The sequence below is a fragment of the Microcaecilia unicolor genome, chromosome 11, assembly GCF_901765095.1.
Source record: "Microcaecilia unicolor chromosome 11, aMicUni1.1, whole genome shotgun sequence".
Classification (NCBI taxonomy): Eukaryota; Metazoa; Chordata; class Amphibia; order Gymnophiona; family Siphonopidae; genus Microcaecilia; species Microcaecilia unicolor.
The window spans coordinates 55,441,890-55,730,247 of record NC_044041.1 but is presented as its reverse complement, the minus strand read 5'-3'; the positions used below and the strand labels follow the sequence as shown (position 1 = coordinate 55,730,247).

The window sequence follows — 288,358 nt, the reverse complement described above, 5'->3', positions numbered from 1 at the left end:
TTGTATTATTTTACAGGGCCGTTGTCCTGACGCAGCTATGGCGAAACATGACCATGTTGATGTAGGTCCCGACTGTATTTGTGAAGATGTGAAAATTTGAGGGTTTTGTGTAAGTTTTCCAATAAATGTCAAGAAAAGATTGAGACTGAGTACCTTTGAAAAAAACCTTTTGAAGATTCAGTGCACTGGGATGGAAACCTATGCCACTTACATGCACTCTTACAGAATAACACTTAGCAGTTTTGCTGCCATTTACCTGCGAGCAAGTATTCTGTACATTCACGTGTACAAGTGGAGCTTAAATGTGGATGTCCAGTTATAGAATTCCCTCCATTGTGCTGTGCTATTTTTCGATACAGATTTCTGTGCGCCTCCAAATGCAATTTTGTTTCAGAATTTCATTTCCAATGCCCAAAACAAGCATTACGCCATAGAATTTCATAGTAAGAAAGACTGAAACTATGCAGGAGAATTTTACCATTAGCCACAGTAATTTTATGATTTGATTTTTTAAAAATATTTTATAATTATGCACTCAAGAGTACCATCAGGAGAGACCATCAAGTGGCAAATGTGGTTTAGGAGAAAAAAATGAATTCAAACACTAAGATAAAGCTGTTAACAAAATTTTTACAAGAAATCACATACTTTCCAAATAGGAAAATCATACTGAAAGAGATGGAGTTGAAAAAATTTCTCTCTATGAAACTGGAGAACATCGATGTTGAGTCTTGGTCTAAAAACCTGAGGATCAGTGCTAAATTGCTCAATGTCAGGGCGTTAAATCTCAAGAACTGGTTCACTCAGTATCATAGATGGTGCATCTGGAATTGGCTGAGATGAAAAGAGAGAGCCTGAAAGATCTTCTTAGAAATTCCTTCACAAACAATACTCAAGCCATCACCAGAAGACATTCTGTGCTCTTGATTAACCAAACAGGAAGTACTGAGGGCAAATCATCTCAATCTCTGGAGCTAGTTGCAGCTAAGTCTCAGTCTTGGAGGCCAAGCTTATCTCTTGACATAGCCATTTGGGGCAAGGGGTAGCACCACCCCTGCTCTTGGCTCCCTGAACCAAAGGCAAATGATGACAATGCTTTGGTGTCTTAGCACCATGCTTGACACAGTCTCATCTGGGATCAGAGCCTGCCTCTGAGAAACCCTTCTCATGCTCAGTAGTAAGGTTCTCTATTCCTGGACCAATGCTTCCCTTTCGATGCCTAGGCCAAGTGAGACTCCCTTGTTGCCAAAACATTGTAATGGTCAGTTTTTTTTTACTTTTGGTGCTAGTGAAGTTGCACCAGATGTTCTGAAGTTTCAATCTTTAGAGTTTGATGAACCATGATAACATTTTTGAGTACCGTGTTTCCCCGAAAAAAAGACATCCTCCGAAAATAAGACCTAGTAGCGATTTTGCTACATTTGTAAATATAAGGCCTCCCCCTGAAAATAAGACCTAGCAAACTTTTTTTTTTGCAGCAGGGCCGCCGAGAGCCGAACAAGACCGCCCCCAGCCCCCCCACCCGAGGTCGCCGGGCCCCCCCTCCACCCGCCCTCCGTCACTCCGGAACTAACCTTAAACTCCTTTCACCTTCGCAACGCAAGTTCCCAGCAGCAAGCAGCAGCAGGGCAGACCTCTCCTTCCTTCCATGCCTCGCCCTCGCCTGACGTTACGGTACATCAGGCGAGGGCGGGGCATGGAAGGAAGGAGAGGTCTGCCCTGCTGCTGCTTGCTGCTGGGAACTTGCGTTGCGAAGGTGAAAGGAGTTTAAGGTTAGTTCCGGAGTGACGGAGGGCGGGTGGAGGGGGGGCCCGGCGACCTCGGGTGGGGGGCGACCTCGGGTGGGGGGGCGACTACGATCCCAGAAAAATAAGACATCCCCCCCAAAATAAGACCTAGCGCGTTTTGGGGAGGATAAATTAATATAAGACAGTGTCTTATATTCGGGGAAACACGGTAGGTGCATAAAAAAGGGCATCATGATCTAGACCCAGGCAACAGATAACAGAATTTTTAAGATGAAAAGTGCTGGCCAAGGCTGCAGATAGGCCACATCAAGAAAAAGAGTCAGGGTTTTCCAACTACATTAAAGAAGAAAGGAAACTTAACACAAGCCAGCATGAGGAAAACAAAGGACAATACTGAAGGAAAGGAGGTAAAAATCCAATCGAGGAAGCAAACCACTAAGAAAACTTTCTTTCTGTTTCACTGTAGAGAACTGCATATCCAGCTGCTGAAGACAAAAAGAGATTTAGGAGGCCCTGTGAGAATACACCAGAAATCCCACATTAGATCTCTTGAGACTCCATCCATATTGGTGCAACCTGATGACATCATCCACTTATGTGACTGATGTGTCTTGTCACATGTCCTCAGGGAACATCAGCAAGTGAACAACTTGCTGCAAAGGGGAAAAAAAAATACTACCAAACCTGTGGTGACAAAGACCGCAAAGAGTTTACAAGAAATTGTGTACTTTTCAATTAGGAAAATCAAATTGACTACTAATACTTCTCAAATCTTAGTTTACAATGTAATTATTCAATTAGAAACCTCACCAAGCAATGATTCATATGTAAAGTGAATCATATCTTTAATGTTTCATAATTAGCAAGCTGGTTGGGCTTACCTGCCACAGCTTCAGACACATGGGCATGCCTAGTTTAGCATTTGCCTCTGGCTTCAAGGTACAGACCAACTTCTTGGAGGGAAGATCTAAAACCTGAATCTGACATCAAAAAGAAGAGATTGTGTTGGCCAAGTTTCAAGTAGTTTTTTCACAGTGTTCTGTTTGTGGGGGGTCTTCCAACGTAACAAACACGGTACATAGCTTAGCAAACACTAAAAGTCATGTTTAGCCGTCCCTGGAGGTAAGAATATCTTTGAAAACTTTCAACCATCACTTATTCTACAAATCATCTGGGGGTCTGTGCTCATATAAGGCTTTAAAAATGGTAATTTTAGCTGAAAACACAATTGCACCTGCTGGTTCTCCAATGGCTTTAAAATCATGGAATAGCGTTTTCAGTTGTAGTGATGATTATTTAGAAAACATGTTACAAGACCCTCCTCTTTATCAATATCTACTGGTGACATCAATGATGAACAATTGGATGGACTCTGCATGTCTAGACAATACAAACAGAAGTCTGGTAGGTAATAAAACACAAGTATTTTAATGCAAATACCATCTGGTTTATGGATCCTCCAAGATGTTTAAAACTGAATAATAAATGGATTGTTTAAATAAATGTTCATTAAGTTCGATGTGTCTAATAGCAGGCACCTGAAAAGGGAATGCAGAGCATACAAAGCAAGGTATATATTAGGGGTGTGCAGCCAGAAAATGTTCACTTTGTTTCAGTTTTTTTTCCTTATGTCATCCTGGCAGCAATGCTATTAAGAGTTTTCACTCTGAAAGGGTGCAGGAAAGACTGTGCACTCTTCCGAAGGAGCATGCATTCTTTGCAAACAGCATGCGCTCTTTCAAAAGAGTGCTCTGTGCAACCCATAACTTCCACAGTTCTCTGAGAGTCACCACCACCCTCTTCCAGTTTAGGAGGCTGGTCTGGCTTTAGCTGGGCTGGAAGGAACTCCTCCCCTTCCTTTCCCTTGAGAGGAGGCATTACATCTTTTTTCTTCACCCACAGGAACTGGGCTTCATCCCTGGGGCCCCCTTCTAGCGACCACGCAGGGTAACTTCAATTCTACTCCCCAAAGATTTACTCTGTTCCTATCTCCCTGAGGGATCCTTTTACTAAGCCACGGTAAAAGGTAGCCTGCGGTAGTGTGGGCGTGTGCTGGGCCATTTGTTTACCACGGCTGGGGAAAAGGGCTTTTTTTTAATGGGCCGTGAAATGGATGTGCACTGAAATTAAAACGAGTGTGTACCTATTTATGGCCTAAGCCCTTACCACCACCCGCTGACTTAGCAGTAAGGGTTCATGCACGACCCATATGGTAACCATGCAGCACACGCCAACCTCTGATTACCACTGGAACCCACACACGCCTATTTATGGCCTGAGCCCTTACCACCACCCGCTGACTTAGCAGTAAGGGCTCACGCGTGACCAACCATGCAGCACACGCCAACCTCTGAATTACCAGCGGAACACCCCCATGGTGGAAAACAGAGAATTATTTTCTACAATGGGATTCGGCGTGTACCAAACTCAGAATTACCACTGGGCGCACGCTACCTGCGCGTTAGCCCTCCCGCACCTTAGTATAAGGGCCCCCGAGTATGCCACTGGTCTTCCTGCTCTCCTTTATAACTATGACCCGGAGCCTTTTCCTGGGGAATGGGTTTCTTAGGGACTCTCTCCCTAGAGGGGATCACTAAGCCCACCTCGTCACAATAGCAAACAGACTTAGATGTCAAAGTACTAAGCCACAAATAATTTTGCAAATGTGGTTACATGAAGAGAAAAATGCAAACAGCATTTGTAATTGCAGGTACAAATTTTCACATGTGCTATTTGCTGTTTTTCCACACAGAAAGTTTGCAAGGATATTCTTCCTAAAGAATGCAAATCAGCAATATAAAATTCTGAATCTCCTGTATTAATGAGAAGTGCTGTCACTGAGTCATGTGGCAGGAACAAAATCCACACTGCAGAAATATTTTGTCTGTTTTTCTTCCATTTTTTATTCCCCAGCATTGCAATGGCTGCTCAGACATTAGAGAATCCTGTAATGCTTTTCATTTTCCAGTAAAGCTATCCTCGTTCCATTGTGATGCTTGGATTTATCACATTCATAATGTACCCAGCTAATCCAAACTTGGAACTCTTGCATCACAGCACTACAGCTAAACCATGGGATCATTTACAGTACGCTATTAAGTTTGAAAACTAAAGCCTGAATTATTAAGGGTTTTCTCAGTTTTTGTTTCTATCTTGCTTGCATTTGAGCTTTCATCCCAGAAACTGAACTGAAATGTATCCAAAAATTAGTTGTTTCCCATTTTTTGACAGCTGAAATTTAAATCTTGACTGTGTGTTTATATTGGTTATGCTTATATACGGAAAATGTTTTGGCTTTGCCTCAGGTTAATAATGTTCCTGGGTGGTTAAACCAGGCCAAGAGACACACCCTCTCTCTCTTTCACATTAATAAAGCTTTTAACGTGTATCTCTCAACCTGGCAAGAGAATAGCGTGTAACTCATAATTGGTGATTTAAATGCAATCATGAACAAATAAATACCTGTTCAAATCTTATTATTTATGGACAGAATCTGCTTACAGACAAAATTATTCCTTCCCTGGAGACCAGCCAAGCATAAACATTTATTAGGGCTTTAGTTTTAATAACAGGTTGGAAACACATTCAGTCTCAAAATGGTGCATGGATGTCAAATGCACGGAGCCAAGACAATGAACAAGAGAAATATTTTCACAAGCAGTTAAACATTTACAATAAATAAATAAATAAAGCAAATAGACGCACATGAGCTAATATTCAAAGCGAGTTACCAGCCAGGAACAGTCACAGACCACTTAACCAAAGACCGTAATGGACATTACCTGACTCTTCCTTCCCCCTTTCTAATTTCCCCCCAATTATACCTATCACACATGTACCTCATTCTACCACACCGTCACCTTGTGTATTTGTTATACATTGTATTTGTTCAGACCGGAACCGGCTAACGCCGTAAACGGAACTATATAAGCCACATTGAGCCTGCAAAAAGGTGGGAAAATGCGGGCTACAAATGCAACAAATAAATAAATAAAATAATTCACTTGTATGCAGCTATCCAGGCATTTTCAGCTGTATTCAATCAGCTAGTGGTGTTGAGAACAGCCAGTTAGAACCAAAGTGGAAGCTGGCTACATCGGCAAGGCCACCAAGTTCAACCCTGAATTTAGTCAAGCTTGGGTAATCATTGTAAGGGTAAAAGTATTACCTTTGATATACTGCCATTCTGTGGTACAATCAGAGCGATTTACATATTATACACAGGTGCTTTCTCTTACCTAGTGGCTCACAATCTAAGTTTTTTGTACCTAGGGCAATGAAGGGTTAAGTGACTTGCCCAGGTTACAAGGAGTCACAGTGGGAATCAAACCTGGTTCCTCTGGTTCTCAGCCCACTGCTCTAACCATTAGGCTACTCCTCGAACTCAGCTGTGAATCTAGAGAAAGGTTACACACAAAAAAAATCTTATGCAACTTAAGAACTCAGGGTCTCTTTAACTAAGCTGCACTAGCGATTCCCACGTGGCAAATGAGAGGAAGCCCATAGGAATTGAGTGGGCTTTCTCTCATTAGCCGTACAGGGAATTGGTAGCGTGACTTTGTAAAAAAGGCCCTCAAAGAAAGATACACATATTTTGAAACCAATAATGAGATTTTAAGCAGCATCACTTGATAATTTAATTTAAGATGTATATTCTACTTTTTACAGTAAAAGCTTCTTTAACCTGGAAGTAGTTATTATGCTATCTCAAAACAGCTAAAAACAGAAATATGTCAGATGCCTATGAAAAGATGTAGGGGGCAATTTTATACTTTGGTGCCATGCTCCGCCCATGTGTACACTCCCTCGCAGTTACATGCTAAGCGACTTTGGCACGTATGTTATTGAAGAGCACCTAGCATGCACGTAACTGCCAATTACTGGCATCTCTGACCTGCATTAAGTGCTACTATTCTACAACATATGTGTACACTTGCCCCAAGATTCTATATAGGTCACCCAAATTTAGTCAGATGCACATGCAAATTAGTTAATGAAATGATAACTATCAATTATTGACATTAATTGGCACCAATTTGGATTTATGCATGCACCTGCCTCCATGCTGTTCTAGAATGCTGTGTGCCCACAGTGTGTCGCACGCAGCCCCAAAGGGGGGAAGGCTATGGGAGGGGCATGGGTGGGTCGGGGCGTTCCAAAAACTTAGGCGCAGTTTTATAGGAATGATGGGGTTGCACACCCAATTTGCACAACAGGATTCATATCAGATTTCAGCAGGCGTAAGATCTGGCGGCCAAAACTGGGAATGGAAATCCGCGCTAAGCTCTCTTCTATAAAAGGTGCTTAGCCTGGAGTGCTCTTTATAGAATATCACTTGGCAAAACTTTTTCCCGGTGCCTAATTTTGAGAGCAGTTTTCTGAATCTGGCCTTGGTGCCTAACAATAGGTGCCAAGTTATTAAAAAAAAATGAGAGGGGTAGGGTTTCTATATCCATATTAGAACACTATTAAACAGCAGAAGGTGTATGGTAAGGGACAGTCAGAATAGCTTTTCAAGTAACTAGCAATCATACCTTTTTTTAAGAACAAGGAAGAATATCTTGCCTACCTCAGATGTTTCCTGCCCTGGCATTGCCAGTAGCCAATTTCCCTGCCCATTCTTGAGTAGAGAACATTTACAGAATCCAGCGCTCTCCATGGAAATAGATTCTGTCACCATATTCCTTCCTTCGGCTAAATCCCACATGCAGATCTGAAGGTCACGGCCCTGGCTTTTGCAAAGATATATATTAAATTATAAAGCACTTCTTGAATAAAGATCTTAAAGCCTGCTAATCTAAGATACATTTAAAACTTACTAAGCAAGCCTACTACCGTTTCATATGTTGTATAAAGTTAGGATACATTGGAATCTGATTAGAATAACATTTAATAAGAAAAAAAAAGCTAAATTAAAAGTGTGGCACACACTAAATGTAAAAAAAAAACAAAAACACAGCTTTTTGCAATAATAGATCACAGTATTTTCCATCATCAGACACCCACAAATCCACTTATTATTTTGAGTGATCCAGGCTGACAGTCACAACTCAAATTATACACACACATCTTCTCTCAAGTTGTGTCTATGGAAATAGTGTTTGGTATATAGGTCCCCAGGTTTGTGTACTGAAAAAAGTCATATGTGACACTATGGGGGAGATTCTATATATGGTGCCTAAAATATTGGACTGAAATCAGTGCCGACTAAGCGTATTCAATAATCAGTGCCTAGATTTAGGCATAGAATATAAAATACGTTGCTATATCAGCACCTAAATCTACGCACATCCATTTACACCAACAAAAACCTAGCATAAATCCCTGCGCGTAGATTTAGGCATGCTGGGCCACATTCTATAACTATGCACATAAATTTTGGAATGTTCAGGAAACACCCATTTCCCCGCCTATAACCAAGCCCCTTTTTGCCTGTGCATGTTAGAATTTGGCGCACTTCATTACAGAATACGCTTAGCGAGCTGTGCGTATAAATTCTAATCAGTGCCAATTAGTGATCACTAGTAAAAAAAAAACAAGGCTCGTTTCTGACACAAATGAAATGGGCGCTAACAAGGTTTTCCTCGGAGTGTGTATGTTTGAGAGAGAGTGTGTGTGAGAGATGGAGTGTGTATGTCATAGAGAAAATGAGAGAGAGACAGAGACAGCGTGTGTGTGTGAGACTGTGTGTGTAACAGAGAGATAGAGTGTGATAGACAGGGAGTGTGTCAGAGAGAGTGTATGTGACAGACAGTGAGTGAGTGAGTGAGTGTGAGCCCCCCCCCCACCTCTCTGGTCTCAGGACCCCCTCCCCACCTCCCTCTTCCCTGCCTTGCCTCCAGCCATCCATGTCCAGCGACCCTCCTCTCCCCTTGCCCCCCCTGCAGCTACCCATGTCCAGCGACCCTCCCCCCCTACAGCTACCCATGTCCAGCGACCCTCCCCTCCCCCGGCGCATCAAACCCCCTTGCCACTCGCAGCTGCCAGTGGTAACGCTGTCTGGCCACTGCTGCTTCTCTTGTTGAGCAGCAGTGGCCGCTACAAAAAAAAAAGAAGCGATAAATGTTTTTAAACCCAGCCCAAATCATTCACAAATGCCCAATTCTTACAACGCAGTCTCTGCAGCCGCTCCTCCTCTCGCCTGTCATGTCACTGTGCTCTTCTGGGGTGCATCTCTGGTGCTTGCTACATCCAGAGTAAAGGGACTACACACATACCTCTAGAGCGCATCACACTCTATCGCGATTAGATTACATCTTTGTCTATAGGGAGATATTCAAAGAAGTGGTGTCTGCAGTCATAGGACCGGAAGAGATATCAGATCATGCGTTAGTGTGGATCGATTTGGAGGTCGCCCAGCAATTTCAACAAATGCCAAGCTGGAGGTCTCCGGCTTATTTATATTCTTCCCAGGAGTTTGTGCAATATTTGCAGAAGAAATAGCAGGATTTTGCAGACTATAATCAACAGCACACTGATGACCCTATTCTGTTTTGGTCCACAGCTAAGGTGGCCCTCCGGGGGGATATCATTGCATTTGTAGCAGGGCGGAATAAACACATAGCAAAGGGTATAATACATCTAGAAAATGCACTGTGTGCACTCAAAAAGGAAATATATCCGACACCCTTCGCACAAGACATATGAGACAATGACAGCCACAAGAGTAGCATTAAACAGCTTGCTACACGAGCGCACAATGAAATCTATTATATCGCAAATATAAGTTTTATAAATATGGAGAATGTGCAGGGCGACTACTTGTACAAATAATGAAGTGAAGTACAAAGTCCCGCTTTATACCTGTGATTCGGGACAGGAATGGTGTACTTATAAACAGAAGGATATAGCAGATACATTCTATCAACATTTTAAAGCCTTGTATGCTTCTGGGGATTCAAATAAGGTGTCCTGGGCAGCTATACAAAAGTATCTACAAGAAGCGGGCATGCCCAAGTTATCATTAGAGGCGCTAGAATCCCTTAATCATCCTTTGCCGGGCCAGGAGATGTTGAGGGCTATTCGGGCACTGAAGCAACACTCTGCACCCGGTGCAGACGGTTTTACGGGTGAATTCTATAAAATATTGCAACTGCAAGTAGTGGGCCCGTTGATAGATTTTTTTTTTTGAGGCAGTGACAGAGAGTGAAGGCTTCCCACGACATGCCAACACAGCGCTTATTAGTTTGATACCTAAGCCTGGAAGGGAGACAACACTACCGGAGTCTTAACGGCCAATATCGCTGATAAACGTTGATGTGAAGCTTTTGTCTAGGATATTGGCAGACCACCTGGCTCCACTATTACCATCTATAATACAGAGTGACCAAGTAGGGTTTGTAAAGGGGCGGCAGTCAGTGGCTAATGTGCGCAAACTACTCGTAGCGCTGATTCAAGGTCGGTTTGTATGAGCACTTAATTGCTGTATTTCAGTGCAAGTGATGTGTGTTTCTATTTACGGCTTGTTTAATAAAGATGATTTAAACATAAAGCTTTTTCTTCATGGCATGCATGTTTGACACATGGAAAATGGCTACTATAAAAACTGTAGAGGATGTACATGCATAAAAAGCAAGCACACAGAAACACAATTGATTTTTGCCATGTTTCTCCTAACATGTCCAATGGATTATTTTTTAATATGTTTTTGAAATCTCATTTCTCTTCACACAAAAACACAATGTCCACTTTTACATGATATGTGTACATGAAATCAAGGACAGCTTTATGGAGCAGCTGATTCAGGAACCAACAAGAAGGGAAGCAATTCTAGACCTAGTCCTTAGTGGAGCATGTGATCTGGTGCAGGAGGTAACAGTGCTGGGGCCACTTGATAACAGCGATTGTGACATGATCAGATTTCACTGGATCAGGAAATCCAATACATTAGCATTTAACTTTCAAAAAGGAGACTATGATAAATGAAGAGATTGGTCAAAAAGAAAACAAAGGAAACAGAGGTGCAGCTGCAAAGGTCAAAAATTTACATCAGGTGTGGATGTTATTGAAAAGTACCATCCTGGAAGCCTAGACCAGATATATTCCACCCATTAAAAAAGGTGCAAGGAAGGCCAAAAGACAGCCAGCATGGTTAAAAAGTGAGGCGAAGAAAGCTATTAGAGCTAAAAGAACATCCGTCAGAAAGTGGAAGAAGGATCCAACTAAAGATAATAGGAAACTGCATAAGTAACGGCAAGTCAAGTGCAAAGCATTGATAAGGAAGGCAAAGAGAGACTATGAAAAGAAGATTGTGTTAGAGGCAAGAACACACAATAAAAATGTTTAGGTATATCAGAAGAAGCTGGTAAAAGAATCAGTTGGACTGCTAAATGACAGAGGGGTAAAATGGGCACTCAGGGAAGACAAGACCATAGCAGAAGAATAAATGAATTTTTTTGCTTGAGTCTTCAACGAAAAAGTTGTGGGGGCGATACCAGTGCAAGAAATGGTATTCAATGCTGATGAGTCAGAGGAACTGAAGCAAATCTTTCTAAACCTGGAAGACATAATGATGCAATTTGATAAATTAAAGAGTAGCAAATTGCCTGGCCTAGATGGTATTAATGTCGTTTCTTTCTCTATAATATCACCAAAATTTGTCCTTTCCTTTCTAAGCACACAACCAGAACCCTTATCCACACTCTTGTCACCTCTCGCTTAGACTATTGCAACTTGCTTCTCACAGGTCTCCCACTTAAGCCATCTCTCTCCCCTTCAATCTATTCAAAATTCTGCTGCACGACTTGTATTTCGCCAGTGTCGCTACGCTCATATTAGCCCTCTCCTCAAGTCACTTCATTGGCTCCCTATCCGTTTCCGTATACAGTTCAAACTCCTCTTATTAACTTACAAGCGCATTCACTCTGCAGCTCCTCAGTACCTCTCCACTCTTATCTCTCCCTACACTCCTCCCCGGGAACTCCGCTCACAGGGTAAATCTCTCTTATATGCACCCTTCTCCTCCACCACTAACTCCAGACTACATTCCTTTTATCTTGCTGCACCATATGCCTGGAATAGACTTCCTGAGCCGGTACATCAAGCTCCATCTCTGGCTGTCTTCAAATCTAAGCTAAAAGCCCACCTTTTTGATGCTGCTTTTAACTCCTAACCCTTACTTACTTGTTCAGTACCCATATTTTATCATTCCCACCTTAGCAATTTCCTTAGCTCTTATTTATCCTGTTTGTCCTAATTAGATTGTAAGCTCTGTCGAGCAGGAACTGTCTTTTTCTGTCCAGTGTACAGTGTTGCATACGTCTAGTAGCACTATACAAATGATAAGTAGTAGTAGTAGTAAAAAATGAACTTGCAGAGCTATTTCAGTAATATATAATTTATCTTTAAAATCAAGCATGATACCAGAAGATTGGAGGATGGCAAATATAATGCCAATTTTTTAAAAGGGCTCCAGATGTGACCCTGGAAATTATAGACCAGTGAGCCTGATGTTGGTGCTGGGTAAAATGGTAGAAACTATTATAAAGAATAAAATTATTAAGCATAAACATACACATGGATTAATGAGACAAAGCCAACATGGATTCAGTCAAGGGAAATCTTGCCTCACAATTTCTTTGATGGGGTGAATAAACATGTGGATAAAGGTGAGTTGGTTAATATTGTGTATCTGTATTCTCAAAAGGCAACTGGCAATCATAGGATAAGAGGTAATGTCCTGTTGTGAATTAAGAACTGGTTAAAAGACAGAAAATAGAGAGCAGGGTAGATAGTGGGGCTTCCCAGGGGTCTATGCTGGGACTGCTACTTTTTAACATATTTATAAATGTTCTAGAGATGGGAATAACTAGTGGGATAATTAAATTTGTTTATAACACAAAGTTATTCAAAGTTGATAAATCACAAGAGGATTGTTAAAAATTGCAAGAGGACCTTACAAGACTGGGCATCCAAATGGTAGATGACATTTAACGTGAGCAAGTGCATGGTGATGCATGTAGGAAAAGAGAAACCCAAATGATAGCTATGTGATGCAATGTTTCACAATAGGAGTCACAGCCCAGGAAAAAGCCAATGGAATATTAGGAATTATTAGTAAAAGAATAGAGGACAAAACTGAGATTATTATAATGCCTTTGTATTACTCCATGGTGCAATCGCACCTCGAATAGTGTGTGCTATTTTGGTCAACGCATTTCAAAAAAGATATAGCAGAAGTAGAAAAGGTACAGAGAAAAGTGATGAAAATGATCAAGGGGATGGGACTACTTCCCTCTGAGGAAAGGTTAAAGCATCCACGGCTCTTCAGCTTGAAAAAGAGAAGGCTGAGCGGATATATAATAGAGGTTTATAAAATACTGAGTACAGTGAAATGGGTAGACTTGAATCCTTTGTTTACTCTTTCCAAAAATACAATGACCAGAGGGTATGCAATGAAGCTACTAAATAGTAAATTTAGAACAAATCTGAGAAAATATTTCTTCACTCAACATGTTATTAAACTCTGGAATTCATTGCCAGAGAATGTGGTAAAAGCAGTTACCTTAGCAGGGTATAAAAAAAGGTTTGGATAATTTCCTAAAAGTAAAGTCTATGTGCCATTATTATGATGGATGTGTTTTTTCTGGGATAAGCAGCATAAAATATTTTGGTATATTGCCAGGTAGTTGTGACCTGAATTGGCCACTGTTAGAAACAGGATACTGGACAGATCTTCGGTCTGTCCCAGTATCACAATGCTTATGATCTTGTGTGTAGACATTTCTGGGGGTGTAGTTTTGGCAGAAAAGTGGTTCAGTTGTGATGTACACACATACTTTATAAAAATAAAAGAGTGCACACAGAGTACAAGCACCTAGTTTTGCCTGTCTGGGAGCAAAGGTAAATTAAACTACCAGGAATAGTTCTGGAAGCCTGTTACATACAGTAGAGCCACATGGGTGCCTAAGTTGCTTTTCTAAAACAGATGAGTTTTTGAAAATTATTTATAAATGTCTTGTTATAAAATTATTTCCCCCCCCCCTCGCCAAAAAATATGGCAAAAGGAATTTTTATTTAACATCTACCCTCTCTACAAACAAAAACATTGCCCCATAGAGAATTCTACTGCATTTGGATATCACAGCCTTTCCTATCACAATGCAAGATTAATGAGATCTTACAACCACCCAGAAAATATTAATAAATGTCAACAATCAAATAGACTTGGAATGAAAAAAAAAGTATTTAAACAGAAACTCTGATCCTTTCACTGCCAAACCAAAAGGCAGCAACTTGTTAGTTTACTTCAGGGTAAAATTACAAGCAATTGCAAGTACATATCCAGCACATGTTTTCCATAAAACAGAAACAATAATTTATGAAAGATGCTGTTCATGTGTTTAGGTAGTCAGACGATTTGCCCTCAAGTTATCACCTGGTATAAGAAGCCCAGATCTGTTTCCAAGAGTTTATTAAAACAAAAAAAAAGTACTTAAACAATTTAAGTAAACAGTGTTGTCACTTGACAAAACGCCCTTCAGGCCGAGCAGTTTTGTGCAAAACTCTCAGAGATCATGTGATCATGTGTTGAGGAAGCCATTATGAAAGCTGCTGTCAGCCTTTCATCAGCCTTCTGGCAGTGTGTAATCAATGCAGGAGAAAAGGGAAGAAAATGGTGACAGTAATTCTAAGACAAGCAGAAGGAAAGTGGAATGGGAAAGGTGGAAGTGGCACTGCTAACTATAGTCTAGACAAACAGCATTTCAGCTGGCTGCTGTATCTAGACGGACCCACCATGTCCAAAGGTTTAGTTACTTTAATGCAACCCTCCTTCAGTAACAAATCCAATCTTCAGGGTACATGTGTGTAGCTGCTCTGTCAGGATTGGGGTTTTTTTTGTAATAGCTGTGCCTACTCTTAAAATTATAAAAAGAGATGTATCTTTATTTAAAAAGTTATATACTACCAATACAACCAATCAGTTCCTTCCTATTTCATTCCCTCTAAGTGTTTGAATAACTGGACTGATGAGAGACCACAGAGTTCCTGACAAAGGATAGCCTCCCACCCCACCCTGCACCCCTTTCCTTCCCCCCCCTCCCAAAAAAAAAAATCTGTAATGTACATGCTGCCTAAAAACTAGAAAGCCTTGATTTAATCCCCCAGAGAGACCAACAATTATAGTGATAAATTGCCTGGGTCATCTCCTTTCGCAGTTATTCGATTGCTTCATGAAGTGATGGAGGAGCATTACATCCTCGTCACGCTGGATGCTAACACACTTTATACTCATCCTGAGCATGAAGCATGGACAAATGCAGACAAGCCTGTGTCAGGACAGAATGTCCATGACTCTCCTTCAAAACAGCTTTTTTTTTTTTTTTTTGTAACATTTGTACCCCGCGCTTTCCCACTCATGGCAGGCTCAATGCGGCTTACATGGGGCAATGGAGGGTTAAGTGACTTGCCCAGAGTCACAAGGAGCTGCCTGTGCTTGCAGTGGGAATCGAACTCAGTTCCCCAGGACCAAAGTCCACCACTCTAACCACTAGGCCACTCCTCCACTAGCAACATTCCATGTAGAAGCCTGCCCTTGCAGCCGCGCAGGCTTCTGTTTCTGTGAGTCTGACGTCCTGCACATACGTGCAGGACGTCAGACTCACAGAAACAGAAGCCTGCGCGGCTGCAAGGGCAGGCTTCTACATGGAATGTTGCTAGTGGTAGTGGAATACAACATTAACATTCCATGTAGAATCTCCAATAGTTAGCAACATTCCATGTAGAATCTGAAATAGGGAAAGGGTAAGTGGGACTTGATATGCTGCCTTTCTGTGGGGTTTATATAGTATATACAGGTACTTATTTGTACCTGGGGCAATGGAGGGTTAAGTGACTTGCCCAGAGTCACAAGGAGCTGCCTGTGCCTGAAGTGGGAATCGAACTCAGTTCCCCAGGACCAAAGTCCACCACCCTAATCACTAGGCTACTCCTCCACTTTTGCAATATAAGAATTAATTCAAATTAAAAAAATGGCACATATATATTAGTTTATTGCTTACTGGGTACTTCCTATACCACCTATCAGTGTTACCACTATAAAGTGGTTTACAGACTAAAACAGTTAGTAAGGAACTCCAATTAAATTAATAGGATAGAAGAAGCATAGAAATAAGGCAGAGATTTTCAAGAGAGCAAAGGGAAATTCATGACAAGCACGCTATCTCCCTCCCCCCCCCCCCCCCCCGCCCCAATCCAACACTGTATATTCAGTCTTTGTTAAATGTTAGCGTAAAGCAATATGTCTTCAGGCTTGTTTTGAATTTTGCAAAACAAAAGTTAAGACCTAAGTGATAGAAATAATGAATTCCATAAGGCTGGTGCTAAGTAGAAAAAAAGCTGTGAACTGGGTACAGTCTACATAAGACTTAGAGGCAGTGAAGTAAGTAGTAATTCGGATGAAGAAAAAAAAAAAAAAAAGGTGATCAGCCAGATGGTATGGTACCAGAGATGAAGCTAAGTAAGGTAGGAAACCAGTATGAAGTGCTTTATGGGCAAGTATAAGAGTCTTATATTTGGAACGATACTGAATTTGAAGCCAGTGGTGTTGATTCAGTAGCAGTGGCACTAGCCGTCATAATTCCTAGCCCTATTCTGGACTGATTGAAGATATTTCAGAAATGACTGTCAATTTTGTCACTAATTGACTATTGCAATTCTCTTTATTTAGGTATTTCTGCTAAATTAGTACATAGGATTCAGCTTATTCAGAATATGGCAGCAAGACTAATCTATTGTAAGTCTAAGTCTGACCATGTCTCTCCACTGTTTAGAGAACTGAACTGCTCCCAGTGAGGGCTTGAATACATTTTAAGGTGGTATGTCTGATTTTCAAAACCTTAGAAGGCCATTATCCCAATGGATTGGTCCCTTTGATTAATTTGTTGGGTTATTTATAGAAAAGTGTAATTATCTGCTTTTGGAATTCCCAAATGTCAAATATGTTAAACATAAATCGTTACTAACAAATTCATTTACGTATTTATCAGCAAAACTCTGGAATGACTTGCCTAATGACATCCACTCTTCTATATGTTACTTTCATTTTTGAAAGTTGGTGAAATCATATTTACTTCCTACATTTTTGTAACAGGTTTTTCTCTTTGTTTTAGTGATGATTATATTAGTTTGTAATTCCTGGTTATTGTACCTGAACTCCCCTGTACCTCCTAGAAGAGAAGAGGGACAGGAGAGATATGATACAGACGTTTAAATACTTGAAAGGTATTAATATAGAAACAAATATTTTCCAGAGAAGGGAAACTAGTAAAACTAGAGGACATGATTTGAGGTTGAGGGGTGGTAAACTTAGGAGTAACGTCAGAAAATTCTTTTTCATGAAGAGAGTGGTTGATGCCTGGAATGTCCTCCCAAGGATGCTGGTGGTGAACAGAACTGTGGCAGAATTCAAGGTTCCGTGGGATGAACACAGAGGATCACTAATTAGAAAATGAATGGTATAAAAACAAAGCTTAAAGGTTTGCATATGTGTTTGCACGTCAAGTGGTGTTTATATGGCAGCTCTGGCTATATCAACTAAGGCCATTGCTGGGCTGGCTTGTACAGTCTGAATCCTGTAAACAGCAATCCGATGGAAACTCCAGTAATTTGGAACGTGAGGACAGCACCAGGCAGACTTTTACAGTCTGTGTCCCGCAAATGACAAGATGGATTCGAATAGGCTTTGACGGCAACTCCTGTAGTTGGAGCATAAGGACAGAGCCCTGAAACAACAGAGAAAGACCATGATCAAGTATATAAAATCACGTTCATTGTTGATTCAATCTAGAATTGAGAATGAACGAGACCACTGGGCAGACTGGATGGACTGTTCAGGTCTTTCTCTGCCGTCACTTACTATGTTACCCCACTTTGAACCTTATTAAGGAATTAGGAGGGTAATAAGTCCCCCAAGATAAGATAAGAAGACCTGCGTAGGCTACGTTACAATAGTCCAGGTGCGATGTACCTGTGGTAGTAGATTGGTTTCCTGATTTGAAATGTTTAAAAAATCTCGTACAGCTCTAAATTGACAAAGCACATAGGAACAGTAATTGACTACTAGAGAAATGTGCTGACTTCAAGGATAACTCCTAGGTACCTAAAGGAATCCATCGGGGAGATTAGTGCATTACTGATGATGCTTTTTAATCTGGAAGAGTAATAAGATCAGATCATATGCAGACTCACTCTAACACTATACCATTAACTTAATAGATCTAGTTCTGTCCATATTGCTAAAGATATATCCCAGCTGCCAGCCATACAGCATGACCACTTGTAGGACTGCACTCATCCAAGGCAGTATTTATTGTCTTCCTTCTCTGTACTCTATACTCTTGAGTACATTTAGATGCAAGATTCCTTATTTAATTCACCTCCCGAATCCCTCCTTTCCCATGACTAACTACAATTATAAGATTATGTTTGCATTCTAATAGCAATTAGATCTCATTTTTAAATGTCTAGTTTAAAAAGTTTGAACTCAGCTACTAGCATCCCTATTACAAAAAAACAGGCCAAATAGGGATAATTACATTTTAGTGCTTAAGAAAGGGAAAGACCAATAGGAATTTGAAAGTAAGATTCACAGAACAAAGTATGATCAACAGTGGAATAAACCAATTCTGCTTGTTGAATACTTTGTATTAATACGAAAAATCCCAATATAAACCACTGGTACTCAAACCACTAATACCAATGCAAAACTGGGGTACTACTTACAAAAAAACATTTTGAGGACATGTACCAAAAAAGTGAAGGTACTTACTTATAGCAGGTGTTCTCTGAGGGCAGCAGGCTTTATATTCTCACAAGTGGGTGACGCCAACCCGCGTCACCCAGTCCACAATTTACAAAAGTCTAATGAGAGCTTTGTGCAGCGCAAGACACACTCCATCTCGCATGCGCGAGTGCCTTCCCGCCCACCATGAGAGCGTGGTCTCTTCAGTTTAATACTACAGCAAAAATAAAGTAATAATAAAAAAGGAAAGAACTCCAAGGAGAGGTGGGAGGGATTGTGAGAATATAAAGCCTGCTGTCCTCGGAGAACAGCCACTACAGGTAAGAACCTTTGCTTTCTCAAAGGACAAGCAGACTTACCTATTCTAACAAGTGGGGAATCCCTAGCATTCAGGCTCACCAAAAACAACAAACGTTGGTCAACTGGGCCCCACAACGGCAAGGGCATAACACAGGTTGACCTCAAACTATATACAAATGAGGGTGCTGCCTGGAACAGACTAAAATGGGCCTAGGAGGGTGGAGTTGGATTCTAGATCCCAAATAGATTCTGCAATACTGTCTGCTCAAACCAAAAGCTGCATCGGGTATCCTGCTCAAGACCATAGTGTGATGTGAATGTGTGGACTGAAGACCACATTGCAGCCTTGCAAATTTCTTCAGTGGAGGCCGACCTCAAGTGGGCTACTGACGCAGACATGGCTCTGATATTATGAGCCGTGACATGACTCTCTAAGGCCAGTCCAGTCTGGGCATAAGTGAAGGAAATGCAATCTACTAGCCAAATAGAAATGGTGCGTTTCCCAATGGCAACCCCCATTCTGTTGGGATCAAAAGAAACAAAAAGTTGGGCAGACTGTCTGTGGGGCCTTGTCCGCTCCATGTAATAGGCCAATGCTCTCTTGCAATCCAAGGTGTGCAAGGTGCTTTCGCCAGGATGGGCATGAGGTCGGGGAAAGAATGTTGGCAAGACAATCGACTGGTTCAGATGGAACTCCGACACCACTTTTGGCAGGAACTTAGGGTGCGTGTGGAGAACTACTCTGTTGTGATGAAACTTAGTATAAGGTGGATTCACCACTAAGGTCTGAAGCTCACTGACCCTATGAGCTGAAGTAACAGCCACCAAGAAAATGACCTTCAAGGTCAAGTACTTCACATGACAGGAATTCAGTGGCTCAAAAGTAACTTTCATCAGTAGGTGAGACTGACATTGAGATCCCACAACACTGGTGGAGGTTTGACAGGGGGCTTTGACAAAAGACCCAAGGAAGCGAATTCTAGGCTCTCAACATCCAAGCAGTGAGAGCCAGAGACTGAAGGTTGGGATGTAGAAGGGACCCCTTATTCTGCATGATGAGGGTCAGAAAACACTGCAATCTCCATGGTTCTTCAGAGGATAACTCCAGAAGTAGAGGGAACCATATCTGCCACTGCTAGTACGGCACAATCAGAATCATGGCTCCATGGTCTTTCTTGAGTTTCAACAAAATCTTCCCCACTAGAGGTATGGAAGGATATGCGTACAGGACCTCTCCCCAATTGAGGAGAAAGGAATCTGATGCCAATCTGTCATGGGCCTGAAGCCTGGAACAGAACTGAGAGACCTTATGGTTGACCTGAATGGCAAAAAGATCCACTGAGAGGGTGCCCCATGCTTGGAAGATCTTGCAGGCTACGCCCATATTGAGAGACCACTCGTGAGGTTGCATTATCCTGCTCAGTCTGTCAGCCAGAGTATTGTTTCTGCCCGTTAGATAAGTGGCTAAAAGGAATATGCCATGTTGGTGAGCCCAATGCCACATCCGGACGCCTCTTGACACAGAAAGCATGACCCAGTGCCCCCCTGCTTGTTAGTGTAATACATTGCAAACTGATTATTTGTTTGGATGAGAACAATTTGGTGAGATAGCCAATCTCTGAAAGCCTTTAGAGCATTCACCCGGAGCTTCAGAAAACTGATCTGAAGATTTGTTTCCTGGGAGGACCAAGCTCCTTGAGTGTGAAGCCCATCTAACATGACCTCCCCATCCCAGGAGAGATGCATCTGTCATCATCACTTTTTGTGGCTGAGGAATTTGGAATGGAAGTCCCAGAGTCAAATTGGATGGAATGATCCACCACTGAAGGAAGCGTACAAGCTCTGGGGACACTTGGATGACATCTTCTAGACTCCCCATGGCTTGATACCACTAAATAGATAGGGTCCATTGAGCTGATGTCATGGGTGTAACATACACCGTGGAAGCCATGTGGCCCAACAATTTCAACCAACTGACCTGTGACCTGCTGAGAAGCACAAACCTTGGATGTGAGTGCAACAAAATTGTCTGCTCTCATCTCTGGGAGGTAGGCTCGAACCATCTGAGTATCCAGCAGGGCTCCTATGAACTCCAATCGCTGGTCAGGGCGGAGATGGGACTTGGGGTAGTTTAAAACAAATCCTAGTAGCTTGAGCACCCGAATGTCATCCACATGGACTTCTGAGCACCTTCCTCCGAGATGTCTTTCACCAGTCAATTGTCGAGATAAGGGAACACATGGACTCCCAGTCTGCGTAGCAATGCTGCAACTACCGCTAGACATTTGGTGAAGACCCTGGGACCTGAAGCAAGGTCAAAAGGCAACATGTGGTACTGAAAGTGATGTGTTCCCAGCCGAAATCGAAGATCATTCCGGTGGGCTGGAGGTATCAGGATGTGACTACATGCATCCTTTAAGTCCAGAGAGCATAGCCAATCATTTTTCTGAATCATTGGGAGAAGGGTGCCCAGGGAAACCATCCTGAACTTTCCACGGACTAGGAATTAGGTCTAGGATGGGACGCATCCCCTGTTTCTCTTGCACAAGGAAGTACCTGGTATAGAATCCCTGCCCTTCCTCCCCTGGTAGAACGGGCTCGACTGTATGGGCCTTCAGAAGGGCTGAGAGTTGCTCTGTGCTGAGAACTGTGCTGAGAACTGAACAAATGAGCTCTTGAGGAGCAATTTGGAGTTTCAGACACCAACTGAGGGCATATCCGAGACGGACTATTGGAAGAACCCATCGATCAGAGGTTATAAGAGGCCACCTTTCATGAAAAAAATTTCAGCCTCCCCCCGACCGGCAAGTCATCCGGGATGGACAATTTTACTGTGGCTATGCTCTGCTGGAGCCAGTCAAAAGCTCATCCCTTGCTTTGCCTGGGGAGCAGCAGGGGCCTTTGCCGCACACTTGTTGATGTGAATGAGAGCACTGGGATTGAGCCTCAGCTGGCTAGTGAGCCAAAGGGTTGGACCTACACCTGGGACAGTAATAGGAGGCAGTTGCAGAAGAACCCAACTGGAGACAGAAGACGTGGTAACAGTGTGATTTTAGATTTGGTCTGCGACCTCTTCAACCTTCTCTCCAAAAAGGTTATCCCCCCAATATGGGGCATCCGCCATCCTTTGCTGAACAGGATGTTCCAAGTCAGAACACGCATTGCTATACTCTGGGCAGAGATCCTGGATGCCACATCAAAAGTGTCATAAGTGCCCCTGGCCAAAAACTTTCAACATGCCTTCTGCTGCTTGACCAACTGGCGAACTGACTTAGCCTGCTCAGGAGAAAGCGTATCAGCCAGGTCCGGCAACTTGAGCACTGAGTTTTGCAAATGGACACTCATGAAGAGCTGGTATGATTGTATTCGGGAAATGAGCATTGAAGCCTGGTACATCTTCCTCCCAAAAGAATCCAGGGTTCTAGCTTCTCTGCTTGGGGGTGCCGAGGCATAGTCCCTGGAGCTCCTGGCTTTTTTGAGAGGATTCCACTGACAAAACCAGGCGCACTGTGGATCCAGTAGTGGATGTCAAACTTCTTGGGCATGACAGAGACCGACAGAGGGGACACCCAGTTCCTGGCGAGGACTTCCCTGAATACCTCGTGGAGAGGGGCAATCACAGCCTCCTTAGGAAGAGATGTGTATTGCAGGACCTTGAGCATCTTGGCCCTGGGCTCATCCTCCACTTCCAAAAGAAATGGAATGGCATCAGTCATTTCCTTAACAAAAGAAGGAAATGAAAGGTTCTCCGGAGGACACTTTCTCCTTTCAGGTAGAAGGGAGGATTCAGAAGGAATTCCATAGAACTCATCCAAGGAAAAGTACTTGGATCCTCCTCTGAAACCCATGAGTGCTCCTCCTGGGTGTTAGACAATACCTCCTGATGGGAGTATCAAGATAGAACCTGTCTCAACGTGGAGAAGCCACATCCTCGAGAATGGTGTTGAGAAGTCGGCTCCCGTCTGGACTCCGGTGAAGCTTCCTCCACCGATGTCGAGGGAGTGCTGGCCAGGGTGACAGTCAACACCAGGGCCGAATGCAGCATCGGAGACCGCACCACAGGCTGAGGGCCACACGGGACCACAACAGAAGGCAGAGTAGGCACAAGCACCCCCCATGTCGATGCACACCATTACATGAAACCATCCAGCAGCTCAGGGAGCAAGGCCCAGATGCGCTCATTGAGGGCCAACACCAGGAAAAGCTGGGGTGCTGGCTCAGGTGCAAGTTGCAGAATTGCTGGGGTCAATACAGGAGCAGGGTGATCGCTGCTGGGAGACCAACGCATTGGCACCTCCAGTATGGAGGTGGAGTGGTCCTCCCAGTGTCAACGCTTCTCGGGTGCTGAATCCTTCAACGCCCTGGAGTTCCCAGCACCAAGCCTCCAGGGCAACCAATGACAACGCTTCTTGGCCTTTTCCCAAAGCGTGTCACCGAGGCTCCTCAGGGCCGACAAGGATGACATCAAATTCACATGTCGCCTCAGGTTCAGGTCTGACGATGGACAGTTCTGGGGGCCCTGCACAGCAGAAGGCCTCGAGGCAAGTGGAGACCTACTCAATGCTTCACTGCTCCCAGTGTCTAATGGTTTACCAGTAACCATGCTTACCGAAGCTCCCGACGCGATGCTCGATGTCTCCGACCATGATGCCAATGCCAACTTCGAGAAACCAGACTTGACTCCAAAAATCCTCTCTCGTTGAGTCTCTCTGGAAACCTGGGTCCTCCTTCTTCATGTGAAGACAGAGAACACAGTTAGTGGAGCTATGGTCAGGCCCAAGACACTGTAGACACCAAGAATGGGTGCCTTTCCCAGAGACTGTCCGATTGCACTGGGTACAGCGCCTGAAGTCACTGGGAACCTTTGTGGACATGGAAGGAAAAACTTCCTCGGCTAAATTAAACGAAGCAATGGTGCCTGAAAAAGAGGCAAGGCATGGCAAAAAAGAAAGGAAAAGTTCCAGGCCGAAGTCAAGGCCTAAATACGGCCTGATGACAACGAAATATAAAAAGAAACTTAAAACTAGAAAAAATGGCTAATAACATAAGGGAAAATTAAAGGACAGAGGTTCCACAATAGGAATACAATAAAAGATGGAAAAAAACAAATGAAAAATAGCCGAAAGGCACAAAAAAGCTCTCAATGGGCAAGAGATATGAGGAGACGATAAAAAAGTACTCCCTTTCCTCACTACAGTACAAAAAGAATTGAGGAGAACGCGTTCTCGCGGCGGGCGGGAAGGCACTTGTGTGTGCATGGTGAAGTGTGTCTTGCGCTCCACAAAATTCTGGACCACGCGACGCGGGTAGGCATCAGCCACTTGTAAGAATAGATAAGCCTGCTTGTCCTCAGAGAAATTAGTTAAACACACAATATGTGCAATTGAAATTTTTAAATTTGTAATTTTTAAGGGAATTCTCAGAGTTATAACTCACTCAAGCAGGGATGCCCACTCTCATAGGCTAATACCCTAAAGGAAGAATAAGTTTCTCAATCACCGAATACCCCCACAATGTTTTTCCAATTTTAAGCACATCTTGTGCCCCATTAATCACTGGTTTTGCATTGACGTTGAATACTTTGAGCATCAAAGACATGGCTAGACATCTTTGAGATTTCAAAAACTTCAAATTGTTCTTCAAGGATATGGAGGGACTGAAAGGAGAGACTAACAACATGAAGTTCATTTAATTCATGTATTTAGGTCTTATAACCTAAAGGTCTTAGGAGTTATCCTGTTCATAGGACCTATGCTAATATGTGAGAACTCTGCTAGTGCTTACAGCTTCTTGGGTGTGAACTTGAAGATTGGTCATATTTTTTTTCTATCTTTATAAAATAAGTAATCATCTTGATTTGATTTGATATATTACCATTTGAGAAACATCATCATAGCGATTTACAAACATACCATCTACAGACATGTGAAGGGAAATTCTATAAACTGGGAGTTCACACTTATGCATGTGCTACGCTATTTGGCAAATACCCGCTTAACTTACACAGCAGATATTTGAGGGGGGAGCGTAGACAGGGATGGAGCATGGGCAGGACTTCCACTTATGCGCATAACTTACAGAATACTTTAAGTTATGTGCATTCCTGCCACGTTAAGGTGCCCGCATTTATACCAGCTCTATGGCTGGTGCAACTGAAGGTCCGCCATTACTGCCAGCATTCTACACAGAACTCAACCACCTAGGATCTGTTATAGAAATGGGAACCTACCCTGCAGCCTCGAGACCTAAATGGAGGTTACAGAATTACTCCCAAAGGGGGTAGTTTTACAAAATCATTATTTCGTATATAATGCCTCTTATAAAAAGTTCCCATGTGTAAAGGTATATGCAATGGCCAGATGATGGTCATGCATTCTGTACAGGCATGTGCTGGAGCAGGCTAAAAACACTAGCACACCTTTGTAAAAGGACCCCTAAGTGCATTGTTTCAATCTTTGCCTCTGGGAACACCTCCGCTAAATGTAGGTAGAAGTATGTGTTCTGTAGAATAATGTAAATACTTTTATTTGTAGGCAATGGGAACAATTTTCAAACAGCTCACTTCTGCAGGCAAAAGACTGCTTTGAAAACTGCCCTCCCCTAAGCTCAAGGTTTAAAAATCAGTAACCAGAAGAACCATCCTATTAATCTGAGCAAAATAAACTGTTCATTTAAAGTGAGGCTCACTTAACTGTCAAGTTTCATTTTCACAGACCTGAGAAGGGTATCTCTGCCATACAAAGTCTGTAGCCAGCAAAGTGACTTTCCTCCATGGCCATCCAGAACCATTCCCATTCTCCGTGTTTTCAGGTTCCAGAGATGGATCAGCCCATTAGAAGCCCTGCCAAAGGGAGAACCAGAAACAGATGTCAGTTTACTGTTACTGCCCTGTCATAGAACCTTCTCTACACTTCTGCAAACTCTTATGAGATATGTGTTGTTTCAAAAGCCAGTGTCTCTCAGGAAATGTGAAAAAATGCACTGCAATCTCTGCAGAACAGGTAAGTAAGATCAGAATACTGTAACTACACATGCTGCAGTTAAGCTGAACTGCTCTGCTACAGATACAGAATGCTGCAGCACACTCTGGGGTCGTTCTATACAGGGCCGCCTAGAATGCACATCAGTGCCAGTATTCAAAAGATTCACACAATAATTGAAATGATCAGCCCAACACCAACAAAACTTTTTTTACACATGAAGAAGCAGGTATAATAACTGACCTCAGCAGTGACTCTTTTCACACTGAGACACAGTTCAATGACTCACTGTAAACATCATCGGTCCACCCATAACTTTTAATTTTACTTTTGTCTTAGAAACTTTTTATATTTTTATAAAATCTTATAGAATATGTAAAACGCTATTTAGCTTTCTCAGCAAGTTTAATGTAATGCTGACGGACCCACACTAACATGGTCTATGTTTCAAGAACCTGCTGCAGGGTTTCGTCCTCTATTGCGTCCGCTTTCTCTCATACTACAAAATAGGCAGCCCTTGTTGAAAATTACCACATGATATTCAAGAAATTGCCTGGCACCCTACATTTAGGAGAACTGTCAAATCTTACTTATTTGCTCAATATCTGACAGGTACTTAAAGATTTTATGCTGTATTTAATTCTATTGTAAGTAGACGAGATTTGTCCCATTTTTATTTTTGCTGTGATCCACTTGACCTTCATTCTGGTTAAGCTGAATAGAAATGACCCTATTAGATTAGATGAGACAGAATTACACTTCAGAGGCTTGGTTTTGCCTCACTGCATATAGGGCTGCATCTCTGTGTACTGACTAACACAAAACCAGGTCTGGATCGCACTGTTCTGGGGATATGAAGTGCAAACTGATAGGTCGGCTTCTCCTGGGATCCACTGACACTGCAAGTCTTATCGGTCTCTGTGTTATAACTTTCTAATGTTAACATTACTGGAACTGTTCTGTCTTTCTTTATGTGCTTACTCCCTTTATACTTTACTGTTGTTTAATGACATTTGTTTCCGATTAAGAACATAAGCGTTGTCATACTGGGACTGAACAAGTCCATCAAGCTCAGTACCCTGTTTCCAATAGTGACAAATTCAGATCACAAGTACCTGGCAAAAAAAAAAAAAAAAGAGTAAAACAGATTTTGTGCTGCTTATTCTCGAAATAAGCAGTGGATTTTCCCAAGTTATCTTAATAATGGCTTAAGAACTTTTCTTTTAGGAAATTATCCAAACCTTTTTTAAACCCTGCTAAGCTAACTGTTTTTACCACATTCTCTGTCAATGAATTCCAGAGTTTAATTACACTTTAAGTGAAGAAATATTTTCTCTGATTTGTTTTAAATTTACTACTTAGTAGCTTCAATGCATGGCCCTACTACTAGTAATTTTGAAAAGGGTAAACAAGCGATTTACGTTTATTTGTTCCACTCAGTATTATATAGACTTTATCATATCTTCCCTCAGCTGTCTCTTCTCCAAGCTGAAACGCCCTATCCGCTTTAGCCTTTCCTCATAGGGAAGTCATCCCATCCACTTATCATGTTTGTCACCCATCTCTGTATCTTTCCTAATTCTGCTACATCTTTTTTGAGATGTGGTGACCAGAACTGCTCATAGGTCGCACCTTGGAGCAATACAAAGGCATTACAATATTCACATTTTTGCTTTCCATTCCTTTCCTAATTGTTCCTAACAATCTATTTGCTTTCTTAGCCATCTGAGCAGAGGGTTTCAAGGTATTATCAATGATGACACCTAGCTCTTTTTCCTAGGTGGTGACTCCTAATGTGGAACTTTGCATCACTTGGCAATATTTTGAGTTCCTCTTTGCCACATACATCACTTTGCACTTCCTCACATTAAATGTCATCTGTCAACTGAATGCCCAGTCTCCCAGTCTCATAAGATTCTCTTGCAATTTTTCACAATCCTCTTGTGATTTAACAACTTTGAACAATTTTATGTCATCAGCAAATTTAACTACCCCACTAATTATTCCTATCTCTAATTAATTTATAAATATGTTTAAAAGCAGTGGTCCCAGCACACACCACACTATCTACCTTTCTCCATTGAGAATACTGTTTAACCCTACTGTTTTCTGTCTTTTAACCAGTTCTTAATCCACAATAGGATATTACCACCTATCCTATGACTTTCTAATTTCCTCAGATGTCACTCATAAGGTACTTTGTCAAATGCCTTTTGAAAATACATATAAACAATATTGACTGGCTCACCTTTACCCATATGTTTATTCACCCCTTCAAAGAAATGTAGTAGATTGGTGCAGCAAGATTTCCCTTGACTAAATCCATGTTGGCTTTGTCTCATTAATCCGTGCCTTTGTATATGCTCTGTAATTTTGTTCTTTACAATAGTCTCTACCATTTTGCCTAGCACCGATATCAAGCTCACCGGTCTCTGTTTTCCCAAATCACCTCCAGAACGCTTTTTTAAAAGCTGGCATACATTGGCCACTCTCCAATCTTCAAGTACCATGCTTGATTTTAAAGATAAATTACATATTACTAACAATAGCTCTGCAAGTTCATTTTTCAGTTCTATCAGTATTCTGGGACGTACACCATCCGGTCCAGACGATTTGCTACTCTTCAATTTTTTAAACTACCCCATTACATCTTCCAGATTAACAGAGATTTGTTTCAGTTTCTCTGACTCATCAACACTGAATACCATTTCTGGCACTGGTATCGCCCCCACACCTTCCTCTGTGAAGAATGAAGCAAAGAATTAATTTAATCTGTCCGCTATGGCCTTGTTTTTAATTTATATTGTATACAACTTTGTTACTGCCTAAGAAATGGCGGTATATCAAATAAAACTAACCATAAACCATCTAATAAAAGCATAGTTAATGCTCTGTCAATACTACTGTATTATACGCAATTGAAGTACTAACCCAGAAAAGAGAACAGGGCAACTCTGATCCTGGTCTGCAGAGTAAAAATGCAGAAATGTGACCTCAGCATTGAGCCCTCGCAGTACAAACTTTGGGTCAGGAGGTGGAAGAGCCATGCTTCCTGCACTGAAAAATAAAAGTGTCAGAAAATAATAATTAACTCTGGAATTTGAAGATTAATAGTTGGAAGAGGTTATTTAAAATGTCCAGATACAGTGAACACCTCTGAATTCTCTTCAACTCTACTGAGAATCAGTACATATAAAACACACAATTTATTTTACTTATTTAAAAGGGCTTATATCCCACTTATTAAAAAAATCTGAGGTTACAATTTTACATACATATTAAAACAAACTAAGCCCCCCCTTTTTACAAAGCCACGCAACAATGCTGACGCAGCCCATCCATTTTGTCTGGGCTGTGTCAGCATTACTGCAATGGCAGCCGCTAGCGCGGCTTTGTAAAAGGGAGGGTAAAACATTAAAAACACATATTACTATAATAAATACAAACAAGTAGGCAACCCTGTTTTAATGTAAAGATCGTCCTAAAACCTTTAGCAAAAGTCCTACCCTCTAATTACAAATGTGGAAAGAACCCACAGTAAAATTATAAAAAGCAAGACAGAAGTGATCTGAGTGCATGAGTAAAGACTCTTGGCTGTATGCCTTGGAAGTAATAGGATCCCATTAGCAAGATGCTTCACGTTTCAGTCTGTGAACCAGTGTTTTAAAAGGTAACACCCTGTGACTTAAGTTTCCACGATTTCTTTTATAAATCGGAGGAGTGGAAAGAGAGGAAAATATTCTCCCTCAAAACTTATACTACTTTTGGGTTGAACTGTGTTTAAAGGCGGCGGTACAGAAATGTAACAGAATATAAACTAGAACAGAAAGGTCTACAGTGTGGTATTGAATGGTCTAGAGGTGCAGAAACTCTGTAAGGAGAACGTAAGGCAGGGGCTTTCATCAGTAGCTGACCAGGAGGTTTTGATGTTGGCATAACAAATATTAACTATTTTCATCCACTATTCAATCACTGATTCTACTACCTCTGGCACACATTATTCTAGCAAAGATAACTTCATTTATCCTATATAATAATTCTCACCTCCAACGTTCGAATGTGCCTGGGACCGTGCGTCCCTCGGAGGTGGTCTGCTAGGCAGGCACGCACTGACGTCAGTGACGTCAGTGACAGCTGATTCCAAGGGAAGGGGAGGAGTAGGGCTACTCCTCCCCCTGCCTGGGAATCAGCTGTCAGTGCGCCGCTCCCTGCCATTTCAGAGCAAGTTGCAGGGAGCGGGGCAACACAGGCACCCCCCCTCGCCGCATCACAAAACCACCCCCCCCCACCCGACGAACATCAACACCCCGCCCAGGCAGGGGGAGGAGTAGGGAAACACGCGAAGTACTCCTCTCCCTGCCCACGAAACAGCTCTCAGTGTCCCCTCCTCGGCGCAACACCAAGCCCCTCCCCCCGGCGCATCACACAAGCCCATACCCCCCCGGCCACACCAACCCCCTCGCCACCCACAGTCGCCAATACTAACACTGTCCGGCCGCTGCTGCTTCTCCGGTTGAGCAGCAGCGGCCTGGACAAAAAGAAAAAAGCAAAAAAAACATTTCAAACCTCAAACAGTGCTCCGTAGACAGCCAGCTGGCATTGGCTGTCGTCTCTGCAGCTGCTCATCCTCTCCCCTGCACGTCACTGCCCCTGGAGGAAGACCCCGGAGGAGCACAGCAACGTCACAGGGGAGAGGAGGAGCGACTGCAGAGATGACAGCCAATGCCAGCTGGCTGTCTACGGAGCACTGTTTGAGGTTTGAAATGTTTTTTTGCTTTTTTCTTTTTGTCCAGGCCGCTGCTCAACAGGAGAAGCAGCAGCGGCCGGACACTGTTAGTATTGCGGCTGCGGGTGGCGAGGGGGTTGGTGTGCCCGAGAGGGGGGTAGGGGCTTGGGTTATGCACCGGGGGAGGGGCTTCGGTGATGTGCCGAGGTGGGGGTCTGGAACTCAAGAGACAGAGAGAGAGAAAGAGAAAGAGAAAAAGAGAGAGAGAGGGAGGGAGGGTGGGTGGGTGGAGGGGGGGATTACCTTGCTAGCGCCTGTTTCATCTGTTTCGGAAACAGGTCTTTTTTACTAGTTTGTAATAATACAATATAGCGAGGTGGTTGTGGCAGTACAGAGAAATGTGCCACTGCAGTGAAGCAATGGGCCTGTTGTAAGTACTACTACTACTACTACTTATCACTTCTATAGCGCTACAAGGCATACGCAGCGCTGTACACCACACATGAGACAGTCCCTGCTCAAACAGCTCACAATCTAAACAGGACAGGCAAACAGACAGAACAACTAAGAGGTAAGGGAATTAAAGAGGTGGGGATAAAAGCGTACAGGGCAAGTGAGTAGTGGTTAGAAGTCAAAAGCAGCGTTAAAGAGGTGGGCTTTTAGCCTCGATTTGAAGACGGGCTAGACATACAGGCTCGGGAAGTCTATTCCAGGCATGAGGTGCAGCGAGATAAAAGGAACAGAGTCTGGAATTAGCAGTAGAGTAGAAGGGGATAGACAAGAGAGATTTATCCACAGAACGGAGTACCCGAGGGGGGGACGTAGGGAGAGGCAAGAATGGAGAGGTGCTGGGGAGCAGTACAGTGAATGCACTTATAGGTCAGTAAGTACTGTGCAATATTTTGTCAGAGATAGAGTTCAAGATATCTAGCTAAACAGTTAAGACTTGGAAGGCCACAAAGGTAAAGGTAAAGGAAAATGAAAGGCCAAAAAATGACCTCACAAAAGGTGACCATATTCACATCTCCATTATCTCTCTTTCTGCATACATCCCTTGTGTTCCTCTTTTCCTTTTCTCTGCCCCCTGCCCCTCCTTCTTCCTATTATACTTATTCATCTCAGTTTCCCCCTGTTCTTCCCACTTTCTCTGATATATGTAACATCTTAACTTTTGAATGCCTTTTGTATATAGCCTGTGTAACTTGGCAATATAACAAGCTTAGAGGTCCTTTTACTAAGCTGCGGTGAGTGCTAGCGTGCATTTACCACAGATTAAAAGACATGCTCAGGCCTCCTGCGCTAATGTCCTGATCTGCATGTGCTATAAAATACTTTTTTATTTTATTGCTGAGGAAGCGTGTCTTGGGGGCGGAGAGCAGGCATTTCTGAATCAGTGTAGGGTCCTTTTACAAAGGCGCATTAGAGTTTTTAGTGCGCGCTAATTATTAGCGCACATTAAATGTTAGAGATGCCCCTTAATGTGTGCTTATTTTTAGCGTGCGCCTTTGTAAAAGGACCCTTTTGTGCAGCTACATTACCGCGTGTTGAATAATGCAGGATTAGTACGTGAGCCCTTACCACCTACAAAATAGGAGTCAGCAAGTGCTCATGCACTAATATTTTTTTAATGGCCACGTGCTAATGGCAACATTAGCACATGACCATTAATGCGAGAAATAGAAAATCAGCCGTTTTACTGCTGAAGTAAAAATGGCCTTAGCACATGGAAAAAAAAACCTGTTAAGGCCGCAATAAGGCCACAGCTTGGTAAAAGGACCCCTTAGTTAATAACCATTTTTCTCTGAATTGAAGATGAAAGTATTAGCTCTCGAAAAATCATCAAGAAATGTAGTTTCAGCCTTTATTTGTTGCATTCAAGAGGACCAGCAGAGCAGCCATGATCTGCTTATTGTAAGTTCGTGCTTTGTATTAATCCTTCATTTCCCCTTTGTTACCATATCTACATTTATTGTGCACAAGGCTGTACATAAAATAATATCCACAAACAGTGGGGATAGTAGTTTCCAGACAAATTCATAGAGGGGGACTGGCTACGACCACACCTAAAAGCTTTATTCTTGACAGGATCATTTTATGAGCGTACCATAAAAATAAAGTATCAAGAAAACAAATTAGCAGTTTGGCATGAATGCATACCTGTGCTGTGTGTGTGGTAAATACTTTGCAAAGTCTGCGCAATGGAAAACCTTGTATGGTCGTTTCTACTGCCCTAGGGAACAGATTTATCATGAACAGTTCCTTAAAGAGCTCCATCGAGATGAAACATTTCATCAGCTTCTGCAGTGTTAAGTACACGAGCCTCCAAATGTGCATGTGGAAAAAAAAAAGATTTTAAAAAAAGTTTTCAATTCACTATAAAATATCTAGATGCCACTTGGACCTTCTGCTAAAGAAAAACCTTGAAGAATTAAAAACACTACCATATTCCGACAGGAAAAAATTCCAACTGTGTGAAGCAGGACTCTTGTTCCCACTCCTGTCATTTCTAAATCATCACACACTCTAGGGGAAAATAAATGATAAAATATTATCAAACTGTTTTCACATCTCCTCTCATATTCCATTTAAGATATGGCCACCCAGTGCAATGCCTGGAAGATTATCATCAAACAAGATAACAAGAAGTTATTGAGCTATGCCTATGCCATGAAGAACCAATACTCAGATGCTGATTTTCACCAGAAAGTGTGGTTATTATTGCTATGAAATGTCTTGCTCATCAGATATCACAACACTAGCTACCCATTTTGTGTGGCTAAAATTCATGCTGTAACCGATTACCATCCTCCAGAAAAGTGGCTCTAAAAATGAAGATATCAAACCCCAGTAAGGCGTTGTTTTATGTAGGCCTGCCCAATTCAGGGCTGGTGACACTTCTAGGCTTACAGAGCTTATTAATTAGATATTAATTCTGTGATTCCTAAGAGTGAACAAAACAGTGTGTATGATGGCAGATTGCTGAATATTGCTGCACTTGCACTAACACAGAACCAGTTGATATCTGTTGTCCTTCACCTCTTCATAGCCAGGAAATCTGTGCTTATTATCATGCTTTTTCAAACCATAGCATTGTTTCTGTCTTCACCTCTTCCTGCCCAAGGCCATTCACATCCACCACCCTTTCCAGAAGGAAATATTTATTTATTACACAGACTTGCTTGGCCTTTATCTATTCGCTTACAGCCTCGCACAGTGACCTACAATATTCTTTCCTCTGAGAAAGATTTGCTTCATGCGCACCATTGATCCCTATGAGGTATCAGAATGCCTCTTTCATATCCCTCAGGTATCTATTCTGTTGTCGATCTTAGTGTGTGATCTGCAGAGAGGCAAACGGTTCCTGCTTCCCTTCACAATACTGCTCACAAATGCACTTAACAGAACCAGTCTTTGGACTGACCTTTAAGGCATCCCACTAGTTATTCTTCCTTCCTGAGCATAAACTCCATTTACCACCACTCCATGTTGCCTGTCACTTAGGGGCCCTTTTACTAATTGCCAGATGCACTAAACTCAACGGAAAAGCCCTTCCCTTACCGACCCCTTAGTGAATCGGTAAGGGAAGGGCATGCATGAAGGAAATCGCATACAAATGAGCTGCTCGCTGGGGGGAAGGGGTGGGCGCAAGCTGAAAACAACCTTGGAGGGAACGAGGAGAATGTTGAGAGAACCTCCATGGCTGTGGTCATTTCAGGCACGTAAGAAAAACACGTCCGAGAAGAACGCCCATCACAAAAGCTGAAGGAAAACGTCCAGATGCTCGTCAGGGAAGTCCTTTTTTTCCCCCTGATGAGCACTTGGATGTTTTTCCTTCAGCTTTTGTGATGAGCGTCCTCCTCTGCATGAGTCCCGCCCAGCAGCACCGAGAGGTGCAGACCTCCCGTTAGGTTTTCTACGGTGCATGGAGTCGGAAAACGGCTGTGCATCTGCTAATTAGCTCATTATAATAACCTGTTGATCATTTGCATTCCGTTTTCGTTAGCTGCTACCATGACAGGAAAATGGCTCGGGGAACCAGTTTATGCATGTCCCGGTTTACTACTTGCGTGCTTAACTGGCTAGAACCAGTTTAAAAACCATGTTGCTGGCTCGTTAAGTTTGGTGCATCTGGCCCTAAGCCCGGTAGGCGAACACCAAATTGGAGTCATCGCCCGGTTACAGCGTGGTAATTTCAATTTTGGCGCGTGTCCGCTACGTATGTCTGAAAAATATTTGTTCTTTTCCGGCACGTGTAATGGATGTGCGCCAAGTGGCATTTGACACGCATAGGTCATTACCGCCCAGAACCTTTACCGCTAGGCCAATGGCTGGCAGTAAAGTCTCAGACCCAAAATGGATGCGTGGCAATTTAGATTTTGCAGCATGTCCATTTTCGGCAAAAATAAAAAAGAGGCCTTTTTTACAGGCGCGCTAAAAAATGGATCAGCACATGCCCAAAACCCGAGCCTGAACTACCACAAGCCATTTTTCAGTGTGCCTTTGTAAAAGGACCCCTTAATCATTTTCTAAATCCAATCTGCTGCCAAAAAACCCTAATAAAATGGCATAAAATGCCCTAAGAAATGGAATTGATTGGAGTAGAATGACACCCCTCTTAATGGAGGAAAAGGGGGAAAGATGGAAAACATATCAGGAAGCAGATTCTTTGGGACAGAGAATAAATAGAAAAACCATGTGTGTGTGTGTTTGTGTGTTTGTACTGCAGATTATTTACAACGCTTCCACATGGATGAACTTTGACTCCAGCATTTTTGGACTGTTTCCCAAAATTCCAATGGGTATTTTGTGTGACATCATCACACTGCGACATAACTCACTTCTGGATTCTACGGAGAACTTTCACATGCCTTACAGTGCATAAAAGTTGCATATTCAGAGTTTGTTCACCTGTGATGAAAATCAGTGTTTCTATGAAATGTTAGTAAGAACATAAATGCTCTTTTTTTTCTCTCATCTTGGTGTTCTGGCTATTCATTGAATGGAAAGCAAACAAACCCACCACACATTTACAGTATTAGATAAAATACATGAAGACAACCGTGGTATAAAATCTTAATACTGGATCAAAACATTAGCTGAGAAACATTAATAAAAAGATTAATACATTTTACATATTCATTTCTGGAGGGCCAATCGGTTTTCTTGGTTGTGAATAAGGACTTTATAATTAAGTCTGATAACTACGGCCCTTGATATCTATATTTCTTGGAATTCTTCATTACATATAGTAAAACTATTAGGGGAAAAAATCATACCAGGTTCAGAACACTAAAGATTTAAAGCTAGAATTACTAACATGTGCTACCAGGTTGGAATTTACCAATGTCCTTTAATGTGCATCATTTTACTGCACATCCCATTTTATGCAATGGAACCTAGTTACTGCACTAATAACACAATAACAGCATTAGTGCACAGTAAGGGCCCTGTTTACTAAGCTGCGTTAGAGGCGTGTTAACGTTTTTAATGCGTTCTAACCAGTGTGTTTTTTCTAGCAAGAAAGGTACCAGTAGTCAAATGCCAGGCCATCCTTCAGGGGTGGGGTGATCACTGAGGGACCCACCCCACAGTAGCCTGGCCCCCTACAACCAGTCACAGAATCTATGGCAAGGCAGAAATCGTGTGTACAGCCTGAGCTCTTTCATTAAAACTTGGGGTTCATGGGTCAATTTTAGCAGATAATAGAAAAGGTGCCAGTACTCAGTACCCCCTCAAAAAAAGCCCTGGTTCTAACAGTGTAGATGCCTATAATATTCCTATGGGTGTCTACACAGTTAGTGCATGCTAATTTTTAGCTTACGCTAAAAACACTAGTGCACCTTAGTAAACAAGGCTCTAACAGAGTAGCACATGTTAGCCTTGGGCGCTACAATGCCATTAGAAGTACTGAACAGAATTAAGCACGTTTTGTCAATGTCATAGAGTTTGTTTTATCTGATCAAGATCACTTGCATGTGTGTGTTAAGTCTTCATTGTTACACTGGAAACAATGTGCTGAATACTTTCATAAATGGCAAGGGAAATGAAAGATGGAAAAAGAAAGAAATATTTTCAGTTTGCTGCCTGCTGGTTTTAAAGTGATTTCTGTTTCTTGATACAAGAGAATTTTTTCTGTGCCAAATTTCTTTTGGCCAATACAAAAAAATAATTACTGAAATCAAACCAACTTATCAAATAGAATTATCAAATAGAATTCTAAGCATAAGCAAAGTCATTTCTTGCCTTTTGCAACTCTTCTTCGTATTTTGGTTGATGGCATAGAATGCTAAATTTTATTTTGGTGATGTTAAATAAATTGGCACTGGGAAATCCAGCTGGGATTTAGATCAGTGACCTGTTGACTAATGACCTATCAGCACTGACAGATTCTTAGCTTAACTTAGGCTGTTGCAAGTGTACCAGCCATTCGGTTACAGCTCACAAGTGTCTTATCTAGGCCACTAACAAAGTAATACAACGCAACAGTATATCACTAATAGTTTTCATACAAAGAGATCCAGAAAATAATACAATTTGATGATTAGAAAGTCATATAACAATTTAACAATCAATAAATATTCCATGCAAAGATTAACTGATCCAATTCCAACTCACTGAAACTTTAAACTGGCAGCTCATTCAGCACCAGCTTGACGAAACAAGAACAGATCATAAAAACAAGTCACAAATGTATTCAGTTCAGTAAAACAATATTACCTATAGCCTGTCCATTGAATTTTGTTTCTGTGTCCACACAGACTGATATGGCAACCATAAGACTTTATTTTATATACTGAAAAGGAGGTTAGCAAAAAGCCTTCCAGTCCAGAGGCTAATGCATTAAAAAAAAAAGCCTCACAGAAATACGTAACTCCGTTCAACTGTTTATTTTAGAGAAGGCACTGGAGTACCAAAAAGATGTTTGTTTTCATTGTCTTGTGTTACACTGATGCTGTAACTAATATTAAAGGATTATGACTTTGATTCCAAACATTTCATCATGCCAATTCCAGCGATACAGGATCCACATCGCTAACCCAAAGGCATGTACCAAATATTCTGCCTCTAAAATATATGAAGGTTACATGTTGCAATTTACAGTAAAATTACATAATTTAGAAAACAAATATAATTATTTCCCATGTAACAAACAGATCTACCCCTGGGAACTACACACAGACCGTGGTGTCTTTTAGGGAACTGCGAGTTCGCATATGGATCTCATTGCCACTTGCACATTTTCAGGGACTGAAACAAAAGCAATTAATCAACATGTAAAAGCCAGAAATTAACAAACATTCATCATTCTAATATGTAAAAGCGATAAATTAACATAAACATTAATCATTCTAAAGTTCCTAATATGTCAGGAGAATACCCTCCTTTTTCAATTTCTCAGTATCTTTCTTGGCCTTTTTTTTTTTTGCTTCTCCACTACCAGCTGTTTGACCTTTCTCAAGACAGCTGAAGCATTTTGGATACTGGTAAATATTCCTGAGAAAGCCAGGCAACATTTAACACAGATGTCTAAAGAACAAGGGACCCTAGATCAGCGCGGACTCTGTATCATATATCTCAGTAAGTCCTCTTAACACATTAGGTGGAGGCAGCAGGAAAGCACAAATGAAATAGGTGAAATTGTTAGTGTTCTATAAACAAGTTCATGCTGGAAGATGAATGGAATGGACACCTTAGCTGGTTTTTCTTTTATCAAGTCATTAGTATCACAGGATATGCTACAGAAAAATATACAGCCTCATGTTAGGTTCAGGAACCTGCCATCGACCACACAGCCATTGTTGATCATCCCTTAAGGCAGCAATGCTACCAATATTCATTAAAATATCATTTTACCTGCGTCTTGACTCTGTTCCTGTGTGATAGTGCTAGTCCTATTCCAGGTACATTTTCGCCCCAAACTATTGTATTTCTAAGGTATGTTTCCTTAAAATATTTACCAAAAATAAAACAAAAAAACAAAATAGAAATATAGGTATCTTCTTAAGAAAAGCAAAATAAAAAAAATCCCTGCCCTGAACTTAGGGAGTCTTTTACTAAAGCTTAGCTCAAGTTATCTGCAGCAGGGCCCATTTTATTCCTATGGGCCCTGCTGCAGATTACTCAAACTAAGCTTTAGTAAAAGACCCCCTTAGTCTTAAGCAAAATCTGTTGTCTTGACACCGAGCCTATCCGAGTAGCATTAAGAACAAGTTAAGAACATAGCAGCACCCTACTTTATTTTGTCAGTAATGCTGGGTGAGGAACTTTTGCAAAAACATGACTTCACCTTAAGAACGTGAGAAATTTTAGAGGGGGGGGAGAAGAAAGAAGGGAAAGGAAAATATGTTTTAATCTAATGTTTGTATTCTGCAACCACCATTTTTTAGCTCTGTGCGGATTACATAAAAAAAAGAAGTCAGGCATTCCTGGGAAATACATAAAACTTCCTACTATATAATCATTAAAAAACCATCAAGAACAATTAAAATTAATACAAAAATTTCTCAAACAGCCACGTTTTTACCAACTTCCAGAACAGAGACTATTAATATGTCTTATAGCTGAAGGCAGATCATTCCAAAATTCAACTCCAACAAAGGAGAAAGCAGACTGAAAGATTGTCTTAAACCTAATAAATTTAGCAGAAGGTAAATGTAAAATTAACACATCTCTCAGCAGCATGATATTGCCAAAACTTGGGAAAACTGACAGTGAAGTCATATACTGTGGAGCCAAGCCACGTAATATCTTAAAAATAGTTGTACCAATCTTTAAGCAATTTTTTTTCCTGTAAACCAAATAAAACTATGGGCTAAGCTACTGGGTTACAAAAAGTATATCAAAATCTAGATTTAAAATAAATACAAGTCATTGCCATGTTTTATGTCTAGTATGTCATAAAATCTGCCACCTGTGCAAGCTGATTTCAAATTTGCATGTTGGAGAAACTATTGCAACCTAGCAGAAAACTGATTAAGCGCAATATCATTAGCAGGATCTTTTCAGCTGCCTTCTAGTTCAACCATGAATTGCAACATGCCAACGACGACGACTAGCCTGCCTAGCTTCCTTCATTTCCATGGTCTCGCTGCCATTTCTAGTATCCAGATTTACATACTATCTAATGCAGCTTTTTAGAATAAGTTGCACATGTGACATACAATTAATAGTTGCATTGTTGGATGGGCAGAAAAAAAATCCCAGAGGTTCAGTCAGTCCATTTTTTCTAACAGCTCTCAATATAGGGTAATCCAGAGGAAAGCAGAACACTGTGTATTTATAGCGAATTGCTGTACCAGTGAAAACAATCCCATCCTGACTCCAAACCTACTACTACTACTACTTGACATTTCTAAAGCGCTACTAGGGTTACGCAGCGCTGTACAATTTAACATAGAAGGACAGTCCCTGCTCAAAGGAGCTTACAATCTGGCAATTAATTCAAAAGTGATGGGTTAAAACAGTTCCCTAGCAAATAGCTATATCATACTCATAACATCCATATCTTTGCTTCTAAAGACTGGTCTTCAGTCTTAAAGAATGTTATACGTAAACTGTACAAGAAGCCCACACAGTCTGAATTATCTGCTATAAGTTTGGGGCAGAACTGTGAAAGAACTCAGACATATGTTTTTATATCCATTCACGGTGGATGTTATCAACGTGGGCTACCGTTAAGAAGTGTTATTTTACCATTAACCCCGGTTATTAGTAACTAGGTCTCATTGCATAAAATGGGATCTGTACTAAAACAGCACGAGTTAGTGGTAAAATAGCATATCTTAATGGTAGACCACATTTACTTAGTTATTTTAATTTATTCATACTTGTATCCCACAATTATCCAAAAACCAGTTTCAGTTCAATGTGGCTTACATTTAACAGTTGTTAGAGATTACATTGATAACTACACCTTCAACAGTCAGGTAGAGTTTTGTAAATTCCTCTGGGAAACTGAATACTTAGTCACGAAACAAGTTGCCAATTTTTTTGTTTTAATTGCTGACTATATTTTCTCTTAATACAAACTGAACAAATCAGTTTTAATGGTTGCCAATCCACTGGAGTACAATCAGAAATATTCCTAAAGATCAAAGGACGCATGCGGAGCACCTATAAAAATCACTAGCCAAAATCACAAAGGACTTTTCTGGAGCAAATAGTGTTGCAGACAGTTAGCGATGCGTCAAATCACACGGCATAAGCTGAAATCATTCAAGCCCAAATTTGTTCAATGAACAGAATGCATGATTGAATCAACTGGGGAGCTTCACAGTGATTCATTAGTGCAACTTTAAGATCATGAATATATTCTTCTCAGTGTTTCAGTCTATTACTACTACCACTAATCATCTATATAGCACTAGAGAAAAGGGGATAGAGTAGCAGCTAGGCTGAGAAATGGGGAAATCAGGTTCAAATTCCACTAATACTCCTTCTGATCCTGGACAAGTCAAATCACCCTCCACTGCTTTAGGTACAACTTAGATTAAGTCCACATGGACAGGGAAATATAGGAGGGAAGGAAAGGATCCGGTTTTAGTTCACACCTTTTTTCAGTATAGCTTAAATTGAGTTACATTTAGGTACAAATAGGTATTTTGCTGTCTCCAGAGGGCTTATATTCAAAGGGGTCCTTTTACTAAGTCGCGTAAGCGTCTATGCGCACCCATGTGCCAAAATGGAGTCACCGCATGGCTCTTGCGATAATTTCATTTTTGGCGTGCGTCTGATACACGCAACTGAAAAATAATTTTATTTTTGGGCGCGTGTAACAGATGCAAGCCAAGTGGCATTTGGCGTGCGCAGGTCAGTACCGCCCAGTTACCGCATGAGTCTTTACCGCTAGGTCAATGGCTGGCAGTAAGGTCTCAGACCCAAAATGGAAGCGCGGCAATTTTCATTTTGCCACACGTCCATTTTCGGCAAAAATTTAAAAAAGGTCTTTTTCACAGGCGCACTGAAAAATGGATTGGCGCGCACCCAAAACCTGCGCCTACACTACTGCAAGCCATTTTTCAGCACGCCTTTGTAAAAGGAACCCTAAGTTTCTGCCTGAGACAAGGGAGGGTGAAATGACTTGCCCAGGATCAAAAGGAATCACAATGGGGTTTGAACCCTGACTTCCCTGGTTCTCAGCCTGCTGCACTAACTATTAGGTTACTCCTCCTTGTAACTCACCTTCAGCTCAAATTTGGAAAGTGAGTAATTAAATCCACAAATACAAATGTTAAAGATAAAGAACAGTCATGGTAGTAGTTTTTATAACTTGACCTTTATTATATCACAGTGACCACAAAAGAAACAGCAGGTATAAAAAGTGTAAAAAGTCTGAAATCAAACATATAAATGGCAAGTGACTGACTCACCTGCAAGTGCACAGTAGAGACTTCCCTCTCTGTTCCGCCCTCGCGTCAAGACGTGATGACGTCAGAGGGCGGAACAGAGAGGGAAACGGAGTCGGACGCTACTGCTGCCACTGGAGCCTGGAAACGAACATCGCGCGCACCAACCTCCATCCCATCCCCGCCACTGCTCCTGCCCCCCTCCGTATCGGGCCCTCTGCACTGACCTGACAGCACCTCTCACCTCCATGTGGAAGTGCTGCAGGCAGCAGCAGAGCGATCTGCTGCTGCCTGCAGCACTTTCACACGGAGGTGAGAGGCGCTGTCAGGTCAGTGCAGGGGGGAGGGAGCAGCGGCGAAGAGGGTAGCTGGAAATCTCACCCGTTTTAATGGGCTTAACGGCTAGTTATATATAAAACAAATTAAGTCACCAGTTCTATGAAAATGAACCGAAATTCTGATAAGCAGTGAAATGGATTATAAAGCAGTAAAGTGAAGGGCTGTTTGTTTTCCCATTGTGCCACATAAAGCTCACTGAACAGAATGAAAAATGTAACAAAATCAGTAAACACATATTGCAAATACACCATTGGCATAGTTTCACACACCAGTACTTTCTCACTCCCAAGAAGACACCATGAAATGAAGGTAGGAAAAGAAACAAGAAAAAAAGGGCGGTGGATGGAGGACAAATCGGAGGAGTGATGGTGAAGCAAGAAGCAGCAGGTGGATCTGATCTATCATGGGCTCACAAGTGCAGACAGTTTTTACATTTCTTTAACTGGATCTGTAATTTATTATCTGCACAATAATTCTGTATCAATTGATACCTATGAAATCATTAAGCAACAAAACGATGGATCATAAGTCCAAAGGTTCAAGCATCTGCCCAGCTCTGGTAAAATTTTCCTATTTTTTTTTTTAGCTTTATCATTCTGGCCAGCCAGCAAAACAATGGTGGAAACAGAATTCCTGCCACAATGCGATCAAAAACTTTACTTGCAGATCATGATGAAAGCTTCACCGAGTCACAGGCCTTCCTCGCCTACCTCAGAATACCCTCATTTCTTTAACAGGGACTTACATAAGCCCATGATGCCAAAATAGGACAAGAGAGAAGAAAGTAATCACTTTCACATTTTCTGGTTACTGTATTTTTATCCCTAGAATATGTACAGCATGAAGGAAGGTAAGAAGAGGCCTCTTGTGTTATTAATGATAATCTCAGCTGAAACCTTTCAGTGCCAGAGATACTCAAATGTGTGGGTTTGTCACAGGATACGAGACCCTAACCCAATATACGAATGCCAAAGTCTCCTTGGTTTTATTATGAACAATATTCACTAATTAAAAAATAGACTAGTGGGGAGTGGAGGAGTGGCCTAGTGGTTAGGGTGGTGGACTTTGGTCCTGGGGAACTGAGGAACTGAGTTCAATTCCCACTTCAGGCACAGCAGCTCCTTGTGACTCTGGGCAAGTCACTTAACCCTCCATTGCCCCATGCAAGCCGCATTGAGCCTGCCATGAGTGGGAAAGCGCGGGGTACAAATGTAACAAAAAATAAATAAAAAATAGACTGGAGAACAAAGATTATATGCTGCCATGTGGAAAACGAAGAGTTAACAGTGTATGTCAGCAATTTAAAATAATCCCAATTAAAACAAACATTATTACTAGCAAACTGACTTCTGCCAGCCACATACTTCTGCCATGACCATCTTGCAGGATTACTGCATCCCTAATGGCCCTATTACTCATCTAGTCATTTCTTATTGTCTGATTATACATCTTTTTGACATGTATCCAGTGTAGAATTGCCTCCAGTCATTTTCTGCTACAGAATTTTAGGTCTCTGTTTATAAGGACATGTTGATTCAGTTTCCTGTCCTACAGGATTCTACAGTCAAAGCACTGGAGGAGAACGTCCTGTAGTTCAAGTCCACAAACATGTCAGTCTATTGATACGTATCAAATATCACTTTTGTTCATATGTCCAGTAGTGAAAATTGCAATATTTTCTTTGACAGAGTATCAGACATAGGCAAACGAAGAATCCAGTTGTAGAATGGTTTTTGCTGATGATGAAGTGTGACTGATTTAAAAAGATTAAGCTTGGTCCTGCACTTTGCAGGGTATATTTTTAAATTCTGGATGCAGAAATTCAGGGAGAGAGGGTTGGCTGGCTGCCGCCACATTTGCTTTCCTCATATAGCCGTAAGATCAGCTACCTGGTGTTTTTCAGTTCTCTCTTCTACTTGGAATACTGGAACAGATGGAATACACTGGTATCGCAAACTAAGGGGTCCATTTACGAAGCCGCAGCAAAAGGGGGTCTGCGCTGGCATCGGCATAAAGTCCACTTTTATCACAGTGGGTAAAAGGCAGTTGTTTTTTTTTTTAAGAAAAGGACGTGCAGCGAGTGAATGATGATTTATGAACCACTTTGATGGTTTTCATTAACATATAGGTGGTATATTATATAAATATCTACCGAGCAGGGGTTGCTAATTTAACACATGGAAGTTAATTTTAGTAATAATATATCCTTACTGACAACTCAAGGAAGATGCGGATCTGGTTCTAGAGCTAAGATGAGTAACAAATACGAATGTTATTTAAATTAGTTATTTTAAATGTCGATTCAAACCAAAGAAATACTGGATTACTTCTTTTACTTTTCTAGAGCTATCCTATTAACAGAGTCATTCTCAATCCAGTATTTGGGACACACAGGTCAGGTTTTCTAGATACCCACAATGAATATGCATGAGATAGTATATACACATTTATCTCATGCATATTCATTGTAGGTATCCTGAAAACTTGATTGGCTGGGATGAGAACCCCTGTATTAGCATAATGGATACTAATTTCCTTTCATTTAAATTAGCCCATACTTACTAGACACTAACACTCTTAATTTGAACTTTTATGTTACACTGGAACAGAAGCTGAACTTAAGCTGCCAAGCTGTGACTATGCCCAGAACAGCACACCATTGTACTGTGTTTCTGCACTGGCAGGAACTAAGGAGTCAATCTGTCATCAGATGACCTGCTTCTGACATGTCCTCACCAAACTTATTAAAAAATCTCTTCCCTCTACCATGATCTTCAACCTGAAAAATCAAGATCAAAGTACAGTTGGGGTCTTGCTGTACTTTTACAGCACAATAAAACTGTTAAAAAAAAAGTTAAACACATTAAATGTGTGATGGAAAAATTGAAATGATTAAAAGCTGAGTCTTGTTTATAGTGGGAGCAATACAGTCTCTTCACAAAAATATTAGAAACTAGAAATAATCCATTGTCAGGAAGATAATTGGAGAAACTCTTTCTTCCATGGATTATTCTATGAGGTTGTGTCACAGGTCATAGTCACTCAAGAAATTCAGATCTAATCAAAAAGTTCATAGTTAACTACAAGGACCCTTTATATTTATATATATAAGGACAGTTTGAAAAGACAACCCAAATGGATGAAAGGTTTTACATTTTTTCATTTATTGTTTGTTTCATTTTATTTGAAATGTCAAAAAGAAAACAAAAGTATGTTTGGTCCCTGCAGTCAGGTCCTTCCCTATCTACCTTATACTCTCTTACCATAGCAATTTCTCTTGATGGGGCAGAAGTGATCCTCATCTACATCTGTCCCACTGATTCAGCTATTATAAATGGTGTCAGATGAATGAGGCTGGCAAACGTTTCTTGTATGGTAGAAATTTTAAATGGTATTGGCCTCAGTCTGCCAGAGCCATTTGTAACAGCCACGCTTGAAATGCGGGAACAGCCAGGATTCGTCTGCACTCATGGAACAGAAATGGTTACACTTAGGGAGTCCAGGAGGTATTTGGTAGAGGTCCTAGAGGATTTCTTGGGCTGTTTGTGTTGTGTGGATTGACCTAATTTCTTAAAATGAAATAAAAACAAATATTTTATTCTTCTTTCATTTTAAACACACATTCAACTGAAACAACAAATAAAAATTTTCCATTTCATTTCAAATGAAAAGACAGCCTTAATACTCATTAAGAATGGAGGAGTGGCCTAGTGGTTAGGGTGGTGGACTTTGGTCCTGGGGAACTGAGGAACTGAGTTCGATTCCCACTTCAGGCACAGGCAGCTCCTTGTGACTCTGGGCAAGTCACTTAACCCTCCATTGCCCCATGTAAGCCGCATTGAGCCTGCCATGAGTGGGAAAGCGCGGGGTACAAACGTAGCAAAAAATAATTAAAGAATGACATAGGGATGGGGACACACGGTTAACCGTGGGGATGGGGAAAGGGACAGAGCCTGTGAGGACAGGGACAAATTTCTGGACTAGTGCCAGGATTAATGTGTACAGAATGCTCAGAAGGCTCTAGCACAGGAATCAAAGAGCAGACCAAAGAGCATGAGCCCATAAACGCTTGAAACTAGCCTTAAACAGGCTGTTACAACTAGATGGAACAACATCTATAAAACGTTAGTATCAATATGTAAAAAAAAACACGTCTTAGACAACTGACAACTGAATTCAATCAAAAAAAACTGCAGAAGCTGCTTTTGGATTTAAATGAAGCACTGTTAAATGACATAATTAGTGTCTTCTCTGCCTTTGACGTGACAACTAGAGTCTTGTCTGCTGATCAGACTCCCACCGTCTACAACGTCATTCTATCACGTGCCCAGTTGCTCAAGCATCTTACTGTTACTGCAACAGATTCAGCCACTGTTGCTGGCATCAAGGACATATATTTTCCTGTTCATTCACTATACAGTGTTGGGTCTCTTCTACACCCATGTCTAAAAGACAATCCAATTATCTTACCAGATGATGTAAAACACAAGCACCAAATCTTTGAGAAGGTTATATCAAAACCAGATCAAAATGGAAGGCTCGAGTCTATCAACATCTACAACTCTAAATACCTCCAAATGTGAGACTATTCTTTTCCCCTCTTCACGGCACATGAGTTCAGTCCACTGCAATCAAACTTCTACATAATGCTCACCAGTTTGACCATGTCACCCCTCTCCTGTGGAAAGAACAATGGCTCCCTATCTCTGCCAGCACTAAATTAAAAATACTCCTACTGGTCGATAAATCCAGGTTCCCTGCTCCCCCATCTTAACATCTCCTCATCCCTTACTTCCCCCTCCACTCCCCATCACATCTTTACTCACCTTTCTGTTTCTCTTTATATAGTTTTATGTTCTGTAAACCACTTTAATGCCTATGTGAAGGCCCTCAACAGTATATCAAGTTTGTTGAAACAAACAAACTCAGGATCCTATACAATCCATATTCCCAGAAAGCATCACATCTGTGGAAAAAAAAAACCCTTCAAAAGAATGAAAATGGATGTTAGCAGTTTTCTGAGTGACTTTTATAGATCAATGCCTCCTTTGAAGGCTATTGTTAATGAATTGGACAGTTATTTATGGTCAAGTGATGCAGACAGCAATGTTTTCATTTGTGCTGGCCAAAACTGGTAAAACTTTCACAGAAGATCCTGTGCATTCCTGCTATCAGCACATCTTCTGAGAAGATATTTTCTACTGTGGGAAGGACTATGGAAGACAGGAGAACTGGATTGAATCCTGAGATTCATCCACAGATTTAAAAAAGCATACAGAGTGAGTTGTATTTTGTCCCCTTAGATACTTTAACAGGGTGGATAGGGCTACTTGGGCTAGCAGAAGTCAGATATTGTTGAGGTTGAAAGGGTAGAGGGTGGAGGGGGGGCAGGGGGGTTATATTTCAGTTGCTCGTTGTTATTATTGTTTTCTATTTGTGATTTATAAACAGTTATAAAGAATATTGTTCCTTTTTATACTTTAATAAAAAGATAAAACATAAAATCATAAGTGTTCGAGGCTTGTGCAGATGAAGACAGAGTCCGTGGGGATGGGAGACAAACTTTGACCTCATGTCATTCTCTAAATACCCATTAATAGCTCTTAGATCTGCAGGGATATCAAGTTACTAAAAAAAAAAAAGAGAGTGGAGAAGTGGCCTAGTGGTTAGAGCACTGGTCTTGACATCCAGAGGTGCCCAATTCAAATCCCACTGCTGCTCCTTGTGATCTTCGACAAGTCACTTAACTCTCCACTGCCTCAAGTACAAACTAAGGGCTCCTTTTACAAAGTGGCGGTAAGGGCTCCCGCGCTAACCAGGCAATAACCGGACAGCACGTAGCACTGCCTGATTACCGCAGAGTACACACCATCGCTACTTCCATAGTAAAAGGAGCCTTCAAAGCGGTTTACATAGTATATACAGGTACCTGGGGCAATGGAAGGTTAAATGACTTGCCCAGAGTCAGAAAGATCTACAGTGGGAATCAAACCTACTTCCCCAGGATCAAGGTCCGCTGCTCTAACCGCTAGGCTACTCCTCCAACAACCAACAATCAGATTCCTGCTGGCCTCCACATGAAAGGAAAAAAGTGAAAAACAAGAACATGAGTTCTCAAAGTCTATCAATTCTTTATTGACGGACTTTGAGAACCCTTGTTCTTTGTACTTCACTTTTATTCCTTTTCTTTTGCACCCATGAAGCTGATGTCTCCTTTTTGTGCGCAGGCCTCCACATCAGCCATTTGCCACAAACTCCAAGGGAAAATAATAGTACTGGATAAAAACTAAAGAGACAAGGAAAACTGGAAATCAAACAGAACAAAGGTATTCAATATGCTCCCTGCATAGCAAAACACAGATTTCAAAGTTTAAAAGAAAGAAATTGTTCAAGTTTGTTGACCAACACAAGATTGGCTATACTGTAATTATTTCCAGATGTGGGAACTGGATAAAACAATTTAACATAAGACAGAAGAAAATGTGCACTTTAATAAGAATCTTCTGCAGGCAAAAAGTATATAACTAAGAAATTATGTATCCCCATAATAAATTCTAATGAGTGTTATATTATTTTTGCATGGTGCCAGCTCACTATGGTTATTATAAGGCACAGTTTTCTCAAGAAACAAATTTACTATAATCATTTATACAGGCAGAATGAGAAGAAAAAAAAAACCCAGCAAGCAATACTCAATCAGCTCCAGTCTCCACACTGTTGTCAGATTCTCCATCTGCATCTCTACCAAAAATTATGACAATTTACAGAGGGGAGATTAATTAAGCCATATCCAGTCAAAGCCTTTTTTCATAGCTCCAGACCAAATCTTGTATATTGTTAGGATTCTCTTCTCTCCCCCCCACAACCTTTTTGAAGACTTAGTGAATGATTGAAGCTTCAACTTTCTGAGAAACAGATAACACAAGGCTAGTAATCTGACTCTAAGCCACTGGATAAAGGCAGTTTGTTTCCTCTTAGCCCATCTGTCAACACCTCTTCAGTAATTAGCCCTAATTATTACAAAGGGCTAGCCTCCAATTCGCATTATTAAATCAGAACCAGTATCATAGCCAGGTATCTTTCAACACCTTCCAGGCTGGCGACCTTCGATTTCATTGAATCTTCTATCAGTATCCGCCTCTGGAAGAGTCTGGGCAGTAATTTCAGTATCGGCTTCAAAGTTGCAGATCCCACAGTGGAATTCCAGGGATGCATTCACAAGCACACTCACATGAAGTGACGGGGGAGCAGCACCACTGACCTCAGTATTGTTCTGCTCTGTACAACTATCTCTGTGTTGCAAACCACATTTCTGCAAGTGACACAAAGCACACATTAAAATGGAAGAGAAGTCTTTCTTTGGGAATGAAGGGGCAAGAATCAAAAAGAAAAATGTTCTCTAAACTGGAAGAGGAAAGGTTCAAATTTAGATACTGGGGATTTTGTCAAGAGGTTAGCTCAGTCTAGACTAATAGTCAAGGTGTCAAATCATATTGTTTTGCACACAACTTGTTCTAAGATATTAGAACAGTTCATTGTCTGCTCATTACCATCAGGAACAGTTAGACTAAGATACGTAACTACTATCTGCTCTATAAAACATATAGATAAAACCAGGAAATGCTGCATACCTTAGAAGAGAAATTAGCAGCGACTCTGATATCTAGACTAACCAAGCATAGACCACTCAGGTCTGACTGTACATTAATCTTAGGAATAACTACAATCAGTCAGTATTCTGACTAATACTGGCTATTAACCTCCCAGTGATATTCATTCAAATTTTTCTCCTTTGTTCTCCCTCTCAGCCTCCTAAAGTTTATCCAAGAATATGGCAAATGGTAATGTCACAAGGCAAGGTGAGAAACTTCAGGGTAGTTGATGTAGAGGTTGCAGTATCAAAAAGCCTACAAAACTGCTTAGGGTCCTAACAGCTGATATCCAGTATTACTATTATTTATTTATTAGGATTTATTTACCGCCTTTTTTGAAGGAATTCACTAAAGGCAGTGTACAGTAAGAATAAATCAAATATGAGGAATAGACTATTACAGCAGTAAAAATATTCAAGTAACAATACAAAGTATGGCATATAACTATTCTTATTGTACAGTTTATGTCTTAATAAAGTGAAAAATTAAAAGCTCTGTGTTAATAGTTTAGAATCTCCTGTAAATACAATTTATTGCTGAGGCATCTGCAATTCAATAGGATTTATGGCCAATAAATGCAATAAGTAGCAATGGACAGCACCCTTCACAATGTCACTAGGACTAATGACCTTAACAACAAGCAGCCATTAAAAAAGAGGAAAAGAAATTAAAAGCAGCTAATTATAGGATGTACAGTAAATCCATACTTCTCATGTTAGTAACTCAACATTTATGCCAGCAACACTACGAACCCATCTCATTCTTGGCCTTCCAGAACTTTTCAAATCAAAGTCTATGTTGTCCATAATTAGCAGCAAATATTTTCCTATTTATGGAGCCAATTTGAAATCTGTAGGATATACTTCAAACAATGCCTTAATAAGACATCAACCACAAGTCGAGGTTAAGTATTATTTTTACTTAACAGCCTTCAGGCTATTAGTAAAAAAAATTTTTAAAAAAAACAACCAAGTAATAGTAATACAGCCTAATGGAATCTTATGTCAGCACTGCCAGCTAGGCCACCAACAGAAATGGTAAATTAATCAAAATCAGATGTGTGTGAAACACTCTGCAGAAAAAAAAAAAGACTGGGCAAATACATTCCATACAGCTTATAAAGAAGTAGTTTGCTTTCACTTTTACCCATGAGATCCAGACAGCAAGGGTGGGACAAGGAGAAGCATGTGCAGAAAAACCATTATACAATATAGTGAACAAGGATCCATGACTATGATGAGCATGCAAGATATGAGAATTCCATGATGTGCAATAACACAGTACCGAATGAGGGCAGATTTGATTTTTCCGCTGCCTCCAACCTAAGTCTGGGTTAAGGAAACATGGCAGAATGGGATACGTAGAACTAGAGGGTTGGGGAGAACTAGCATAAACTAATATTTTAGAATATACAGTCCAAGTTATGAGTTGTTCAATGCAAAGTTTCTAAAAGCAAGGTACTGTTAAGGGGAATATGTTAAATGAGCTAGCCAAGGGTCTGTTCCGTCTGTACTTTCTCTAATTTCATGCTTACGGACAACATCTTTAAAGAAAATCCCTAAGAACACAGTTCATTAAATAAACACACACATTAGGTTTTTGCTATGATCAGTATTACTCTCGTACTTAACCAGAGGCTTTAAAGACTCAAACCAACATTTTCTTTAAAAGGCCTTATAAAACTAAAATTGATCTCCTGAGTTACTTGTTTTATACCTTGTTTCGTTTACAGTTTGACAAACAACCTTTTCAAGTAAAACAGATACTGTGCATATTTTAAGAACACATTTTGTAATTAATTACCATCCCTGAACCCACCATTATAGACTTTATACATCTGGTTTGAAATTTCACAGGCTCTGAATTAAAGCATTGAGTGGGTCTCCTCGATACTTTAAACTCTGAAACCTTGGTGTGAAGTTATGAATCTCCAGCAACCGGTGTTTATAGTCATCCAGTTACCACCCCTCTTGTTTGTTTTTTTTAAAAGCAATTCCTCATAATCCTAAACACTTGACATTTTGCAGTCCGTTTGTGTTTTCTGGCTGTAAAACAAAGTACTATCCAGTAGATCTATGACAATCTCTCATCTCAACAGATTGTTAATGGTTCTTTAAAATAATCTCCTGAGGTAAAGCAGAAAAAATGCAGACATTTCTAGTACACATGGATGCTGTGTATATATATTATGATCTGTACTTCTAATGTAGTCTTTTTAGAACTGTTTTTTACTTAAAAAAAAAAAAGACAGAAGAAACTCCTGAGTTGGAATATGAGCATGCTATTATGAGCATATGGAATTCAACAACTAGGCTCAAATACATCAAAGAAAACAAAACATCCATATAACAAGAAAAGAAAAATCATTTTGTACTTAACACATTTTTCAAAAACAGTCCTCTTCCACATACACAACACGTCTCTAAAAAGTTCAGTAACTGAAGCAGCTTTTCCTTCAAATTATCACTTGACCAAATGCAAGCCTGTCTGAAAACTTAATTGGTTAAGTTACCATTCCAAGGGGGTATGTTTATTAAGGTGAATTAGCATTTCTAATGCGCCTTTAAATTAAAGGCGCGTTAAATGCTAGCGCGCCTATACATTTCTATGGGCAAGTTAGCATTTAATGTGCATAAACCATTTACGCTCGTTAAAAATGCTAATGCGCTCATAGCACACCTTAGTAAACTTAGTGGAGATTGGGTGGCAGAGCCGGTGGTGGGAGGCGGGGCTAGTGCTAGGCAGACTTCTACGGTCTGTGACCTGAAAATGGCAGATACAAATCAAGGTCAGGTATACACAAAAAGTAGCACTTATGAGTTTATCTTGTTGGGCAGACTGGATGGACCGTGCAGGTCTTTTTCTGCCGTCATGTACTATGTTACTATGTTAGGGGGCATCTAGGAGAATAGGCATCAAAGTTAGGAAGTTCAAAATTTGCAAAGCATTTTATAAAAGACTCAATGAATACAGAACCTTTTAAAAAATACATATAGGGCACACAGCACATATCAGAAGCATCCATTTTACAAACCAGAATGCACAAAAGAGCAGCATGACAGAGCTTAGAACATGTAAGCAACAACATTTACACATACAAGGGGTGATTTTTACATCCTATATGTCCATAGTTATACCACCTCCTAATGTTTTGCCAAGATGTTCATAAAACAAGAAGCTTTAGTGCTAAATAGCAAGAGTTAAAAAAAAAAATAAAACAAATGATTTATGAACACAATCTTGAGGTTTATTTGGAAGACAGACCCGAAATCAAGCTAAATAACCACAGTTAATAAATAAACAGCCCAGAACACAGCAGCCAGACTAATATTCGTAAAACCAAAATATGAAAGTGTGACACCCCTACGAGAGAAACTACACTGGCTCCCACTCAAAGAACGAATCACGTTCAAAGTATGCACCCTAGTTCATAAAATTATCCATGGAGATGCCCCAGCCTACACGTCAGACCTAATAGACCTGCCACCCAGGAATGTAAAAAAAAATCTTCTCGAACATTCCTTAATCTTCATTTTCCCAACTGCAAAGGTCTGAAATACAAATTAATGCACGCCTCTACTTTCTCTTATTTGAGCACGCAACTCTGGAATGCGCTACCACGCAATTTGAAAGCGACCAACGAACTGGCCAACTTCCGTAAATTACTAAAGACTCATCTCTTTGAAAAGATATACCACAAAGATCAAAGCATGTAAAAATCTCCAATTATACCCAGGAACTCGAAACGCGCCTAATGTCTTATAAGGTCTTCTGCTGTACTACTATCTTGTATTACTAATGTATGTTAACATGTCCTGTAATACCACTATCTTATATTCCATGACCATGTAAACCAAAATCCTTCTGTAAAATCAAATGTATATCCTCTTCTTATCTCCAGTATCCATGATATATTGTAAGCCACATTGAGCCTGCAAAGAGGTGGGAAAATGTGGGATACAAATGCAATAAATAAATAAATAAAATAAAATAAATATGGCTCCTGATCTGCTTAATTTACATATTTCAAGTTTATGAATAATTAGTCACTTTAAATTATCCTGGTATTCTTAGATTGTGGTCTGGAAAAGGGATAATCTTTTATTTTTGTTTGGAATTGGTCAGTAACACTCAAGATTTCAATCAATATCTGAATCATAGTAACATAGTAGATGACGGCAGAAAAAGACCTGCACGGTCCATCCAGTCTGCCCAACAAGATAAACTCACATGTGCTACTTTTTGTGTATACCTTACCTTGATTTGTACCTGTCCTTTTCAGGGCACAGACCGTATAAGTCTGCCCAGCACTATCCCCGCCTCCAAACCACCAGCCCCGCCTCCCACCACCGGCTCTGGCACAGACCATATAAGTCTGCCCAGCACTAGCCCCTCCTCCCAACCACCAGCCCCGCCTCCCACCACCGGTTCTGGCACAGACCATATAAGTCTGCCCAGCACCGTCTCCCGCCACCGGCTTTGCCACCCAATCTCGTCTAAGCTCTTTAGGATCCATTCCTTCTGAGCAGGATTCCTTTATGTTTATCCCACGCATGAATTAGGATTCATATTTATGTTCTATACTGGCATATCATCAGAATGTTTTCCTCTACATTCAGACTGAAAAGAAAGATGTCAGTTTTGAAGGGCAATTTGTTAGAAATTGTCTGGCCAGAAAATTTTGCTGCAATTTAAAAGTGACCAGTGAGAACCTTCAGTTAGCAGACAAGTGTCCCAGCTTCATTCTTTATTGTCAAAAATATTGACAATAAGTTTTGAAAACATTTTTGAAATTTAAAAAAATATGAATATAAAAATAAAGTAATTAGGAGGTTTTTTTTAAAGACTAATGAGGAAGCTTGGTCAGCAAAAAGTTTATCTTTGAGACGGTAAGCTGAGCTTCTGAAGTCTTTTTCCTCCTTTTTAAACACAGGTTCTCATAAAGATACTTGTGTTATTGGACTTAGTTATATTAAGAAACTAGCACTCATATTTGGGGTATTCCTTGTAGCAAGTTTATTGCCAAATGTATTTATTTGTTACATTTGTATCCCACATTTTCCCACATATTTACAGGCTCAATGTGGCTTACATAATATCGTGAAGGTATTCGCCAATTCCAGTACAGGATAAGTACAAAATGTTGTATTGGGATAGGGAAGATAAGACTCAATCAAGTTGGTTGGGTTGAGGTAAAAGAGTTTGTCAATGTCCAATACGATCTTTGATAGTGAAGTGTTGCAGGGTTGAATCACTTAAGTTGGGTCATTCAGATATGCCTTTCCGAATAGGTGAGTCTTTAATAATTTTCTGAATTTTAGGTGGTCATAAGTTGTTTTCACCATTTGTGGCAATGCGTTCCACAGGCGCGTGCCTATGTAAGAGAAGTTGGACGCATGGGTTGGCTTGTATTTTAGTCCTTTGCAATTTGGGTAATGGAGATTCAGGTAAGACCGTGATGAATTGGTACTATTTCTGATTGGGAGATTGATTAGGTCAATCATGTAATCTGGGACTTCACCATAGATAATCTTATGGACTAAGGTGCAGATTTTGAAAGAAATGCGTTCTTTATATCACTAATCTTAGATCAGGCCACAAATAAAGCAATGATCAGCAACATATATACATTCTACAGTTCTCTAATATGAGGACTTGCATAGCATATAGACAAAGCAGAAACCTAAAAGACAAGGGGGTCTTTTACTGAGGTGCGCTCACGTTTTTGACGCTCACTAAAATTGTAGGTGCGCTAAACGTTAGAGATGCCAATGCATTCCTATGGGTGTCTCTAACGTTTAACGCACCCACAATTCTAGCACACGCTAAAAACATGAGCGTGCCTTAGTAAAAGACGTCCTAGGTAATCAAAGAAGCCCTTTCTCTTGATCACAAAATTTGATATCTAATACTCCTCAGAACCATGAAAACATTATGCATTTGGATAATACAACAGAAAGGCAATCAAACGCATTACCATTACGATCCTATAACTACACAGGGACAAAACGAAGGGTCTTCTCTATTGCTGTCCCATCCTTGTAGAATGCTCTACCTGGATACCTGAAATCATGTGAAGATACTAAACCATTCAAGCATGAAAAACAACAAAGTGCTTGGTATAATGGGGGGAAGAGTGGAGAAGTAGCCTAGTGGTTGGTGCAGCGGACTTTGATCCTGGGGAACTGAGTTTGATTCCCACTGCAGCTCCTTGTGACTCTGGGCAAGTCACTTAACCCTCCATTGCCCCTGGTACAAAATAAGTACCTGAATATATGTAAACCGCTTTGAATGTAGTTGCAAAATCCTCAGAAAGGCGGTATATCAATTCCCATTTCCCTATTTGAAATTCTACATGGAAAGTTGCTGTTGCTACTATTTGAGATTCTGGAATGTTGCTACTATTGAGATTCTGTTGCTACTATTTGAGATTCTACATGGAATGTTGCTATTCCACTAGCAACATTCCATGTAGAAGCCTGCCCTTGCAGATCAGAAACGCAGCTGCGCAGGCTTCTGTTTCTGTGAGTCTGAAGTCCTGCATGTCCTGTGAGTCTGATGTCCTGCTGATCTGCAAGGGCAGGCTTCTACATGGAATGTTGCTAATGGAGGAGTAGCCTAGTGGTTACTGCAGTGGACTTTGATCCTGGGGAACTGAGTTCCATTCCCACTGCAGCTCCTTGTGACTCTGGGCAAGTCACTTAACCCTCCATTGCCCCTGGTACAAAATAAGTACCTGAATATATGTAAACCGCTTTGAATGTAGTTGCAAAAACCTCAGAAAGGCGGTATATCAAGTCCCATTTCCCATTTCCCCTTAATCAGAAATTTGTCCTGTTACTCTATATTTCTTCAACAAGGCCTACAAAAATAATCCATAGCCTCACTAATCCACCTCACCAAACCACCCAGATATTAAAGTCCACCTACTAAACTTACCCGCCTACACACTTCCTCTTTCTTCCCTTACTCAACCTATGCACATTACTAATTCTATCTGATATCCTGTTATGACAATCTAATATAATAAAAGGCACCCTCAACGTTCTGAGGACAACGTTCTGAAGTCACTCAGACTCCCAGAACGGTTCGTAAGTTCGTGGTGGTGAAGCCACTGAACGACTTGCTGCCCCGCCCTCAGGGACCGCATCAAGGAAGGGGGAGGAGTAGGGAAACACGCGGAGCGTGTTTCCCTACTCCTCCCCCTGCCAAGGAAACGCTGGCTACCAACCGCGCCGCACGCCTCAGGTAGCCCCGCCCCGACCGCCCGAGCACCACTCTCCCTCCCTCCCAAGTTCAGGAACGCGCGACGGCGACGTGGTGGGGGCGCTCCGCCCCAGATGTCAGCGGGTGGGGGGTGCTCCGAGTCCTCTCCCAGCAACGCGCGACGGCGACGTGGTGGGGGCGCTCCGCCCCAGATGTCAGCGGGTGGGGGGTGCTGCGAGTCCGCTCCCGGCGCTGTCCTGCCTTTAAAACCCAATTTGAAGCGCTGGAATAACAGGCAGCAGCGCCTCGCGTCTGCCCTTCTACTAAAAATCTCTTCGACGACGTCATTGGGCCTTCCCACATTGAGTCCCGCCCTCCTCTCAGGTAACTTCCAATTACCGCGAGGGCGGGTGGGACTCAATGTGGGAAGGCCCAATGACGTCGTGGAAGAGATTTTTAGTAGAAGGGCAGACGCGAAGCGCTGCTGCCTGTTACTCCAGTGCTTCAAATTGGGGTTTTTTTTAAGGCAGTGAGGGTGGTGGGCCTGGGCGGCAGGAGAATGGAGCTGGTAGGTAGGGAGGGACTCAGATGGGAGAAGGGTGTGGGGCTCTCAGGTGGGGGGGAGGGGGTTCTCAAATGGGAAGGAGACTGAGGTGGGAGGGGTTCATGGATTGGAGAAGCAGAAGGGGTTGGGGAGGGGGTTCTTGGATAGTTGAAGGGGACGGGTGGGGAGGGGACTGGGGTTCTTGGATGGGAGAGACTGGGGAGGGGGTTCTCGGATGGGAGAAGGGGACGGATGGGGAGAGGACTGGGATTCTTGAATGGGAGAAGGGGACTGAGGTGGGGAGGGGGTTCTTGGATACTTGAAGAGGACGAGTGGGGAGGGGACTGGGGTTTTTGGATGGGAGAGACTGGGGAGGGGGTTCTTGAATGGGAGAAGGAGACTGAGGTGGGGAGGGGGTTCTTGGATGCTTGAAGGGGACGGGTGGGAAGGGCACTGGGGTTTTTGGATGGGAGAGACTGGGGAGGGGGTTCTCGGATTGGAGAAGGGGACGGGTGGGGAGGGGACTGGGGTTTTTGGATGGGAGAGACTGGGGAGGGGGTTCTTGAATGAGAGAAGGGGACTGAGGTGGGGAGGGGGTTCAAGGATGGGAGCGCTTCATGAAACCCCATACACACACACTCACTCTCTCATCTGGCAGCGCTTCCTGTACCCCCTGCCCCCCCCCCCCCCCCCACACACACACACACTCCCTCACTCTGTCATCTGCCATTGCTTCCTGAACCCCCCCCCCCACACACACACACACACACACACATACTCACTTACTTTCATCTGGCAGCGCATCCAGAATCCCCCACACCCCTCTTCTTCCAAGCTGAACCCCTCCAACACATCCCCCCCACCCCACACACACACTCTCTCTCTCTCTCTCCTCCAGCACACCAATTGCTTAGGTGCAGTGGCAGCAATCTCAGACACCAGAGAAAGAGGGGGGCCTGACACCATAGAGAGGGAGGGAGGGAGGGAGGTATCTCTGTCACACACACACACACTCTCTCTCTCACAGACAATTTGTTTCTGTCTCTCACTCTCATACACTCTATGTCTCACATTGTATCACATTCACTATCTATGTGTCACACAGTCACTTACATACTCGCTTGGTCTCATACACTCAGTCTCACAGACAATCTGTGCCTCACACACACTCTCATTCACGCACACACTGTATCTGTGTGAAACACACTCTCTCTCTCTCTATCACACTGTGTCTCCCATACGCAATTGCACACACTCTCATTCTCACACACACACTCTCTCACAGACACGCTCACACCCAGACTCACTCTCTCTCACACACACACACACACACTCCACTTTCACTCTCTCTATCACACACAGTCACTCTCACATACACTGTCCAAAACATACACATTATGAGGAAAACCTTGCTAGCGCCCGTTTCATATGTGTCAGAAACGGGCCTTTTTTACTAGTGTCATAATAAAACTGTGTAAGCCACATTGAGCCTGCAAATAGGTGAGAAAATGTGGGATACAAATGCAATAAAATAAATAAATAAATAAATATATTGTGTGTTCCACAGATCAATTTTCAAAAGTGTTTAGCCACCTAACTATAAGTTAACATTGAGCCCTGACTCAAGTCCCCCACCTTTTCAGCTGCATGCCTCACGTTCTCCTCACTGTACAGTGAATAGCTCCATGGAAGCAGCCCTTCAGATGCTGGTTAATTTAGATGCCCACGAGGCTCATTTTAAAAGTGCTTAGACTTACAAAGTTCCATAGATTATTATGGAACTTAGTATTTTAAAATACCTCCATATGTCTTTATTAGAAATTTCATAAATAAAAAAACAATTTAAAAAACTTCTTGTCAACAGGAGGCAGGGCTAGGCAAGATGCAAGGGGGGCCCCACTGAACTGGTCTGTACAGGACCCCGCAATTGCTAAGATCGGCCCTGCCCATGCCTTCTTGAGGGGTTACAGCATAGGGTGAATTCCTTCAACCTCCTCCCTTCTCTTTGCTCTTGCATACAAAACATTAAACAATCTGTATCGAGAACCATTATCAATCCAAATGTGCTCTGGTGCATATCTGCATTACCCTGTGTATAATTCATGTACCGAGCAAAGCAAAGCAGCAACAATATACAGCCTCAAATTTGAAAGGTCTAATCCCCACCCACTCCCGTGACGTGTCCAAAACTACAGTCTTTCCACCTTCCTGCCTTTTTAGCACAGGAGACAGTAGTGCAGGCCCACACTACTATCTATTGAATGATAAATCACATGTTAGCTGCTTAACACAGCACAGTAAAAGGGCCATTATCTCATCAGAAAAATTAACCACAAAGTTAAAATATAAATACAGTTGGTATTTACAAACTTGGAAACACATGGACACATTCCTAAAAAAAAAAAAAAATCAAGTAACAAATGTATAATTTTATTTTTATTAAATATCCTTTTTCTGTTCCTAGACATTATTTATTTAGGGCCCCTTTTAGCAACCTGCAGCAAAAGGGGGCCTGTGCTGGCGTTGGCACGTGTTTTTGACACATGCCGAGGCTCCCTTTTACTGCAGCGGGTAAAAGGTAGGTCTTTGGGGTTTTTTTTTTTAAAGAAATAGCCATGCGGCAAGTGAAACACTTGCCGCGCGGCCAGTTCAAGGGGGAGCCCTTACCGCCACCCACTGAGGTGGCAGAAGGGCTCCTGCGTTAACCCGGCCATAACCGGGCAGCATGCAGCACTGCCCGATTACTGCCGGGTACACACTGGCACTACAAAATAAATATACTTTTGTAGTGCCGGAAATGATGGTGTATAGGGGGTGGGAACTACCGCCAGACTGCTGCGGTAGCCCAGCGGTAGTTCCTTTTTAGCAAGCGGTAAGACTGCATTGGGCTTACCGCCGCTTTGGAAAAGGGGCCCTCATTTATTTCTTGGTGCTTGTATCCCGCATAATCCAAATTTTAATTATTCAGTTCTATGTGGCTTACAATAATTATGACTAGAAATACATACAATATATTGTTTCATGTAAGAAGAAAACAGTAACATTTTACCGACTGAAAATCTACATTTTTTTAGATTGTTTTAGCCTTTGGGCCTGATTTTCGAAAGAGATCGCCGGCCATCTTCTGACACAAATCGGGAGATGGCCGGTGATCTCCTGAAGTCAGCCAATTCAGTATAATCGAAAGCCGATTTTGGCTGGCTTGAACTGCGTTCCGTTGCGGGGCCAGCGAAAGTTCAAGGGGGCGTGTCGACATGGTAGTGGGGGCGGGATGGTGGCGTACGTTGAGATGGCTGGCTTCGCCTGATAATGGAAAAAAAAAGCCGGCCTTCACGAGAATTTGGTCCGCTTTATTTGGACCCGTTTTTTTCAGGTCCAAGTCCCAAAAAAGTGCCTGAACTGACCAGATGACCACCGGAGGGAATCGGGGATCACCTCCCCTGACTCCCCCAGTGGTCACTAACCCCCTCCCACCCTCAAAAAAACAACTTTCAAAACTTTTTTTTACCAGCCTCTATGCCAGCCTTAAATGTCATATTCAGGTCCATCGCAGCAGTATACAGGTCCCTGGAGCAATTTTAGTGGGTGCAGTGGACTTTAGGCAGGCGGACCCAGGCCCATCCCCCCCCCCCACCTTTTACACTTGTGGTGGTAAATGGGAGCCCTCACCCCCCCCCCCCAAAACCCACTGTACCCACATGTAGCTGCCCCCCTTCACCCCTTAGGGCTATGGTAGTGGTGTATTGTTGTGGGGAGTTGGTTTTGGGGGGCTCAGCACCCAAGGTAAGGGAGCTATGCACCTGGGAGCTATTTTTATTTATTGTTTTACTTTTTAGGAGTGCCCCCTAGGGTGCCCGGTTGGTGTCCTGGCATGTGAGGGGGACCAGTGCACTACGAATCTTGGCCCCTCCCATGACCAAATCACAAAGCAGTACTCCGTTACTGAAGCTTTGTGTCAGGGGGTAGAGTGTGTGTTCCTGTGCTTATCAGCACAGCTACATTATCACGCACTAACTGGTTAGCGCAGGAATACCACATGAGCCCTTACCGACTACAAAATGGGTGGTGATAAATGCTCAAGCAGTAAAATTGTTTTAAATAGCTGCGAAATAATAGCTAACTGAATAAAATAAATTATTTAGAGGCCCTTTTACTAAGTTGCGGAAAAAGGGGCCCTGCGTTAATGGCAGCGGCCGTTTTTCCCACACGCTAGCACCCCTTTTACCACAACGGATAAAAAGGCCATAAAAAGAAATGGCCGTGTGGTATGTTCACACTTGCCACGCAGCCATTTCGGAGGGAACACCTGCCACCGCCCACTGAAGTGGTGGGTAAGGGCTCCCGCGCTAACCCAGCAGTAACCGGGCAGTGCACGACACTGCTCAATTACCGCCAGGTAACCCCCTGAGAAAATACTTTAAAAATGTTTCCACTAGCACTAGAAATGGTGCACACTGAGGATGAAACTACTGCCAGCATCCACACTGGGCCAGCGGTAACCCTTTAGTAAAAGGACCCCCACAGAAAATGGAATTCAAAAGTAATAATATATCGTTGCAAAAATGATAATCATTAATATTCAATAAATAATCTTTCTGGAAGAGCACTCCTCCTGAAATATTATTTCAATTTATCCTTGAAGAAGCCCACAGGTGAAACTCAAATCTGTGCTGGGGAACAACTAATACATAATACAGCGTGATCAGCACCTTAAATCATGGTGGTATTTCATCCAACATCACTACAGAACCTCAAGAGTGACAAGATAATTTTTTCCTAGAGTTCTTTATTGACTAATTATTAATAGACTTATGCAGTCTTTTTCTTATTTGTGGTTTCAATAATGTGCTATGATGGTTTGAAATCACCTTCCCATGCTATCTTTAGGGGGTTTGATTTTCACTATAACATTATTCACTCTTTATTCATATATTTTTATACTTTATGCATTCTGAAAGCCTTAAGATATTTAAAGGCTTGATTTATTGAACATTATCATTTTTGTGATTGAATAGAATAATTTCCTTGGTTAGTCATTTTTCAGTTAAATAATTTGTTAAGGGGTTTTTTACTACTACTACTACTAACTAGCATTTCTAAAGCGCTACTAGGGTTACGCAGCGCTGTACAATTTAAACATAGAAGGACGGTCCCTGCTCAAAGAGCTTACAATCTAAAAGACAAGAGAACAATCTAAAGACAAGTGAACAATCTAGAGGACGAGTGAGCAGTTAATCTAATAGAGGGGATAGATTGGGGCATTCTGTCTATCTAGAGCGGTTAGGCGCCGAAGGCAGCATAGAAGAGGTGAGTTTTAAGCAGAGATTTGAAGATGGGTAGGGAGGGGGCATGGCGTATGGGTAAAGGAAGATTGTTCCAGGCATAGGGTGAAGCAAGGCAGAATGAGTGGAGCCTGGAGTTGGCAGTGGTGGAGAAGGGTACTGAGAGAAGGGCTTTGTCCTGTGAGCGGAGGTTACGGGCGGGAACATAGGGGGAGATGAGGGTGGAGAGGTAGTGAGGAGCCGCAGACTGAGTGCACTTGTAGGTGAGGAGGAGGAGCTTGAATTGTATGCGATATCTGATTGGAAGCCAATGAAGTGATTTGAGGAGAGGGGTGATATGAGTATATCGGTTTTGGCGGAATATAAGACGTGCATTGTACTCCTGCTGGCTATTTTTTTTTATTTTTATTTTTTATTTTTCTCACTAACAGCAATGTTAGCTCATGGTCATTAATACATAAAATACAAAAAGGCCTGTTTTACGGCTGTGGTAAAAAATGGCCTTAGCGCATGGGAAAAACCCTCATAAGGGTGAGCTAAGGCCACTTTTTGCCACAGCTTAGTAAAAGGACCCCATAATGCAGTCAAAGAAGCAAATAGCCGAGATGGACTCACAACTACTACAAAGCAGGGATGAATGACTTCCATTAGCTGAGTTTTAGTTTAGACAGGCAGCACTGAAAGAAAGTGTGTCAAATTTCTAGCAAGAGGTGGAGCCTTTGAAAGGAAGTACACTGGTCAAATGAAAACATAGACTGTTAAAAAATCTCTCTTGGATAAACATAGAAGGAAATAACCAACGCCCTCAATTGTAAGAAATAAAAAGTTGGTGGGAGGGAAGATAGGGGAAAAACCTGACTACAAAAACAAGCTGGAGTGATACAAACAATGACTGAACTGCCCATTTATACAATCACTCTATTACTAGGCACCCTTATTTACCCCTTCAAATCCAGCATAATCTGAAACAATAAGGAGCCCTATCCCTATCGCTTGCTGGAATCAGAGTTGCGTGAAGAAAAAATTTAAGTCAGGAGGACAATCACATGAATCATGCTACAAAAAGTAGCACCAGCAAAGGTAAACGAGGAAGATGTTTAAGAAAGCCTTTCAAATTATATGTCTAATAGTTTTATAAGTTCCAAAAGAACTGAGTTAAAATGAGATCAAACCAATTAGCTCCTGTTTCTAGATCTAATGAGTTTTCAGACAGTGTTGGTAATCTTCTGAACCACATTGGAATTGGAGGACCTGTGCTGAGCTGGTTTTTCCGTTTCCTCAAATCCAGATTATACTAAGTCAAGGCAGTCAACCATATATCCCCACAGTGGTCCCCAGACTGCGGTGTACCACAAGGATCACCACCATCCACAACACTGTTCAACATCATGATGGCACCTCTTGGCAGCAAACTTGAGAAGAACGGCTTAAAAGTGTATATATAGTGCACTCCATTTAAGTGCACGTCGGATAAGCGCATGCTCTGTTTAACTGCATGCCGTACTTCGGTCCCATTTTTCGCACCATCAATTTCTATGGGGACAAACGTCGGTTTTGCGCACCACTGATAAGTGCAAGATTCGCTTATATGCATGGTTTAAGACCGCTCCTCTGCAGGAAAGACTCCACATAAGCGTGCGCACGGAATATGGAATCCGATTGGCACGTGACAACCAATGAGATTTCAAATTTACTGCCCCTTTAACTGCCACAGGCAGAATAAGCGAAAGAATGTTGTTAGAGCTTACACTGGGGTCGTCGTCGTGTCGGAACTGTAAGAACACTGGCTGAACGAATAGAAATTCTTAAAAAATTTGAAAACAAAGTCAAGCATCTCTAGCTAAAGAATATGGTGTCAATCCCAGTCAAATTTCACTTGTCTTGAAGCAGAAAGACCAGCTTCTGGAAGAATGGCAAAACAATACAAATCCACAACGGAAACGAAAACGGACGGGAAAAGCTGAGGAGGTAGAAGATGCTCTTCTTTGGTGGTTTTCTTGAATCAGGAGCAGACAGTTTCCTGTCAGTGGTCCACTGCGTATGGAGAAAGCTAACCAGCTAGCTGAAAGTCTTGGACTAACTGAATTCAAAGCCACTGTTGGATGGTTGGAAAGATGGAAGGCGACGAACAGCATAAAATTCAAGAAACAGCATGGTGAGAAACAAGACGCTGATGACTTTGGTGCTGAAAATTGGGTTGTTTCAGTTCTTCCTACCACCTTGAACGAGTTTGCACCTCGTGACATTTTCAATGCTGATGAAAATGGTCTCTACTGGCGAGCGATTCCTGATGGAACATTTGCATTCAAACATGCCAAACCTACTGGAGGAAAAACGACGAAGGACCGACTGACGATCCTACTTTGCTGCAATATGGATGGGAGTGAGAAGTTGGAACCCCTCGTCATTGGAAAGAGCAAACAGCCCCGTTGCTTCAAGAAAGTTAAGTGACTTCCTGTGTCATATGAGGCTAATGCAAATTCATGGATGACTGGGGAAATTTGGAAGCAGTGGCTAAAGAAGTTAGACACTAGAATGCGGGCACAAAAGCGTCAGATTTTGTTGCTTTCTGATAATTGTGCTGCACACAGGGATGATGTCAGGCTGTCTAACGTCAAGGTGGTCTTCCTGCCACCAAACACTACCCCTCTGATCCAACCTATGGATCAGGGCATAATAGCCAATTTCAAACAACATTATCGGGCTCTTGTGCTATGTCGTGTGATGAGTGTTATGGATTTTATTTATTTATTTATATGTTGTATTTGTATCCCACATTTTCCCACCTATTTGCAGGCTCAATGTGGCTTACAATATTCCGTTATGGCATTCGCCATTCCAGAGTAAAAGATACAATTGTTGTTACATGGAGTACATGGATGACGATATAGAATTAAGCTTACAATGTTCCGTTATGGCATTTGCCATTCCGAAGTACAAGATACATTGGTATTACAAGGAGTACATGGATGACAATGTAGAATAAAGCGAGAAAATATTCAGAGTAAAGTTGAAGTGGTGTTGTGTTATAATTAAATTATTACTCGTTGTGGTATGCCTTGTTGAATAGATAGGATGACCAGACTGCAAAGGATAAACGTGCTGTTGAACTGGCTCGTAATCTATCACTGTTGGATTCCCTACATATGCAGAAAGAAGCCTGGAATCATGTTACACAGGCAACCATTGTGAACTGCTACAAGCAGGCAAGCTTTGTTAAGGATGTGGAGAGGGACGAAACACATGCAGCTGTTGCAAACGCGTCAGATGAACAGGTTATTGACATCTCAGCCAGTGTTACTGAAGAGGAGTTTCATCGCTACCTAGCTGTTGATTACAATCTACAAACAGCTGACGACAGCACTGATGTCGAGATATGCGCCTACACGCAGACAATAACGGCTGATGATAAAACAGAGGATGAAATGAGCAGCGAGGCACATACTGGCAAAATTCAACAACCTCCTCCTGTCACTTTTGCAAGAGCGCTGGAGAGTCTCAACACTGTGCGGACCTATCTGGAGGCCACTGGATGTCAGTGCTATGACAGTTTTTACCATCTGGCAGACGTAGTCTATGAAACTCACAGACCCAATAGTGTGCAGAGGACTATAACTGATTACTTCAAGTAAGCCTAACATCAGTTAACGGAGACTGTATACTGTATGTATAATAATGAACAGTACTGTACATATGTTTATCAGATGTCAAGCTTCTTTGGGTCACAACGGTTAAGTGCATGCTCCGGTTAACTGCATGCATTTCTTTGGTCCCAGACCCTTGCACTTAAGCGGATTGCACTGTGTGTATATATATATATATATATATATATATATATATATATATATATATATATATATATATATATGCAGATGATGTCACAATTTATATCCTCTTCATGGGAGACCTAACAGACATTATGACTACAATTCAGACCAGCCTAAACATTATGAGACATGGGCTTCAGCAATCAAATTAAAATTGAATACAGAGAAGACCAAATTCTTAGTAATGACAAGCTCCTTCCATTCGATATGCTGGAGTCATTTCACAATCGGCCAGATTAGGTTCCCTTTAGAATGAAGCATCAAAGTACTAGGAGTTATACTTGACAAAAACCTGAACAAATAGCATCAGTCACTAAAAAAGCTTCCAGCACGTTCTGGAAACCAGGGGCGTAGCTACGGGTGGGCCTGGGTGGGCCCAGGCCCACCCAATCTCGGCTCAGGCCCACCCAAATGAAGACTGGAACAGCGACTTTTACCTGAAGTTGCAGCGATGAACGAACGGGCAGCGCTGCGGTAGTAAAAGCAACAAGGAGGCAGGTTCGACTCCGTCCTTCGCTTCCCTGCCCTCTGCGTCCCGCCTTCCTCTGACGTCATTTCCTTTCGGGCAGGCGGGACGCTGAGAGGGCAGGGAAGTGAAGGAAAGAGTCAAACCTGCCTCCTTGTTGATTTTCCTACCGCCGCCTGGCCGCCCGTTCGTCGCTGCACCTTTGGGAGTGCAAACACAGCAAGCAAACCTGTGAGCTGCTGCATCCACGTTCTCGTTCTTTACAGGTGGCTGGGTCCGGGAGAGGGCAGCAGCTCAGGACACCTTCTCCTGTTGAATCAGGTGTGTGGTTTATTTTTAAAGCAGTACATTAACCTCCCCATCCCCCAAAATAAACACGAAAAGAGCCTGTTAACAGTGTGACAACTTGCATCTCTGTCATGCTGTGGGGTTCTGCATCCTGTACACCCAAATTAATAAGACATTCATGCAACCTACACAATTACCATGTCCTTGCCCTATTCCCAAAAACCATTTGCACCCACTGCCTCTTCTGTTCCTTTCCATTGACCAGAGGATTGGATTGGATTGGATTGAATGAGGTCTCTCACAGATCTCTGCATTTCTCTACTGTTGGCTATGCTCTTGCTCGTCACATAGGTCTGTCACTTTCTCGGGAACCTCAATTAAGACCTTTCTTAGTGGTGGTGATGGTGTCACCTTTTCTAAAGAGAATAATTTTTTCTTTCTTCCTGTAGCCTCTCTGTATATAAATCTCTTTTGTCCCTTTTTCTTTTTTTCCACTGTCAGTTAAACTTGTATGGGATGTCAGTATAAGCATCATATGGTCTATAAAAGGGGAGAAAATAAATCAGATGAAGTAGCCTGAAGAAGAGCCGCCCGTGCCCTTCTTGGAGAGCAGAGGGTCGAACAGCCTTGCACCTCTTAGGCATAACATGTATCTGCTTTCGCCACCTGGCAGTACATGGTCATTGCAAATGACAGCCCCAGAATCTGTGGAAACAGACAAGAAAGCACTGTGACCTGGCCCACACTGTCAGTCCTGCAGGGAGAAAGATGGTGTGTACGGCCATATTTAAAGGTTTGTGTTGGGGGGGGGGGTGGACAACTGAAGAACCCTCTCCCCACAATAGCCATGCCCAACAATCGGACACAAAGAGGCATATTTTCAAAGCACTTAGCCTTCCAAAGTTCCATAGAAACCTATGGAACTTTGGAAGGCTAAGTGCTTTGAAAATATGCCTCAAAGTCTACGAAAAGGGGAAATACAGAAACAGATGTGAGATGCTATATGGGGATGACAATGCTGGACACTGGGAGGGAGGGGTATATGGACACAGGGGAGAGATACTAGACATAGGGGAGAATAGGAACTCAGAAGGGAGGTACTGGACATGGGAGAGCATAGGGACACAATGGATGATGCTGGACACAGAGGTAGGGGATACTGGACAAGGAGCCATGGGGACACAGAGAAGGGAGATGGATGGTGGACATGGAGAGAGAAGACATGACAAATAGGAGACTCTGGTGAGTGAGTTAAGACAGAGGAAAGAAGAAACCAGAGACTGATTTGAAAAGTAAAATAGCCAGACAACAAAAGGTAGAAAAATAATTTTATTTTCTATTTTCTGATTATAATATGTCAGATTTGGAATGTACATCTTGCCAGAGCTGGTGTTAGACATGGCTGGAGCCCAGGCCATAAATTTGGGAGGGAACCCCAAAGCCCATCACCAGGCTGCACTGCCTTCAGCTTCCATCATGCTTGTGGTTCTCTCTGGCCAGGGGACCAACAGCAATTGCTCCAGTTGCACTCCTCTAACACCATCCCTATAACATACTATCTTTATATTTTGCACAGGAGGAAATTCATTTCTTTCTGTTTTTCTGGTATTGTATTGCATGCAAGGTTGGCTTCCTGGGGTTTTGGTTATTTTTATAATTTGTAGTCAATTATTCTATATTTAGCATTTTTGTTCCATGTGTGTGATCAAGGTATTCTGTTAGCATGAATTTTCTATGTAGCCTTCAGTAGTAAGTTTGGTTTGTTCAGTTTTCCCAATAGATGTATTGATATTTTAAGGTCCCTCTGTAATATGTAAGGCAATGCCTTTTTCATAGGTAGAATCCTTGTTTGGAAGTTAGTGCTGGCATTGTAGATTTGCTCTAGGTTATTATTTTGTTTTAAAGATTGTTTTATTTACTATATGGTGGCTGTTGAGATTACGGTGAGTTTTATGGGGAAATGTCCTAACTCTGCTCTGCACCCATTGAGGGTTCTGTGGATACAGAATTTATTTGCAGAATTTAATACTAGACTATACTTTCTGGGATAATTTCTACAGCTGTAACTGGACAGATATGCTGAAAAGTGTTTGGTCTTGCTATACAGGCTAAGTATGTGTGTTAGGGGACAGAGGATCAATGGAGGCTGAAGAGTGCAATCTCTTGTTCTTCCCCCTAGCCCTCAATGTGGCCTGCAGTCACTGAAGCCTGCACTGCTACCCTCATTGAAATTATTGGGAGTGGGGTAGAGGTGGAGCATGGGGTGGGGCATCAGGTGGCAAGTTTTTCAATTTCAAAAAGGTTGGCAACCCTGGTGCCCACCCATCTGACCTGTTGGCCCACCCAAAAATTGCCTTCTGGCTACGCCACTGCTGGAAACTAAGAAGAATCAGAAACTTCTCGATCTCAACTTTCCATCTTCTCTCGTCCAATCTCTAACACTATCCAAGCTAGATTACTGCAATGGGTCATATCCAGGGTGCAAAGACTTGAGCCTAAAAAAATTACAAACTATACAAAATATGGCGGTGTGCCTGATTTTCAGGTCCCCACACTACCATGGGGCTTCTCCTCTGTTTCAAGCACTCTACTGGCTTCCTATAAAAGCCAGGATTAGTTGCAAGATATCAGCTCTTGTTTTCACTATTCTTCAAGGCCCACTCCAGAGTACCTCATCATATTAATATATCTCTCCCTGAGGAACGACTTAGCGGGCACTTGTAAATTTCTGACATTCCACCACCCACACCACAAAGGAATATGCTAGAAAACTACATACCAGTCAAACACCATTAATCTGCTATTATCATTCACCAAGTGGTCTATTGTTCATTCAGCTTGCTTTAAATTGAAACTATGGTAATTTTAATGGATTTAAATAAGTTACTTAACTCATGTTTAGTAGAGTCGGCTGCAGAGGGTTCTTCAATCCAACATGTTTCGCCAACAAGTGGCTTTTTCAAAGATAGCCCTCTGCTATTTAATATCTGCCATACATGACGATTAGTATAGATCTAAGCGTCGTCAAGATAAATAGCAGAGGGCTAAAAAAATCCAAAAAATAAACAGAAGTATTAATGGTAGCAGGAATTTGTAGATAAGTCATAGGAATTCAACCATTTTAAAAACCATGTCAAACAGAGAGGAAGTTCCACTCCATACCAGATAAATATCATCAAGGTACCCTCTGCCAAACAAAAATATTAGACATATGAACAGAGATGTAGAGGAATTTCTCTTCAAATGAGGCCAAATAGGGGCAAATGAGAGAGGAGGGACCACAGTCGCCCCCCATAGCTTAGTTTAAAGATAAAAACACTGGTCAAACAAAAAAATTATCACATAAAGCAATCTTAGCAACAGCCATCAAAAACTCATATGAGATAATGTCAACTGTTGCAGCTGCAAATGATGGTACATAACAGAGCCTCCAACTGAGGAATATTAGTGTACAAAGCTGTCCATGGTAACCAAAAAATGATTATTGGAGGACAAGTTATAATGACTTACAAAAATAATTAAATCAATGGAATCCCCAACATAGGATTTGATACTCAGTAAACAAGGTTTCAAATACTGATCTACAAACATAGATCAAGGTTCCAAAATGAAACCAATGTCCAATACAACAGGACGTCCAGGAGGGGAAGACGAAGATTTATGAATTTTTGGAATAAAATAACTTGAGACATTGGATGAAGTTAAGCAGGAAATTATATTCTTGCTGTGTAATAACATCTTGAAATAACACCTGAGACAATAGGTTTCCAATACAAGCTGACAATTCATCAAGGAAGTCATTAAGCAGCACAATGCCGCCCCTCTTATCGGCTTTTTTGATGGTGATAGAAGAATCATTCTGTAATGAAATAAGTGCCTTCTTCTCAAGCCCAGACAGGTTATGCACTGCATATGTCGGACTAGTCTCCAACTGGGCAAGATGGGTCAAAATCAGTCAGTCAAAAGCCTGGATTTGAGGATCAGGGGTAGTGGACAACACCATGTTGATTTCCTGACACATTTGGAACAATCAAATGAAGTGATGGAATCTTGAAAATAAAGTGCCAATTTACATCTGTGAATAAATTTAACCAAAAGGTAGGGATCACATGTTCTCTTTGTTGCAGAGAACAACATTGGATTTATTTCCGACAAAACAGTGGAAACCAAGACACCGAATGGCAAGCTTTTCTATAACTTGTCTTTTTGAATTTTATTTGTTGTCTTCCAGCAGTTTCTAACCAATCTAGTTTGGTCTAGGGCAAATACCCAAGTATTTAAACACTCTTCAATCTTCTCTATGGCATTCATATTATGGGATATTAACCTTATGCTCCTTTATAATTGATTTTCACTTTTTGCTTCTGAATTTATTTTTTTTTAATTGTTTTTTTACATTTACCATTTGGTTATTGATTTCATTTTTGCATTTATTTTTAGCGCTCTTTAAATTAGACTCCAATTTCTAGTAAAAGATTTTTCCGGAGATTGTTTGGTCTCCCTGAATCAGCTGGGGTGAAACATGATCCATGCGAGGACCTGTGATTGTTTCCATTGTCTTAAAGGACATTTTGTTCCAACTGGTTTGAGATTCATGTAAACAGATTGCTTATGCATGCATCTTTCTTGTTGAGATAAGTATTATTTATTGAAATTATTTTGCCAAGCCAGCATTATCTACTGTCACATATTCTTTTGATTGATTTTCAATAGTTGGATTTATAACAAAATACATTTACTTTGTGCAATGATTAAAATTGTAATGGTGGCTATCAAAGACCCCTCATGGTACCACTGCCATCACTAATTATAAGCACAACAAACATTTTTAAGATATTCGAGTATTTGCTTAAGTTTGGTTTTTTGCCTATGTTAACTGGGAGTTTCTCCTATTATCTGATATTTCATTTACCCTCGTTGTTTATGATAATTCCCCTTTCCATTTTTGTAAAATCTGAGTGATGTCACTCTTTTATATAAAATGGCTTCTTTTGATTTGTGTCCTGCCAAATACACATGCTTCTTTGGCAATGCTGAATGGCGTCACAGAGCCTTTTTTAAATACTTGTGGTTTTCAAATGCACAAACCTGAACATCTGTTTTAGTACCTTGACACAAGGTTATCATCTACATATGCATTTATACATAAGTAGAATTTTTCACATGACAGAACAAAGGCAAAAATCAACAAGCTGGTTCCTGGCATTTGAGAAGAAAAAAAATGGTCTCTTAAGTATGTTGTTGAATGATGAAAAAGATAACTTACCCTCTGCAGCACTCAGGGTTTCCTTCCCATTAAACAACTGGCTAGTGAATGCACTGAAATGTTGACACTGTCCCCCATGTTGCTTTAAAGCCCCATCTATCAAACAGGAAACAAAATTCAGCAACATACAATGCACCTGCTTGTTTGTCAATACTATACGGACAAGTGGTCTTTAACAATCAATGTAACAGCCTCCCATAGTCACCACCAGCCCAAAGTATTTTACTAACACTTTTGATCATTCAAACCCAACAAAACTGACTATTCATTCTCACCATGGAGACCTCTGATTGATTAATAATATCCTAAAGCTTTGTCCTATAGAAGAGGTTAAATTACCTACAATTAGAGAACTGTATTTAGTTAAGTTTATGCATACATTCTCTGGCTACTGCACAATTATTAGCAGTAAAATTACTTGTATTTAGCTCACATCTTATATTGCTCTTGTCAAATGTTCTTGCTAACAACATGCTTCACTGCTGAAACAATTCTCTTTCACCTTCCAAACTATAATTCTATTTCATTCGTGTCACATTTTGGATGAACTGATGATCTCCTGAGTGCTCCTGAAAGTAACAAAACGGCAAAATTGGTAGAAAGAGCAGGACTGCAAATGTGTGGCTGCCTCCCACAGCTCTTTCCAGCCATTACTCATTTCTTCCAATGTACCTTTTTTCTGACCCAGATTACCAGTTACATCTTCCACTCTTGGGACTAACAGCACAAAATAAGATGCAGGATCCATCCATATTTTCTCATTCACCAGCGGCTTTCTAGACTAAGTTTACTTTGGAAAAAGAAAAACAGAGTACAAACAGCACAGCTCTACCAAATGCTTCTCAGGCCTAACCTGGTATTACTCTAACACAATTTGAGCACTCTTCTGATCAGAGATTGCCAATAAGGCCTATATAAATTAGTGTCAATGACTGATTTTTGATAGTACGCAATGGTAAAAAAAGACCAGGCCCATCCAGTCTGCCTAAGATTATTCTAATAGGTAACCATATAACACAAATACCCAGCCTAACACCATCTCCTACTCCCCATCTTTTACCTGATCCTTTAACCTCTTTCCTACCTCCTACCATTAGCTCCATATCAGTTCCAAACGTGACCAGAATACATTAAAGGTACTAGCTTCTACCCACTCTACTGTTAGGCCATTTTAGGCCTTGTCTTTTTCCTCTTTGGTACCTTATAAGATCCAACACAAAATCCAGGGGGCCTTTTACAAAGACGCACTACCGTTTTTAGCTCGCAGTAAAATTCAGCTGGAGGTAAATGCTGAGATGCCCATAGGAATATAATGGGCGTGTCAACGTTTACCACCAGCTAAAAACACTAGTACAGCTTTGTAGAAGACCTTTCACCCCCCTCTCCATGTGTTGGCAATAAGTTTTCAAACAATCCACACAGGCAGCAAGGCTATAGTGTGAAACATCTGGGCTTCCCGTGCACACTGATATTTGGGTTTTAATGATGGTCACTTAAGGCAGATTATTTATTCAGCCTATTATGTCACTAGTTCATGTCATTCTCTTTGAATATAAAGCATCTTTTACATTTATTCTATCATTATTTTTTAATCTGTCACTGTTCTGGTACGATATCCACATATCCACCACCCTTTCCATTAAAAAAATATATCCTTGCCATGGTTCCTGAGTTCTCTCCCTTGGAGCTTCATATGATGACACCTAGGGTACTATAGCTTCCTTTCCATTGAAAAAGACTAGATTAACAGAGTGGCAGATTCATTTCACTTAAGCCCTGGACCAGCTTCTAAAGCCTCAGTCAAAAAAGAACAGAATGTTGCCGTCAGTATGGCTTAACTTTCCTCATTCCTTTCAACTGACAGAAAAAGGGCAGTTTTTGATGCAGCAACATGGGTACTTTAAAATATAAAATTGATTTATCATAGTAAAAACATGGTGCAAGTTAAACGAAATTGCTCCTCAAAATCTGGTTCCTCTGTTTTATGGAGCATCAAGTGACCAGGGAGAGTAATTGCATAACGGAAAAACTGTACTCTGTGGAATAGTCATGTTTTGGTTCTTAGTAGCTTATATAAAGATATCTAGTGGTGTAAATGCTTTCTAACAACACAGTTAAAGCTAAGATTTGATAAGTTTCTATGGAAACAGTAACAGAGCAGCACATCCTTACCATGCTTAACATGGTACTTTGTAAGATGTATCCTTATAAAATCAGGTCATAAAGATTTGTCTTGTAAAAATGATTTGTTCTTTTAAATTTAACTTTAGGCATTCATCTTACACTGACAAAGTGGAAAAAAACAAAGAATAGTCCCAGGTTTGACTTCTGGGGAGAATTGGAACTATGAAGTATACAACTTAACAGCCTAACACACCAAACATCAAAACTAGGAAAAACTAGTATAAAAAGGCAATATTGAAAGCTAATAGAACAAGATAAATTTTACTCAGTTACTACAGTCCACCAAACTTCATATGGAGTATGGCAGGGGGAGGAACAAAACAAGAAACAGTGGAAACCATGTACGGAATTGTCCTCAGTAAAGGTCTGAAAATCCTAACTGCAGGACCATACAGCACAAATATCTCTGAAAAATCTCTATCACATATTTTCACTTATTAGTACAAAAACAAAAGTTGAGCACAAGGAGGCAAACACATGTTATTTGTAAACCACAATAACTAAGTATGATAAAGATCTTTAAGACTTTCACTTTTGCTGTCACCCAAGTGTCAAGGTTAGAAGAACTGAGAAAAGCTTATCTTAACGAGGCTCAGTGAAGCCAGAAGAGGGCTGGGGGGGGGGAGGGGCTAATATTCCACAGATTTTCTAGTGTAAACTTTATTACTGTCAGTGAGCAGAGACTGATAAACTTTGACCCAGAATTTACAACACTGGGCTCAATGTCCTGTTAATTGGAAATCTCTGCATTATAAAATGTATTTTTAATTGCCAGTACTTAATATGGGATGCAAGAAACATGATGTAAATCTATCGACACACATTTTCCAGGCTACTACTCATTCATTCAACTTCATCAACCACAGTGCCTTGAACTTTTGATTACTTCTTTGAGCTACACTGTATTAGTGTAGTATCATAAGCAAGGGGGAGAAGTTGAAGCTAGAATGAGTGCTGATCCTGGAAACAATCAATGCTTGCACTCAGCAAAAGAACCTTTTTTAGATGTGGATAACCTTAGCTGGTAGAAGAACGTAATAATGTAAAGAGTCACTTCTGAAAAGTAAAGGACAAAGATTAGCAAGAGGGTGGATACCTCAGAGGGAATGTAAAGCAGAGAAGTGATCTATACAAATTAGAAGTGCAGTCAAATGCTTGGCAGTTGAACTTTTATATGAAGCAATGTAAAGTGATGCATTTGGGGTGCAAAAATCCAAAGAATAGGAAGTGAGAGGCTGATGTGTATGGTCCAGGAAAGGGACCTCAGAGAGACAGTGTCTGAGAATCCCAAGATAGTGGAACAATGTGATAAAGACGATGGGCCAGGATGCATGTCTGTATAGAGAGGGGTATAACCAGTACAAATCATGATGGGACCTCATTTTGAGTACTGCATTCAATTCTGGAGGCTGTATCTTACCAAGGATGTAAAAAAAACTCTAAGCAATCCACAGGAAAGTGACCAAAATGATATGGGGTTTCTGCTAGAAGACATATAAGAAGACTTGAATATGTATACCCTGGAGGAGAGGAAGGACAGAGGAGATATAATATAGACATTTAAGGGCCTCTTTTACAAAGCTGTGGTAAGCTCAATGCAGGCTTACCGCTCGCAAAAAAGGAAGCACCGCTGGGCTACTGCAACAGCCCGGCAGTAGTTCCTACCCGCAGCACACTGTCATACCCGGTGCAAGAAAAATATATTTTTGTAGCATCGTTGTGTACCTGGCAGTAATTGGGCAGTGCCATTCATTGCCCGATTACCACCGGGTTAACATGGGAGCCCTTACCACCACCTCAATGGGTGACAGTACGGGTCGTGGCCCCCCCCCCCCCCCCCCCCCGAAATGGCCGCATGGCAAATGCTTCACTTGCCACACAGCCATTTCCTCAAAAAAAAAAAAAAAAAAAGAAAGATCCCTACAGAATTCTTTTGCTCCATTAGAGCTCTGTGAGGTTCCTAAAAATAGAACTGAGCCAGAAGAAACAGCAAAAGCAAAAGAAATTAAGGTGGAACAAAAAGATATGGAGGGACCCAAAGACAAAAAAACACACCAAAATATCAAATGTTGAAACATATACCAGGAAATGGAAACGCACATGGAAAGTGATGACCACAAATGCTCGCAGTCTTGGCAACAAAGTTCATGACCTTCAAGCCCTGATATTGGAGGCAGACTTAGACGTTGTTGTAATCACAGAGACATGGCTCAATGGTTCCCATGAATAGGATGCAAACATACCAGGCTATAATCTATTTAGGAAGGATAGAGAGGGTCGTAAAGGTGGAGGAGTAGCTCTATATGTGAGAAATGATATCACAGCAACTGAAATGACAGGGACCTGGGGTAAGGAAGAAGCGATATGGATCACCTTAAGAGATGATAGAACCTCTGTCCACGTGGGTGTTGTCTACAGACCTCCAACACAATTGGAAGAATTAGATAAAGACCTGATCGCAGATATTCAAAAGTTGGGAAAGAAGAGAGAGGTTCTGTTGCTGGGAGATTTCAATCTGCCGGATGTAGATTGGAAGGTTCCGTCGGCGGAATCGGAGAGAAGTAGAGAGATTGTGGATGCTTTCCAAAGTGCTCTGCTCAGACAAATGGTCATGGAACCCACGAGGGAGGGAGCGACGCTGGATCTGGTGCTCACAAATGCGGATAGCGTGTCAAATGTCCGAGTGGGTGCCCACCTGGGCAGCAGTGACCATCAAACGGTTTGGTTTGATATAACGGCTGAAGAGGAGGGTGGCCACTCAAAACTCAAAATCCTGGATTTCAAGCATGCTGACTTTAGTAAAATGGGGGAATACCTAAGGAAGGAGCTGATGGGCTGGGAGGACGTACAAGAAGTGGAAGGACAGTGGTCCAGGCTGAAAGACGCTATAAATAGGGCCACAAACCTTTATGTAAGGAAAGTAAATAAAAGCAAGAGAAAAAGGAAACTGCTATGGTTCTCCAAGCAAGTGGCTGAGAAAATAAAGGCTAAAGAGTTCACATTCCAGAAATACAAAAAAACTCAAGACGAGGAACACGGGGAGGAATACCGGAGGAAACTGAAAGAAGCCAAGAGAGAGGTAAGTCTGGCGAAAGCGCAAGCGGAAGAACAAATGGCTAGAAAGGTAAGGAGGGGTGACAAAAATTTCTTCAGGTATATTAGTGAAAGGAGAATGACTAAAAAGGGAATTGTGAGACTAAAAGATACTGCAAACCGCTATGTAGATAATTTATTTATTTATTTGTTACTTATATCCCACATTTTCCCACACATGCAGGCGCAATGTGGCTTACAGAGAATTAAATAAGAGTACAATCTTAACAGCTTAGGCAAGCATAAAGAAATACACAGGAGGGAAGAAACTAACAAAGTGAACTAAGTAGGGAAGGGACAAGGGATGCTTTAATCAACATGGTAAATTGAGGGGTAAGTCTTAGCAAAGAGGAATGTCTTTAATAACTTCTTTAAAAGGGCATGGTCCACTTGGGTTTTAAGGTGACGAGGTAACGTGTTCCAGTATTTGGGACTCCAATAACGGAAAGACGAGGCGAAGATTTTCTTATACTTGACTCCCTTACAATTCGGAAAATGGAGATGAAGATATGACCGAGCAGCAGGGTTGGCATTTCTAGGCGGAAGGTCGATCAAGGGGAGCATGTATTCCGGGGCATCCCCATAGATGATTTTATGTGTTAGGGAGCAGATCTTAAAGGCAATGCGCTCCTGTACAGGTAGCCAATGAAGTTTAAAGCGCAGGGGGTCGGCGTGTGCGAAACGCCGTTCGTTTAGGATGAGCCTCGCCGCGGTGTTCTGAGCCGTTTGGAAAGTTTTCAATAAGGAGGCCTGGCAACCCACATATATACCACTACAATAATCCAGGTGGGATATGACAAGCCAATGGACAAGGGTACGAAGCAAGTCTCTGGGAAGGAGGTATCTAATGCGTCGAAGCCTCCACATGGCCTGGAACATTTTTTTGGAGACCAGGTGTACATGATCAACCAGCTGGAGATGTGAAGCTGGAGATAATGATGAAGAAAAGGCAAATTTGCTAAATCGATACTTTTGTTCTGTTTTTACTGAAGAAAATCCGGGAGGACCACAATGGACTGGCAAAAGTTCATTTGAGAATGGAGTGGATATAGCACCGTTCATGGAAGAGAGTGTGTATCAACAACTAGAAAAACTAAAGGTGGACAAAGCCATGGGACCGGATGGGATCCACCCCAGGATATTGAGGGACCTCAGAGAGGTTCTGGCGGGTCCTCTTAAAGATTTGTTTAATAAATCCTTAGAAATGGGAGAGGTTCCGAGGGATTGGAGAACGGCGGAGGTAGTCCCTCTTCACAAAAGTGGTGATAGGGAAGAAGCTGAAAACTACAGGCCGGTAAGCCTCACTTCAATTATTGGAAAAGTAATGGAAGCGATGCTGAAGGAAAGGATAGTGAATTTCCTGGAAGAAAATGAGTTGCAAGATCCGAGACAACATGGTTTTACCAAAGGGAAATCATGCCAAACGAATCTCATTGAATTCTTTGATTGGGTGACCGGAGAATTGAACCGTGGACATGCTATGGACGTAATCTACTTAGATTTCAGCAAGGCTTTTGACACGGTTCCCCACAGGAGGCTCTTAAATAAACTGGATGGGCTGAAGATAGGACCCAAAGTGGTGAACTGGATTAGGAACTGGTTGAAGGACAGGCGCCAGAGGGTGGTGGTGAATGGAGTTCGCCTCAGGGATCAGTGCTGGGGCCGATTCTGTTCAATATATTTGTGAGTGACATTGCCGAAGGGTTAGAAGGTAAAGTTTGCCTATTTGCGGATGATACTAAGATTTGTAACACAGTGGACACCCCGGAGGGAGTGGAAAACATGAAAAAGGATCTGAAAAAGCTAGAAGAATGGTCTAAGGTTTGGCAATTAAAATTCAATGCGAAGAAATGCAAAGTGATGCACTTAGGGAGTAGAAATCCAAGAGAGGCGTATGTGTTAGGCGGTGAGAGTCTGCTAGGTACGGATGGGGAGAGGGATCTTGGGGTGACAGTATCTGAGGATCTGAAGGCGATGAAACAGTGTGACAAGGCGGTGGCCGTAGCTAGAAGGTTACTAGGCTGTATAGAGAGAGGTGTGACCAGCAGAAGAAAAGAGGTGTTGATGCCCCTTTACAAGTTGTTGGTGAGGCCCCACCTGGAGTATTGTGTTCAGTTTTGGAGGCCGTATCTTGCTAAGGATGTAAAAAGAATTGAAGCGGTGCAAAGAAAAGCTACGAGGATGGTATGGAATTTGCGTTACAAGACGTATGAGGAGAGACTTGCGGACCTGAACATGTATACCCTGGAGGAAAGAAGAAGAAGAAACAGGGGTGATATGATACAGACGTTCAAATATTTGAAAGGTATTAATCCGCAAACAAACCTTTTCCGGAGATGGGAAGGCGGTAGAACGAGAGGGCATGAAATGAGATTGAAGGGGGCAGACTCAAGAAGAATGTCAGGAAGTATTTTTTCACGGAGAGGGTGGTGGATGCTTGGAATGCCCTCCTGCGGGAGGTGGTGGAGATGAAAACGGTAACGGAATTCAAACATGCGTGGGATAAACATAAAGGAATCCTGTGCAGAAGGAAGGGATCCTCAGGAGCTTAGCCTAGAATGGGTGGCAGAGCTGGTGGTTGGGAAGCGGGGCTAGTGCTGGGCAGACTTATACGGTCTGTGCCGGGGCTGGTGGTTGGGAGGCGGGACTAGTGCTGGGCAGACTTATACGGTCTGTGCCGGGGCTGGTGGTTGGGCGGCGGGGATAGTGCTGGGCAGACTTATAGGGTCTGTGCCAGAGCTGATGGTTGGGAGGCGGGGATAGGGCTGGCCAGACTTATACGGTCTGTGCACTGAAGAGGACAGTACAAATAAAAAAGTAGCACATATGAATTTATCTTCTTGGGCAGACTGGATGGACCGTGCAGGTCTTTTTCTGCCGTCATCTACTATGTTTACCTTTTACCCGAAGTGGTAAAAGGGGACCTCGGCACGCGTCAAAAGCATGTGCCAATGCCAGCACACGCCCCCTTTTGCTGCAGCTTGGTAAAAGGGGCCCTAAATAGGAACATCTGGAAAAAGTTGGAAAGCAGTGGGCAAAACAGAAAAGACCTATTGTAAGGGCAACAAACATTTTTGTAAGTAAAGTAAATAAGTAAAAAGAAAAGAAGGCCACTTTGGATCTCAAAAGTAGTAGATAAAAAGGTAAGAAAAAAGAGGTTTAGCCTTTATAAACTACAAGAGATCGAAGAAAGAGGAAAACAGGCAGGGCCGTAGCAAGGTATGTGCGGATGGTGCGGCCACACAGATTGCAAGGGAAGCTGGGGCGTGTAAATTGCACCCCTTCCATTGGCTTCTCTGGCACAGTGGGTGGAGTGAGGCACATCAGCTACATTGGGGGGGGGGCATGTTGCACACTGCGCACGCCAGACTTGCTATGTTCCTGAAGACAGGCAACGTCTGGAAAAGCTAAGAGAAGCTGGTATCATAGACAGGAAAGCAAATATGAAAATGGAAGAAAAAATAGCCAAAATACCATAAAAATGGGGGACAAGACTTTTTAGATATGTTAGTGACAGAAGAAAGTGCAAAAGTGGCATTGTGCGACTCAAAGGTGAACGGGAGGAATATGTAGAAGCTGATAAAGATAAGGCAGAATGTTGAGGGGGAAAAAACTTTGACAGCCAATCTGATTAACTGGGGGTATGCCAGTTTGGAATGTTTTTTTCTTTGGTTTTCTATGGTTGTTGTATTTACTCCATGTTTTATGTTACCTTTCAAGAAGTCATCAATAAAAACTGTTAAAATCTAAAGATAAGGCAGAATTGCTTAACAGATGTTTTTGTTCTGCATTCACAGTTGAAGAGCAGGATCGCAGAAGACAAACACAAATAGGAATGGAGGTGTGGTAGTCCCTGAGCAATTTTCAGAGGACTGTGTTCATGAAGAGCTAGCTAAACTAAAGGTACACAAAGTGATGGAGCCAGATGGCATACATCCAAGGGTACTGAAGGAACTTAGGGAAGTTCTGGCAGCTCCACCGACTGACCTTTTCAATGCTTCTCTACACTCGGGAGTGGTTCTGAAGGACTGGAGAAGAGTGGTCCCTCTCCATAAAAGTGGAAGTAAGAAACAGGTTGGGAACTACAGGCCGGTAATTCTGACTTCTGTGATAAGTAAATTAATGGAAATGCTTTTAAAACAGATAATAGTAAAGCTTTTGGAATCCAATGGATTACAGGACCCAAGTCAACATGATTTCACTAGAGACAGGTCTTGTCAGACAAATCTGATTAATTTTTTTTTTGTTACATTTGTACCCCGCACTTTCCCACTCATGGCAGGCTCAATGCGGCTTACATATTATATACAGGTACTTATTTGTACCTGGGGCAATGGAGGGTTAATTTGACTTGGTGACCACAGAGTTGGATCAAGGGAGAGAACTAGATGTGGTGTATTTAGATTTTAGCAAAGCCTTTGACATGGTTCCGTACAGACGACTACTAAATAAACTGAGTGTCCTTGGTATGGGCCCTAAAGTAACTGACTGGGTTTGGAGCTAGTTGAGTGGAAGGCAACAGAGGGTAGTAGTAAATGGAGCTCACTCTGAGGGAAAGGATGTTACCAGTGGTGTGCCGCAAGATTTGGTTCTTGGGCTGGTTCTTTTTAACATTTTTCTGCTAAGGTTTGCTTCTTTGCGGATGATACCAGAATCTGCAATAGGGTAGACACCTCTGATGGTGTGGATAATATGAGGAAGGACCTAAGTAAAGTATGAAGAACAGTCCAGAATTTGGCAGCTAAAATGTAATGCTAAAAAATGCAGGGTCATAAATAACCTGAGGGAACAGTACAGTTTAGGCAGTGAAGAACTTTTGTGAACAAACGAGGACCAGGTCTTGGGTGTGATCTTATGTGATGATCTTAAGGTGGCCAAACAGGTAGAAAAGGAGACGGTGAAAGCTAGAAGGATGCTTGGGTGCATAGTGAGAGAAAGAGCCAGTAGGAAAAAGGAGGTAATGACACCCCTCTATAAGACTCTGGCAAGACCTCATTTAGAATATTGTGTACAATTCTGATTTCCAAAAAGATATAAACAGGATGGAATCAGTCCAGAGGGCAGCTACTAAAATGGTCAGTGGTCTTCATCATAAAGTGTATGGGGACAGACTTAAAAATCTCAGTATATATACTCTGGAAGAACGGTGGGAAAGGGGAGATATGATAGAAACGCTTAAATACCTAGAGGTGAGTCACTTTCAATTTAAAAGACGTTCTGGAACAAGGGGACAGACTCGGAAGTGGGGGGAAGAGGGGTTGGTGGTTCGGAGGCGAGAATAGGGGAGGGCAGACTTATATGGTCTGTGCCAGAGCCGGTGATGGGAGGCTGGACAGGTGGTTGGGAGGCGGGAAAAACTGCTGGGCAGACTTATACGGTCTGTGCCCTGAGAAAGACAGGTACAAATCAAGGTAAGGTATACACATGAGTTTATCTTGGGTAGACTGGATGGACCATGCAGGTCTTTTTCTGCCGTCATCTACTATGTTACTATGGAAGTAACCCGAGGAAATACTGCTTCACAGAAAGGGTAGTGAATTCATGGAATAGCCTCCTGGTGGAGGTAGTGGAGATGAAAATAGCAACTGAATACAAGAAAGCTTAGGACAAGCACATATAGAGGCATATTTTCAAAGCACTTAGCCTTCCAAAGTTCCATAGGTTTCTATGGAACTTTGGAAGGCTAAGTGCTTTGAAAATATGCCTCAGAATCTCCAAGGGAGTGATACAGGAGTGCAGATGGCATGGATGGGTAGACTTCATAGGTCATATGGTCTTTTATCTGCCTTCCTTTTTCTATACTGCTAAAACCTGTTGTTTCTTTCTCTATAACAGGGGTGTCCAACCTTGGTCCTTGAGAGCAGCAGTCCAGTCAGGCTTTCAGGATTTGCCAATGAATATGCATGAGATCCATTTGCATGCACTGCCTCCATTATATGCAAATATTTTATTTATTTATGCATTCTTGCATCCCACTATTATCCAAAAACAAGTTTTGGTTCAAAGTGGCTTACAATTTACACTTTGGTGGAGTTACAATAGTGTTGTGCAATGTGGAGAAGGCAACTATAGTTCGTGTGGTTATTCATAGAGTTTTTGAAGAGACAGATTTGAAGTGGAAAAGGTAATGGTCGCTTTTGTGTTCAACTGTAGAGTTTTGGTGATATTTTCATATAGTCTTTGAATAGATAGATTTGAAAGGAAGGTGACGATATCTTTGTGATTAGATATAGAATTTTTTTTGAAGAGGTAGGTTTTCATTTCTTTTCTGAATTGGAGATTTGTGATGCTTCTTATGATTTTTGGTATTGTTCCACCATTTGGAACCCAGTTAGCTAAATCCTGCTGTACAGATAGTTGTGTAGATGGTGTTTTTGCAGTTGGGTAGATGTAGGAGTAGGTAGATTATGTTTCCTGGCTAGCATTTCTTGAGGATAGTTCAATCATATTAAGAATACTCATTGTGGAAATTCTGAAGACCTGACCTGGTGAGGGCCAAGGATGGACACCCCTGTTCTATAACCTCAACAAAATTTGTTCGTTCCTCTCTCAACATGCTACTAAATCCCTTATCCACTCTCTCACCACCTCTAGCTTACTCTACACTCACATAACCTCTCTTCTCAAGATATTTCAATCATGTCCTATTGCATACAGTTCAAATTTCTCTTACTTCCAAATGTATTAATTCTGGAGCTACTCATTATCTCTTCTCTCTCCCTCCATCCTCTCTTAGGAATTCTGTTAATCTGGTAAGCCACTCTTATCTGTGCCCTTCTTCATTCCCAATTCCAGATTCCATTCCTTCCTCCTTGCTATGCCATAGCCTGGAACAGACATCCAAGTCGGTATGTTATGCTTCCTTTCTGGTCTTATTTAAATCCAGGCTAAAACAGCTCACTTTTTTGAGACTGCTGTTAAATCATAACCCCTTCTCCTGTTTGATACCAATATTGTTTTAATGGAACACCCTAATCTTTCATTTATCCTCTTGGATTCTAAATGCTGTTGGAGCAGGAATTATCTGTTATTTTTGTGTGTACAATGCTGCCTACGTTTAGAAGGGCAAAAGAAATAAGTAGTAGTATATTGTCTTTAATTCATAGAATGTGTTGAAAGACAAAACAATTCTTTGCAGTAAGAAATAGGCATGGGACTTGAGTGTTAAATCAGGCTTGAGAACCAAGAGGATGCCAAGGCCTAAAATAGTCAACCAGCAAAATAAAAGAATTTGGACACTTGAAATAAAACAGACAGCTGGGAGGCAGGAACAGTGTAAAAGATGTCAAGAATAAGAACCATGGGGAGAGAATGGGAAGGGGGGGGGTCATATGGTAAGCTATAAGGGCATATACCTCAATAAATCTAGACTGCTCAGACTAGAAGAACCTCTGTCATGCATTGGATGCATTTACCCTATGTTAAAAAGACTCTGAAGAAAATTTATCAACTGAACTTCCCATTAAAATGTGTTATTTTACTGTTAATGTTATTTTATTACATAAAATTAGACCTGTACTAAAACAACAGTCTTAACTGTAATTCACATTGCGAACTACACCTTTGATTCATTTTGATTTTTGTTTATGCATTGTAAACAAGCTTAATTACAACCATGCAGATATACCAAGTCACAGACACTTGACTGCCCTCACAGACCAGAGCACCACCTCTTCACAGGGACCCTCCCTGAGCTCTAGTATCGCTCCCTCTCTCCTCTGCTCATCCTAGCCCAGCATGTGTCTCCCTGTCCGCGGTTGGGCATCACTCCATCATTCTCAGAGTACCCACTCTCCCTCGTGTCCTACCTTCAAAGTATTTTTTTTGAAGGCACCCGCGAACGGCCATATAGCTTCCCTTCTCCCTGTAGCGTCCCGCCCCCCCTCTGATGCAACTTCCGGTTTCCGGCAGAGTGGAAACCTCCTTGGAAGGGAATAAGTTACGTAAGAGAGGGGGTGGATAGGAGCGGGACGCACCGTGAAAAACTGGGGCGTTGTAAGAACAGGAGACGGCATGACGTCAAAAAGTTAAAGCCACTTAGGTTAGTCTTTGTTTCCCCTTCGATGCGCGCAGCCGTCGTTCTGCGTACACTTAAAACAAAGCAAACAATGAGCTGCTGCATCCACATTGTCGTTTTTTATTGTTGGTACTTGCCAAATACCAACAATAAAAAACGACAATGTGGATTGGTAGCATTTTTATTTAATCTCACTTCTGTTTTTAAACCTGCCAGCTTGTGTAGCATACAGATGTACACAAAGGAAGAATAATAACGGAATAACTTTTCATAGGTACAGTAATTGTTATACATTTATTTATTTAATTGTATTTGTATCCCACATTTTCCCACCTATTTGCAGGCTCAAAGTGGCTTACAATACATCATGAATAGTGGAAGTGAGAAGATAATAGACCTTTGGTGTTACAAAAGGATTTTGGGTTACATGGTAATAGAATGCATGTAAGTAATATAATAGAAGGCATTATTGACATTTCTGAATGCATGTGGGAGTGTCACATGTTTTGGTCTTTGTGGTATACCTTGTCGAAGAGATGGGTCTTTAGTAGTTTGTGGAAGTTGGTCAGTTCATAGGTCGCTTTTAGGTTACGTGGTAGTGCGTTCCAGAATTGCGTACTCATATAGGAAAAGGTTGATGCGTGCATTGATTTGTATTTTAGACCTTTGCAGTAAATCTCAATTAGTGTGCCATTTGGAGGGGCTGGTTATAGGGACATCCTAGCATGTGTTATATTCGTGCAGAGATTTTTTTTCTCCTGGTAAAGTGCCTCTAAAACAGACATCATGTTATGAAAATCAAGTGCTCACCATTCAGAATTTCTATTTATTTATTTGCTGCATTTGTATCCCACATTTTCCCACCTATTTGCAGGCTCAAAGTGGCTTACAATACATCATGAATAGTGGAAGTGAGAAGATAATAGACCTTTGGTGTTACAAAAGGATTTTGGGTTACATGGTAATAGAATGCATGTAAGTAATATAATAGAAGGCATTATTGACATTTCTGAATGCATGTGGGAGTGTCACATGTTTTGGTCTTTGTGGTATACCTTGTCGAAGAGATGGGTCTTTAGTAGTTTGTGGAAGCTGGTCAGTTCATAGGTCGCTTTTAGGTTACGTGGTAGTGCGTTCCAGAATTGCGTACTCATATAGGAAAAGGTTGATGCGTGCATTGATTTGTATTTTAGACCTTTGCAGTAAATCTCAATTAGTGTGCCATTTGGAGGGGCTGGTTATAGGGACATCCTAGCATGTGTTATATTCGTGCAGAGATTTTTTTTCTCCTGGTAAAGTGCCTCTAAAACAGACATCATGTTATGAAAATCAAGTGCTCACCATTCAGAATTTCTATTTATTTATTTGCTGCATTTGTATCCCACATTTTCCCACCTATTTGCAGGCTCAAAGTGGCTTACAATACATCATGAATAGTGGAAGTGAGAAGATAATAGACCTTTGGTGTTACAAAAGGATTTTGGGTTACATGGTAATAGAATGCATGTAAGTAATATAATAGAAGGCATTATTGACATTTCTGAATGCATGTGGGAGTGTCACATGTTTTGGTCTTTGTGGTATACCTTGTCGAAGAGATGGGTCTTTAGTAGTTTGTGGAAGCTGGTCAGTTCATAGGTCGCTTTTAGGTTACGTGGTAGTGCGTTCCAGAATTGCGTACTCATATAGGAAAAGGTTGATGCGTGCATTGATTTGTATTTTAGACCTTTGCAGTAAATCTCAATTAGTGTGCCATTTGGAGGGGCTGGTTATAGGGACATCCTAGCATGTGTTATATTCGTGCAGAGATTTTTTTTCTCCTGGTAAAGTGCCTCTAAAACAGACATCATGTTATGAAAATCAAGTGCTCACCATTCAGAATTTCTATTTATTTATTTGCTGCATTTGTATCCCACATTTTCCCATCTATTTGCAGGCTCAATGTGGCTTACAATATATTACAACAACAATCACATTAATGGAATAAGAATTTCAGAATATAGATACATATAAGGTGCATAAGAATATCATGGCAATCTCCCACATTAAACGTGAATTAGGTTGACACCTAGGAGCATTTAAAACCTTTTTTTTCCTGTGCCTAGATCAAAAGAGAAAGATGGTTTGTGGGAACTTGCACCGTTTGTTTTGTGAAATGCAGTGGTATATTATAAAAATGCACTTAATATTGTTTATTACTACTATTTAAAAGAGAGGTATTCAATAACATCACTCTGTATTTGTTTCATCACCGGCGGTGGCTAACACCTCACGGTACTATGTAAGCCACATTGAGCCTGCAAATAGGTGGGAAAATGTGGGGTACAAATGCAACAAATAAATAAATAAATAATGAGGGCAGAACTACCTTCATGCAGAAGTCAGGCTAAATGTGCCAACATTTTCCAGTTCTGTGTTACATATTTATTTCTTCTTCAGGTCATTTTTCAACAGCATTTTCTCAGTTATAACCCAAATGCGAACACAATTATAATGTCAATTAATAAGTTTTGGATGTTACTGAATTCTGTTATTCTTTCTGTCTTACTGTTTTTCCAGTTTTGGCACAGTATAAGTCATCAGAAGGATAAAATATATGAAAACCAACTGAGTGCATTAGGGGCTTATAGCCCCATTTAGTTATGTTTAAACAAATGAGAGATCTGCTTGAAAGAAAATATTTTTTTTTGACTTATGAAAACTACTGAAACATGCTCAAAACAGAATAATCCATTTGTACAAAAGAGATGAAGTGAAGATGAGATTCCATGTGCCCCAATGAAAGGAGAGTTTAGTTTAACTTCCAATCTTACTTATGTACAATTTTACTTCCAAGATTACAACAGTTAAGATGAACCCATCAGTAAACAAGATATCCTCACTGAAATTTGGCCACGTATTACTGTATTGTATAGAACAGTGTAGAAAAATGAGGACAAAATACAGCCTTTATTAGTGCTGTCTCCACCAGCTACAATAATATTTTAAGCTGTTTTAGAGATATTCAGTTTTGATTTCATGATATTTATATATATTTTTTTATTTGTACCCTGTGCTTTCCCACTCATGGCAGGCTCAATGTGGCTTAAGTACTTATTTATACCTGGGGCAATGGAGGGGTAAGTGACTTGCCCAGAGTCACAAGGAGCTGCCTGTGCCTGCAGTGGGAATTGAACCCAGTTCCCCAGGACCAAAGTCCACCACTCTAACCACTAGGCCACTCCTCCTCTAAATATGGGAAGCTTTCAAATAAATTAAAAAGCTGTCAAATAAGTTAAAAAAAATCTTTTATCCTCCACCTTTTAAGGCACTGCCTATTCAACTGGAACAGCTCTTGACTTTTTCCAGATGGACCACATATAGGCAATCCATTATTTCTAATAATATTTTGCTATTGTTTTCATTAGCTTTTGCTATTGTTCCAGTGTGGTGGCAATCTCCGCCTACTGGCTTCAACCCATATAATAGGCTAAATAGCTTTGTACTGTCTCCTGTTCTCAATCTATCCTCCTTGGACTACAAGGAAGTTTAGTAGATGGCAGGGAGTTTGAAGAAAAGGAAAAGGTGATGGACCCCGGGGTTTGGGTTTGAGAGATACCTCGCATATGGATTGTTGAGCATCTGCTCCCTCTGGTTTGCCTCTCACCGCGCTTGGAGATGTTAATTAATCAGGTGGGTTTTGGCCTTCAGCCTTCAATCTCATTGCTGTCCCTCTGTTGAGGTTGTCCGGGAGCTTCCTGGAGGAAGAGCGCAGAACCCTTCCTTAGAAATCCCTAAGGAGGGAGTTCCTGTCCAGATCCACAATTTGCTATAGCCTTGTGTGTGTCCAATCAAGGGCTTCCCGTGCCTGCGAAGCATGTCTTAGACTCCTGCATTGCACTCATGTTCATTCACTGCACTGCCCCACTGTTACTGCCTTTGAGTCTGTAAATGCAAAACCTTTCTATGCCCTGTAGCCTTATTTTGCTGCTGTTGCAATTTTGATTGGAGTTGGCAGCTTTCTGTCCAGTACTGAAAATGCTGGAAAGTCTTGTCTAAAACACCAACAAATTAAGAAGAAGCAGGACCTAAAAGTTTCAGTTTCAGTCCCTGCATTCTGGAGTTTGCTAAAGGCTCTTTATCAATATTTTATGCCATTTTTGTTTCATTTTGTACGTTATACAGAAAAATTACTCTATAAACCTTTTTCATAATATTAAGATTTGAACAAGCAGTTTAACAAGAATTACCACCAAGACATCCATTGTGAGCTGGCAGCGGAGTTTGTAGATTTTTTAGGTGTTCACCTGGGAAAGGACCTCAATCTATTGTTTCCTCATTCACGCCAGTATAAATTTACACTGCAGCCCAAAGCAAAGGACCAGTGTAAGAAATCACAAGATTAACTTATTCAAGGTGAGTCAATATGGGCAGTGTAAGTTTGTTTGTTCTTTTGCTGTAAAGCACACATCTGTCTGCCTTCTCTGTCACCCTTCTGACTGTTCTCTCTCTCTCTCTCTCTCTCTCTCTCTCTCTCTCTCTTTCTTTTTGACAAGGTCTGTGTAAACTGGCAGCTACAGCTCACATGACAAATCTTTCATTTGTGCACAGATAGCCCAGAAAGATCCAGGTGAGCTGACAATGCAGAAAGAAAGGGTGATAGGAGGTTGGCCACCAGCTCAACTAAATCATAAAGAGGGGCATAATCGAGCGGGCATGACCATCTAGAAGGGCGCCCATCTCTAAGGATGTCCCGGCGAAGTGGCGGGGAAACCGCTATTATCGAAACAAGATGGGCGTCCATCTTTCGTTTCGATAATACGGTTGGGGACGCCCAAATCTCAACATTTAGGTCGACCTTAGAGATGGTCATCCCCGGTTTTCAGCGATAATGGAAACCAAGGACGCCCATCTCAAAAATTACCAAATCCAAGACATTTGGTCATGTGAGGAGCCAGCATTCGTAGTGCACTGGTCCCCTTCACATGCCAGGACACCAACTGGGCACCCTAGGGGGCACTGCAGTGGACTTCACAAATTGCTCCCAGGTGCATAGCTCCCTTACCTTGGGTGCTGAGCCCCCCAACCCACCCACCCCCAAAACACACTTCCCATAACTGTACACCACTACCATAGCACTAAGGAGTGAAGGGGCACCTACATGTGGGTACAGTGGGTTTCGGGTGGGTTTTGAAGGGCTCACATTTACCACCACAAGTGTAAAAGATAGGGGGGGATGGGCCTGGGTCCGCCTGCGTGAAGTGCACTGCACTCACTAAAACTGCTCCAGGGACCTGCATACTGCTGTCATGGAGCTGGGTATGACATTTGAGGCTGGCAAAAAAAATATTTTTTTTTTGGGTGAGAGGGGGTTGGTGACCACTAGGGGAGTAAAGGGAGGTCATCCCCGATTCCCTCTGGTGGTCATCTGGTCAGTTTGGGCACCTTTTTGAGGCTTGGTCGTGAAAAAAAAATGGACCAAGTAAAGTCGACCAAATGCTCGTCAGGGACGCCCTTCTTTTTTCCATTATCGTCCGAGGACGCCCATCTCTTAAGCACGCCCCAGTCCCGCCTTCGCTACACCTCTGACATGCCCCCATGAACTTTGGTCGTCCCCGCGACGGACTGCAGTTGAGGACGCCCAAAATCAGCTTTCGATTATGCCGATTTGGGTGACCCTAAGAGAAGGACGCCCATCTCCCGATTTGTGTCGGAAGATGGGCGCCCTTCTCTTTCGAAAATGCCCCTGAAAGCGTCCCATTTCTGCCCTAGTAATGGAAATTTTCATGGCCAAATGAAAGCTGTAAAATCACATCAAAAAAGATTCTTATTATATAATAGCTTATGTTATGCAAGGCCAGAACCTTCCAGCAATGTTTGAGTGCCTGAATCTGGGGGTGGGCAACCACAGTCTTTGAAGGCCAGACTTATGCACGAGATCTATTTGCATACAATGGAAGCAGTACATGCAAATCACACTCATTCAGATTCATTTTGGAAATCTTGAAAACCTGACTGAGTTGTGGTCCTCAAGGACTGTGGTTGCCTACCCCTGCTATAACTGTAGCCTCATGCTGCTGCCAAGATTATGATTAGGTAATAACATAACATAACGTGTATTTTTTTAGTCTGCAATGCCTCGCGGTTCGATGCGGGTTACAAACAACAAATCTGAACAATCCAGAAATTCAAAGTTACATGGGTACAACAACTAACAATCATTTCCTATTAAAATTCAAAAACAAATTAGTCTTAAGCAAACATCTAAAATGTCCATTGCTTGATGCTTGTACTATTAAAGAAGAAATATCTTTACCCAGTGTGGTAGCCTGGTAAGATATTAAAGAATTTATCATTTTCTTCCTTATTTTCCCTTTAAAGATGGAAAAGAAAACAGATTAGATGTTTGAGAACTTCCTAAATAGACTATATTACAATAGTCCAAAGAACTAAATATCAGTGCTTGAACCAACAATTGATGAACTTCAAAATATTTATGAATACAACGCAATTTGTGCATAAGAAAAGTCTTCTGTGCTACCTTATTGACATGAAGCTCTATGGTACCTGTTGAATCCAAATACTACTAGTACTACTTATCATTTCTATAGCGCTACTAGACGTACGCAGCGCTGTACACTTGAACATGAAGAGTCAGTCCCTGCTCGACAGAGCTTACAATCTAATTAGGACAGACAAACAGGAAAAACAAGAGATAAGGGAATATTAAAATGAGGATGATAAAATAAGGGTTCTGAACAAGTGAACAAGGGTTACTACTACTACTTATCATTTCTATAGCGCTACTAGATGTACGCAGCGCTGTATACCCCCAAAATCCTTACAAAGGGGGAGAAAATATAATTCTGATGGTTAATAACAATATAGGAATCTACAGGACCCCCCGAGCCTGTAATCAATAACAACTTCTATGTATTTTTTAATGCTGTATCAAGTGCCCACTTGAGCAGATAATGCCGCCCAACCCCACCACCACTACCATGACCATAAAAAAATAGTTTCATGGGGTATCAAATAGGAAATAAATTTGTTTTTTTTAGATGAATTATACACCTTTTCCGATTCTGAGCCCATAAGCCTGTTATATTCATGTACACAAGTTAAGTTCACAATCTAAGTTGTACCTGAAGAAATGGAAGAGTGAATTGATTTACCCATGGTCACAAAGAATGGCAATGGGAGGCGTAGGTACTATTAAGAATCACCCTGTCTATTTAGGTTGATCTATAAATTGTTTACGTATGTATGTATGTATGTATATATGTATTTATTTATTTATTAGGATTTATTTACTGCCTTTTTGAAGGAATTCACGCAAGGTGGTATACAGTAAGCAGGGCTTTTTTTGAGGGGGTACTCAGGGGTACTGAGTACCGGCACCTTTTCCAGTGTCTCCTAAAATTGACCCATGGACCACAAGTTTTAATGAAAGAGCTCAGACTCAAGATACCAATTCTGCCTTTGTCATAGATTTTGTGACTGGTTGCAGGGGGCCTGGCTATTGTGGAATGAGTCCCTCAGTGATCATCCCACCCCTGAACGGTGGCCTGGCATTTGAGTACCCGCACCTTTTTTGCTAGAAAAATTGCACTGACTGTAAAAATAAATCAAACATGAGTAACAGACAATTACAGCAGTAAAAATATTCAAATAATAATACTACTTACAATGTCAACACAATACGTAATAAGAACATTTTAATTGACAGTGTAGGGTATAAGCAAAGATGGAACATATAGATAAGTAAGAGGAGTTAGAAAATAAGGTGACTAATTTAAAGAAAGTTGCACACAAGGTCAAAGAAATGGTTAAATATTATCTCAGCTAGGGTAGGAGTGGATAAACATGTCCTGCTGCAGTATGTGCAGCCTACGTCACTCTTGAATGTGTGTAAGTGAGACTAACAAGTTAGTTACTTCTTCCATTAAAGGCCTGGTTGAAGAGTCTGTTTTATTTAGGTTGATCTGTAAATTGTTTATGTATGCTTGTTTTATTTGTAACCATTTTGAAGAAATTTGCGGGATGTGGGATATAAACAAAATAAAATTATGTTATATACTTGTCAATAAGTTACCAGGATTTGATGGCCTTGGCTAAAAAAGCTTATTATTCTAGAAAAATAAATCAAGCTATTTCTCATCCATACAAATGACCCTGCAAATCTGGTTAATCCCATGGATTTACATGATGTAACTGTGTTTCAAGAGCAATATGCTAAGTTTTTGCAGTCTCAACAGCAGAATGCAATGGGCCCAATAATCAGACCACGGGAGGGAGCCCGGCTAACTCCCATGGTTGACGCTGAGCCCAGATACTCAATGCCAGGCAGTTTCTGGTGATCGGCATTGAATATCCAAGTGTATTTTGGATGGTTTAAATTTAACCAGCCAAGTCTATATTCAGCACTGACCAGTTAAATTTAAACTGGCCAAAGATATACCTGCTATTTTGGTGGCCAAATTTGGCCACCAAACTTAGCAGGCAATGCGCTATATATTGGCAGATAGCAGGCTACATTGTGCAATATAACCGATTATCCACTAGACACTATCTGACAATATTCAGTGGGAGATAGTCAACTATCTCCCGCTGAATATTGCCAGATAGCCAGCTAAGTGCCGGTTAAACAGTTTAAAATATCAAGCAGAATGTGTCTACCTTGTAGTAGTGGGCTATCTCCCGGATTCTGTATAGGTCACCCAAAGTTAGGCACTCTTGAGCACAGATCTGCAATCTGCATATTAACTAATTAGCTAATTAGGCATTAACAATCAATAGTTGGTGTTTATAGGCACAATTGGCAGTGGTTAAGAGTTATGAGCCGATCTACCCTAGATTCTATTCTATAACATGCATGCCTAAATTTCATAGCTGTAACTCCAAAAGGGGTGTGACCATTGGAGGGGCATAAGCGGGTCAGGAGCAATCCCAGAATTTAGGTATAGTGTTAGAGAATACCTGCATTTCCACACCTAACTGCCATTAGTTGGACACGCCAGGTCGCAAAAGAGAGAGTCCAACAACACACAAACAGAAACAACACAGAAAAAGAAGCACAAATGAGCCTTCGGTAGTGGAACAATGAAAAGTCCTTTAAGAAATAGACCCGACACGGGCCATGTTTCGTCATTTCTACACCTGCGTCAGGGGTCAATTGGAGTAAGTTCTCTCAAGGAAAACACAAAAGTATCACTGTTCTTCAGACATTACAAACAGAGCCAAAAGAAAAATCACTAATGGCACTGCTGCAGTAATGCAAAAGAAGTGCAGTCAATAAGCAAAAGTGATACGCGGTGGTTCCAGGAAAACCACGTTTGAAGACCCCCAAAAATTGGATCCGGGGCCCCTGGTTTGGCTGGCGGTGGTCCCCAACCCCTGCCAGCTGAAGCCTTTCTCTAGCGCTGTTCTCTGCGCATTGCCTGCCCTTCTTCCTCTCACGTTACATGCATGCTCGGTTTTAGTGCTTGTTCCATTGGATTTTCAGGATATCCTGAAAACCTGATGGGACTAGATGTGACCCAAGGACTGGGATGGGAATGGCTGACATAATGGTTTGAGACCAGCCATATGAATAATTTAGTATGGCTCGAATTTTATCTCAGGGGTCAGCTTCATCAGCTGCCCTTTTCAGTATTTATGTTCACCTCTTAAGTGATTTGTTATGGTCTCAGAACATTGATTATCATTTTTATGCCAATGATATAATGCTATTTTTACCAGTTTCAGATAGTGTGGGAAATTCTTTGCAGGGTATGGGCAATTGAATTAAAAAAAAAAGCCTCTTGGTTGTTTTCTCAGGGGATGATGCTTTACCTAAGACTGAAATATTGTTAATATATAGGACAGTGAACATAATAGTTCTGCACTTTCTGTTTTTGTTCTGTTTGGTTTTTATAATCCTTCATGGCTGCTGAGATCCAAGGAGGGGACTAATTGCAATTATTGCCTTTTCACAGGTACATGGTGTGAAGATTTTAAATAGAATTTATCATTTCTAGGGCTTCAGATTTGATGTGAAAGTAATGTGTGATATGGTTAAAGCAGGTTTTTACAGGGTTTAATATTATGTATGATTTTATGTTTTTAGGAATAATTATTGCATGTATTCTATGTGTTTATGTAAAGTCTATGAACTATTTATTATGCTAGTGTTGTAAACCGCTAAGAATTGCAATTTCTTTTATATGTGTGTTTTTAAATAAATAAGCAAAATTATATAGAAATCAAATAACTCAGTAAAATACAGTAACACATATATTTTGCTATTTTTCTGGCTCATTGTGCTAGTCAAGCAAGTCCTTCTCAGGCCCTTCATTTGGTCCATTACCTTGAATAAACAGTAAATCCTCTTGGTCAATTTGAAGCTACTTAGTAGAGTTTTGAGTCTCAAATCCAAAACGCACACTGTGTTCCTTTTAATAATTCACAAATAAAAAAAAAAACCTTTATTTGCCCATTCCTGTGGTGATGTGGAGTTTTTCATGGATTTTGTCTTGGGTTTCAGGATTAGGTGAAACTAGAGTGCTTTAAACCTCTTTAGAGGTTTTGGATTAGGCCGAGATCAGACAAATACAGCTCTTTCTGTGCAAAGTTAAATTAAAGAGCAGGCACACTTGCAGTATGCTTATTCACAGGTGACTGGCTGAATCCCAGAGCATTTAGAGGAAACTTGGGAAGAAGTAGGAAAGTAAATTTGTAGAAACCTGAGCATTAGCTAAGTAATGCAGTATCTGTTGCAACTATAGGATCTTTTATCATGTGCTTTTAAATGATTTTAAGCATGGGTATCATTTTGTGAGTATCTGTAGCATGTGAATAAATTGAAATTCTGGCATTGAAAAGGATAAAAAGACTTTTATTTAGGTATTACACAAGTGCTTCTGTTACCAAGCAAATGTATAACAGCTGATATTAGTTAAGAGTATTATATATGTATAGTGGTTTTAGAAAGGCCACATCCCCTTGAATGTTTTTCATGTTTTGTTGTCTCAGTTCATTAGACTTATATATATTTATATAAATAATTGTTGTTTCCTTCTGATCAACACATCATCAGGGCGAAATGTTTTCTCAGAGGAGAAGCAGGACTATAGTTCTCACATGTGGGTGATGTCACCAACGGAGTCCTGGTGCAGATGCTGTCCAGCGTTCCTTCAGCTTCTGGAAGCTTTTGACAGGCCCAACTGCACATGTGCGCATGCCTTCTCAACTGCCTGACTTGCGTGGGACCCTCAGTTTTGTTTTCTCCACAGAGCTCTTCAGATACGTCTCACTGGTCTCTGATGCACGATTTTACAGGCAATTTTTTTTTCCTAACCTTTGTGCCCTTTTTTCTTCATGTGAGTAGCATGAGACCCTTCTTATTTTTATTTTATTTTGTTTCCCTTTTTAAGTTTTCTATGTTTTATTTTGTGGCTTGTGGCCTACTTAGGCCTGAGACCCATTCATATAAATATGCCATTTTACAAAATTGAGCCATTTGATTTTGCTTTGGCTGTTTTTCTGGATATGTTCCCAAAAACTTCCAGTGGGTATGAGAAGTGTGCAAGGTAGGACCATGTCTGTGACTGATACAACTGGTGCCTATTATGCCTCGGTCCTGACCATCAGCCCTCTCACTGTAAACAAACTCTACTCAAATGTAGAAAAGAATACAGAAGAATACAGCTCCTCTGGGAGTAAATTCCAGAGCGTGGGGGCTACTCCTGAGAAATCTCGCTGGCGGGTATCACATCGTACAATTTCTTTAGATGAGGGGACAGTTAGTGATGATCCTTGAGAGGATCTTAGAGGTCTCAAAGGTATGTAGAGGGCTAACATTCTTTAGGTACTCTGGCCCATTTTGTCTAAGGGCTTTGAAAACCAAACATAGAGTTTTAAATTTAGCCCTGTAAGGTACTGGTAGCCAGTGTCGTTTTTGCAGGAAGGGTGTGATGTGGTCACACCATTTGTAGCTTTCTATCAATCGTGCTGCAGCATTCTGAATTAGTTGGAGCTGATACGAACTCTTTTTGGTTTGACCAGAGTACAGGGCATTGCAATAGTCTAGTCATGATGTTATCATGGCATGGACAACTGTGGTCAGACTCATCTTTCCAATATACGAAGAGAGATTTTTCTTAGCTGCCATAAGTGATAGAGACAATTTTTAAAGGCTGTTTGAATTTGCGGGATCAGCAGTATCCCAAGATTCCTGACCCGTGATTTTAGGGGGAGTTCATACTTTCCAAAAGGTATTTTGAAGTCAGGTATTTGTCCACTTGTGTTAGATACTCAAAGAATCTCTGTTTTGCTTGGGTTCAGGCAGAGTTTGTTGTTGTTTGCCCATTCCGGTGTTGCGGGTAGTCATGCAGACAGTTTACTCAGAGCTGTGGGTAGATCTAGTTCAATGGGTATGAATAGTTGCACATCATCAGCATAGATGTAGAATTTTGTGTTCATCAACCGAAGCAACTATCCAGAGGCTTAAGGTAGATCTTAAATAAAACGGGAGACAGTACGGATCCCTGTGGCACTCCACAGTTTACTGCCCAAAGTAATGATGTGCTGTTGCTGAAAGAACTGGTTGTCTGACAAATAGGATTTGAACCATGAAGTACTGTGCCACTGATACCTGTTTCTGCCAGTCATGTAAGCATGATATTATGATCCACAGTGTTGAAGGCAGCTGAGAAATCCAGCAACACTAGTATCGAGGCAGATCCCCTGCAGTGGCATACCAAGGGGGGGCGGTGGGGGCGGTCCACCCCGGGTGCATGCCGCTGGGGGGTGCCGCGGCGCGCGCCTGCTGTGAGAGTTCGCTAACTTCTCTCGTTCGCTGCAGCTCCCTCTGCCCTGGAACAGGTTACTTCCTGTTCCGGGGCAGAGGGAGCTGCAGCGAACGAGCAAAGTTAGTAAACTCGCAGCAGGCACGTGCTGCAGCACCCCCCCCCCCCCCCAGCGGCATGCACCCGGGGGGGGCTCTTTCGCGGGGGGGGGCCGCGCTGCATCGGGGGGGCGCTGCACCCAGGGGGCGGGGCGCCGCCCCGGGTGTCCGCCCCCCTAGGAACGCCACTGATCCCCTGTCATGATTTCTGTACAGATCATCAAGAAGGGACACAAGAACTGTCTCTGTCCTGTACGCAGGTCTGAACCAGACTGTCATGGGTCTAGCCAATTACTTTCAATTAGCCAGTCATTGAGTTGAATGCAGACTGTCTTTTCTATAAGTTTTGCTAGGAAACGAATGTTAGAGACTGGTTCGTAGTTTTTGAGCTTGTCCTGATCAAGTGAGCTCTTTTACAGTAGGGGGCACACCACAGCTCTTTTTAGTGTTCTTGGCAGCTGCCCTTCCACAAGAGAGGTGTTAACAATTTTTGTGGCCCCTTCAATGAGGTCTATGCTCGCTCATTGTACCATCTTTGCTTGGCAGGGATCAAGAGAGCAGGTTGTAGGCCGAAGGCCTTTCAGGATTTTTTTCAAGAACTTCCTCTGTGACCTGGTTGAATGAGTCCCAGATGGATGTACATGGTGAGGAAGAGGGAGTGTTCTCTTTATTAGCTGGTGGGAGCTTTGATGGAACTATCAGTAGGTCTTGATGGAGACCTTTAATTTTGTTGGCAAAGTATGTGGCAAAATCATTGCTGGTTAGTTGTGACTGGCATTCTTTATGCTTTTTTATTTAACTGAGTGTCCAGCGCAAGTCGGTTGGGTGGGAGGGCATATGCACATTTGCGGTCGGGTCTGTCAAAAGCTCTCAGAGGCTGAAGGAATGCTGGACAGAGTCCACACCTGGACTCCAATGGTGAAGTCATCCACATGTGAGAACTTATGTCCTGCTGTCCTCGGAGAACACCTGCTACAGGTGAGTAATTTCACTTTGTTGGGGATCAAACATATAACCAAAAATAACACTGAAGTACAATAGTTGGATAAGTCTCTACCCCTCCGGACGCTTGGTGGAAGCACCTTTGGCAGCAATTACAGTTGTGAGTTTGCTGGAATGGGTCTCAACCAGCTTTGCCTGCTAGATTTATCAATACTAGACCATTTTTCTTTACAAAACTGATCTGGCTCTGTCATGTGCATTGCGGAGTGTTTATGAATAGCAATCTTCAAGTCATGCCATCAATGATTGATTGGATTGATGTCGAGTCTCTGGCTGGGCCTCTCATGAATTTTTTATCATTTTATTTCTTAGCCACTTCACTGTGGTTTGACTGCATGCTTCTGACCATTGTCACACTGAAAGGTGAACTTCTGTTCTAGTTTCAGCTTTCTTGCAGAAGGCAGAAAGTTTTTCTCAAGGACTTTTCTGTACTTTTCTCTATTCATTGTCCTTTCCATCCTGACAAGTGTCCCAGTCCATGCTAGTGAGAAATATCTTGTTAATATGGTTCTGCCAGTACCAAGCTTCACAGTATAGATGTATTTATATATTTTAAAAACTTATATACCACCTATAATTAGGTGGTTTCCACAAAAATATTCATAATTAACCGCAAATACAAAAACATTACTCAGCATCAAACAGCAGACTCATGTATAATTACCAAAACACAAAAACAAACAGTTTTGTTTTCAAAGGTTTTTTAAACCAACCCACCCTTCTGAAAACAGGAAATTGCATCAGAAAGGGCGGGATGGTTCAGAGAGAAAGCCTTGGTGCAGGCTGCAAGCAGCCTATGAATGCCATTGCTGCTGGTGTTGCCCTGGTGAAGACTGGAGGTGTTTTTAAGGCATGGAGGGGAGCGGGGGAGGGAGGGAATTGTGAAAGTTTTGTGGGGCCAGGAAGGGAAGGGAGAGATATGGCAGGAGGGAGAAGGGAGGGACTGACAGGGGGTGTATATGCAATACACACCACTGTTAGCCCTTACTTTTTTTCACCTACTTGCAGTAGCTAATGGACCTAAAAGTCAAGTGTTTAGAATGTATAAAAGAATTGTTGTTGAATGTAATTCTCATTTGTTTATAGAACTTGTCTGCGTGTGACTGACGGCGCTAAATTTCTACAATATTTTCCGTGACAGCTAATTACACATCAGAGTACTGAATATAATCTAATAGGTTCACTGTACCCTAAACTGATACAAATACCAACTCCATTAGCTTGTGTAAAGATTGAAGAATTTACTCATGGAAATAAAGGTTAACAAACAAAAGAATATAGATGAGACCTTTTTATTGGATTAACTTAATACATTTCTTGACTAACTTTATGCAGTTAATCCTCCCTTTGAACACCGGTGAAAGGTTAAATCATGTAGTCACTGAGAACTTTCACCCAAGTTACACCAGTGTGTTTCTGTAATGAAGAAATGAAGCAAATGGGCAAGCAAGCATTTAGCCACAGGTGCAGGGTGTAAGAGGCTTCATGAGGCTAACCCTCCCCAGCCTGTACCACAACTTTCTCCTCCCTCCTGCCCACTTGCTTGCTGTACCTATGCCAGCCTCTTCCTTTCCAGTCTCTGCATTGGCAGCAAAGAAAACACAAAAGCCATGTGAGACCATTGCCCTGTATGTGCTGCTGCTAGTTTTGTTGGGCTTGCCCCCTCTCAGTAGACTTCCTGTGTTGGAGGGGCAGGACTGACAGAGTTAACAGCATCGTGCACAGTTTTTCTGAAAGTAGTAACCAGAGACTGAGACCTATGTAATTAGAAAAATTAAATAGCCAGACAGCAAAAGTAGAAAAAACTACCTTACTAAATCTTAGCGCATGCTAACAGAATTAGCGTGTGATAAATGCTAACAAGCCCATAGCTATAATTCTGTTAGCACGTGCTAAGCTTTAGTAAAAGGGCCCTTTATTTTTAAATTAGGATGAAATAAAGAACATAAACATTTTTTTAAAAACCTTGAAAATATAGTGGTACCTTGTTACCGGGGTTAAACACATTTTTTTCACTAGCTTTCGCAGGCCAAAACCTCCTTCCTCAGGTCAGGGTAGTAAATTTGTCCAATAAAAAGGTATTACCTCATTTTCCATTTTTGTTTCATTGTTATTTATACATTTTTTATTTAGTGAGTCTAATATATTAGTTTTTGAAATTACATCTGCTTGCTTTATAATTTGTACGATACAGGGGGACATCTATCACTGTTTCTATTTCTCTGGTGTTGCACTGTTTGCAGACTAGTCTAGCTTCATGAGGTTTCAGTTTAATTTTTGTCTGTTTAATTTTTCTATACATGGTAACAATCTATTTGTGTTCTATGTGTGTGAAAGAGGCATTTTGTTATTGCTGAAGGTCTGTGTAGGATCGATCAATAGGTGTATTAATGTTCCAGTGCCTGCTGCAATATTTACGGTGTTCTTTTCCTAGGTGCATATTACATGACTCCTGGAAGTTAGTGCTGCTATGGTATGATAGAATTACTTTATAGGTCTTGAGTGACTTTAGTACTGGATTATGGGTTTGGATTTAGCTTACACCTTTCTCAGCAGTAGCTCAATGCAAATTACGTTCAAGTGAAGGAGTGGTTAGGGCACTGGTTTTGCCATCCAGAGGTGGCCGGTTCAAATCCCACTGCTGCTCCTTGTGATCTTGGGCAAAGTCACTTAACCCTCCGTTGCCTCAGGTACAAACTTAGATTGTGAGCCCTCCAGGGACAGGGAAATACCCAGTGTACCTGAATGTAACTCACCTTGAGTTTGTACTGAAAAAGGTGTGAGCAAAATCCACAGTGCACTATGCAGGATAAAGAAAACATCTAGGAAATCCAGTAATTGATAGGAAAGCACAGCAAACCAACCATAGAAAAGTTAATAACAAATAGTAATAACAATTACACCAAACTTAAAAATGTATAATAATTCAAGCTGTAAATTAGCATCTCTTTTTTTTTTATCTTAAGTTTGGTGTAATTGTTATTACTATTTGTTATTAACTTTTCTATGGTTGGTTTGCTGTGCTTTCCTATCAATTACTGGATTTCCTAGATGTTGTTATGTGTGTTTTTAAATGTTTTTTTTTTAAACATGTAAACCGTTCTGTTTTGCTTAAAGCAATAAGTAACGTTATAGTAAATAAATAAACAATATTTTCCTGTCCCTAAAGGAATTACAATCTGTGTGTACCAGAGACAATGGAGGGTTGAGTGACTTATCCAAGTTCTTAAGGAGCAACAGTGGGATTTGAATCCTGGCTTCCCTGGTTCTCAGCCTGCTGCTGTAACCATTGGCGCTGCCGAACAACACTGTTCATATAGCCGACAGGAAGATGCTAAACTTCATATATTTCCAGAACACTACAAATATTGTTCTGTTTAATATGTTGTATTATTTTGATCTTTCTAACACACAATTCCATGGAGTGTATTTAGTGTGCATATTACCATCAGTAATAGAGGTACTAAGGGGAAGGAAGCTAGTTCAACTGCATGCTAATGTAGTCACAACACCAACAAGCCCAGCTCCTAGTGGCGTACCAAGGGGGGGCGGTGGGGGCGGTCTGCCCTGGGTGCACGCCGCTGGGGGGGTGCCGCACGCCGGTCAGCTTCGTTCGTTTCCATGCTCCCTCTGCCCCGGAACAGGAAGTAACCTGTTCCGGGGCAAAGGGAGCTTGGAAACGAACAAAGCTGACCGGCGCACAGCACCCCCCCCCCCCAGCGGCGTGCACCCAGGGGGGTTCTTTTGCCGGGGTGGGGGGTGTCCTTTCGCCGGGGAGGGTCGCGCTGCACCCAGGGGGCGGGGCGCATCAGCGATCCGCCCCGGGTGTCAGCCCCCCTAGGAACGCCACTGCCAGCTCCTATATATATTTCTCCAAAATTCACTTTAAAAGTCAATTATAGAGGTACTGTTGGATCTATCAGATACACATGCTGTCTCCATATAGGTTCTCATAAACCACAGTGAATGAGAACCTATACAGAGACAGACCTTGAGACAGCCATCGGTGAAACGTGAATTCATGTCGGTTTTGATATGTCTCCTATTATGATTTTGCCTATATTTCAAAATGAAAAAATTTAAGAAGAAATAAAGATAAGTACTCTGTTTAAGCTACTTCTGAGATGAAAGTGATATATAGCTAAAGGATCAATGAAGATTACATGCTCATCCTATATTTTTGCTTGGCTCAATTAACATAGCTTAAGGGTTGAAGCATGCGTATCTGATAGATCCAACAGTACCTCTATAATTGACTTTTAAAGTGAATTTTTGAGAAATATATATAGGAGCCAATGTAGTCAGACACATATTAATGAGGTCATTTCCTATTCCCTCCCAATGCTCAGAGAACAGCACACAAAACAAAGCTGCCCTTACCACCGAAAAAAATAACATCAGCTCGGAGCAGGCATTAGGGTGTTTGAAGAGAGGATTTCTCACGATTCTTTCTTTAAAATCTGATGTTTTTAATATAATTTGGAAGCAGAAGGAAGCCCATGCAAGACCCTAAGCGCTGGTAGTGAAAAACAAACGTGGGCGAGTCAGAGCAAACCCAAAAGTGAAAGCATACGTTGACGCCTGTTTCCCACGTTTAAATATAAGCCTTCCAAAAACTGAAACGCTTACATTTAAAAATGCAGAAAACAGACGCCAATGTGTACTTCACTTTTGGGTTTGCCAGGTGCATCCACACAGGAGCTGAGCTTACTGTGAAACTCTTCTGCGCATGCGCCAAGCACATCCCCCTTGCTTTCGCCAGGGCCGCTGAGAGACAGAGCCAGGCCTGGGACAGAGCCACCGCCTCCCACCACTCTGACTGCTCCTGCTCATACTTCCCCTTCCCCCCAACACGGGCAGCCGTTGCCCCTCACCTCACCTGATCCCAAAGAGGGTGGGCCCAGAAACTCATCTCAGCTTCCCTCCGGTGCTCTCCCTGCTCTCCTTGGCCCTTTCTGGTGCTCTTCCCCCCCATTCTCAAACAAACCAAAAGAAAGGTAGTTTCATCTGTTGTTGTGACTTAAAACAATGCTGTCTCCCCATTAGTTTTGTAGGGTCATCCAGAGTATGGTGTTATCGCGTTTGGACTACTGCAATGCTCTTTATCTTGGCATGGCAAAGACCAGGGTTAGGGCATTGCAGTTAGTCTAAAATGCTGCTGCTAGGTTAGTAACAGGTGTAACCCGGGAAACACATATTGCTCCAATTTTGAGACAGTTGCACTGGTTGCTAATGCAGAGTAGAATACAGTTTAAACTGTAAAGGTTCTTTGTTATGTGCATCAGGCTATCTATAGATCTGCTCCAAAAGATTTGAAAGATAACCTTTTGTGTGTACCATCCTGCCAGGAGTTTGAGGTCAGAGACATCTGATGTAGTGTCTCATATTAGATACTGTAAGACTAGATCTGTTGCTTTTTCTGTGGCTAGGGTACATCTGTGGAATGCATTAGGTCAATTGAGATTATGCACTGAAAGTTCACAGTTTAAGCAGCTATTGAAAATTTCATTGTTTGTGGAGGCATTTATGTAAAGCTAGTAGTTATAATGGTGCAGTTTTGCTGCTAATTCTGGTCATGTATTTTGTTGTTTTGGTCATGATTTTATTTTCTATGTTTTTATTGTAAACTGCTTTGATTTAAGAGGTCTATAAATGTGTAAAATAAACAAATAAATAAATACCTGAACAGGTGGGGATCCGCAAGCCCTGCCAGCTGCAACCCCTGCACAGCTGATGGTAGTGTCCTGGAACTACTGACATGGCCCACCTCTGCGCATGCACGAGGGGTAGGGCAGGAGCAGCTCTGGCTCAGCGACTCTACTGGCCGGACAGGGTGTAATCATTCTTTCTGATGGGAGCAGATCTTCGGCTTGTGGGGCTGGCGGATCTCCACCAGCCACGCCTAAAGAGCACTGATTTCAGATGGGCCTGACCCCAAAGTGGATGGGCCTTGACCCTGGCCCACCCAGTCCCATCTGTGGCTACCCAGCCTGAGAGAGACAGACCCTGGTGCTGGGCCCCCCTTGGAGGCCGGACCCAGGGAATCTTGCCCTCCCTCCCCTTGGCGGCCCTGGGTTTCGCTTTTACAGTGCGCGTATTCAATACCATTTCCTTTGAGCATTGGTGAGCTAGGTTTCTGCACTGTTCCAGCGGTATGTTTTTTTCGTTGTTGGCTTACTGTGAGAGTTCTGAGTATCGACCCATTAGTAACAAGAGTTAGAAACAGAAAGAAGGGAAGGAACTACAGGATGGGTGTTTCCATCTGTCTGATTTTATCCTGGTGTTACTGAAAAATATTCATCTTAGCCACTTTCAGACATTCATTAATACATAATTCAGTGGCTCTTACTAAGTTATGCAAGGAGACATAACTTGCTAGGACTGACAGCCGTCCTGCTCGATCCAGTGTTAACTTGACTTCCTACGGTGTTGTTAGATAACATCACAAGTCCCCACTGCAGTGGTGTCACCTGGACTGTACAGACTGGAGCACTTTGAGCCATCGGACTTATGAGAGTGAGGTGACAAGTTCAGTTGTTAGTTTCTGAGCAGTACATTCCTTACTGTCAGTCTTTCTCAGAACCACTGTGCGATAGGTAGAAAATGCTGGAATAAGCAGCATTCCAAGCAGCAGTCGTAAAGACTATAAACAGCTGAATCCTGAAGAAATGTGAACATGTGCCCCATACAATATTATCTTAATGAAATGGACTTGTGACTTACAAAAGTACAATAAATCCTTCGAGTTAGTAATAAAGGAAGTTTTTGTCAGTAATCACCAAAATATTTTTTTCATAAGGAAGGATTGGAGGATGGGAGTATTAATATCTAAGAAAAACGATATCACTCCAGTCACTGCCAAGGCCATAATCCTCATATAATGAAAATGAAAGCAGGGCACAAAGAAGATGTGTAGGAGTTACTCTGTCAGATGTGGCTACCCTGCTCCAGATAAACATTGAAAACAAAATCTCACACAGCCCTCTTCTAAATTAGATGTCTGCCTGAGCTATGAAAACTAACCCTCTGCGAGACCCAGTATTTCTATTTCTCTAAATGCCGCCTTTATGTAGAAAACCACAAGGCTCCCAACGTTAATCTCTGGCAGATAAAAGAATGCAGAGAACAGTTGCTCTGAGTCAGTGCTTGAAGAGCAGCAACAAATTAGGTCTAAGAAAACCAAGTAAGAACAAAAGGACTTCTTCAGGAAGAACTTTTTCCCAGTTTGTGCCTATGGAAATAATCCCTGTTGAATAAGGCCCATGGAGTTGCTGTGTCTTTAGCTCAGAAAAGCTTGGACCCCACCTTTCTTTGCATACATGCCACAACATTGACACATTTCTTGTTAAGGAACAATCACCCTTTATTGGAACAGCATTTCTTCATGGCGTTTTCGTAGCTTCCTTCTTGTTGTTCATGTTTCCCATCCATTCATGATCTTGAGAATTTCTTATCAATTTCAAGAGCCAAACAAATTTACTACTATTTGGTCCAAAATATAACTGAAGAGTAGTTTGCATTTGAAAAGGCTGAAGGCAGTAGGGGTGATGATGGTATGAGTCAGGAAGGTGGCACACTCAGGATTAGCATAAGGAATTATATCTTCACAGAAAGGGTAGTAGATGCATGGAGCAGCCTCCCATGAAATGAACAGATAGGGGAGCTGAAGAGAAAACAGGGATACTAGATGGTCATGTAGGCTTTATTTGTTGCAATCAAAACAAAAACTGAGTGGATACGGAGTCAATATGAGCACAATTCTCAAACCAAATAAATGACCCCCCCCCCCCCCCCCCAAATTTAAAGACCCTAAAGCAGAAGCGCAAATGTGAGCAGAGCGAAACACTGGCCAACGTTGGTCTGGGGTGCAGACGGATGTTGAAAGTAGCCACAAGAGCTGTCGGAACCCCAAGGAGGGACGTTTGGAGTTTGTTTGAAGCTAATACTTTCCTTTGGAGTTCAGTTATACTGTATTCCTTTGATGCACATGGCTGTTTGGATGCACAGAGACAGTTGATGTATTGATGTATTCCATGCAGTATTTTTTTATGTTTTCAGAAGGTTTGTTTCAGCCAATGATGAAGTGCGGATCATTTATGGTCATCCCAGCTCTATAGATCTTTGGGTCTGAAGCTCTTTGAGGCCTTTTCCTTCCATTTTTGAGTACTACTATTAATTTTTCTGGTCACACAAAGTTTTGTTGTTATTATAGGGGGTCATTTATTTGGTTTGAGGCTTTATTTGTTGCCACGGTCTCTGGTTCTGTGAAACAGCCAATCAGACTGCAGGGCCATGCTGTTCATTCTCCCATGTGATACCGAGACCCTGAAGCAGCCTTGCGAAATGCTGACCATCGTCGGCTTGGCACATGAGTTGACGAGAGTGGAACACAGCACAGATCTGGGCAACGCAGTCCAAGAGCACCACCGAGAAAGATGCCAATAGAGCCATAATATATCTAACAGAGTAACATATATAATTTAATAGTTGACTTGAGATCTGATACAGCAGCAGGAAAACTTTACATCAGAAGGTTTTGGCCGATGATGAAGGCAGGATCGTTTGATCCGTTCAAGCTCCGACAGATTCACCAAGATCTGTGAGCTTTAGCTCAAACAGATTTATTAAGATCTGTGAGCTCTTTGAGGCCTTTTTCCTGTAAAGTGCAACTCTGTACTATATTCAGTTTAAACTTTTGTCATTTTGTGGCAGCGGATTCTTTTTTGAGTTTGATAGGTATTCGAGCATATCCGCACCCGAGTGCTAATTTACTTTAGTTGAGATAATATTTGGCCATCTCTCTGACCTCATGTGCAACTTTCTTTAGATTGGTCACCTTGCTTTCTGACTCTTCTTGCTCTCTTGCCTATCTATATGTTCCATCTTTGATTTACCACTCACTATCAATTAAAATGTTCTATTACGTATTGTGTTGACATTGTAAATAGTATACTATGCCATATTTTGCATTGTTATTTGAATATTTTTACTGCTACAAAAGCCTATTGCCCATGTTTGATCTATTCTTACTGTACACTGCCTTGAGTGAATTCTTTCAAAAAGGTGTTAAATAAATAATATAGTTTTCTTATACTAATAAGGTGGTACACTGTATATACGCGCACTAACGTACTATCTTTAATTCTACTTTTGAGGAATCTCCCACTGATTGCTTTAGGTAGGGGTAAGAATTTAGGAAATTACATAAAGGTAGGACAATGAGATGATCAAGGGAGCATGTCACTTGTGGATGCTGTAGCTGGTGTACCTCAACTATCAATGGTGCATCTTGAACACGTCTTGATACTGGAAAAATTATCAAAGCTCAATGGAATACTACCTGTAACTCTTTCTATATATTATATGCAATTGTCTTGTTCATGCCTTTGGTATATGTAGGGTAATAAATAGAAATAAACCAAAACATAGAAAATAAAATAAGATGATACCTTTTTTATTGGACTAACTTAATACATTTTTTGATTTTTGAAGAGACAATTGAATGAGCATCAAAGCTGTCTGAATACTGGTGCAGAGGCTTCTATTCTGGTATCTCATTGAACTCAATGTCATCATTGTTTTTCTGATATTAGGTGGAGAATTATTGATTCAGAAAGAGAAATTATTAAATCAATGAAACAATTCTGGATTTTAGCAGTGTTTTCCAAACTATGTGCCTGGTGTGCCATGACAAACTCACAGGGGTGTTGTGGAAGGAGATGTACGTCAATGGCCTGCACACACCACTGCTTTGTTTCCTGCCCACCCTTGGCATGCAGCCTCTAGCAGGGGAAGCAGCCGCACCGTGAGAGCTGACACCTCTTATGGCAGCAAATCGCAGGCCCCACTGCTGCTGCTAGGTGAGGAGCACCGAAGACCACAAACAGAGCAGCTGTGGCTCCCCAACAGGGGAGGACTTGAGGAGGGGTGGAGCAGGGTGTTCAAGGAGCTGAGGGCCCAGCACAGGCTAAAGGCCAGACACGGAGGTGGAGGCGTGGCTGACAATGGAGCCGCAGGGGACATGAGATGCTCTGTCCCCAGCACAGGATCTTTGCCTCTCAGTGATTCCAGCTCAGGCAGCAAGAAGCCAGAAAAGGTAGGAATCCATGCTGCTGGGGGAGGAGGGAGACCTGTGTGGCCTAGGGGGCACCGCAAAAAATTACTTGGACAGTAAGGGCACCCTGAACCAAAAATGTTTGAGAGCCATTGGAATATAGTGCACCCTAAGGTGCTGAATTTAGAAACAGAATGCTTCTTGCTAATATGATTGGAGGATTTTGGCTGCTGTTTGATTGGTGAAGCTGGAATATGTGATGAATTAAGTGAACACCACTGCTATTTTTTTGGTGGTGGGAAGGGAGATAGTGCATATGCTGGCTCCTTTGTAGGGGTGAAATGTCCCTGATGCAGATAATCTCATTGAAACCTGAATTCATGTCAGCATCATTTTGATATAGTACTGGAGAAAAAAGAGTTACATATATAAGCTAGATCATTTTTGATAGATAATGAGTTAAAAAGCTATGGTTTGAATGTAACAAGTTTTTTTTAATTATTTATTCATTTAGACAATATGAACAAGAAACCTCTTGTGTAAGAAAGTATCAGTTAACTAGGAACTGTTACAAGGAAAATACATAGAAAGGGCAAATAATTCTTTATGCTTTCAAAATTATAAGACACTCAAGTCCATAATTGGAGATCCAAGATTAAGGTAATTAAAGGGAGAAAATATATCAAAGGATTTTAGTTATAAAGTATAACATTTTCTGCTAGGAAGTTATACATTTTCTAATGCTTCTCCGTTTTAACTGAGGTAACTAATGATGACAGATGTTCAGGTTCAGTAAATACATATTTCTTGCCCCCCAGCCTTACTATACACTTGCAGGGGTATCTTAAAAAAAAGGCACCCCCCAAGTGTATTATTTCGGGTTTCAGGAGTAAAAATTGTTTCCTCCGCCGTCGAGTCTCTTTCAAGACATCAGGAAATAAGGAAATTTTAAAACCCAAAAAGGGTTTTTCCTTATTACGGAAAAAAAAAACCCGGAAAATCCAATTCTTATCAGGCAATAAAGCGACGGTCACCACCAAGGTGGTGGCCGTCGCTAATTCAGAGCCCGATGTCTCAAGCAAAAGCGAAACATCAATAGGTCTTTCAGTCTCTTGATTCAAGTTCTTTTCTGAGACATAATACACCTGAGAGAAAGGTGGAATGTCCTTTTCCAAGATATTCAAAGTTTCTGAAAAATATCGTTTCAACATCTCAAGCGGAAGAACATTCTGTATCCTTGGGAAATTAACAAATCTCAAATTATGGTTTTTAGTGAAATTATCAAAAACCTCCATCTTTTTTCTGAGATTTGTTATATCTTTTACCATCACAGTCTGTAACATTTCCAATTTCATAACAGTTTGATCAATCTTTTCCATTTTTTCATTCAAGACTTTAATCTCTTCCCCTTTTTTTTGCAAGTCAGATTCAACAGATTTTACTTTAGGTAAAATCACTTCCATCTGTTTAAGGAAAACTTGTCCCATATTTGACATTAAATCCCACAACGCGTCTAAAGTAACATTCTTTGGCTTGGTCATTAGCTCTTTAGGCAATTCAAACCTTTCTGACGTCTGTGTATCTGTCTCACTTCGTCGCCCAGTTTCCCTCTCCTCGTCCCGTTGTGCCGATATGGGCAATCTGCCCTCCATTCTCTCCTCCGATGGAAGAGTCGCTTCACACCGTTGTTTTTCCGGGTCCTCTACGCCTTCCGAAGGAGACCCCGTCGGGTCATAGAGGGGAGAACTTACAGCTAGCGGCTGGATTGATGATGAAACTGAGCCTGTTTGATAGGAAGATTATAAAGTTGTCTGCCATTTATACGTTTGCTTTCCTGGAGTTTGGTCCAGTATATAAGTACATAAGTACATAAGTAGTGCCATACTGGGAAAGACCAAAGGTCCATCTAGCCCAGCATCCTGTCACCGACAGTGGCCAATCCAGGTCAAGGGCACCTGGCACGCTCCCCAAACGTAAAAACATTCCAGACAAGTTATACCTAAAAATGCGGAATTTTTCCAAGTCCATTTAATAGCGGTCTATGGACTTGTCCTTTAGGAATCTATCTAACCCCTTTTTAAACTCCGTCAAGCTAACCGCCCGTACCACGTTCTCCGGCAACGAATTCCAGAGTCTAATTACACGTTGGGTGAAGAAAAATTTTCTCCGATTCGTTTTAAATTTACCACACTGTAGCTTCAACTCATGCCCTCTAGTCCTAGTATTTTTGGATAGCGTGAACAGTCGCTTCACATCCACCCGATCCATTCCACTCATTATTTTATACACTTCTATCATATCTCCCCTCAGCCGTCTCTTCTCCAAGCTGAAAAGCCCTAGCCTTCTCAGCCTCTCTTCATAGGAAAGTCGTCCCATCCCCACTATCATTTTCGTCGCCCTTCGCTGTACCTTTTCCAATTCTACTATATCTTTTTTGAGATACAGAGACCAGTACTGAACACAATACTCCAGGTGCGGTCGCACCATGGAGCGATACAACGGCATTATAACATCCTCACACCTGGACTCCATACCCTTCCTAATAACACCCAACATTCTATTCGCTTTCCTAGCCGCAGCAGCACACTGAGCAGAAGGTTTCAGCGTATCATCGACGACGACACCCAGATCCCTTTCTTGATCCGTAACTCCTAACGCGGAACCTTGCAAGACGTAGCTATAATTCGGGTTCCTCTTACCCACATGCATCACTTTGCACTTGTCAACATTGAACTTCATCTGCCACTTGCACGCCCATTCTCCCAGTCTCGCAAGGTCCTCCTGTAATCGTTCACATTCCTCCTGCGACTTGACGACCCTGAATAATTTTGTGTCATCGGCGAATTTAATTACCTCACTAGTTATTCCCATCTCTAGGTCATTTATAAATACATTAAAAAGCAACGGACCCAGCACAGACCCCTGCGGGACCCCACTAACTACCCTCCTCCACTGAGAATACTGGCCACGCAATCCTACTCTCTGCTTCCTATCTTTCAACCAGTTCTTAATCCATAATAATACCCTACCTCCGATTCCATGACTCTGCAATTTCTTCAGGAGTCTTTCGTGCGGCACTTTGTCAAACGCCTTCTGAAAATCCAGATATACAATATCAACCGGCTCCCCATTGTCCACATGTTTGCTTACCCCCTCAAAAAAATGCATTAGATTGGTGAGGCAAGACTTCCCTTCACCAAATCCGTGCTGACTTTGTCTCATCAGTCCATGTTTTTGTATATGCTCTGCAATTTTATTCTTAATAATAGCCTCCACCATCTTGCCCGGCACCGACGTCAGACTCACCGGTCTATAATTTCCCGGATCTCCTCTGGAACCCTTCTTAAAAATCGGAGTAACATTGGCTACCCTCCAGTCTTCCGGTACTACACTCGATTTTAGGGACAGATTGCATATTTCTAACAGTAGCTCCGCAAGTTCATTTTTTAGTTCTATTAATACTCTGGGATGAATACCATCAGGTCCCGGTGATTTACTACTCTTCAGCTTGCTGAACTGACCCATTACATCCTCCAAGGTTACAGAGAATTTGTTTAGTTTCTCCGACTCCCCCGCTTCAAATATTCTTTCCGGCACCGGTGTCCCCCCCAAATCCTCCTCGGTGAAGACCGAAGCAAAGAATTCATTTAATTTCTCTGCTACGGCTTTGTCCTCCTTGATCGCCCCTTTAACACCATTTTCGTCCAGCGGCCCAACCGACTCTTTGGCCGGTTTCCTGCTTTTAATGTATCTAAAAAAATTTTTACTATATATTTTTGCTTCCAACGCTAATTTCTTCTCAAAGTCCTTTTTTGCCCTCCTTATCTCCGCTTTGCATTTGGCTTGGCATTCCTTATGATCTATCCTGTTACTTTCAGTTGGTTCTCTTCTCCACTTTCTGAAGGATTGTTTTTTGGCTCTAATGATTTCCTTTATCTTACTGTTTAGCCACGCCGGCTGACGTTTAGTCTTTTTTCCCTTTTTTCTAATACGTGGAATATATTTGTCCTGAACCTCCAGGATGGTGTTTTTAAACAGCATCCACGCCTGATGCAAGTTTTTTACTCTGCGAGCTGCTCCTTTCAGTCTTTTTTTCACCATTTTTCTCATTTTGTCGTAATCACCTTTTCTATAGTTAAACGCTAGCGTACTTGATTTCCTAGTTTCACTTCCTTCAATGCCAATATCAAAACCGATCATATTATGATCACTGTTATCAAGCGGCCCTCGTATCGTTACCCCCTGCACTAGATCATGAGCACCACTAAGGACTAAGTCTAGTATTTTTCCTTCTCTTGTCGGCTCCTGAACTAGCTGTTCCATGAAGCTGTCCTTGATTTCATCAAGAAATCTTATGTCCCTTGCGTGTACAGATGTTACATTAACCCAGTCTATATGCGGGTAATTGAAATCCCCCATTATTATTGTGTTGCCCAGTTTGTTTGCGTCCCTGATTTCCTTTAACATTTCCGCATCCGTCTGTTCGTCCTGGCCAGGCGGACGGTAGTACACTCCTATCACTATCCTTTTCCCCTTTGCACATGGAATTTCAATCCACAGTGATTCCAAGGAGTGTTTTGTTTCCTGCAGAATTTTCAATCTATTTGATTCAAGGCTCTCGTTAATATACAATGCTACCCCTCCACCAATCCGATTCACCCTATCACTACGATATAATTTGTACCCCGGTATGACAGTGTCCCACTGGTTATCCTCCTTCCACCAGGTCTCAGAGATGCCTATTATATCTAATTTTTCATTTAGTGCAATATATTCCAACTCCCCCATCTTATTTCTTAGGCTCCTGGCATTCGCATATATACATACATAGAAGTATTGTGTGAAGTGCCTTATAAATTAGGCACAACATACAGTAACACTTATGTGCCTTCATAGCCTAGGTAACCAGTTACAAAATTACTCATGCTTTCTTTAATTAATCAAAGGTCAAAAACATGAGCAATAATAATATTACATCTATAAACAAACATGCCTATAGATTTTATTTATTGTGAGCTACAAGAAACTAAAATCTGTTTGGTAAGACACGGCTTTTATTTAAAAACTAGTAAAAAAGGCCCATTTCTGACACAAATGAAATGGGCGCTAGCAAGGTTTTCCTTGGCATGTGTATGTTTGAGAGAGTGTTTGTGAGAGTGACTGTGTGTGAGAGAGAGAGTGAATGTGAGTGTGTGTGCTCCTCAGAAGAAAAAAAACACGTCTGTGTGCTTGGTTTTGAGTGTATGGGAATGACGGCTGTGTTGGGGAGTGGAAACAGAGATTACCCAATGACAATCCGATTTGTTGAGTGTCATTGCTCCGCCCTCAACGTCATCACGTTGTGACGCAGGGGCGGGGCAGACACTCATGGGATCTTGCAACTACAAATTTAGAATGTTGGAGGTGCCTTTTATATAGAGAGATCAGTTGGAACAAGGTAGCTTCTATCATAAAATTAAGAAGTCAGAATTGCATCCTATTTAACAAACATTAACAGTAGTTACAGAGTTTGTTGTTTTATATTTCTTGTTATAAATATGCCTACAATTAATCAAAAAAGAGTGAACAACTCACAAAAAAAAGAATAAAACAGAATGATGGAGGAAAAAGGACCTCAGCTGACTGTGATGTCAAACAAATAATCTCATATCAAGGTATCATGATATTTGAACCACAGTTCACAGCTTCTATCAACCTGTTTATTGTGAATTTTTATGTGAAAATTTTTTGTTATAAATCTGAAAACTTTCAATAAAATATTGAAAACAAAATCAGTTAAATACTGACTTGCCACTGGGCAGTACACTCTAGATTTTTTCTTCTGTTCCATATTGGATCTTGTAGATCGGTTGCCATCATGTTTTCTAACCACTCTAGATTCAGTACAAAATGTATAAGAGAAGCAATAGTTAAGAGCAGACCATGTATTTGCTTCAGAATCTGTAGTTTTGCAGGGAATGGGATGCTCATTTGATTTTTATGGGCAGGGAGGGCACCGAGGATGAGGCTATCTCTGCAGCAGGTTCCTAAGGAGGAGGAAAGGTTAGGGTTTCTGGATCTTTAGATCTACAATTTGGCTTGCCTGTTGGGGCAGGCACAGGTCTGGATGGGTGGTAGTACCTGAGAATATTGTGATCTGAATTGGAGGGGCATCAGGTTGTACCATATGGAGGGGCATAATGGAACAGAAACGCCTATCTCCATGGGCGTTAATCTCCGAGAACGGGTCCGTGAAGGGGCGGACCGAACCGTATTATCGATAAAAAATAGACGCCCATGTTTTATTCGCCAATGTGTGAGCTGGGCGTTTTTGCTTTTCAGCGATAATGGAAAGGGAAAGTGCCCAGCTCAAAAACGAATAAATCCAAGGCATTTGTTCGTGGGAGGGGCCAGGATTCGTAGTGCACTGGTCCCCCTCACATGCCAGGACACCAACCGGGCACCCTAGGGGGCACTTTTACAAAAACAAATAAACAGGTAAAAGAGCTCCCAGGTGCATAGCACCCTTCCATTGTGTGTTGAGCCCCCCAAATCCCCCTCAAAACCCACTGCCCACAAGTCTACACCATTACTATAGCCCTAAGGGGTGAAGAGGGGCACCTACATGTGGGTACAGTGGGTTTGGGGGGGTTGGACGACTAATAAGCATTAAGCAGCACAATTGTAACAGGTAGGGGGGATGGGCCTGGGTCCACCTGCCTGACGTCCACTGCACCCCCTAACAACTGCTCCAGGGACCTGCATACTGCTGCCTGGGAGGAGGGTATGACATTTGAGGGTGAAAATAAAAAGTTGTGAAACATCATTTTTTTGTGGTGGGAGGGGGTTAGTGACCACTGGGGGAGTCAGGGGAGGTCATCCCCGATTCCCTCTGGGGGTAATCTGGTCATTTAGGGCACTTTTTGGGGCCTTATTCGTGAAAAAACAGGGTCCAGGAAAAGTGCCCTAAATTCTAGCTACAAACGCATCCATTATCGGCGAAGGGCGCCCATCTCTGTTCGGGTGATAACCACGCCCCAGTTCCGCCTTCGACACGCCTTCGACACGCCCCCGTCCACTTTGTCCGCATCCGCGACGGAGTGCAGTTGAAAGCGTCCCAAATTCGGCTTTTGATTATACCGCGTTATTTGTTTTTGTGAGATAAACGCCCATCTCCCGATTTAGGTCGGAACTTGGGCGTTTTTCTTGTTCGATTATAAGCTGGATGGTCTACCCTTTGTGTTACAGACGAAGGCCAAAGGTTTCTAAGTAGCTGTAAAAGGTCTCATTTATTTTATTTATTTATTTATTTATTTATTGGCATATATTAGCTAAATCATTAAAGTGGGTTTGGGGAGTTGCTAGGAAAGATTTGTTTTGACCCAAATTGCTCAAACCTTTACTGGGTAGTGGAGGTTTTCTTTTTACGTGCCTTAGTTGCTGAACTTCTAATGGAATTAAGCTAGTGAGGCTTTTATTGGAAAAGGATGATCCAAAGTTGTTGACCTTTGATCAGGTGTGGGAGAAATGTGGCCTAGGGAACCAAGATTTGTTTCAGTACATACTGGTAAGCCATTACATTGAGGAGCTGTTAGCTTACAAGAAAGCAATGTTTAAGCCATCAGGATTGATCAGATGTGGCTTTTGAGGGCCTCTAGGAGGGGAGTAGTGATGAACCTTTTATGAAGGGTTATTGCCCTTTAGTGGAGCAGCACAGAAGTGGACATGGGATTTAGAGGTGGAGTAGTCAGGGAGTCAGCAATGTGAGGGACACTTTAAAATGCTACATGCATGTGAACACATCCATAATGGGCCTATAGGACATGAGTGATAGAGATAGGTATGATCATTCTGAGGGAACTTTTGTGCAGTTTCTCTCAGATTCTATATGTTGCCCCAAGTTGGGCACCAAAATTTGCATGCAAATTAATTGTTTTAATTAGTGCTAACAATTGATTAGTGTGTTAATAGGCACTTAATTGAGACTAATTAGGGATTTGCGGTCTCCTCTTATAACTACATCCAGCTGTTCTTGCTGGCATCTAAAAAGGGGGCATGCTAATGGGAGGAGCATGGGTAGATTGGTGTGGTCTAAGAAGTTAGGCGCAGTGTTAGAAAATAATGACCATCCGCGCCTAACTTTGGGCACTGGAATTACACCAGCTTCTATGAGGCATAGGTCCTACGTCCACAGGTGCATGTTGAGCACCTACTCCATAAAGATTGAGGCCCTTTATAAAATAGGGGTGCAGCACGAATCCTTTTGGCACTATATATAAGCTTCCCTCCTCTGTCCAGGACTGCCCAGCTATAAGGAAATTTTGGGAGGAAGTGTGAACCCATTTGGAACACCTTGGGAGGTTGAATAGAAATTAGAAATGTATCTCTTCAATATGGGAGAGGAGTTGACTTTGGGTTCCAATGTGTTGAAATGTGCTACTACTTTATGGAGAAATCAAATACATGAATTGCTACATATGGAGATTGTCTTGCCATGAAGCTGGAAAGCTTGCATTAAAAAGGTTTCTTAGGGAATGGGGGCCTTTTCTCTATGTCTTTGATGACAAGGTAGTGGCTTACACTGATAAACACTCTGGTTGTTGAGAGAAGGGGTAGAGGAGGCTGGAGGAATGGCTGAAGGAAAGAGGGAGGAGGGGAGAAGGAAGAAAATGTAAATGGTGGTTGTAATGAAATGCTGAGTAATGGCATTTGCAATACTGTTGTACAAGTGATTGTTATATGTGAAGTATATTTATGCCTCAATAAAAATGTTTAAACATAAAAGCAAGCCAAAGGCCTTAAGATCCTTCATGTGCCAAAATCAGATAACAGCATACAAGGGCCCCTTGTATCAAGCACCAAAAGAAAGGAAGTTATTTACTTTTAGGATTCAGCATTTATCAACACTTGGCTCATTTGTGTGAATGTCAAACAACTACAAGCTCCAAACTGTGATTCATTTCTTGCAAAACAAGCTCATTCAGTTGTGATACCTTGAAGTGGCCAAAGAGACATGTTTTGTTTCTTACATTTTCAGCTCTCTAGAAAGTGTCCTTCCAGCAAAGTCAGTTGTAATAAATCTTACTTCCCAGGTAACACAGAGAAATTAAATCATGCCTCTTCAAATCTGAATTCCAGATAAGTCTCACTTAGGTTTTATACAAAATGGCAATCAACAAGCACATTTAGGAAATCCTGATAAGCAGGGACCTGCAATATTTGACACTATGGTTTTCCTCAGTCAGTGGAAGAAAGAGTTAATGCTGAGACATCCCGTAATAAGTCTTTCCATGGACAGGTCTAGAGATTCAGGATGCTTTAACCCATGACCATTTATCAAATTTATATCTTACCCTTAGCAAAAGGAATTGGTCAAGGAGAGGAATAAAATTTAGGGCTAGATTTACTAAAAGGCACTAATGCATGGCAGCACACTAAGACTTCTTAACGCACCTTATTCATAGATAGGTCTCACTGTGCAAGACTGGCCCTGTGGTAAACAATGTGCATTAATACATGTTAACCAAGTGGTAAGTGGTAAGCCTCACTTCGGTTATTGGAAAAGTAATGGAAGCGATGCTGAAGGAAAGGATAGTGAATTTCCTGGAAGCCAATAAGTTACAAGATCCGAGACAACATGGTTTTACCAGAGGAAATCGTGCCAAACGAATCTCATTGAATTCTTTGATTGGGTAACTGGAGAATTGAATCATCGACGTGCTATAGACATAATCTACTTAGATTTTAGCAAAGCTTTTGACACGGTTCCTCACAGGAGGCTCTTAAATAAACTAGATGGGCTGAAGATAGGTCCCGAAGTGGTGAACTGGATTAGGAACTGGTTGACGGACAGACGACAGAGGGTGGTGGTAAATGGAGTTCGCGCGGAGGAGGGAAAGGTGAGTAGTGGAGTGCCTCAGGGATCGGTGCTGGGGCCGATTCTGTTCAATATATTTGTGAGTGACATTGCCGAAGGGTTAGAAAGTAAAGTTTGCCTATTTGCGGATGATACTAAGATTTGCAACAGAGTGGAAACCCGGGAAGGAGTTGAAAAAGGATCTGAGGAAGCTAGAAGAATCGTCTAAGGTTTGGCAATTAAAATTCAATGCGAAGAAATGCAAAGTGATGCATTTAGGGAGTAGAAACCCACGAGAGACTTATGTGTTAGGGGGTGAGAGTCTGATAGGTACTGAGGGGGAGAGGGATCTTGGGGTGATAATATCCGAGGATCTGAAGGCGACAAAACAGTGTGACAAGGTGGTGGCCGTAGCGAGAAGATTTCTAGGCTGTATAGAGAGAGGTGTGATCAGCAGAAGAAAGGAAGTGTTGATGCCCCTGTACAAGTCATTGGTGAGGCCCCACCTGGAGTATTGTGTTCAGTTTTGGAGGCCGTACCTTGCGAAGGATGTTAAAAAAATGGAAGCGGTGCAAAGAAAAGCTACGAGAATGGTATGGGATTTGCGTTCCAAGACGTATGAGCAGAGACTTGCTGACCTGAACATGTATACCCTGGAGGAAAGGAGGAACAGGGGTGATATGATACAGACGTTCAAATACTTGAAAGGTATTAATCCGCAAAAAAATCTTTTCCGGAGATGGGAAGGCGGTAGAACGAGAGGACATGAAATGAGATTGAAGGGGGGCAGACTCAAAAAAGATGTCAGGAAGTATTTTTTCACGGAGAGGGTGGTGGATGCTTGTAATGCCCTCCCGCGGGAGGTGGTGGAGATGAAAACGGTAACGGAATTCAAACATGCATGGGATATGCATAAAGGAATCCTGTGCAGTAGGAATGGATCCTCAGAAGCTTAGCCAAAATTGGGTGGCGGAGCAGGTGGGGGAAGAGAGGTTGGTGGTTGGGAGGCGAGAATAGTGGAGGGCAGACTTATACGGTCTGTGCCAGAGCCAGTGATGGGAGGCGGGACTGGTGGTTGGGAGGCGGGAAATACTGCTGGGCAGACTTGTACGGTCTGTGCCCTGAAAAAGGCAGGTACAAATCAAGGTAAGGTATACACATATGAGTTTATCTTGTTGGGCAGACTGGATGGACCATGCAGGTCTTTTTCTGCCGTCATCTACTATGTTACTATGTTCCCAAACCTGGTCCTGGAGGCACCCCAGCCAGTCAGGTTTTCTAATACCCACAATGATTATTCATGAGAGAGATTTACATGTACTGCCTCCACTGCATGCAAATCTATCTCATGAATATTCATTGTGGATATACTCAAAACCTGACTGGCTGGGGTGCCTCCAGGACCAGGTTTGCAAACCACTGCATATTAACGCTTGTTAGTAAACCTAGCCCTTAATTTGTTATGCAATCTCTGAGTTGCTGAATTCACCAAAGCAAAGGCTCTAGACCAGTGGTTCCCAGTTCTGGGTTGGACCCAAAATAAGGTCACATTGAGGGGCATAATCGAACAGGGTGCCCAAGTTTTCCTGAGGGCTGTCTCGCAGGATGTCCTTGTGAAGGGGCAGGGATGGCGTCCATCTTTTGTTTCGATAATACGATCGGGGACACCCAAATCTCCACATTTAGGTCGTCCTTAGAGATGGTCGTCCCCAGTTTTCAGCGATAATGGAAACCGAGGACGCCCATCTCAGAAACGACCAAATCCAAGCCATTTGGTCATGGGAGGAGCCAGCATTTGTAGTGCACTGGTCCCCCTCACATGCCAGGACACCAACCAGGCACCCTAGGGGGCATGGCAGTGGACTTCATAAATTGTTCCTAGGTGCATAGCTCCCTTATCTTGGGTGCTGAGCCCCCCAAAACCCACTCCCCACAACTGTACAAAACTACCATAGCCCTAAGGGGTGAAGGGGGCACCTAGATGTGGGTACAGTGGGTTTCTGGTGGGTTTTGAAGGGCTCACATTTACCACTACGTGTAACAGGTAGGGGGGATGGGCCTGTGTCCGCCTGCCTGAAGTTCACTGCACCCACTAAAACTGCTCCAGGGACCTGCATACTGCTGTCAGGGAGCTGGGTATGACATTTGAGGCTGGCATAGAGGCTGGCAAAAAATATTTTAAAAGTTTTTTTTAGGGTGGGGGGTTAGTGACCACTGGGGGAGTAAGGGGAGGTCATCCCCGATTCCCTCTGGTGGTCATCTGGTCATTTTGGCCACCTTTTTGAGGCTTGGTCGCAAGAAAAAATGGACCAAGTAAAGTCGTCCAAGTGCTCGTCAGGGACGCCCTTCTTTTTTCCATTATCGGTCGAGGACGCCCATGTGTTAAGCAGGCCCAGGCCTGCCTTCGCTATGCTTCCGACATGCACCAGAGAACTTTGGTCGTCCCCGCGACGGAAAGCAGTTGAGGACGCCCAAAATCGGCTTTCGATTATGCTGATTTGGGCGACCCTGGGAGAAGGACGCCCATCTCCCGATTTGTGTCGAAAGATGGATGCCCTTCTCTTTCAAAAATAAGCCTGATAGTCTGTACATGGGGGTCATAGAAGGAAGGTTGTTCCCCGTCCCTCTGGATCTCATACTCAGTAGTGGTAGTCGTGCCTTTGAGTCAGCGAACATTCACAGGTCTTGCTTCCTCCTCCTCCTCCCATTTGGTCTTCCTATTAAACTGGAAACCCATGTAAGGTTCTGAGGTGTGAGTGCACACTGGCACACAGGGCCACCACTCCTACATCATGCTTTGCATAAGTTGGGGAGAAGGAAGTAGATGAGGGAAGTGAGGGTGCAGCAGACCAGCAGACCGTTTATTATTTTTCATCATCATCTGGGGACACATAAATTTTTTTTAAGTTAAAATGGATTATATATATATATATTCCATGTGTAATAACATTCTCCAACCTAAACAACAAGATGTCAGGGCTGGCTGGGGACTGAAGATGCATGTGACTCCTTGTATTCAGATCCTTGTTCTGACAGACCAGTTAGAAAATGGCAGAGTAGCTATTGGAAAAGTAAAATAAAGGCATTCAATGGAATAGCTTCTGGAGTCTTTCCCTCTGCTTATATTCTAACAGCAACAACGTGGGAATTTTAACTTTATTATTTGCTTTGAGGACAGAAGGGAAATCCTTTATGCTTTCCTATTACACTCCAGCGCAAAAGATGGATGGGTGAAGCGAACCAATTCTACCCTGCGATTGTTTATGTTGGAACACAAATAACAGGTCTTAGCAAATTTCAGGCAAAGTAAAATCAGTGCTGGTGGGAACAAGCTTGCTTTGTCTCTTGCACAGTTTGTGTGTTTAACTCACACAGAATTATTGCATCCCCTTTATTTGATTAAAATAAATAAATTTAGTATTGGTGAAAGGAGTCAGACTGACAAAATTAATAATTAAGGGAGGGCATTTATTAAGATGTGGTAAAAGTTAGGCTTCTACTGTACCTTAATTTCCCATGGGAGTGACTGACCTGTGGAAGCTAAATACTGCAGGTTAGTCACTCCCATAGTGTCAGACCTGTGAGTTCTTGTACCAAGTAGAGCACTGCCGAGCCCAGTACTCAGACCAGGTTCTGCTTGGCGGCTGGACAACCCTGGGTTTCACCTGCGCTGACCAAAGGTTGAGCCCCTAGGTGCGGGCAGCCTGCAGGGCTTACGAGATGGAGCAGGAAGCGGGGTGATGAACGTGATGGCAAGACAGGTAGCAGGCAAGAGAGTGACCAAGGTACAGGCAGAGTCAGTAGGCAGGCAGCAGGTCAAGAGAGTAATCCAGGTACAGGCAGAGTCAGTAGGCAGGCAGCAGACACAAGAGTAATCCAGGTACAGGCAGAGTCAGTAGGCAGGCAGCAGACACAAGAGTAATCCAGGTACAGGCAGAGTCAGTAGGCAGGCAGCAGACACAAGAGTAATTCAGGTACATGCAAGGTCAGTAGGCAGGCAGCAGACACAAGAGTAATCCAGGTACAGGCAGAGTCAGTAGACAGGCAGCAGACACAAGAGTAATTCAGGTACAGGCAGAGTCACTAACGAAGAACAAAGTAGAGGAGAAGCACACTACTGAGCAAGTAACACCTACCAAAGTAGAAGCTGAAGCAAGGAGTCTAGGGAGAGCTCAGCTGATAAAGTGCTGGTGTCTGACATCAGCAGGGAGAAGGGGCACACCCATAGGGGAAGGGAAGGGAAATGGGACTTTATATACCACCTTTCTGAGGTTTTTGCAACTACATTCAAAGCGGTTTACATATATTCAGGTACTTATTTTGTACCAGGGGCAATGGAGGGTTAAGTGACTTGTCCAGATTCACAAGGAGCTGCAGTGGGAATCGAATTCAGTTCCCCAGGATCAAAGTCCACTGCACTAACCACTAGGCAACTCCTCCACTCCTCCAGAGCAGGAGAAGGAGGAACCAGAAGGCCAATAGGAGAGAAGCAAGGGAAGCCAGGCAGAGGAAGAGCATACCCAGGTAGGTGGAAGCAAAGCAATCAAGGAGTCTGGAAGTCAGGCAGAGAGAGAGCAGAAACAGGTGCATGGAAGCAAAGCAATTAAGGACCCTGCAACCAACGCTCTCTGAACAAACCCAGAGAGAACTACACACACATGGCTCAGGGCTACGCCAGTCAAGTGTGCGTGTCGACGGGACCCTGCGCAGCCTGAGGACGCCGCTTGCATTGAGGTAGGGGACTTGACACATAGTATATGAATAAAGCTGCTTCTGTCACCACTCAGGAAAAGAATCTAGATGTCATCATGGACAACATGTTGAGATCTTCTACTCAGGGTATGATGGCATCCAAAAAGCAAACAGAATGTTAGGCATTATAAGGAAAGGAACAGAAAATAAAAAATAGCATACATGCCTCTATACATAGGAGCTAATTTTTCAAAATGATTGGGGGTGTATACCCATGAAAACAAGAAGAGGACTGTCCCCAAAACATAACACAAGAACAAATAAAAACAGTTGACAATTGAAAATTGTTACCCAGTGAATGGCAGTACAGGGATATCAGCCAATAAGTCACACCATAACAAAAAGCTGTAACACTGTCAAAACGATGAAACATCAATGTGTAGAAATGAGAGATCATTCATGTTGCCAACTAGACTGGAATATCTCTGACTCCTGAGGCAGGCGCTTGCCACGCCAAAACGCAGGACTGCATTGAGTCTTCTTGACAGTAGTGTTCCTAGATCGGCTGCCACCTGGGGCGGATTGCTGCTGTGTTCCCAGCAAATCACCCCCCTGTGAATCACGACATCCCACAGTGTATCACCTCCCCCCCCCCCCCAAGCACATCGCTCTTACCTCCTGGGGGTGCAGGGATCAGTCGCGCAGCTGTCATCTCCACCAGTTCCCTGCCCCGGAACAGGAAGTAACGTTAGAGGGAGCAGGGAACCAGTAAAGCTGACAGACACATAGTTGCTCGCTGCACCCCCTTGCAGCGTGCACCCGGGGCAGACTGCCCCCACCGCCCCAAACTTGGTACGCCATTGCTTCTTGATATTCTGGATGATCAGCCTTTGTATCTTACATATTTTTAGTATAATCAATAAATTGTTTCCCCTAGTTGGAATTACATTGGTACGTATGTGTTGCCATACTGGGACAGACCGAAGGTCCATCAAGCCCAGCATCCTGTTTCCAACAGTGGTCAATCCAGGTTACAAGCACCTGGCAAGATCCCAGAACAATACAATGCATTTTATGCTGCTTATCCCCAAGTCCATCTTAATAATGACTTATGAACTTTTCTTTTAGGAAGCTATCCAAACCTTTTTTAAACCCCACTAAGCTAACTGCTTTTACCACATTCTCTGGCAACAAATTCCAGAGTTTAATTACACATTGAGTGAAGAAATATTTTCTCTGATTTGTTTTAAATTTACCAATTTGTAGCTTTATTGCGTGCCCCCTATGTTTTTCTTTGCTCTTGGGGGTACATACCCAACAGAAATTACCCCTCCCTGGACACAGCCAAAGAGTTTTCCCAATATTGGGGGTTCTCAAGCACCCACAGAACTAGCTCCTATTTCTCTGTATCACTCTATGGTGGTGGTTGCATCTCATAAATGATATCACAGAATTAGAAAAGGTATAGAGAAGGATAAAATGATCAAGGGGATGGCTCATTTTGGAGAGGAGACAGCGGGTATGATAAAGGTTTATAAAATCCTGAGCGATGCGGAATGGGTAAACACAAATTGATTGTTTACTTTTTCCAAAAGTACAAAGACTAGGGGACACACCAAAAAGTTACATAGTAGCACATGTAAAACAAATCAGAGAAAATATTTTTCACTCAGTGCATAGTTAAGCTCTGGAACTTATTACTGTACAATGTGGTAAAAACAGCACAGCTGAGTTTAAAAAAGGTTTGGCAAAATTCCTGGAAGAAGTCCACGGACTGTTAAGGTAGGCTTGAAGGAAGCCACTGCTTATCTCTAGGGTTAAGTAGCATGAAATCTTGCTATTTGGGGGATCCTACAAGGCAGGGGCGTATCTGAACTGCGGCGGTAGGGGGGGCCAGGGCCAGAGTGAGGGGGCACATTATAGCCCCCCCCCGCCGCCGCCGCCACCGCCGCCGCCATTGCCGATCCCCCTCCCCCCAGCCGCTGCCATTGCCAACCCTCCCCCTCCGTTGCTCGCCTACCTTCGCTGGCGGGGGACCCCAACCCCCGCCAGCCGAGGTCCGCGTCCTCCTGCCCCTGCCGGCTGCCTTTAAAGAATTCTGTCAGCTGGCGGGGGACCCCCAACCCCCGCCAGCCAAGCCGAGGTCCTTTCATTTTTCCACTGAAGCTGGCGCCGACGAAAGTTTCTTTTGAGTCTGACGTCGCTGCATGTTGTACGTGCAGGACGTCAGACTCAGAAACAGAATGAAGCTGTTTCTGAGTCTGACGTCCTGCACGTACAACGTGCAGCGACGTCAGACTCAAAAGAAACTTTCGTCGGCGCCAGCTTCAGTGGAAAAATGAAAGGACCTCGGCTTGGCTGGCGGGGGTTGGGGGTCCCCCGCCAGCTGACGGAATTCTTTAAAGGCAGCCGGCAGGGGCAGGAGGATGCGGACCTCGGCTGGCGGGGGTTGGGGTCCCCCGCCAGCGAAGGTAGGCGAGCAACGGAGGGGGAGGGTTGGTAGCGGTAGGGGGGTCCAGAGCGAAATCTGCGGGGGCCCAGGCCCCTGAGGCCCCACGCAGATACGCCCCTGCTGCAAGGTACTTGTGACCTGGATTGACCACTGTTATAAACAGAATACTGGGCTAGATGGACCTTTGGTCTGATTCAGTACGGCAATTATTTTCTTATACCTCTCTTCACTGACCCCATCCACCATAAGAGAGTCTTTCTTATTCTTCATAATATCTACTAATGTTTCACACATTCTTCACATAAGCAATCTCATTTATCACAGCTGAATCTCACTGGCCTCATCTCCCTCTTTAAGATCCAGACAATTCCATTCAATTGGCATGTTTTGTCCTAAACCTCCCTTGAACATTGGCAGCTCTGGAATAAGTTGCTGTTTTTGCTGTGCTTTATGGAGTCTTGTAGAAACAGTAATTCTCTTTTTTGATTGATGGTAAGTAGAGGGAGTACTCAGGCAACTGTTAATTGATTCCCTCCCCCTCCCTCCCCAGTGCTGGCAGGATCTCCAGATTGCCTGGAGCTTGAAAGAGGTCATAAAGCAAGCACTCCTGTACAGCCGATCCCCAGGGTCTTTCAGAAACCAGATTACAATAATAATCAGCAGATACAAACTCAGGGATGCATATAGACAAATCCGGTTCCCACTGTTGATCTTGGCTGATAGAGCTCCACCAGTCACAAATAGGGGAATATTTGATTTGTAGAGACAGTCTGAATATATTAGTAATTTCTGCAAACAGCCATAAAAAGAATAGGTTGATCATTCTAGATAAATACTGCTTGTGAATTTGCGACTCTCCATCAAATTTAAACCAGTGGGATTTGGAAGTATTTGCATCTTTTTTAGAACTTGTCTCTAGGTATCCTGAGATTTGCAATCAATCCTGCTTTCCTGGTAAAAGAGGAATACCACCAATGTCAGAATTCCTTACAAAGTCAGTGAAGGTTGTGTATTGAATCATGCAAACCCAGTGGTTGCTTTCTTTAAGTCTGCTTGTGCCATCTGCAAACTCTGTCTTGCAAAATAAAAATGACCTCACCTTAGCTAGCATTAATTGAAAATGCAGTCCTTTGGATTTATCACCAGCTCAAGTTGTCCCATATTTTAAGGGGTTCTGTGTATTTAGCATTTCCCCCCACAGACAGAAAAAGGGGGGGGGGGCTTAGTTGGCAAAAATCAGAGGTGGAAATTCAAAGAGCACTGGCCCAAAATTTAACAGGGTACCTCAGGTCAGCTGACAGGTGTACACTTCCCCTTCATCTCCTGCTAAATATGTATCTTTCATCTGCATCTAACAAAATCCTAACAATAACAATCACAAACTCAGATGAAGGGCCAGACTCCATCAATGGTCTCTCAAAATCACATGCTTTAAGGGTTTAGGTAGAGTATACAGAAGAATCATAATATGCATGCTAATCTCAATCACAGTAACATAGTAACATAGTAGATGACAGCAGAAAAAGACCTGCATGGTCCATCCAGTCTGCCAAACAAGATAAACTCATATGTGCTACTTTTTGTGTATACACTACCTTGATTTGTACCTGTCCTCTTCAGGGCACAGACCGTACAAGTCTGCCCAGCACTATCCCTGCCTCCCAATCACCAGCCCTGCCTCCCACCACCGGCTCTGCCACCCAATCTTGGCTAAGCTCCTTAGGATCCATTCCTTCTGAACAGGATTCCTTTATGTTTATCCCACGCATGTTTGAATTCTGTTACCGTTTTCATTTCCACCACCTCCTGTGGGAGGGCATTCCAAGCATCCACTACTCTCTCCGTGAAAAAATACTTCCTGACATTTTTCTTGAGTCCCTCCCCCTTCAATCTCATTTCATGCCCTCTAGTTCTACCACCTTCCCCTCTCCAGAAAAGGTTTGTTTGCGGATTAATACCCTGTTTCTCCTTTCCTCCAGGGTATACATGTTCAGGTCAACAAGTCTCTCCTCATACGTCTTGTAACGTAAATCCCATACCATTCTCGTAGCTTTTCTTTGCACCGCTTCCATTTTTTTAACATCCTTCACAAGATACGGCCTCCAAAACTGAACACAATACTCCAGGTGGGGCCTCACCAACGACTTGTACAGGGGCACCAACACCTCCTTTCTTCTGCTGGTCACACCTCTCTCTATACAGCCTAGCAATCTTCTAGCTACGGCCACCGCTTTGTCACACTGTTTTGTCGCCTTCAGGTCCTCAGATACTATCACCCCAAGATCCCTCTCCCCGTCCGTACCTATCAGACTCTCCCCGCCTAACACATACGTCACCCTTGGATTTCTACTCCCTAAATGCATCACTTTGCATTTCTTCGCATTGAATTTTAATTGCCAAACGTTAGACCATTCTTCTAGCTTCCACAGATCTTTTTTCATGTTTTCCACTCCCTCCGGGGTGTCCACTCTGTTGCAAATCTTGGTGTCATCTGCAAAAAGGCAAACTTTACCTTCTAACCCTTCGGCAATGTCACTCACAAATATATTGAATAGAATCGGCCCCAGAACCGATCCCTGAGGCACAATCCTACAGTAGCTGGAGTTAGTGCAGCTTCTATTGCTACACTACCAGATCTAGCTTTACAAGCTACTTCTAGACCTCTTCATATATTAGGTAGACTTTCTTAAGGGAGGTTCTCAAACTCAGTCAGAAGCTAAGAGGGCACCATCCTTAGTTCATGACTCAGACCTAAAATGTGATTATAATGAAAAAAGGTTAAATTCAAGACCTGTGTTCTTTACAAAAGAAGAGCTGAATGTTACACAGAAATAGAAAATGATGGCAGACAAAGACCATAGGAACGATCTAGTCTGCCCATCAAAACCAGCTACTAAACTCTACAATTCCTTTCTTTCCCTCAGAGATCCTCTGTGTTGCACCAATGCTTATGAAACTGAGTCTCGCCACTATTAGCTCAAGTAAAACTTGGTGTAAATGCCGCCGCCTAAATTAGGCGCGGACTGGGTGTATTTTATAGCAAGATGCGTAGATTTTAGAAACGCCCATGGCCATGCCCACTTTTTAAATATGCCACTTAAAATTGACATGCATCACATTACAGAATACGCTTAGGTAGTTGTGCGTGTAAATTCTAATTAATGACAATTAGTGTCAATAATTGCTTGTCAATTGGCAATTATCGGTGATGTTTGGCTTGTTAACTAATTAAGTTGCACGTGCAAATCCAGAATATGACTGGATTTGTGCGCGCAATTTAAGTCGCGCTATATAGAATCCAGGAGTAAATGCCTTAATTTAGGAGCATAAAAAGTGGGTGGCAACAAGGGTGGCAACAGGGGAAAAAAAACTCAGGAGTTTAGCCTGATTTTCAGCATTAGGCTCATAAATCCAGGCAAATGAATGGCAGGCCTAAATTTATAAGCATAACTATTAAGCTTCTAAATTAAGATGAATTTTCAGATGGAAACTTATGATCCTATTTGGCTGAAAATAGGGCTTACATTTAGGATCGCAGACATTTTTGAATATCTGGCCTTAAACTGATTATAGGGTTCTCAAAGTCCTAGAAACTCCAGGAAGCTGCAGAACACGGAGACAATAATAATTGTGGAAACTTGCTGGATGTGTAATCAGTCCCAGCAAGAAAGAGAGACTCTATTCCACATCACTCTTTCTGGATGAATAAACTCAAATATTAGGCTTGCAACAATAAGCAATCAGATGGCTGTATACTGACACTCTGTAATAATATTGTGTTAACTGTTTTGTCTAAATAAGTTTTGTGACATTGTGTTTTTATTATGTGTTTGGTTGTAACCCGCTGTGACCATTGGATATGGCGGGCTATAAATTTTCATAAACATAAACATCCCTAATTATTCCTTGACAGAACTCTAGCTTCTTCCTTCAATTGCAGGATTTTGTTCTTCATTGATTTGATTATTTTGCACTTATTCAGCATTCTCTGTGCACCATTGAACTTTCTCACTTCTTCCTGCTTCCTCTCTAACCCATCACATCGCTAGTGGCAGAATATAAAAATTCCTGAATGAATACTTCAGATAGTTACTTATCAAGGTTTATATTGTCTTTTTGAAGAAATGTACCTAAGGTAGTGACAGCATATGTAACCGAACACGGATAATTTACAATTATAGCGACAGTATGACATAGCAAATATCAGTACAGTACATAATTAGAAAAGCCAGGTAAAAAAAAAAACCAGGTGAAAGCCTAACTCTTCTCTCAAGCCTTAGGGTGATTGACTATACACTCATTCTGCACCCGGACTAGCTTGTTATACACACTGTAACTTAGATCAGTTCCTTATCTCTTGCTATACAAAGAACTTGCCTTGACTTTAGCAACCATCAAATTATCTCAACTGACTCTGTACCAAGCATCTTGTTCCCATCATATATCTGCTCTTGGCCCCTCAGCTATATGGTAAGCCGTATTGTAAAAAAAAACCTTTAGCATCATATCTGTTACTTGAATGTTCTATTGCATGCTTATTAGGTATATCATTAGTATTATGCTATCATTTATTATATCTCTGGTATTTGAATTTCAGTGCTGTTAAATGTATATATTTTTGCTCTCCAATTATCCCCAGTGATTTATAGGTTACTGGAGCCAAGCTCCCAGTGGTCCCACAGTTTCCAGAAAGCACTCACAGACATAACACACAAACCACCAGGATTCTTTATCAGTCCAGACAGGCAGAGTCAACAAACAAAATTGTTTATTGTCTTAAAATTGAACAATGAACAAAAAAATGTGCAATCAGCAAACAATAACAGGTAACTGAAATATGGATCAATTATAACACTAACTAAACAATTGCTTACTTCCTATAAAGTACCTGGGGAGATCAGGGCATATAATTCACTGAGCCTCAGCAAAGAGATCTGCCTCTCTTTTCTCCCGGGCTAAGACTGAAGCAACAACTGCTGGGTAATTTCAAACTCCAGGCCAATCAGAGCCCAGTCAACAAGTTTTAAAAATATACTGCTCACAGAACTGTAGGTTCACTTCTTCACTAAGGGGTCCTTTTACAAAGGTGCACTGAAAAACAGCTTGCGGTAGTGTAGGCATGGGTTTTGGGTGTATGCAAATTCATTTTTCAGCGCACCTGAAAAAATGCCTCTTTGTTTTGCCGAAAATGGACATGCGGCAAAATCAAAATTGCCGCGCATCCATTTTGGGTCTGAGACCTTACTGCCAGCCACAGACCTAGTGGTAAAGAATTTGTGCGGTAATGACCTATGAGCATCAGGTTCCAAAATTGAAATTACCGCAAAGGCCATGCGGTAAATCCAATTTGGCACGCATAGATGCCTACGCGGCTTAGTAAAAGGGGCCCTAAGTGAAATTAAAAGAGGGCATGCATTTTTCTATAATACCATTAATATAAGCACATACCACCTGCTGGTCAAACTAGAGAAATGCATTTCAAGAGTTAATAAAGGCAATTTTACAGGTTTAAAACCCAGTGTTCTTTCACAGGTCCTGTTTACTAAGCCGCGCTGTAGGCACACAAACGTTTTAGCGCGCACTATGACAGAGACCCCATAGGAATATAATGGATATCTCTATCATTAATGCACACTAATTTGTAGCGTGCACTAAAAAGTTAGCGTGCCTACAGTGCGGCTTAGTAAACAGGCCCTTAGAGATCTGAAACATGCACGTTCTATAAGTTCTCTGGCCATGTCCAACACAGCAAAGGTGACAAAAAAGGGACAACTAGAAGATGTCTAACATAAAAGTAGTTTATTAAAGCATCCAAAGACTCAACACGAGTCGTGTTTCAGCCACATTGGCCTGCCTCAGGAGTCTAAAAACAGACACATATCAATAATAAAATCTAATTGCGAAATAAAAATAACACAGTTCATTGGCACATACATACAAAATGTTAGTAAGAGACATAAAATCCAATTTATGTTCAAAGGAGAGATGTTAATGAAAGTGATTATGTTTTTTAACATTTATATTTGTAATTTATGGAGCGTTTTATATTATTTATTTTGTGAAGAATATTTCTTTGACCTTTTTGTATTTACTTAGTATATTTATGTGGTATTTATAAACATAATTTATTATTATATAAATTGGATTTTATGACTCAACATTTTTTATATATGTGCCAATGAACTGTGTCATTTTTATTTCACAATTAGATTTTATTATTGATATGTGTCTGTTATGTTTTTAGACTCCTGAGACAGGTCACTGTGGCTGAAACACATGTCGAGTCTTTGGTTGCTTTAATAAACTCCTTTTATGTTAGACATCTAGTTGCCCCTTTTTTGTCACCTTTGCGGTGTTGGACACAGCTTTGCAATTGCGAGGGCTACTGTTCTGTGTTTTACTATAAGTGCTCTGGCCCATTTTCTCTAAGGACTGGGTTTATTCAGGATTCTGCTCCTGAAAATCATCGGTGACTACCTGGCATTATCTATGTAGTGCTACAGCAGAACAATGGCTGTCCTCAGCATTATGCAGATAGCTTCTCTGGATAGTAGACTATCAGGATAGCTTAGTGCTTCTCAACCCAGTCCTCGAGGCACACCCAGCCAGTCGGGTTTTCACAATATCCAAAATGAATATGTATGAGATTGGTTTTGCAGCATGCAAATCTATCTCATGCATATTCATTGTGGATATCCTGAAAACCTGACTGGCTGGGTGTGCCCCAAGGATTGGGTTGAGAAGCACTGGTTTAAAACAGCAAAAAGGCTGTCTTAAGTTACTCAGGGGTTCTCAACCCATTTCTTTGGACACTCCTATCCAATCAGGTTTTCAGGATACCCACAATGAATATGCATGATATAAATTTGCACAGAATGAAGGTAGGGCAAGCAAATCTATCTTGGGCATATTCATTGTGGGTATTCTGAAAACCTGACTGGCTAGGTGTGTTCCGAGAACTGGCTAGAGAACCCCTGAGTTATCCTGATAGGTTCTCCAAATAGCAGACTGCATACTGCCACTATCTGGAATTTTTGGATGGTCATCACTCTATCCAGATATTCAATGTGGGCCACTATCCAGATACTGGCACTGGATACCCAGTTTTTGTAACTGCTGTGGCTGATGTTTATAAAAAAAAAAAGTTACCATGGTGGCTCAATATCATACCAATTAATTTTATGTTATAAAAATGTATGATTTCAAACTATATCTCTAAGAGAATCTAAGGAACTCTTTTACTAAGCCGCGCTAGCAATTCCTGGTGTGGCAAAATTATTTATTTATTTCCAGCCATTTGATATACTGCAAATTGATTCTTGACAGGCAAACTAAGCGGTTTACAACACACTAATCATAAAGTCTGCCCTGAAGGTAGGGGAAGGGGAGGGGAGGAGGTATGGAGAGAGAGGGTGAGAACAGCTTAATTGAGAGTAGGAAAAGTTGAAGAGATTAAAAAGGGTTTTAAAAGAACCTTGAATGATGGAAGAGGTAAAGAAGCCCTGAGATGGGAGGGAAGATCATTCCACAGTCTGGGCCGTAGGTAATTGGATGTCATAGCCTGGGAAAGTGGTAATTGGATGTCATAGCCTGGGAAAGTGTAAGATGGAGAGCTGCAAGAGATGGAACACAGCGAAGATTATCTGAGGAAGAGCATAGCGCTTTGGTGGGAGAGTAGGGGACAAGAAGTTTGTACAGATAATCAGAGGAAAGCAACCCTTGAAAGAAAGCATGAGAAGTTTATAACGGATGCACTATGAAACAGGCAACCTGTGATCTTTATGGAGAAGAGGAGTTACCTGGTCAAAACGATGAACCCTGATGTATGATAGACTGCACTAGTTGCAAGCATTTTAGAGAGAAGAGTGGAAGTCCAGCATATAGAGAATTACAGTAATTGATTTGAGTAATGACCAGAGGCAGGATAAGGGACCAGAAGGATTGTGGCAAAAGAAAATGGCGAACAGAGCAAGTTTGATGTATGGCAAAGAAAGATGATTTGACTACATTATCTACTTGCTGCTTGAAGGAGAGTTTAGAGTCAAAAATTACACCCAAGATTCTGATGGAATCTTTGAAGGCAAGCTGAGTGTTATCCAGAATTGGCACAGGAGGCAAAGAAGAGTTGGGGGCTGTGAAAACAATCGATTCACATTTAGTCAGATTGAGAAAAAGACCATTGTTTTTTCAGTCATGAAGAGACAGCGGCAAGGCAGGAATTCAAGATGTCAGGAGGAGAGGTGAGGTCAGTGGTGCAGTAGAGAATTTGGATATCAGCAGCATAGCAAAATGGCAGTCAACTTTATTCTTGGATGACAGTGAGCAATGGAGCAAGAAATATGTTAAGCAGGGTGGGAGAAAAAAATCAAGCCTTGGAGAAAACCAGAGGTGACAGGTAGAATGTCTGAGCGAGTATCTAAATGTGTAAACTGGAAAGTACAACCCGAGAAGTAATTGGTAAACCAGATTAGAACAGAGTCAGAAATGCCAATATTGGTGAGACGTCTGAGAACAAGAGAATGATCAACCAGATTGAAAGCAAAAGATAAATCCAGTGAAATAATGACAGATGACGAAAGGGAAGAACGTAGGACCTGAATCTTAGAACACCACTTGTCTGCAAGAGAAGAAAGGGCCAGAACTGAGGGATCATAGTTGGAAGGGAGACTGTCTAGTGGACAGAATAAATTGAATATGTGAAAAGAGCCTGTGAGCGATTTGCAGCATGAGCTATTTGGTGATCGAAGTACTTACATTAGCTCATTTAACAGCCACAAAGAACTCATTGAGATGCTGGCAACAGATTGCCGAGAAGGTGTATGAGAGTTATGCCCCAAATATTCTGAGTGAAGTAATTGGGCGCACAAGAGCCGAAGAGATGAAGAGAACCAAGGAGAGAAGGGAGAGGGAGAGGAAGAGATAGGGTGACAAGAGGCATGACGGTTAAGTAAATCTAAGAGAGCCGAATCTAAGGCATTGGCTTATGCCAAAGACATGTCCAAGTGTGGTGCAGGCATAGAGGAGAGATCTGAGATAATACGGGTAACGGCATCTTCGGAAAGGGGGTGACATTGCAACAGCGAAGAGCGAGATACAGTAGGAGGTGACACTAAAAGGATCATGAATGTGATGAGAAGGTGGACAGTCCAGGGTAGAGGGAAGGCAGCTAAGGTAGAAAGTAGGACACAGGGAGAGGGGGACGCCAAGATAAGGTCAATCCTATTTGACCATATCTCATTTACTAAGCGGGAATCGCTAGTGTGGCTTTGTAAAAGAAGCCCTAAATGTTGCAACAGGAGTACCCCTATTACAGTAATCTACCATAGAAGTTTCTAATATATCTGTCACATTTAAATTATTTAAGAAAAAAGGTGAGGAAAGCGTGTAGAGCATGGCTCATGGAATTCTTTCCCAGCCCTCTACATATGCATGTTTGTGTGGTTGTGCTGTCTGTGTGTGTCTTTGACTTATGGAAAGGAGAAGGGTAGGTGGATATGTTTTTGGGAGGTGTGGGTTATTTGGAGGGTGGTGGGATAAGTGAGGATGGGGTAGTTATGGGGTTGGGGAATAGTTACAGGGAGTGGGGCATTTTGGGTGAATAGTTTTAAGGGTAGGGATAGTTTTAGAGGAGTGCAGGGTAGATAAGGGGGATAGAGTAGTTTTGAGGAGTTGTAGTTGGGGTGAGAGAAGGCAGTTGTGAAGGTATTTTGAGGATGTGGGAATAGTTGTGGGTAATTTTGGGGAGGGGTAATTGGGGCTAGTTTTGAGGGATGAAAAAAAGTTTGAGAAGTTGGGAGAGTAGAGAATGGGGAGAGGCAGTTTGAAAGGAGCAAATCTTGAACTGCTGTGTTTCATTTAAATTTAGTGCAGATGCTGGAACTACTCCCATAGAAATGCGTTAGCCGTTTTTTTTTTTTTTGGGGGGGGGGGGGTTATTTCTCTGAAACCTCCAATCCAATGTTGCCCATTTTTGTACATGATGGGTCTTTTCACCAGTTTTTCCCCCATGCCAAGTTCATCTATTCTGTTAAATTTTTGGAGTTACTTTGCTGCAGATATTCTTAATCCTTTTTGTATAATTCTTTCCAAGAGTCATTGGGTTGGAAAGAATAAAAATGGTCCACTTAATCTGTTTCTCATTCTGGATGTACGACGAGACTAGAATGAGCATTTGATACAACTGGGAGGGAAGCAGACAAAAAATACACAATATATTAAGAAAATAATCCTGAAGCATTTATTGAGCTGAAATTATAGCATCAAAAAGAAACTTATGGAATCTCAAATTATTGTAAAACATTATTTTCTAAGATCTCAGCTTTATTACATAGCACTTGATTTGTTTTGTCCGAGGCTGCCTTGAATAGTTGTTTTAAATGTTCCCTCATGCAGTACAATATACTGCGTTACTAGTAATGCATTTTAATTCCAGTACTGTAATTATTATGTACACCATGTTCAGATTTTCTTGTGCAATGAATATCAGAATTCCTTACATTACCTGGTATAGTGCTTGTGTTTCCTTACATGCTAAGTCTTAGGTGGAACCAAGGAGATTTAATTAACAGGCGACAATGTCACGAGACATGGCTGAAGCCATAGCCACCATCTTGATACGCTCAAAGCACAGCAAACTATTGGTCCATGCCAAGCCACACATAGGTAGCCCTTATTTCTATTGGGGGCTGATATTCAAAGCAATTTAAGTGGCTCACTTAAATTGCTTTCTGTCACTTAAGTGGGGATATTCAGCAGCACTTAACCGGAGAGTGCCACTGAATATCCCTTCAGACTGCCCAACTAAAAAGTGGGCAGGTTAGGGACAACGCTGGGGGCAACATTAGGGAGAAGCCCCAGGTTATGTAGATGCTTGCAATAATCAATGCTGGCACCTGCATAGCTAAGCAGCTTAATTTAGGACAGTTTAAATAAGGCCACTTAGCTCTGTGGGTGCTGGCTCTGAATATTGGACCGGCACCTGCATAACTTTATTTCCCTTTAAAAAAAAGCCCCTGAGCCCCCTCTTTCCTTCTCCCAACCTGCGTCAAGACCCCCTGGAAGACCCTCACCCACCCAGCTATGCAAGTAGACCTTCCCCCTGGGCCTATCTGTATCCCCGGTGGTCCAGCAGGGTTGTTTGGGGCCAGGAGTGCAGCCCCCTTGCGGCGCTGGTCTAAAATGAGAGGTCGTGGCAGCTATTTTAGACTGGCGCCACAAGGGGCAGGAGCAAGGGGGTTGTGCTCCTTCTCCTGGCTGAATATTGTCCGGGACTGCATAAGTGCCAGTGCCCAGCTCGCCAAAAATTATCCCCCAATATTCAGTGCTGGTACTCAGACATAGCCCGGCATTGAATATCAGGGGATACTTTAGCCGGTGACGATCAGCGTTTAAAAAACGTTGGCTGCTGCTGGCTGAATATCAGTGGGATTGTTTTTGCTATTATTTTGGGTGACTCAATATGGTGAGGCAAGCTCTGCCTATTGACTTCAGGCCAGATAATGAACCAAGCACACTCCCGCCATCTCCTGTCAATTAAACCTCCTTGGGTGCGAACAAACCCATTGCTTAACTCAGTGTTTTCCAACTTTCACAGAAGAGCAAACTGTGTGGACAGGGAGAAGATTCTAATGGACAAAGGAATCTGAGTCAGGAAAGTATTAATAGATCCATCAGAAGCTGGAAGAAGGAGGAGGAGGTGGTGTGTGCAATGTGTGTACTACATGGGGCTGGGCCCAGCTTTCTGTGTCCTATGTGCTGCCCATTAATTTTCTATCCCAGGGCTTATACTATTGCTGTGAAGAAGAGGAAAAGTGCTCCTACAGATTTAGGAATCACCATTGGTATCTCTCACTTTTGCAAGATGCTGAGAACAGAGCCCCTGTGCTGGTCTAGATCTGAGCATCAGGCAATGGAGGAGACTTTTCTGTGGCACACCGGATCAGAACCAAAAGTAATTAATTAATACCACAGTACCTTGTGTCTGGCTGCCTAATTCTGCTACTTTTGTGACCTTTACTTTTCCTTTAATGTATTTTTCCTGCCCATCCATGCAAAATAGATTCATGTGTACCAAGGAAAAGGGAGGTTTGGTAACAAAGAGGGACAAGCTGATTTAGTACTTTGCACAGAATATAAAAACAGATAAAGGGGGCTCCCTTACACATCCGGTAAGTTGGCACAGACCACAGGCTTGGAGGAGGCAGCACTGCAAGGCCAGACAATGTGGGACGCTGGTGTTCAAAGAGCCAGCCAGGGAATGACAGACAGTTTGGGCCTGCTGTTGTTAGTTGAAAGGCCACTGCGTTCCTGCCATGGGAACAGAGTGGACAGTAAAAGGAGAGACTCATGTGAGGAGTGACACAGCAACTCAGCCACGGACTGTCCATGGAAGGTTGCAGAGGAAAGGCACCATTAGTCAAAGTGTGAAAAAATATTGTAAATAAAATGTGATGACAACAGAACCATTCCTGAGCTGCCCGCCTTGCAGTGTCCACAACATCTCAAAAGCCTTCTTAAAAGGAATGCATTTTTTTTTTTGTTTTTACTTCAGAAGACGAATGCCATTTGAATGCATCAAATTAAGAAACTCCTTCATTGTTAACACTAAACTTCTCTCCTGTTGTTTTTGGCTGCGGTCCACTAAGATATCACCTAGGACAAGGGAGTCCAGATCCAGACTAATAGTCATAATACAAGTCAACATCCCTTTCTCCCCACAGTAGAGTGCTATGGTTAATTGGATTGAGGATAAAAATGCTTTTAAGTTCAAGGAACTTCCTAGACTCAATATGGAACAGCACATCAGTAAAGCAGTCCTACTGGCCTGAACTTATTACATTGGGTAAGGGTCACATTTTCTAAATGGATTGTTCTATTTTGTGTCCATGTGAAAATTCTCCATTTGGTAAGGCTCAGTTTGGATTAAATTGGATTTTAATGGCTTCATATACTGCATTTTTGTCAGCGTCAAAGCATTTTACAAATTAACAATGCTGAATATAGTGCACATGCAGTTTCATAAAACAGCAACTCGGAAGTTTTAACAATTAACGAAAGCCTAAAGTGATGTAACAGTGGAGAACTTGCTGCTGGTATCCAAGAATGACTCTAGCAAAACAGTTCATGGCAAAGATCAAAGAAATTCAAGATCAGCACAGTCTAATTTGTTTGTGCTATGGCAGGAAATCTATAGAATATATAGCAGTTCTGTGCCATAAGAACAAGGGAGATAGTAAAGAAATCATGTCCAGGATCCATGCTCAATGGGACTGAAAACTGTTGAATTTCTCAGACCTCAGAATCTCATGGTAAATAAAGAAGTTGAGAATATCATGAAATTTGTTTTTATATCAACAAGTCAGGCATATTTTTCATATTTATTTCACATGTTCATGTTTAGCTCCAGCAACCAGTCAAGAAATGTCCTAAGTTAGTTCAATAAAAAGATGCTTTTTGAACTATTTGATGATATATATGTGATTTTTATGAATATATATGTATTTCTTGTAAACCGCCTGGTTAATAGGCGGGCTAGAAATGTTGAAATAAATAAATGTCTTGTCTATTTTTGTTGAGTGACCTTTATTTCTATGCATTCAAGTGGACTAAAACAGTGACTGCTGTTCATCCATGTTAGATAGAAATTGAGTGGAAAAATTATTCTTTACTATTCTCTATCAAAGAAGCACCAATATATATTAATGGTGTTGGAGAGAAGGTAAGTGGTTTAAAACCAAATTCACCACACATTCAAACATCCCAACTTGGGACAATAATTTATGTGATACAGATTTCATCACCATCTCAAACTCATTCAATGTCCTTTAAAAACTTTTTTTTTCAATTGTATTTTTAAAAATTCAAAATGAAAGACAAAACCACATCATAAAGTGACTAAAAACATGAAGTTGCACTTGTCTAACAAAGTTTATGAGAGGGACCACATCCTCAGCCAGCATTATTAAATCCTTGTAGGTGTGTGCGCCAACCTAGCTGTTGATTAACCCCTGGATTCTATAAATGGCACCCAAATATTCTCACCCTGATTTCGGTGTGATCCAGAGATACAGGCACAACCTAATTGATTAATGAACCAATTAACATCAATAATTGGATGCTAATTATTGACATTATTTGGCATCAATTAGGGGTTACACACCCATAATGCACAATCCGAAAGAGGGTGTGTGGCCATGGGTGGGTCAGGGGCCTTCTCAAAGATGCATGCAACCAGGATTTACACCAGTTTTCAGCTGGCATTAGTCCTTGCACCCAACATTGGACATAGGAATCCCCAACAGGTGATTTTCAATAAAGGGTGCTCATCCCCGAATAGCATTTCCTGGCACCTAGTTTTCAGCATCATTTACAGAATCCAGCCCGAAATGAATTTGAGGCGGTGATGAAATCTGCACTACAAAAATTCGTATCCCAAGTTGGGATATTTGAATAAGTAGTGGTTTGATTTTGAGCCTCTAACCCTCTGTTCAACATCATTACAGTATATTGGTGCTTGTTTGTTAGAGAACAGTAAATAATTTTTTTTTGTAAATTGATGATATTTAATTAAGGTGGATATAGGTTTGTTATATTCAGCCTGCAATGGTAATCAACTAGCAAGCTACTTCTAGCTGTGGACTGAACTAACCCCATGAATTCAATGCCAGGGCATGTGTGGTACCTGGTATTGAATATGTGGGTATGACTGCTGACTTGGAAGTTAACAACTGGTCACCGGCTGATATTCAGATTGGTGCCTGGTTAACCTGCTGAATAAACTTTATACACTCACTAGCCGGTTTGTGGACTGAAAATCACTGCTAACTGGCTAAGTTTCCACTATGCCCTAACTCTACCCTTGGACTGTCCACAAAGTAGTCAGTGTCAGCATAGGTGGTTAGAGGGGATATTCAGCAGCACTACCTGGATTAAATACCACTGAATATTCCCGGATAGTCTCTCCTGGCCATTTAAATTGCTTTGAATATTGACCTCTCAGTTTCAAATATCACTGGATAGAAATTGAGCTATAGCAAAGGAATGATCTGTCAGAGAAATGGACTATGATACTGGTAAAGTTCTGGGACACGAGCTCAAGGTTGTCACTGATTTGCTGTGTGACCTTGGGCAAGTTGCTTTTTATTCCCATGTTTCTAAGACCTGATTGATAAGTCATATGACTTAATCTGGCTTTAAGAACATGAGAAATGGTACATTGGATCAGACCAATGTACCATCAAGCCCAGCATCCTATTTCCAGCAGTTGCCAATCCAGGTTGCTTCGAAGAAGTACCCAACAGATCCTAATGGGGAGGTCCATTCCCTGTGGCTCACGCCCAGCTCCTGGTAATAAGAATTGGAATTCCCCAACCCTACCTTGTTTGTACTTGTAAATTGATCTATCCTCCAGAAAGGTACTCAAGTTCTGCTACATTGATAGCCTGGCCATATTTAGCAACAAATTTTACAGCATTGACCGAGAAAGAAAAACACTTTCTTGAATTTGTTTTAAATCTGCTTAGTTATGCATTGGCTGAGAAAAAAAACAAACACTTTATTGAATTTGTTTTAACTCTGCTTATTTCTGCCTTGGCTGAGAAATAACCCACTTTAGTGAATTTGTTTAAGTCTGCTTAATTAGGCATTGATTGAGGAAAAAAAAAAACATTTTATTGATTTTGCTTTAAGTCTGTTTAATTAAGCATTGACTGAGAAAAATACACTTTATTGAATTTGTTTTAAGTCTGCTTAATTATGCATTCACAGAGGGGGGGGGGGGGGGGGGGGGGGGGGGGGAAACAACAACATTTATTTTAAATCTTCTATCAGGTCTATGCAGTGTTGCCTGGATCTAATACTATTTGAAAGGGTAAATTGGCTTTCCCTATTAACTTGTTCTACATCACCAATGATTTTATAAATCTCTATCATATTCGCTGTCGGTCGTCTTATCTCCAAGTTGAAGAGCATTAACCTGTCAAGCCTTTCTTAATAATATATTCCTGGTCAATAAATGTGTATTTGGTTTTTGATTAATCGCCAAATCTCAGCAAGTTACAAAAAAAAAAAAAAAGACCACACAATTAGGAAAGGACTGTCAATTGAGATAGCACAGGAAAGAGACAGATAGAAGAGATAAAAGCAATCATACAATAATATAAAACTGAACCTGATCGCTGTTGCTGCCGTAGTTGACAGCGCTAACTCACATTAAAGGCCAAAGTAAAAAGTAAGTTTTCAAATTTATTTTGAACTGTTTCAGGAAGGATTCCAAACACTAAGGGCCTCGTTTACTAAAGTGCCAGTAAGTGCAAAGCCTGTGGTTTCCCCATACAGAAACAAATATTTACGATCAAGTCCACGCAATCCACACCCATTTCCCCACCTCACAGCAGGGTATGCATGTAGTGTATGCTATCATGTCAGTACAGTAGCAGTTATCATGGACTAATTCACAACATTAATAAAAGGCCCCTGTAAGATGTGAAAATTAAGCACATCCATATTAGTAATGCATTTTATCGATGTAATTCTGTATAAGCTGGCATTCCTTGACATATCAAAGTGTGAAATTTGGCCACCATATCCTAACATTTTGAGCTGCAACAGCTATGCACCTGGTTTTGCTTGTAAAATGTGAAACAGCTATTGGCAGGTAATCTATGACTTTTCTTTCTACTGCTTTGGCTGCAATAACACTTTGGCCATTTCATGTAGTTGTTGCAGGTCTTCTGTGATTCACCAATAGCTGCTGAGCCACAGTAGGCCCTGCAGCTGGTTGAAACCATAGTGTAAGACACATTCTGTAATGGTCTGTAAGGCAAAATTGCTCATAAAAAGAACCAAAGACAGTGGTCAGAAAACAGCAGCAAAAGAATAGCAAAGGAGATCAGTCTTCATGCTTGAAATGGTCGTTATTCATTTAGGAGTGACTTATGTTCTTAAATTGTTTCCTGTTTTATGTTTAATAGTTGCTGCTTAATGTCTTCTTGGAATTACTAATCTGGTCCAGCCAGGCAGGAACAATGGTACAGTGAATAAGAACCTTGTGTTTTCATGCCGCTGCTCTAAGAACAATGTCTTCCACAAAGTTTCTCAAGGAGGATGCAGTCAACAAACATTAGTTCCCTTCAGTCCCCCAACGGGAAAGCTTGGGTTTCCTGATATTTTTCACTTGTTTTATCTGCAATCTTGCCTGGACACAGCATTAAAGAGCAGTCACTTTCTTAGCGTTTATTCTTTCTGAAACATGAGACAATGAAACGGGATGTCTAACAAAGATTACATGGACCTAATTGTTGGTTCAAAATCCTCTCACTTGAACAAAAATGAGGTTGTTTTTATTTCAGCGTAGTTTTAATTCATATTTCCAGCAAATAGCTTGGTCAAAATAAGTAGTGACAATGACAAAATAAGCACCCAAGTTGAGGGCACAAATGGAAGTCTCTGATCTGCTAATGATGTCCATATTCATGAGGAGAAGTAGTTTGCAAGTCATTTACATGCATGAATTGTGCAGTGAACAAAACAACTATTTCACAAGCAGCACACATTTAAATACATATCCACTCCTACTCTATCTGAGATAATATTTAACCATTTCTCTAACCTCATATGCAACTTTCTTCAAATCAGTCACCATGCTTTCTAACTCTTCCTACTTTCGTACCCATCTATATATTACAACTTTGCCTTACCCTTCACTATCAATTTTAATGTTCTATTACGCATTGTGTTGACATTGCAAATAGTACACCATGCCATACTTTGTATTCTTAGTTGAATATTTTTACTGCTGTAAATGCCTATTGCTCATGTTTGATCTATTCTTACTGTACACTGCCTTGAATGAATTCCTTCAAAAAGGCAGTAAATTCTAATAAATAAATAAATAAATTAATTAATTAATTAATTAATTAAAGAGACAGCATCCCCGGGAATGTGTTTTGGTTGGGGGGAAGAAATAACATGTTTCAAATCCATGTACGTTATTGTCCATGAGAAAAATACTCACAAAGAGGTGCTAATGTAAAGTACCCACAACAAGCACCATATATCCTCTCTGAAAATTGGAGCAAAGCCATTGAGGGGTCCTTTTACCAAGATGTGCTGAAAAATGGCCTGCAGTAGTGAAGGCGCGTGTTTTGGGCACGCACAGATCCATTTTTCAGTGCGCCTGCACAAAAAATGCATTTTTATATTTTTGCCAAAAATGGACGTGTTAAAATAAAAATTGGTGCACGTCCATTTTGGGTTTGAGACCTTACCACTAGCCATTGACCTAGCGGTATTCTCACACAGTAACCGGGCGGTAATGACCTACGTGCATCAAATGCCACTTGGTGCACGTAGCGGATGCGCGCCAGAAAATAAAAATTATTTTTGGGACGCGCGTCAAAAATGAAATTACCACAAGAGCCAGGCGGTAACTCCAAATTGGCGCATATAGATGCTTATATGGCTTAGTAAAAGGGCCCCTGAGTAACTGTATCCATGAGCTGTGTCTCAAAATGCAACTTTGAAATTTGCCTTCCAAATCTCTGACAGCAATCGCATTCTGTAAGATGTTGTACTGTAGCTAGTAGAATCTGAGCATTTTTCTGAAGGTTGAATGCATTCACGTCCTTATGCTGCACAAGCTTGCCAGAAATGTGCAATGATCCCTACAAGAAAAAGCAGTTAATCCAGGCCTCCACTCTAAGTAAACCTATGGTGCAGGATACAGTAATAACGTGATCCAACTGAAACTGGGGGTTTTGCTACTGAAACCAGCTATTTCAGTCAAGGATATCATGGCATGGAAAGTTGCATAAAGCAAGTGCAATAGTGATGTCCGTGAACCTTATCTTTCCATACTCCTCCATACTGGGCTTGCACATTGCAGTCAGCTTAGCATGGTCTACGGGAGACCCAGTTTTAGTAAAGCCATCTTTAAGAAAAGTGTGTAACAGCATTATGCTTGTGTTTGTTACAGAAAAGATTGTACCTCAGTGTAATTATACTCTTGTTTTTCTGTTGATGGCATATCCTATATAATAATTCTCACCTCCAACGTTCTGTGCCTGGGACCCTGGCTCCCTAGGCTGGAGGTGGTCTGCTAGGCAGACACGCACTGATGTCACTGACGTCATGACAGCTGATTCCAAGGCAAGGGCCTCCCCCTGCCTCGGAATCAGCTGTCACCCCCTGCACTACGGCCCCCCTCGACCCCCCCTCCGCGAACCCGTCGCCCCCCTGGACTGCCGAAAACCACCCCCCACCGCCGTTGTGTACTACCTGTGCTGATGGGGGACCCAAATTTCTGACAGCCGAAGTGTTGTTGTGCCCTTCACGTTCTTTCCTCATCTTCTCTGGAAGTTCCTCTGCTGCGTGCATCTGACGTCAGACGCACGCAGAGGAACTTCCAGAGATGATGAGGAAGGAACGCGAAGGGCACAACAACACTTTGGCTGTCGGGGGTTTGGGTCCCCCATCAGCACAGGTAGTACACAACAGCGGCGGGGGGGCGACAGGTTCGCTGAAGGGGGGGGGCGAGGGGGGACGTAGCGCGGGGGGGGGGAGGAATTGCCTGCCTAGGGCCCAATTCCTTGCCTACAGAAACGGGCCTTTTTTACTAGTAGCTCAATAAAGACCTTTAAAAAAAACGTTTTGTAAACTTGCATTCTATTATATGGCATGTTCCTTTTCATGAAATACGTATTTCCTGGACTGGCTTAACCTTTCACAAACTAGGCAGTTGCCTAGGCCAGCAGTTTTTGTGGTCGGCAAAGAGCAATTACAGTCAAAAGCAAAACAAAGATCCTGACAAACTCAAAGAGTATACTTTAACCTGAAGGGAGATTGGGCAATTTTCACATAATTCACCTGGGTAAATGACTTTTGGAAATTGCCTTCATTTTACAGAAGCACTCCAGGAGGGGTGGTATTGGCTTATCATCATTGGGCCTGATATTTGGCACTGCTTAACTGGATAGGAGAGGCTTCTAACTAGTCAAGGGCAGCTGTCTGGGTCATACTCGGATTTTTAGATGCACATAACTGGATAGTGCTACTGAAAAACCAGGCAGACTGCCGTGCTGCTAACAGCTTAGTGGCAGGGTGGTCTGGGGGCAGAATCTGGGTTGGGCTGGGAGTTCACTGATACACAACAGTGGTACCCAGATAATTAGGTTCATTTAGGACAGCAAAGGGGCTGCTACCTGTTAGTTTCCCCAGCCTTGATACTATTTCAAAGGATAGAAATAACTGGTCGCTATTTAGCTGTTCCACGCCACTCATGATTTTACAAACCTGTCATGTTCCCTTCACAATCATGAAAGAAGCCAGAAGGTCATGATCCTCATGAAGGTGACAAGGATTCAAAAACAGTGAGGAATAACACCAAAAGGGAATCCAACCAAATAAAATAGGAAATCTGTAAGTCCTCAATTCAGCAACCAAGTTCTTCAATGTTAATAGTAGTAATCAATGATAATCTGTGGTACAATAGTCCATGGCACAAAAGACTCAGTCAACAAGGACTATCAATGACAGCACATGGCACAAAGCAAATGTTTATCAATGATAGCCCGTTGAACGAAGGACTCAACATGGCCATGTTTCAACAAGTCGATACAGGAGTCGATTATTCTATATAAAAGAACATCCAAAATGTGCTACTAAGAGTTTATAGACATCTATGCAACAATCAAATGAAACAAAATCAAATAAGACATATGCAATATAAAAAATATGTACAAATGAAGTGGACATAATAATGTAAGCACATAGTTATTAAAATTAAGAAATTAAATATGTATAGCTAATTTGATTGAGAGTATCTTTTTTTTGTTACATTTGTACCCTGCGCTTTCCCACTCATGGCAGACTCAATGTGGCTTACATGGGGCAATGGAGGGTTAAGTGACTTGCCCAGAGTCACAAGGAGCTGCCTGTGCCTGAAGTGGGAATTGAACTCAGTTCCTCAGGACCAAAGTCCACCACCCTAACCACTAGGCCACTCCTCCACACATCTTTAAGTTATAAAATTAAAAATTGTAACAGAGGACACATAAAACAAAATAAATACCATCTAGATGGTTATCAAAAAGGAGTTGTGTCAATTAAATTGAAATGATGAGTCTGTATTTATAATGTGGTCAAACGACTATGCACAATATAAATACAGACTCATCACTTCGAGTGACACAAATCCCTTCGGTACGTGTTGCTTTTCCCAGTAATATATGAAACAAAAAAGTGAGGAGAATGAGTGAGGATACCAAGAAAAATGTTTATTCACATAAAAAATGACCCGACACGGCCGTGTTTCGGCCAAAAGGCCTGCCTCAGGGGTCTTTATAACCTCAGGTAATTTGATGTGAAACGTGCACTCTGAAAAATGGTGTCGGTGAACCCTCTTGGGTCTCCTCTCCTCTAGACAAATTTTTAGATATTAACCAAAAAATAGCCTGTTGTACTCCTCTCGTAAAAACGGTTTGCAATTACAAAAATGCTATAATGCTATCCTCACTCATTCTCCTCACTTTTTTGTTTCATATCTCACGTTCCGTGAGGGATTTCACCTCCTTTTTGTTCTTTGCTTTTCCCAGTAAGACATTTGTCTTAACTGATCTGATTATTCACAATGGGACTCAATTCATTATCCCCCAAATTCAATATATTGCGCCTTAATTTCCACATGGAAACCAGAGCGTATTCTATAACAATGTGCGTAACTTAATTGTTTAACTAATCAGTGCTGTTAATTGGATGTTAACAAGCAATTATCAGTACTAACTGGCATTAATATTTATGTGCACAACTTGCTAAGCGAATTCTCTATTGTGGTGCGCCTAAATTCTAAGTTGCATAGTTGAAAAGGGGCATGGCTATGGGCAGGATGTAGGCATTTCTAAACATTATGCGCATTATTATAGAATACACCTGCTCTGTGCCTAATTTAGGCATCAGAATTTGTACCAAGTAAAACATGGCCTAAATGGATGCAACCAAATTTGGTCATGTGGAGAGGTGCTTGGCATATTCTATATACCACATGGAAATTTAATCCTATTCTATAAAATGTTGCCATACTTTAGAGAATACACCTAGTTGTATTTTTTTTACCACACAGCCTTTTCACGTGCCAGCTATAGAATCTAGTCCTATATATATTTGATAACCATGTCATTTAATTTCTTAATATATATTTTTCTGTAATTATGTGCTTACATTATTTTCAACTTCATTTGTACATATCATATAAAATGCACCTCCAACGTTCTGAAGCTGACTCCGTGACAGTGAAAGTTTAAAGGGTTTCACTGCTGTATCCATCTCCTGAATTGACGTCATGTACTTCCGGGTTCGTCACAAACAACATTGACCAACCACAGGATAGCAGCACAAGGCACAACCTCAACGTCTATAGCCTTCCCTTCGAGTTTGTTCCCTCAGCGTCCTGCCCTCACAGAAAGAGGAAATGACGTCAGCAGGTGGGACTCAGAGGGAACGAAGTCAAAGGGAAGGCTACAGACGGGCAGGGCTTTCAAAGACGCCGCCACTTCGACGGAGGTAAACAGGGGAGCGAGGAGAATCTCTGGGTGGCTGGAGGGGGAGCAGGGGAGAGAGGACAATCACTGGGTGCCTGGAGAGGGGGCAGGGGAGAGAGGAGAATCGCAGGGTGGCTGGAGGGGGGACAGGGGAGATAGGAGAATCGCTTGGTGGCTGGAGGGGGGCAGGGGAGATAGGACAATCGCTGGGTGGCTGGAGGGGGGCAGGGGAGAGATGAGAATCGCTGGGTGGCTGGAGGGGGGGCAGGGGAGAGATGAGAATCACTGGGTGGCTGGAGGGGGAGCAGGGAGAAAGACCAAAGATCCATCGAGCCCAGCATCCTGTCCCTGACAGCGGCCAATCCAGGTCAAGGGCACCTGGCAAGCTACCCAAACGTACAAACATTTTATACAAGTTATTCCCGAAATTGTGGATTTTTCCCAAGTCCATTCAGTAGCGGTCTCTGGACTTTTTAAACTCTGCCAAGCTAACCGCCTTCACTACATTCTCCGGCAACGAATTCCAGAGTTTAATTATGCATTGGGTGAAGAAAAAAATTTCTGTTTGTTTTAAATTTACTACACTGTAGTTTCATCGCATGCCCCCTAGTCCTAGTATTTTTTGGAAAGCGTGAACAGACGCTTCACATCCACCTGTTCCATTTACACTTGTGGTGGTAAGTGTGAGCCCTCCAAAACCCACCAGAAACCCACTGTATCCACATCTATGTGCCCCCATTCACCCGTAAGGGCTATGGTAGTGGTGTACAGTTGTGGGTAGTGGGTTTTGGGGGGGGGGGGCTCAGCACACAAAGTAAGGGAGCTATGTACCTGGGAGCAATTTCTGAGGTCCACTGCAGTGCCCCCTAGGGTGCCCCGTTGGTGTCCTGGCATGTCAGGGGGACCAGTGCACTAAGGATTTGGGTGTCCCCGACCGTATTATCGAAACGAAAGATGGACGTCCACCTTGTTTCGATAACATGGGTTTCCCCACCCCTCCACTGGGACATTTTGCGAGGACGTCCTCAGCAAAACTTGGGCGTCCTTTTCGATTATGCCCCTCCACGTGTCATCTACAAACTGTATTCTCCTCGCTTGTTGCTCCCTTTTCCTGATTATTTATTTAAAGGCAGAGTAGCACAGGCCTCACCACACATTCCTGGGACATTCTACTATTCTCATCTCTCTACTGAGAAAATTGACTATTTACTCCAACTCTCTTCCCTATCTTTGAACTAGTTACAAATCCACAGTAGGTCACTACCTCCTATCCCATCCCTTTTTAATTTCCTGAGCAGTCTCACATAAGGTCAGATACCTTCTGAAAATCATATACACATTATTGATCATATTTGGCACACTCTGACAGCATTTTTTCAAGACCAATACTGACAAATGGGATTCCCAAGGAGATTATACTACTGAGGAAATATTTATTTATTGATGGCTGCTTTTATACCCTGTATAAATGCTACGAGAATGGTATGGGATTTGCGTTACAAGACGTATGAGGAGAGACTTGTTGACCTGAACATATATACCCTGGTGGAAAAGAGAAACAGGGGTGATATGATACAGACGTTCAAATATTTGAAAGGTATTATCTGCAAACAAACCTTTTCCGGAGATGGGAAGGCGGTAGAACGAGAGGGCATGAAATGAGATTGAAGGGGGGCAGACTCAAGAAAAATGTCAGGAAGTATTTTTTCACGGAGAGAGTAGTGGATGCTTGGAATGCCCTCCCGCGGGAGGTGGTGGAAAAGAAAACGGTAACGGAATTCAAACATGCGTGGGATAAACATAAAGGAATCCTGTTCAGAAGGAATGGATCCTCAGGAGCTTAGCCGAGATTGGGTGGCAGAGCCAGTGGTGGGAGGCAGGGCTGGTGGTTGGGAGGCGGGAATAATGCTGGGCAGATATATACGGTCTGTGCCAGAGCCGGTGGTGGGAGGCGGGACTGGTGGTTGGGAGGCGGGGATAGTGCTGGGCAGACTTACACGGTCTGTGCAAGAGCCGGTGGTGGGAGGCGGGGCTGGTGGTTGGGAGGCGGGGATAGTGCTGTGCAGACTTATACGGTCTGTACCCTGAAGAGAACAGGTACAAATCAAGGTAGGGTATACACAAAAAGTAGCACATATGAGTTTATCTTGTTGGGCAGACTGGATGGACCATGCAGGTCTTTTTCTGCCGTCATCTACTATGTTACTATGTTATTATCCTTAACAAGCTTGGGTTCAATGTGGCTTACATCAAACTTTTAAACAAATTACAAGAGAACTATAAAGAAAATACAAAAACAATAAAAGGTAAAAACATCCAAGCAGTAAGATGACTCACTTTGAAATAGCAAATTAACTAAAAGAATATCACTAACTGTGGTGAGGAATTCATTAAATAAGAATGCTTTCAACAATTTATGAAATTTCAAGTAGCAACATATCTGAGTGACTTTGGTATGGAATTCCATTTCCTAGTAGTTTGGTATTTGAAGCTTGCATCATGAATAGATCAGCAACACAGAAATACAGAAGGTAGTCTTTCGACGTTGGAAGAGAATTATGTAAAGGTAATTCTAACAAGTATTGCATATAGTCAGTCAAAAAGACCAAATAAGATTTGATAAACAAGTACAAGTAGTTTAAAGCTAATTCTTGCATTTATTGGAAGCTAATGCAGTTTGATTAAAATAGGAGCTGACTTGGTGAATTGAGGGGCTTTACATATGAGACAAGTCACAGTATTTTGAGCTGTTGAAATTTTTTTGATACGAGAGACTTTTAGGCCGAGTAAACAGCATTACAGTAATCAAATTTGGATAGCACTAAAGATTGAACTAAAGAGTAAAAAGGCGAGCCTGTCTTTTCAATTTCCACAGAGAATTAAAGACACTAGAAATCACCACAGAAACCTTAGGTTCAAAAGATATTTTCATGGTGGTAGAAAAAGGGTAGGACACATTATCAATAGTGAAGTTTTTATCAGTCATTGGGTGGGCAGAACTGGTTAGGATTAGAAACTTTATCTTTATTCAGTTTTAATTTAAAATTGGCAGCCCAAAATTCCATCAGATCGAAGCCAGAGTTCATTCTAGGCAAGATTTCATCTAAGTTTTGTTTAAATGGTAGGTAAATAGTGACATCATTAGTATAAATAAAGGTATTAAAGCCATTTGATTCCAATAATCTACCTAGTGGAACCATCATTATATTAAACAGAATGGGAGAAAAGGGGGGACCCTGAGGCACCCCACACACAGAGAGCCAGGGTGAAGAAATGTTACCAGATAACTTTAATTGATATTGTCTTGACTTAAGAAACCATTGCAGGACTTCATCACAAATGTCAAACTGATCCATCAGACTCAGTAAAATATTATGGCCAACTGTGTCAAAAGTGCTGGTCATATCAAGTTGTAAAATCAAAATTCTTTTGCCCTGACTTGGGTCCATCCTGAAATTGGTTAACAAGGTGGTAGGAACTGTCTCTGTACTACATGCAGGTCTAAATCCCGATTGTTATACATGTAATCCTGCCTTTAGATCCCATGGATGACAGATATTCTTCCATGGTCCACCCAATTTCTCTGAGGTGGAAATGGAATTTTCAAGCTTCACCCAATCATCAGCTGGGGTCTAACTCATAGTCAAATATTTTTGCATATCCCACTCTGAATTTCCATCTTCCCCATTAGGATTATTTTAAAAAATGAAAACATTCACGCTGATCCACAAAGGTCAGCTACATTTTTTTTTCACTTTGACAGCTGTAAATACAGCCACCATTTCACTATTTCCCAGTACAATCAGTCCATAAAACTCTATTTTCTCAACAAGTTGCTTTTCTACCTACCTTCCCCTTCATTTTTAAACATTTTATTGGTTTATTTTTATATTTTTGTGCTTTTCATATTTTATCTATCTTATTTCCCCATTGTCTGCCTCTTCTTCAAACTGTCTAAAATTGAGTTTGTCTTTGGGTCCTTAGCATCTATCATTTCCCTTTGGCCCGGGCACCTTGTTGGAAACTTTCCTTGTAAATACTTCCATAAGTATATGATTCCATAACTCCATATCACTATTTAAGTAAAGGTGTAAATAATATTTCTTGTTCCGTAGGCTAGACAGATGACACAGCAACAAGTTAGAAATGTTTCCTTCATCTCTTATGTAAACCGCTTTGTAACATAGAAAGGCAGTATATAAAGAATCTAATAAATAAATAAATTCTAGTGGTAATCATCCACCCCGTGTTGTTGGGAAAATCATAAGAATTCTCTCTCTGAAGTGCTGCCTTTTCAAATAGTTTTCTACTCACCATTCATGAACTGAAAATGCTGGCTTCTTAAATGATTCTTCACTAATTAAAAACTGTTTCTTTATTTTATTTGTACCCTGTGCTTTCCCACCCATGGCAGGCTCAATGCGGCTTACATGGGGCAATGGAGGGTTAAGTGACTTGCCCAGAGTCACAGAGAGTTGCCTGTGCCTGAGGTGGGAATTGAACTCAGTTCCTCAGGACCAGAGTCCACCACCCTAACCACTAGGCCACTCCTCCACTCATGTTTTGTACTCATGTCAAATTACTTAGTTATAGTTCTGATACAGGCATAATGCCGAACCATGGCCACATCAGGTATGTTTTATTGTTCATGCTATGAAAGTTTTATAGATTTTGTCAAATTACTTTATTAAGCTGACTTATTTTAACTGTTCTGCAGTTTGTTTTCTTTGTTTAAGCCCTTGGAGGAACTGCTTCTATTTTCTCTTCCTTATACCTTTCACTTGGTCCACAAAAGGATTAACCAAAAATGATGAATAAGGGTTTTTGCGACCACAGATTTTTTTTTTTCGTATGTGCTATCTGTGACTTTTATTTAGGAAGTGCTGAGTGTGATGGGATAGACTCACTAATAGTTCCTAGCAATTTAATTACTACAGAGGAAGGGACTGCTTGTGGGAAAATTCTGCTATTGCAGAAACCACATGACTTTTTAAGGGCAAGAGAGAAAGAGGCACAAAACTAATAAGAAGATGGAAAGATCTGCAACTAAGTGCAAGACAACAACAGTGATTTCTACAGAACATTTTAAATATTTTGTTTGTGACTTTCTTTCACACTCTGGAACAGAATGTTAAGAAAGAAACACAGGGATCATACTTGTTTTATATCACGAGTACAGAGTAGTGGAAATTATTATTGATATTTTTTGTATGTCTAGGTTTTCTCAGCAGACATGCAGGTTGTCCTTCTAGAGGTCAGTTTCAGCTGGGTGGGTGTTTATATTTGAAGCCCCCAATCCTGAAAATTAACCACTGAAATGTCATGTTGTCAAGCATCTTTCTGTTAAAAACAAAACCACTTCTGATCATGTAGCAAAATTATATTTTATTGATTTGTTATATTATATACAATAAGTACCACATGTACAAATAGACTGGGAACCAGCATTTATCAGGTTTGTTCAGCCCACTGAGTGGGTTTCTAAACAAGCTATCATTAGCAAGCACCCTAACAGAGCCTGATTACTTTCCAAAGTATACTAATTTAACCATCCACCAGGCTGTTTTCTTTCTTTAGAAAGGCCATCCCCGAAAAGCACACAAGAAATTAGCTGGAAAAGGAGAACACATTCTCTGCAGTTCCTCATCCACTTTTTCTGGCACGTTTGTATTCTGCGGACACAGATTTACACAGAAGTGTAAATGTTAATCTATATTTAGCAGCACGGAATACAGTGTCTTGTGCCAAGGTAGGACCAGATCAAAGCAACACAAAGAAACAGTATACATTCTTCTACCCTGGAATGTCTACGGTAAGACAATTCATCAAAATTGAAGATCTTTGTAACAGTATAGTGAACACACTACACAAAACTCTTATAACAGAGAGTCAACATAGTTTGCTTTCTTTTTTTTTTTTAACTGTGCTTTTTCTCTTTAAAAACTGCTGTCATCATGTGAACATGATTTTCTTGTTTTGGGGGAGGGGGGAGGAGGAACAAAGGACTTAGAAAAAATATTTGAAGGTCTACTGAATCTGTCTTTGCAATATCTGTGTCTTAGTTTCATTCCTGAGGCATCTCTCTTGCTCTCTTGCTTCAGACTGGATTCCAAGGTCAAACAGTGAGAAAGGACAGGACTAAGATATGAGAGGTAGTGAGATCTCCTCTGGGGTCACTGTCTTTGTCATATCAAGACCAAGTAAGTAGACAAGAAGTTCTTATCTCCTGCCCTCAACTGAAGATCAAGCCTTGAGGTGAAACACATAGGGAGCTGGAACAGTTTGTATGGTACCATGATTTTGTGCAAATAATTGATGTGCAGTCCTACTTTAAAAAAAAAAAAAAAGCCTTTTCTTAACAACAGGAAGTGCCTTTACCTCCTTGAATTTCTAGCCACTGTGAATTCCTTACAGACAGGTGGGACTATGAGACAAACACACAAGGGTGGGTCATTTGTATTTACTGTAAATTATACCATTTCTGCAATTCTCAATAGGGCAGGCAGGTTCCTGTTACAATATTAGGACATGATTTCCTCAGGATGTCCTCTGTTATGTTTTACTAGACCAAAGGAGATAGCGGGTCTTTGAAAGAGTGTTGAGAACAGGACAGTGTTTTTCAGAAATGATTCGGAAGGTGTCAGCGGTATTACATGGGCAGGGGTCCAAGGGCATTTTTGTTCCCAACATGTTTTCTTTACTTCTGCCCAAGTGATATTGGACCATTGCGGACTCTAAGGATTCAACAGATGTTATGAGAAATGTAGACTGCAACCTTCCTTTGATGTGTTTGGCTCACCACTGTCCTTTTCCTACTGGTCAATAAACTCTCTTATTCTTGAAGCCACATGCTCCAAGTCCTGCCCTGCACTCTCCAGGTCATCCTGCAGTGACCAGTGTGAAGTGCTTGCTGGTAGAGTACACATAATTGTACTGCAAAGGGCATCAGGAAGACAGCTCAGACTGTCAGTCTCCCTTATGCAAAACTGATAACTCACTTAAAAATCAAACAAGCGCATTTATCAAAAGAGCATGAAGCAATGATCTTTTGTAGCTTTTCAGTGCACTCTTGCTTTAGTCATGCACAATCAGAGGGGATCCTTTTACCTGTCTCTTTCTTACTTTTATCATACTGGTGACACTGTCATCCGAAATACCTGACATTCACTTTCTGTTATTTCTATGGTTGTGCAACTAGGACCCTCTCCGTTGCTTAATTTCTACCAGCTGGTCAGCATCTCCACCTTCTGGACACTGTAAGAATTGAAGAAAAGGTGTGCAGGCTGCACTTCTGCTCTGCTGAGGAATTAATTGGAAAGAGCAGAGGTACAGGAAAGCTCCTACCAGCTTCACCCAGAGGTAAACCTCTTCTTGCCAAATCAATAAAATGGCAAAGCTCAAGCAGCATGCACTGCTTTTGTGACAAGGTAACAGTTTGCTCAAGAAATTCAGCATGTGGAAAACAGTAGCCCTTGAGCTGATCTGCTGCTGTTAATAGATTAGCCTTATAATTAAACTTTGTTTTGTAGAAATAGCGAAATGTTTAAAGATGAATATTTTCTCTTGCTGAACTTTACTGCAGGTGTCATGTTATCAATGTCTTCTTGAGCTTAGCAGAAACGCAATCCTATGTGATGAAGGAAGGAAATAAGTCGCAGTTAAAGCAGGAAATGATCTCACAGCTTGCCTACTGGAGCTATTCTTTTTCAGTTTGGGAGTGGAGTTTTTGGTTTGGGACCCAAATGTAACAACTTCAGTTCCAAGGACCCTAATCTGGTGAATTCCACATCTCCTGCACTACTAGGAATGGGGCTATGAGAGCAAGTGATCTGGCAAGTGCCATGCTGTGAAATACAGGGCAGGGTCTTGTCTCCCTCTGTTCTTTTCTACGCTGACCCTCCTTGAGATGCAAAGGCCATCCTGCATACATGCACTTAGAGTTACCATATGTCCGGTTTTACTGCCATTTCATAACCCACGCCGCAGATTCATAGGTAGCCAGTGCAGCTCTTGAGAATGGAATCACAGACTCTGAGAAGTGTTATATACCAGCAGCTCAAACAAGGAGCTCCAGAAAATGAAACACCAACTTGCAAAACATCCTTAACAGTTTATGCCGACTTTCTGAGTTTTGCTTTGCAAAGTTTTTTCTTATTTTATGTACCAGTTCTCTAGATCTTCTTCATCATGGCTGATGGCTAACCAAACATTACAGAGAAGGCAAAGGAAAAATATGCTGAGTAGGCACAGCAGGAACGCTACTTTAAGCTGCAGCCTCCCTTCCAGGTCTCTTATCACCATGTGCTTTTTAGTTTCCCAGGGATGGCAGTTAACCTCAGCAGCCAGTGACTGTTGGGTCCAGGCCTGAGCGCTTTGTGATATGAAGCTTGGTCACTTCTTCGGCACAGGTGGGATGAATACCCACTGTCTTCAGCAGCTGTGTGTAGGTGGCACCACATCTAGAAAAATTAAGATGATGAAAAATAAATTAAACACTGGTGCAAAATATCTGCATTTCTGCATATAAATGGTAATTCTACAAGATTGAGGCACTATTAATAAAATATTAGCGTAAGTGGTGGAAAATGAGTGAACTCTTAAACCAGCCATAGAGCTGGTGTAAATGTTCATGTAGATTATAAAATCATAGAAGATTTTATAATCTACATGTATAAGTATGCACACTTGCTGCCATGTGAATTCCATCCATGTGAACACCCACCTGCAAAGTCCACATCTAAAAGACAAGCTGTGCACAAGGAGGATAATTTTAAAAGACGTCACCTAACTTGTGATTCAAGTGTGCACCTAAGTTATACCAATTTTCAGAGAAAAAGTCTATTTACACTTTCCCTTTGAAAATTACTTCATAGAAAAGCAGCCTAATGGTTGGTCCAGTTGCCTGAGAAGCAAGGGAACTGGGTACGATTCCCACTGGAGCTGCTTGTGACTCTGGGTAAGTTATGTAACACAGTTTTATGTGCAGAAATATGCATGTAAACTTATGTGAATAGAACTTGTGTGTGCATAAATTCACTTCAGCTTGTGTGCATAAAGTTTCTCAACCTGAGCAAAGACATTCTTGTGGATGGTTTGGGAAGAGATTAGCACTTCCATGCATAATTTATAAAATACGATTGCAGAGTGAGTATGGAAAGTGTGCGTATTAGATAACAGATATAAACGTGTACATGTACTTTCCATGAAAGGGAAAGGGGTTGGGATTTGATATACTGCCTTTCTGTGGTTACAATCAATGTAATCTATACATTATATGCAGGTACTTATTTTATACCTGGGGCAATGGAGGTTCAACCATAGAAATGCCTTTTAAAATTATGCACAAAACTCCGCGCTGTAGAGAACAGCGCCGGAAAAACACCAGCTCAACACCAAATAAAAATTACCGACCAATGCTCAACACTAACAGCATGCAAATTACATGCACGGTTAGTTTTGAGCATTGGTCAATAAAAGGGTGTGAGTATTCCTGGCGAATGCCCAAAAGAGATGTGCGTTAGGCACAGCTCTTTTGTGTATGTCCAGCAATGATCGGACCCCTCCTGACTGTCTCAACCTTTAAAATTCTTTGGTGGTCCAGCGAACCCTGAGTCCAACCCCCCAAACCTTTAAAACCTCCCTGATGGTCCAGTGGACCCCCTCCTAGACCCCCCCATGCAACCAAAGCATCCATGGTGCTCCAGTGGACCCCTCTCGAGCACCCCCTTGCAACCGAAAAACCTCTGTGGTGGTCTAGTGACCCCCATCCCTCCACATAACTTTGATAGTTGGAGGACAGGAGCAACACCTACGCCCATCCTGCTTCTGGGCCCACCATTCTCAAAATGGGGGCACCCAGTTCCTGCCTGGTGCATCCTGGGGTGCACTGGGAGGGGCTAAGTACCATTTAAGGGGAAAAACTCCTAATATGATGCTTAGCCCCTCCCAGGGTAGGGGCTGGACACTGCCATTTTTAGAAGGGCAGGTCCAGAGGCAGGAGGGAGTAGGTGTTGCTCCTGCCTACAATTGTCAAGGTATGTGAAGGGGTGGTGGTCACTAGACCACCATGGAGGTTTTTTGGTTGTGGGGGGAGGGGTCAGGGAGGTTTTAAACGTTGGGGGGGGGGGGGGGGGGGGTCAGGTCTGCTGGACCATCAGGCAGTTTTTAAAGTCACCCTGCCCTAACAACTAAACCTACTGACAGCTCATGAGCTGGTGGTAGGTTTTAGTCGTTAGGGCAGGGAGTTTCAGCGCACACTGTTTTGAGCACTGCATGGAATTGATAATGAGCTTGTTTTAATACAAGCGAGATCAGCATAAGACTTTCAATAACTGCTTCCGTGCACGATGAAGAAGTGGCCAAAACCTCTGTGGATTGCACGCTGAAAAACATTTCATTTAGACTGGCTAAAACTAGTCTAACTGAAATGTTGCAGGCCCGGTTTGCTTTGAGCATCTGGTCCTAAGTATCAAGGGAAGTCAATGGCACCATGCAGCTGATCACTCAGCACACACTATTCCAGAACAGACTATGTACACAAATGATATGTAAATTCACTGGACCACAGTATTCAAGCCCTAAATATTTCCTGCCTGCTCGAGTTTACTCTCTCTTGGAACTATATGCCATTATTCCATTGTAATACATAGTTACGGATTACCATTGCACTGCAGATCAAATCAGGGAAAAAGAAGCACTGGTAAGTCTGACGTCAGTTCTCTTCGTATGTAACCAAATCAAATACACATAATGGTGCCAAAGACATTTTTTAAAAATTCATCCATTTTTTAAAAAGACAACATAGGCACCTATGTCCCAGAACTATCCCCAATAGCGCACAACTGCTCATGCACAAATTTACATCTGCTTTGAGGCAGAAGAAACTATGGTGCTTATTTTTGAAGCATATATGTCTCAAAATGCCCAAATGGACATCCATGTACTTGAAACTTCTAAATCCTGATTTTGCAGTCAGAGAAGGGACGTCCAACACTGCAGTGTGTCCAAATAGAAAGGGGGATGTTGTGGCCATGATTTGGGTGGGACTAGGGAGGGCCCAAAATCAGGAAATGTCCAAGGACATCCTTAGACCTGTTTCAGTCACATACGGGGTTCAAAAAGCTCCAACTGAGCACATGGCCACCGTGGGGATTAAGGCATGACACCTCCTTCATCCCCCAGTGGTTGCTTGTCCCCTTTCCTCTCCCCTGAAAGTGAAACTGGAAAGGAATACCAGGCTCTAAAATTTCAGGTATTATGGGCATTTTGAACAAAGCAACATGCAGATCTGAGAAGCCTAGTGGCTAGTGCAGTGGACTGTAAACCAAGGAACCCAGGTTCAAATCCCACTTTTAACTCTTTTTTTTTTTAACTGTGTGCCCTCTAGGAACAGAAAAATACCTACTGTACCTAAATATATAAGATGCCTGCAAGCCTAAAGGTACAGCCGGTATTTTTCTGTTCCTGGAGCACTCACAATTACAAAAGGAAAGTGTTAAAACTGGATTTGAACCCAGGTCCCTTGGTTTTAAAATTCACTGCACTAACCACTAGGCTGCCCCCCTGCAATGTGGCCATTCTTCTAAAACTTCTGGCAGACAGATGTCCTTGTCCCTGCTTTTTTGCAGTTCGTATGTTGGAGTTCCAATCTGTAAAATGGCTGTTCATGCTGGGCATCTTCGGCACACGGATGTCCATCTCGCATATTTTCCAACAGGAAATCCTGACATATTTCCTGTTGGAAAATATATTCGAGATGGATGTCCGTTCTGGATTTCATGAGCTGGACGTCTCTACTCTGACTTGGATGTTCTTTTGAAAATGCCCCTTCATGTGTGTGAACTCCTTGCATGTACATGTCTATTTTGTACAGTATGTGCGTCTATTGTAGCTCTGCCCAAACTATGGGGGAGATATGATAGAAGTCTATAAAATAATGAGTGGAGTGGAACGGGTAGACGTGAATCGTTTGCTTACTCTTTCCAAAAATACTAGGACTAGGGGGCATGCGATGAAACTACAAAGTAGTAAATTTAATACAAATCGAGAAAAGGTTTCTTCACTCAACATGTAATTAAACTCTAGAATTTGTTGCCGGAGAATGTGGTAAAAGCTGTTAGCTTAGCGGGTTTTAAAAGGGTCTGGACAGCTTCCTAAAGGAAAAGCCCATAGACCATTATTAAATTGACTTGGGGAAAATCCACTGCTTATTTCTGGGATAAGCAGCATAAAATGTATTGAGCTTTTTTGGGATCTTGCCAGGTATTTGTGACCTGTTTTGGCCACTGTTGGAAACAGGATGCTGGGCTTGATGGACCTTTGGTCTGTCCCAGTGTGGCAATACTTATGTACTTATGCTCCCTGAAATGCCTCTACACAGACCACATGCAGAAAATGTTTATATTACTCCCAAAGTACCCCGATGACAAGGAAAAAGTAGACGAGGTAGGGGTAGCAACATGCTGACCAAGGTTTGGCAGTTAATTCTATTTGTTATCAACGGATTTCTTCTGTTTGTTAACCCCAAGAATGTCAAAGGGATTGTGTATATGCATTACATTATATTACATTAGCCTTGTATTCCACAACATCCTCTACAGTTCCGTGCAGATCACAAAGCAACAAAATCCAGCACATTTAGTTGGGAATATACATCAGTTTGTGTAACTGCAAGTTAACCCACGGTCTGCTTAAATAACACTGCTTTAAGTTGCTTGCGAAACAACAGATAATTAGATATCGAGCAAACAGTTACCGGGAGAGAATTCCATAAGGATACAGCCTGATAAGGAATTGAGGCAGAAAGCTATATAAAATACTTAACCAGCTTAACTGATGGAAACTGTAAAAAAAAAAAAACTTCCCTCTTTTGAGCATTATTTGTAAATCAAATTTTGAGCATTATTTGTAAATCAAATTTATCTAAAGCACTGTGAAGTTTTATAAAAGTTACAGGCATTAGGAAATGGGGCAGAGTTCGTTTATTTGATTATACTGCAAATCTTAATAAAAAACTAAGCAGTTTTCAACAGTAAAAATGGGGATACACGAAAAAGACAAAAATGATAGCGAAGGACTTGGGAAGATCAAAAGGAAACAAGAGGGAAATATGAGAAATAACCTGGGGTTTAAAAACATGTATTTCAGAGTTCCTTGGACCAGTGCAAACAGTGTTGGAGAAATCATTAAGAAAAGAAAGGTAGCTAATGAAAAAGTAGAATACATTTCCGGGAACCAGGAAAAGCTTTAGTGAAATAAAGAGTCTTAAGATGAGACTTACATTTCTTAAATGATTCCAGACGGATATAGGGTGGTAAGGAGGCATATTTTCAAAGCACTTAGCCTCCCAAAGTTCCATAGAAACCTATGGAACTTAGCCTCCCAAAGTGCTTTGAAAATATGCCTCAAGGTGTTCCAAAGAGAATGGGCCAGGACAGGAGTCAAAAGTTGTCCAAAGAAACATGGTGGCGGAAGAGGCCTAATAAAGGGATTTTGTTGAGAGGAACATAGGGGTCTTGATGGCATATATAGAATCAGTTGATCAGAAAGAAATAAGGGGGATCCAGTATAGAAGACCTGATGTGCAGTGATAAGAATTTTAAACAGAATCCCGAAGGTGACTGGCAACCATTGTTTGGCTTGTGGAAGGGGTGTGACACGATCACATTTCTCTTTGTTAAAGAGTAGCCTTACGGAGCTATTTTTGCTCATTTGAAGTTGTTGCGATTAAAACCAGTGGTTCCAGCATAGAGTGAATTGCAATAGGGATATGAGGATTTCAATGCCAATAGAAAAAGTTTCAATTCATTCTCATTTAACTAATCCACAGTGAAGTGAAGTTTGGTAGACAGGGTCAATATATTTTATTTTATTTATTTATTGCATTTGTACCCCACATTTTCCCACCTATTTGCAGGCTCAATGTAGCTTACATAGTACCGTCAAAGGCGTTTGCCCAGTCGGTGGATAACAAATACAACGTTGTATAGTGATCGTATGATTTATAAGTGGAGGGTCGAAATAGATGAAGATTGCGTGTTGTCCTGTGCGATCATAGTCATACTGTGTTGGTAGGTGAAGAGGGTTACGTGGGGTCGTTGGGGTAGTCCTTTTTGAAGAGGTTGGTTTTTAGTGATTTCCTGAAGTTCAAGTAGTCGTGGATTGTTTTCACAGCTTTTGGGAGCCCATTCCATAGTTGTGCGCTTATGTAAGAGAAGCCGGCTGCATATAGCATCCAGGCTTGAGGGTGGAATATTATCAGCACAGAAAAAGAAAGCAAAATCTAAGGACTGCATAAGTAGTGCAAGAAGGGCAAAGATGATTTTATAGAATACTAGTAAAAAAGCCCCGTTTCTGATGCAAATGAAGCGGGGGCTAGCAAGGTTTTCTTCAGAGTGTGCATGTGGGAGTGTGTGTGTCCCTGCCCTCTGCCCTCTCTCCCTTCCCCTGTGCTGCCTGTCCCCTCCCCCTCCCCCCTCCGAGTCCAGTCCTTCAGTGTTAAGTTTCCTGCTGTGCTGTGTTTGTGTTACAGAGAGAGTGAGGGCGTCTCTCTCCCCTCCCCCCTCTGAGTCCTTCACTGTTACAGAGAGAGGGATTTCGTGCTGTGCTGTTTTCCTTCACTCATGGGGAAACCGGATATCTCTGGCGCTTCACACTTCCGGCTGGAGGCTTCATTAGAACGTTGGTGGTGCCTTTTATATATAGAGATGGGGCCAAGAACACCCAAAGTAAGAGATTTGGAAATAGAAATAAGTTGAGACCAAGAAACAGAAATTGTCAGTAAGATAACAACTGAACCAGGGGAGCCTGGATCAAATCCCTCTGCAGCTCATTGTGATCCTGGACAACTCACTTAATCCTCCATTGCCTCAGGTACAAACCTACATGGTGAACACTCCAGGGACAGAAAAATACCTATCATACCTAGCTTTCAGGCGGTATATAAAAAATTAAAATAATTAAAAATCAAGAATGCACAGTACCAGAGGTTTTTTTTTTTAGGCCTAATTCTGTTCTTTCTATGAGAATAATTTCCAATAGGAACCAAACCATAGAAGCTGGGCTGTAGCTTAGCCTAAAAAAGTCAATTACATATGGGAGAAATGAACAAAAGGATGTTTTTTTCTGGTCTCCTGAAGTCATACATCTGCTACTGAATGAAATGAGAGATGGAGACATGTATCAGAATTTCACTGCTCGTGTCAAATGTTAGAGGATTATAAAACAACAATTTCTCTCATATGATGGCAATAAGTACTTTCATGAAACTATGGTTCTGTGAAGTACATTGAAATTTTTGAAATTTTTTAAGAACAAGGGGAAAAGGCCTCTGAAAGAAGCCCAACCACCAACCCAAATGATCGTTCGTAAAAACGAGGGTTGAGAAAAGTCAATGGGCTGTTTTATCTTCACTGGCACCAAAAACCTTACTTCTTTAAGTATAAAAATGCTAACTTCACAGAACTGACTTTGGATCGATCCACAAAGAAGAGTGAAAATTTGAGTAACTTAATTTTCAAATGTAGTGAACGTGTAACTGGTCAGTCCGTGATGGACCGACTATTTACATGTTGTTCACTACATTTGAAAATTAAGTTAAGTAACTTTTCACTCTTCTTTATGGATCCATCCGAAGTCAGTGAAAATAAAATAGCCCACTGACTTTTCTCAACCCTTGTTTTTATGAACGATCATTTGGGTTGGTGGTTGGGCTTCTTTCAGAAGCCTTTTCCCCTTCTTCTTAAAATTTTTTTTTTTAATTTCAATGCACTTCACAGTTGTGTTATATAGTATTAATACTCTCTAGTCCTTGTTGTGATAAATGTTAGAGGATTAACATCTTATGCCAGAAAAAATTGCCAAGAGATTTCAAACAATCAGCCACAGGGTCTGTGTAGGTTCCACTTTTCCATTCGACACCTAAGACTATTACAACACATTGTTGCCACACAGTAAGAAGAGGATTTCAGTAAAAAAAAAAAAAACCCAGATAAAATCATAGAAATCATTTGGAAAGAATGCAAAATAAATCTGAAAATATCACAGTGTCTCTGTAAAGTTTAACCTTTAATACTGAATGCAGTTCTGATAGTCCCATCTCAAAAAGAAACAATGGAATGAGAAAAGGTTCAGAGAAGAGAAACAAAATAATTGTGGAGATAGCATGGCTCCCCTATGAAGAAAGGTTAAACAGGATAGGGATCTTTAGCTTGGAGATAAAGCAGCTGAGTTGTAGGGATATGATAGACATAGGTCTATAAAGTCCTGAGTAGGTTGTTTACCCTTGCAAGTGGTACTGGAATGAGAAGACACACTATGGAACTAACTAATAACAGATTTAAAACAAATAGGTGCCTGTGTGCCTTTATAAAATACCAACAAATCCTGCAGACATCACAGGTAAATTGAACCTGCTTGGGAGGAGTAAAATGTTTACATGTTGTACATAAATCGCAACTTTGCAGATGCTGTATCCTAAATCTTCCTCAAACATGCCTATAGCCGAGTCATGTAAAAGTACATGTGTTGTTGTCATCACACATACATTTAACAGGAGTTAGATTTATAAGAGGCACATACACCTGAAAAAGCTTTTATAATACTACTCCCAAGTATGCACATATATGCTCTAAAATGCATGCATAAGTCACAACTCTGTCTGTAGAAGTATGTGCATCTTGTTGGCTTGCATACTTATACATGTGTATTCAGCTGTACTATTTTTAAAAAAGCCCTTTTCCACACGTAAAACACGTTTCCTTATGGAAAATGTATTAGCATATTACTCCCACTGAGTCTGTTGAGAAATTAGACGTACAGCTTATCTTTAGAAGTAACTCCAGCTGTTAAAACAGATCTATGAAAGATCAGTTTTTGTTTGATAAAGACGTACGGTTAATGCAGAAAGCTACATTTATCATGAAACAATACATATCATACTTTAAAGCTCTATAATAGACTTCATAGCTTTGATAAAATTGAACCTTCCAGTTTTGGAAAGCCTACAAAAAAAAAAAAAAAAAAGTCATTCAGATCCTACTTTATTCCAAGTGCAAATCCTTGAATGACCTCCCCAGCATTTGGTCCAACGAAATGGAGCCCAAGAATCTCTTGTTTTCCTTCACGTTTGCATATCATCTGAAAATAATAATGACAAAAGACACATTCGCATGATTAGCTCAAGGATTCATGTGTTCACTGTGAGAGAAAGTAATAGTGCTTATAAGAGTCAGAATTGGACAGTGAGAAAGCAGTTTTTGCAGCAATTTAATGACAGCAAGAGGCAATCGTGCTCTTAGTGAAACAAACTCAAACTATAGAGTGGAGAATGCCATAAAAACTATTGTAAGAGCCTTACAATAGTTTTTATGGCATTCTCCACTCTATAGTTTGAGTGGAGAATGCCATAAGAGTCTTAAAAATCCTGAATGGACTAAAAACATAACTGAACAATACACCTCCTGTACAAGCACACAATGAGGGTAGCTGAGGGTAGACAAGGAGTGGGGAAGAACACAGGAGCAGTGCCCTGGAGGTGCAAAATGGTGGACTGTCGGTAGAGAGGGCAGGAGGGGAAAAGGAAAAGAGAAAGCGAGTCCTACTCATGATCTCTGCATCCTACAGCTGGTTAATACTATGGCATCCTTTAACCAAACAAGGACAGGGGTGGAGGGACTGGCTGTGGTATAACACATGAAGCCGATTTACATCTTTATCCACCTTGCCCCACTTTTCTCTCCATTGTATGACAGATGGATGTATTACAGCACAACCACTTGCAGCCAAGTGTGCAAAAGTTTCCTCCAAGAAATATATTTGTATTGGGCTTGCTGCAAAGTGAAGCATGCTGTCTCCTCATGAACTGAGCCTGAATCTTGTATTTGGGATGCTTCTAGTTTCAGCTGGTATCAAGGCATGAGAGCACCAAGACAGTAACTAGCTCCATACCTTGAGATACTATTAGTGACTTAGCTACAGTACACCAGTGCTATGGAAATGACAAGCCATATCCATCAAAGTGAGTTTCTCTTACCTTCATGTAGCACTGAGTGGCATCTTTATCAGCCACTGTGAATTCCAGGGGCTTGTAATGTGCATGATACACCTGAGGGAAATAGTAGCAAGACACTAATTTAAACCAGAGGTTGAGATATAAAGCAAAGCTTGTTTAGGGCAACTATGGCAAGCATTATCTTTGTTAATTCTTGTTAAGCATACTAGATTAACAAAAGAGCAAAACAAACATTATTTGTAGGTTTAAAAGAATAAAGAACAACTGAAAACCCTACTTGGGTTTGTAGAGCAAGTTTGAACTTTGACCCTATTGAAAATAATTTCATCCTTACAGGATCAGGACATTTTCAAGTTTGAAGCTCGTTACCTGTCTGATTACTTGCCCTCAGACAGACAATTTGAATTCCTGCTACATTCAGCCCTGGTTGAAAACTGATAAAAATGTACCCATGGTGTATTTTTCAGTATATTAAAGCAATACAAGTATAGTTACTTGATTGATTTTTGAAAAACCTTATTCAATTTGTCTGTCTGTGTAAACATCTGTCCAAGACAGGTAATCAGTAGTATATGGAATAAAGGAGTAGCCTAATGGTTAGAGCAGCAAGCTGGGAACTGTAAGGCCTAAGTTCAAATCCCACTGCAGTTCCTTGTGGCCTTGGGCAAGTCACAACGCTCCATACCTTAGGAGAAGGCAATGTCAAACCACTCCTGTATCACACCAAGAAAACCACAAAGGGTAGAGGGTGGGGGGCCATCACCAGGAGTCAACACTGACTCAAGAACACATCTAGATCTGGCTGTATATCTGGCCGATATTCAAAACAATTTTAATGGTCGGAAATGACCACTGATCAGTTAAATCGCTTGTTCACAGTTTTCCGGTCATTTTCAGTGGCACTTAACCAGTTATCTCTGCTGAAAATGACTGGTTAGCGCCAAACTCAAGGACATTCTAGGGGCGGAGTCAGGTTATGTGCTGATATTTGGCCTTTCCTGCATAAGTAAACTGCTTAAATCGGGCCGTATAAATAGCAGTCCTATCTTTAAGTGCTATGGCTTATGTGGTGAGGGATTGAATATTGACTTAACCGGCTATGAGTTAGCCGGCACAAACAAAACGTGAAATTCAATGCTGAAGCCCCGACAGGGCCTAGCAATGAATATCAAGGAAGAACGCTACTGGGCAGCAAAATGCTCACTGCCTTAAGACGTCATCTGTTTGTAGGCTTGACTAGAGAGAGATGCCCAAAAGGCTGCATCAATGGAATAATCCTTCACAAAATATTGTTCTAGAGTGATTGTGGGTGACTGCCCCCTCTTTCTCCAACCAGATATAAGCTTTAATTGCACAGCCCAATAGTACCACACTAAGTTAGGCATTCCCCTCCCCCCCCCAGGTCCACTGGTTCCCACATCACCTTCTTAGCTAGTCTCTCGTAGGGCGGCCTCCCCATACAAAACTGGAGATTTCAGACTGGTGTCGCATGAGCACCGCTCTCAGTACTGCCAGGGACAGGGAATGACTCTTTTGCAAAAACCATCGAACTTGAACTACATGCAAGTTATCTACCACAAAACACAGAATCCTACCTCAATGTTGTCTTCTCCATAGCGTCTGGCAGCCTCTTCTTCAGCAAGTCCTACACAGCCATACTCCAGAGGTGTGAACACCGTGGTGGGGACCTGAATATATCGTGAAGACAGCACAGAAAATGATTTCATGGTGAATGCTGTCAACCAAAATTGGCTTTAATGCAGACACAAAGGCTAGTGAAAACTAGGCTTGCTTTTCTGAAGTATGCTGTAAAAATTGTAAGGCTGTTATAGCTATTCTGCATGCTGTTTTAGATTCATTAATTTGCAATTTTTCAACTTGTACTTTGTATTTCTTATCTTTCATTACTTTTTCCTCTTTCATTTTTTAGGGCTGTATTTTGATTCAAATTTGTAATTGCGCGATTAACGTATGTTTTTCTTTCCCTCTCTACAGCTCCCTGTGACTCTGGCCAATGGAGGGTTAAGTGACTTGCCCAAAGTGACTTGTTGTAGTATAAAAATAAATAACATAACTTTAATCTCGTGATTAATTACGATTAAAATTTTTATCAAAATGCAGCCACTCTCCCTGATCATCTTGCCAGTTTGATAGCTGCTTCCTTTAACAATGAAAATGCAGTAGTAATAGAAATGATGTTTTTGGCCATCCATGTTTTCCATTCTGCTCATTCTTGTGCTTTCACCTATCTGGGCTTTGCTATGCACATATGTGCCAGCTCTGTGGGTGCTGTCAGTGCTTGACCACTCCTAATATTGAGCAAATTCCTTCACTGTGTCCAATAAAGGGCAAGTTGGATTGAGTTTAGAGCCTCCAATCATTTTGAAAAGCTGACCCCTACTATGCACCTTTCCTCTTTTGAATCCCCTTAGTAGGCATGGGCTGTAGGCATCTTCTGCATTCAGTCTACAGATATTGATGTGTGATGGCTAGGACTTTCTGCTTCCACAGCATTTCCAGGCACAAAACACAGGAGACTGCTCTTCTGCACAGTAGCACACAGGCCTCAAACTGAGGCAGGTAATGTAGTTAGATCCTTCAGTCTTGAATTTATTTATTGATTCCCGAAGGCTCAGAAGGTTACAGAGGTGATATGCTCAGATCTGGAGAGGTAAGGGTCTCACCCGGTTCCTGCTGCTTATAAAGGAACCTGTTCAGCTAGAAGTGAGGCATGATATTCCCTATGAGCAGAATCAGCTACTAGCAAGAGAGCTCATAGGGGAAAAAGTGATTTCAGCTTGGCTAATCTAGTCATTTTCCTCTCACAGATCCAGGTTGCTGCTGCTCAATTCTTTACATGACCCCTCACTGGCTTTAAGTGGGAACTAAAGCTTGAATCTTTCAGAGAAACGTAGATCAATGAAAACAAAGTGTACTCACATTGTCATAATCCATAGGTTCTGTAGCATCACCAAACAAACGTTCAGCCAGAAGTTTTCCGGCAGCGATTGCTGTGGGTGTCAGTTCAGGGCGGCCCTGTAAGAAAATTTGGGTGTTTTCAGTATACTAACCACAAGAAGCTCCTTTCCATCTGAGCAGTAGGGTCCCCAACTAACAGTTTTCACTTTACTGGTCTCCTCATTTGCGCCTTCTCTGAAAAGAGTGACTTATTTACTATGCCATATGTAACATCAGTAAAGTCATTATAGCAAATAGTACACACACTAGCATTGCCTTTATAGTTCTCTGATCACTCTACACCATAGTCTCTTGGTTTACAGCTCTCAAGTTGAGGCTCCTAGCTTACAAATTTCAGACTTCTATATTTCTGGCTTTTTGAAAAAAATTTCTGATTGACTTCAGTACAGGCACATTGTCTAGAACATTTGAAAGGTGCTCTCTATGGGGGAGGGTTTCAGAAAGGGGACAGGGTCCGAGATCCTACTTTTCCAAGAACATGTGAACTTTTGACTCACCAGAAGAGACTCCCAAACTAAGTTTTCTGATTTCTTTCGATTTTATTATGGCTAGCATTTGTTTACTGTTTATACTTACTATATCTATATAGCTCTGGTATATTTTGCTTAAATAGCTTCTTTGGTAATTGGATATACACCTGATTGAAAAAGGCGAAAAATAAAGAACCCCCCCCCCCCCCCCCCACTGCTTTTGAGTCTATAATATAGAAATCTCTTTGCAAGCACTGCTTTACTAGTTCTCTGATTACTTTACAATATAGTCTCTTAGTTTATTGCTCTCAGGTTGAGGCTTCTAGATTACAAATTCAGACTTCAAAAGCTATACTGTAAAGATGGGCTACATCTTGGCTTCACCCAGGAAAAGTCGTGCCAAGCAAATCTGATTTATTTCTTTGGCTGGGTGACCAGAGAACTAGATCAAGGATATCCACTAGAAGTAGTCTACCTGGATTTCAGCAAAGCTTCTGACAGGGTCCCTCACAGGACGCCCACCAATAAACTTAGCAGACTGCAGTTAGGACCCAAAGTGGTGAACTGGATTAGAAACTGATTGACCGACAGCATGGTAGTAAATGGAATTTGCTCGGAGGAAAGAAAATGTGAGTAGTGGAGTGCCTCAGTACTGGGGCCGATTCTGTTCAATATATTTATGAGTGACATTGCTGAAGACTTAGAAGAAAAAGTGTCTTTTTTTGCAGATGACACAAAGGTTTGCAACAGAGTGGATACACTAGAGGGAATAGAAAATATGAGAAGAGATCTACAGAAATTAGAATGGTCTAATATTTGGCAGTTAAAATTTAATACAAAGAAGTGCGGAGTGATGCTCTTGGAAAGTAAAACTCAAAAGGAACGGTATGTGCTAGGGGGCGAGAAGCTGATAAGCATGGACCACGAGAGAGACCTTGGGGTCACAGTGTCTAATGATATAAAGGCTGAGAAACAAGGTGACAAAGTGGTGACTGTAACCAGAAGGATGCTGGGCTGTATACAAAGGTATCACCAGCAGAAAAAGGGAGGTATTAATGCTCTTGTACAAGTTGTTGGTGAGACCCCACTTGGAATATAGTGTTCAATTCTGGAGGCCATAACTTGAAGCGGTCCAGCGGAAGGCAATGAAAATGAAATCAGGATTGCACCAAGAGACATATGAGAAGAGAATATGTATACCCTAAAGGAAAGAAGGGACAGAGGAGATAACAGAAATTTAAATACTTGAATGGTATTAATTTAAAAACAAATCTTCTCCAGAGACAGATAAGTGGTAAAACTAGAGGACATAACTTGAGATTGCAGGGTGGTAGACTTAGGAGTAACGTCAAGAAACACTTTTTCACAGAGAGGGTGGTGAATATCTAGAATGCCCCTCCTGATAGAGGTGGTTGAGACAAAAACAGTGATGGAATTCAAAAATGCATGGGAGAGACACATAGGATCCCTAAATAGAAAGAGGATAGTATCAAAACAAAACTTAATACAACAACAGGAGTAGTGCTTAAACGGCAGCAGTGGGAAAGTTAAGCCAATGTCGAATGGACTTTTAAGGTCTGTGTCCTGTATATGACAAGACAGATCAGGATGAGCTGGAGTTGGCTTTAAAAGCAACCTCAGCAGTGGGAAAGTGAGGCCAATACTGCATGGATTTCTATGATCTGTGTCTCGTATATGGAAGGGATGGGCTGCAGTGGGTTTCGACAGCAACTCTAGCAGCTGGGAAGTAGGCCAGTGCAGGGCAGTCTTTTTTATGGTCTGAGCCCTGAAAATGGCAAGGACAGATCAGGAGCAAGCATCCGTATTTTATACCACATTCGTACTGTATAAGTGTGGGTCTTGTATACATCATATAATGGAACGTAGCAAGTAAAATATAGTAATAATACTATTGGATTGTTGATTTTATAATGATTTGATCATAAATGTGACTGTTGGGCAGACTAGATAGACTATGCAGGTCTTTATTTGCCATATTTACCAAGTTGCTATGTTATGTTACTATCTCTCTGTGGCAGGAAAAAAGGATCCTTGGGGAGACATTCAAACAGTATGTTTCTAGGCATTTACATGAAGGGGTGGGAGTATTAAAAGGAAGCAGATGAATTTAGGAAGTCACCCCCAACAAAGGCATAAGCTTGAAAGCAATGGAGAAGATACCGTTAATATAATAAACCATCTAAGCAACTTGTTCATGAGAAAGAAATGGAAAGCAATGAGCACAAACACTCACAGTTCAACTAATAAGGTGCAGGATTTGCAAGCCCTGATGTTTGAGGCAGACTTGGACATTGCTATTACAGAGATATGGTTCAATAATACCGGGCTACAATTTGTTTTAGTGGTGGGTGGTGGAGTGGTGTTGTATGTGAAATACAATATTAAAGCAGCTGAAATGCAGGGAACCTGGGCAAAAGAGAACGAGATATGGATTGTCCTGGAAAGAGAAGATGGAACCTGTCTCCACATGGGTGTCATAGACACATGACGGCAGATAATCTACAGACCAGGGGCGACCCTAAAAAAGGAACTTCAAGTCTGTGCGATGTCATAGTAAATAGCAAATTATAAAAACACATGTGGACTGTGAAAAACTGAAGGAAGACCTTAGGAAACTGGAAGACTGGGCATCCAAATGACAGATGAAATTTAATGTGGACAAATTCAGTGATGCACATTGGGAAGTATAATCCGAATCATAGTTATCTGATGCTAGGGTCCAACTTGGGGGTCAGCACTCAAGAAAAAATTCTAGGTGCTGTTGTAGACAATATGCTGAAATCTTCTGCCCAGTGTGTAGTGGCAGCCAAAAAAGCAAACAGGATGCTAGGAATTATTATGAAAGGGATGGTAAACAAGACTGAGAATACTATAATGCCTCTCTATTGCTCCATGGTGCGACCTCACCTTGAGTATTGTGTTCAGTTCTGGTCACTGTATCTCAAAAAAGATATAGCGGAATTAGAACAGGTGCAAAGAAGAGTGACCAAAATGATAATGGGGATGGAACTGTTCTCATATGAGGAAAGGATAAAGAGGTTAGGGCACTTCAGCTTGGAAAAGAGATGGCTGAGGGGAGATATGATTGAGGTCTACAAAATCCTGAGTGATGTAGAATGAGTAGAAGTGCATCAATTTTTTTTACTCTTTCAAAAAGTACAAAGACCAGGGAACACTCAAGGAAGTTACATGTTACTACTTTTAAAACAAATAGGAGGAAATATTTTTCCACTCAAAGAATAGTTAAGCTCTGTAACTTGTTGCCAGAAGATGTGGTATCAACAGTTAGTGTATCTGGATTAAAAAAAATGTTCTGGCAAGTTCCTGGAGGAACGGTCCATAGTCTAGACATGGAGAAAGCCACTGGTTGACCCTGAGATCAGTAGCATGAATCTTGCTACTATTTGGGATTCTGTCAGATACCTGTGAACTGAACTGGCCACTGTTGAAAGCAGGATACTGGGCTAGATGGAGCATTGGTCTGACCCAGTATGGCTATTATTATGTTAATGGAAGAACTGGATTGGAAACTGTTTGACTGACAGATGGTAATGGTGAACAGAGTTTGCTAGGAGAAGAGAAAATGATTAATGGAGTGCCTCAGGGACTGGTACTGGGACTGATTCTATTTAATCTATTTATTTGAAACATTGCTGAAGGGTTAGAAGGAAAGGTTTGTCTTTTTGCAGATGACACAAAGATATCAAACAGAGTGGACACTCTGGAAGGAGTAGAAAACATGAGAAGAGATCTACAAAAATTAGAAGAATGGTCTACAATCTGGCAGTTAGAATTTAATGCAAAGAAGTGCACTTGGGATGTATAAATACAAAAGAGATGTACGATATAAGGGGTGAGAGACTGATAGGCACAGGTCAGGAGATCTTGGGGTGAGCGTGTCTGAGGATCTTAAGGCAGTGAAACAATGTGACAAGACAATGGCTAGGTTGCATAGAAAGAGGTATAACCGGTGCTTTTGTTTGTGTTGGTACGCGCCAGTTTGGCGTACCGGCACCTTTTTTCTGAGGGCCGGCTTACCTGCCCGCCTTCCGCTCCCCGACTTTCCATTTGTGCCCCCTTTTGAAATCTTCTATTTACCCAACGTCGCAGCGGCAAACCGGCAGTGAAAGTAGAAGGCACTGCAGGCTCGCCTCCCAGTCGCTTCCCTTCCCTCTGAGCGTCCCACCCTCACAGAAGGGAAATTACATCAGAGGATGTCATCAAAACAAAACTTGCAAGGTACCTAGATGGCAGATGCAGTAGTTGGAAAGTAAGTCTAGTGTGCTGGGCAGACTTCTACAGTCTGTGTCCCAAGTATGGAAAAACAGAACTGGATGGGCTAGACTGGGCTTTAATGGCAATTTCAGCAGTTCGGAAGGTTAGTGCTGGGCAGACTTCTAGGTCTGTGGCTTCAAAATAGCGAGGACAAGTCAAAAACAAGTATGCATACTTTGTATCACATTCATGTCATATGCTAGAAGTGTAACTCAGAGGGAGAGGGGAAGACACCTTAAAGTTTGCAACATTGTTGTGTGTCTCAGGTGGTCAGGAAAGAAATGAAAACCTACCTCTCAGAAAATTCTATAGCTAACACAAGCAACATCTTGCCTCTACAAATTTACCTCATCAAAACTCGTCAGATAATCACATAAAATATTGTCCTATCTCCATCAACGTCCTACCTCTACAAATCTACCTCAACAAACCTCTTCAGATAACTACATGAATTATAGTCCTACCTTTCAAAACTACCTTCGAACATTCTATAGATATCTAAGAAACGATATTTGTCCTAACCACGTCATAACGATAAAAGATAATTTGTAAATCTCACCTAAAATGTAAATTGTAAGCCAACAAATCTCTCCAGATAACCACATAAATTATAGTACTACCTTTCAGAACTACCCTCAAACATTCTATAGATATCTAAGAAACTATCTTTGTCCTATCCATGTTATAACAATAAAGCTAATTTATAAACCTCATCTAAAATGTTAATTGTAAGCCACTTTGAAATGAAACTTGTTTTTGGATAACAGTGGGATGGATACAAGAGCACATAAATAAATAAAATAAATAAATGTTACTATGTGGAAATTATTATGAGTTTTTTTTAAGGGGTCACCCAGCAATTTCCATACACACCAGCTTCAGATCAGGATTACAAATGAGTTCTTGGAGAACATTCTCCAACTAATTTGCATTGTGCAGGTTGGCTAGTAAGAGCAAATCAGGGACAGAGTGAAAGTGTGTGCGTGTGTGATCTAAACATGTATCGATGCCCTGTCACTGTAGAGATTCAATATAATCATAGGGCATTGGTGCAAAGAATTTCAAAAATTTCACCTAAGATGAGAAGGCAAGAAAGTGCCTATTTGTAGCCCTATTTTATAAAAGCCTTTGAGTTCTTCTAAAATGGCAGCAAGTGGAAATGTTCATACGCAAGGTACATGCAAATGTACACAGTAACAATCACAGTAACATAGTAGCTGTCCGCAGATGAAGACTTGTACAAGATAAACTCATTACATATGGTATGTATACCTGTTCTTGATTTATCCTTTCCATTTTTTGGGCATAGACCTTAGACGTCTGTCCAGCATTGGCAATGTTCCAAAATTTCTGAAGCTGTTGTCAAAGCCCCCGAAAAGCTCCACTCCAGCCCATCCAAATCTAATTCCGCCTCAATCAGGGCACAGACTGTAGAAGACAGCCAAGCACTGGCTTTCTTACCGAATCTCCCCTAAGCTTCTTTGAATCCGATCCTTCTAAACAGGATTCCTTTGCGTTTGTCCCAGAATTCTATTACCGTTTTCATCTCCACCTCCCGCAAGAGGGCATTCCACACATCTACCACCATCTCAGTGGAAAAATACTTTCTGGCATTATTCCTGAGTTTGCCACCTTTCAACTTCAATTCATGCCCTCTAGTTCTACCACCTTCCCGTCTCTGGAAAAGGTTTGTTTGAGAATGAATGCCTAGCATCCTTCTGGCAGCTACTACTACTTATCATTTCTATAGCGCTACTGCGACTGCTTTGTCGTTTTGTCACCTTGATATCTTCAGACACCATCACCCAAGGCCCTTCTCCTGAGCCGAGGTTACCAATCTCTCCCCCCCCCCTATCTGGTACATCTCTTTTGTATTTTTGTACCCCAAGTGCATCACTCTGCACTTCTTGGCATTACATTTTAACTGCAAGACCCTTGACTATTCTTCTAATGTTTGGAGATCCCTTTCCATGGTTTCTATTCCTTCCAGGGTATCCACTCTATTGGCTATATTCGTGTCATTCACAAAAAAGGCAAACTTTTCCTTCTAACGTTTCAGCAATGTCTCACACAAATATATTAAACAGAATTGGTTCCAGCACGGCCCCCTTACTCGCCTTCCTTTCCTCAGCGCTGATTCCATTTACCACCACCCTCTGCCGCCTGGTGGCCAACCAGTTTCCAATCCAGTTCACCACTTTGGGTCCTAAGTTAAAGTAACACATAGCTCACCCCCCCTCCCACATTCCACCCAAAACCTGCTCCCAAACTTGCCTCCATGTAAGTCATGTAAAGTACATTTACAAATGGAGTAATTCTATAAGAGGCATTTTACACATGTATACTGTCACATCTGCCCAAAAACGCCTTTATTAAATCACCCCAGCAGCTTTCTCCACGCAGCTAAATGCCCTTTGGCAGATGAATTTAGCCATCCGCTTTCTTTTCAATACACTACACAGATGCTGGTTTGGCATTCCAAAAATGAATGGGAGATTGAAATTGAGATAAGACTGTGAAAACTTGTTCATACGCATTCCAAAGAAACCTATAATGGCCAAAACATCCTTGCAGATAATATGCTTCTGAGGATTTCTCATGTAAATCTCAAGAGACAGCAATCACTTTGTGCGCACATAAATGGCTAATCTTCTGATTATTTCTTTTCGTGCGTTACACAACTTAAGTACATATCTCCTTAGAGAATCTGGAAGGCTTTGAAGTGCAATTGTGCCACAAGTATTTATTTTCCTGTCCTACTCTTTAGTGCCCCCTTGCAGGATACCCTACCCAGGCGTTCTCAGGCAGTGCCTGGGGATGCCGAGCCAGCGGGCCTGGAAAGAGGAAGGATCAGGGAGATGGCTGACAGCCAATAAAAATACAGCACAGAACACAAGAATTCTGTTCCCCAGCAGGAACACAAGTCTTTCCTGGCTCTGTTTCTCACTTTGTGGCTCTTAATCCTAACCTATCTATATCCTCCAAAGCTATTTATTTTTTCAAGTTGTTTTTGTTTCACCAATTTTTATAAAGAAGTCTATTCAAGAATAGTATAAACAGAACAGATTTACATATTGCTCCAAATCATTACATCTCTAAAGTCTTACCCTATAAAATTCCAAACTTTTCTCTTTAAAGGGCACACTTTTTTCTTATATTTTATACCAAATCAAAACAAGAAGTATGCCTGTTTTCATTGTGACCATGCTTCCTTCTGAAAGACCTTGTACCTTAAGGTCCTTTCTCAGCTCTTTATTGCATTCTGACAGTGGTCAGCTCACTTCCATTACAATGGGAAATAAACTAGGAGAAACTTTCAGAGATTTCAAACCTTGACAGCTGCTTGTAATAAAATAATTTTAAAAAATCATCTATAAAAGGGACAAGAAAATTAAAAAAATAATAATCAGCCTTCTGAACTGCTTCAGGGGTGTCAACAAAATCAGTATTCATGACATGCGTGCATTTCTAGGAAACTAATTCATGTATGTTAATAAACAGTGTTTGTTTGGAGCTAAACAGTTAGAGAGCTGATATGAAAAAGCTGCAATTCAACTAAATAAAACCTGCTAAAATATTCTTGAGTTAATTTTAACCAAATATTTAGCAGACCTTTTAACCATATACCTGGCTGAGGCAGTGATTTTGCAATGGTCAGGCATTGTTTATATGTATAAAAAACCGACTCACACATGTAAATCTCCGTACACAATTAAGTACTGATATCAGAACATCACCAGTTATATAAGACCATAACATAGTTTTGAAGAACACACATTGAGGACAAGTTTTGGTTGGTCCTACAAAATATATATGCATTTTGTATTTCAGAATTGCAGTAAATGTAAATTTTGGAAAATTTCCCCATCAATATTTATACCTGATTGGAGTCATCTGCAGCTATGGACTAACTTCTCGCTTGAGCCTGGGCTTGAGTGGGAATTACTGCTTACTTCTCTCGGGTTAAATGCTCCCCCACATTTTGAAAATGCAGAAGTTGAAGTTTTGGAGTTGGGCTACTTAACTGGTTCCCACTTCAAGGTAGGATTGTAAAATCCACTATAATCATGCATAAACAGCAATGCTTACACTTGTAGATGACAAACACAAGTACATAATAGCCATACTGATTCAGACCAATGGTCCATCTAGCCCAGTATCCTGCTTCCAACAATGGCCAATCCAGGTCACAAAGTACCTGGCAGAAACACAATTAGTAGCAACATTCCATGCTACCAATCCTGGTGCAAGCAGTGGCTTCTCCATGTCTCTCTCAATACCAGACTATAAACGTTTTCTCCAAGAAGTTATCAAGCAGAATTAGGTATTGAGGTTGCATTACTTGTCTCTTAACGCAACTTAAATGGCCCTAATGCAGCCTGTCTTAATTTACAGCAGCGGGTTACATAGTAATGAGATGCAAAATATGTAAATTCATGCTTTGCATCTAATTACTATGCAAATATCCTAATGTGACTTGCAATGATACACCGTAAGTCATGTTAGCTGGGGTTCTTTTACCACCCGTGAACACTAGGCCACAAAGCTGCAACCCGATGCTGCCAGGCTGAAGGCTGTCAGAGCCTTCCCCCCACCCCCCGGAGAATGTGCTACCAAATGTATTCGCTTATGGTCCAGTGGTGATTGTCAGGTGGTCTCACACTGCTACTGCTAGGGGGTCATAGTAGCTCGAGACTGCTGCCAGGGGTGCCATTTTAGATATAGTGCTGGAAAACACAGAAGCAACTGAGGGTTGCTCCTGCTCAATCACCACTGGACGACCAGGGAATACATTTGGTAGGTCCTGCTAGGGGTGGGGGACCCTTTGGTGGGTGGGAGACTTGGATTAGGGGGAGGGAAAGTGCTCCGGGGAGTGGGGGAGGGGATGGATCAGGGTGGGGGGTGGGGATGTGGGGGAAGGCTCTGATAACCCTCAGTCTCTAATCTGGGAGCATCGAGTTGCAAACTTTGAGGCCCAATGCTCCCAAGCCCCTGGAATAACACTGCTTCCAAGGTGCCTCGCAGATTTATTCTTTCAAACAGGATTCAGCAACCTGTGGGACTGTTATCCAGCAAGCTGCTGAATATCATGGTAAATTCAGTGTGCTAAAAGCTCATCCTTTACTGAACCTGGATAACTTCCCCTCAAAATCGCTACTTATATGTGCAAAGCACCAGAGTGATGCTGCTCTTTGAGTGCATTTGTCTTTGACTATGGCCTGACCAATGTTTTGCCTAAAACAGACAGCATCTGCAATTAGACAGCTTAGCAGTGTACTTTTTCTAGCGAAAAAGGTGCCGGTACTCAAATGCCAGGCCAGCCTTCAGGGGTGGGGTGATCACTGATGGACCCACCCCACAATAGCCAGGCCCCCTGCAACCAGTCACAGAATCTATGACAAGGCAGAATTGGCGTGTAAGGCCTGAGCTCTTTCATTAAAACTTGGGGACCTTGAGTGAATTTTAGAAGACAATGGAAAAGGTGCCGGTACTCAGTACCCCTCAAAAAAAAGCTCTGCAGCTTAGGAACAGGTCCAGAGATAAATCTGTTCAGTCACTCCAACCAAAAAGATGATCTGCTACCTCTGGCATCAACCATCATAAAACCTCAAGGTACTGGCCACATCTCTTATCAGTGTAAAGTGCTAATACAATTTGTGCACGATGGCATTTTTCCTTCTGATACCTCCTGAAAGATCTTACTAGCTGAGGCCTCTACTCTAATTTGAGCAACAAACATGCAATTGCTATTAGCTTAGAACAAAAGGCTGTTTCCTGTTATGCTAAAAATCACTTGTATAGACATGACACCTCTGTTATGTCTCCAATTGCATAAATGTTAGGAACGGAGGTAGCTTCAAAGGCATCAACAATTATCTTTCCAGTGTCTGCATTCACTTTTACTCCAACATTCTCCAAATTCAGAGACTTGATTGCTGGTGCTCGGCCTGAAATGGAAACAAAAAAGAAGTCAAACTATTACAAATCTGTTAGGTCGATAACTGAAAGCAGAGCATGCAGTTCTCTAATATTTAAAAAAAAGGAAGGAAAACCTCAAAACCCTCAGGCTCACAACCTGACAGAAATGAACCAGGCATCTAGGATAAACTTTTCTATTAAATCTGCTAATATGTATTCGGGTCCCTTTTACAAAGGTGTGGGAGGGCTAATGCGCGGGTAGCATGCACCCAATTGGCACTACTGCTGGGACAGTGCGTGCGCCCGGTGGTAATTCTGAGTTTGGCATGCGCCGAATTCCGTGGTGGAAAATTATTTTCTATTTTCTACTGCAGGGGGCATTCCCGGCGGTAACCGGCAGTGCGGTCATGTTAGCGTGCGCTGCATGTTCACCATGTGGGTAGCGCATGAGCCCTTACCGCTAAGTCAATTGGGTGGCAGTAAGGGCTCAGACCACAAACAGGTGCACGCTAGTTTTAACATTAGTGGAGACCCATTAAAAAATAGCCTTTTTCCCAGCTGTGGTAAAAAAATGGCCCAGCATGTGCCTAAAAGATGCGCCCACACTACCACAGACCACTTTTTACCGTGGTTCTGTAAAAGGACCCCTCACAGTTTGCAACAGTGCCGCACCGTTCAATCTCTCATCGGCAGCAGCCTTTTTTTCCATAACATTTTGCTAACAGAAAAAGAATGAATCATTTGGGTTTTTACATGTTTCAGCATCAGAATCTACAGGTGTAGACACCAGTTTCAAAATGTCCACATATACTGGCAGCGCTTACACATGTATGTGCTGGGATTTTAAAAAGCTGCACATACAAGAGGAGTCAATTAAGAAGCTGGATGAAATAACTTTTTCCTGAAATTCTGAGGTGGTGTTAGACACTACAGGAGTTAGTGCATTTGTCCCCTGAATCACTGGCGGAGAGCTCAAGTCCAAACAATAAGGTGACTGGTGCTCCATGTGCCTTGGAGCCGGTACAGAAAAATTTGCCAAATACATGCACATTCACTATGTATCAATTTTTTGCTCACCCAAACCTACCCCCTTGAAATTCTTGTGTCATGCTCATCTACACATGTGAATAGCGACTTTCTAAAATCACCATTTACAAGTGTATATAAATCTACACATGTAAAATGGCCTCCATAATTCTGAGGGCCTTATAAAATAGACACCCTGTTATAAAATTATCTTCTTTGGGGCAATTTTCCACCCATTGGCATGGCTGCAAAAGACATGTGTTCTTTTCACCAACACACTTTGCAATCACTTTCAAAGCAGAAGTATGTGCATAATTATGCTTGCACCTCCTTATTGTGAGGATATTTTTAAGTGTATATATTGATTTGAACACCTCCTCACAACTGCAGGGAAAAGCATGCATGCTGTTGTATTTTTACCTGCCCCCCATCCCTCTTTACAGGTTGGTATTAACAGCTAAAGTAGAGATTCTGAAATTACTGTATGTTAATTTGGGCAATTGTGTGGTAACTGCAAAATCTTGCAAATTCTCAATTTCCCTGATGATAGGGCAATTCTGGAGCCACTTAGACCAGCTGATACTGCAAAATAGCCCAAGGACTGTCCTTTTCATTCCCCTGTCCTTTTTACTCACAAACAGCAAATTATAGTTTTTGTGCCTCTTGAATCTGCCTGTAATATGTCCTTATTGAAATCTGTCTCCCTTCTCTGTTTCTCAGCAATTTCATTTGTTTGTAAACCACTTTGATGCCTTAGTGAAAGATGTATATCAAATCAATAAACCACACATCATTAATTTCACATAATTCTATTTCCCACTCTGAAAAATGTTCTCTGATTCTTTCCCCCATTCTGTCTTCCTTCCTGTTTTTTTCCCAATCAGAACCAAAAAGCTATCAATAAAGTAAAACTTAAAATTTAAAATAAAGTGCTGTGGAAAGCCTCCAGCACCTGAATCTTTCTTTTTGCTAAATGCAATGAACAAAAACATACAGCAAACACCACCAGAATGTTTAAGGGGGTGGAGAAAGTTCAAATTGACCCCCCCCCCCCCCCGAAAAAAAACCCCCTCCCATCTCAGCTGTCTACAAAATGACAGCATCAGTTCCATTGTCTGCAATTTAAAAGAAGGTTCCCAAGTACTATTAACAAGAGGAATTTCAAGCTTTCTTTATTCAAAAGCTGTCTGTCCATCTTGTCTGTCTAGAAGCGAACATGTTTCACTCTGCTGGTACGGACATGTTTTTTTTTTAATGTCAAGGCAGAGCAGGAATAAAACAGAGCTACAGTGTTGCACAGCAGAAAATCATTTGATGTTGTAAAGTTTCTTTAAGAAGGCAAAGCTGGTTTGATCAGTTCAAACTCAATCGGGTGAACAGAATTTAATGCTTTCTATAATACTTCAGCCTTAAGGCAGGAACCCCTTTAGCCAACCATGCTACATCTGAATGCCTGTGTAAGGACTCTGTGCTTTAATTTCACCTATTCAAACTAACACTTCCTCTGGAAGCAGTGACTGGAGCTGTCCGCACTTGGCTATCTGTCTGTCTTTCCTCCTGTCGACCCCATGGGATACGGATCTGCCCCCCTTTCCTACTCGCCCCCACCCAGCTCTCCAACCCTGATGCTATCAGGCAAGAAAAATAATAAACCTCCAGGACCTTATCTGGGCTCGGATGTGAAACAACTTCCTACTGTTGTAGTGCTTTGTGTATGCAGATACAGGCTGGGACTCTACAAATGGGCAGCTAATGGGGTTTCTGAGTTTCCCCTTTTTCCTGCCTCATGTGGCGTCAAAAGCAAGTTTAGCATGCAAAGGCATTAATGAAGTGCCTGGACTTAGAAGCTGCCCGAGGTCACAGTTAAGGAGCCCCCATGAAAATAACAGCTGCATAATTACTCCAACAACCTTCAAGTGTTCAATTCTAGCCCATGTCCACCTGCGAACCTCTGCAGGAAGACTGTACAAAAATAGACTAAGCAGAAACAAGTTCAACTCCTTGGCCAGAAATTCCTACACTGTCTCCCTCCCTCCCTCCCCAACCTCAAAACATTAATAACAAATTTAATTACGCTTAAACTTGTATTAATTCCTGCATACAATCCTTAGGGATACACATCCTCAGATTACAGCTAATAATGAGATCTTTCTAGCAACTTTAATTACTTTCTGTAGCACTTACCAGCTGTGAGGCAGCAATGACACTTTCCAATGCCATTCCTACATTTGTGCTTAACTTTAACAGTAACTCAAATCCAACGTTTTTCGGAGCCGAGAGCTGAATGTGGACTAGAGCGGGCTGGCATTTCATGAACTTTTACACAACAGCTATATGTGAATAATATTTTTAATTATAAATATGGTGGGAATGTATTAGTAATGAATGAAACTGTACCCTTTTTCTACAAATTACACTTTTTGTTACACCCAGATTGAATTCTTTTCAATGGCTTCCTTAAAACACATGTACATATTTTTTTTTTAATCAAAGTTTCACAAAGTCAACACTTGAGCTGATTTTTTTTTTTTTATTAACCTCATGCAGGCATACATTTACACATGCACAAAACAGATGCTATCTTTCAACACACCTACGTGGATTGTACGAAAGCATTCCTGGGGGCAGAGCTGCAATCTACTTACTTATAATATGCATGTACATGCACAAATTTATACCATTTTTGGAGCGGGTATAAATTTGCGTGAGAGCATTTGTATACAGCTGGGACTGGTCCTGGGTACCTGCACTGCCTTTAAAAAATAGATGCCTTTTTGGACTTGTCAAATCAGTGCCCTGTTATGACATTTTTTAATTGGTTTCTCATATATGATTTGGGACAGAGATCCATTTCAGAGCACACTGAGGATGTCCCTTCTTGCTGCTTTATCCTTAATTTTCCTTGCAGTCACTGAAGATTGCAAATATGGTAGGATTCTTCTAGGAAAGCATCCTCAGGGGGCAATTAATCAGTCAACAGGACAAAGTCAAGTGGCAAATAGTCATCATCTACTAAAAGTGCACAGGAAGCAGAAAGCCCAGCTCCATTCATGGATTTTAATCTCTTATAATAGTTTCAGGCCACAAGCTAACCAGGACAATACATTTCTGCTTCACTGGGCTGATGAGGGAGCAGAGCGCTTTCAAAACGGGTCACAAATGCATTAGGTTAGCCCAATAACAAGGTCTCACTTACAGTTTGCTGACCTTTATAGCCACATAGCTAAATGACCAAATACAGCAACAGCATGACTTTATTTAATTGATCCCCTATGTGATTTCCTTGCACTACCTAGTCACTAGAGTCTCAACTCAACTCTACACATTTCCTGAAAAGTATCATTGGTCCTACCGCTATAGATATTTGGCCTGTGACATTTTCTCTCAAGCTGCGGACACTGCAGACAAGATACGCAGACGGGCTGAAACGGCATTTAGCTCTGCAAACTGGTTGCTGTTCTTTCATTTCTGAGCATCTATAGGCTCATAGTAATAAATATGTATTTTGGGAGGGCAACTTTATAACTACCCAAACTGTACCATTGCAAGCCCCATGACTGGGGGGGGGGGGGGGGGGGGCGGGGGATTATAGGATTCAATTCAGTTATACGGCTGGAACATGTGTGAGTTATTAATATTAGTGGCCTGAATAGTTTGTTACTTTAGCTGTTAACTGCAGGTCTCATTTGTATTATTCATATTGTTAATCCATACACAGGTTGTAACCGTAACTGAATTCTCTTTATTCTTTGCTTCAATAAAAATGATTTGAACATAACTACACATATTGCATACTTTTCACTCCACAGACCCTGCCATATTTTCAAAGGAAAAGTATGCGTGTACTTTCATTTGAAAATGATCCCAGGAAAAGCATAAGAACATAAGAATAGCCACACCGGGTCAGACCAATGGTGTATCTAGCCCAGTATCCTGCTTCCAAGTACCTGGCAGAAACCCAATTAGTAGCAACATTCTATGCTACCACTAACTTGTATGGCTACTTTTTCTAAGTATGCAGTAGCTAATCTCACCCCATCCTGCAGTGGGTAAAAATATGTGGTAAATTGCACTGCAAGCACATTTTTATGTGCATACAGCACGGACAATTTTATGAAAACCATTCCCATGGGTAAAACCCCCTTATACTTGCAGAATCCCCCTCTAAGGAAGCCATTTTATAACTGACCATGGCTGTAAACAGTACTTGCATGAGGGTACTGGCGAATGTTCAAAACAAAACTTCTGTTTAGAAAATTATCCAGGGAATTAGGTTATTCATACCAGCTCTTGACCAGGTACAAATTTCCTAGGATAATTCTGCAGCTATGCATGTATTCTAAAGTCCACATGGAAATGCCAGTTCCTGTCTTCACTCAGTCCTATCAAACTTATGAGCGAGGAGACAGATCCACCTACATATCTGAAGGACATTTTTGTAAAAGCCTATTTCTGCATGTAAAGCACTGTTTTATTTGCAGAAATGTCTTTTAAAATGTAAAAACAGAATTATGCATATAGACACTTGCAGAGGAAAAAGTATATGCGTATATTACAGGTGAGGTCAGCTATAAAATTTACCACAGCCCCTCCCCCCACCCTTACAAGTAAATCAATAGGGAACAAGATCCCTAACCCAACCCAGAAGACTTAATCTATCTGTTCCTTCCATTAGCAGGATTTATGCCCCGACTGTACCTTCAGCAGGAGCTCATAGTCATCCTACAACTAGTTAAACACACATGCCGCTGAGGTTTTTTTTTTTTTTTCAGTCAGTGATATAATTGGCACATCTGTAGACAGGAAATCCTCTACACTACCAAGTTTCCCAGTCTATTATCTGACACCTGGTGTGGGTGTGTTGATATAGAAAAAAAAACAATGAATCATACTCTAACTGAACATCAATTAACCAGCTTTAACTGTTCATGTGTTTAATCTTTCAGGGTGGAGTACAAAAAGTGAATACTGAGAAAAATGACTTTGGTTTTCAGGATATCACTGTTCCAAATCTATTACAATGAATCGCTTATTTTCCCCCTAGTTGGAAAAAGTGAATAACGAGGTTCTCTTATTTGCATACATCTGCTTAATAGGATGACATATGATGTGTCCTGTCATGTTCAGCTCTGCACATTTTTATATATTGGCTGTGTAAAGGGAAGTCAATTTCCTTGACACAGGAAAAGTAAAACAGTTTGCATAAATCTCTACTTTGAGGATTTACACTATGACCATGCAAGTGTCCTCATTCTCGCCAAAATTCTATAAATGGCGCTTAAAATTACAAGTGCAAACTTGGGCACGCGCCCAATTTGATTAATAACAAGCTCCGATAATTGGGTGCTAATAATCAATAATCGGCACTAATTGAAATTTACACGTAGGAGAGTTCCTACAATTTATGCATGCAGTTATTGAATAAGGGGCATCCACGCCTAATTTAGATGTGATTATTTACGGTGTAAATCCTCATTAGGCGCAACCCCAGCGCTAAGCGAATTCTATAAATGGTGCCAAACTTTGTTTCTCGGCAAGGCCTGTATTTTGGGGAAGAAGTGCATTCTCAATCACTGGCTTTTGGATCACCCCCCGCCTCTATCTGGTACTGGAGGAATAAGCTACATCAACATATGATATGGGAATCACGGGGGGCCCACCGGTCGCCAAGGAGGCAGCAGAGGTGTCTTGCGATTTGGGAGTCCCATTTGAACAAACTTTTACCGGCAGATCAAAGCCAAATTCTGAATAGATTCTCACTGGACCGTTGAGGGTGGTTGGGTAAGGGGGACGATGTATCACAGGGAAGGGAAGGGTTAGGGTGGTAGGAACAGGAGACAGGGAAATAACATGCAAGTGTAGGTTGGGTCCTGAAGGGAAACAGTCCAACCTACATCCCAGAATTTTACAACCATGTTGATATTTACGATTTGGTGGGGATAAGTATGGGGATTTTTTTTGGGGGGGGGGGGATTTTGGAGTGGGATGGGGTTGGGGGTAGAAAAGGGAGAAAACGTGATGACGAGGACTCACTAATGGACTTTGGTGAAAGTTTGATGTTATCATGCTGGATTTGTTGGAATTTGTTTCTTAGAAATTACACAAGAATGTATTGTTGGATTTTGCGATGTCATCAATAAAAAATTGTTTCTAGTAAAAAAAAATGGTGCCTACCTTTTAGCACCACTTACAGAATAGTGCTTACAGCGGTTTTTTTCTGGTGCTGATTTTTTTGGTGCAATTTTGTCCTATATGCATAAAATATGCAGTACAACTACTGAACCAGAAAAGATGACCTAAATACAGTATTGTCTGCTTAAGTAAGCTCATATTTACGCTTCAGTGCTGCATAACTACAGGAATGTTTCAAGGGCAGTCATCCCTACACTGTGCCCTACTGCATATTCAAGGCCTGACTTTGAAAACTTTTATGAAGGGCTGGCCTGGGTAATCAGTAGATGTGCTGCACTTTGCCACACAGAGTGCCTTGGGTTCAATTCCTGGGGTTGATCAGCGTTAGATATAGTGCAGATGTAGCATTCACAGCCACTGAAATGGGAGTGCTCAACAGTGACACCTACTGACCAGGAAGAGCACTGGCACTGGAAGGAACCGCAAACTGTGGCTTCCGGGATATCAAAGGGTTTAAAAATAGAGGCACATTTCCAGCTTGTTTGAATAAAAATGCATGGTGCTACAGCCCAAGAGAGGCCAATTCCAATTTAGCTGGAACCCCAAAAGGAGAAAACTGCCAGCCCAAAAAGTAAATAAAAACTCACAACCGTGAACATCCTATGCCTTCATACCCCTGGGGTAAGGTCCTAATTCTACTGCTCTCTGCACCTAGTTTTCTCTCTTCCTGTTCAACGGCATGCATCTTTTGCACCTCGACAGCTTGCTGAACTTTGCCTCCCTGCCATACTTTCACTGTACAATTTTGTATCAGTAGGCAAGAACCACCCATATCCAACTCTTTTTTTCTCATCACAATAAGCACATTGATAACCATCTGATGCTGTCAGTCAACAAAAGAATACTCTTCTGGCTTGATTTATGAAGTATTTTTTTCCTAAGATATGGAATGACAGAAAACTCTAGTCCAGTGAAAACAGGTGATTTTGCAATCCAAAAAGATTTCTTGAATAGAGAGGCACACCTAGGTAGGAAAGCTTGCATGCAGCAGTCTCTGTCACCCAGTCCATTTGCTAGCAACTTGTAGGCCAGAGAAAAGGTTTGTCAAGGAAGAAGAATGCTAACATCGGAACCAATGTCACATAAGGGCCATGCAAGGGAATTACAGATCATTTATCGTCTGACAGTGGGAAAGTATGATGGCCAGCATGAATGTTTCCAGCAGCAAGTTAGGATACCACAATGGTGCCAGGCTGGCACTGCAAGAACAGTATAGTACTTCTCCCAGATAATATCTCAGGACCAGCAGAACAACTGAATTAACAGTAGTTAAGAGACTCGGACTTGAAAAAAAAAAACATTTGGGGGCAGAGAGGCAAAACCAGTTATTCAATATACAGGGAAGGCAATAATTATTTTATTTTTTAATTTTTATCTGGATTTAGCGTACACCTTTTCAGCAATAGTTTAAGTTTAATTACATTTAGGTACAATAAGTATTACAGTACACAGGTACTGTAAGCTGATTTTAAAAGGGAAACTCCTCAAGAAGTTTCCCTTTGAAAAAAAAAACCTGGCCAGTTTGTGCCGAAAACTATGCACAGAGATTTGATCATGGAATCTACATGTATAATTACACTTTTCCCCCCTCCCATCCAACTCTGCCCATGCATTTTTGTTGGGTTAAAACATCTGCACCATGAACACATGCACAGTGTGTGTGTGTTTGGGGGGGGGGGGGGGGAGAAGATAAGCAATAATTAGTCCAAGTTCTTCTGCGCATAAACACAAGTTCATCTGCAGAAAAAAATACCCTTACTGTCCTCATTAAGCTTAATTTTGATGTCCTCATTTTCCTCTCACAATATTTCTGTCTACAAATCTGATGTATTTTTGTTTAATACACATTTAGAGTTTTAACAGAGATCAACAGAAATAGAAAACCATAAGTAAAAGTCAAAGCAGCTCAAACAGAAACAGTACCTTCCAGAAAACCCTTCACTGCCTCAGGGAGAAACTTAGGGGTCCTTTACTAAAGCTTAAGCGCTAAATGTTAAGAAGCTCATTTTACACCTATGGGCTTCTGAGCATTTAGAATGCGCTACTCTCTAGTAAATGGGCCCCTCAGGTTGTGAGCCTTTCAGGGACAGAAAAATACCTACTGTACATGAATGTACACTACTTCAATAGCTTTCGGGCACACAGGCAGTATATAAGAAATTAAAAACAAATCTGATGATCCTGCAGATTGCACAAATGCAGCAAAATTTATTTTTGGACTACATTAGAATGTACATATTTATTCAGGCTTCATTAGTTGCCAACTGAATTCTGAGTGGCGTTCAAAATGTTAATACGATTTCTTTTAACGCATTATGGTGCTCATTTCAAAGCGATACAAGTCTTAAAATGCCTTAAAAAACATCCATCTCCTAAAAACTTCCAAATTCTGATTTTGGACATTTGATGCTGCAGTTTGTCCAAATAGCAAGGGGGTGTATTTTGGGCAGGACTAGGGAGGGCACAAAAGTAGGACATCCAACAGGGATTTTCAAATGAGAGGACATTTTTATCTAGACCCGTGTCAGTGATGTCCACGTTACAAAACGTTGCTCTAACTGAGCAGCTGGCCACTGTACGGATTAAGATATGACCCTTCCTTAATCCCCCAGTGGTTGTTGTCCCCCTCCCTCTCCCCTGAAACTGGAAAGGAAAACCAGGCTCTATATCAGCTTCAGGTATTATAGCCATTCTGAACAAAACAGGTCAGAAGAGTAGCCTAGTGGTTAGTGCAGTGGATTATGAACCAAGGGACCAAGGTTCAAGTCCCACTTCAACTTACTGCACCTAAATATATGACACCTGCAAGCCTGAAGGCTACTGATGTGGTGTCCATTCAGGTACAGTAGGTATTTTTCAGGTCCTGGAGGGATCATATTAAAAAAAATAAAAAGAGTTGAACCTGTGCTCCTTGGTTTGGTTTGCAGTGCACTGCACTAAGCACTAGGCTACTCCTCTGGTCTGCAAAGAAATCTGTTTAGCCATATCTTTGAAAATGATGATAGACAGATGTTCATGTACCTGGTTTTTGTTGTCGTTCAAAAGTTGGACATTTCACTTTGGCTATTCATTTTGGACGTTTTCAATGCAAAAATGTCCATCTCAAGCTATAATCAAAGAAGAAATCTAGACATTTTTCCTGTTTGATAATGGCTGTAAGATGGATGGTGTATCTTGCAGCTGTTCTGCATTTCTTCTGTCCAGCTAGAGTTTTGTGATAAGAAACTCAGAGCTTGATTCAAGTATCTATGGCAAAATCTCTCCATAAGGTCAAGATGTGATCTTGAACATTTTCCCCTGCTGAACATGTACTGTACAATGTTTCTGCCACTTGGTTTGTGTTTGGAAAATTATTACTTAAAATTTCAGAACATGACTAAAGAAATGTTCTTTCAACAGGTATTGGGAGATATATTTTACTGGTCAATATTTGAAGCCATTTATCCAGATAATGGTCACTGCTATCCAGATAAACAGCTTGGGGAGGGGAGGAGAATTATCGACATGGGTTACTGTTCGTATCTAGATCTCATTGCATAAAATGAGACCTGTGCTAAAACAGCACATTAGTGGTAAAATAACCTGTCATAATGGTAGCCCATGCTGACAACTTCTCCCTTTAGTTGGGCCTATCAGCAGATACCCAGTGGCACTACTCAGTGCGTTGAATATTATTACAAACAGCCTTGGCACTATCCAGATAGTGCTGGAGTAGTCTGTGGGCGAAGCTGGAACGGAGTTCAAAGTTATCCAGTTAGCAGCAAAGCTCAGCTTTTGTAGCAGAAACAAGAGTGTAACCCAGACAGCAACAAAGACCAGTGGCCCATACAATATCAAAATCACCCCACAGTTTGTAGAAGTTTCTGGCTTGAAAAATCTCAGAGTAACTGTACAGAAGCCTCTCATACATACCTACTGCCCACATGACTGTGTCAAAAGTGTCGATCTCTTCAGCACCATTCTCAATGTTTTTCCACGTAACTTGTAGCTGGTTGTTCCCCAATTTTTCCACTTTGGTTGGCGTACACTTCCATAAAAACTTGGTCCTCTGAGATGTCATATAATCGGTCACCAAGGCAGCCATTTGCTAGAAAGGAAATGTAAAAAGTCAAAATGATGGGAGATCATTAAAATGAAACAGAACGGACCTTTCAGCTTTCATGGGATTTTTTGTTTGTTACGTAGGTAAGGAAGTAAGGTTACACATTTTAAAAAGTGTGCAGCTTGTGTGTCCTTTGCGATATTTCACAAGCTACACACCGCGTTATAGGTTACAAATGTTATGCAGTAAGTCAGAATCCTTGTTCCTCTAAAATTTCCTGAAGCAATCACATCTGCTCACCTGTCATCAGATCTAATTGGGCCACAGTGACCATGTTTTCATAAACAACAACATCTCACACACTGCCTGAGCCAACTGTTCCTGTTTAGCTCATTCTACTTTGGGTCATTTGTGGCAGTGATCCTTGGAGCTGCAGAGCACTACAGGCAAGCGTCTTCCAGAACTTGAAAAACAATTCCTTAAGCTGTGTTGTTCTTTTATATATTTTTGAACTAGATAAATAGGCACACATGCACCTCTCAAACATGTGTTACACAGAGCCTATTTTTTCTTGATTCATGCGAATAAAACAATGTTGAAAAGAAATGTACAAAAGCTGTTGGTCCTTTTTTCTGTGTGTCCACAATGTTCTCCAGTTCAGCACTGAGGCCTCATCAGAGAGCAGCTCTAACCTTTGACCTAGCTCTGTTTGCCTGCTTATGAACCCTGCTGTGACCTACTAGAAGAGGGCAGAGGAGACCCTTTGGATTTGAATCATATTGTACCTCTCATACGATATTTGTGCTTAAAAGAACTGTTCACTGTTCCATGAAAAGAACAAGCAGCTGCAATAAAACATGGCCTTAGCTCGGCAAAAAGACAACAACAGGTGAATCTAATGTTTAGAGAGTTGCATGGGGACAGAAATCTAACCTGTCCCTGTGGGGAATCTAACCCGTCCCCACCGCAAGTAATCTCCTCCATCTCAGCTCCCGGCCCACCCAGCCCTTGCCGCAGTCACCTTGACACCCACCCTCTTCAAGAAAGCTAGATTCTACAACCAGTAAAAATTCTAGTAAAAGTAACAAAACCATTTTCTTCTGTACTCTACTAAGACAGCAGATGTACATATTAACAGGACCCAAAGCAGTCCAAAACATGTAAATTCAGAAACAACACAGTTTATACTTAATTGTTCAAATGCCCTTAGGATTCACCTTTGGGTTTAAAAAGCAAATCCATGTGCATGTAAGGACTGCATAAACAAATTAAAGCAAAGTTTAAAGCAAACACCCTAATATGTTATACTTGGTAGCAATAATGAAACAATGATAGAATATTCACATAGCAAGCAGCCTGAGGCAACAGATTTATTTTCCAAACTTGGCAGCTAATAGTGTGCTGAACTGGACAATGTTGGCACATTTAGACTGACGCTGGACAGAACTTCTGCATGAAAGAAACCCTTCCCTCATTATTTAATACCTCTGTGAAACAGTAGTAATAAAAAAAGGCAAATGCATAAAATATACCACTGCAATCCACAAAACAAAAGGAGCAAATTCCCACATGCTATCTTTTTCTTTTAATGTAGGCATAGGGGAAAAAAAAGTTTTTAAATGCTCCCAGGTTTCAACCTAATTCATGTACTTGCCACCCCCAGTGCATCGTCATATCTGGTGCTACAAAAATATATTTATTTTTGTAGAGTTGGGGTGTACCCGACGGTAATCGGGCAGTGCAGGTTACCACCGGTTTAATGCAGGAGCCCTTACCGCCACCTCAATGTATGGCGGTCAGGGCGCCCCTCCCCCCCAAATGATTGCGCGGCAAGTGCTTTACTTGCTGCATGGCCATTTCCTGCAGGAAAGAAAGACTACCCTTTTACCAAGGGGGCCTTGGCGGGCGTCAAAAACACGCACCAATGTCAGCACAGGCCCCCTTTTGCTACAGCTTGGTAAAAGGGGCCCATAGAGATTCCTTTAAGTCGGTGGTTCTCAACACAAACCTTGGGACACATTCAGCCACTCTTGTTTTCAGAATGTTCCCAATAATTATGTATAAGATAGATTTGCATACAAGGGAGGCAGTGTATATATATCCACCTCATGCATAGTCATTATGAATACTCCAAAATCCTAGCTGGCCAGGTGTGTCCAACAACTAGGTTAATAACCACTGCTTTAGCCAATACAATTGTTGCTTTAAACTAATTCCAAGCCAGATGAAGACCAGAAAGTTCTCGGATCATAAGACTCACCCAAGGCAACTGTGTTAAACTGACCTGATCAAACCCTCGAAGTGGGATGCTTCTCACCATGACAGTGGTGTCCAATCCAATGCCCGTAAGAAAACCTGCACACTCAAGAGAAACATCTGAATAGTCATCAGTCAAGGAAAGCATGGATAAATGACAGGATTCAGAAATAAAACAGTATTTGTATTCATAAATTTATTCTCCCAATCCAGTACTTACCATTTAATTCCCCAAATTAGAACTGTCAATGACACCAACTGAAGGAAATGCTAGCTGCCTCAATTATCTGCACCCTTCATGGGAGAACAGATTCTAGGGGATAAATGAGCTCTGGCATAAATGTATTGCCCAATCCAGTGGCTTCCAAACTTGGTCCTGGAGGCACCCCAGCAAGTCAGGTTTTCAGGATACCCACAATGAATATTCATGAGAGACGTTAGCATGCACTGCCTCCACTGCATGCAGATGTATTGCATGAATATTCATCATGGGTATGCTGAAAACCTCCAGGACCAGATTTGGGAACCACTGTCCCAATCCCTGTAAGATGTCCTTGGTGATGCTGACATCAACTTCTTGTTTCCAAGTACATATTAAGGATACAGCTGGCACCAACAACTAACCTGTCAAAAACAAAGAAATAACATGCCATAATTATTATTAACATTTGTATAGCGCTACCAGACGCACGCAGCGCTGAACACCTGATACAAAGAGACAGTCCCTGCTCAAAAGAGCTTACAATCTAAACTGGGTTCTGTATATACCACATTTAATTAAGAATGCTGAGTGATTATCTGAGTCAGCATTTAAAGATTTCGTTTCCTACACATAAATGAACATAAAGGAGAAACATTTTTGCATTTATTTATTAAGATTTATTCAGATCAAGCTTCTATTAAGCAATGAATGGCAGCAGATGGACACAGACTTCACTTTCACTTATAAAGCTCTCCTGGCTGTCACCCCTATTCACAAAAACAATATTACTGGAGCTCCAATCCCCTTAGAACTAAACAAGAACCCTCCACACTTTGTACATGGGTTAATTGCTAACCAGTAATAAGTTTAATGACCATGAGAAAAAAATAGTTGCGGCACCTAAGCCACCAACCTAGGACAAGTACATTAGGTGCCCCATCATAATATAAATATATTTCAAAACCCCCTCAAACGGGGCTCACGTAATTCTAACTGCAGAGGAAAACCAGCAGACGAGGAAACGGCAAGTATCAAGCCCTGTTCACCAATGACTCCTGTTGACTGGAGGATGACACACAAGGAGTGGGGAGAATAGACAGTACTCTGCTGGTAGCAGTGGCTCTGGTCCTACCACACTTCTCCTAAGCTAACTTAGGAGCCACTGAATTATACATGTGAAATGGCCCCTCTTAAACATTTGGGCCACATTTCCCTATGCCTTATTCTTGCCCTGCCACCAACTTGAATCACCACATCTTTTTTTTAATACTTTATTCTAATATGGGTCTTGATAATTAACTGTACAAAAGAAAACAACACACAATTTCCAAACACTGAACAATAACAACATGAAAGGTTAATGCTGAAGACAAACAGACCTATATTTAAGAATAAGGAATGTTGAAAGACTTTTGGTTTATCTGTTGACATGTCCAATTTTATCTTCACTTGTCTAGGTATGGACACAATAGTGACAGACTCGAGGTAACTGCATAATAATATTCATATCTAACTTCATTTTGATGCTAGGCTTTTGTATCGCTCCATGGTACAAGTAACTGCATCTCAAAAAAGGTATTGCAGAATTAGAAAAGGTATGGAGAAGGGTGACCAAAATGATAAAGGGGATAGGATGCTAATGAAAGGATTAAGAGATTAGGGCTCTTCAGTTTGGAGTAAAAAAAGAACAGCATATTATAGTGGAACAGGTAGATCAAAGACTAGGGGGTACACAATGAAGTTACTATGTAGTACATTTAGAACAAATCAGAGAAATTAATTTTTCACTCAATATTTAATAAAGCTCTGGAAAACATTGCCAGAGAATGTGGTAAACATGATTAGCATAGAAGGGTTTAAAAACGGGTTTGAACAAGTTCCTAAAAGAAAAGTCCATGAACTACTATTAAAGTGGACTTAGGGAAATCAATTATTTATTCTTGGGATAAGCAACAAGATATTTATTTTACTCTTTTGGTATCACCAGGTACTTGTGACCTAGATTGGGTGTTGCTGGATACTGGGCTTGATGGACATTCAGTCTGTCCCGGTACGCAATACGTATGTTCATACGATTAGAGGCCACAGGGGAAGATATAGAAAATGACACCCCCACCCTTTAACCCCAGCCACGGTTGAATGAGTGAATTGATAGCAGCTGAGAAAGTCTGCCAATACATTCAGAATGTGGAAATACATCTTGAACAAAATCCAGAAAGGTGAGGAGCCTCCCCGCTCCCTTATGATAATGTGAAATGAAGCCTTGGATCCATACAGGTGAGGAACCTCTTTCTTGATTGCTGAGATCACCAATTTTAAGCCCCCCCCCCCCCCCCCCCCCCCCCCGCCCAATCTAGAAGTGAGGCACTTAAAAGAGTCTGAATACTATAAGTCTGAGCTGAGACAAATCCCCTTTAAGGACATGACTTCAGCCCTGCTCCTCCAGGGTAACAGCCTCAATGGCTCCTAATTTGAAGAGCCACTGGAGCAGCTCACCTATGGTGGCTAGAGGGCCAAAGGCAACAGCCACTGGTCATCTTCAAGGCATACCTCTGATGAATCCATTGAACTGAAATGATACAGATCCACTCTGAGTAAAACAGCTGGAAATTCCCCCCCCCCCTCTGAATGCATCCACCATGAGGCAGCCCCTATGCTAGCCTGAGACTTGCAGGCACCAAGAAAGGGCTGTTTTTTTCTGGATAACCACTGTGATGAATCCTCTGTGCCATCATCAAGACCTTCTGCTCAACATCAACATTCAAACAAAGGCCTTGATGATGGCACAGAGGTTTCATCACATGGGTTATCCAACTAAATGCATTCAAGAAGGTTTTAAGTAAAGCAAGAGTAAGGAGTAGAGTGGACCTTCTTGAGGGGAAAAAAAAGAGTGAGAGAGAAACCTGACATTGTATGCAAGCTAAGGTATTCACGCTTATCAAATGACATCAGAAAGAGCATTCTCAAACACTGGCATATCTTAGAAAACCACACTTGCTTTAAAAACAAACAAAAAAAAACCCAATTATTGCATACCCGAGAATTAAAAATCTAAAGGATAAACTGGTGCCATCTGCTCTACCAAAACTCCTTCCACCCTCTCCTGTTTTTTCAGGCTATACTAGCTGTGGTAGATGCTCAATTTGTCAATACGCTCTCAAAATAAACAGGGTTTACAGATCCAGAGCCATAAAACCTTTAAGCTTCTACGTAATTCAGACTACAATTCCTCTCAAGTAATCTATGTCATCTTATGTCCCTGCAATTTAGTATATATAGGAAAAACTAAACGTCTCAACAAAATCAGAATAATTCAACACTAAAGTAATATTAACAGACAGAAAACTAGTGCTTCTATTGTGCAGCACTGGATGGATAAAGGCCATTCCATGTCTGATCACAGATTTTTTATCATCAAAGTTATCACCACTAGAAGCAGAGAAAGCGACATTGACCACATTTTGCTACAGAAAGAGCAACGTTTGATAATCTGAATTAAATACCGATCAACCCTATATTCTCAACAGAGAAATAGAGTTTAGATACTTCTTCTGACCAATGGACTTTGTAAAGACACTGTACCTCTCAGCATTTTGCATTTTACTTCTTTCTGCACTTTACTACCATGTGTTCTTTTAGTATCACATTTACTTTTATTCATGTGTTTATTACATTCAATTATATTTATTGTTTGAGAATATTCATTAATTTTTATTTTTTGAAAGTAGTCCTCCAACTTTTCCTATTTCTTCAAACCTACAAGCTGTAGTTAGAAGTTTGATTTAAAGTTGTTGTTTTTTTAAACCCAGCATATCATGTTCTTTTCGCATACATATTTTCTCTTTTATAGATACTTTTGGTCACTCATATATGGTTTTACTCCTCTTAATAGTTTATTCTTTTCATTTTATCACTGGCCTCTAAAACTTACACGGCACAAATCGAAAGTATCACAGCTCGTCAAAGCACTCATTGTGTTATGGATTATTTATGAGGCACATAGACATAAACTATGTTTATTCATGGGGTTATTTTTACATAGAGTGTTTGGTGTCTTTTTGCTCTTTTAAATAACGGTCTCTGGACACATTTTCATCTTTATGTTGGTGTTCGTGCGCCACTGAGAAATCTACTGTGGCTTGACTTTAATGTAAGTAACTTTGGTATTCTGCGTGTGACTGCCATGGTTTGCAACTCTAAGCAGCTTCACTGCACTTTAGATGTACTTTAACTATTACAGTTATGTATTCACCTTCATAGATTATTGTCTCTTGGTTTGCAGGTGACCACTGTGGTCTGTAACTTTAAGCAACTCCACTGTACATTGACTTCTACCGCTGAATATTCATCTCCACAGATTATCATCATTACCTTGACTTTTCTAGCACTCATTTACATACAATACATCTTGTGTCCTTAGCAAGTTTGGTCTTTAGTGCATGGTGTTAGAATAACCTTTTTTGCTTATTTTTTAACACATTTAAAAGACATATAATACTTACACATATCACTTTTCTTTTGAGCAGCATTTTAAAACAAAGCAGGGAGTTGGTTTATATGTTATTTATTTCTCCTCTGCTAGGGTGATAAGTTGCTAAAATAATTATTTTTTACAGTATCATTTGTGTATTGAAAAACCTATTGATTTGAGCACTGTATAAATGTGAATATTGTCTGTTCTTGCCAATCATATGTGATCAGGTATGTTTTGATGCATGGTTCTATGTACTCCAGAAATGCAGTATTTTTATATACAACTTGGGTCTCTGATGTTGATGACATTTCGAGGTTTTTTAATACTCAATTCGATAATTGTTTTGACAAGGTAACATAAGACTTACTTTTATCTTAATTTTCTAGTCATTTGTTTAAAAAAACAGATGGTCTAGATGTGTTTTTAGATTATATTTATTATTTTTTAATTGCCATGATTATGTATATTTTATTATTTACTATTTATCATTTTTTATGGATGTTGTATCCAGTTTTGTAAGTTTACTTATTCATGATGTGTTTTATATGTCTGTAGACCCCTGACAAAAGGCAACTGTTTTGCCGAAACACGACCATGTCGGGTCAACATATTGCTGGTTGGAATAAAGTCTGCTGGTTTCATAAAAGTGTCTCCATCCCCTCACTGTGTCCGGTTGTCTATAGCTCCTGCAACAAGGCTGAAAAATAAAGAAAATTGTACCTTTCTATCTATAGCAATCAAGCGTATTAAAACCTATGCTTACTTCAGCATTAAGGAATGGTGGCAGTTTAATTGTGGCTATGTAACCAGCATTTCAGAAAGTATATTTGAAAAGAGCAATAGACTGCAAAATGACTTGTGAAAGATTGATCTTATGTACTTTTAACTGAAACACAAAAATTCTATTTAAAATATATGGACTGATTCAAATGTAAGCATGTGTTAATTAAAGAAACCATAAAGGAGGTTCATGTCGGAACACTAAAAGAAAAATGCCAGAGAGGGAGAAACGATCGGTGGGTGGCCTGGTTAATTGGGATCTTTGAGTCTTTGAAACAGATAAGGTGATGCTAGAATGGATAACTCAAATGTCAGTGGTAATCCACCCAGGTACTAATAATATAATTCCATTTCAAAGTACATTTTAACTGTCAGAAGGCTGCTGAGGTGCCCCAGAGAATGGGAGAATCGCCGTGAGCATTGGGTGACAGGAATGTGCATGGTGATACTATGTAAACCGCTAAAACTGAAGCTCATGTAGACAGCCTGAGCTCACATTGTCCAATTAATTTTAAGCAGGGCTTAACTTTGATTAGAGGAGTGGCTCAGGGGATCAAGATGAGATTTAGTTAATTCAAGAAGCTAAAGAGGCAGACCAGTCTGCACAGTCCCTTCTGCTTCCCCCAAGATATTTGGACTAGTTATAAACAATATTGTACAATCAGCATGAAGCTATATTATGGAGTTGTTCAATGACTCTGACCACAGCTACAGATATACTATTTGCGATAGACTACAAAAAAAAAAATTCCTTTTCAATAGTGCCTACATGAAAAGCCTCAAAGGAGAGGAGGAGCAGGTTAAGAACCAAGAAAGCCAAAGTTCACATCCCACTTCGCCCACTGATGATCCTTGCGATACTGAGCAAGTCACTTCACTCGCCAATTCCTAAAGTACAAACTTAGAGGCCTATCATTTTTATTACGTCATGTTAAGACATTAATGCACATTATTTTGACAAGGCAAAATCTGGGTTGATATGTGTTAAAAAATAATGTGAGGCATCGCATGTACATGCAAGCAAAGGAGTTCATTATTATAAAAATGAACTAATGTAGCTTGTGGTAAACTTCATAAGTTGCATTGTTCCAGGAAAGTTAGTACTACATCCAGAGGTCTTCAAAACGTCCTCCTGGGGGCACCGGCATGTTAATGTAATGAACTGATGGTACCAGGGTAGTGTTAAAGAGGCTGAAAATTAACAAAATGAGCCCCCCTCATCCTAAGTAGCAATCCTTGGAGAGCTTGTGTGAAAGGGTTAGTCCTCTTCCTGGCCCCCTTTCCTCCCTCCCCTGGTTTGGACAAAAATCCTGTGCTAACAGTGCCCCCTGTGAGGCATCCTCAATGATTTGCTCCTAATTCACACATACATACACAAGCATATATTTTTATATATATATACACACACACAGGCAAAAGTAAAAACTGAAACAAGAGGCAGCACAATAGTACCTAGTGTAATTATGACCTAGAAAATCATCTCTTTATCCCCTATCATCTTATACCATTACCAGAACAGTAACCACAGCTCTAGGGATGGATGAAAACGGTTTTGAGAAATTTAGGGCCCCTTTTACAAACATGCACTAAATGCTAAGATGCCCATTATATTCTTATGAGCATCTTAGTGTTTAGCGCATGTGAATTTTTAGTGCGCGCTAAAAACGCTAGCACGTCTTTATAAAAGACCCCCCCCCCTTATGTAATAACCAACAGTTTTAGGAACCAGGGGAAAAGTGATTTTAGAGGTTTTTTGTACTAAATTTTCTTCCTCTTTTGCCATTTCACTCCTACTTCTGCAGCCAAACCCATCCCTTTGGCAGCTCCTCCACCCAAGCCTGGAGATAGGGAGCCAGTCATCACACTTTAGGTGCCCCGTTTTTCCAGGTAGCTATCTCAGAGCACTGCCATTCTGAAGCTAGATCACATGACCCATGAAGCTTAGTTATTGAATGATTTCTAATTTATTTTTAATTAATTTAAAAGTTTCTACAATTGCAGTTGGACCCTCAGGTGTGAGCGAAATGAGATCATGGTTTGGCAAGATATCTTGCCCATGCTCATGTAACACAGCCGTCCTAATTATCGGGCTGCTACATGCCCACATATCTCATTTTATTGCTTAATTTGAGTTGTTTTTATTACAACAGTGCATCTTCATAACATTCCTCTCTCATACATGTATCTCAAGGAAAGGAAACGCAAAGAAATCAATATTAACCATATAAACAAATCCAACAGGACCCATTTTAATGTCGCTACACACTGGAGCCCATCGTTCAGCAAGCCTCAGGATCCATATTCTAACGCACATAAAGGAATTCTTGCTGTTCCATAAAACAGCTGCTGAACAGTCAGGTCTCTGAAATATTAATTCTCCATCAGTACTGCTACCCTATGGATAGAAAAGTACCATCATTCTATTTTGAAGTCCATGAGGCTGCTGCTCAGTCCATGGCCACAGAAAATAATAACTTCTAAGTTCAATCCCTTTGTACCCCTATATATGAAAATGGTGTTTGTTTCATCAATATCACACATCTAGGAAAATAAGGAAGACTGAAGAAATCTTTCCATCAAAATGGATATGATAATACTCTCTTCTTCCCACCTCTGCTTTGACAGTTCATCACAATTCTTTGCTCAGCAAATGTAGTAACCAGACTCTCTTTGTGGGCTTCCTCATCTGGGGAGACCACACAGAACACTTTGTACATCTGTGTTTTAGACAGGGTAAAATACACCTCACATGACAGTGAAGTAATCAGTGAAGTTTTTACTTTAATCTGTCATTGATTGCTGAAAGTTTATTAATCCTGGTGTCTCAAAAGACTCCTTGCACTTTTCATGTGCTTCTAAATTATGCCTCCTCCAAGACTTTGACAATGGGGTCCTTCTGTACAGAAAGAAACAGTACCACTAAAAGACAGTATTTAAAAAATCTTCTAAACATAAGAAGTATTTAATGGAGGACCAAGGAAGAACATGTTGATTTAAAAATTAAACCATAAAATAAAAAGAAAAGCAGTTTAGCAAATATGCTGAATTAGTTCTATTAACCTGAACTGGGAGAATCTTCTCCCCGATTCTGAAGAAACTAGTGTGAGTCACAGGCACCTTTAGAGGTAGGTGAAGAAGATATATCAGTCACCACTCACTCATCTGTCAACCACCTCATCTCCAAACCTTAACATTGTACCACCCCCCCCTTCCTTCCCTATAGTAAAAATTTATGTTTAATTATCCTCACCACCTTTTAGCTATCCTTAATATAAGAAATGAGTGGGCAATTTCATGAAGCATTTAACAATTATAATGTGAAATTTGTTCTTACCTGCTAATTTTCTTTCCTTGAGTCTGGCTAGAGAAGACCAGATGAGTGGGTTATGTTCTCCAATCAGCAAATGGAGATGAAGAACATAAATAATTCAGCAACATCATCACCAGTATAATGTACTTATATTTATAAATGATCTAGACATGGGAGTAACTAATGAGGTAATGAAATCTGCTGACGAAAAAAAAGTTATTCAAAGTTGATAAATCGCAAGAGGATTGTGAAAAATTACAAGACGACCTTACGAGACTGAAAGACTGGGCATCAAAATGGCAGATAAAGTTTAATGTGAGCAAGTGCAAAGTAATGCATGTGGGAAAGAGGAACCCGAACTATAGCTACGTAATATAAGGTTCCACATTAGGAGTCACCGACCAGGAAAGGGATCTAGGCGTCATCGTTGATGGTATGTTGAAACCCTCTGCTCAGTGTGCAGCAGCTAAGAAAGCAAATAGAATGTTAGGTATTATTAGGAAAGGAATGGAAAACAAAAATGAGGACATTATAATGCCTTTGTATCACTCCTTGTTGCAAACACCTCGAACACTGTGTGCAATTCTGACATTGCATCTCAAAAAAGATATAGTGGAATTAAAAAAGGTACAGAGAAGGACGACAAAAATGATAAAGGGGATGGGACAATTTCCCTATGAGGAAAAGCTAAGCAGCTAGTGCTCTTCAGCTTGGAGAAAAGACAGCTGAGGGAAGATATGATAGAGGTCTATAAAATAATGAGTGGAGTGGAATGAGTAGATGTGAATCACTTGTTTACTCTTTCCAAAAACATTTCTTCACTCAACGTGTAATTAAACTGGAATTCATTGCCAGAAAATGTAATAAAAGCAGTCAGTTTAGCGGGGTTTAAAAAAAGGGTTGGATAGCTTCCTAAAAGAAAAGTCCATAAGCCATTATTAAAATGAACTTAGGGAAAATCCAATGCTAATTTCTAGAATAAGCAGTATAAAATGTATTATACTGTTTTGGGATCTTGCCAGGTACTTGTAACCTGGATTGGCCACTGTTGGAAACAGGATGCTGGGCTTGATGGACCTTCAGTGGCAATACTTATGTATGGTGCAGCCCTAGAATTTGCCAGTGTACCAGTGGCATAGGCACAGGTGGGCAAAGGTCCACCCAGCAGTCGCACATCCTTGCTGTGGCTGGAGAAGGATCTTCAAGTCCCACCAGCTGAAGACTCCCAGCATCTCTCCTTCCCTTCCTCTACTGGTGATCTGGTCTCTCAACCTCCACTCCCCTCCGAATGTATCTTTAAAAAACAACTCTTCATTTCCTAAATTAGATTAGGAGGTTGCAGGCAGCAAGGAGCAACTCACACATGTTGTTATCAATGTTATCAATGGCCCCAGAGCCTTCCCTCTGATATAGTCCCACCTACGTGAAAACAGGAAGCTGGGTCACACGGAAGGCTCTGGGACCAGTGCGAACAGCGTGTGTGAGTCGTTGATTGCTGATGGTGACCTCTGGAAGTGAAGAGAAATTTTTAAAAGGTACACCGAGATGGAAGGGTGGGTGGACGCACGTTGTCAAATGGTGAACAGGGGAGGGGAGGGAGATATGCCGGACCATGGGCAGAGGGGCGAGAGTGGAGGGTGGGGGCAGAATTAAAATTTTGTGCCTACCCAAAATTGACTGTCTGGCTACTCCTCTGCAGTATACTATTGACAAAGCAGATCTGCAACATTTGAAAATGTAATTAAACAATCTCATGGAACAACATTATCCTGAGGTTACATTGTAACAACATAGCTCCACTGCATGCAGCAACCTTACAGCAGAACAACATAACACAGTATTACAGACAAACCCTGAAAACAGAATTATAGATCATAAGTCTCCCAGCATTGGCAGGATCAGGAAACTCTACCCTGGGCACTGCTAATAGGAGAAAAACAGGGATCGCTTCTTAATCGCTACACTATCCGAAGGTCCAGCTGCAGTCTTCCTGGGAAGGTCCTGGACTGGTCTAGCAGGACTATAAGAAAGAAAATTAGCAGGTAAGAACAAATATCACTTTATCATCCTGTTAGACCAGTTCAGATGAGTGAAATACACCAAAGCTCTAAGGACCCCAGGTGAGATGAAGACCAGGCCTTGATACAAGATGTTTCCTCAAGGCGACTGCCCACTAACCAAGAGCATCTCTACTGGAACAAAGGAGCAAGGATGCCCAAGTGAGTCTACACTCCATGCACTGGTGAAACCCTTGCAGTTGTCGAGGAAGGCCCATAACTGAAATGGCCAATGCAACTGACTCTGCCCCGATCCTCTACTGAGCGGAGCATCTGGAACTGCCTGTCTAATGAAGAATAATTCAGATCAGAAAACTGAAACCACATCCGAAGGAGCAGACATCAGGACTGGAAACATGAACAAGAACACCACTTAGGACGGACATAGAGATCTAAGGGAGAGAATCCTGAACCCCCAAAACTTCTGAACTAGGTAAACCGAAGTGCAGAGAATCACAAGTGAACCTGAAGACCCCAGCCTTGCCAACCTCATGGTAAATTTAGTAGCACTAAGCTTTGCATGAAGCAAAGTTATTCAACTGAGCAGATGTTCTCCAAGGACAGCAGGCCAGGTATTCTCAAAGTTGGGTGAAATCATCCAACGGAGCCCAGTGCAGATGCTGACTAGTGATATTAACAGAAAACTTTCTAGCAGCGAGCCATTGAGCATGCGCTGGTGCCTTCCCGCCCGATGCAAGAGCCTGGGTCTCTCAGTCATTTCAAAAAGCTAAAGAGGAGGAGGGAGGGTATGTGAGAATACTTGGCATGCTGTCCTGGGTGAAAATCTGCTACAGGTAAGTAACTTCACTTTCTCCGAGGACAAGCGGGCTTTCATATTCTCACAGCTGGGAATCCCTAGCTACCAGGCTCACTGAAAACAATGCTAGGACAATAGGGACTCGAAACGTCGAGGCCCGTAATTCAATCAACCTGAAACTATTTATATACTAGTTGTGGAAGTGCAGCCTCGACCAGAACAAAACTGAACCTAGGGGAGTGGAATTGGATTATAGACACTAAACAAATTCTGCAGGACTGCTTGCCTGAACTGGCTGTCACATCGGGCATCCTGCTCAAGGCACTAGAGAGATGTGAATGTGTGGACAGATGACCACATCACAGCTTTTCACATCTCCTCTATGGAGGCTGATCTCGAGTGAGCTACTGACGTAGCCATGGCTCGAACATTATGAACTTTAACATGATCCTCCAGAGTCAACCCAGCCTGGGTGTAAGTAAAGGAAATGCAATCTACTAGCAAACTGGAAACTGTGCGTTTGTCGATGGCTACCCCTATCATGTTTGGGTCAAAAGAAACAAAAAGCTGGGTGGACTGCCCATGGGCTTTATTCCGCTCTAGATAAAAGGCTAAGGTTAGCTTGCAATCCAAAGTATGCAGTATACTCTCGCCAGGATGGGCATGGGGTTTGGAGGAAAATGTTGGTAGAACGACTGACTGATTAAGATGGAACTCTGACATACCTCAGGAAGGAATTTAGGGTGTGTGCAGAGAAATATTCTATTGTGGTGACACTTAGTGTAAGGTGGATCAGCTACTAGGGCCTGAAGCTCACTGACTGCCACTAGAAATACAACTTTCCAGATCAAATATTTCAGATGACAGGAATCAAGTGGGTTAAAATGAGCTTTCATCAGCTGGGTGAGGACAACGTTGAGATCTTATGACACTGTTGGCGGTTTGATAAGAGGCTTTGTCAATAACAAACCTCACATGAAGCAAACAACTAGAGGCTGTACAGAAATGGGCTTACTTCCTACATGGTGATAAGAACTAACTGCACTAAGATGAACCCTTTCAGAGTTGGTTTTCAAACCAGACTCAGAGAGGTGTAGGAGGTATTCAAGCAGTTTTTGTGTAGGACAAGTGAGAGGATCTAAAACCTTGCCCCTCACACCAGACAGAAAACCTCCTCCACTTACATGAGTAACAACATCTCTTAGTGAAGCCCTTCCTGGAAGCATGCAAGATGCGACATGCACCCTCTGGCAAAATTTAAGGTGTTAAATTCTATGCTCTCAAAATCCAAGCAGTGAGGGCCCAGGATAGAAGGAGGGGTTGTAAAGGAGACCCCTTGTTTTGCCTGATAAGGGTTGGAAAATAGTCCAATCTCCACAGATCTTCGGGAGGATAACTCCAGAAGAAGAGGGAACCAGATCTGTGATGTGCTCTTGACCAGCCAATCGTCCAGATAGGGAAACTTGTACACTCCCGCTAAACGTTTGGTGAATACCCTGGGAGCTGACATGAGGCTGGTAATGTTGTTTCCCTATTCAAAATCAGAGATACTTCCTGTGACTGGGAAGTATCAAAATGTGGGTATAGGCATCCTTTAAGTCTAGAGCATAGCCAATTGTTTTCCTGAATCATGGTGAGAAGGGTACCCAAGGAAATCATCCTGAACTTTTCTTTGGCAAGGAACTTGCTCAGGGTCCTTAAGTCTTGGACGGGACAATATTCCTGTTTTCTTAGGCACAAGGAAGTACCTGGAATAGAATCCCTTTTCTTCTTCCCTGGGTAGCATGGGTTCGATCGCCTTGGCCTGGAGAAGGGAGAATTCCTCTACAACTACCCTCTTGTGCTGAGAGCTGAGTGACGACACTCTCAGTGGGCAATATGGTGGTCTTTGATGCCAGTGCATGGCATAACAGAGATGGACTATTTGAAGAACCCACCGGTCAGAATTTACAAGGGGTCACCTGTGATTGTAAAAATTCAGCCTCCCCCCTACCAGAAGGCTATCCAGGATGGTTACTTTGAGCTGGTTATGCTCTCTTGGAGCCAGTCAAAAGCTCGTCCCTTGCTTCAACTGGCTGGGGCTTCTGAGGACAGGGTTGGCGAGGCTGACAGCTCTTGGCTTGGGGCTGCTGGAACCTCCTCCTTTGAGAGTAGTAGGCTTGCTGTCTAAGCCCACCCAAAAACCTCATTGAGGAAAAGGGTGCAACTGGAGGGTGCAAAGACAGAGTTTGGATGGTGTCCGTATGCTTCTTTATGAGGTCAGTAACCTCTTCCACCTTATCTCCAAACAAGCTGACACCTCGGCAAGGAACGTCCACCAACCTCTCCCATACTTTGGTTCCAGGTCAGAGATATGCTGCCATGAAAGTCTGTGCATCCCCACACTCATGGCAGAGTCTGGATGCTATAGAAAAAGAGTCGTAAGTGCCACTGGCCAGATATTTTCTGCATGCCAGCTGCTTACTGGCCACCTGGCGAAGCTCAGCAGCCTGCTCCAGTAAGAGAGTATCCACAAGACTTAGTGGACTAAGGACTAAAGATTGCAAGTAGAGGCTCATGTAGAACTGGTAGGACTGGATACGGTCAACTAGCATTAAGACTTGAAATGTTTTCCTCCCAAACGAGTCTAATGTCCTGGCCTCCCTACCTGGGGGCACAGAGGCATAAGTCCTGGAACTCCTAGCTCGTTTGAGAGATGATTCAATCACCAAAGAATGGTGTGGCAGTTGAGCCCTCTCAAATCTGGGAACTTTTTGGATACAGTACCGCGTATCCACCTTCACTAAAAGGGGATTCCCAGCTCTTCATCAGTTCATCCTTAAAGATAGGGTGCAATGGTACAGTGATCCCTTCCTTAGGAGGAGACTCATAGTCCAGGACATTCAACATCTCCACTCTGGGCTCTTCCAGAAGCCATCTCCCTAATAAACTGGTGAAAGAGAGACCATCAGGTGGAGGTTTTTGTCTCCCGAGGTGGTGAGGGATCAGAAAGTATCCCATATGACCCTTCCTCCAAGAATTAATATTGGTCCTCTTCTGAATCCCATGAGCGGTCTCCATTCAGACTTTTCACCATACTCAAGTTGTACTGAATGAGTATGTGCCTGCCTCAACTCAGTAGATCTATGTCAATACCCTGAAGAGCATCGAGGTACAACCCTACTAATCTGGGAAACTTTTTCCCCCGACGTCGAAAGCACAACTGTAGGCGTCGAGGATGATGTCGACATCCTGCGAAATGCCGACATCAATGCATCGGCATGGAAGGAGCCTCAGGAAGAATCTGGGCTGGATCTGCAGTTGGCATGAGTGTCATTGATGCCTGAACAGTTTGCAACTGCAGCATCTGTGCTAGCTCCTCCCTGCGCATGGCTCAAAACTGCTCATCGAAGGAAGGCATCGGAAAGAGCTCTTCCAAGGAGGGGAAGAGCTCTTCTAAGGTGGGGGAGTGCTCTTCCTGGTGCCGGTGCTTCACAGGTACCAGTAGTGCCGAAGCCCTGGCACTTCCAGCACCGTGTATTGAGGAGGACTGATGCTTATGCTCATCGAACCCGTACGTGCCCTCTGTGTTGAGTCCGTTGCTGACCGGTCCCGGCGCCTAGTCTCACCATTCGATGTCGAGGGTGGTGGCGACCCTCTCAAAGCTGGTGCACTCCCAGTGGATGCTGAAGTCTTGGCAGCCATCGAGGTTGATGCTTCTGGTGCCGATGCCAATGTATCGGCCTTCAATGTACCAAAACCTTCTCATCTTGAACCTGCCGTGCCCTCTGTGTCTTCAGTTGCATTTGCAAACAGAGAGAACAAGAGTTAGGCTTGTGGTCAGCTCCAAGGCACTCGATGCATCAGTTGTGCGGGTCCATCACCCAATTAAACTGGGCGCATCTTTTGAAGCCGAGGGTCTTCTTGCACATCAAGAAAAGGATCACGGCCAAATTAAACTCCTCAATTGTGAACCAGAAAAAAAAAGGGGCAGTGTTCAAATCAAGGACCCATCTTGAATCTGACTGTTTGAAAAGATTGCAGCCATGTTATGAAGTAAACCTGGACCTTTAATGAATTTTTTAATGTTTGGTATTTATAAAATCTGTGCCCTGGTGCAGAGTTGCCACTCAAAACAGGGTTGTATCAGGTAGCTGTCCAGGCTATTTGAAGTCAAGATGTGGGAAGCTATCTGAGCAATGTATGTCGTAGAGTGGAGAAATCTGTGGTTCACTAAAAACTGTATTAAGTAAATTAAGATAAGTGTTTGATTGACTAACTTTTTTATTATCCTACTTATGGACATTATCCCCCTAATTCTAGAAACTTGTACACCCCCAACTATATGCTTACTGTGCAAATTTGATGTGCAAGTTATAGAATAAGGACAGTTACGCACATAACCTAATTTAATAAAGAAGCGATAATTGAGGTTAATAATAGGCTATAATTGATGTTAATTGGCACAAATTGACACCAATTAGCAGTTACACACATAACTGCCCCTAGTTGAGATTCTATAAAATGTGTGTGCAAAATCCATAGCAACTGCAAGGGGGGGATGTGGACCTGGGAGGGGCATGCACAGGTCAGGGGTATGCCTAGCAGTTTCACGTGTGGGTTATAGAATACTAGCAGTTATGCTCTTAACTGCCAATAATTAGGTGCGAGCATTTACACCAGCCATTTCGCTAGCGTACGTGCTCCTGCTTAAAGTTAGGTGGATAAATGTGGACTTATGCTAGTATTCTATAAAGGCAAATGCATGTGCAATTACTGTTATAGAATTCACGCTTAGCACGCATCATCCCAGCAACTAACTTTAGGCAATCTATTGAGAACTACCCCTTATATGGACAATTTTAAGTATATTTGGACAGTAAAACAATACATTTTTAATGGCAAACTATACAAAAAAAAATGGACTGATTATTAGACTGAAGAGGCAATGGTGCTGAGACAAGTTTTTGCTTCATATATGATGGTCCTTAAAAAAAAGTTTGGTTTACAGAGTTTGAGTGGGATTTTTGGTTACTGACCTTTATAAAATAGCCACCAGGTTACCTCAAAATGCATCCTCTGTGCTCCCTCTCAAATAATGCACTAAGTGGGGATAGAGAAGTTCTATATACCCCGAGTTTCATGCATTTCATCTAAATTATCTTGATAGCAGCTATTTTTTGGAGCATTTAGTTATGACGATGAATATTTTTATACTGAAACTAAGAGATAATAACAAAAAACAAAAGTTACATCACACACGAGCTGTGTAGCAAAAAGTAGGCCAGATAGTACTACTTTCACATATGTGTTTATCCAGTCTGTATGTACAGGGGGGGAGGGGGACAAAAATGTTTTTTTTTTTACCCTTCAAATAACACTCAGCTTCATACATACATAAGTGACAACCTTTGAAAAAACAAATTAACCTTCAGATCCTTCCATAAAAAGAAGCCACTCTGTGAACAGAATATCGAGTTCTCTTGCTTAAATAACAAACTGACAGTAAGAACAAAGCTCAGAGCATTTAAGGCCACTTCCAGGACACCTTCCACAGAGTTTATGTAAAGAGCTCCACAATTAATTTTGGATTAATAGTGCTTTTGGAAATAATGCTAATTTTAATAATCTCTGTATTATGAATTCAGTATAGCAGTAGTGACAACCTGGTTTTTAAAATTCACATAACTCCTGCAGTGACACCACTATGATGCCACTGCCTTTACAGAAACATTTCTGCTCTCCACGGTACCCGATATAAAAAGCCTTTTTTATTTTAAATTAGAGATCCTGGAGTCGATCTCCGGTGGGGTTTAACCAGATGGGACAGGCTCCTGCCCAGTTAAATCACGCTAACTGGGCTGGGAGGAGGTATTTAACAGCATTTAACAGGAGAGTGCCCTGAATACCGTGGCACTCTCCAGTTAGTGTTGGGGCGGTCTGGGGATGGAGTTGGAGCACAGCTGGGAGTTATCTGGACACTGCCAAAATTCAGGCATGGTACCTGGATATTTACCTGGTTAACTAGGTGCCAAAATTCAGGCATGGTACCTGGATATTTACCTGGTTAACTAGGTGCCAAAATTCAGGCATGGTACCTGGATATTTACCTGGTTAACTAGGACAAAAAAGGGCTGGCCTTAGGTAACCGGGAAACTATCCAGCTATTGCCTGTATTGGTGGTCCCCGGTTAACTTCCAGAGGCTACCCCAGACCAGGATATTCAGTGCCCATGTACCTGGATAGGGGCCAACACTGAATATTTAGATCTAATTCAATTAGCAGTGGTCACTGTTTAAAAAAAAAAAACACTGGCTATCGCCACTTCAATATTGTCCCTCTCCATTTCCAAAATTATAGCCATCCGATAGTCTGTGATTCTCTTAAAAAAAAACCACCATACAGAGAAGATGCAGAGTGGCGAAATATGTGATGTCCATCTACAATATTTCTGTGCTATATGAGACTCCCATGCTTGCAGCTGGAGCCAAGATCCCTTCCAGTGCAGAAGGGCTTTCTTAGCACAGAAATACTACAGTAACCCCGCAAGGCTTATTTTGACTAAGACTCAGGAATGTAACATGTAAACATAAGCCTCCCATATTACACTGTTACAACTTGTATTAGCAGTAGCTGGACAAAAGCTGCATTTTCAATGAGATGTCATACTGGGATAAACCTTGCTTGCAGGATTTTTTTTTCCTCTTCTTTAACAATTTCCTCACATAAATCATGCTACCATAGTTCAGGCTCTGACATATTGTAAACATTGGTTCCTGCTAAAAGTCGCTGAGTGCGTGTCTATCAGATGGACACTTTCCATCCTGGGCTGGGTGTCTCACTTGAAGGACACACTAGTGACTATCTATTAGCTAAACTACATTAGCAAAGCTGGACAAATTTGACTTTTATGATCCACAAGTAAATTTCCTGGGGATTTTATGAGAACTTCCTTTTCACATATGAAATTAATAATAAAAAAAGAAACTTAGAAAGTATCTCATGACAAAGAGACTATCATAAGAAGGGATTCTAAAATTTAACCAAATTTAAAAGCAGGCTAGGGGATACTGCTCTGACATGGCTCGTGCTCTGTAAATGCTGTCTCAAGGAACAACCTTTATGTAGCCAAACCCAACCATCTTCTGTTCACTCCGCAGTCAAGCCGACTACTATTCAAAAACAGATGAGTAATTTATCTATAATTCTTTTTGAGTGATTTAAGATGAAGAAAATATGAGTAAAGAAGATATGAGTAATGTTTTGAATCTTATTTGACCCATGACGATAGAGGTGCATAATTCTCCTTGGTTAAGTTTAAGACTGAGTCACTGGGTCACTGAGGTCAAAATAAAACTTTAAAAAATTAAAAAATCTAACTTTTGAATAAACAATTCATGTAGGTGATTAATATATTGCCTATATAAAGTTTGATGGTTTGACACATTAATACCCATCAGTTTACTGATATTTTAGTGCTGTGGAGTGATTTCCCACAACATCAAGGCATGTAACTTGTTCCTCCAATACGAAAAGGATGGAGGTTGATCTTGTAGCCAATAATTAAGAATACATTTTCCCCCCCCACCCTATATGCCTTACTCAAAAACTGGTTTACACCCTGTCCCTGAGCCCCATATAAACTAGGTTCATTAAGGAGAATCCCAATACTAGACAGTTGTATATTAGAACCTATAATCCATTGTAAATAATAAGACCTCCATAAATCCCCAATAATTTTACAGTTCCACAATGCATGAAAAAAAGTGTTATCTTGATCTTGACACTTTAAACATTGTAATGCAGTGGCACACCTTGCATTAAAAGCTTGCTTTTGAGAAAAATATGCTCTATGGAGAATGTGAAAATGACATTCTCACAACTCAGTACCAAATACTATATCAGGAATGGCTTTTATTAAGGTTTTAAGGTGAATGTTATCTAGAGGACATCTCACCTTCCTCGCCTAAGCAGCCCTCAAAAGATCATATCACTTAGGTGGTTGAATACTAGTCATTGCTTTATGTAGACATGAAATGGAAATCCTGCCCAAAGCATCTCCTTGCAAAAATCCCCGTAATTTGTTATGCACTTGAAATGACATGCCTTGTGGATCTAACAACAAAAAATAATGAGATAGTTGCAAGCGTAATCACATCTGCAGGTCACCCCATTTCTCTGATGCATATCTGTTTCAGATATATGTGACTAAGAAATAATTGATTGCAGTTATCTTTATTATCTATTTTTCTCTTACGATACTGTAATCATACTATGTAATTTCATAGACTACTGTGTTCTAGAATCTTGCTATAATCCACTGTGAACTATTTATATGGGAATGGCGGTCTATAAATGAATTAACTGTAACTGTATAATAGAGTGCCATCCTTGCGCAACAAATGTTCCATGGGAGAGATACCCAAGGTATTCCAATTAAAAAAAAACCCACATTATCCAGTCCAAGAGAAAAAAGTCTGATTTGCCCTCTATTGAGAGGTCATCACTACAATGAGAGCTGCCAGAGACATAGTAACATAGTAGATGACGGCAGAAAAAGACCTGCACAGTCCATCCAGTCTGCCCAAGAAGACAACTCATGTGTGCTACTTTTTGTGTATACCCTACTTTGATTTGTACCTATGCTCTTCAGGGCACAGACCGTATAAGTCTGCCCAGTACTATCCCCGTCTCCCAACCACCAGTCCCGCCTCCGAACCACCGGCTCTGGCACAGACCGTATAAGTCTGCCCAGTACTATCCCTGCCTCCCAACTTCCAGTCCCCTATCCCACCACTGGCTCTGGCACAGACCGTATAAGTCTGCCCCACACTATCCCCGCCTCCCAACCTCCAGCCCCGCCTCCCACTACCAGCTCTGCTATCCAATCTTGGTTAAGCTCCTGAGGATCCATTCCTTCTGAACAGGATTCCTTTATGCTTATTTATAATCCACCTGTTCATTTATAATCCACCTGATCCCTGATAAGACCGACAACATCACTGAGAAATTTACATCAAAATTCTACCACAGATAAACCACAAACCATAAACGATAACGTTAAACATACTAGGATTCTGGAAAAGAACTCTCCATAACTGACATTGGGGCCATAATAGAATACTGTACGTGAACTCTAATGGAACCCTAGAAGACCAGGCATGCAACGGATAATTTAAATGCTAAGGCTGAAAATAAGCCTTTTAAAAGGTCAAGGCCATAGCCGCATCAGTTCCCAGCAACCAATCATGGAGATGCCTCAACAAGCATGCCTGATTACACAACTTTATATCCAGTATACCCAATCCTGCTTAACTCCAGTTACCTAGCAAAAATTCCCACCTCGCTTTAGCTCTCCCCCTCCCCCCGGAGAAACTTCTCCAATATATACAGGAAGGCCGAGACATCCCTTCACAGGAGACGGATAGGCAGTGTTTGAAAAACATACAACTAGCAAGAAAAAATAATCATATGAAGAAAGCTTATTCTCCCCATCAAAGATATAGAAAGAAGCCTCCAACATTCTAGTTGGCTCTTTGTGTCTCTTAATAACTTATCCACACTGAGTCTATATAACGAAAAAAGATCATTACGTAACAAAATGTCTAAGTAACAAAAAGACCTCATCACCCATTTCAGTAGAGTCAGAATTTGTGAGAGCTTCAGATTTTGAAAAGTTGAACTTGAAACCTATAATCTCCATATTCCTGAAGGCTTTTCAGAAGTATTGGAAACGAGTCTCGAGGCTCTATCAGATAGATCAGTAGGTCACAGCAAAAGCTGCTATTTTAAATTTCTCCTACCCAACTTCCATGCCTCGAATCTCTGGATTACTCTGAATTTCCCGTATCAACAGATCTAAGGTCAATACAAAAAGCAAAGGGGAAAGTGGGCAACCCTGGTACTTCTAAGAATAGAAAAGAAATAGGATAATAATCCATTGGCTCATAGTTAAACCCATGGATCCTGATATAAAGCCTGAACTGTTTTAAAGACTAACCCTCGAAAGCCATAAGCTTCCAAGACCCCATACAGAAAGGATCAATTAACCTGTCGAAGGCCTTTTCTGTGCCAAAGCTGATTAATGAGGAGGACCAGCTCTTAAATTTCGTTTGGAAAAATTATGTTCTTACCTGATAATTTTCTTTCCTTTAATTATACCAGACTAGTCCAGACTAATGGGTTGTGTCCATCTACCAGCGGAAGGAGACAGAGAAAACATTTCCAAGTAAACCACCTCTTAAGGGTATCGTGCAGCCTGGAATGTTCGGTTTTTCAAATAGCCAAGCAATGGTGCTCTGAATTCTAGAAGAAAACACAGTTAATATCAAACAGGCAAACTCTTGGAGCCATTAAGCAGAACCTCACTGTTCCTGCTTGGCCAAAGGCAACTGCAACCTTCCCTCACAGTAAAGTAAGCGGGAGGGAATGGTCCATACTGAGCTTGCCCAACCACATAGAGATCTACCCCTGAATCCGGGAAAAGAACTCCGTGATCCCAAGTAACAGGAGTCACACAGAGCTGGCACAACAACAAGTGTCAGAAGATTAAATAGAGAAGATGAAGTAGGCAGTGCTGTAGGACATCCCACCGTATTGAAGCGTTGTGGAACAGCCAGGTATACCTAAAGGAAACAACACTCTGACAGACTTTAGCCAGGGAGGGCATCTGGACTGGTCTGGTATGATTAAAGGAAAGAAAATTATCAGGTAAGAACATAAATTTTCCTTCCTTGTCATCTATACCAGACCAGTTCAGACTAATGGGATGTAGCAAAGCAGTTTCCCAAAGAGGGAGGGAGAAAAGAAGAATGCAGAAGGTTGAAAAATCAACAAAGCTATACACACAGCAAAAAACTGATCAGCAGAAAAGGATTCAAATATCCGAACCACCAGGCTACCAAAATGGAACAGAGATAGACAATAGAAAAGGAACTAAAGCCATAGGACGTAAAACAAACGTCCTGAGCAGAAGAAAAATTACTGTCCCGAAAGTAGCAAAAGAAGAAGCAAAAGACACTCATGCCAAAGGAATCCTCTTAGAAGGAAGGCAATAGTTGTATCTAAGCAACAAGGAGAAGAACTGTCTCTCCTAGACCAGGATCCACTTTTTCGAACCCTGGCAGGACAAAGACTAACTCCCAAATCTGCCTGTCTGCCTCGAGAGAACCAACTAACTGGAGTGCTAGTCTCTTCAGGAGAACCATGAAGAAAAAGGCAGCAGCATACCAGGGTACAACCGTAGAAAGAGAGTACTCCTCAACCAGCTCGCTCGGGACTTAGGGATGAAAGAACAGAGCCAAGAGGACAAAAAGTGAGTCAAGAGCCACACTGTGGAGAAAAGACCCCCAAGGTGCCAAGTAGCCACAAAAGGAGCAGAGACTAATTCAAACTCCAGCAATGGAGAAGCTTCTCGCCAGCCACCAAGAGGCTACGGCAAGCAAAGGTGCCACAGGAATGGTAGCTAACAGGAGACAAGACAACCTTGACTAGCAGTCTAAACTGCGGTATGCCACAGCTGCCAAGAAGTTACTGTATCCAACCTGCAGAAAAGAGCTGGGGTTGACCGACAAGGTGAAACAGTGCCCAACAGGCAAAGGTGAAAATACGCTCCACAGTCAGAGACTGAACTGTGCTCAAGGGACAAAAACGAAGCTGCGTTCATCAGGCAGAGTAGGATCCATGCTCAATGAGAACAAACGGATGTGCACTCAAAGCACACAAACTGAGCCACGCACCACAGGCAGAGAAAGAGTTGAACACCTCTGGCAGAGATAGAAATGCACTGAACAAGCAGAGAAGAAGCTGAGTAACATACAGAGGAAGAGCAGTGCTCCACTGAAAGAGCTGGATGTTAGAGGTACCTGCAGAACTGAAGCTGCGGTAGCGATGGAACTGTGTATAAAATGCAGACAAGGAGCTGCTTTCCACGTGCAAACAAGGAGCTGCGCTCCGGATGCCAGCAAGGAATTGTGTTCCAGACACCGGTAAGAAGCTGTGCTCCAATCACCGGCAAGGAGCAGCGCTCCACACACCGACAAGGAGCTATGCTTCTTACGCAGACATGAAGCTGTGTAGCACCTGCAGTCACAGAGCTGTGCTCCACATACCACCCTGGAACTTCGCCCAATTTGCAGAGAAGAGTTGTGCTGAACACACAGAGATGGAGCTACACTCAACAGGCGGTGAAGCTGCGCTCTGCATGCAGACAGGGAGCTGCGTTCCATACGCAAAGAGAGCCATTTTCTAAAGGCAGACACAGGACTGCACCCCACACTGAGACCTGAAGAAAGGACTACACTCAACATGTGACAATGGAGCTGCGTTCAACATGCAGAGATGAAAGGTTGCAGAATAAGCAACGAAGGAACTTCAATCAACATGCCATGATAGAGCTGTCCTCAACATACAACGATGGAGTTAAAGCCAACCTGGAACTGTAGAGCCATGCCCAACATGGAACGGTGGAACTGCATGGAATAATGATGCTGCGCTCAACATGCAGCAATGGAGCCTCGCTCAACATACAGCGATGGAGCCGTGTTCAACATAGAGTGATGCAGCTGTGCTCAACAAGCAAAATGCACAGATGGAGCCCCAGGGAACAGCCAGAGAAGAAGGTGCTGCCAGGAGGCCAACAGGAAAGGAGCATAACTTGTGGAAATGCAGACCTGGCGCTGCACTCCCCTGGCCCAGAGGGACTAAAACTACAAGAAAGGAAAGCCCCGTGCCCCAAGAGACACTCTTGGCCTCCAAGTGGTCTCTGAGCCACATTGACCACCCTCCTAGGCAACCGATACTGAGCAGTCAACGTAGAGAAACAACTCCCACCAAGAGAGAGGTAAGCATCACAGATCTGGAATCCGCAGACCATAGGGAGCAAAATGCAGCCCTAAGGCAGTGAGGAAGAAACAACTCTTGCCAGGCCAGGAACAAAGAGGAAGCTGGCCACTAACACCAAACTGAGGAAAAACCAGCTAAGGAAGAGTCAAACTCCAGACCTAGAACAGAGCCACTTCCCTGCAGAAAAGAAGAGAAAAGTGCAGAGCTAAGAGGCGATAATCCAGATGCACAGCAATAGATCTGCTCAGCAGGAAAGAACTGCGCCCCTTACAGAAAAAGGAAGGAGTGCCAAATGTGCCACGAGAGAGGCGCCTGAAACTAGAAAAGGCAAAATCCACCTGTGCCAGGCTAAAACTCCCGCCCGAAAGCAAGGGAAGCAAGGAAGAGCTGTGGCAAACTAGTCCTAAAAAGGCAAATTCCCATAAAGAGACACTGAACTGAGTCTAAGCAAAAGACTGGTAAGAATGGCGCTCTCAAGGGTACTCAAGAGGGATTTGAGCTAGCAGTTGCACACCAAGGTCAACTCGGACTCCTGCTAGAAGGAAAGTACCCTGCAGACAAACCAGAGCAGACAGGAGGGATCCATGGGGACGAGAGAACCAGAACCTCCCTAAGGAAGGGAGGAAAAACTGCTGCCAAAACAAGAATCAAATAGCAGGGGTGTCTCAAGCAAGATGCCTGAAGCAGCAGAGACCGGACAGTCTGAAAAAGAACTGACCAACAGCCGCATAAGGCTGACAGGAATGAAAAAATAGCCCTGGACTAAAAAGACTGAGCCTACAGCCAAACGGAGCCAGCGAGAGACTTCCCCCACTTTGGATTTGGCAGACTAAGACTAGCAGTCTAAACTGCGGTATGCCGAAAGCACAACAGCAAAATTCACAATTAGCACAGAACCTTTCCAGTGAAGAATTCTGTACTTGCTGCACAGAATTCTGCACAGAGACTAAGGAAGTGTGGTGACTGGCACTACTAACCACCTTGGCACTCACACACCAAGTTCTCCCCAAAGCATCCCCCCCTCCCGAAAGCATCCTCCACAACCTTCCCCGTTCATCTCTTCTCACCCTTTCCTCCCCAGCGCTCTTCAGCACGAATGGAGGGGGAGCAACAATTGCATGTTAGGCTGTATCCTCCTCACCTACCTTGCTGGCTCTAACTTTTTAAATTTGAACTATGTGGCATACTGGTGGGGGGGTGTCCAAGGTGCATGAGAGGGGAGTGGGAATGTGCATAAAGAGAGCTAGGGTGTGTGCGCATGCGCTGATGGGAATGTATGAAAAAGATCTCTGGGTGCCTGGGGGGATGACAGAGGTATGGGATGTATGTGTCCTGAGGGGGATGGACAGAGAACTGAGGAGTGGGGAGGAAATTTTGTCATGGGATGCGAAGAGAATGAAAGCTGGGGGGAGGAGAGAGGGCGATAAAGCATGGGGAAGGGTTCAAGCTGATTGTCTCCAAGCTCACTCCCCAAACTAGATGGCTTTATTTAATTAATTAAACATTTGAGACCTGCTCTGTGCTACAATTCTAGGCAGTTAACAACAGAGAATATACACAAATAAACAGTATAACAAATAAACTTAACAGTCAACTTAAAATAACAACACAGCCTTCATCATAAACATAAACATACATAGACATGGCAGCAGACAGAATGGTGGATAATTTGCTATAAACCCTATTAGACAGAGAGGTATCCTGAATTATAAAACAGAAGTCATACTACATAATTCCAGAGGTAATGTATTCCACAACAAGGGCACAGTAATGCGTGGGTGTCGGTCTGCGAGATCGGCCGGCCGCAGCGACCACACTTTTTAAATCCACTCGGGACCTTCGAGGACATCGACGGAAAAATCGCGTCGGCGAAGTCAAAGTCGGCAATGGTGGCTAAAATCACACCACGAAAATTGAAACCGACCGAGCGGCCACTAGGCCGCAACGAGGCGTCCCCGCTAGAAAGCGAGGGAAAAAGGAGGAGCGCGTGCTCCACACGCGCAAAATTCTTTTTTTTTTTTTTTTTTTTTTTGGATAACAAACGAAACTGAAAGAAGAAGAGGCCAAAAGGGCCAAGAGCGACGACCCGCGTAAACGCGGTCGAAAATTCCGGTGGCTGAAACGAGAGAGTTGCAAAAACACGACTCTCTCAGTCGCGGGAAAAAAGTAACTGGCGGGAGCGGTCGCGCACGGGCGGGAAGACGGCCGCGCATGCGCGGTGGGCGTGCCCTGCGTGCCGACCGTCCCGCGAAGCTTTTTCCGGTTGGTGGGGGCTGCCGCGGACGTCAACCCAGTCGTGAGAACAAGCAGCCTGCTTGTCCTCGGAGAAATGTAAAAACTTGATGGTTTATAACCTAATCTGTGGGAAATAGACCACAAGCCCAAGAAACCAGGACAATAGTCTTGAGTTATTTTTATTGATCAGAGACTCGACACTGCTTCAGGAGTCTTTTCTACTGATCTGGAGAGTCTCCAATACTACATGTACCTGGACTTATGGTACTGGAAATTGGTCTTTAAAAAGACCCTTGTTGAGTAGTTCCAAAAGCACTCAGTCTGATCTTCTTGTGAAGAAAAGCAGTGGATTTTCACTGGATCCTTATAACCTAATCTAATAATTCTCTGCTGATCTTAAGGATTGGAGTGGTTAATAAATACCCAATGATGTAACCATTGATAATGGGACATCATAAGGCAAGGCCTTGTAAATGAGCATCAAAACCTTAAAGTGAACCTGCCAATAAACAAGTAGCCAAAGCAAGCTCTTTAAAGTTGAAGAAATACGATCAAACCTAGATAGACATGAGAGTACTCATGCAGCTGCATTTTTTAGTTATCTTTAGTATTCTCAGTGGGTCTGTCTTGAGGCATGAAAGAGTTTTATGGTGTGGGAATCCTCCACAAAACAATACAAAATGCAGTACTGTGCAATGTGTGCAGAATTTTCAAAATTGTTGTACAGAATTCTCCCCCGAGTGATTGTATTGTGCTGACACTGTAGTTATGTTATAAAAATGTTCTACTGTGTTGCCTATTTGGGTATTTAATTTATACTGTGTTGTATTATATTTCTGTTATATTACTGGAAATTAGTTTGCCTATGTCCAAGTTCCTCTCACTGCTCTATTTGTATATTGTGGCAACATTTGGTCATTTTATTATTGTTACGCAACTTAACACTGTATTAACAGCATATGTCCAGCTACACCTGTGGTACACTGCCTTGGCTGAGTCTATTCATAAACACGGTTAATCAATAAAATAAGTAGACATCAGGTCCATTCTGAACAAATATCATTCAAACCTGCCCGGCCAATACGATGGACAGCTTTCCTTCATAACTTCAAAAACAAGAGTAAGAAATGTGAACTTCATCCAAGCTACTACTGGAAGTTGGCTAAACTGCACAATATAGATTTACTGTTACCCTAGTTACTACTTATGCTACCCCATTTTACACCACTTATAATTTACCTACAAGTCTTCCAAAAAGACCAGCAAATAAGATGTTACAATCATATGCAGTGGAATGTGGTGGCCAATAATATTTTGCTGAACCCAGTATCAGCAACTAGAGAGCTTAGGGTGGAGCTGGAGACTGATTTGTTCCAAAACAAAGAGCTGTTCCGCTGCCCCTGATTACAATAGTTCAGGTGATCAGGGCCTGTACTACAGGTCTTAAGGCTTTGGGGGCCAAGAATGGGAATAGTTTCTTACCAACCACAGTTTACAGTACTCATTCCAAATACTAAAGCAAATCAAAATCGAAACAGGAATCCAAATGTAGCCCCAAATCAGATATCGCAGAGTAATAAATACTCCCAATCTCCAAACAAGGTGACACCATTTGGGACATCTGGAAATCACTGTCAGGTCTCAAAATTTATGTTTCTGCTCTATTTAGAACTAATTTCCTGCTAGCTAACCAATCTAAAATATACTGTATTCCCTTATTCAATAGCAGTTACCTCATCTTCTTCTCCGTGTATAAGTTGAATAGTGCTGGTACAAATAGATACCAACTACCAACCTTAATTCTTTATGATTTTTTCCATTATTAGGGAGACAGTTGTTGAGAGGGCAGGTTTGTTTACAACTTCCGTCACTGAAATTGGTTAAGTATTTTAGGCAGCTTTCTGCTTCCTATCAGGCTGCTTCATTGTGGAATTTGCTTCTGGTAGCCGTTCATTCAATAACAAATTATTTGCTTTTTTGTAAACAACTTAAAGCAGTGTTATTTGAGCAGACTGTGGGTTGATGTACAGTTAAGTTTATTATTGGGTTCATTTTCGAAAGAGAAGGACACCCAAATCGGTATAATCGAAAGCCGATTTTGGACGTCCCCAACAGCAAGCCCTCCAAAACCCACCAGAAACCCACTGTACCCACATCTAGGTGCCCCCCTTCACCCATAAGGGCTATGGTAGCAGTGTACAGTTGTGGGTTTTGGGGGGGGGGGGGGGGTTGGGGGGGCAGACAAGGTAAGCTATGTTCCTGGGAGCATTTTATGAAGTCCACTGCAGTGCCCCCTAGGGTGCCCAGTTGGTGTCCTGGCATGTCAGGGGGACCAGTGCACTACGAATGCTGGCTCCTCCCACGACCAAAGGGCTTGCATTTGGTCGTTTCTGAGATGGGCGTCCTTGGTTTCCATTATCGCCGAAAATCAGAAACGACCAAGTCTAGGGAATGACCATCTCTAAGGATGACCAAAATGTCAAGATTTGGGCATCCCCGACTGTATTATCGAAACGAAAGAAGGACATCCATCTTGTTTCGATAATATGGGTTTCCCTGGAAGTTTTGCGAGGACGTCCTCAACAAAACTTGGACGTCCCTTTCGATTATGCCCCTCTATGTGATTTTAATGTACATTCTCATCTGAATATGCTGTTTTTTTGTGATCCACACGGAACTGAAGACAATGTTGTGGAATATAAGACCAATGTAATGTTTATTGCAACAATATACCCTTGTATACCCTGCTTTAAGCTCTACAAGTAGCAGAAATGTTTAATACAAATCTTTGTCCCAGCTAATACATACTTGTATTCTTTTTAATGTCTTGTAAATGTTATGATATTTATTATGAATGCAGGTATATCAAGGAAGGAAATGGAATGAAAATACCCTAAGAGGCACAAATAACATTCTATAACCTACATACCTATTTGACGCCTAACAATAGACACCAGCTTATAGAATTGCCCTTCACATGCATCTCTATATAATATACTCCGCTCCTGCAAGCAGCGTTTGTCAGGGACCAAGCTGGCGAGGCTCTGACGAAGAGAGGGTGCTGTTTATTTATTTAAATAATTTATGTCCCGCTCCATCCAAAGTTCTGGGCAGGTTACAAAAGACACACATAATAATTGACACAAATACCACATACTATAACATACAACAAATAAGAAAACTAGAATTAAAAATCACATAATGATCAGAATACATACACTAATTAATGAGTCTCAATACCAAACACCTGTTGAAACATCCATGTTCTAAGTTCTTTTTTAAACTGAGCAATAAGATGAAAAGAAGGAGCCTCAAGTAAATCTTGGGAACCTGAACGTAAAGACCTAACAGGCTGATAAAGTTGTAAATTAGAGACAAAAATGAGTGAGAGCATTTGGTGAACTGCGTTATACACCAAACAAAACAATTTCAAATTTATTTCAAGTTTTTCTCTCTCGCCTCTCGGGTGTTCCATCATTGCTCTATCTGTAGCCAATGAAAAATTTTTTTTTTAAGGACAGGAGTGATAGAGTGTACTTAAGTACACAAACCCACACTACAGGAGAATAGACAACTAACGAAAATCAACACAACCTCAAACCAACTGAACCCTACCAAACAATTCAAGTGGGATACATAAACGCCAGATCAGTAGTCAACAAAACAACAATAATAACAGACTGGATCACGGCAGACAACCTTGATCTACTATTCATCAGCGAAACCTGGATCCACGATATTAAGGACCCCTTAATTTTAGAACTTTGCCCCCAGGTTACAAAATCACTCACTGGACAAGAAAAGAAAAAAGAGGAGGAGGCATAGCACTAATCTATAGATCCCACTTCACCGTAACAACAACAGCCGAGTCTATAATACCAAAACTTGAGATCGCCTCTGTTAGAATCCACTGTGCCACCTTGCTTGACCACCTAAACGTTGTCTTTATAGACCACCAAGTAACTGGAAAGAATGCCAACCACATTTCATGGATTTCATATTGAATAGCTGTGTATCCAACTCCAATTTACTTATATAGGGGACATACACCTACATCTAGAAGACCCTAACGCAACCAATACACGTGAATGTAAGGATTTCCTCCAATTATGGAACCTCAACTGGCCTAATATGCAAGCAACCCACGTCAAAGGACATACACTTGACCTCATCACACACAAACTGTCCTCAGATTTAAACCTAATACTAACAGACACAAAATGGACAGACATACCATGGTCAGACCACCACAAATTAAATCTAGCCCTACAATGGCGAAAAAAAGGCTCACACTACAAGCAAAAATGCATAACCTACACCAAGAGAGGCCAAGTTGGCCCTGTAACATTCTGGCAACAGATCTACAAGAACGAATGGATAGCACAAACAGATTCCAAACACTATCTCCTAAATTGGGACAACAGATGCAGGAGCATACTAGACAAAATTGCACCAAAGAAGAACCTCACAAAGACACATCTCGATACCATGGTTTAACGAAGAACTGAAAAAATTAAAAACACAAGTTAGGAGACTCGAACGAGCATGGAAAAAAAAAAAAGATGAATACACACTTAACGCATGGAAACAAATGCAAAGAAAATACAAATACACAATAATAAGACAAACCAAAAGGTCATACTACAAAACCAAAATAGGGCCAGACTACAAAGACACACACAAACTACTAGACACCACATCGGTCACCACAACTAATACAGACACCCCATCAGCAGACAACCCTGCTAAATACTTCAATGAAAAAATCATAAAACTACGACTCACATTACCAATTTATACCACCAACCACAAAAAATTCATTAATTGTCTGGACCCTTCTCCCGATGAATACCCAGCAGACCGAACCTGGACACACTTCGATCTACTGACCGACGAAACCATCACCCAAGCAATCAACAGATTCGCCAAATCCCACTGCAAACTGGACATATGTCCCAACAACCTAATAAAATCTGCTCCGCAACGCTTCATAACAAACCTCACTTCACATCTAAACTACATGTTACAACAGGGATTCTTCCCTAAGGATAAAGGAAATATACTACTAACCCCAATACCTAAAGACCCAAAGAAAAAAGCAAATGACATAACCAACTACCACCCAGTAGCATCCATTCCACTGGCAGTCAAACTAATGGAAAGAAACTAATGGAAAGTATGGTAACCAAACAACTTACCACCTACTTAAATAAATTCTCAATATTACATGAATCACAATCAGGATCTCGATCTAACCACAGCACCGAAACAGTATTAATCACTCTCCTAACCAAATTTAAACAAACAATTGCAACTGGCAATATAGCTTACTTCTCCTACAATTCGACATGTCCAGCGCGTTTGACATGGTCAGCCACAAAATACTATTAAACATCCTAGAATTCTTCGGTATTGGAGGAAACATACTTAGATGGATCAACAGCTTCCTAACCGCAAGAACATACCGATATCAAATTCGAATACATCATCGCCATGGAAACCTGAATGCGGAGTACCCCAAGGATCACCGCTCTCACCAACCCTTTTCAACCTAATGATGACACCTCTAGCCAAATCATTATCCAGCCAAGGCCTCAATCCTTACATCTATGCAGACGATGTCACGATCTACATCCTGTTCAAACATGATTTAACAGAAATCACAATTGAAATCAAACACAGCCTTCAAATAATGAATTCATGGGCGGACGCATTCCAATTAAAGCTCAACGCAGAAAAAACACAATGTCTTATTCTCTCTTCACAATATAACACGTACAAACCCCCCACACCCCAGACTACACCCTTCCTGTTTCGGACAGCCTGAAAATTCTCTGAGTTACAATTGACCGAAATCTCACACTAGACTGTCATATGAAAAATACAACTAAGAAAATGTTCCACTCAATGTGGAAACTCAAAAGAGTAAAACCTTTCTTTCTAAGGGAAATATTCCGCAGCCTAGTACAATCAATGGTGCTAAGCCACCTAGATTATTGCAATGCCATCTTCGCTGGATGCAAAGAACAAATCATTAAGAAACTCCAAACTGCCCAAAACACAGCAGCCAGACTCATATTCGGAAAAGCAAAATACGAACGCGCCAAACCCCTAAGAGAAAAACTACACTGGCTCCCACTAAAAGAACGAATTGCGTTCAAGGTTTGCACTCTGGTCCACAAAATCGTTCACGGTGAACCCCCGATCTACATGTCAGACCTCGTATATTTGCTAACCAGGAACACAAAAAGATCAGTACGCACATTCTTGAATCTCCATTACCCCAGTTGCAAAGGACTCAAATATATATCAATTTATGCATCCAGCTTCTCCTACATAAGCACGAAATTATGGAACGCACTGCCAAATGTCATAAAAACAATGCACGACCTAACAATCTTCTGAAAACTACTGAAAACCAACCTGTTCAAAAAGGAATACCACAATGATCCATCCTAAATACTAGACAACGAAATTCTACCCGAACTCTCCAATAGTTTGTTACTTGGTTTTCAGAAGCCTTAGCATTTGTAGGAGGCGGAAAGGGGGCTATAAGTGCTTGAGAGAAAGGGATAAGGGTGCTGGGGTCAAACAAGGGCGGAAGGGGTGTTGGCATCATTACCCCCATAAAAGTTTGAGATGTCAGGTACTGTTAAAGTAGAACTTTGTTTTTCTATATCTTACTATTAACAGTATAGAAATATACTTGGCACAGATAAAATGCCGAATGTTCCTACAAATGTCCCCTATACTGGCACCTCAGCACAAATAGACTTCTAGCATATAAATGGGGTAATTTTATAAAGCATTTTCCACATCTAAAGAATAGAAAGGGATTTATATATAAATTGTGCAGGGGTACATACACATACAAAGTAGGCATTTAGAGGCATGAAAGGCAATTCTATAAACTAGGTGCTTGTATTTATGTGCTCCTTGTGTGTGTAAATGTCTAGAATACTAGAACTTATATGTGTACATGCAAACTTACCCATAAAAGTGCCAGCAGGGTGCCTAAGCATTATTCTATAATGGTGAGCTTAACTTACATAGCACATATATGCAAGGAGGCAAATACATGAGTGGAGCATGGGCAGGACATGGGTTGGGCACTTAAGTTGTCATGTCTCCAGCTCTTACCTGTGCCCCCGCTGGGGCAGGCGATGGCCCTCGGGCGGCGCGGCGTCCAGGGGGGCGGAGATGGACCTCCGCTGCAGCCGATGCTGCCGCGGGTCAGACCGAGGCCGGCGGTCCGCTGGAGCGAACGCCGGCCTCGGAGGAGGAAGCACGCCGGCCAAGATGGCGGCCCCGGCGTCGACATCGCCCTGGCTAGGGGCGGATCAGCGCGGAAGCTCCACCCCCTCGCGCCGGATTGGTGCACCGGCGCTAGGACTCCGCCTGCATGGCAGTTCGGCCAATCGAGCCTCCTTTTGTCTGCCAGGACCAGGTGGTTGGCTCTCTCTCCGTGGGAGGGGCGGATTGGCGCTAAATTTAAACGGACAGACTGGAGGAGTCCAGTGCTTCCGGTTCTTTTTGTCAGAAGCCGACGCAGCGGATCTGGAAAGCGTGACTCTTCAGAGACTGTGTTCCTTTGACTTGCTGGCCGTCCTTGCCAGCAGCTTTCAGAGACTGTGTTCCTCTTCAGGCTAGCCGTCCTTGCTAGCCACCTCCAGAGACTGTGTTCCTCTTCAGACTAGCCGTCCTTGCCAGCAGCTTTCAGAGACTGTGTTCCTCTTCAGGCTAGCCGTCCTTGCTAGCCACCTCCAGAGACTGTGTTCCTCTTCAGGCTAGCCGTCCTTGCTAGCCACCTCCAGAGACTGTGTTCCTCTTCAGGCTAGCCGTCCTTGCTAGCCACCTCCAGAGACTGTGTTCCTCTTCAAGCTAGCCGTCCTCGCTAGCCACCTTCAGAGACTGTGTTCCTCTTCAAGCTAGCCGTCCTTGCTAGCCACCTTCAGAGACTGTGTTCCTCTTCAAGCTAGCCGTCCTTGCTAGCCACCTTCAGAGACTGTGTTCCTCTTCAAGCTAGCCGTCCTTGCTAGCCACCTTCAGAGACTGTGTTCCCTTTCAGTGCTAGCCGTCCTTGCTAGCTGTCTGCAGAGACTGTGTTCCTCCTCAGTGCTAGCCGTCCGTGCTAGCTGCCCTTCAGAGACTGTGTTGCTGACTACCAGCCAGGCCGGCCGTCACCCCGCGGTTCCAGCAGTCCTGCTGGCCGCCTGCAGCTGAGGGCTCAACCCTTGGTGAACGGCGGTCGCCGCGGGTGAAGATTCGGGGTGCGCGGCTGTCCTCTGAGGTCTTGCGGGGCCTCAGGGAACCTAAGGGCTCACCAATAACCGAAACAGGACACTTAAGTTCTGTTATACAATAGGCTCCACTATGCGTCCTTGAGGCACCTAAATGTAGGTGCCCAATGTACGATTGCCCCCATAGTATGTACTTTACATTAAATCCCCAGGATTCTATATAAGGAGCAGCGAGTTACACATGTTAAATTGGGCGTGCGTCCAATTTACGCACACACTTTAACTGACTAACAACTAATGCACATCAGTCTCTCTCCTCCTATCGTTTACTGCTCCTTTGTATTTCTGCACCCCAATGCCTCACTCTACATTAAAGCTTAACTGCCAAGCTTTACCCCCACACTTCTAATTTTTGTAGATCATTTCTCATGTTGCTTATTCCCTCTAGGGTGTCAACTCTGTTGCAAATCTTTGTATCATCTGCAAAAAGGCAAAGTTTTCCTCTTATCCCTTATACTGTCTTTATAAGGATTTCCCATAATATGTTTATTTTATAAGCATGCTGTCTTAAAACTACCCCCAAACTAACTAGTTGTGGCTACAATTTTGAAAAAAAAAAAAAAAAAAGAACAGAAAAGAGAGAAAGTATTGCAGATAGCAGTTTTTTCCTCTATTGAGGCAAACTAGAAATGCTCGACAGCTATAAGTTGAAACCCAGAATAAGTGTAATACCTGTCACCTGGAACACATCAGTCATCACTTATATGAGACATTTTTGTTCTGTTTATTTACTGGCACCTTTCCAGGGTAAACAGTAATACAAAATCCAACCAGACCACAGTTTGCCCAATTCAAGAAAAGTTACTTTGCTTTGGTCACAGCATGCAAAGGGTTACAAACCCCAAGAGCACCGCAACACTTATGAACATCTGCTGCCCTCTGCTGGCCAGAGGGGTTAACGGCTAAAATATGTGATTATTTTTGATAATTCTTTTTATCAACTTGAAAATTTTTACTTGCAAACACCCAGCTACTCAATTTGCTGAACAGTGCTTTTAAGTAGGAAACAATCAATTTCTGGTGCTGAAACTAGAATGGGACATTTTTAGGACATTAAACTCAGACCCTTGGATTCTATAAAGTTGCATATGCAACCAACACATAAATTTGGGTGCACAAGTTATAGAATAGTGCCAGTTGCGCAACTTACTTAATTATTAAATAGGCACCAACTTCCCTTAAGTACTAATAAGAACCCTTAATTAGCACTAATTTGCATTTACACCTAACTGCACTTAGGCACTATTCTATAAACTTAGCACCTAAATGCTATAGTGTGCAACTACAACTGGGTCATGCACATGGGTGGTGGGTCAGGGGTGTGTCTTGCAGTTGCATGACTAAGTTATAGAATACTATCACTTATTAGCCCAACCGCCAACTTTAGGTGGAACCACTTACACCAGTCTTTGACGTAGTGCAAGTGCTCAGGCCTAAAGTTAGACACATGAACGCCGACTTACAATCTCTTCTATAATGGCAATTATGCATGTAATTGCTGTTATAAACTTTGTGCTCAATGCCTATATTTTTCATGTCTACTTTCTGGCATACTTTCTTGAATCTACCCCAGAATGCCCCTCTGGGTTTATTATTTACCAGTGAACTTTCCTTCAATAACATGAATAGGTGCCACTTCATTGTGTTGTGCCAAAGCTCTGTGGAGTTGCACGATTCAAGCTGAACAGTGCATATCAATCTATTATTATCTTCTCTATGAAGGCTCAGAGCCAACAGCCAGAAGACTAGTCACTTGTTGGTTACTGTTACATGGGAAGTCTGCTCCCCCACATAAAACTGTCTTGAAAATTAAAATGACAATGGGAGAAAGGGATCTGTGCTCAAAATTCTCTTAGAAGAAGAGAGAGAAAACAAAAATAACTACGTAAGGGTGAGATTCTTCCAAAACACTCCTTAAAGTGGATCAAAGGACGGAAGTCCCCAATGTCTTAAGCAGCAGAATCAAACTTCATTCAGGACAGGAGAAATGTACATAAGGATCTATAGTATTCCAACTTAGAGAAGGCACACTATATGTGGATGAAATGCTCTAGAGAACCTTTCGGTGACCTTGAAGGCATTACAAAGGACCCCTGAGCTATTTCTACTTGAATCTTTCTTTTCTTCAGGATGGAATCTAACAGAGGGAGAACTGACTCCTCTGCATATCACTTGTCAAGATTCATCAAACTCTCAAGTATGCTAAAGAAGGAAAGGAGTTCCGAGACTAAAAAAGAACGGCCAAGACATGCTCCTGGAAAACTAGAGCTCCTGAATCACGACCACTCAACAGCCAAGCAGTACTAGAAAAACAGAGATGTTATCAACGTGGGTTATTTTACTGCAACTTGTGCTATTTTAGCACAGGTCCCATTTTATGCAATGAGAACTAGTTGCTAATAATCCGGGTTAACAGTAAGATAACTCAACTTAATGGTAGGCCATTTTGATAACTTCTCTCCTAAGTCGACTAACCAAAACCTCTATGGTTACTTCAGTGTAATAAAACAAACTGTGGTAGAAAGAGAAATGTGAACCTGTGGAGCACCCACCCTAACATCAGAAGTGATTGGAATACATACCTCAGTTTTCTATGTGGCCAGGACTGCAGAAATGATTCTAGACCTTCAGAACTGTCTATTTCCAGAAAGTGAAAAAGTGAGGAAACTTGGTGCTGACATTTGTCACCATGTGCTCTAGAGAATGCACAGTCTCAACCCCTTGTTATGAGTGCAAAGGCAGCAGGAGACATATGTCAGTCTCCTGGATCAAAGTGTGTACTAAAACAAGAAACTCCGTTTGAATACTTTGTATTTTGACAATAAGTGTTGCAGAGAGAACAAAATGCTTCTCATAACTCCTTTTCTGTTGACTTAAAGCACTTGGGAAGAAACTGTCCTCAGTGCTTTTCCATGAAGAGGAAGGTGGAAGGAATGTAGAAATAGTCAAACTGCAGAGCATCCAGTCAATAGGCTGGTATCTGACATTATTATTATCCAACTGGGAGCTCCAAAGCTGACATCTCAGAAATAATGCTGAACATAAGTATTGCCATACTGGCACAGACCAAAGGTCCATCAAGCCCAGCATCCTGTTTCCAACAGTGGCCAATCCAGGTCACAAATACCTGGCAAGATCCCAATAAAGTACAATACATTTTATGCTGCTTATCCTACAAATAAGCAGTGCATTTTCCCCAAGTCCATTTTAATAATGGTCTATGGATTTTTCTTTTAGGAAGCCATCCAGACCTTTTTAAAATCCACTAAGCTAACTGCTTTTACTACATTCTCTGGCAACGAATTCCAGAGTTTAATTACAGGTTGAGTGAAGAAAACTTTTCTCTGATTAGTTTTAAATTTACTAATTTGTAGCTTCAACGAGTGCCCCCTGGTCCTAGTATTTTAGGATAAACAAGCGATTTACGTCTGCCCGTTCCATTCCACTCATTATTTCACAGATCTCTATCATATCTCCCCTCAGCTATCTATTCTCCAAGTTGAAGAGCCCTAGCCACTTTAGCCTGTCCTCATAGGGAAATCGTCCCATCCCTTTTATCATTTTCATCACCCTTCTCTGTACCTTTTCTAATTCCACTATATCTTTTTTGAGATGCAGTGACCAGAATTGCGGTCGCACCATGAAGCAATACGAAGGCATTATAACGTCCTCATTGTTTTCAATTTCCTAATAATACTTAATATACTGAGCAGAAGGTTTCAGTGTATCATAAACAATGACACCTAGATCCCTTTCCTGGTCAGTGACTCCTGGTGTGGAAGTTCGGGTTCCTCTAACACATGCATCACTTTGCACTTGCTCACATTAAATGACAATTGCCATTTGGATGCCCAGTCTCCCAGTCTCGTAAGGTTCTCTTGTAATTTTTCAAAATCCTCTTGCGATTTAACATCTTTGAATAACTTTGTGTCATCAGCAAATTTAATTACCTCACTAGTTACTCCCATATCTAGATCATTTATAAATATGTTAAAAAGCAACGGTCCCAGGACAGACCCCTGGGGAACCCCACTATCTACCCTACTCCATAGAGAATACTAACCATTTAACCCTACTCTCTGTTTTCTAACTTTTAACCAGTTTTTAATCTACAATAGGACACTATCTCCTATCCAATGACTCTCCAATTTCCTCTAGAGTCTTTCATAACGTACTTTGTCAAATGCCTTTTCAAAATCCAGATACACAATATCGACCAGCTCACCTTTACCAACATGTTTGTTCACCCCTTCAAAGAAATGTAATAGACTGTAGAGGCAAGATTTCCCTTCACTAAATCCATGTTGGCTTTGTCTCATTAATCCATGCTTTTAAATATGCTCTGTAATTTTGTTCTTTATAATAGTCTCTACCATTTTGCCTGGCACAGACATCAGGCTCACCGGTCTATAATTTCTCAGATCACCTCTGGAACTTTTTTTTTTTTAAATCGGCGTTACATTGGCCACCTTCCAATCTTCCAGTACCATGCTTGATTTTAAACATAAATTACATATGACTAACAATAGTTCTGCAAGTTCATTTTTCAATTCTATTAGTACTCTGGTATGACTACCATCCGGTCCAGGCAATTTGCTACTCTTCAATTTGTCAAATTGCGCCATTACATCTTCCAGGTTTTTAGAGATGACATCTTCCAGGTTTATAGAGATTTCATTCAGTTTTTCAGACTTGTCAGCTTTGAATAACTTTTCTGGCACCGGCATCTCTCCCAAATCTTCCTCGGTGTAGACTGAAGCAAAGAATTCATTTAATCTTTCTGCTACTGCTTTGTCTTCCCTGAGTGCCCCTTTTATCCCTCGGTCATCTAGCTGTCTGACTGATTCTTTTGCTGGCTTCTTGCTTTTATATTTAAATTTCTTTATTAATTATCTTATAACATTCAAAAACGAATTAGTTATCAGAAATATCTGAAAATTATACAAAAGAAATAAAACATACAAAGGAAATCTTTCAAATTGTCTTTGTCCACAACATGGGGATCCAAGATATAGGAAATATTAAACTAAAATACATTTAGCAATTATAGTCTATTATTAGAGCGGAGGGTATACCAAGGATACAATCAGACAGCAGCATTATTCTGGTTAGCTACTCCAGAGGGGCTTCTCATACTTTCTTTACTTACTACAAATTCATGAAGTTTCTTGGGATCAGTGAAGTTATTAGTTTCATAACATATTAAACATTTACTAAGAAATTTAACAAAGAAGGTCGCCCCTAGGGCTATCACTCTTGGTTTACACGCCAAGAGCTCCTTCCTCCTCAACTGAGTTTCTTTAGACAAGTCAGGAAATATATTTATCTTTCCACCCATGAATACTTCGTTCATATGTCGAAAATATAATCTCAAAACATTAATTTTGTCCAATTCAAAAACAAAAGAAACAAGTAAAGTTGCTCTTTCAGATTCCACTGATGTTTCTAGAATTTCAGTAACATTTAAAACCTCTCTAGGCATTTGATCATTTGTTCTCAAATTTCTTTTTATATAGTAAACTTTCGCAACCGGCGGAAAATTATCTTTTGTAAATCCCAAGATATCTGAAAAATATTTCTTTAATAATTCAAACGGGGAGATAAATGTAGATACTGGAAAATTAAGAAATCTTAAGTTATTTCTCCTAAGTTGGCTTTCAAATGATTCCATATTCTTGGCAGTCACATTTTTCTCCTTTATCAATGTAGTTATTACTTCCTTAGATGATTTCATCTCAAGTTCTAGTCTTTTAAAGTCATTCTTTTGTTCTTCAACTTTATTGGACAGTTGTTGCACATTATTCTTAAGTTCTAATGTTTCTCCATGAAGGGATTCAGAAATTTTTAACAAGGATGAGTTCACCCCCTGTATAGTGTCCCAGAGAACGTCTAAAGTGACTACAGCAGGTCTTACCAAGCCGCAATCTCCCCCCGAAGCTCTTTCTCTGGGCAACGTAGGCATTGAGGTAATCCTCATAGCCCCGTCCGATATTTCTCCAGCAAAAAGTTCGGTTAGGGAGCCTCCTCCGAGCGCCTGGATGACTAAGCCCACTCCGGACGTCTCCAAGCGTTTGTTAACCAGCGCACCATTGCTTCCGGGTTGCGGCAGGGTCATGCCTTGGGGGGAAGGACTCAAGGTAGCTCCCTCTGTGCTATCTGCCTGATTTTCCCTGAAGTATTCGTTGGGATCCCCGACATCAGGACTCCATATTGCTCCAAGGTAGGTTGGCGTGTGGGGGGGTTTCCAATCGGTCCCGAGGAGGCTGGGGTAGCGATTTTTCCCTTTCTTTTCCCCATATCTTGGGGATGCACCAAACTACCAGCCCAAACTTGAGGTTCAGGAGCACTCACGATGTGCGTTCGCTCTTCAGTGCCATCTTGGATCTAACCTACCGCTTCTTGCTTTTAATATACCTAAAAAAAAATTTGGGGTGTATGTTTTTGCTCCACGCAATCTATTTTTCAAAGTCCCTCTTTGACTTCCTTATCAGCGCTTTGCATTTGACTTGCCATTCCTTATGCTGTTTATTATTTTCAGTCAGATCCTTCTTCCATTTTCTGAAGGATTTTCTTTTAGCTCTAATAGCTTCCTTCACCTCATTTTTTAACCATGCCGGATGTCGTTTGGTCTTCCTTCCTCTTTTTCTAATACACGGAATATATTTGGCCTGGGCTTCCAGGATGGTATTTTTGAACAGCATCCACGCCTGATGTAAATTTTTGACCTTCACAGCTGCTTCTCTTTTTGTTTCACCACTCTTCTCATTTTATTATAGTCTCCTTTTTGAAAGTTAAATAGAAATGTATTGGATTTCCTGTATTTACTCCAAAGCCGATATCAAATCTGATCATATTATGATCACTGTTATCATGTGGCCCCATCACCATTACCTCCTGCACTAGATCATGCGCTCAACTAAGGACTAGGTCTAGAATTGTTCCTCCTCTTGTTGGCTCCTGTACCAGCTGCTCCATAAAGCAGTCCTTGATTTCATCAAGGAATTTTACCTCCCTAGCATGCCCTGATGTTATATTTACCCAGTCAATATCATTTGTACCCCACGCTTTCCCACTCATGGCAGGCTCAATGCGGCGGGCAATGGAGGGTTAAGTGACTTGCCCAGAGTCACAAGGAGCTGCCTGTGCCGGGAATCGAACTCAGTTCCTCAGTTCCCCAGGACCAAAGTCCACCACCCTAACCACTAGGCCACTCCTCCACAATTATTATTGTGCGCCTCAGTTTGTTAGTCTCCCTAATTTCGGATAACCTTTCTACATCCGTCTGTTCATCCTGGCCAGGTGGACAGTAGTACACTCCTATCATTATCCTTTTCCCCTTTACACATGTAATTTCAATCCATAGGGATTCCGAGATTGTTTTGCTTCCTGCAGAATTTTCAATCTACTTGATTCAAGGCCCTCCTTAACATATAATGCTACCCCTCCACCAATTCGATCCATCCTATCACTATGATATAATTTGTACCCTAGTATGAAATACTGAGCATCTACAGCTAGTCAGTGCCCTTAATGGGCAAAGCACACAGGACTTCTTTTTTTCTCTGCCTTCCTAAGATGGTAAGTGGGTACAATCCACATTATGGACTGTATTCTATGTGGAGAAAGAGAAGAAAACGTGGCAGAAAGATACAGAAAATATCCCAAATGTACTGGGCACCACTAGTATGATTAAAAGAACTTCCTAGCGTACCTTGGTATGTTGCCTGATTATATTGCATCTTATGAACTCTAAAAGGAAGCTCTCTTTGGCACAATGCAAGTATTCATATAAGCATTAGAAGAAAATCTAAGAACTTGAGATCATCTCTAATACTCTGGCATTGGAGTGAAGTTCTCTCCTGTCATGCTATGAACAAAATTAACCCTTATGGAGGCACTACTCTGTATATATTTTTTTTTGCTAGCATATTTAATCACTAATCCAGAACTCTTGAGATTTTTTTGTTTTTTAATTTTCAGCTCAACTGGAATGTAGGCTGGGATCTTGTACCTTAAACCTTATTTACAACTATCCAGGAACTCTTACCCGTCTTTTATATCCTTACCCAACTTACTTTATTCCAGTCCTTGCTGGGACAGTTCTGTTTGGGGGGGGGGGGGGGGGGTCATACACCAGGGCTTTTTCTGGAACCATGCAATCAAAGGCCTTAGTTCTGCTCACGGGTGCAACATCATGAGATGGTTCTGACTCTGCACACTCACCCCTCCCCCACCAGGAGTTCTGAGTACTGCCTCCACAACGTGCCCAGTCCCTCTGAGCTACCAGGTCCGCCCTGATCTTTTCTTTTCTTAGCTGGGAAATAAGAAATGCTACTTGGATGCATTCAAATACCCAGGATTCCTTTCTACATGATAAGGTATATGTTATGCCATATGGTAAATCATCAAAAGGGTTGCTTACGTTTTCCCAGGAGACTCTTTCAGCCAGAATATATCATCACTTGTAATCCCATACTCTAGAGCCCCAGCAATCTGTCAATAGAAACAGTACACACAATTGTAATAAGTGTTCTCTAGCAAATGCAAATTTTAGTTTTTGTTCCCAAGCTTATCCACTGCAGTCTGAAAAGCTTTTGCTAACCTATCTGTACCCTGCAATGTGGGATGTGTGTGCACTGTTACTGCCTTACAGTGAAACAGAAAATCAATTAAAACAGCTGCAAAGCCTTTGAGTATCCACTGTCTTAAAATGAGACATGTGAGAATTATTCTACAGAATGTCTTAATGACAGAACACATTCTATCGCAAATCAGCTGCTTTTAATGGAGAAGTTTACAGATCTACTGTCAGAATAATATAACATGGGGGCACTCAGCACCAAAAATGATGTATTTATGTCTCATTTTACCACAGCAAAAGGCCCTTTTAAAGAGTTTAATGACAGAAATTTGACTGGCATTTTCTTACAATCAGTCACTACACTTTACAATCATTCATAGAACTCACATTTGCAGGGTACTTTGGCCGTCCTCCAGCAGCTATAACTATGTTTTCTGCCACAATTATAATCTGGAATACAAAAGAAACAATTTTAAGACATTCTATGTACACTATGTATATGTATCTATATACGCACATACAGATATATACACCATGACTATTACGTTAAGAAAATAATGTCCCTGGTTATGAAGTAATTGACTCCCTTACCAGATAAATACATGAGCCAGATCCGCATGCACAGATTCTTGTATTTTTCTTAATTGTCCCCCTGATATATGAACAGGGTGAAAATGGCTTCCCAATGACTCAAGATTTGGAAGGAAGTCTCTTCAAATGTCAGCCCTGAAATACATTCTCCCTCATGCATGAAGTTATTATCTACTTTTTGGGATATACTTGTTCTTATGACCAACACTGGCCACAGTTAGAGACCTTGAACTTCAGTCTGACTCAGCATGGCTTCTCTTATGTTCTTATCTCTCCCCTGAGGCCTGTAAGGAAACATGCATAGTCAGACAAAGGGCAAGAGAGATGGCTTTTTTAACATTTGGGCCTCTCTCAACTAAACTTTGCCCGAGGGTGACAATTTTTCAGTAGGCAAACCTAAACTTTGTTAGAATTTTTGGGCTGAATCTCCATGTCCTTTAAGTTTCTAATGTTAAGTAGAGTCTGATATCTGCACTGTAACTGAAGCTAGAAGCTCACCTCTTTACCTGCTTTTGTTAAACCACGGACTGTGTGTGCATCCACAAAACTGCCCTTGACATTGTGATACGTTACAGTCCTGTTTAAGAGAGACACATGATTATTTATGTTCTCTAAACTAGTGCTTCTCAAGTCAGTCCTGGAGTACTGCATAACCAGTGTGGGTTTTAGCATATCTACAATGAATATACACCAGAGAGATCTATGCCATGCACATGCACTGTGGATATCCTGAAAACCAAATAGGCCAGGCGATCTCCTGGTCTGGTTTAAGCAGCCCTGGTCTAAACTGCTATTTCTTATCTGGACAAAAGCTGCAATAAGCAAAAGTGACTATATGCTCCTGTATGTACTAGAAGGGCAAGTTCATACAGTCTAAACTTAATCTCTCAGTTCTAACAAGTGCTGAAATTAAAAAGTAAAATATTTACAACGACTAATATTGCAAGAATAAGGGCTTGGATTAGCACCTGTGAAGCACTACATTCAAGTTTTCATAAAATTCGTATAAAGCACAGACTTACTGGGTCAGAATAAATGATTTGCTTCAATTAACCCAAAAGCTTCAAATCTGTCCAGTACCAGCAATGGAAAGCAAGGATACAGAACCCAAAATATAAGTATTTCTGATTAATATGTCAGCTGTTTCCTCTGCCTGCATTCTTACTACAGGGGGTGGAGCACCAGTATCTGAATTTCAACTGCAAGTACTACGGGACCCCTCCGGGGACCTGCCCACCCTTTGTAACTGAAATCACAATATTGATGTACCACTCCCCCTGGTATAACACAGGCAGAGGACTCTCACACGCTTTAGAAGAACACGGAACCCGTGAGTGAACAACAACCTAGTGGGGCAGGGGCCGTTTTTGCCGCACACTGAGGGCCTTTTTACTGCAGTGGGTAAAAAGGCTGAAAAAAAGACATGGTCATGCGATAAGATTGCTCTTACCAGGTGGCCATGTGGGGGGAGGGGGGGAGAACACTTATCGCCATCCAATGAGGTGGCCGTAAGGTCTCCTGCGCTAACCCAGCAGTAACTGGGTAGTGCGCGGCGCTGCCCAATTACCGCTGCGTACCCCCTGTGAAAACATGTTTTGAATATTTCCGCTAGCGTCGGAAATGCTGCACGCTGGGCTTACCGCTGCTTAGTAAAAGGGTCTCTTGGGCAGGGATATAAATTCTGTATCTGACTGCAATTTGCCTTGAACTAAGTTTTGGAAAAATGTCGCTAATTCAATCTTGAATCCAAATCCAAACTGTGTTCACAGTAGAAACATGTACGTAAGTAAATGAACAATAACACCTGGCAAAAAAAAATTACAAAAGGGAAAACAGTCATCACAAAAAGATTAAAATCGGAGCATCCTACAGCACCTTATTGTCAATTGTATTGGCTCCCTATCATATGGCAGATTTGCTTTAAGATCATGAAATTGGTATTTAAAATCCTCCATGATGAAGCTCCTCTATGCCTTTCTGCTGCTCTTAAAATTTATATGCCTGCACACTCTCTAAGATCTCACAGTCAAGGTCTTCTTGAAATTCCATCATTTAAGCATGATAGACTGGAGGAATATAGAGAGTCGATATTTATAGCTGCAGCTGAGGAGCAAGATAGCTGATGACCGATCACTGGCTCATTTCAAACTTGATGTCCTTAGAACATCTGGACCATACTTACTGTTTTTTCTATTTTATATTTCTCAATTTTACAAATTATATCACAAGCAAACCTCACTTGTTACATCAATAGAAAGCTATAAAAACAGAGTTAGAAAAATAAATGCACATAAGGAAAAAATATAAAATAGCTTCTTCTGGTAGTCTACAATTATAGGAGAATTTTATTTGTCAATCATTAGGAAAAGGTCATGACCCATATTTATTAACAAAATGGGACAATGTCCTGATCAAAGTAACAGAAAGGGGTAGGTATGAAGAAGAAACCACAACAAACAAGATGTAAGAATGGTGCCAGGTGAGGAGAACAGAATAAACTTCAGAAGAAAAAAAAATAACATGATTTGAAAAAACAACGATGGATATTTAAGTAGTGCAAAACAGTAACATAGTAAATTACAACCAAAAAAGGTCAAATGACACATCCAGTCTGTTCCTAGTGTAAGGGTATATTTCAGCTGTCAGACAGAGAAGCTGGACTGCTTGCATAATATCTCTCCTTTTTCATTCTCAGATCTAACTATTCACTGAACAATTTACCATATTAACAATCTAAAATATAAAAGCACACACAACACAATAAAGCACAGTACCAGATAAAAACAAATACCACACAGTAAATCTGTACCCACAAATTAAATAGACCACAGAAGTAGGTAACTCTAAAAGATGCTATTTGACTACTGCTGTCTACATCAGGTTCTGTTTTCTTTCTCATTGGTTCTAGAGTCTTCAAGATACCATACAGAATCCAGTATCCTGCAATCCACCCTCCCCCAGGTATAATTCCATTGAGGCTGATCCCTGAACATATGGCCTTCGGGGTCCCCATGGACTAAATGGACAGAACCTGGCCACTATCAATCTGCCAACCCACATGGCTTCTGGAGATTTACAGCCTACTAGTAGCCACCCAGCTACCTCTTGCCCTGTAGTATCAGCAGATCGTGCTTTCTTTCAGTACCAATCTGCCCTTCCAGTCTACTTAATTATTTCCAGTGCAATGCTATATTCCCCAATCAATATCAGGCTTTCCCTTCACCTCAATGCCATAAGAGAAAATGAGTAAGCTACAAAGATCAATAAAATATATATATATTTTCCATTTCTTTTTCTAATTAAGTTTTGTGGTTTTGTCCCCTGAAATACAGCCATGTTGGGACCTTTGTGATTTTATCAATATCTGTTTTTATTTTTATTACAGTCATTAAATATACAGCACAGTTCTTCTCCAATCATTTTATCTGTTAAGATTCTCCTGTTTCTCACCTGACACCACTCTTACATTCTGTTTGACAGAAACAACTGAAGCGTTGAAGAAAAAAAAATCGCAATCTATTGCAGAAACCAAGACATTGGCTATTATTCAAAGTTAGGACACCAAAGACATATTTTAAAATCCATACCTGTCCTCTAGCTGCACTCTGTGTCCCCAGTTCAAGGATTTGACATAATTTTGCACAGCCTTGGCCATTTTAGACCTGTTAAGAAATGAAAGACAATTAAAATTAAAAGGTGGGTATTATAAGGCCTAGTCCAGTGGTTCCCAAACCTGGTCCTGGAGACACCCCAGCCAGGGGGTAGCTTCAACAAGGGTGAGCCAGACTCGAACGGAAAATAACATAACTTCAGGAAGATGCCAGTCTCAGAGTCACCCAGACCTCCTACCAACTTTGCTAAGGCCTCCCCAAACACAGCTTCGCCTGAAAGGGGAAGTGAACCAGCTTTCATTTGCAGCTGCATCTATCATCCAGTGGTGCCGGCTCCACCTCCAACAATGCAGCAGAAGGCTGACCGTCGAACTCCCAGAGAAATCCAAAATCCGTGGCAGCCAGCCAAGACCTGCCCTAGCAGCAGATGAGGAGCTGAGAGAAGCCAGAAGAGAGTACTTCCTAAAAGTCAGAGGAAGGCTGCAGTTGGCTTGAAAGGTCCAATACAGATGGAGGTGAACTGCAGAGAAGTGAGCATAGAAGTTGTCCAATGTGGCATCCGGCCCCTGGAAGAACAGGCAAGATAGAGGACAATGAGCCCAGAGCTTGAACAGTCCCAGACCCAGGGATCTGGAAGGGAAAAATAGATCCCATCTTGGAAGTGAAACTTATGCTGAGGGGGAAACAGGAAGAAAAGTCTCCCTAAACCGATGTCACATATCGGTCCCAGAGACTCTAAGATGTGGAAAAGAAAACCAACTGACACTCATCAAAACTGAACACCAATCCAAAAGAAGAGGAGCTAGCTTGAATGAAACCTGCCGGCTCGATCACGAAGAAGAGGTGTGAAGCAGCAAATCGTCTAGGTATAGACAAACCTGTCAGCCATCCCTGCGCAGGAAGGCTGCCACTCTTAAACATGACCTTGCTAAAGGTTTGTGATACGGAAAGGTAAAATGGCCTTGTCACAAACTGATAAGGTTCTCCAACAAGTGCAAAGCACAGAAATCCCGGTGGAAAGGACAAAGGAAAAATGAAAGTACATTTCTGTGAGATCCAGGGAGGAGAAAAACTCCCTCTGCTGGGCTACAGGATGACAGACTGGAACATACACAATGTGAAATGACACTCAGAAGTCCATTCCAGATGGAAGAAAGCTGCCTGCCTGAGAACCAGGAAGGAAATGGAATACTTCCGAATCCACAATCGCAACTGGGGACAGTTTCCACTGTGCCCAATCAAAAAATTGTTGCAAAGTTGCTGAACTATGTGACACTAGAGCCGAAGTGTGGATGGAGAGCCCAAGCACGTATCTGCAATGGAATGGGGAAACTCCAGTCCATATTCTGGCTCAAGTATTTCAAGACACAGTGGTCTGAGGAAATTATGGCCGTTCCACCTGGAACCCCGACAGGTAAGATGCTAAAATGAAACCAGAGAAGGGAACTGAGACCCCCCTCATAGGAAGGTGTGGGAGGCACTGGAAGACCTGGAGTTGCAGCCAATCTCTTCCTGCCAAAATGAAAGAAGGCTTGACATGCTGAAGGGGAAACCTGGATGGGAAGACTCACCCACACCGGAGCACTTGGCCTTATGAACCCAAGAAAAGACTGAGAGGATAGAATGGAATCCCAGGCCTGTCCACCGACAAGCCCTCAGGCTCCCAATCCTCCCCAAAGAAAAAGGAACCACAAACAGGTAGCTTGCAAAGGGACTCTGAAGATCCAGCAATGGGCAAAAGCCTAAGTCACAGTTATCTTACAGCCGAGAACGTCAAGAACTGGATGGTACAGTTGTGCACTATAACCGACAGGCATGGCTGCGCATTAGAGCTAACTAGCATGGCTGGAATGGACGGTGTAGAAGAATATGGCTGGTGTAACCATTGTGCACTATTGATGGCAAGCTTTAGTGGAACATGAACCAGTAAGGCCTGGATCTCCATGACTCCCAGCTGGATACTTATATCATTAAGCTCATCCTCATAAGAGAAGAAGCTCCGTAAAACCGCCAGCCGCCCAATACAGGAAAAAGGGACAAAGCTGCCATAAAAGCATGCAGATGCACGACAGCACACCACTAGACGCACCATATACACAGTGGAGTCTGGAGCTGGTATGTAAAATCTTTGGCTTGTAACAGAGTACAATACCAGAGAGCAAATCCGCTGTGGAAATGCAACAGAGCTAAGCTTTTAGCCCAGTAGCGTAGCAACCGCTATACTAGCCATGCAGTGACCTGATGGCCAAGGTCATCCAGATAAGAGAAGGAAGAAATCACGCCCCTGTGAACAGAGCTGAATACCCCAGAATTCAAGAAAACGCACCAACCAGTCTGGAACCTGCAACTGGCAGGTGAAGGCCAGCTACCTTTGAGAATAACCATTCTGAGGTTGCAATCAAAGTAGCTTATCTAATTTATACAGAAACTGACTTGTATCCGGGGCAATGGAGGATTAAGTGACTTGCCCAGAGTCACATGGATCTGCAGTGGGAAACAAACCCAGTTCTCCAGGTTCCCAGGCTGCCGCACTAAACATTAGGCTACTCCTCCATTCCAGAAGAACTAACACACACCGTGCCTGAAGCCCATGGTGACAAGCGACTAGGACCTCAACCACAGACAAAATTTCTCTTGGAAAGAAATACCAAAAGCAATAGAGACCAGGCAACCAAGAAATTTCCACAAATGGCAAGAGACGCTGCCAGAGTGGGCTTTTTGTTTGTTTGTTTGTTTGTTTGTTTTGTTGCCATAAAAAGAAATGCCCACTGTCAAAAACCGGAGGGAACTGAAAGGTCCCTAACTGAAAGGAAGAATAACATGGGCACACTACAGAGGCCCCTTTATAGGACCTCGCCATCATGGAGCAGTGCCCGGAGGCTGCCTGCAGGCTCCCACATATAATCAGCCGATAACCCATTGTGGAACTAGAAGTAAAACCAGCGCACCATAGGTAATAGAGAAAGCCACAACCCCACCATGCCATGGGTAAGGGGAGTGCCTGGGGTGACCCCCTTGAACTAAGGTGTACCGCCACGTCCCGTGTCCCTGAAAGAACTAGGCAACCACCTTGAAAAACCAGGGAACTCCCCCTTATGAAGGGCTGGACAAATAGAGGGCCATTGGGTTCCCCTAAGAAGAGCTCACAAATTCACCATCCCCTAAGACCCCCTGCCCCCGATCAGAAACAGGCAGCCCACCAGACCCATTCAGAATAAGGCGGAGAGAGAGAAGTTCAGCAGCCCCTCATCATAGCCCGAATGAACCCCTCTCCTCTGCAAAGCAGGGTCTGAGAGGAGAAACTGAAATACAGGGAACGGACACAGACGCATGCGGAGAACAGGCACTGCTAGAAGCCCGACCCAATGTGCTATCCCTGTATTCATCTCTGTTTTTTTTTTCTTTGACAAAACTCGGAGAAGGATGGAGCATACTCTTCCTAGAAAACTCCCCGTATCAGCTGATGTCAGGGAGTGAAGCAGGGTTGGGTAAGGTAATCGCTGGCAGAACTAACCCCCAGAGTGCTTTTACAAAATGGCTGCCAGCAACACCAAGAAGGAAACAAGCAAGGCACTCCTAGAAGTGGTACCCGCTGACACAGCCGAGCCCATACAGCTGGAAGGCCAAGCACCTGACACTACTCACTGTGACCACTACAGGAGCAGTGCTCAAACACTGCAGCCTGCTTGCCTGTGAAAATGACAGCAAAACAAAGAAAATCTCTACCGCGGGAAGCTGAAAGTGAGAAAAACAATATTCACCCCAGGGAGCCGATGGGTGTCCTGATTGCCATCTCAATGCAGTTCAAGGCACAACGTACCCTCTCCCTCCACCAACCCTGATACTGGAAGCACCAATATTCCTCCTGGAGCCAACAGAGATCAGAAACTGAATGCCCAAAGCTGGGCTGTAATCGCTCTTTTTTTTTTTTTTTTTTAAATTTGGTATCTCACCACACTGAGGAGAATGGTGAAAGGCAGAAGCTAAACTAGTGAACTTAGAGACCCAGAACAGGAGCTGCCAACAGATGAGACCAGGAGCTCATGAGAGACCATCCATTCGCCTGCTGGAGATAGAGAATACTGACTAACCAAAGAGCATTCTGCCCTATAAGATGGTGCAGTTCAGCGTTCTCCATCTCCACCTGCTGGTAGATGGTCACAACCCACAAGTATCTGGATTTATCTGCTAATGATGCTAAGGAACTTCCATTTGCACATAAACTCTACACATGTAAATAGCAGTTCTCTGAAACTTCCATTTGTACATATAAATGCCACTATTTACATGTATAGATGCTTCTAAAATGACTTACAAAATATCCTAGACCTGTGTAAATTGTTCTGTATGTATAAAACAAAATAAGGACAGAGTGTTTTTAGTCTCCTACCCTGCAACCTCAAACTCATGACCTCTAATTCTACCACTTCCCCGTCTCTGAAAAAGATTAGCTTGTATATTAATATCCTTTAAGTATTTAAACATCTGTACCATATCCCCCCATCCCTCCTTTCCTCTAGGCTGTCTTCAAGTCCCTTCTCATACATCTTTTGGCATGAGCCCCATAACATTTTTAACTGCCTCAAATATTTTGATGTCTCTAGTGAGATACGGTCTCCAAAATGGAACACAATCCTCCAAACAGGGCCTTACCAACGACTACTACAAAGGCATTAACACCTTATTTCTTCTACTAAATATGCCCCTCCCTAAGCAGCCTAGCATCCATCTGACTACAGCCACCACCTTGTCATACTGTTTTGCAACTTTAAGATCCTTCAACACTATCACTCCCTGATCCCTCTCCCGGCCTATGCTTATCAGCTTCTCACCCTCTAGCAAATTCAACTCTTTTGTGTTTCTACACCCCATGTGCATCACTATACACTTCTTTGCACTAAAATTTAACTAACAAACATTAGACCAGAGATTTTCAACCTTTTTCATCTCATAGCACAAAAACTGTCAAGGCACACCTTCACAGATGGTCCAGCATAAGTACATAAGTACATAAGTACATAAGTAATGCCATACTGGGAAAAGACCAAGGGTCCATCGAGCCCAGCATCCCGTCCACGACAGCGGCCAATCCAGGCCAAGGGCACCTGGCAAGCTTCCCAAACGTACAAACATTCTATACATGTTATTCCTGGAATTTTGGAGTTTTCCAAGTCCGTTTAGTAGCGGTTTATGGACTTGTCCTTTAGGAAACCGTCCAACCCTTTTTAAACTCTGCTAAGCTAACCGCCTTCACCACTTTCTCGGCAACGAATTCCAGAGTTTAATTACACGTTGGGTAAAGAAAATTTTCTCCGATTTGTTTTAAATTTACTACACTGTAGTTTCATCGCATGCCCCCTAGTCCTAGTATTTTGGAAAGCGTGAACAGACGCTTCACATCCACCTGTTCCACTCCACTCATTATTTTATATACCTCTATCATGTCTCCCCTCAGCCGTCTCTTCTCCAAGCTGTATAGCCCTAGCCTCCTTAGTCTTTCTTCATAGGGAAGTCGTCCCATCCCCGCTATCATTTTAGTCGCCCTTCGCTGCACCTTTTCCAATTCTACTATATCTTTCTTGAGATGCGGCGACCACAATTGAACACAATACTCAAGGTGCGGTCGCACCATGGAGCGATACAACGGCATTATAACATCCTCACACCTGTTTTCCATACCTTTCCTGATAATACCCAACATTCTATTCGCTTTCTTAGCCGCAGCAGCACACTGAGCAGAAGGTTCAGTGTGTTATCGACGACGACACCCAGATCCCTTTCTTGGTCCGTAACTCCTAACGTGGAACCTTGCATGACGTAGCTATAATTCGGGTTCTTTTTTCCCACATGCATCACCTTGCACTTGCTCACATTAAACATCATCTGCCATTTAGCCGCCCAGTCTCCCAGTCTCATAAGGTCCTCTTGTAATTTTTCACAATCCTGTCGCAATTTAACGACTTTGAATAACTTTGTGTCATCAGCAAATTTAATTACCTCGCTAGTTACTCCCATCTCTAAATCATTTATAATATATTAAAAGCAGCGGTCCTAGCACGGACCCCTGAGGAACCCCACTAACTACCCTTCTCCATTGTGAATACTGCCCATTTAACCCACTCTCTGTTTCCTATCCTTCAACCAGTTTTTAATCCACATAGGACATTTCCTCCTATCCCATGACCCTCCAATTTCCTCTGTAGCCTTTCATGAGGTACCTTGTCAAACGCCTTTTGAAAATCGAGATACACAATATCAACCGACTCCCCTTTGTCCACATGTTTGTTTACTCCTTCAAAGAATTGAAGTAAATTGGTCAGGCAAGATTTCCCCACACAAAAGCCATGCTGACTTGGTCTCAGTAATCCATGTCCTCGGATGTGCTCTGTAATTTTGTTTTGATAATAGCCTCTACCATTTTCCCCGGCACCGACGTCAGACTCACCGGTCTATAATTTCCCGGATCTCCCGGAGCCTTTTTTAAAAATGGGCGTTACATTGGCCACCCTCCAATCTTCCGGTACCACGCTCAATTTTAGGATAAGTTGCATATCACTAGCAGTAGCTCCGCAAGCTCGTTTTTCAGTTCTATCAGTACTCTAGGATGAATACCATCCGGTCCAGAAGATTTGCTACTCTTCAGTTTGCCGAACTGCCCCATTACGTCCTCCAGGTTTACCGTGAAGTCAGTAAGTTTCTCCGACTCGTCCGCTTGAAATACCATTTCCGACACCGGTATCCCACACAAATCTTCCTCGGTGAAGACCGAAGCAAAGAATTCATTCAGTTTCTCCGCTACGTCTTTGTCTTCCTTGATCGCCCCTTTTACCCCTCGGTCATCCAGCGGCCCAACCGATTCTTTTGCCGGCTTCCTGCTTTTAATATACCGAAAAAAAATTTTTACTATGTTTTTTTGCCTCTAATGCTATCTTTTTTTCATACTCCCTCTTGGCCTTCTTAATCTGCGCCTTGCATTTGCTTTGACACTCCTTATGCTGTTTCTTGTTATTTTCAGACGGTTCCTTCTTCCATTTTCTGAAGGCGTTTCTTTTAGCCCTAATAGCTTCCTTCACCTCACTTTTCAACCAGGCCGGGTGTCATTTGGACTTCCGTCTTTCTTTTCTAATTCGCGTTTTACCTTCTCCCCCCCCCCCCCCACATGATCCAACATGTTAACTCCCCCCCCCCCCCCCACGCACACACAGGGTCCAGCATTTTACCTTCTCCCTCTCTTCCACAAATAGGCCAGTATTTTCCTTCTCTTCCCCCCACCAACCCTCAGACATAGTCCTGCACAGGGCTCTAGTAAGCTATGTGTGGGTGGTGCGGCTACACAGGGCGCAAGGGAAGCTGGGGCATGCAAATCATACCCCTTCCATTGGCTTCCCTTGCAAAGTGGGCAGAGCGGGAGTGCATCATCAGCGTTTGGGGGCGTGTCACACAGGACATGCGTTGAACTATGCAGAAACAGGAAGTTACATCAGAGAGAAGGCTCTGGGGTTGGCGTGAGCAGGCTGCATGAATCATTGTTTTCTGCTCACTGCTGCCAACTAGAGACAAGAAAACATTGACCTTCAACACCCTCGGCACACTTGTGGACCTGCCACAGCACACCGGTTGAAAAACACTGCATTAGATCATTCTTCTAATCTTTTTAGATCACTTCTTCTGTTGTCCATACTTTGAAAGCACATGGCATTGGGGCAGGATTGGAATTTGTCTCATTAAAAAGAAACCAAAAAACTACGCGTGCCAGTCAGGGGCGGACTGACCATACGGGCAACTAGGAAGTGCCAAAGGGTCAAGGGCTGTGGGGGGCCAAGTGCTTCCTTCCCACGTGCCCGATGTATGACGTCCTTCTCACTCTCCACCGGAACCGGGATACCCCCGTCTCCTTTACCATTCTGCGTTCCTGTCCCCAACCCTCCCCCTCTTCGCAGGAGGGGCGCCGGCAGCTATGCTCATTCCCCAATCTTTTCTTCTCCATCCTCCCTACACCATACCCCTCCCAATCTCTTTTCCTTTTGCTCATCCTATCTTTGTTTACCTTTCCATGTTCAGTTTACATATCCTTAAAACCCCACTATTACTATGTTTACTACAATTTGTAATATTCTCCTTCAAGACTTTGTAATTCTATTTACTATGTAAGCCATATTGAACCTGCTATGTGTGGGAAAGTGCGGGGTACAAATGTAATAAATAATAAAAAATTGGCCATCTGCTGCCGACACCGGAACTTCCCTTTGCTCTGCCATGGTCCGCTCCCTTCTGACGTCACTTCCTTCTTCCACAAGCACGGGCCATGGCAGAGTGAAGTTCCAGTGTTAGCAGCAGATGGCCGATTTAGCCGCAGGACCAAAGGAAAAGGTCAGTGTCAGGGGGAGAGGGTGGCAGCAGGACCGGGGGGGCCCAATGGTACTCATTGGCCAGGGGCCCAGACCACTCTCGTCCACCCCTGGTGCCAGTTCTTACAGGTATGTATGGTTTAATGTTTTTATTGATGCCAATTATAAACCAGAAACAATAACATAGTGCAACAGCCGTATACGAAGCCGACCAGATATGACACCACAATGCACAGTCATATTCAAGCTGGCCATATATTATCATTCCCCCCCCCCCAACCCCCTCAACCCCCCCTTCACCCCCCCCCCCCCCATCTTTCGATTCCTACCTTCCCTCCCCCCCCTTCCTGAATCTGCATCTTACAGGTACGTTTGAATGACAGTATTTATGTGCTACAGGGATGAATCTAGAGTCTATTTTATAAAGGACATAAGCTGAGAAAGTGGACTGAAAGGATGTGAAGTTGGAGTTCCCTGACACACATACCAGTTCCAACATCATGTTTTGATTCTGAGCTTTGGTAATCTGACCATCCAGCATATCCAACACCTCCCCCCCATGACATTACCACATTTATTTATATTGAAAATCTTTGTTTTAGAACAATTTTTGAAAATCGGGAACTCTGTGCCTTTGTTTATGCAATTGTTTGAGGGGTTTCTGCAGTGTTTTCCAAATAGGTCAGATAATCGAGACTGTACTGTAATAATTTACAAAATCTGAAGATATTAAATGAGTTATGTCTAACATGCATAAAAGCATAATGCATAAAACATGCATAAAAGCATAATGAGATAATGAAGAAATTATGGCATATGAAGTTTTATTTGGACTTGAATAAGCTACATATTAAATCAGAATGCGGATAGTTGGAATACTAAAACAGTGATATATATATATTTTTTTAATACCTATTTCACTCTATTTGACAATTCTAGGCGGATTAGCAACCTTCTGGCTTGAAGTTCATTTTCCCCTAAATAAATATAGACTTTACTAATGAAATTTCCAAATTTGTTTGGATGGTTGACTGTCAAGCCTTTAGAAGTAGGCATACAACAGATAAGTCCCATTGTAAAACTGCCCCCATAATCAGTGCAAAGCCCCACATGGTCCATCACTGGAAACAAACCCATGCTGAGAATGATTCAAAACTTCTAATCAAATATGGCAGCTGCATGTGAACTTTGCTCATTTTCATGCAATAACACATTATAAGCACAACCATTATTTTCTTGAAGTGTCTGACTGCACCATCGATTGATATTAAATGAAATCTACTTCTTGGATACAGTAGGCATTACACACCGGACAGCCAGTTTAGGTACTGATCTACTGATCCTTTATTCAGGTTCAGTTGTGTTCTGTAAGAGAAAGCTGTATGGATTCCCCTTACCAGTCATGCTGAACAGGGTGGGACACATTCCAGCCATAGTATCTGGCATCTTGAAGAGAACCCCCTAAAAGAGCAGCCTGGTGCATCAGCTTTTTAGGGATGCACCCTACATTCACACAAGTGCCTCCTAGTCCCCATTTGGTTCCTAAAAAGGTAAAAACAATTAAAAAAAATAATTGTTTTGCTCTGATAGTCTAGCATCTCACTTATATCCAAATCTATTAAACTGACTTGCAGATGCGATGGAGTTGTTTTCCATGCATTTTGTATGATGTGTTATCTTGTTTTGATACAATTGTCATTGTATGTACGTTTTACCCAACAAAAAAGATTCTTTAATAATAAATTCACTTGCAGAGCTTATGCTAATTCGACCCCTTTGCATGTATGGTACAATCAGTTACATAAACTGACACTTTTTTATATTTCTAATCTTACAATTCGTTTTTGGATGAATCATTTTTATCAGTTTCTAACAACATAAAAGAGATTATCCTAACTGTGAAATGGATTAAATGCTCCATTTTCAAAAATGTTTTTCTTATCCTGTCTTTCTGAAATAATACCTTTTGTATATATTTCATGCATATACAAAAGGTACATTCACAATCCATCTACATACTTCTCTTACTTGCAGAGTAACTAGGAATGGTGAAACCCAGGGCCTCAGAACTCAAGGAATGCTTTAAATTATGTTGCAGTGCTTTGAGGCACAGTGTATAATCATGACAAGTTTCTGATATATAGATATCCTCTAAGGAATCTCTCAACAATGCTGTAACGACTGTAATTGCAAGGCATACGATCTGCGAAATCCAACGTGGAAAATGAGCAAGCAGATCAGTATATTATCCAAAATATTTTATTGAAGATACCGTATTTGTCCTGATATGCAATTTGCAATTGTTCTTATTCATAGAGATACAGACTAGCCCCTGACGCAGCCCTTTTGTGGGCGAAACATGGCCTGTGTCGGGCAACTGTCTTAAATACGGTATCTTCAATAAAATATTTTGGATAATATACTGATCTGCTTGCTCATTTTCCATGACTGTAATTGCTACAGGTTGAATTTTTTATCCAGGCATTCAGGGGTCCTTTCACTAAGGCACGCTAGCTTTTTTAGCACGTGCTAAAAATAAGCGTGCGCTAAATGCTAGAGATGTCCATATAGTCCTATTTGTGGCACTAGCATTTAGCACATACTAATCATTAGTACACAGTAAAAACGCTACCGTGCCTTTGTAAAAGACCTCCTCAATTTGCAGTAAAAAGCAGTGTATAAGTGATGTTTTGTTGGAACATAACCCTTGCCATAATGGGACAGAACAAAGGTCCGTCAAGCCCAATATCTTGTCTCTAACAATGGCCAATCCAGGTCACAAGTACCTGGCAATACATCAAAAGAGTAAGACAGATTTAACACTGCTTGTCCTAGAAAAAAAAACCTGTGGATTTTCTCAAGTCTATCTTAATAATGGCTTCTGAACTTTTCTTTTAGGAAATTATCCAAACCTTTTCTAAACTAACCGCTTTTACCACATTCTTTGGAAATGAATTCCAGAGTTTGATCACACATTGAGTGAAGAAATATTTTTTTCCAATTTGTTACTACTACTACTATTTAGCATTTCTATAGCGCTACAAGGCATACGCAGCGCTGCACAAACATAGAAGAAAGACAGTCCCTGCTCAAAGAGCTTACAATCTAATAGACAAAAAAAAAAAGTAAGCAAATCAAATCAATTAATGTGAACGGGAAGGATGAGAGGAGGGTAGGTGGAGGCGAGTGGTTACGAGTCAAAAGCAATATTAAAGAGGTGGGCTTTCAGTCTACATTTAAAGGTGGCCAAGGATGGGGCAAGACGTAGGGGCTCAGGAAGTTTATTCCAGGCGTAGGGTGCAGCGAGACAGAAGGCGCGAAGTCTGGAGTTGGCAGTAGTGGAGAAGGGAACAGATAAGAAGGATTTATCCATGGAGCAGAGTGCACGGGAAGGGGTGTAGGGAAGGACGAGTGTGGAGAGATACTGGGGAGCAGCAGAGTGAGTACATTTATAGGTTAGTAGAAGAAGTTTGAACAGGATGCGAAAACGGATAGGGAGCCAGTGAAGGGTCTTGAGGAGAGGGGTAGTATGAGTAAAGCGACCCTGGCGGAAGATGAGACGGGCAGCAGAGTTTTGAACCGACTGGAGAGGGGAGAGGTGACTAAGTGGGAGGCCAGCAAGAAGCAGATTGCAGTAGTCTAAACGAGAGGTGACAAGGGTGTGGATGAGGGTTTTGGTAGAGTGCTCGGAAAGAAAGGGGCGGATTTTACGGATGTTGTAAAGAAAGAACGACAGGTCTTGGCAATCTGCTGGATATGAGCAGAGAAGGAGAGAGAAGAGTCAAAGATGACCCAAGGTTTCGAGCTGAGGAGACAGGGAGAATGAGAGAGCCATCAACAGAAATAGAAAACGGGGGGAGCGGGGAGGTGGGTTTGGGGGGGGGGGGGAAATGAGAAGCTCGGTTTTGGTCATATTTAATTTCAGGTGGCGTTGAGACATCCAGACAGCAATGTCAGACAAGCATGCTGAAACTTTGGTTTGGATGCAAGGTGAGATATCAGGGGTAGAAAGGTAGATTTGGAGTCATCAGCATAGAGATGGTAGGAAAAGCCATGGGATGAGATTAATGAACCAAGGGAAGAAGTGTAGATAGAAAAGAGGAGGGGACCAAGAACAGAACCGTGAGGTACGCCAACAGGCAGAGGGATAGAAGTAGAAGAGGATCCACCAGAGTGAACACTAAAGGTGCGGAGGGAGAGGTAGGAAGAGAACCAGGAAAGGACAGAGCCCTGGAATCCAAGTGAGGACAGGGTATCGAGAAGTATGCTGTGATCGACAGTGTCAAAAGCAGCGGAAAGATCAAGAAGAATGAGGATGGAATATTGACCTCTGGATTTAGCCAGTAATAGGTCATTGGAGACTTTAGTAAGCGCAGTTTCGGTTGAGTGGAGAGGGCGAAAACCAGATTGTAGTGGGTCAAGAATAGCATGTGAGGAGAGAAAATCAAGGCAGCGGCGGTGAACAGCACGCTCAAGTAATTTGGAGAGAAAAGGAAGGAGGGAGATGGGTCGGTAATTAGTGGGGACAAGTAGGGTCGAGTGAAGGCTTCTTAAGGAGAGGTGTGACCACAGCATGTTTAAAGGCAGCAGGGACAGTCGCAGTGGAAAGTGAGAGGTTGAGAATGTGACAGATAAAAGGAATAAGAGCAGGAGAGATGGCATTAAGAAGGTGGGTGGGAATGGGATCAGAGGAACAGGTGGTACATTTTGAGGAAGAGAGGAGAAGTGTAGTTTCCTCAATAGTAACTTCAGGAAAGGAGGAAAGGGAAGGAGAGAGAGGGGAACGGACTAGTGGAGGGAGAGGTGGTGAGGTAGAGAAAGCAAGGTTTATCTCTTGAACCTTGTTGTGAAGAATTCAGCAAGGGTCTGAGGAGATAATGAAGGGGGAGTTGGGGGAGGGGGCACCTTGAGGAGAGAGTTCAATGTGGTGAAGAGAAGTCGAGGATTAGAGCCAAGAGAGTTGGTCAGTTGGATATAATAATCCTGTTTGGCACGTAAAAGAGCAGATTGGAAGGAGGTCAGCATGAACTTAAAGTGTAAGAAATAAGCAAGGGCCCGAGATTTCCGCCAGAGGCGTTCGGCGGAGCGGGTACAGGAACGTAGGTAGCGGATATTAGAAGTCAGCCAAGGTTGGGGTTTTGTACGCCTTACAGGGCGGGTCATCAAAGGTGCAAGTGTGTCTAAGGCAGAGGATAGAGTATTGTTGTAAGAAGAAACAGCCTCATTGACAGACGTGGATGGTGCCACAGTAGAGAGGAGGTTTGAAACATGGGAGGATAGAGATGAAGGGTCAATATCGTGAAGATTCCTAGATAAATTAGATAAGATAGGACGGGACTGGGAGGGAGGAGATTTAAGTGTGAAAGTTATAAGATGGTGATCAGAGGAGGGAAGATCAGAGGCAAGGAAACTAGAGGGTGAACAGTTGGAGGAGAAGATGAGATCAAGACATTGACCATTTTGATGAGTGGGGGAGGTGGAGCATAGTTGGAGATTAAAGGAGGACATTAAAGCGAGTAACTTGGAGTTGGAAGGATCATTAGCAGGAATATTAAAGTCACCAAGGATGAGAGAGGGGGAGGAAGGATCATGGAAGAAGGCAAGCCAGGCGTCAAAGTCACTGAGAAAGGATGAAAGGGACTTATCAGGGGGACGATAAATGACCGCTATTCGAAGAGGCAGAGGAGAGAAAAGGTGGATAGAGTGGACTTCAAAGGAGGAAAAACAGTGAGATTGAGGTGGAAGAAGGGGTTGAAATCTGGAGGAGGGAGAGAGAAGTTGTTCTAAATTTACTACCATATATACTCAACTGTAAGTCGAGGGACAGTTTTGGGACTAAAAATGGCCAAAATTGGTGTAACCCATGTGTAAGTCGAGGCCACACACACAGCCAAATTTGACACCCCCCTTCCCCAGCTAACAGAGCCAAATTTGAAACCCCATTCCCCAGCCAACAGATCTTTCTCCCTGACACACACAAACAAATTTGTCCCCGCCCCCAGTCCTTTTTCCCTCATACACAGACAAATTTGACTCCTGCCCCTGCTAATAGGTTTCTCTCCCTCACACACACACACTTCTCCCCCGCCTCACTCACACCCCTCCCCAGCCAGTATGTCCTTCTCCCTGGCTCACGCACACCCCAACACACAGATCCAGCATGCCCTCTCTGCTGCCCCCCCCCCCCCACACACACACACAGACCCAACATGCCCTCTCTGCTGTCCCCCCAAACACAGACCAAGCATGCCCTCTCTGCTGTCCCCCCCAAACACAGACCCAGCATGCCCTCTCTGCTGCCCCCCCAAACACAGACCCAGCATGCCCTCTCTGCTGCCCCCCCCACACACAGACCCAGCACGCCCTCTTTGCTTCCCCCCCACACATAGACCCAGCATGCCCTCTCTGCTGCCCCCTTCCACAGACCCCCCACTAGTCCTTCTCTGAAGCCCCTCCTACTCCACCATTACCGTGGACCTTTAATCTCAACTACTTGGCGGGTTGGCTGGGGGCCTTGTGATGCCACCAGTGGGGGTGCATAGCAGGGGAGGGGGTGCAAATTACAACTTTTTTTAACCTTCTATGGGAATTACCCATAGATAAGACAACCCACGTTTTTTTAAGGGTTTTTTTTGTCCAAAATGTCTCAACTTATAGTGAAGTATATAAGGTACTTAGTAACTTCATTGTGCTATATCCTAATGTATAATGTTGTGAACCACTTTGCTACATTCTTCTAAGGCTGAAAGGTAGTTTACCTCAATGCATGTAAAATTTAACACTGTAGTCTTCACTTATTGCACCTGTAAGTTGGTTAACAGGCTATTCATGCTATTTTACAAATTAATACTCTTTTCTGTACCTTTTGGAGTTGAATCCACGAAATCCAAAACAGCCACTTTCTTCCCAAACTTTGCAGCTTCAAATTAAATGAAAGAACAGAAATGCATAAACATACAAATTATTAGTAATTCAGGAGTCCTTTTACAAAGACACGCTAGTGTTTTTAGCATGCGTAAATGTTAGAGACGCCCATATATTTCTATGGGCGTCTCTAGCGTTTAATGCACACTAAAAACGCTAATGCGTCTTTGTAAAAAAGGACCCCTCAATTGGTAATGGTGCAGTAATTACAGCCAAAAAGTGACCTAAATTCAGAGAAAGCAGATAAAGCAACGGTTTGCTTCACAATACTTCATATGGAGGAAAACCAAGAGGCCAGGCACACCAAACCTTTCAGCATGAAAATGTATCAAAACAGGGATAACAGAATAAATGACAGAAGGGATCTATCAAACAAGACCCCTGTTTATGGGAGAATTAACTGAAAATATTCATGAAGGTACAAGCACCTGCTATCCAAACAACAGTAATTAGAATACAAAGCTGAGACAGGGACAGAGGGTAAGACACACTTTTTGATATTGAACTTGTATGTTTATAGTATCACATGTGGTGTGGTTATTCTCAGGAAGTACATACCTTCTTTTGCACAAGCGAGACCTCCTGAGCCACCACCAATCACCAATAGATTATACTCGGTCTTTCCTGGTGCATTAACACAATATTTTAAAAATAAATATTAATGACACCAGCAGAATTATAATGTAACAATAGCAGCACTATAAATTGCATTTTATATTCAATAATTTTTATTCAAGGAACAAGGAAATACAAGTCAGACAAATCAATAGAAAAAAAGTCCCTTCCCCCTCACTCCCTGCCTAAATCCCACCCCACCCTGATAACAATCAAAAATATCATCAGATTTGTTTCTTATATCCCCCGACAATAAACAAATACAGATAATAAGACACAATGAAATCCTGACATTCAATGCAAATGTAAGCTATTTAACGCAAAACTCTATGCTCGTGGATGTAACAATTGAATGCAGTCCATCCATATACCCAAAAATCGCTTCCTCCTCTTAAAGTTATGATTAGCATCCCGCAATTCCAACAATATTAAATTATGGAGCTGTATCCTCCATTGTCAATAGGAAGGAGGAGTCTATCCCACCCAGTGCTTATTTCTTCCCAATAAGGCAGGCTTTACGGATCAAAAGCCTTAAACCCACCCCCACAATACAAAAAAATCACTACTTTGATGTAGAATAGCACCCATAGGCAAGCAATGGATAAGCTGACCCACCATCCTCGTAAGAAAGCTAAAAAGACGCTTCCAAAAAACAACGATGGGGGAGCAACTCCACACTGCACACAGAAAGGTGATCTATAGTTCCCGGCATTTTGCACAGACATAAGATGGCACAGCACCCATATGACATGCCTGGTGTTCAGTAGCATATCCTCACAAAAGTGTTCTAAACTGGCAATCTCTCAGATCAGCCAAATAGGTAATGGATGGTATAGCGTTAGTTCCATGCTTAAGTCCTTCCCCCATTTAGAAAGAATAAATGTATTATCCGTCTGTCCACTTCTTTGAAGAATCTGACAGCATAAGTCAGAAATGGGCAGCCTACTATCTCCCGTGGGAGATGGCAACCATGTGCACAAAGTTCTACTATAATGAGTAGACAGTCCCTCCCTAGAGAGAGAATTAACACAGTGTTGTAACTGACAGTAAACGAAGCCATAAGTGGGTTTGGCTCAGGTGGTCTGTAGCAATTCCAGAAAAGCCAGAAGAGTGCCCCCCTCCACTAGTATCTGGTCCAAACATGTCACACACCCCCTGTACTGTGAGGATCCTGGCCCAACAAGCCCGCGATGACCCTCTAAACTGCCCTTAAAGGTTGCACAATCAAGCTAAGAGTGAAACGCTTAGGTAGGGACTTAGAATGAGCACATAGAAGAGAACTAAAGTCCAAGGGGCCAAGCAGTCTCACTCGTAGCCAATGGGAGTATAACCATGTGTGTCAAAATACCAGTCCCAAACATGACGAAACAAGCACGCAATATTATAGTTCCCCAAAACTGGTAAGCCGAGACCTCCCCGTGACCATACAAGAGCTGCAGTTTCAGCTTGGGCTTCCTTCCCTGCCAAAAAAAAAAAAACCAGTAAGAAGGTGAGCCAGGACCTTAAAATCCTTCTTAAAAAGATAGAGTGGGAGAAGCTGCAACACGTACAACCATTTAGGAAAGAGGGACATTAAGCAGAAGCAGATTTTGCCATTGCTGAAGTTAAGGCCTTGGAGCTCTCTAGTAATTTAGATACATTAAAATTATAAATTTTCATGACATCTATCATTAAATAAATACCCTAATATTTAAAAGCAGTTACCCAACGGAGGAGGAGACTGCCTCCCCATTCATGTTTCACAGACTCAGTGGTGAGCAAGGCTTCAGACTAACACATTTAATTGAAAGCTAGAAAAAATCCCTGTACTCATGGAAACTCTCTAACAGAGCCATCAGAGAGGCGTGAGGCTTGACGAGGTGAACAAGCAGATCATTAGCAAAGACAGCCATCTTAAATTCAGAATGTTGCAACTGAATGTTCTAACTGGGTTAGAAAGGATCTCACAAATGAGATGGATATAAGGACAAAACAAAAAAGAGGAGCGATAGAGGGCAACCCTGCCTAGTGCCCCAGAAAATCTGAAGGGGATTGGAGAGGAGGTCATTAACAAGCAACATTGCCTGAGGATTTGTGTATAGGGTGCGAAACACTTCCTGAAAAAAGTCTCAAATACCATAGGCATCTAAAGCAGCATATACGAAATCCCACCTGACCTTGTCAAAAGCTTTCTTAGCATAAAAGCTGATGAGCACAGATGGGATATTACTTGGGCAACCAACTCCAAGGAAGTTAAAATTCGACGTACATTCTGGAACGTGTCTCTCCCCTTACCAAAACCAGCCTGCTATTGAAAAGTTTATTGAAATGTTTAACTGTGAATTATCTTTCCAGTTGCCTTCGATGAGGTGTAGAGCAATTGCTAGCATAATGTTAAGCAATTTCTTATGATCGTCTTGTATTACAAGGTCCAGATTAGAAGAGAATCATGATTTTGGCCAGCAATTTTGCCTCACAACTAGTTAATGAGATTGGTCTATAAGATTCCACTTTAGTCAGATCTTGGCCTAGTTTGGGGAAAGCCAATATCTGGAAGTTCCCACTGTTGCACCATATCATTAAAGGCGGCCGTCAGAAGGATTAGAATATCATCATTTTCAATAATTTATAGAATTACGATTGGATTCAGTCTAAACATGGCTTTTTTACAGAGCATGCTCTGAGAAATTGCAAACGCCACCTTATCTTCCAAAACTGGCGCATTCAAGAGTGCAAGCTTGTGTGGGGGTCACCCCAGGGAGATCCAGTGCTGACAAATAAGTGGTCCAGCAGCTCCACCTTAAAGATTGGCATAAAAATGTCTAAAAGCTGGAGGATCCCTTCATTGCTATGAACTAGCCGTCCTGCAGTATCATATAAGGAGGTAACCCCATGAAGCCTGCCCTGGTGCTTAACAAGCCTGGCTAAGAGCACCCCAGTTTTGTTGCCAAATCTAAACAGTTGATATTTAAAATAACGCAGAGACTTCTTGGCCCGTTGATGCAAGAGGTCATTAAGAGCAGATTGAAGGGGGGGGGGGGGGTGTTCATCTGAGTTTGACTGGCCTATATTTTGGTCTAAAACTCTTAGGCCCATAAAATCAGCAGCAATAACAATCATTTTTCTTTACCTTCCATAAAGCTTATTGGACCCCATCCCGATTAGCTAAAATTAGAAAATTATCTAAACTGGACCTTTGCTGGTCTTCATCAGAGGAATCTGGTTCTATATCCCAAAAATGTCAAGGCCTACTGGAAATTTATCAAATTTAATATTTGATTTACCCAGAGACTTGGATATCTCCTACAAAGCCATATGTTTACGCTCTTCTAATCTGGACCTTATACAAGAATATCATAAGAAATGGCTTAACATTATGCTAGCAATTGCTCTACACCTCATCGAATGCAACTGAAAAGATAATTCGCAGTTAAACTTTATGGTGTGGAGGAGCCACCTTTGTGTAATAAGCAAGTATGAAGCTGTTTTGGCTCTCAAGCAACATACTCTTCAGTCTTCATTAAAAGCTTGGGCGACTGTTGGGACTCATATTGTGCTAAGAACACCTTGGTTCAGGTTACTCTAAATTAACCGCCCTGATCACCTTTATTATTTATTTATTTATGAATATCAGCAGATAGCCGGTAACCATGCGGTTCACATAAAAACAGTTGGGTCTATGTCAGTGCAGGAGGAGGAAGAGACCTGCTGTGCAGCCAGTCACTCAGGGGCATAGGCAGACCTGGAAGGGGGCCAGAGGCCAAGGTGGGGGGGGGGAGGACATTTTGGTCACTGCCCCGCCACTAACCCCCTTATGCTGTTGCCTCACCCCTCTGCCGCTTCTCGCCGCCCCCTCCCTCTGCTGCCCACTGCCGCCGCTGTAACATCTTAGCTGGCGGGGATCCCCCGCCAGCTGAAGCACCACCGCTGCAAATACCTTGGCTGGCGGGGGTCCTCAGCCCCCGCTGGCTGAGGACTTCATCTAGCGCTGGTCTCCGGCACCGCTGCATTACCTGCCCTGCTCTCTCTTGCCTTCACATCCAGCGCAGATCAGCGCAGATCAGCGCTGGATGAGGTCTTCAGCTGGTGGGGGTTGGGGACCCCCCCACCAGCCAACCAGGGGCCCAGAGCAAATTTGGGGGGGCCCAGGCTCCTGTGGCTCCACCTAGCTATGCCACTGTGGTCACTTCCTCCTTGCCATAGCCAGCGGGGAAAGGAAGGAGGTATATCCCTCTCTCATACCCGCTTGTGGTCTGGTGGCTAAGCTCCCCCCTCCCATGTAAAGGCATCTTTCTCCCCTCACACACAGCTGCTGGCGCCGGCCCTGAAGCCAAAAAAGGTAGGACTGCATGCTGCTGGGGGCAGGGGAGAGACCTGTGAAACTGAGGGCAGGGCAAGACTTGTGTGGCCAGGAGGGGGTGTGACCTGTGTGGCTGGGAGTGGTGGTGGCTGGGGGGGGGGGGGCACCGCAAAAACTTACTTGGGCGCCGTGAACCAAATACGTTTGGGAACTGCTGTAGTAGTCTAATCTCATCTGGACAAAACCTTGAACAATAGAGCTCAACTCCTTGGCTAAAATCATAGGTTTACACTTGTACAAATTGTGTAACTGAAAAAAGGAAGAATGAATGACAGCTGTGACTTGGTATTTCATGGATAATGCAGAGTCAAGCACAACACCCAAGCTGAAGATCTTCTGCATAATTGGTAACTGGGTAACCTGAAACATCACAAAAGGGGGAACATCTAACATGGGTAACCTACTTCCAACCATAAGCTCAGTTTTAGAGAATATTCATGGAAAGACAATTAGCATCTAGCCATTTTTTTTAATGTATCAAGGCAGATGTGCAGTCTGTGAACAATCAGTGAATGAACAATCAAATGAAAAAAAAAATAAGAACTGTATGTCATTAGCACACATACAATACTGTACTTCAAATATATTGAAACAACCGGCAAAGAAGTACTGGGGTTCACCAGTCACAAGAGGATACGGTGCTGAATATAAATCTTGAAAACACCCCCACGTGTATCTATCAAAGGTAGGAGGAGAACCACTTCACAGCAGTGCCTGTAAGTCCTACAGATTCTAAACGTTGCAGCCTAATAGAATGACCATCAAGTCTTTTATACACAGGGTGACTGACTATACACCCATTCCGTACCTGGACTAGCTTGCTACACCCATTATAACTTAGACCAGTTCCTTATATCTTGATTAAAGAACTTCCCTTTAGTTTAACCACCCATTTATTTATCCCAATTGACTCTACCACCCATCTTGTCCTCATCTACATATCTGAACTTGGTAAGCTGTATTGTAGAAAAGCATTAGTATCATAGCAATGTTATTTGAATGTTCTAACTGTGTGCTTATTAGATGTGTCATTAGTATTATGATTGAATCGTTCATGTATTACTATAATTTATTTTTCCAATTTCTTACTCAGGAACTTTCATGTATTACCATAATTTATTCTTCCTTAACATTTATATGCACATGATATATATCTATACCATGATCTGTTCATGTATGTTATGTTACATGTATGTTACCGTGTATGTATGCAACTTAACACATTACCATTTGAAATTCTGTTACCCGGAAATGGCAACCGCCATTACGGCAAATGTAAGCCACATTGAGCCTGCAAATTGTTGGGAAAATATGGGATTCAAATGCTACAAATAAATAAATAAATAAAAATTATATCTCTGTTTGAATTTCAGTGCTGTTAAATATGTATATTTTTTATCTTGTTTCATGGTAGTCCTATTATTAGGTTTCAATTTGTTGTTTTCAAGTTTTCCTCTTTCATTGTAGTTATATTTATACTTGTTTGTTTTACTATTGTTATGCTGTTAACAAAATTGTAAGTTTGATGTTAACTGTACCTACTGTACACCGCCTTGGGTGAATCTCTTCATAAGGCGGTTAATAAATCCAAACAAATAAATAAATTTATTGTCTCTCTGGACTTTACTAAGCAGTCTGTGAATTATCACACCATGTAAGGGAAAAGGGATGGAACTTGATATACTGCCTTTCTGTGGGTTTTGCAACTACATAAATGCGGTTTACATAGTATATACAGGTACTTATTTGTACCTGGGGCAATGGAGGGTTAAGTGACTTGCCCAGAGTCACAAGAAGCTGCAGTGGGAATTGAACCCAGTTCCCCAGGATCAAAGTCCACTGCATTAACACTAGGCTGCTCCTCCACTTTGTACAATAAATGCTCTCCTGTTCTGTTAACACTGTTAAATTGTATGATATGATCATTTAAGAAAAAAAAAAACATTTTTCAATAAAAATGTTTAAAAAATGAGCGGATTGAGAACCCAGAAGCTTAGCCCTATTAGCCATTGTAGCAGACAACTCAAATTGCTGCCGATCAGTTCACACCTGGGATTCTAAAGCCAAAATAGCCTTATCCCTCATTTTCTTTTGATGGGAATAATATGGCGGTTTCCCAGTAGAGGTTGAGTATCAACATGAATTTTGTCTACCCATTTTTGTTTTAAAAAAAATTGAAATAGGGGATCCATGTATAATTCCAGGGGGAACCTCCAAGGTCTGCATCTCTACATGGGCAGAGCTATTTGCAATTCCATCCATACCATGGCATGATCTGACACTTCATAGGGTCCAATCTCTGCTCTTAAAACCTTGGCCCATAGAGCCTGAGATAGTAAAAGATAATCTATACGGGTTGGTGTGTTATGGGCCCTGGGAAGGTGAGTGTAATCACTGTCATTTGAGTGTAATATGCACCACACGTCTATCAGATCCGAGACAGTATTGTAGTATATGGTGGCGCCAGCACACACCACCCATAACTTTGCTGGGTACATCAAAGCAAACAATGTTTTTTGCATGAAGAGAGGAGCAGACTGGTGTAAACGCCTTCCACTGGGCCTGGATAGATGTTGAGAAATCTTGAAAGCAGAATATTTTAGAATTTTCATATTGCAGAGACTTCCCTGCTCGAATTGCTTGCATAATCTGCTATTTGTGTGCAAAGTTTAAAATGCAGAATATCACTGCACGCGGGTAGCCTGTATCAGAGCGCTGAGCTCCCAGCCTATGTGCTCACGCCACCCTGAAGGAGCAGAACTGGTCTTCTAAATTGAGCACCTTCGGTATCCAGAATTACAAGAAGCCCACCAGGTTTTCATCAGACAGTGATTCTGGAAGATCAATTAGTCTCCGATTATTGCATCTGGAACCATTTTCTAAATTGGCGACTTTGTGCTCAAGATCCAACACTTTTTTCAATAAAAGTGGCAGAATTTGGGTAGACTGGTGGGCCTAATCTTCTAGGGAGAAAGTTCTTCACTCAACGTGTAATTAAACTCTGGCATTTGTTGCAAGAGAATGTGGTAAAGGTGGTTAGCTTAGCAGAGTTTTAAAAAGGTTTGGACGGTTTCCTAAAGGAAATGTCCATAGATCATTATTAAATTGGACTTGGGGAAAATCCACTATTTCTGGGATAAGCAATATAAAATGTTTTGTACATTTTGGGGATCTTGCCAGGTATTTGTGACCTAGTTTGGCCACTGTTGGAAACAGGTTGCTGGGCTTGATGGACCTTTGGTCTGTCCCAGTATGGCAATATTTACGTACTTATGAACCTGGGCATCCAGTTCTAGATTTAGGCTATCAATGCATTCATGAGCCTCTTCCACACATTTGTAGAGCTGCTGGAGTTTGTTTTAATCAAGCGCGGGTCCCACGGCCGCTGTAACCTCGGCCGTAATCTCTGCCGTCCGTGTGGAGCTGACCAAGGGACTCAGTTGGGAATGCTGATCTGCCATCTTAGGATCTAGCCGGCATTGCTTGTCGCGATCCTCTTTCACTGTTTTGGAAGCCATCTTGGCGTCGCAGCTGCCTGCCAGCCACCTGCTAAGACTCGGACCGGACCTTAACATTGCCTGCCGGCCTCCTGCCAAGACCCGGATCAGACCTCAACACTGCCTGACAGCCTCCTGCCAAGACCTGGGTCGGACCTCAACACTGCCTGCCAAGACCCGGACCATAGCCTGACATTGCCTACCTGCCTGCCAAGACCCAGATCGGACCTCGACACCGCCTGCCAGCCACCTGCCAAGACCCGGACCGGACCCAGAATCTCATTTTTCCTTCCTAATGTTTCAGCTGTCTTAGCTCTTCAAGCTCCTCCGATTCGTAAGTCCTGTCGGTCACTTCAACCTGAGGGCTCAAGTTTCGGGGAATAGGGATTGGTATAGGTGAAGGTTTCAGCCTGCTGACTGCCGCTTCCCCTTGGAGGCCAGTACAATGGCTCACCCCTGGCCCATTCTAAAAGAGCGTGACACCCAACACTGCTGCTGAGACTGCTGATCAAACTGGTCTCTGAGAAAATCATCATACGTGACCTGTAGCAACAGCACTGATCCTGATCCATCACATTGTGATGTCTGATGGCTCTAATTGGAAAATTCATTCAGTGATAACCACAAAAGTAAGTTAAAAATGCATGGCCTCTACACTAACTTCTCTCAAGGGACAATGACTCCAGTGGGTTTGTTTTGTGCAAACTGTGACAGTATGAACCTCATTCCTCAGCTAAGGTATGTACAATATGGTCTCAGTCTTTCAAATGAACTGCTAATGCTCACTGTAGTACTTGCATTGACCTAAAGACAGTTTCTCTCCAGAGCTCCTAAAATGTTAAATGAATAAGCAACCTATCTAGGTGTGCTTATAAATTCTTTTCAATCAACCCTGTGGCACCCAAAATGATGTGGCAGTAAGATACAGAAATATTGCCCATTTTCTTGGTGCTTGAGAATCTTCTCCTTCTCCACATGATTCACAGAGTAATCATTTGGGACCAACAGCTTTATACTCAATGCCATTTCGTGTTTTTCCCTTTTACTACTCTGTCTGGTTTCCATGCATCCAGTCTTTTATCAATCAGAATGGGTATCTCCCAGTTTATCTCAACCTCATCATTTTCCACAGTTCGCTTAGGGCCATGATCCCAATGCTTTTCCAGTAATGTTGTAATGTGAGGGGTGCTTATATGAATCATTGAATCCCTTGCTAGCTGACGCATTGCAGAAGTCCCAATTTTCAATACTGTGTACAGGACATTGCTATCTGCTGCTGCACTGCATTGGGAGGAGGGAGAGAAGACTCATAGAATTCATGGAGAGTGAGAAAGAAGGAAGAAAAAGGATGGAAAGGGAGTAGCTTGCCTAAGGGAGTGGGTGAGTAAGCAAGTAAGGAGGAGGACATAGGGAGTTGCTTGCTAAGGCAGTGGGTGAATGACAGCAGTGTAGCCAGATTGCTGATTTAGGGTGGGCCTGAGCCCAGAGAGGGTGGATCCAAAGATGCATCTCATCTCCCAACCTCCTCGCCCCCTCCCAACCCAAGCCCCTGCCAGCTGAAGACCTCCTCCCAGCAGAAGGAACATTTACACCCTATGTAAGATTGTAAACTCTATCGAGCAGGGACTGTCTCTCTGTGTCAGGTGTTCAGCGCTGCGTGCGTCTGATAGCACTATAGAAATGTTAATAATAATAATGTAGCTGGCAGCAGTGTCCCCGAGCCTGACATGGCTAGCCTCTGCACATGCGCAAGAAATGGGGCAGCAGCAGCTCGGGGGCACTGCCACCAGCTGCAAAGGCTGTTAAGTGTCCCTTCTGCTGGGAGGAGATCTTCAGCTGGCAGGGCTTGTGGATCCCCACCAACCACACCAATGGAGCACCGATTTTGGGTGAGCCCAGGGCCAACCAGTGCTACGCCACTAGTGAGCAAGTGAGCAGGAGGGCACAGAGGGTATGAGAGGGGAGATGAGCTCATGAGAAGTGCAAAAAGCTTTGGGGAAGTGAGTTAAAAGGGGTAGAGCACAGGGTGAGTGCTGTGCGAGAATGGGGATGGGTGAGGGTCTAGGTGCTGAAACAGGATAATGACAGCAAGATGCCTATAAGCACAGCGCCTACAAGGACCTGTATTTCATTACCAAAACAAAGCTGCCAGGTTACCCATTCCAGGAGAGAGACTTTTTGGATGGTCCTGGATTTCTGCCAACCTCATCCTGGTGCATTACGAGACCTGCAGCACTGATTTCAATACAAATACTACACTGCTTTGGGATGTAAGTTTAATAGTACTAAATAGAAATAAATCAAAACACAGAAAGAAAATATGATACCTTTATTGGACTGACTTAATATATCTTTTGATTAGCTTTCAAAGGTAAACCCTTCTTCAGATCGGAAATAAGCAAATGTTGACAAATAGACTATAAAGTGAAACACAGAAGCGTTCTATAAGTTTAAAACCAGGACAAGCCAAAAGTCTCCCTCCTGGAATGGGTAACTTGGCAGTTCTGTCAAAGCCCCCTGCTCCAGGTTCTCTAGCTGTAACAAGTCTATAGTAGGAAAGAAGGAAGTCCTGTATTGAGGAAAACGTTGGCAACCTTAACCAGGTGGTGCAGTTCATAGAAGAAATATTTTCAAAATGATTAAGGATATTAACTTCAGCACAAATTACCCTTCTGCAAGTTTGTTCAATACTAGAGAACGCAAGCATCCATGGAGAACTTGCACTTATGACCTGGTTGTAGGAGAAAGTATATGATTTGCATTTTATGCCAAACAAGTGTAAATGGAAATACTGTATTTTCTGAGGCCAACTCTAAAAAGCTATTCATTTGCAAAGTCTGAGCAAGTATACAATGCAGCAAAAAGTAGGAAAAACTCTAATAACAACTAATATCAGGTCATCACAGATGGGCCTAGCAGAGTCAGGCCACATTTTGCCAACTGTTGGGGAAACCAAAACTACAAATCCCAGCATGCCCCGAGGCCCAGGCACAAGCAGAGATAATTCGCCTGTCCCCGCCAAGCCCTTTAGTGCACTATAAATGTTATCTTTTTCTTTTTTAGGGGAGATTTTGACAACGAAACCGACCGGTCCGTACCTGACAACCCCCGGACCCTAACCTGGTACAAGGAGCGCTGCAGCGCCCGTCTACCAACGGACCCACACCACGAGAGCGTCGCCGCCATCTTCAATAACGCGGCTCAGGAAGACCCCTCGCATCGGCGCCTGGGGTTGCCCGCACAGTGCCTGCCTTGACAGGAGAAATCAGACCGCGGCGCGCGTGCACGCAGCTGTTGGACGGCTCGTGGTGTAGCTACTACCAAGGAGGTTGACGAAAGGCGGGATGACGTCAAAACGTTGAAGCTACTTAGTTTCCTTTGTTTCTTCTTCCTCGCGCAGACGTCATCTAGTACACTCAAAACAAAGCAAGCAAACCTATGAGCTGCTGCATCCATGTTGTCGTCGTTCTTCTTGTTGGTAGCATTTTTATTTAATTTCATTTATATTTTAAAACATGCTGGCTTGTGCAGCATACGGATATACACAGAGGAAGTATTGGTTTCATGGTTAGAGTACTAATTTGTTCTACATTTGAAATGATTGTGTCATTTGGAGGGATTTGCTTTAGGCACTCCCTGTATTCGTGTAAAGATATTTTCACCTGGTAAAGGGCCATCAAAACAGACATCATGACATGTTATGAGAATCAGGTACTTAACAATTTAAAAATGAAAAACATTAATTAGGTTGAAACTGGCAACTGGGAGCATTTAACATCTTTTTTGGATGTGCCTACATCAAAAGAAAAAGATGGCATGTGGGAACTTGCTTCTTTTTGTTTTGTGGAATGCAGTGGTATATTATAAAAATGCACTTGCTTTTTTTTTTAGTACTACTATTTCTCAGATATGTATTGAATAATGAGGTAGGGGCTTCCTTCATGCAGAAATTCTGTCCAGAGGCAGTCAAAATGTACCAACATTGTCCAGTTCAGCTGCCAAGTTCATACAAAGTTAATTATGTTCAATGGAAAATAAATCTGTTGGCTCAGGCTGCTTGCTATGTGAATATACCATCACTGTTTCATTATTGATACCAAGTATTACCTATTAAGGGCATTTGCTGTAAACTTTGTTTTCATTCATTTATCCAGTCCTTACATGCATATAGTTTTGCTTTACAAACCCAAAGGTGACTCCTAAGGGTGGTTGAACAATTAGGTATAAACTGTGTTTGTTTGTTTGTTTGTTAACTTTACTTGTTTTGAACTGCTTTGGGTCCTGCTGATCTCTACATCTGCTGTATGGAATTTTGGAAGATGGAAATGAGAAAGTAAAAATTAAATTTTGGATGTACCCTGTAAAAGTTGTTTATTTTTGCAAGGTATGTATGCATGCCTGTTCTGGTGTGCATGTGATAATATTTGAATAACTGTCTATACTTATAGCTATGATTTCTGAACATGTGGCATCATTAAAAGACAGACTTTTAAATGCCCAGCTGGGTATATATGGTAGTGTCATCTTTGTTAAATGTTTCAGATATATCCATATACAGGCTCCCATGATATAACTGAATTCTATTATTCTGTCTCACTGTATTTTCAAATGTAAGCTACATTGAACCCGAGTTTGCTTGGAATAATGTGGGATATAAATGTAAAAAAAAAAGCCTTTATCCTCCACCTTTTAAAACACTGCCTATCCAGCTGGATGGTGATGGCACAATGAAAGCAAGTTTGGTCCAGTGAAGACTAACTCAAAATAAACTATTTCTTAGTTGGGCCTTAGTATTACCATTTTGAAAATGCAACCATACCATGCCTCTGTGATTATGTTCCACTATATAAGTTAAACGATTAACTGGCTATCTTGAAAGGATTATATAACCTTTGGATGCATGACTAGGGACACAAACATACACTTATTTATTCAATATCACAATTCCTCATGTACAGCCAGAAAACAACCTTTTAGGGTGGATAGTGCTCGCAATAAGCTCCTTTATTATCGACCATTTAGAAGAGATAAGAGTCTTCAGTTTTGGCACAGTATAAGTCAGCACAAGAACAAAATATAAGAAAACCAATGGACTGCATTAAGGGCTTATAGCCCATTTAGTTATGTTTAAACAAATGAGAGATCTGCATGAAACAAAATATTTATTTTTATTTTGACTTATAAAATCACTTGTCCCTGAAATATGCTCAAAACTGAGTAATCCATTTGTGTATCTAAAAATTTAAACTTCTACAAAACTGATGCAGATGTGATTCCATGTGCCCCAATGAAAAGAGAGTTTAATTTTACTTTAATTTAATTTCAGTATATTCCTTATTATTTTATTTATTGCACTTGTATCCCACATTTTCCCACCTATTTGCAGGCTCAATTTGGCTTACAAAGACCTGTTATGGCAACGCCACTCCAGGGAAGAAGATACAGTTGCTATTACAATGAGATCAAGGATGACAAAGAAGAACTAAGTAGACAGTAATAGAAAGGCGTCATTCAGAGTAAGGTGGAGTGGTGCAGGGTTATAGTTAAGCTTCTTTATAACACCAGGCTTCCCATGGCAGATTACAACAACAGTTAAGATGAGCCCATCCAGAAACAGGATATCCTCACTCAGTGTGTATTTCCTAGTAAAAAAAGGTGCTGGTACTCAAATGCTAGGCCACTCTTCAGGGGTGGGGTAATTACTGAGGGACCCATCCCACAATAGCCAGGCCCCCTGCAACCAGTTACAGAATCTATGACAAGGCAGAATTGGTGTGTAGTGCCTCAGCTCTTTCATTAAAACTTGGGGTCCATAGGTGAATTTTAGCAGACAACAGAAACTCAGTACCCCCTCAAAAAAAGCCCTGTCCTCACTGAACTCTCACAATTTGCATTGTGTAGAACAGTAGAAAATGAGCACAAAATACAGAAGTTATAACAGCTGTTTCTACAAGCTATAATACTTTTTAAACTGTTTTAGTGATATTCAATTTTTATTTCATGATATTTATATCTAGATATGGGAAGCTTTACAGTTTTAGACTCTTTACAGATGGCCCGTGCATTTATTTTTAATAATTTGTTGCAACTGTTTTCAATAGCGTTTGCTATTGTTTTGGGTGAACTAAAAGTTCCGCCTACTTCCGGCAAGCTCCACCTACTGGCTTCAGCCCGTATAATGGACTAGATAGGAACACCCCGTCTCGGCTCCTGTGTTCTTCACCTCCTTGCTACCCAGCAGATGAAGGGCTAACGCCGCGTGTCGGGTGCGGAGGGCTGAGTATAGGGGCGATGTTCGGAATAAAGCGGAAATCCTGATAAGGAAAGTGAGGGGGAGGGGGTTGCATTTTGTAGTGCAGAAATGTATCTATAATCTTGGAAAGTCAGATTTTGTTAGTTTACCCCTTCAGAAGCCCACTTGAATCTTTATTTTTGTGCAGCGCATGTCTAGTAGCGCTATATAAATGATAAGTGCTAGTATTCCGACCAAGAAGAAATATTTAAAGAAGAAATTGTGTTGTCAGGGCTGTGGAGTCAGAGAGAGTCAGGAGCAAATTTGGGTGGAGTCGGTAAAAAGTACCGACTGGGGGATTCACTTCAAAAAATAAAATCTTACAACCTTATGGTGAATTTATTATACTTGCAGATATTTTTTTTGTTTAGTCTTCAAATTTTTTGTGGTCTATTAGTCTTAATTCTGTACATAAAGAAATATCCTATGTTTCTGTAATTTAACAATTTTCTCTTGTATTTACTGTACGTAGTAGGAGTCGGAGTCGCTAATTTAGTCGAAAAAGGCAAGAGGTAAAAAACGGGTGCCCGTCAAAATAAAGAAGCGGCCGTCAAAACAAAGAAGCGCCCCACTCTTAAGATAGTACTTAATAGACCCGGAAGATCCCGAGGATCCCGCAGATCTGGCTTTTACACCGTCCCGTCGAAAAATAGAGGAGCCAGATAGGTTTGGTTTACTGACAGTCTTGGATGTCGTGCTTGAGGAGAGGGCATTTTGCATTGCAAGAAATCTCTAGCTGAAGAGAGGTTAGGGAGAGCTTGATTCGGAGTACCAGATGGGAAGAGGCATTTGCGGAAAGGGATTTTTTTTTTTTTTTAATTCGTTCCGTCCACGGGGCGGGCTTGGATTTTAGTTTGTAAATGACTGAAAACTAGCCCCTTGATTTTTTTTAAATTTACCATTATTTATACTAAATCTTTATTTTTTTCTGATTTAACTTGAAAATTATCTTTGATTCATTCATAGTTTTCTTGTGCAGACTCATCTGCTTTATGCTTTCTCACAAACTTCTATAGATTTGGGTTTTGTTTTTGTTTTATGGTTCCACACTTTCCATAACTTACCCTTTCTTGTTTTGTATTTAGTTTTAAAATGATTGAACTGGGAGGTGACTCCTGGAGGAGTTGTGGGTGTTCTGACTCTCTCCCAAGACCCCCCCCCCCCCCCCCCATGTTAGTCTCAGACTGCTGTAGGGGCTGGAACCAGCACAGAGCAGTCCTGCAAAGTGGGGTTCATAATTGCTTCTCCTCCCCCTCCATAACAAAAAAAAAACTGAGAAAGTTGGCTGACTGGAATTGGGGAGGATAGGCTGGCTTGGCTGGGTGGTGACTGGCAAGAGAGACTGGGGGTACAGAAGGAAGGAGATTATGCTGGAAACCTTCTGCTCAGTGTGCTGCTGCGGCTAGGAAAGCGAATAGAATGTTGGGTGTTATTAGGAAGGGTATGGAGTCCAGGTGTGCGGATGTTATAATGCCGTTGTATCGCTCCATGGTGCGACCGCACCTGGAGTATTGTGTTCAGTACTGGTCTCCGTATCTCAAAAAAGATATAGTAGAATTGGAAAAGGTACAGCGAAGGGCGACGAAAATGATAGTGGGGATGGGAAGACTTTCCTATGAAGAGAGGCTGAGAAGGCTAGGGCTTTTCAGCTTGGAGAAGAGACGGCTGAGGGGAGATATGATAGAAGTGTATAAAATAATGAGTGGAATGGATCGGGTGGATGTGAAGCGACTGTTCACGCTATCCAAAAATACTAGGACTAGAGGGCATGAGTTGAAGCTACAGTGTGGTAAATTTAAAACAAATCGGAGAAAATTTTTCTTCACCCAACGTGTAATTAGACTCTGGAATTCGTTGCCGGAGAACGTGGTACGGGCGGTTAGCTTGACGGAGTTTAAAAAGGGGTTAGATAGATTCCTAAAGGACAAGTCCATAGACCGCTATTAAATGGACTTGGAAAAATTCCGCATTTTTAGGTATAACTTGTCTGGAATGTTTTTACGTTTGGGGAGCGTGCCAGGTGCCCTTGACCTGGATTGGCCACTGTCGGTGACAGGATGCTGGGCTAGATGGACCTTTGGTCTTTCCCAGTATGGCACTACTTATGTACTTATGAGAGAGTAAGGGTGAAGAAAGTGTTTTTAGTTGTGATTGACACTAGAGGTGGAGTTTGAAGGAAATAAAAGTACCTGTTTGACTGAGCACTGTTGTCTTTGGCTGCCTTCACTCCTGCCGGGACCCTAGGAAGAAAGGGAATATTAAAGATAAAGCCCAGCTTAACATCTTACTACTGGATTCTTATCCAGCCCCAGCCTGTGCCGAAGCTCGAGTAAGAGAGACTGGTCAGTGTGGAAAGAGTAAGTGAAAAAATGTAGAAAGAATTTCTTTTTGTGGCCCAGGTCGCTATCAGAGGGAGAACTGAGCTGGTCGGTGAGGCCCGGGTTACATATAGTATGTGCAGCTGGTGTAATTTCTTGTGTGTGTCTTTGACTAGCATGTTAGGTACTTCTTCCATTAAAGGCCTGGTTGAAGAGCCAAGCTTTCACCTGCTTCCTGAAGTAGACATAGCCTTGTGTTAAGTGAAGCCTTTCATGGAGTGCATTCTAGAGTGTGGGGGCTACTCCGGAGAAGGCTCGCTTGCGGGTATCATTTCATGTGATAGCCTGGGGAGAGGGTGTGGTTAGGCATACTCCTTGGGAGGACCTTAGCGAACACAGAGGGAGATGCATCAATCAAATGTTAAAAAATAAAAAACGTAAAAGTGCTTAACGATTTTTAAAAAACGAGGAATGCAGTACAAAAACGCTCCAGAAATGTTCGGATCGGTATTGCAAAGTAGGATTTATCACAGAATCGTTAAACCCGTCGTTAATCAGCGCCAAAAGCATGCGCAGAGCAGCCGAGCGTTATGCTGACTGCTCTGTGCATGCCACAAAGATGTCACAGATGTCAAAACCAAAAAAAAACCCCACAAACACGTGTGTTTCAGGAGGGGGCAAAGGCGCTCGTCATGAGCATCCTGTATGTACGCCTTGCTGCTCCCCGCTGCTCTCCGCTTCCCCCCCCCCCCCCCCCCCCCCGCACGAAAAAACTCCAATTTTAGCAGCCCCGGGCCGGCCCTCCTCCCTTCCTGTGTAATCTCCCACATGTGCTCCGCTGTGTAGAAGGGAGATCCTGTTCTCCAAGTACTGTGGACCATTTCCTTTAAAGGCCTTGAAGGTCGAACGTAAAGTTTTAAATTTGTCCATGAATTGTACTGGTAGCCATTGAAGCTTTTGCAAAAATGGTGGTCATGTCACTTACAATCTTCTATTAGTCTTGCAGCATTCTAAATCAATTGGAGCTGGTGCAGACCCTTTGTGGGTCTTGATGTTATCCTGGCATGCACAACTAGGATTTGCCTTCTCGATATAAGGAGAGAGGCAGCGTAGTTATCGCAAGTGATAGAAGTTGCTCTTAAAGGTTGCTTGGATTTGGGGGATCAGAGTAAGTGTTGAATCGAGCTGTATTCCAAGGTTCCTGACTTGTGATTTGAGGGGGAGTTCATATTTCCCAAAAGAGATTTTGATGTCAGGTATGTGCCCAATTGTTTGTGTTAGGGACCCATAGAAGCTTGGTTTCTTGTTTCTAGCCCATTTTTGAATTGATATTACAGGTAGTCAGTTTATTCAGGGCTGTGGGTAAGTCAGGTTCAATGGGTTATGAGTAGTGCACATCATCTACATTAACCAAATCAGTCTGGCTAATGCCTTGAGGTAGATATTGAACAGAATAGGCGACAGTATCAATCCTTGTGGTACCCCACAGGTCAGTGGCCATGGTGGCAATGAGGTGCTGCCAAACACTATGTTGCCTGTCTGATAGATAGTACTTGCCTGGTTCAGATCCTGTTCCACTTATACCTGTTTCTGCCAGTTGTGCTAGCAAGATATCATGATCCACAGTGTCAAAAGCTGCTGAGAAATCTAGCAGTACAAACACCAAGGCAAATCCCCATCTCGGTTTCTGTGAAGGTCATCTGGTAGGAATACAAGGACTGTTTCTGTTCCATAACCTGGTCTGAATCCAGATTGACATGGATCCAGCCAGTTTCTCTCCTCTAGTCAATCATTAAGTTGATACACTGTCCTATAAGTTTTTTCTAGAAATGGGATGTTGGATACTGGCTGGTAACTTTTAAGTTTGCCCTGGTCAAAGTTGTTCTTTTGCAAAGGATGCACCACTGCATTTTTAATGCTGTTGGTAGTTGCCCATTAGAAAGAGGAGTTCACGATTTTTGTGGCACCTTCATCTTTGATGGGCAGGGGTCGAGGGAGCAGGTAGATGGTTGAAAGTCTCTTCGGATTTTGTCAAGGCTGTCTTCTGTTATTGGGTTAAAATAGTCCCATATGTCTGTGTCAGGAGGGGGCGAATTTGTGTGCTCCTGGTTAGCTGATTGGAGACTAGGTGGGACTGCCTGTAAATCCTGGCAGAGAGTTTTAATTTTGTTGGCAAAGTATGCAGCAAAATCACTGCAGTTCCGTTTTGACTGGGTATGCTGGTTCTGTTGTGGGGGTTGCAGTAGGCTGTTTACTATGCTGAACAGATGCTTGGTTGAATTGGCAGCCTGTTCAATGCATTGAGAGAAATATTGTTTTTTGGCTGCTGTTAAGGCTTGGTGATGTGATTCCTACAATTTAGCCTCTATTATAGATGGTATTGTGCATACTGAATACACTTCAGGGAAGTATGCGCCAAAAAATAAAAATAATGTACGCTAACATAATATATTATGCTGATTTTCAAAGCACACAGACTTACGTGTGGAGGGGCATTTTCGAAAGAAACGTCCAAGTTGTGATTTGGACGTCCTTGCAAAACGATGAAATCCAGAGTCGTCCAAATCCTTGAATTTCGGCGATTTTCGAAACCAAAGATGTCCATGTCAAAAACATCCTAATGCAAGCCATTTGGACATGGGAGGAGCCAGCATTTCTAGTGCACTGGTTGTCCTGACATGCCAGGACACCAACTAGGCACCCTAGGGGGCACTGCAGTGGACTTCATAAAATGTTCCCAGCAACATAGCTCCCTTACCTTGTGTGCTGAGCCCCCCAAAACCCACTACCCCCAACTGTACACCACTACCATAGCCATTACGGGTGAAGGGGGCACCTAGATGTGGGTACAGTGGGTTTTACAGGGCTCGCTGTTTCCTCCACAAATGTAACAGGTGGGGGGGGGGAGGGTATGGGCCTGGGTCCGCCTGTCTGAAGTGCACTGTAGTACCCACTAAAACTGCTCCTGAGACCTGCATGTGCTGTTATGGACCTGAGTATGACATCTGAGGCTGGCACAAAATGTTTTTAAAGATGTTTTTTGAGGGTAGGAGGGGGTTAGTGACCACTGGGGGAGTAACGGGAAGTCATCCCCGATTCCAGTCATCTGGTCATTTCGGGCACCTTTGTGTGCCTTATTTGTAATAAAAACACGTCCGGGTGAAAACGTCCAAGTGTTCGTCAGAGACGTCCTTGTTTTTTTCGATTATAGGTCAAAGACATCCAAGTACTCAGTACCCCCTCAAAAAAAGCCCTGAATAAAAGACTGATCAAACGATGATGTACTTGTCCCAACTATGTTCCAACAGTCTGTCTAGAAAAATCCTGATTAACTTTCACTGTGATGCCAAGATATAATAGTTGAATATCCAAACACAACTCCGTGGTCTCTGATTGGATTAGAGAAATCAATTTTGCAAATAGCAATAATCCCAAAGTCCCAGGTGTGATCAGATGCTACACAGCTCTTCTTGAAGACAAAGCAGGCAGTCATATCTGAACTGAAACACATTTCTGCAAAATGCCGAACCCAACATGGTCCGTGTTTTGCTTCTGTAAGCGTCATCAGGGGTCAGACATCTTATACTCCTTTGAAGGCCAACGGGCATGTGTGGGCATCTTGTGGCAGACCCGCCTTGTGATGTGGGGCTTGGAGTGAATCCTTTTCTGTCCATTGGCCTCCAAAGGAGTATAAGATGTCTGACCCCTGATGCTACTCTCCGATCCTTTCAGGACCTGAAGGATAAATATATTTCCTGCACTGAGGTTTGTTTGTTTTTTTTCTATCTCCAGTTGCAACACTTGCTTCTCAAGTTGTAATTAGAAGTTACATTTTCAGCTTTTGAAGAATTGGTGCAAGGTGGGACATGACAACATATTTTGATCTCTAAATTGTATGATGTACTAGAGGGGCAGGGAAATTTCAAATTGGCCTTTGAACGAAATTGGGAATCTGACCTGAGTCCGGTGTTTACCGAGCAGGAGTGGACTAATATTTATCACAATATCCTTCATATTTCTATCTCAGCTAACTTGGTTGAGGGGAGTGTGAAATCTATTTATAGATGGTACCTCTCTCCTTCTAGACTTGCTAAATTTCATCCTCATTATGATAAGCAGCACTGAACAGGTTGTGGTAACTTTGGTATCTTTCATACAGTGGTGTGCTGGAGCAGACTCACAGGCTCGCAAGCGCCGGTTGTTAAGTTTTTAAGAATTTTGGGAGCCGGTTGTTAAAGTAGGGCCCTCCATGGCTACTTTAACGACTGGTTCCCAAAATGTGGGCTTGGGCCCCCTGCTGAATTATCTTTTATTTTGCTGGTGGGGATGCTGAGCCCCGCCAGCCAAGTAAATAGACTACTGCTGCTCCCCGTTCCTTGTTTACAGCTCTGGGTAGCAGGCTGGGACTTCTCGAGCATGTGAGAGAAGTTCCAGCATGCTGCTCAGAGCAAGACGTTAGGAGTGGTGGCAGTCCATTTATTGGCTGCCAGCAAAGGTATGCCTAGCGTGCCCGCACGAAGGGATGGAGGAGAGAGAGGCAAGTGTTGCTCTCCCCCGGCCACTCCTGGCCCTTCCAACTGCAGAGCTGGCTACATCTGGAGAAAGAGCCTGTTGTTAAAAATTTACCAGCACACCCCTGCTTTCATACCTGGTGGGAATGCCCAGTCATACAATCTGTGTGGGTTCAGTGTGTATGTTTACCTCGTTGCTTCGTTTACAGACAGATAAGATCCTGTTCTTTCTTTTGAACTTATCGCCTCATATACTCCCTCATTATGCTGTGAAAAGTTTGCTACCCTGTATTGCTATTTTTAGATGGGAGATTGCGAGATAGGACAGTGCCCTTGACTCCTGACCTGCAACTTTTGCAGAAGGCATTTTGGGATGTTTACTACCTTAGCAAATTCATTGCCTTTAAATATGGATGAGTGCTGAAATTTGAAAAACGTCGGTCCCCTTATCGGGTATGAAAGGATTGGAATATGCTAAATTCTATCATATTCTATCATTATGGACACGAGATGTTGCTAATTGTCTTTGCAAATTTACTTTCTATGTTTATAATTTCTATCTATCTTTCTGTATAAGTGCTAGAAGGCCCTTTGATTTGGGCATTACCCTCCAGTAAATAGGAAGATTTCTATATTGAGAAATTGGGGGGGGGGGGGGGGGGGGTGGGGATAAGGGGGTGGGCACTGGGTGGATTTCTTTTTCAAGTTTTGTACTCTGGATTGTACAGATGTTTTGTTATCTGGATTATTTCTCTGTAAAATGTAAAAAAAAAAATTCTCAGAGGCCCAGAGAGACCCTCCCCTTTGGGCCCCCAGTCATGTTTCTCTTGCCTCCAAATGTCGCCAACAAATTGGGCCTTCCCTCTGACACATCCAATGTTTGCACAGGATTTCTCTAGCCTTGCATTCTCCCTGCTTCCTGAACTGCTCCTCCATGGGTAGATATTAGCTAGTTCTTCTCCCAACTGAATACATTCCTGACTTGCAGTAATGCACAAAGTTGTGCAGGTTAGGGTTTTGGCATTAGCACTCCTGTGAGGAATGAGCTGCTTGGAATCTTTAATCCCTTGAAACACGTAATCGCTGATGTTTTTCCTTCTTCACAAAGAGGCATTCCTAGTTCTGTAAGTAACAGATTTAGCCCAACTCATTACAATCTTTTAATAACAGATTCCAACATGGGCTGATGGGAGCAGAGCTGAAGGCTTACAAATCATTTAAATCTCTGTTTGAAAATCGTGCCATCATAACATCAGATTTTTGTTTCTTCTGCTCCAGGTGCTAGAAGTTTCCTCTCCATCGAGGTCCCACTTTGCTTAGCTTCTGCTAGAAGTATTCCATGAAAATCATTTGTGACAGCTGTAACTTCAGGAGTTAACAAGTCTTCATCATGCCTCAGATCAAGGAGCAGAGAATTTTAGACTATGTGCTGCAGAATGCTGTAAAGGGAGACCCTCAGAGTGTTGTGGACGCCATCGATAAATACTGCAGTGAGAAAGAGTGGGCCATGAATGTGGGAAATGAGAAAGGTAAACCTAATTTCTCAGGTCTTCAAAAGGTGTGCGTTATGCTTTGTTTAAAGGCGAACACCCTGCTCAGGATTATTCAGCAAGTTTAATAAGCCAAACGAGAGGTGACCTAGCTTCGAGTGAAGATCCTCAGAGTAGTAGTGTTTTGATGCTGCAGCATCTCTTCATAAATCAGTTAATAAATCCCAATAAATAAATAAAATGGATATTCTGGGCCAGTAAGAGATCGCTGAGTTTAGAATGCATTGTCTAGCAGCGGGGGTGGGGAGGAAGCTGTATGTAATTGACAGGCTAATAAGCTACCTTGAACCCTGACTTCTTTGCCAACGTGCTACATGGAGTGTTAATCTGGCCTCCTTTATTTTCAGGTTTGATTTTGGATAAGATTGTCTCCGAGACAAACCCTTCCACTGCCCTGGAACTTGGAACGTACTGTGGGTACTCAGGAGTGAGAATAGCTCAGCTGTTGAAGCCCGGGGCTTGCTTTCTTACCGTTGAGAAGAACCCAGTCCATGCAGCTATAGCAAAGCAGATTTTTGAGTTTGCTGGTGTGCAGGAGAAGGTACAGGATTATAAACACACTTTATTTAGGAAGAGCATGGTGACGGGATCAGAGAACATTTTTACTGCATATAAGCATTTAATTTTTCCCCACATATTCATTCCATTATTTTAAATATGCTAAACGAAAAGAATAATTATGTGAAAATGTTAGTGTTCTTCCAATATGCTTGCCAGTGAAAATAGGACTCATCCATTAATATAAGACATCAGATTGTGTTATTTTATAAGCTTTTTTGTCATGACGTTTGGCCTGTTTAATGATGTCTTATGGTAGACTGTATTATATGCTGGGCAAACTTTCATGTAGATAATTTTAAAAGGGCAGAGGAAAAAGGGTAATTTTTCAGAATCCTTCCCTTTGATGGAGGTGAGAAAATTCCATAGGATACTACACAGAGTAACCCTTTAATAACCACACGGTACCAGCTGCTTCTGACCACTCATGGTATGAGCATTTGTGTTCGTGGCTATTGTTAAGATTAGGTTAAAAAAAAAGGATTAATTAGTCATCCTTATTGAATGTATGGGAGAAACCCTAAATCATGTTTGAACTGTTTTAAGTCCGCATCACTGATTTGAACAGTCTTTTTGGTGGATAAGGTGGTATATACAATTTTAAAATTAAACAGGCGTAAAAGAGGAGTCCGTAGGAGGAAATGCTGGGTAGAGCTGTGGGGAAAAAGTACCACCACATTCAAAAGTCCATGTTCTGGTCTGCAATTTCTAAACTGGTGTACCTGCAGTAATGAAGACACTTCACTTTCTCTAGTTCTCTGCTTATAGTGGTGAAAATCTTGATTATTATGTAGGTTTTCATCTTTCTAAGGACCCTGTTTTCTAAGATGCGCAAGTGTTTTTAGAGCACCCTAAAAATTAGCAAGTGCTAACGCTAGAGATGCCCATATATTCCTCTGGATGTCTCATAGCGCGTGTAACACACCTAGTAAACAGGGCCCTAAATGTTTTTTTTTTAACTCTAATTTGGAACTGCATTTGGGTTGTGTATGAAAAAGCTCTGATTGTACTAACCCTACAAGACCCAAGAACACAAACACAATTGCCATCCCACTTTCAAAACAACCGGGGGGGGGGGGGGGGGGGTACCATAAGTTGGCAAAATTGATGACCTAAATCTTTCTAATTTTTAGATAAAAATTTTGGAAGGCTCTTCAGAGGAAATTATCCCTCAGCTAAAATCAAAACACAAAGTGAACACATTCGATTTCATTTTTATTGACCACTGGAGCGATAGATATACTCCTGATACCAAACTGCTTGAGGTAAGTTGAAAACAAATCCGCCGGATCTGGAACATGCCTGACCAATGATGCAACCCTATTCGACCATGTAGTGTTCTTCTTCGACTCTTTTCTTATGACTTTCTAATTATAGTCATGTAATACCCATGTACTAACCCTGGCTCAGTTTTCCCGGTGAGAAAACTCTCAAAAGCCAGTTGGCAAGTGTCAGTCAAAAACAAATTTTCTTATGTATAAATTTTAATTATGGTTCTCATTTTCAAAGTAGATGTCTCAAAATGGCCAAAACCACGTATATCTGCCAAAAACATCTAAATTGTGATTTTCAAAAAGACAGAATTTGGTGGTTTTCCACAGAGTTAATCCAGATAGCAAGGGGGCATATTATGGGTATGTTTTGGGGAGGCCCAAAATTAGGATGTCTTTCAGCAATAATGGAACAGGAAGGCACGTCCAAGTCTAAAAAGAAGTATGTTTTTATCTAGACCTGTTCAATTACGTCCACTCCTACCCTAGGTGAGATAATATTTAACCATCTCTCTGACCTCATGTGCACCATTCTTTAAATTAGTCACCTTATTTTCTAACTCCTCTTACTCTCTTACCTATCTATATGTTCCATCTTTGCTTATACCCTTCATTGTCAATTAAAATGTTCTATTATTGTGTTCATTGTAAGTGGTATACTATGCCATACTTTGTATTGTTATTTAAATATTTTTACAGCTGTAATTGCCTATTGCTCATGTTTGATTTATTCTTACTGCACACTGCCTTGAATGAATTCCTTCAAAAAGGCAGTAAATAAATCCAAATTACAAAAAAATAATTCTGATGTTTAAACGCATACTGAAACTTTACCCTATTAACTACATCCATCTTGGCAACTCTTTTTTTTTTTTTTCTTTTATCCTTTCAGGAGTGTGGCTTGTTAAAGCAGGGCTCGGTGCTGCTGGCTGACAATGTGATTTATCCTGGAGCCCCAGATTTTCTCCAGTATGTTCGTAACTGCAGTCGATATGAGTGCACAAATTATCCCTCGCATCTGGAATATATGGATAAAGAGGATGCCCTGGAGAAGGCAGTTTTCAAGGGCTGAGGGTCATGATGACAGGCCGTCTTGTACCATCCTTCAAAGATGTGAGAGTATTCTTAAGTGTTGTGGCTGTGATCCAGCTCCTAACGCTGTTATCTTTTGCCCCTGTTGATTCAATAAAGTTCAAGTTGGGTGTCTGATTTTTCTGAATCAAGAATTATTTCATATTGGTTCTTCCCTGCTGCCCTCTCATATACAGTGTGTTTCAGAGAATCACTGAGCTCAAATGAAAATGCTTCTAGCATTTGATTATTTTGAATTGGGTGGTGGTAGCTGCTTAACACAATCCTGATCAGTGCTTGGCAGTAGCCAAAGCTAAACATAATGCCTATATGCTTAGAGGAGCATTTTTTTTATATAACGTTTAAATCCGAGCAAAACGTCCAGAATCCAAGTGGCAAATATAGTAATTTTTGAAACAGCAAAATTTCTTTTTTTTTTTTTAATGGCCAATTGCTAGATGTTTTTGTATTCTGTGCATTATATTTTTGGTCCATTTTTGAAAAAAAAAAAGTCAAAGTTAAAGATGCTCAAAATCAAGCTATTGGGTTGGAGGAGCCAGTATTCTTAGGAGACTGGCCACACAAACACCCCAGCAGAGCAATGAAGGAGCTTAGGGGCATCCTGCAGTACTTTACATTAAAGCTCCCAAGTATACATCTCACATTTACCCCCCAAATTGTATGGTGAGCCCTTCAAAGCCTACCAAAAATCTACTGTACCCCACTACACTAGCCTTCGTGGCTGCAGGTGTCACCTATATGTGGGTATTGTAGGTTTTTGGTGAGTTTTGGAGGGCTCACACTTTCCACCACAAGTGTAACAGAGTGGGATATTGACCTGGGTCTCCTTCTCTAATTCGGTGAGTGAGCAAGTGAAGAATATGCTGGGTTCTTCCAAGTGGCCACTGTCAGAGATGGGATCCATGAATTATTAGTCTGTGGCAGCATGGCACTTTTCATCTGAAATGGATCCAGCACATAGTATTATGTCATGCTACCAGTGGGCTACAAGATAAGCTCCATAACTTGTAGCAACTATGTGAAACATGTTCAAGGAGAAAAAAAGTAGAAAGTAAAGTGCCTGGACCATGTGGATTCTTTCCAGGCATGGTTTTTGAGAGCACACCAAACTCATTATCCTACACACCTGACTTCTAAGAGTAGTTTTTTTTTTTTATATATACTGATTAGTGAAATACCAGTAATGTGTTCTATCACTATAACATTTGTTCTTCATATAATTTTAATTTTTCATATGTCCTAGGAAAGTATAATCCAACTTTGTCATTGTTCTGAAAATCAAACAAGTGTTTAATACCATTACATTGTAAATAGAGTGCAAATTCTCAGCCATCAACATCACAGAGATAATGTTAGGTAATACAGAAAACACTTTTATTGTCTACCATGGGAAATTGTTTTTAAGGCACGTAATAGTTACAAAGACATTTTTACTAATCACCAGTAAGCTTTTAGTTGGTATCTTAAAAAACAGTAGTATCTCCAGCTTGGATAGATTAAGTACAGTAGAAAGAACAGGGTGGTGGCCATGGCATTCCACATCAAAGGAAAGTAACGGCCAAAGAAATGTTTAAGAGATTTTCAGTGAGAGATACAGAAACAGAGAAAATTACAACAGAAAAAGACCATACAGCATCTAAAGTTTTCCCATCCATACCATCTACTAATTTCTACCATCCTTTTCTTAGAAATCCTCTGTGCTCGACCCATACTTTCTGACTTCAAATACGATCTGCATTTCTACCACCTTCCCCAGGAGGCTGCTCCATACCCTTACTAGAAAAGTTTTTTTTTCTTAGATTACTTCTGAGTCTATCCCTTTTCACCTTAATCCTATGCTTCCTTGTTCCAGAGTTTTCTTTCAATTGAAAGAGACCTACCTTCTGTGCATTTATGCCACAGAGGTTTTTAAATGTCTCTATCATATCTCCCCTCTCCTGCCTTTCTTCCAAAGTATACATATTGAGATTTCTAAGTCTGTCTCTATATACTTTATGATGAAGACCAGTGACCATCTTAGTAGCCTTCCTCTGGATTGATTCCATCCTGTTTCTACCTTTATGAAGATGCAGTCTCCAGAACTGTATGCAAAACTCCAAATGAGGTCTCACTTATACAGAGGCACTATCACCTCCTTTTATCCTGCTGGCCACTCCTCTCCCTATGCCCCCAAGCATCCTTATCGCACTTTCTACCTGTTTGGCCACCTAAAGATCATCGGATATGATCACACCACCACCCCCAAGTCCCACTCTTCATTTATGCACAGAAATACTGTACCACCCCCCCCTTGGGTTTTGCAGCCCAAATGTGTGACCCTTCATTTTTTAGCATTAAATCTTAGCTGCAAAATTCAAGACCATTCTTCAAGCTTTGTCAGATCCCTCCTCCTGTTATCCACACCATCCGTGATGTCTACCTTACTGGAGATGCTGGTTTCATCTACAAAGAAGACAGCCTTACCAGACAGTCCTTTCATTATATTGCTTACAAATGTTGAAAAGAACCAATCCCTTTGGCACACTACCGGCAACGTCGCTTTCCTCAGAGTGAACTCCATTTGCCACTACCCTTTGTTACCTTCCACTCAGCCAGTTTCTAACCCAGTCAGTCATTTTAGGGCCCATACCAAGTGTACTTGGTATATTTATGTCAACTATGTGCACCATGCCGTCATTACTGTACTAGTCTCCATGGAGACCTTTCAGAGAGTAGTCAAACCATTTCCAAAGAGAGTCAGGGATCGATCATTCAGCATTAATTCTGAAGCGTACTAAATAGATACAGCCTTTTCCTTTTTTCTGCGCAAGATCACCTGTGTGATTAGTATAACAAATTTTCTGAAAACATGCTTGGTGGCTTTTTTTTAATTACTTACCCTCATGACCGAACATCTAATGGGTTTTCTGAACCCACAGATACAATTTAAAAACATAAACAGAGCAATTTAAACAACAATAGGACATTTTCTGACAGCCAGCAATAAAGAGAAAATATTTGAACAGAGACATTGGTGCTACAGTAAAGGTTTTTTTTATTTAAAGAAAACTCACTTCCTCTTCAAACATAAATACCATCTTTTTTGTTTTGTATGACAGTGATTTCTTTTTACAAAAACAGAATAGAGTAGAACTGTAACAGTACACCTGCTTCAACATTCCTTTGTGTTTTATATTTCGGAATGCCTTATAAACAATGAACATACTATTTAAGTAATCATGATGTTTCCCTCTTCCAAAGCAAGAAGAAAAGGGATGTGGGTACATGAGAGAAGAGTAGCCAAAGGGGGTGACTCAGAGGAAACACCCAGAAGCAAATGGAGCAGTGAACTATGTCAGACTGGCGGTGGCTTTGAATTTGATATAGTTTATATGAACCTCCAGAGGGTCTCAGTTCAGGTTCAGGGCTTTCATTGTTCCCACTCCTGTGTTCCTGCACAGTTTAGTTTTGGCTGGCTTTCAGTATTTATCAGTGAATAACTAGTACACATATAGATATTTTTTTTAAAAATGTACAAACATTTAAACAATCTGATACATATAGCAAATCTTTAGTAGTACAGATTCAAATGTAACAAATCTGTTAGTCAATGATTTAAGTTACATTGACATAGGAGCCAATGCAGAAAGCTTATACAGATGTTTGCAGGGGGCGAGTGTGGCATCTGTGTGCAATTTTATGGGTGCACGATGCAGAAGTGTTTCACGCAGAAGATAATTATGTGACTCTGCATGTAGGACACCAGCGCACAGCATATGAATGTTAATGGAGCTGTTGGCTCTACTGCCCTGATGCAAAGAAGTGCACAAAAGACTTTTAAGGCTGAGCACAAGGCAGACATGGCAAGTTTTAATGCCATGTCAGAGGAGACATAGAAGGGTTTGTGTAAACTGCAGTATTATCTATGAGAATATTGGATTAAATGGCACCAAAAAATATGAGCGTTAAGCGTTATTCCATGCCTCTCCCATAGATCCACACATGAAAATTTAAGCAAAAATCTTTAAAGAACACCAATTACAAAGATACGTGCATAAATTCAAACTGATGACAATTAGCGCTAATAATTGCACCCAAATATTGGTGCAAATTGGCTCATTGTTCAATTAAATTGTGCACACAAACTGGCCACACCCCCAAATTTGCACACACAATTGTGAACGCCATATATATATATAATTAGGGGGATAATGCCTATTATCTTCTTTTTGCTGTGAGCATAAAGGTACCCACAACTTTTTAAGAAATCACAGGAGCTGATGGTTCTCTGTTCAGGTCTGAGAAAACTGCACAGAGGGGGTCCAAAATACAACAAAAAGCACCAAGAGCCTTCAAAAGGGGACACAGTTCCTTTAATTGTAAAACTAAAAAGGCCAATATGGACCCAACATGGGCCGTGTTTTGGCGCACAGCGCCTGCATCAGGGGTCAAATGTGTTCTAATGTAGAACAGGTGCTGTGTGCAGCAACAAAACTTCTTCCTTATGAAATAAAAAGAATTCCATGCACTTTATGAAGAACAAAAAGCTCCCTTCGTTCTTTGCTAAAAGGATCAAACAGCGCACATTTGATCCCTGACGCAGGCGCTGCACACTGAAACACGGCCCCTGTCAGGGTCCAGATTGGAAGATTACCCTTTTTAGTTTTACAATTAAAGGAACCGTGTCCCGTTTTTGAAGGCTCTTGGTGTTTTTTTTG

At 41.9% G+C, this 288,358-nt stretch overlaps 3 protein-coding genes across 5 annotated transcripts in view; 1 reads left to right on the top strand and 2 right to left on the bottom strand.

The window, feature by feature from the left end:
- The window catches only part of GNB1L (G protein subunit beta 1 like), a 114,297-nt gene extending 28,415 nt beyond the window's left edge, over positions 1–85,882 (bottom strand). Inside the window, exons 1-7 of one of the 3 annotated variants that reach the window (XM_030220053.1) lie at positions 85,796–85,882; positions 72,711–72,806; positions 58,926–58,930; positions 28,701–28,826; positions 25,505–25,630; positions 7,318–7,480; positions 2,630–2,728 (exon numbers count right to left, since the gene is read on the bottom strand). In XM_030220053.1, the coding sequence (XP_030075913.1) occupies positions 2,630–2,728; positions 7,318–7,480; positions 25,505–25,630; positions 28,701–28,816 (504 nt within the window). In that variant the 5' untranslated portion in view covers positions 28,817–28,826; positions 58,926–58,930; positions 72,711–72,806; positions 85,796–85,882. Of the gene's footprint in view, positions 1–2,629; positions 2,729–7,317; positions 7,481–25,504; positions 25,631–28,700; positions 28,827–32,652; positions 32,816–58,925; positions 58,931–72,710; positions 72,807–85,795 lie in introns of all 3 variants that reach the window. The other 2 variants (XM_030220055.1, XM_030220054.1) reach the window with 2 other exon arrangements.
- A 68,932-nt stretch (positions 85,883–154,814) lies between these two features.
- TXNRD2 (thioredoxin reductase 2) lies at positions 154,815–269,318 on the bottom strand. The gene is made up of 17 exons (XM_030218390.1): positions 269,168–269,318; positions 258,177–258,242; positions 257,557–257,613; positions 252,092–252,236; positions 242,323–242,397; positions 239,234–239,312; positions 238,532–238,594; positions 237,986–238,056; positions 195,231–195,250; positions 194,655–194,746; positions 192,241–192,415; positions 181,003–181,139; positions 170,387–170,482; positions 169,042–169,134; positions 167,468–167,539; positions 166,475–166,572; positions 154,815–157,895 (listed from the first exon to the last, which is right to left on the bottom strand). Exons 1-17 carry the CDS (start codon positions 269,253–269,255, stop codon positions 157,772–157,774), a joined length of 1,551 nt encoding a protein of 516 aa, XP_030074250.1. The 5' UTR covers positions 269,256–269,318; the 3' UTR covers positions 154,815–157,771.
- A 2,939-nt stretch (positions 269,319–272,257) lies between these two features.
- COMT (catechol-O-methyltransferase) lies at positions 272,258–283,788 on the top strand. Its single transcript, XM_030219430.1, has 5 exons — positions 272,258–272,349; positions 280,469–280,719; positions 281,088–281,281; positions 282,432–282,563; positions 283,462–283,788. The coding sequence occupies exons 2-5, from the start codon at positions 280,581–280,583 to the stop codon at positions 283,639–283,641; spliced, it is 645 nt and encodes a 214-aa protein (XP_030075290.1). The 5' UTR covers positions 272,258–272,349; positions 280,469–280,580; the 3' UTR covers positions 283,642–283,788.
- The last annotated feature ends 4,570 nt before the right edge of the window (positions 283,789–288,358 follow it).

Excerpts from the sequence above, each read along its gene's own strand:
- TXNRD2 (XM_030218390.1), bottom strand. The coding sequence starts at position 269,255 with ATGGCGGCGACGCTCTCGTGGTGTGGGTCCGTTGGTAGACGGGCGCTG. Across the intron at positions 170,483-181,002 it reads CAATTGGAGACATAACAGAG|GGCCGCCCTGAACTGACACC; the intron begins GTGTCATGTCTA and ends ATTTTCTTACAG. Across the intron at positions 157,896-166,474 it reads GGATTTGCACTTGGAATAAA|ATGTGGTGCCACCTACACAC; the intron begins GTAGGATCTGAA and ends TAATTTTTCTAG.
- COMT (XM_030219430.1), top strand. The coding sequence starts at position 280,581 with ATGCCTCAGATCAAGGAGCAGAGAATTTTAGACTATGTGCTGCAGAAT. Across the intron at positions 280,720-281,087 it reads GAATGTGGGAAATGAGAAAG|GTTTGATTTTGGATAAGATT; the intron begins GTAAACCTAATT and ends CTTTATTTTCAG. Across the intron at positions 281,282-282,431 it reads TTGCTGGTGTGCAGGAGAAG|ATAAAAATTTTGGAAGGCTC; the intron begins GTACAGGATTAT and ends TCTAATTTTTAG.